Source organism: Haliotis asinina, chromosome 3 (genome assembly GCF_037392515.1).
Source record: "Haliotis asinina isolate JCU_RB_2024 chromosome 3, JCU_Hal_asi_v2, whole genome shotgun sequence".
Classification (NCBI taxonomy): domain Eukaryota; kingdom Metazoa; phylum Mollusca; class Gastropoda; order Lepetellida; family Haliotidae; genus Haliotis; species Haliotis asinina.
In genome coordinates this window covers 46,985,533-47,214,344 of record NC_090282.1, presented here as the reverse complement: position 1 = coordinate 47,214,344, position 228,812 = coordinate 46,985,533, and the positions used below count along the sequence as shown (strand labels likewise).

The 228,812-nt window shown below is 40.9% G+C and overlaps 7 protein-coding genes across 14 annotated transcripts; 2 read left to right on the top strand and 5 right to left on the bottom strand.

Moving 5' to 3' along the window:
* Positions 1 to 10,639: 10,639 nt before the first annotated feature.
* LOC137278134 (uncharacterized) lies at positions 10,640 to 18,057 on the bottom strand. The gene is made up of 2 exons (XM_067810304.1): positions 17,696 to 18,057; positions 10,640 to 11,951 (listed from the first exon to the last, which is right to left on the bottom strand). The coding sequence occupies exons 1-2, from the start codon at positions 17,999 to 18,001 to the stop codon at positions 11,853 to 11,855; spliced, it is 405 nt and encodes a 134-aa protein (XP_067666405.1). The 5' UTR covers positions 18,002 to 18,057; the 3' UTR covers positions 10,640 to 11,852.
* A 37,750-nt stretch (positions 18,058 to 55,807) lies between these two features.
* LOC137278909 (G-protein coupled receptor 12-like) lies at positions 55,808 to 57,418 on the top strand. The gene is made up of 2 exons (XM_067811410.1): positions 55,808 to 56,156; positions 57,120 to 57,418. Exons 1-2 carry the CDS (start codon positions 55,808 to 55,810, stop codon positions 57,416 to 57,418), a joined length of 648 nt encoding a protein of 215 aa, XP_067667511.1.
* A 78-nt stretch (positions 57,419 to 57,496) lies between these two features.
* Positions 57,497 to 83,756, bottom strand: LOC137278133 (mesenchyme-specific cell surface glycoprotein-like). The gene is made up of 11 exons (XM_067810301.1): positions 83,668 to 83,756; positions 82,350 to 82,521; positions 80,876 to 81,124; positions 80,603 to 80,771; positions 76,246 to 76,378; positions 75,927 to 76,044; positions 60,975 to 61,166; positions 60,379 to 60,444; positions 58,926 to 59,179; positions 58,307 to 58,536; positions 57,497 to 57,725 (listed from the first exon to the last, which is right to left on the bottom strand). Exons 2-11 carry the CDS (start codon positions 82,519 to 82,521, stop codon positions 57,626 to 57,628), a joined length of 1,683 nt encoding a protein of 560 aa, XP_067666402.1. The 5' UTR covers positions 83,668 to 83,756; the 3' UTR covers positions 57,497 to 57,625.
* Positions 83,757 to 104,740: 20,984 nt separating this feature from the next.
* On the bottom strand, positions 104,741 to 125,009 carry LOC137278127 (mesenchyme-specific cell surface glycoprotein-like). 2 transcript variants are annotated; one of them, XM_067810275.1, is made up of 11 exons: positions 124,876 to 125,009; positions 119,079 to 119,300; positions 118,680 to 118,928; positions 118,333 to 118,501; positions 117,976 to 118,108; positions 111,393 to 111,510; positions 110,447 to 110,644; positions 110,168 to 110,233; positions 109,310 to 109,563; positions 105,368 to 105,597; positions 104,741 to 104,879 (listed from the first exon to the last, which is right to left on the bottom strand). In XM_067810275.1, the coding sequence occupies exons 2-11, from the start codon at positions 119,248 to 119,250 to the stop codon at positions 104,783 to 104,785; spliced, it is 1,686 nt and encodes a 561-aa protein (XP_067666376.1). In that variant the 5' UTR covers positions 119,251 to 119,300; positions 124,876 to 125,009; the 3' UTR covers positions 104,741 to 104,782. The 2 variants fall into 2 exon arrangements, with proteins under 2 accessions (XP_067666376.1, XP_067666375.1); XM_067810274.1 differs by lacking the exon at positions 124,876 to 125,009 and adding an exon at positions 120,943 to 121,106.
* A 12,335-nt stretch (positions 125,010 to 137,344) lies between these two features.
* Positions 137,345 to 145,637, bottom strand: LOC137276891 (mesenchyme-specific cell surface glycoprotein-like). 3 transcript variants are annotated; one of them, XM_067808542.1, is made up of 11 exons: positions 145,589 to 145,637; positions 144,590 to 144,780; positions 144,125 to 144,391; positions 143,603 to 143,807; positions 143,325 to 143,466; positions 143,100 to 143,214; positions 142,080 to 142,244; positions 139,738 to 139,794; positions 139,288 to 139,520; positions 138,262 to 138,485; positions 137,345 to 137,538 (listed from the first exon to the last, which is right to left on the bottom strand). In XM_067808542.1, exons 2-11 carry the CDS (start codon positions 144,762 to 144,764, stop codon positions 137,403 to 137,405), a joined length of 1,719 nt encoding a protein of 572 aa, XP_067664643.1. In that variant the 5' UTR covers positions 144,765 to 144,780; positions 145,589 to 145,637; the 3' UTR covers positions 137,345 to 137,402. The 3 variants fall into 3 exon arrangements, with proteins under 3 accessions (XP_067664643.1, XP_067664642.1, XP_067664644.1); XM_067808541.1 differs by having other exon boundaries at positions 145,316 to 145,619; XM_067808543.1 differs by lacking the exon at positions 145,589 to 145,637 and adding an exon at positions 145,246 to 145,360.
* An 8,125-nt stretch (positions 145,638 to 153,762) lies between these two features.
* Positions 153,763 to 163,596, bottom strand: LOC137278126 (mesenchyme-specific cell surface glycoprotein-like). Of its 3 annotated transcripts, XM_067810271.1 has the most exons (12): positions 163,567 to 163,596; positions 161,346 to 161,456; positions 160,789 to 160,979; positions 160,264 to 160,530; positions 159,814 to 160,018; positions 158,278 to 158,419; positions 157,925 to 158,039; positions 157,464 to 157,628; positions 156,146 to 156,202; positions 155,534 to 155,766; positions 154,663 to 154,886; positions 153,763 to 153,898 (listed from the first exon to the last, which is right to left on the bottom strand). In XM_067810271.1, the coding sequence occupies exons 3-12, from the start codon at positions 160,961 to 160,963 to the stop codon at positions 153,793 to 153,795; spliced, it is 1,689 nt and encodes a 562-aa protein (XP_067666372.1). In that variant the 5' UTR covers positions 160,964 to 160,979; positions 161,346 to 161,456; positions 163,567 to 163,596; the 3' UTR covers positions 153,763 to 153,792. The 3 variants fall into 3 exon arrangements, with proteins under 3 accessions (XP_067666372.1, XP_067666371.1, XP_067666373.1); XM_067810270.1 differs by lacking the exon at positions 163,567 to 163,596 and having other exon boundaries at positions 161,346 to 161,514; XM_067810272.1 differs by lacking the exon at positions 163,567 to 163,596 and having other exon boundaries at positions 161,288 to 161,430.
* A 3,687-nt stretch (positions 163,597 to 167,283) lies between these two features.
* On the top strand, positions 167,284 to 227,305 carry LOC137278125 (leucine-rich repeat-containing protein 61-like). 3 transcript variants are annotated; one of them, XM_067810267.1, is made up of 8 exons: positions 167,284 to 167,455; positions 168,846 to 168,932; positions 186,779 to 186,925; positions 199,107 to 199,167; positions 200,635 to 200,786; positions 210,250 to 210,321; positions 223,350 to 223,472; positions 226,035 to 227,305. In XM_067810267.1, exons 1-8 carry the CDS (start codon positions 167,440 to 167,442, stop codon positions 226,109 to 226,111), a joined length of 735 nt encoding a protein of 244 aa, XP_067666368.1. In that variant the 5' UTR covers positions 167,284 to 167,439; the 3' UTR covers positions 226,112 to 227,305. The 3 variants fall into 3 exon arrangements, with proteins under 3 accessions (XP_067666368.1, XP_067666370.1, XP_067666369.1); XM_067810269.1 differs by having other exon boundaries at positions 167,311 to 167,623; XM_067810268.1 differs by lacking the exon at positions 167,284 to 167,455 and having other exon boundaries at positions 168,830 to 168,932.
* The last annotated feature ends 1,507 nt before the right edge of the window (positions 227,306 to 228,812 follow it).

Sequence of the window (228,812 nt, the reverse complement as noted above, 5' to 3'; positions counted from 1 at the left end):
TCAATTGGGGACAGGTCTGGGGACTTAGAGGGCCAGTCCAATGTCTGGATACCTTCTTGTTGGAGATAAGCGGAGACAATTCGGGCCCGATGTGGTCTGGCATTATCATCTTGGAATACAAAATTTCGGCCGATAACTCTAGCCAATGGAGCCACAACAGGACGCAATATTTGGTCAACGTATCGCTGACCAGTCATGGCTCCGTTAATGATGACCAAATCTGATGGTCTGTCATGTGTAATCCCACCCCACACCATGACACACCTATACCTCCATATCGATCATGGTCAAGAATTGCTGCTCTGGCATATCGCTTCCCGCTCCGACGCCAACAACGTTTTCTGCCATCTGTGAATCGTAGGCAAAACCTTGACTCATCAGAGAACATGGTGTAACGCCAGTGGTGCATAGCCCGTCCCTGATGCTGCCTAGCCCATGCCAATCTTTGGCGCTTATGGTGCGCTGAAAGGGTTACACCCTTAAAAGGCCGTCTTGCTTTCAGACGAGCTTGATAGAGTCGGTTTTTAATGGTTGAGGTTGGAATGCGTCTTCCAGTGAGTGTGTGGAATTCTCTATTGATGGCAGGGGCCGATTTAAACCTATCACGTAGAGCAATTAACGTAATGAGACGATCCTGTCGTGGTGTCGTTGATTTTGGTCTACCATGCCCAGGTCTCATTGCAACCCCACCTGTTTGACGGTACTTATCCCACAGGCGTGAAATTACACTTTTTGATTTACCCATCTGCCGGGCAACTTCGCATAATGATGTCCCCCCCTCTATCATCCCCACAATTCTACATTTTGTTGCTTCACTGAGATACTGCCTCGGAGGCATTTCTGTCAGTGAGCGTCAATCTCTATTGCATTAGTGATTGCGACTTCTCCAGTACATTTACAGGAGTTAACTTCTGTATGCAAGTGTAGGGCATGCATTATGCGAAATTCCATTGTCATTGGATGTTGCGTTTGGGAGATACGCCGCGATTACGGACCCTGTCACAGTCAAAGTCATCTACAATCAATTTCTTGGTTCCCTTATTTTCTGTCGGTAGTATATATTGGATAGTGTTCATGTCAGTTCACAGAAATATGTTGCTGTGGGGAATGCTTCTGGATATGTGGGTTCTGGATTCGCCTGTAGCAAATGCTGTAAGCTTATATTTGGCATGTGGCATTAATTGTTGCTTCCCTTATTGTCCTCCACCACAACATGGAGCAGGAGACTATGTATTCACCAGTGTACGTACAGGTGTCCAATTCTTGCTAAAAGGATATTTCATGAACTGTTGCAACCAGCGTCTTAAAATTTGGATCATGCCCACATAGCCCAAAACTGGCTGTAACGTTTGGCTTTCTGTGAATGGTTATAACCTTTGGGCTTGGGAATTAGTCATGATAAATAAACACAAACTTTTGTTCTTCTGAATCCTCTGATTAGTCATATAGACTACAGGTGTGTATCTATGCTGGTCACTTCTAAAGTCTGAATCAACACATTGCCTAATCTGTCTAATGGCACTAATGGTAAATCTGTTGCACAATGATGAATTTGCATGTCAGAAGTTAAAAGAAAAACCAGACACCTGTGTTTTTACGTCAGTTCTTAACACTGAACTGAAGCCATTGTAAGCAATAAATTGTCCACCTTTATGGCCATCAATATATTCACTTTGTACCTGTACATTTGCCATTTTGACTGTTTGTTATTATGACAGTGGTTTAACACAGTAGTGAGTGAACCATCACTCAAGGTATTAGCGAAACAGGCTATAGCTCAGAGCTTTAATCCCTTGTAACTCCACCACAGTTTTGGCTTTGGGCTATGCTAGGGGTAATTCAGTTTTGGGCTAGGCGGGAGGTCTCTGGTCACCTGAAATTTAATGACAGTCTGCATTGTGGGATTAGGCAGACACCAGTCGATTTGGGTGACCTTGAACTTATTTTCAAGGTCATCACAACACTGACCACTTTTCAAAATCCTGTTAAAACAATATCTCATGAAGTGTTGTACCCAATGTCTTTCAGTTTGATGACAGCCTAGATTGGGGGATTACACATAACATCAGCCAATTTGAGTGACCTGATGTGGTCAAAGTATCATGGTGATACTTTGAAGTTACCATGATACTTTGACCACTTTTCGAACTTGTTTAACCTTGTGTAAATACAAATGTCCTAAAATGTTACACTCAGTTTTATGTCAACAGCCTACATTGGGCGATTAAAAAACAGGTGTCAGGTTAGACTGGGTATTGAGGATTGGGGTACCAGATAGAAAATTTGCACCCCTTCCAGCTCTAATATACAGCAATACTGACAGTGGATTTGTTTGTCTGTGTCTATACATTCAGATCTGCCATAGTCTTGAAATATCTTCTTCAGAGTTAGAAGAAAGACTAAAATGATTAAAACCTTTATCTCCCACAAACCTGTAAAGGCAATCTCCCACATGACCAAGGGATAAAAATTAGTAAATATGTGATGTTCTTCTTTAGTGTCAGGTGACTTTGCTATGTTAGTGGCAAACAGGATCTGCTTCTGGAAATAGGCTTGGCACTACCAGTCCAAACTGACTTATTGTAATAGTTCATACACTGGTCACCTGTAACTTTGTGCATGTTGGCCCAGGCCTTTTACTTTGTCTTAGGCAGTGTATCACATATTTTTTTGTTATCATATGATTACCCTTTAGTCATAAAAATTTCTCACTGTGTATGTGAATGATTCCTGTGTTATAGCTGAAGCTACGGGCACTGTGCAGAATGACTATGGGTCGAAAGATTTGAGGGCCACATGGTCAAAGTCTCTGATATTGCCATTCAGATGTCCCTGCTTGTCACTGACAGTACTTTTGATGAAACTTGATACAAAACTGTACTGAATAGAAGTAAAGGATTAATGTACTGAACATGGGTCATGTTGTAAAAATAATCACTTATTTAGTAGCAATACATCTGTATTAGTGTTACATGTAATTGTAACACATCATGCATGTGCTGTGTTCAAATAGCAATGTGTATGGACTGTACACTGTATTTACCGGTAGGAACTCCACTTCTGCAGAGGGTACTGGCCTTGGACTTCATGGATCAATTTGAGAAATATTGTTTGCCTAGCATGAGATACAATCAGCTGTTGTGAGTCTCTCGTACTCCAAAATATGAAAGCTGGTTTAAGTGGATGTAATTACAAGCAATTTTGTAACAGATTAAATGTCTGCTGACCTTTGTGAAATCACATGTCCAACATAACACAACAACGTTTGAAGCCAGAATTTCCATCTAATGGAGATAACCTCTTTGAGCAGCATTTTGGGAAGTACAGTACAGATGTACTTTCTGGATAAAAACTTGCTAATTTTGTGAGTGATGATTAAATCCAGATTCTTGTACTATTGACAAGCAGAAGTGATTTGTATCGAAAGGCTACACACGACAGAAGAAGTGATGCAGATGTATTTCATGTTATGATGATCATGTAAAGCAGTATGGCTGTGTATGTTTTGAAAACCGCTGGGTTTCGTCAGACTTGATTGACTTGACCGGCTGTCTACGTACGACACATTACCCAGGTGACATGTATGTAATTTGTTCATGCTGATGACGAGAGAATATTCTCTGTTGGTATGAAAGTATCTTGTATCTGACAGAATATTTGTAACATGTATATAACGTCATACTGCATTACAAATAGCAAATAATTTGGTAATGGAATATATTTTCAAAAATGTCTCTACATTTATGATTTCTCGAAGAATTTGTTTTTCACAGGGTAGATAAATTTGTTGGCAGTTTGGCATTGTCAGGCAAATATTCTTTCTGTATTCTGAGCTTTAAGTCCTGTTTTCATGACATGAAGTCTTGTTTTCATCAATGTTTTCCAAAACTGATCTTGAGAAGAATCCATTGTTCTTGAGGGTATTTTACTATGTGAAACTTTTGCATGTTTGCAATGAATAATTGTTCATCATCTCAGTAATGCTTTGATATTTTTCTTTGTCGGGGATTTAAGGCAGGAGAAGCATAGGATGATTAATTTGCACTTCCAAGAATGATTAAGCAGATGTGTAGAAAACCATTTTCTGTACTGAGAACTTAGCCATCCTTTTAAGCAGCGATCATGTGTAAGCCTGGGCATTTTTTCAATAATATGGTAGCTACGCCCCAGTTATGCGCCAGTGGGGTAGCCTAGTGGTACGGTGTTTGCTCGTCACGCCAAGGACTTTGCTTCAATTCCCCACATGGGCACAATGTGTGAAGCTCATATCTGGAGTTCTCCTGCTGTGATGTTGCTGTAATATTGCTAAAGGTGTGTAATTAAAATATGGCAGATATGTGAGCTAGACCCCAAAGTGGTGCCTTTTGCTACTTACAAATTTTGGGCATTTTTATTTTTCCAACTTTCCATGGAATCAATTTAGACAGTTGCAAAAAGGAGGGATGGGCTCAAAAACCATTTAATATCTTTCAACAGATCTTGAAGTGGTGCCTTTCGCTGTTTACAGATACATGGCATTTATATTTTTCATGATTTCCACGGAAACCATTCAAACTTAGTCTAGAAAAACATTAAGTAGCTGTCAGATGATTTGTCCTTTCAAATATGTGGGGGCCGGGGTTATGTGTCATCTTGTGATGACTCATGTATTCATTTGCAAAATACTCCTTTCCTTACATTTGCATCAACATTATATAGAATCTATGATTGAATCATCAACCATGAATGCTGAATCCATGTGCAACATATATATTGGCAACATTAAATTTCAACATTGACTTTACTTAATCTGCAAAGCTTTAATGGCTACCAAGAAGACAAAATCATCAATATTCCCCACAACACTTGGAAGGAGGAAGGAAGGGAAGGAGAGTGTTGAAATGCTTTAAAGTACTGCTCAAGAAAGGAGCACTGCCACCATATTGAGTTGAAGCCAAATTTGTTGCAATGGAAATGCCAAATAAGTATTTTATTCAGAAATCCAAAACTACCACAGGACATACCTATGTGCCAAATTTGGTGAAAAAGTATTGTACGGTTTTTAACATTCTATTCCCAGAAAGAGCAGTACCAACAAATTCAGTTGGAGCCAAACATGTTACCTTGGAATAAAAAACAAACAAAACCACAATCAAATATTTTGTTGACAATATCAAAACTCCCCAAAGGCACCAGTACAGCACCAGGCCTACCTACGTGACAAATGTGATGAAGAAATAGTGAACAGTTTTCAGTTCAGCTAGATTAAAGAGCACTATCATTAATTTCAGTCAATGTCAAACCAGCTGCCATAAATATTTTATTCAGAAATCCAAAACTACCAAACAACATCAGTCCACCACTGGACATACATGTACCTATGTGTCAAATTTGGTGAAGAAATATTGAATGGAGTTATGCTCCGGAAAAGTGCACAACCACCCATTTCAGTCCATGTAAAACTTGTTGCCATGAAAACGGAAACAATATTTAATTAAGAAGTTAAAAACTACCAAAGGCACCAGTACACCACCAGACCTATCTGTGTGCCACATTTGGCGAAGAAACCTTGAACGGTTTATAGTTCAGCTCCGGAAAAGCCGGTCAATGTCAGTCTAAATCAAACTTGTTGTCCTGGAAATGCAAAAAACAATATTTTATTCATAAATCCCAAACTAACAAAAGGCACCAGTTCACTACCAGACCTATCTATGTGCCAGTTTGGTGCAGAAATGTTGAACATTCTTCAAGATTGGCTCCAGAAAACAAATGTGCACCCCACCCTTCACAAAATATGATGAGCTGACACACAGCCAAGGAGAATGGCCATCAAACTCATAAATCAAAATTAATGAAAGTGACTAAGTGGAAATGGGTGGATGACACAAGACAATGTACACTGTGGTAGTAATAAGGATTAAGAATGCAGATTGGCCTAAAATACATAATTACAATTAACTCTCACATGGCTTCACTGCATAGTTTTTGGCCTTATATTTGAACGATGGCTCTCCTGAATAAGAGACACAATGACACAGCAAGCAAAAAAAAAACACAAAACGCAAAAACAGAACAGGATGTTAAACAGTGAACTGTGACAATTTTCAAAATATAACACTTTTAGACTTATCCCCCATTTTCTCGTATAACTATATAGGACCAAGTTTCCTTACTTTTCTAACCATATCTGGGTTATTGTACTCTGAATTTCAGAAATGAAAAAGATCTAGTAATTGAAAAATTAGTTGATGATGACAACTGTACAATTTGACAACCTAAAAGAGAACATATCTTGCATGTATTTCTTCACTGGGGATTTTTCTTCAATGCGGAACAGGAGACTATGTATTCAGTAGTGACTATACGTATGTCGCTATTCTTATTAACGCAATATCATGAACTGCTGTACCCAATGTCTTTAAATTTGGTGACATCGTTCACTTGGGGATTACTCAGACACCAGTTGATTTGGGTGACCTTGACCTTGCTTTCAAGGCGACCATGGCTCTTTGACCACTTTAAAGCTCTTGATAACACAATATATCATGAACTGTTGTACCCAATGTCTTCACGTTTGGTGACAGCCTACACTGGGGAATTACACAGACACTCGTGGATTTGGGTGACGTTGCCATTATCAAGGTCATACTGAATCTTCACTTGTAAATGCGGTATCGCATGAAAAGTTGTACCCGATGTTTTCAATTTTGGTACCTGCCTACTTTGGGGTTTACAGAGACACCAGTGGATTTAAATTACCTTGACCTTATCTTCAATAGTCACCACAACTCCTTGACCATTTTTCAAACTTATGTAAAAGCGATATCTCATAAAATATTGCATTGCAACCAATGCATGTCTTCAATTTTGTCAACAGCCTTCGTTGTGTGATCATACAAACACCAGTCATTTCAGGCATCTTGTGAGAGACCAAAAGTAGCGAATATGTAATAAATACTTCATTCTTCTTTACCAGCAGGGTCACTGCCGTATTACTGGCAAACACTTGCTTTAGACAAATTCCAAACTAGCAAAAGGCACCACTTTAAAGGTCACATGCAACGTAAAACACAACTTTGCAGATTCTGGTACCTTTCGGCATGCACTTACCGAAACAAATCTTAAAAAATGCCAAATCAACCTATAAAGTTGAAAAAACGCGATGAAAAAAAAGCCCGTGAAATCGGAGTTCAAACGTTTCACTAAATTCCCCCCAGCGCTGGGGGGGAAACTGGTTTCAACAGCTGTGCTGCGCTGCGTCCATAACGCATGCGCAGTGAATAGGTTCGCGGAGCTTGAAACAGTATGCATGCCCAGCGTCTGAGGTCGTGAGCAGTAGTCTGATCTTGGTTGTGTACACAAACAAGTAAATAATCTACTTGTTATGTAAAAAAAAACTTGTTGATTGTGGTAAGCAGACTCTGTCACAGAGAAAGCTCAGTGTCTGGTTTATTCACACCTATATGTCTGTCTGCCATTCTACTAAAGACAACATGCAATACACAGCTTCAATCATTGACCACGTGCAATTTGAAGTTAACACCTATCACACTATACGACATAAAGAAAATAAGTTGATTAATGACTCGTGCACCCGAGTCCCGTGTCTGCCACATTATGTAATTAGGCACGTGTGATACACATGACATGTTTTTATGTCTGTGGGTTGCAAACAAACTATATTTCATATTTTCGGATGACTGGATCTGACGGAAACTGGTACAAACTCTTGTCAGTTTCAAGTCCTGCTTTGTACTTGGACGAATGACAGATTCCAGCCACGCAGTAGTTTACCATCTCTACTGACATGATTTTTTATTGGATTGAGCGCAAATTCAGAGAACATGTATTTTCCAAACCCAACATCTCTATATACATTCTTCATGGATAACGACTTCTTTTAGTGTACATGATTTTGTTTGACAACAGTATATGAATCCATACTGAAACGACGCATCAAGTACACAAAAAGAAGTTGTTATCCTTAAAGAATCTTACTTTCTTGTGACTGGCTATACTTCTAAAATGCCCATCAAACAGATCATGTTTCTGTACACACAATGAACCCTCAGCATATCAGCAAATGAAACAGCCAATCGGAAGCCGTCGTTACACTTGAGTGCATATCCACCCGCTATGACTGGGTTCGGTCTCCCGAGGGCTTCGTTTCGGGGGAAGTAAGCCCAAGTACAAAATATTGCACTTTTGAATCGCGATTGTACGCTTATAATTGTGTTTATTTGTTTTTTTAAAAGCAGCAATGTATATTATATGTCACGAATAAGTGATACATGTGTTTAAATTATGTTTGATTTTTTGGTTGCATGTGACCTTTAAGATCTGCCTCACATATATGCCAAGTTTTACTGAAAGGTATTGAACGGTTTTCAAGTTGTGCCCCAGAAACGATGCCCACTCCTCCCTTTTGAGACCAAGTCCTAATCATTTCCATGGAAAACGAGAAAACTAAAAATACAAAAAATCTGTAAATAGCAAAAGCACAACTTCAATATCTATTGATTATATCTACCAGATTTTCAGTTATGCTATAAAACAAAGCCCACACATCCAAAATCTGTCTACGGAAACAGAGGAACACATATATGCCATAAATCTGCAAAATACAAAAGTTGCCACATAAGGGTTTGTTTCATATATCTCTCAATCTTTCTTGCAAGATACTGAACAGTTTTTGAGTTTTGCTCTGGAAACAAAATGATTGAAAGAACCCATTTTCTCCCATTCTGGTGGCTACAGGGCTTGCTCATATTTGTCAAGACTTTGCACTGACCAATAATTTCTTGGACGATAGTCTAAGGAATCAAGATCTTGGGAGTCTTCATATTCATCCAGAACAATTCTGGAGGGTTTAACTGGGCATCTCTTTCTGGGAGAAATCTGGGCTTCTGTACTGCGCGTTGGGGGGCATGAGCTTGGGATCAACAAACATCTTTCTGTGCAGTTTCTTAATCATTAAACTTTCAATAATAACTAGTGCTACTGTTGCTGCTACAGTTACTACCTCATGGTGTATCATGCTAAACAATAAATAAATATAGAGCCATACTGAAAGCTGAATTCGAATCTGTCAAACAAATTCACTTCTCATTGCCAGATGGAGCAATCATGAGATGCTTAAAGGTCACATGCATAGCAAAACACAACTTTGCAGATTCTGATACTTTTTGGTATGGACTGGTAGATAAAAGTTATCATAAAGGCAAATTCAACTCAAAAAGTTGAAAAAATAATATGATGAAAAAAATCCCACAAAATCAGAGTTCAAACGATTCACTGATTTCGTCCCAGCACTTGGGGAAATGTGAGTTCTCTAGCTGTGTTGCACTGCGCCCATAGCAGTGATTAGGTTTGTGTGTCTTGAACCAGGAAAGAGACTCGTAAAAACACAGCAAGTGTTGCATGCAAGGATTACGTCGAAGTTGGAAACAAGGGAAGTTTCTTGTGATTACAAGCATCTTGGGTCTGGAGTAATCAAAATACACTGGTCCCAAACCAAGTTTTCCAGAAAGAGTAGCATTAGAAATACTAATTTCATTGCTAAAACCATCCTCAATTGCTTCAGGTATACGTTCCGATAAGTCTCCACTATACCCTGGATGCATCTATGGGTATAATGGCTGTAATTTTATTACCTCCCGTTGCTGACTCCGCATTCTCACAGTAGGCAATCAGCTTAGCCGCTGTTACAACTGAACTTGCCAGTGTCAACAAAGAAAACGGTCGCAGCTGCGAAGGTTTGTTTGCACTGCGACTCGGATTTGGGGGAAATCATACAGACACATTGACAGGTCCGAAATTTTGAAATAAAAATATATGCAAGAACTCCTGCCTCTTTCAGAGAACCTGTGCATGGTTCGTTTTGCAAATTTTAATCGGTTATATAAGTTAAAATGCGAAAGTGAGTTGTGATTGGTCTGCTCAACTTCCCAGCGTATGCACCTGATTGGAGAAAAGGCCAGGCAAGGGAGGTAATAAATTTATCAGGCTGCGCCACAGACGCATCCAGGGTATAGTGTAGACTTATCGGAACGTAATACCCTGGAGATATCGAGGATGTGCTAAAACTTACTCATAATACATGTCTAAGGAAACGATAACAATTTATTGATTGTGACAAGCTGTCCCTGTCACAGACAAAACTCAATATCTGTTTCATTGACACCTATGTGCCGGCCTGCCTGTATAACAATATACAATACTGACCACATGCAATTCCAACTTAACAGCTATCTGGCTATACACCATAAACACAATACACTGATTTATGGCTAATACACCTGGGTTCTGTGTCTGTCATATTATGTCATTACTGTAGTATCCCAGATTCTCCAGATTTTAATATCTATATATATACCGGAAGTAGGTAGCGCAAGGCATGCTAGTTAGTTAACCATGCTCCGAGAGCGGCTGCTAGATGTATCATCAATAGCAGTCATAATAAACCTCATTTACTCCCTCCATCCACTTGGTCATCTTATACAGAAGTAGTAGTAACACAAGAAGAACATGATAATTACACCCACAGGCAAGTGTGATACTTCTACACATGACCTCTTATTATATCTGTGGGTTGCAAACAAACTGCATCCATTTTGTCGGGATGACTGGATTGGACAGAAACCAGTGCAAACTCAGATTGTTAGTTTCAAGTTCTGTTTTTACTTGGACGAATGACAGTTTGCAGTGACATAGTAGTTCACTTTCTCAGTATTTGTTGATTGGATTGAATGCAAAGGCAGAGAGCATGTATTTACAAAACCCATCATCTCTATAAACAGTCTTCATGGATAACAACTATCATTGTATATCATGCGACATTTCAGTATGGATTCTTATACCATTATCACTCATGCTTGATAATCCATATCTACTCATATACAATAGAAGTTGTTGTTATCCATAAAAAAATCTTACATTCTTATTACTCACCATACTTCTAAAATGCCAATCAAACAGATCATCTATATATACACACAATGAACCCGCAAATGAAAAATCTTTATTACACTCGAGGACACACCCACCCACTCTGACTTGGTTCGGTCTCCCATGTGTTTTGTTTCGATGGAAGCAACCCCAAGTACAAAATATAGTACTTTTGATTCGCAATTGTAGGCTTATAATTTTGTTTGTTTTTTCACAATCTGCAATGTGTAATATATGTTGTGAATAGTGAAAATTGTGTTTTAATTATGTTTGTTTTTTGGGTTACATGTTACCTTTAAGTTGATTGTTCTTGTGGATTTTTGTCCATATGTGTGAGAGAACTTAGAGTCATGGCTGCAGTGCAAAGTTAAACAATTTATATAGTCACAAATGATGAAATGTATGTGTTGTGTGTTAACTACACATGGAGGCCATAAAGAAAATCAGATTGGCACCTCTTGAACAAATTAATGACTTACCACTGGTTCGACAAACAGGCCAAGTCTCAGTATCATTAATTCCAAGATTATTCAGGGAATAGTGTTTGTGCTGGCTGCTGGACACGTGTCATGGCATAAGCTGAACTTTCATTTAGGTGAAACATACACACTAAGTCAAACAAAATATATTTTCATGTTCAAGAATAGTTACAAAGTGACCAAATTTCTAAGTTAAAACTGAAGTTAAATGCTAATCAAAATCATACAGTGAAGACCATTTAAACAAATCTCCACTTGAAAGATCATCACATATACTACATAATCGGGTCTGCTAAGTCCTTTGCTTGAAATTCTGTGATAACAATGAAGTGTTAATGTTCTGGGTTAATTCATTTTTTCATCCAGTAATACACCAACTTTCTGAATACATTTGTTTGAAGACTATGTTGACGTCAAGTTCTGTTCTGTGTAACTGTAAGTAGTATGTCAGGCCTGCAGAAGGGACTTCAGCTGCCCAGTCCTGTCCGCAGCAACAGTTTCATCTCCGCCTCCCAGAAATTTACCATTGATAAAAACTCTTGGCACCTGGATAAAAAAGATAGACATGCTATGATATATTCACAAACTGCTTTTAAAGGTATCAAACACATTTATAAGCAAAAACAAAGTGACAAATTGTAAGCCTGTTCATCCTAGACACAGTTGAGATTCTTGAGAGGCCTATAGAAGTTGGTATTCAAATATAAGACAAAATATTTTGGATGTCAACGTCTTCTTCCCTGCATACACTATGTTTCTGGACAACTCTTTGACCCTTTCATCAGGTGACCCGGCCAGAAATGATGTGTACACAGTAAAGAAGTTGATATCCATAATATCTTATCTCATACTAGACAGGGTAATATGCCATGCAACATCATGCTCGTGCCACTGGTGATTTCTCATATCAAGAAACCAAGCTTGCAAGCTGGTCAGTACCTGCTCTCCCAACCATGACAGACACAGACACTGGGCTTCTGATTCAGACTGCGATAAAGTATCCCAGCTGTGTAGGTTTTTTTTGATCTTCTAATGCTTGGATGCGAATGTGACTGATTCAATTTGATCTGATTTCTGTTTTTTCTACCTCGATATTTAATTAAGTCATGCAAAAATATGATGTCTGTTACATATCATAATAAAACACACATTTGATTTATCTGAATACGTAAACTTAACACCCAACTTGGCCACTTTTTAAAATTTTTTGAAACTTTACTTAGGTAAATAGGTATATGAAATACTTTTACCTTTCGTACACAGCAAATGCTTATATATTTCGTATGCAACAATTAAGTTCTGTTCATACCCTCCAAACAGTGTCGGTCCATGAGTTAATTAATTATGAAATTAAAATTGCATGTCATACAATGATTACTGCTCCCTTTCCGGTAACCCATGTTTGTTGGTATAAACCTACATATGTTATTTGTCATCATTTACTTGATGCTGAGTTTATTATTAACATGTATAACAAGTGTTTGCCACAAATATAGCAATGTCCCCCACCGCTAAAGAACAATGAAATATTGATAACATATTTCACAGATGTTATATTTGGGTCATATAGAATATTCAAATGATGTAGATACAATCATGGCAGTATTCTATCCACTGTCACTATTAGTGTACACGATCATGGTAGTATGTAGTATTCTATCCACTGTCACATAGTGTGCAAGATCAGGGCAGTATACTACACACAGTCACTATTAGTGTGCACAATCACAGGCCGTGACATGTCTGGCCAGATATTTTGCCCAAAATAACTTCAATGAGTCAATAGCACAGGTCTCGGAGTCCCATGCATTATGAGGTGGTAATCTGTTTGTCATTGCTAAGAATAAGGTTAAATGGTGTCTCCAATATTAAAAGCAACAACCAGCCCACAGAAATTGCTCTTGATCAGTGCTCGTATCTCTAGTACCCATGCCAACAGCAGCTTCAGCTTTATGAAGAAGCTAATAATTTATAAGAGAGAAATTTTTGTATACAGTACTTAGCCATAAGTGAGTCATCATTCATGAAATTTCATATTCCCATAGATCTACAGTCAGTTCCCCAAAAAATGAGTTCTAAAAAACAGTTGCGCAGTGTCGGATCACAACTTTTCATGATTTATTTTGGCTTCAAGTTTTGGCAAACATCGCTACGAAATTTCGCATGTTTTTTCTTTGTGGTGTGTACTAATATCAGTATATTTTTGCAGTTATTTCCCTTTGATTACTGTGATCAGAAAGATGTTATCACAACTTTATCACAACGGGGTAAATCATGTTACAAAATCACATATTTACTTGAAATTAATCCAAAAACTGTGCAAAAGTATATCAAACATTATAATCAAGTCAGATCGAGTGAACACATACCAAGAAGCAGAACATTGAGAAAATGGGCACCAAGGAGTGATAAACAATTATTTCATCTCATTAAAAGAAATCGGAGGAGTATATTGAATGACATTTCAATTAAATTGAATGCACAATAAACTTACAAAGTGTCTACTAGAACTGTTTGCAGACGATTGTTCGAGGACTACAGGTGGTGGCAAGTATCGAAGAAAACCACATCACCAGTCTGCAGGGAACGCCGTTTACAATTTTGTCACACTCAACAAAATTGCATTGGACCCAAAGTGAGTGGCGAAATATCATATTAGTGATGAGACACGTGCAGTGATTGGCAGAGATAGAAAAGTGTATATCTGGTGCAAAAGAAATGAACAATTACTGCCCAAATGTTCAGGTGTTTGCACAGATCATGACAGCAGAACGGTGATATCAGCTGTGTTTTGGGGGTGCCTCATTGAGTGGGAACGCAGACATATGTGGATGGAAATATGAACACTGACAAATATATAAATGTTCTAAATGAAAATCTCTGGTCTGTCATCACCCAGCAAATTACAAACTGACCCTGGATATTCCAGAAAGACTGCTCCCTGTCATGTGTCTGCAAGCGCCAATCAGTGGAAAACAGACAATGGTATCAAAACACTTTCATTATAGAAAATGTCTGGAAAGTGTTAAAATATCACGTACAATATTATGTGGCGAGTGCAAGACACTAACACCAAAGATGACCTCATAAGCATTGTCAGGGAAATCTGGTGAGACTTTTCACTTGTCTATGTAAGAAGCCTACCTGGTCAGGCCGATTATGACAGGTTTTGACAGAAAGAGGTCATATCACTTAAAACTGAACAATTTGTGTATATATTTTTAACTTAAAAAACTTATGACCTGCTATTTTGTGTATTGTGCCCAGTCAAAACAATATCGTAACACTGAAGGTGAAAATAAAAAACCTTTGAAAATGAAAACATATATATACATACAGGAAACTTGCAATAAAAAATCATTAGACATGATAACTTAATTGTTGTTCCTGTTATCATGGTTACAATACCTGTTTTTCAACAAAGCTGGAAATCAGCCGTGCACAGATGTTTTGGTCCAATGTACTGGTCATTCAGGTAAAAACAATCCAATAATATTACATCAAAGAACTTCTATTCCATTATCAGAATATTTCATGTATTAAGCAGCTATTGTAACAGATTATCATACATTGCTATTGGGTCAATATATAATGCATGGATTCTGCAAACATATAAATGTAACATAACAATGAACATAGGCTGTTACCGGTCTGGATACGTTTTACGTAGGAGACAGTTTGACATATCACCGCTGACTTCCCATGGTACTTGCAACTTCGTAAAAAACAAAATGTTGGCCATTTAATTGTTAAAAAATTACTTCAATGAGTCAATAATGCGGGTCTCGTAGACTGCAATCTGTACATGATTGACAAGAATAATGTGAAGTTGGTGCTATTGTGGTAGGCGCAAAAAACAGACCTTCATGAATGTGGTAAGTGGAAGTTGTACGTGTATGGAATGAGGTAATGCTCTCACGGTGTCTCTGTTGTTTCTGTCAACGGTCTTAATGAATAAAATTGGGATTGAATGTAATCAAATAAAATGTGGTTTATGACACCATACTTTCTCGGATGACTGTGTTTTACCGCACTGTAGCGCAGTGTATTGCATCACTGCAAACATTGTAAGTACTCGTCGTAACTCGACTGATAGCATGTCTCATCTTTCATTAGTTACTACAACAATGTTGGTGTGATTATTATTGAGAAAGCCCTGAATGTTCTAAGCTTTCAATCAATTAATAGAATCGATGCGTACGATAAACACTGTCACTTGCCATCCGCACTGAATTTCACTAGTTTTCGTAATTTATCAGGGCGCAACAGCTGATTTGAGCTATTTTCGATTTCATGAAAGGGTGTGATCGCAGTTCAACTATTTTTTATGGGGGCCACGGATTACCTCGCAGTCTAACCAAATCTGTGGTATCGTGAAGCACGTTATTGTGAGGGATGACTGTATTATACAATATGTATACATGTATGTTCGTAAAATAATGTATGTTTCCTGCATTAATTAAGGATTCATACAGTTTGCACATTGGTTTTTAGTTTCATAATTCAATGCAACGAAAGAAATACACAGTCAATCCTTATAATTAAATTCAGCAACAAATACTATACCCTTTCAACAATATTTTCTTTAAACATAATCACATTCATCGAAACAGATGTCTATGTTACCACCGATTAACATTTTCGCTGTAAGAATTCGGTAATGGCGTGACATGACTCAGGTGACTCATTTACATAAAATGACACGCCTACCAAACCATTAGCCAATCAGCATACAGCACCGCCAAACAGCCGTCAGTCAACCAAGCTAACATCAGTCGGCGAATCAGGGTGGAACAACTCAACATGACGCGTACCGGTATCGGCAAAGTTTTAAGTTCAAACGTTTGAATTACTACCTGCGAACTGAAAGAGACAGTTTGAAAAGTGAGAATTGGAAATGAAGCCTGATGATATGAAGTTAGTGGAACTGAGATTGTAGTATTTGCGCAAGTAGAAAGAGGGTGTGATGTGACTGGGATTGCGATGCCATGAACTGATGTTCCAACGTGCGCATGCTCTTGTCGAGGCGTTGCAATGTTATTAACGTTCACGGATAATTTTGAGTTGTTTGTTTATGTTAATCACAATGTATCACTTCAATGTTTACCCAAAGTTCATTAAGGTACCCGAGTGCAAGGGAATTCCCTCGCTGTGTAAAGGTATTCCCCGACATTCCTCAGGTCCGAAAGTAGTCCGGTTCGGTAGGCGTGGCTTATTTTTTTCAGATTCATTGGGAAATGAACTCAAAAGAAATGTTCCCAGTTAACCAATCAGATTGCCACAATTTTAATGAACACAATAAAAATTTAATTATATCTAGATGAACCAAAGTGACAAACTGTGAATCTGTTCAATGTAAGTCACAGACTAGCTTATTAGTATTTTCCTTAAAATACTCAGAATACACTAACAATGTATCAGTGAAAACGCTCCTTTCATAGAAGATTATTAAGCATGTACATAAATTCTTCTTTACTGCCACTGACATAGGTGTTTTGTACAAATGTTTTGTACAATCTAACCTCACACAATGATATGATAGGGACAATTTGTTTAAGTACATGTCTCATGTCTTACATACAAAGAATACATACCTATGTTAAGAAAATATATACGTACATGCCACAAAAGGTCTACAAGAGAAAGTGCAATAAAATTAAGTAAAATGTTACGCATGTGATACGTATTCACACCTGCTTTCTTTCAACAAAAGACCGTTCCAAACCGTTTCCAAGGAAACCAAGAAAAATAAAATTGACAAAGGTCTGCAATGAGCAAAAGGCACCACTTTGGGGTTTGCATCAAACATCTGCCAAGTTTTGCTGAAAGATATCCCTCCCTTTGAGACTAAGTCTGAATCATGTCCATGGAAACTCTGAAAATGATAAATGACCAAAATCTGCAAACAGCAAAAGTCACCAATTTATGGTCTGCTTAACATATCTGCCAAGTGTGCAGGAAATATTAAGAAGTTTTTACGCTTTGCCCTGGAAAGAAAATGATTACGGCCGGACAGACAGACAGACAAGTCGTCGAGTGTATCCCCTCGCATTACCGGGAGATAATAATACGTCCTGGATCAAACACTCCTTCACTGACATGAGTCTACACAGAAAAAGTACTATGCAGATGGCTATCAGTGAACGAGTGTTGGACCTTGGACATAGTATTTTCAGCATTACAAGCCTCTCTGTATGTGTATCTGTGAGGGTGTAACGGCAACCAGGGGTTTGGCTGCTCCAGTTGCATATAACATGTATAATACCCACTGATACAGTCATATAACGTACCGTCCTTCCTCCTGTGATACTGTAAAGATGGTCCTGTATTTCACCACATTTTGAATTCGTTTCGATCTCCATTACTTCGTAGTCATCCGCCGACAGGATATCCCCGATGTATTTCTTGAAGACCGCCTTCGCCTTCGCGCAGTAGGGGCATGACGATTTGGAGAAAACCATCACTTTTTTCCCAGCTATTTTGCTGTCGACGAGATCCTTCACACCTGACATTTTGATCGTGATTTCAGTTCTGTATGACGCTGCTAAACGCACAAAGCAGTATGTTGGCAACAACCCTTTCCGGAAGAAATTCATTCAATCTTTGCACTGCGCGTGCAACAAAATGCCCCTTCACTGTAAAGGTAGTGGAGGCAAAACAAGCGCTGTTTCGAGCCCGTAGGTGCAAATTGTCTCCCTTCTTCCAATCACAATCAGGTTTCTCAGCTGGTTCCAGGCTACCTTTGCGCGCGCCCTACCATCGCCGAAGCTGGGAGCCCGTATGCATACGCTGCCCTAATACGCTCTGCTAGTTTATTTTACGTCACATCTGGATTGGTCAGTAGTCCAGTCAATCTACGATTTAACCTCCAACAAATTGCAAAAGAATTTATTTTGCGATAAATATTTTCATTGACATTGTTTAAATGACATATTAAAAGTCTAATAAAAGCTGAGTGAGTGAGTTATTTAACGTCACACCAGCAATATTTCAGACATATCGTGACGAGAACAAATATGATTATAAAGAGTATGTATATATTCTAAAACCCGTCGTCAAAGTACGGTAAAATAACTAGAGTATCACAATTCGAATTTAAAACTAGCATATGAAGTTAAAACTAACAGCACAATTTGGACAATAAATGTTATAAAAAGTAGGCTATAGATCACCCGCAGCTGAAGGTAGATCACCATACTAAGGACCAAGCGGACTTACATTACTTTTGCTACCTGCATGGACCCTAGCTGGATTTACACCATCCCCTCATCCGCTGGTGATTGTAGGAATATGTAGCCGAAATTTAAAAATACTACGTTTAAAATACTGGTAAGTTTAAATTTCACTTTTAAAGTTTTGGGATTTACGTACCCTCTCAGGGGGACAATAATTTTACGCTACTTTAACCCCCTTTGAGGGTACAGCCACTAACAATCGCAGTTGACAATTCATACCACCATGTTTAAAAGATCAAGTTTCTATTTACAATACATATTATTCACAATTTTTCTAATAATTCTATTTCCTTTAAAAATTCAACGATTAAATGATAATTAACATTAAAAAGATTATATACTGTTTATGTGTAGGATGTCTTTGAATGTGCAACATATGTCATATTTGGGATTTCACTTCCTCAGTAATGAATGTATTTGAGAGCTCTTAGTATTGCGTTTGCTTCCGCTGTAAAAATAGAGCTGGTATCCAATAATCTAGAAGATTCTGAAAGATCCAAGACATAGCCTCAGACCTTGGTGATGTACAGAATCTAATAGCTTTAGGTTGCTTTTCCAGGCTCCACCATACACAGTGGAACCGTAATCAAGTTTTGATCGAAGTAGAGATCTATATAAGTGAAGGAGGGTAGTTTGGTCCCCTCCCCACTTTGTATTAGAAACAACTTTTAACAAATCGAGCGCCTTCAGGCATTTGGCTTTGCGGTACTTAATATGAGTCAGAAAGGTTAGATGTGAGTCAAAGATGAGATCAAGAAATTTAGCCTGTGATACAAAGAGAGGCAAACGACCTCGCAAACCAAAATCCTGTAAATCCTTTAAAATGCCATGCTTCCACGTAGTATGGTATGCTTTCTCAAGATAACAAAATATAGATACTGCGTGTTGTTTGGTGATAATAGCATTTTTGACGAAGGATTCAAAACTAAATGATCAATAGTACTTCGTCAGTCGGACAGCAACAGCTTGAAGATTAGTATTCAGAGGAACGGCACTATGAATCATGTCCTGTCTGACCAGGATAATAGACAGACCAGTAGCTTTGTCCCCCTGGGGAGAAAATGAATGGTAACAACTGTATTGTCGTCAGTTAAAAACATCAGTATGTTTAAGATAAGTCTATTGGAGACACAATGCTGAAGTCCTGTAACAATATAATTCTCATTATAATTCTTCTTAAGTCCTCTGCAATTCCAGTGTATTAGTGTATCCGTCATTTAGGATGTGTTATCGGTGAAGGTTCACGACCCTTTTTCTTAGGAGAAGGACTCCGAGAGCGGGTTGTCAGAGGAGGTGACACTCCATGTCATCTAAAAGGTCAAATCTGTTGAGAAGGGACACAGGGCCTCTTTGTTCTTTAGGAAGACGATCACTTATATTTTGCTTTTTACAGTAATCTACATTTACATTCTTCTTTTTGATAACCGGGGTAGGTGCTGTCTGAGTTTCAGATGATTGTGATGTTTTTCGTGAGGAAGAAACAGAAGGAAGATCCTGAATACTCATAGGTGTCTGAGCTGTCAGCCAGGTCAAGTCTGTTTGGCAGTCAATAGATTTCGTGGAAGGTCTCGTGTGGATTTGGAGCATACATGTCAATTTTCATAGAGAAGCATCCTACTTTAACTGACTGGGGTAAACTGGGTACATGAAGCGTAAGCAAGTAAGTATTTGAGAGTGAATATATTCCATCCTTCTTAAAGCTGAATCGCTTAGCCTCACTCACTCCTTGCATACGTAACTGACTAACAGTGTCATCGGTTGACAGATCTGCAAGACTCTTATCTCGGTCTCGGATGATTCCTTTACTAAAATTTAAAGACTTGTGAGCATAGCATTTTACAGAGATGTTTGCGAATGATTTCCGCTTGCTCTCTCTTTAGACATTCTATGAGAATTGAACCCGATCTAGTTTTGGTAACAGTCTTGACAGTCCCAGCAATTCCTTGAAATGCTTTCTCTCGTAGAAAGGGAGAACAAGAAGTTAACTTTTTCTCACTTGATTCAGCGACAATGAATCGAGGCCATGTGGTACGTTCAGAGTAACAAAGTCTGGTAATGACATCATCCTCATCATCAGTATCATCAATGTGATAACGTCCTGGCTCCCCATCCACCATGGAGTGTCAACAAGGAGGATGCCTAGTGCCCGTGGGCCTCCAACAGGCGGCACCAAGGATACCAAGAGGATATACTCAAGCAGTAGCATTATAGATATGCACCACAAGATTGGCCCATGAGCCACCGCCTTCTGGGCCTAAGACTCTAGGCAAAGTTCATTTTAACAAAATTCAAGTAAAATAATATTCTATAATCCAAGGGAGCTAAGACCAAAATATAAACAATTCCAGATCTTATTTTTTGCAAATTTAAACATAAACTCCGTGCACAGGGCTTGGCATGACCAGCCGATTGATTGAACCGGGCCCATTCAACCACCCGTCTAGGTGAAGCCAGGGCCAAAGTGGTGTGTTGAGCAACAGGAACACTGGTCCTGCTCCTATTGCCCTCAACCATCAGGATACCCTCCTCCAACGACACAGGGCCGCCACCCGGCCACTGCAAACGGGTTGGTGGACCAAATATCCCACGGGGATGAACGGCTCTTGACGCTACCCAGCACCCACCACGAGGAGGTGGCCGTTCACGGGTGCCTAATAAAATCTAAAGAGGGGAAACAAGAAAAATAGTTAAAATAATGTAATTCATTTATCAAACGTGAATTTGACCCGTTCGGCCGCCACTGGAAAAAGGGAGACAACTGTGTTTCTGTTGATGGCAAGCGAGCTGAATCGAGACGTCAAAAGAAGTTCAAAAACATGCGTCTTTGCTGTTTTCAGGAGAATTACCCACCCAGGTAAGTTATTTTACGTATCATGTGTGCATTTTCTTCGCTCATAAGCCAAAAATGTAGCGTAACATTACAAATGTATAACCTAATTTACTTGACGGCACCGACGACATTTGTCTTGCAACGTTAGACTTTTAAAATCTCGTTTTTTAATCATTTATATAAGAAACTTTAATACCCGTAATCATTGTTTTAAAATATATTATTCGTATACGTTTTATCAACATAATATGCTTTGATAATGCCTAAATTAGGATTAAAATCGCATGAAATGCAACGTCATCCTGTAAGGGAAAAAACTATGGAAACCCAGACGGGCCATGTTCACTTCAACAGACTTTACCAAGAATGTATAAATTTATAGAATAACAAGGTTTTTAATCATAGTGTTTTGTTAATATCAAGGTACATGTTGTTGGAACTCATTGTTTTTTTCACAGAAACTGGTCTAAATGAGTCAGATTAAGATTACATTGAAATTTGATATTGACCAAAAAGGAAAAACTTAATGAAATTTAACTTTAATAAATTCATTAAAAGTGAAACTGTTAAGTGTACTGGACAGCTTGCCAGGAAGACCAATAGAAAGAGGGGAAGTGATGTGTATCCTGTCAGGACAAAGGATTTTCATGACACAATTATTTCAGTTTGCAAGGAACGAGATGATGAATGGGCAAAAAAGTCTTAATTAGGGTAGAAGTTGCTCATGACCTCCACGCTGCTGATGCTCTTTATCATCAATCATGCAATGTAAATTTCAGGACAAAGAAACAAATTCAACTACTTCATCAAAGTAAACACAAACCAAGAAGGCAGCCAAGTGGGAGACCTCCAAACAATGTTCAAAATGAAGCTTTTCTGAAACCGACAGAATACTTGCTTCAAAATGATGGATTGGACGTGCTGAACAGCTATATCACCACTTCGCATCTAACTCTCTGATTGACACTGTTCACGGTTTAGGATTCTGTTCTTCATATTCTGAAGTCCAAAGGTATGAATTAAGCGCCGCAGTCTCTCAAGGAACAGAGGGTTTAGGACGTACCCCTGGGCACTGTATTCAGTTTATTGCAGACAATGTTCATCACAACATCAGAACACTGGATGGTCATAACACATTCCATGGTATGGGTATCATTGCAGGGATCACACCGTGGATAAAGCATCAGAAGCCGGTGCCAAGGATAACAGCAAAAAATGAAGATCTTTTTGTGCTTGGAAATATTGACATTCAGGTGTTTCAAAGCCAGTCACATAGGACTGAAGAAATCATTTACAAGGAGCTGAAGATGTCTCATGTTGAAGATCCAACCTGGCAACTTGATCTTCTATGCAAACTGTCATGGAAGATGACCAAGCCAGTACCAGGATGGTCTGGTGTGATGCAGACGGTGCAGAAAGGGTCATACCCAGGAAAAGTCCTCCTTCAAGTTCCTGCCAATGATAGACATGAATCCCTCTGACCCCACTTGTGTCTATTCAACAATGGTCTTTGCATGCAAAGACGCAAAGAAATATGGAATTGATCCAATACTGACTTTTGATCAACCTTTGTTTTGAAAAGTATCCTTGCCAATGAACTGATGACTAGTGACTTGAGATCACTTGTGTTGAGACTTGGAGGTTTTCATCTGCAAATGAGTTTTCTTGGTTCCATTGGCCATCTCATGGGATCTTCAGGACTGAACGAAGTTTTGGAAACTGTTTATGTACCCAATGCTGTTGGACACATGATGACAGGAAAAGCTGTGTCACATGCACTTAGAGGACACTTCTTGGTAGACAAGGCCCTTAATGCACTGCTGCTTTCAAAGACTTTTGACAAAGATGCTGTACCCGTGAAGGTCCCGGGGTAGTATAGGCCTTCAGCAACCCATGCTTACCATAAAAGGTGACTATGCTTGTCGTAAGAGGCGACTAACGGGACACATGTCATCGGTTCCAAATTGCGCAGATGGATGCTCATGTTGTTGATCACTGGATTGTCTGGTCCAGACTCGATTATTTACAGACCGCCGCCATATAGCTGGAATATTGGAGCGGCGTAAAACTAAACTCACTCACTCACTCACTCACAAAGATGCTGATGAAGTTGAACAAAGCAGTGTTCTGAGCGAAAACATAAACTTATTTCAGCAGCTGTGGAATGGACACATCAATACAGAGGATATTTGTGAACAGATCATTTTTCATGAACTTCAACATGCACTTGGTGAAGCTAAGTCTGCACTCCTCAAACACTGAACAGCTGCTCTTTGGATCCAGTACATGGATATGTTGGATATTCTTAGACAATCATCAAATCAGAGCGCACTGGAAATTGGCATCTTCATCTACAGGCTGTTGGAGACATGCTACTTTATTTCGCTTCTGCAAGCCACAACTATTATGTGAAGTCAGCTTACATCTACCTTCAAAGCATGCAAAATTTACACACAGATCATCCAGATGTATACAGATACTTTGCAACAGGTCATCATGTACTCAGGAGAAGTGATCGTTATGGGGCCGGCTTGTCTACTGATTTGTGTATTGAACAGGTCCTGGTGAGGAGCATCAAGACAACAGGTAGACTGACCCAAGGACATGGAATGTCACCATCACAAAGAGAACAGTGGTTACTGTCCAGGCCGACTTGTTCAGATTTGAATGCTGCCATGCAAGAGTTTGTCCAAATAGAATTCACAAGTAGTGAGCAACACAAGGAAGTTGCAAAAGCAAGACAATATAGAGATTCAAGGGATGTTAAAACCACACTGACTTTTCTATAAGACAGGAACCCATTTCTTGAAGATAAAGCCTTGATAAATATCGCCGCTGATGCTGTTGCCGAATCTAAGGTTAATGTAGACAATGCAAAAGAACTTGACAGAATTGTTCTCAAATCAATGTTCGATCAGCAAGTACAAAGTTTTACCTTCAAAAAAAAATAAATCAGGCTATCACTCTTGACACAAGGACGGCAGTGAGGACTGATGATGAAATGATCCAGGTAGATCCCCAGCTCCTCTTCCAACGCTTTGTCACTGCAGCAAATAGATTGTTTGAGGACATTTCTGATATCTTCACCTACGAGCTTTGCAGCATACCCTCATCACTGTTTGGCTCATCAGGATTTCCATGAGAAGCAGACACCAGCACTTGCAGATGCAGTCTGGAGTTTAACTGTACCAGACAGGAACTTGTTTCAAGATGATGTTTTGAATCATGTCTTTGATGGAGGTTCTTCGTTGCAAAGATTTCCATGGACGTATGGAGCGTCATTTTCTTCACTTTGCAATTTGTGTGTGAAGCATGTGAAGAACTATTGAAATCCCACCGTTGTCTTTGATGGATATGCGGAATCATCAAGCACGAAGGATCACACACATTTGAGCCGTACTAGTGGCATTTCCGGGCCTGAAGTCAACTTCATGGAAGACATGTATCTAACATGCAAAAAGCAGCAGTTCCTGGCAAACACACAGAATAAGCAACGTTTCATTGATCTCCTTGGCAAAAAGATGGAGGAAGGAGAAACTTGGATTGGAACTGTGTCGCTTCCTTCCATTCATTCATGCCTTCACAGGTTGTGACACAACATCACGCTCCTATGGCATTGACAAAGGTGCTGCACCGGAGAAACTGGAAACAGACCCTCACTGTAAACACCAGGCTCAAGTGTTTACCAGAAGTTCACCAAAGAATGAGGTTGTTAAAGTTGGGGAGGAGGCAATTTCATGTCTTTACAATGGTTACCCGGGAGAAATTTTGATTAAGCTGCGCTATAGGAGGTTCCGTGCTAAGGTAATAAAGGGTACCTCCTGTGTTCAAGTACATGTGCTGCCACCTACAACAGCTGCTGCTCAGTACCGCAGTCAGCGAGTCTACCTCCAAATTCAACAGTGGATCAGGACAAACTGTGATTTGGTTCCACGGGACTGGGGCTGGACAGCTGTTGAAGGACAACTTCACCCAAAACGGACACACTTGCCAGCTGCCCCGGAGGTGTAACTGCACCACTGACTGTAACAATAAACGTTGTAGCTGCCGGAAAAACGGTTTGCAGTGTTCATCCGGTTGTGGGAACTGTGTGGGTATCAGCTGCTCTAACTCACCAGCAGCTCCTCAAGATGACCTTGATGATGACCTTTTTGAAGTATGTATATAAATATGAAGCATTAGAACTTTTAATCCTGCAGGTTAAATGTTTTCATTAAATAGAAATATTAGAGTAAGTTATCAATGTGTTTTTGAGTCATATATGCCTAAGCTGTGAAATGTCATGAAAACTAAGGATAACATTTTCAGAATAGCGTGTATTATAAAAAGCTAAAATTTGGAAATGTTCCCCACTTCTGTGAAAGTTAGACTTTTGCTATGTGGTAGAGGATAGTCTTCTCTAATTAAAATACTTAGAACCATTTCTTCTGCAATTTGTTTGAGGTTGACCCATTTTCAGCCTTAGATTGAGACTACAAGCTGAACTCCGTCTGTAGATTGATGTCCCGCCGAAAGATCTGGGACCCAGTTAAGCCATTGGATGTAGAGTGGGTTTTTTTGTTGATGTTCTGGTGCACATTTTCATAAGGTTTGGAAACTGAATGTTGTGCGGGAATCGCGTTCGCTTGGTCCTGGATCAATTAACGACTGAGAAATTCCACATAGCTGTAGAATATTAAATTTCCAACCGGGTGGGATCGATTCAAGTGCAAATACTTCGGAGGTTTGAAAAACAGACACTGCTAAATTGTGTACGGATTTTTATTGAAACAATAGCAAATGCCTCCGCCTTTTATCGTGCACCTATATACGCCGTGCATCCAAATTCTCACATTTTTCATGAGAGCGAACAAAATACTGCCTGATATCTGAGCTACGTAAGAATATACTAAGTGGGTTTGTGTGCTTATGTGTAACATTATACGCTCAGTCTAAGAAATGACTCTCAGTAAATATCGAAAATGGATTTACCCTATCACGTCAAACGGCGACATAGATGTCACACACATATAAACATAAGGGATAACCCATATATACGAACGTTAGCGCGCGCAAATGGAGCCGGGAACCAGCTTATCGGTATAGGCTGCCATGTATTAAACACGCTCTGGGGCTCCTTTCACAAAGCAACCTTTACTAAGGATAACCTTCACTCCCATTCTTTAACATTTCACTAAGGTTACCTTAGACTTAAGTAAACCTAGTGCAATGTTAAAGAATAGGAGTTAACCTTAGAAAAGGTTGCCTTGTGAACAGTCTCCTAAACAGAGTTCCATGTGGCCAGCCAGCATAGTAATGATTCCTCACATCTTACTTACACAGTCCATTTAATATTATGTACACAGTTTCTGAACTTCTTTATTTTTGATTTTTGTCTACACACCTAATTAAACGTCGTTGTTAAAATGGTTTAGTTTCACTGAGAAAATATCCTAAAACGTGTAACACTATTTCGATTTGTACGGCTCCAGGTTCTGTCATCGAAGCTTTATAGGAAGGAAACGATGAAGCCGGTTTGAAACATAAATATGTATTCTCATAAACTTTGCTGTCGCAGTTGTTGTCGAATAAGCTGTAGACGTCCCGTTGAAAGATCTGTATGGAACATTTATGTTTACTGTTATATCTCGTGAATATTAAAATCAGAGACACAACATAACAGAACATAAAAATTATGCAAGAGGTTTCCAAGAAATAAGATCAATTTAATTTTTCAACGGCCTTTCTAGCACTTGCATGAATGCTAATTTTTCAAAACATACACATGTTTTCGACGTCTCCCGGCCGTCTAAAAATAGTAACCAGTGGGAAGTGGCATAACAGTGACAACGTTGGTTTTTTCGTAGACATTCACAGCCATCGTCTCCTTGGCCTGTACCGGCTCGTATTATGCGATATGCGAGACGGGGCTCAGCTTAATGCGGTTTCACCAGACTGGTACCCTGCTTCTTAGAAATACACTTGTTTTACAATGCAGACCGTTGGCGCTCAATTGCATACAAACTAGTCTAAACATAATCACCCGTTTGGGGGTCGTAAGCTGGTTCCCTGCTCCCTTTCTGCGCTTAACGTTCGTCAAAGATAGGCAGCCTGGTTCCCTGGGTCTGTTTCGACGATAATCAGGCTGCAAAGAGGGATAATCATGACAGTCCTTCACAGCCATCGTCTCATAGGTCTGTACCGGTTCGTATTTTGCTATATGGGAGATGGGACCCATGTTACTTGGATTCGCTGCCCTTGCTCGGGACGGAAACCAAAAAACAGTTTATGCCGCGTAGAGGAAGTCAGTAACCATGCAGTCATCATTACTCTTTTTATTATTAGCACAGGGACAAGTACGTGTTACATATCCAAATTTACATGTGTATAAAGCAAGATATCAAACTGCTGCTTTGTGAATCATAAATAAGTCCATTTCACACACAGAGATAAGGACATTGTCCGTGGACGTAAAAGTAACATCTTGGAAATTACTGTTGTATGCCCTTGTGCCGGAGTAATGCCCGTAATGATTTTACGGTATCGTTTCACCATATTCCCATGGATAAGATCACACGAAGGCAGTGGATGACGAAGATACGGAGAGATCCTGGAAAACTACTCATTGGTAGTACGTAGGAATTACGACATGTGGCATAGTCTAGATCAGAGACCATATACCGGTGAAAACAAACACACACACACACACACACACACACACACACATTCACACCACCACCCCTTTCCCCGCCTGTACAAAATCAATGACTAGTTCATGAGTTCACAACTGAAACCGACCCCCTGCCTCTACAGAACATAGAGGGATACACACCACCCAAACCCACATAAAATCAGTGTATGAAACTCCTGAAAAAAGAACAGGAGGCCCATAGGGCTGATAACTTTAAAATGTTGCTAGCCCCGTTAGCATGTGATCAGCCCTGTGTTAAAAATAGGAAATAGTGTAATTAATCAATTACTTGTAGTGAAGTAAACTTAACCATGTGCAAAAGCAAATTGTTAGAACATAACTTGGTGGTCACAGATTTAACATGGTCACCGAAAGCATTCTCTAGGCCAATCAGTTTAGTGTTGGACAAATGGATAGTCTGATCTGAGGAAGTAAGATCATGAACTATGCAGACAGTGTACAGCTACTGCACAGCTAAATTATTTTCAAAACATTTTGCCGAAGTCAAAGACATGGTCAAATATATACACTTGGAAAATGTATTGGTCCACAAAGCTGGGAATAAAATAAAGTTGTAAAGCCGCCATATAACTAACAGGCAGCGAGCCGCTGGGCTAACGCTATTTCATACACTGCTAAAATAAATTATAAACTGTCCAGTATATTATTTCTAACCCATATGGACATATGCTTTCACGAATACTGACGAGCACTTCAGGGATACAGGAAACATTACTGGACAATCAACAACTGAAATATATTTAATGTTTAAACATTAATTTCAGATGCTGCTGATCAAGAGTCAGAGAGCATGACACCAGTTGAGGAACCTCCCACAATCCAACACAATCAGCATCTCATGTTCTGTAATTATGATAATAATTTTGCCCACTCACATGGTTTAAATTATTTCAGACAACTGAACTTTTCTGATCTATATGATATGTTTTCATATAAGAATACTGACTGCCCATACTGCCTAAACTATTAAATGATGTTAGCCTATATTCCCTGATATATAGTTCTAATTCCAAAGATATACTTTTTGTTGTTTGTGTTGGTCAGAGAAATAAATAGTGATGCTTTACAGTGTTTATACTACAGTGAAGCCGACAGTGATACAGCAGCCACTAACACCTAGTCCTACACAGAACAACTCCATCACAAATTACATTTACAGGAGAGACCACTCAAGGAAAATGATGGCAAGATAGAAGAAATGAAGAAAAGTTTGGAGTTTATAAATTCATGTATGATGATAAAAATTGAAACTTTTACTGTATTCCATCTTTTCAAACATTGGCACTAATTAACGGGAACTGTTTCATTTGTTGAATATTTTCCCAGGTTTTATGAAATATACCTTTCCCAGTTAGCACAACAATTGAATGTAATGCATGTAAATGAATTTTCTCTCGGTTGTGTAAATGACAGATTGAAAAAGATTACATATTGATGGAAAAGTCTTTGTTAACGCTGCTGTTTAATCAGTAAAAGATGAAAAAGAATTTATTTCATCCTGTTTGAAAAGTGTTGGTTGGAAATCTGAAAAGAATAAGTGATTATGATAATGTGTGAGGGGAGAAAACCTATGATAAATAATTCATGTTATCATGTCACACTAACGTAATTAAATCGATCAATATAACACTACCCAATATATTTGCTATTTGCAATTGTGGCCAGCATTAATAGTAGCACTGCAGGTATTTATTTGTTTGGAATAGTTTGACCCATTTCCGACAATAGGGTAGGAAGTTAAATGATTCGAATGCTTTTTTTTCTATAAAACTCCATTCAGTAGTATCAAATGCTTTATCTTTAAAACTCCATTCAGTTGTATCAAATGCTTTATCTATAAAACTCCATTCAGTAGCCTCAAATACTGTATCCATAAAACTCCATTCGGTAGTATCAAATACTTTTTCAAAGTCAACTAGAACCAGAAGGCCGGAAATTTTATTTAATTCACAATAGTTTAGCAGATCTTATAAGATTCTGGTGTTTCCTCCCGTAAATCTACCTTTCAAAAAACCTGTATTATTTATTATTTCTGGTAGTACTTTTTCATTCTATATGCTGCAGCACTCGCGACAATCTTGTAGTCTACATTCCATTGACTTATTGGTCGCCAGTTTTTCTTAAATAATGCCGATCACGTCCTTCTTTAGGAAAGCATGTTAATATAACCTGCCGTTGACATTCTGATAGACTACCATTTTCAAAAGAATATTTGATTGATTTCCATAAAAGGATACCTATATCTTTTCCAACAAAAAAATGATAGAATTCTATTCTATTCTGGATTTTTTTTCGTTTTTCATATGTTTTAAGGTTTGGAGGCATTCGTTAAGGGAAATGTCCCCTTCAGAACTTTCTTGCTTTTCAGAGGGTTCAGGTTAATGCTTGTCACAATCAACATATTTCTCTATGTTTCCAAAGACATGTGGTTTTGAAATTAGTATTTCTCATGTTACACTTTCTGGAAATCTGCAAGGTTGGGACCAGTGTATTTTTATTGCTGCAGACCACAGGAACCCGATATCGCACTGTAACTTAAACATAGACCATAGATATAACACGCACGTCATGTATATTAATAGAGTAAATTTTTGGATTGGATTGTCGTGCAGACATCGACTCCTTCCGATTTCAAGCTGAAATGTACGCTAAGAATTCGGTGGCATTCGAAACTATACTCACATACCTCTCAATTATACATGTTCCCACACATCCTGTCTGATTTCCACGACATAACATCCATTTTATTAACTTTAATACGTCCTCAAACTCGAAAATCAAACCGAAACACCTCCTGGGTTAACGTTATCCCGCACTCGCAGCGTACATTTCAGCTTGAAATCGGAACGAGTCGATGTCTGCACGACAATCCAATATGGCAGCTGCTACTCCTTTTCTCTATTAATATATATGACGTGCGTGTAGGTTTATGGTCTACAGTGCGAAATCGGGTTCCTGTGCTACACACCCACGATGCATGTAATCACAAGGAGCATCTCTTGTTGTCAAACTATAATCTTTGCATGCTTCACTTGCCGTTTTTACGTGTCGTCTTCACGTGTCCAGTCGCGCGAACCTAATCACTGCGCATACGCAGTGCAGCACAGCGCAGCTGATGAACCCACTTTTCCCCCCAGTGCTGATGTCGCTCACGACCTAGTTTTGTCTACTTCCGGCACAGCAACTCGGTCTTTGGCGATTTAACAGAAAACAACAAGTGCATCCCCTCGAAAGGCCTGTGAATATGCCTCCCACACACATCGGACATGTGGACAGAAGCTTCTGATACTCATGAGACTTTTAAAATACGATATATTCAATGACGAGTGCGTAGTGACGAGTGACATGTGTAAGATTACTGACTTTCTATTGAAAAGAACGTAATATTAATGACTGAATGTATGAATAAACTGAGTAGGAATGTGTTGTACGGTATGGTATGTTTTACTGTTCTTTCAATGGATTTTCGTGAATAGCGAACTACAGATATAACAAACTAATTTCAGTGGTCCCAAAAGTATTTTACTGTAACTGAACCTAAATACATATAGTATGCTATAATTTCTTAAGGAACATTGCCATATGCCCAGTTTTCCATGCTCATCAATTTTATCTCCATTTCTGAATGCAAAGACATTTTTTATTTTTTATTTTATTTGTGTGTTTGCGTGCGTGTGTGTTGACTTCAAAACCCCACTTCTTTCAAAAGGAAGACAGTACACTTAATTGTTTCTGCAGGCCATTAACCGTATATGAAAACATGACAACAGCTAATAGAGAAGTAACATTGAATCAACAATGTATCCTGTGTCATAATACACCATCACTGCACTCTTCATGTACTTCTGTTAGAAGTTCATTAATGAAAAGACAAATTAGGTGGGCTTAATATGCAACCCTGTCTCACAGCACTAGAAGTGGAAAACCCATCTGTTCTACCAGATGAAGTTTTAGTGCAAGGCCTTTACAGAATACATATTACAAAGGACGTTAAGCAATTTTCCGTGGCAACTTTTAGTAAGCAGTACATATAACAATTTCTTTCTATCAACGTAATCAAAAGCTGTTTAAAAATCGATAAAAGCACAACAGAGTCTACCTTTCGGCTTGCATAAATATTTTGAGCACAATGCTTGCAATATTGCATGATGCCTTAACCATAGTCACAGTGAAGTATAGGTTGCCATGCGTCTCGCTATGTGACTAAGTCAGTGAAATACTAACATTTACCAAATACAATTTTAAAGGAACCTTTCTTCAATCAATGACTTAAAGCCATACACAGCTGTACGTGCTTCGAATATGGACTTCATGTAAGGCATCATAGATATTTCACAAACATGGTCCTTAGTCTCATTAGTTTATTGCCTCACCACTTGCGACTTCAGCGTTGTCAGATGTTGATGTTACTCTGTACCTGAACCCTGCAGTACGTTTTCATGTTGATTCAATATCTCACAGTCCCTGAACTACAGTATTTTCCCTACTGCCCAACCCTCTCTGCAATGTTACAGAGTCTTTTACAAAGCTTGACAACCAGGCTAAATTAATCTGGCTTATGAACACAGAAAACATACAATATAAACTGATGTGTCTGTCCGAGTGAGTTGATGTGTAGAGTGAGTCAGAGCAAATCCTGTATCTGTTAGAATGTGTTGGTGTGACTGTTTGAATGAGTCCCTATGTCTGTGTGAGCAAGTCTTGTATCTGTTTGAGTGTGTTGGTGTGACTGTTTGAATGAATCACTGTCTGTCTGAGCAAGTCTTGTATCTGTTAGAGTGTTGGTGTGACTGTTTGAATGAGTCACTATGTCTGTCTGAGCAAGTCTTGTATCTGTTTGAGTGTGTTGATGTGATTGTTTGAATGAGTCACTATGTCTGTGTGAGCAAGTCTTGTATCTGTTTGAGTGTGTTGGTGTGATTGTTTGAATGAGTCACTATGTCTATGTGAGCAAGTCTTGTATCTGTTTGAGCGTGTTGGTGTGACTGTTTGAATGAGTCACTATGTCTATGTGAGCAAGTCTTGTATCTGTTTGAGTGTGTTGGTGTGATTGTTTGAATGAGTCACTATGTCTGTGTGAGCAAGTCCTGTATCTGTTTGAGTGTGTTGGTGTGACTGTTTGAATGAGTCACTATGTCTATGTGAGCAAGTCTTGTATCTGTTTGAGTGTGCTAGTGTGACTGTTTGAATGAGTCACTATGTCTATGTGAGCAAGTCTTGTATCTGTTTGAGTGTGTTGGTGTGACTGTTTGAATGAGTCACTATGTCTGTCTGAGCAAGTCTTGTATCTGTTTGAGTGTGGTGTGACTGTTTGAATGAGTCACTATGTATGTGTGAGCAAGTCTTGTATCTGTTTGAGTGTGTTGGTGTGACTGTTTGAATGAGTCACTATGTCTGTCTGAGCAAGTCTTGTATCTGTTTGAGTGTGGTGTGACTGTTTGAATGAGTCACTATGTATGTGTGAGCAAGTCTTGTATCTGTTTGAGTGTGTTGGTGTGACTGTTTGAATGAGTCACTATGTCTATGTGAGCAAGTCTTGTATCTGTTTGAGTGTGCTAGTGTGACTGTTTGAATGAGTCACTATGTCTATGTGAGCAAGTCTTGTATCTGTTTGAGTGTGTTGGTGTGACTGTTTGAATGAGTCACTATGTCTGTCTGAGCAAGTCTTGTATCTGTTTGAGTGTGGTGTGACTGTTTGAATGAGTCACTATGTATGTGTGAGCAAGTCTTGTATCTGTTTGAGTGTGTTGGTGTGACTGTTTGAATGAGTCACTATGTCTGTCTGAGCAAGTCTTGTATCTGTCTGAGTGTGTTGGTGTGTCTGCTGGAGTAAGTCGGTGTGTTTATTCGAGTGTCTGTCAGAAGAAGTCACTTAACAAATGAGTTTGTCTGGTTCAGGGATCAAGTGTGCCTATCTGAGTAAAGTTTGAATGTGACAGGATACTCGTTGTCTTTCTGGGAGAGCAAGAGTGCCTGGTAAATAGTTGTTTGTTTTTGTTTTTTTTGTTGTTTTTTTATTTTATGTTGTTTTTTGTTTGTTTGTTTGTTTTGTTTGTTTTGTTTCTTGTTTTTAATCAATGTGAAATCATGTTTTAATTGCGGTGTCTTTTATGCCTTATGAGGCCCGTTTGTTACATATCTTTCATATCTTTTTACTGCAGTATGTAATTTGAACCGATATGACACAGAAATTAACTATTCTGTTATTATTATTGTTTTACAGATTGAGACAGAAATGCAGCAGAGAGGGTTCGGGTGATCCTGGCACAGACAGACTGGTAAAGCTCATCATCAGCTCAGGGCCCTCGCCCCCTCTACACGCAGTCCACACAGCGAATGGGACAAATGGGAAAGACTGCCTAGTCGAACCGGAGAATATGGAGGTTCCCCAACACTGCAGCCTTCTGCATTACCCAGATTGTCAGAAGGGCTGTGCTCCCGGTGGAGAACCCGGGCACTCTCCTGATCTGCGCCAAGAGATGAGGAGGTACCAAAAACAGGGCACCGAGAACAATGGGGAGCCTGACGACAGTGTACTTGGGGTGCAAGCGAGACATTTCAAAGGCGAGGTCTGCATATTTATCATGCTTTTCCTGAATCTTGCCAATCACATTGCTGTCAAAAGGGACATAAAAATCAATGATATGTACTGGCATTATTATTAGTATCAATATTATTATTAATGTCAAAGCCTTAAACGATGCAAGTCCAGATTTCCTCTGGTTCAGGACCTCTCTGATCTGACTGGGGCTCCTTTTCAATTTACATGAGCTAGTTTGTTACCATCGAAATTATAATATATCAGAGACTACGCATTAGTCTTGGGCGCCTGTTGCAATTCTCGTGCGTCTACATGTTTTGATGACACGACATGAATGCCTTGTAACATCACTGTCACAAACACATGCTCCTCACATGTTCGGGATCGTGGCACAGATTAGCTGATATTTATCATGAAAACAGTTTTTTATGCAAGTGGCTAGAAACTCGCATTCGATCACAATACTTTTCGTTTTACAGCTTCTGTTATCTTATAGCATACATACTCACGTCGTTACCATGACAGCCCTCTTTCATCTTATGTCATACAGTAATAAATACGCTACTAGGTATGGCAGTACTACCCCAGATGATAGTGAATGTCGTAATATCTTGTTTCAACTTGGTAACCACTGGGTATCTATGATCTTGTGTGGTGGAGTAGAACTTGGGTCGTTAGTTTTCACGTCAGTTCCCAAGAAGCGACTGAGATCCAACATCCCCATGGTATACTCAGAGAACGCACCCGCTACCCATTATAATCGCTACACAGTAACAACTACATGTATTTCTGTTTCATGTCCCACAGAATATATAATTTGGTGTGGCATTGTTTGTTATCGTATATCTTTGCGTGAGTGAAACAAATGCGAACAACGTTAAAGCTTATGAATGCTGATATTACAGCAAAGTCTGAACGAATGGAGAAATAGCATGGTTCCGGCACTGTGAGACTATTGAGGAAGGTCACATGCACTGCAGTAATATTCCAGTTATGTAGTGTCAAAGATATGGTGCAGTAGTGATGCGCGAGCCGAGTAGACCTAAGAAATCGCGAGTTACTTCGTGTTGTGTATCTGACTGTGCTCCAAGAGAGATAGTTCGTGTGGTGTATCTGACTGTGCTCTAAGAGAGATAGTTCGTGTGGTGTATCTGGCTGTGCTCTAAGAGAGATAGTTAGTTCGTGTGGTGTATCTGGCTGTACTCCAAGAGAGATAGTTAGTTCGTGTGGTGTATCTGGCTGTGCTCCAAGAGAGATAGTTCGTGTGGTGTATCTGGCTGTGCTCCAAGAGAGATAGTTCGTGTGGTGTATCTGGCTGTGCTCTAAGAGAGATAGTTAGTTCGTGTGGTGTATCTGACTGTGCTCCAAGAGATAGTTCGTGTGGTGTATCTGACTGTGCTCCAAGAGAGATAGTTCGTGTCGTGTATCCGGCTGTGCTCTAAGAGAGATAGTTAGATCGTGTTTTGTATCTGGCTGTGCTCCAAGAGAGATAGTTAGTTCGTGTGGTGTATCTGGCTGTGCTCCAAGAGAGATAGTTCGTGTGGTGTATCTGGCTGTGCTCCAAGAGAGAAAACTGCGATTCTGTTGGGACACCGAGAGAGATTTGCGAGGACAAAGGGGCAACACATCGCTCTTCTGTTCACCACTGAACCTTTTAATCCCTCGAAATATGCACTGACAGGATTTGCCAACACTGCACAGACAAGGTGTAAATGATACTGGTTGTAAAAGCGAGTGCAGTTTAACGTCCTAGGGTAAATTTTAAAAGTGAAATGTTTCTCGGGCATCGGCGCGTCACTGTTATTTGTGCGTGTTGCCATTTAAAAAAAATAATTTTGACTGTGCCTCGACCCGATCATCCATTTGTCCACTATAAGAATTTGTGTCTGTAAGAACAATTGTGACTGAGTCATCAACTTTATTCCGTATTTTAGGCCACATGGCCCATAGTACAATAATTGTATTATAAGGTATACAGTTATGTTCACATGACCAACGTTGTATTAATAAGATCTTAAGCTCGATAGTTTTAACAGATATATAGATGTTAGACGTAATACATTTACATCAAGTGTGTTGAATATTTGTTGCAATATTTGTTGCAATAATCTAGCTTCGCAGTATTTGTTGATGGACAAAAAGTATTCATTACGTATCAGAACATATCTATCACAGATAAAGAAAACGTGATATTCGTTTTCCACAACATTCATATCACAGCGCAAGCAGATCGATTCTCTGTCGGATTTATCACAGCCTTTCTTTTTACGTTGTTTGTTAACCCTGAAATCATGAAGAGATATACGAAATTTACACATCGATATATGTTTCACATTGGAATAAGTTCTTAATACTAGAATAGTGTAATAAACATGATAACGATTCAATATTCTGCTGCCAGGATTGGATGTACACATCAATCAGACGTCTTTTAAATACTGACATAAAAACAGTGACATCCCCAACATCTTGTATAATCCATGCATAGCTAAAGTCCCCTGTAAATAATATCTCACGAACATGAGAAACCCAGTTAATTTTACCATGTTCGTCATGTAATTTAAGCATTTCATAGCAATGTAAGGTGAAACATTTGTCAGCTGGTTCGTGTGGGGTAACCACCCTAGATCTTTAAATAGAATGTAGAATTCCGTAAGTGAATGATCAGTCAGGGAGATGTTTCAACATTTATTGTGAGGTCAAGTGTGTTATACATAAATACATATACATAAAAGATATTTAAACAATAATCTAATATACACATTTTGATGGGGAATTAGCATCTCAAATGGTCGAGTTTAAATGTGTAATAATTACAACATTACCTTTTTCAACATAACATCAAATAATACTAGTAATAGGAAATCATATTCATACCAATCCTTTTCACACATATCTCAATTGTGCCTCAGTTGTCGTTATGTAAAACAAATATAAATGATATTTGCTATTGAACCAAATGTTCACTTTAGTTCACTATCAGCATAATAATGATGCAAAGTACATCTAATGTGTCCATACATGAGTGCAACACAGGCGCCACTAATCCATGACAGCACATCTACTTCACTTACATGTTCAAATAACGACTGTCAGTAACGACTTTGGCATTATGCATGACGATGTTCATGCAAAGACACTATTACATAGTCAGTAACGACTTTGACATTATGCATGACGATGTTCATGCAAAACACTATATACATGACATTGCCACTTTCTATTAAATAAAACATTTTAGTCATGGCATTAAATAATATAATAACAGAGTTGTACAATTAAGCTTACCTTAAATAGAATGTAGAATGCTCTAAGTCAATGATCAGTCGAGGAGATGTTTCTTTTTTGTGACAGTGCACAATTTATCTTTGTATTCTTCATATTTGTATATTTTTTGTATGTATGTATTTTTTAAATGTTTGCCACTTGTATCTTTCTGTGTATTCACTTTCATTTTTGAAGAGTTGCTAATTTTGAAATGTCTTTTTAATTAGCCTTCATGTTATGGTTTAAACTGATGTAACGCACCTGGCAAGGATAATTAACACAGGCCATATACCATTGAACATGTCACGCTTAAAAGTCAAGTTATTGTTTATTGCACCTGTAAATGTCGTAATGACACGCGGTATAGACATACAGACCACAACTGTAATAAATCCAGTCTAATTAACCCCAAGCTAATTAGCCCCAACTACTGTTGTCACGGTCAGGTGACATCAGCTGTAGGAAGTTGTAAAACAAACAAATTCATATCGGCTTGTCCAATCAGTAACCAATAGTAAAAATATCTCGATCTTGGTCAACCAATCAAAATGGTAATTAAGACACCTATTGTACGTTTTCGGCCAATCACAAAAGAATTCCTACATTGATCAGTGATATTACAGTGATCAAGAATATCTTTGTTCGCTGCATATTTACCCACTCCTACAAATCTTTTGAAGAAGCTTGTTTGTACTTTTTCTATAACTTCCTGGTATTTTATACCCCAGATTTCTCACCCATATGTGAGAATAGGAGATATTTTGGAATCAAATATTTTACAGGCAGTTTGAAAATCAGTATCTTTGTTGCTAGTTAACAATGATAGCACTGGTTCCATTGCTTTCCGTCCTTGCATTGCCAAAGTTTCACATGCTTTTGTTCATATAAATCTTGAGGAAAACACAATACCCAGGTACTTGTAATAAGCCACAGTTTCAAGATTTATATTATTATGAGTCCATTTTTCATGCTTAGAAAGTATACCTCCATTTCTGAAGACAATGATTTTTTATTTGTCTATGTTTACACTTAGTCCCCATTTCGAACAATACTCAGATAAGACATCTAATTGCCTTTGCAGACCAACAGTGGAGAAAGAAAATATAAAAACATCATCTGCAAATAACAAACTGAACGACGATGTCTCATGATTACGGACTTTGACCGCTGTTTTTACGGACAAATACATGTTTCTTATTACATTATAGATTTTACCATGACATCCATTTTTTTACAAGGAGAATATAACAATTTTCTTCTGTCAATGAGGTGAAAGGCCCTTTTAAAAACTATAAATGCACAATACACTGTACCTTTGTGCTTACTCAGATATTTAGTACATAATGCCTGTAAAGTAAATATTTGGTGTGCAGTGGAATACTCTGGGCGAAACCCAGCTTGAGATTCAGCAATTAGTCCATTAATATCTAACCAGATTCTTAAACGTTTTTCTATAATTGATGTAAAAATCTTTACACGGCAGTTCAAGAGAGATATACCTCTGTAGTTGTTTGGTTATTTCTTGGCCCTGATTTAGATAACACGATTATCGCACCAGTATTGCAGCAGTCTGGAAATACGCTACTTTACTTAACAATAAGAGTAGAAAAGGTAAGAAATATGAACTACTCAGCTTTAAACATTCAGGTGGTATACCATCATCACCAGGGGCTTTACCTGGTTTTAGATCCCGAATACTGTCATTTTTGTGATTACACTATTCAGTATGTCATTAGTAAGGTCTATTGGGAAATTATCACAAAATGCACAAAATTCACAAGTGTAGTTATCAGCAAAACTGTACACTTCATCATCGAACCAAATATTTTGGTTTTTTTCTTTGGGTTCAGTACATCGGAAAAGTAGGAGAACCATACGTCTGGTGTGATGTTACACGTTCCTTTATCTGATAATCGAGGTTTCACTGTTCTCTTGAAGAGTCTACAATCACCTTGAGAGGTGGCATTTGAGATCTCATCTGCAAGTATTTTATCGTATTGGGCTTTCCTCAGCTTGCATTAACGTTTAAAGTTTGCTGTAGCTTGCAAACAATTTTTTACGTTATTTTTGCAATGATACTTTCTACGTTTAGTGAGATATTTCTCTGATTTCAGAAAGTTGCACTCATTGTCAAACCATGGTGGTTGGTTACTACTTTTTTTCTTTAAAATGTTGCATTACAGCACACGTTAGAGCAGAGTAGTTGGAAAATATCTGTAAATTTGGAAACAGCGACATTAACATCAATGTCTAGGGATGAAACAAATTGCTCCCTACAGGTTTCTATAATATTATCAGAAACCACCGCCTGAAGTGTTCATAGCTAGTAGTGACTGAATCTACAACTCATTAACACGTGCTAAACTTTCCACACTGTATTTCTGAGAGAAACAGTAAAATATAAATGCATTTCGCCCTCGTCACCTCGTCTGCAATATTCCAGGTAAAAGGCGGCAGTATGTAAATACTCGAGTCTGGACAAGGCAATCCAGTGATTAATAACATGAGCGTCGATCTGCACAATTGGGAACTGATGTCATGTGTCAACCAAGTCAGCCCGCCTGACCACCCGATCCCGTTAGTTGCCCCTTACGACAAGCATAGTCTCCTTTTATGGCAAGCATGGGTTGCTAAAGGCCTATTCTATCCTGGGTTCTTCACGGGTCGGAATGCACTGGAAATACTGTATAATCATGTATTTACCTAGGTATTTCTTTTGTCGTTCATGTTTGGAATATGCACATACTTATTTTAAAAATGCTAGTAGTAAGCTGTTATCGTGAAAGCGTGCGAAAATCAAGTGTTGTGGAGTAGATATTTCAGAAAACATTCATATTTCGTCGTATGGCAGGAGTCAAAATAAGGATTTATGCAAAAGCTGAGAACAAGGTCACGACTTGAGCAAACCTACCACACACATTCTTTATCTCGATGCCAACAATCTGTACGGCTGTGGCATGTGTCTGTATCCTCCCACTTGGAGATTCAAATGGGTATCCATGTCTGATATCGACGTCCATAGCATCGCTCAGGATTTGAACAATGGCTACATACTTGAAGTAGAGCTGGAATATTATACGAACCTCACAACAGCTATTCGCTCCAGAACAATTAACTGTGAACCTGAACTGGATGTCCGAATATCACCGAAACTTGTTAGGACAAAATAAACTGCAGCTGGCTAACGTCGAAAAACCCATACGGAACCAGATGACCAAGAAACAATACATCGTACACTATCACAACCTGGAGTTGTACTAACGCTGGGAATGAAACTCATGAAATTCACAGGGCGCTCGAATCAACGTCTGACTGGTCGACGCCCAATCGCGTGTGCGTGCGTGCGTGTGTGTGAGTGTGTGTGTGTGTTTATATGTGTGTCTGTGCGTGTGTCGTTTGCAGTGTCCTGTCTCCACTGGCAAGTAAGCATTCGTTGTTGACTCTTACAGCGCTATCAAGCTGGCGTGTGACCAGAACCAACGGGAAAATCATTATGGATAATGTTTTACAAAGTGAAAACGATATATAGTGGAATATGTACCTCTCTGAAATACAAAAAGAATGGCTTGGGTGATTTTGTGTTCATTAAACTCGTGTAGCTGCAGCAAATACAGCACAAATATACTGTTACAGTGTCCAATTCAGGACAGTCATCGTCCAAATATTTCTAAAATCCCTAATCTATATAACCAAGCCATATGAACCTGAAATTTATTTGGTATTATGTAATCTGCATTGTTAATTTTTATCACTACCATGGCGTACAGTGTCTTGTCAGTTACCTTGTTCCTCTTTTACACTTCCAGTAATTAATTACTTTATGGCCTTTATTGACCATCCCCCATGACGGTGTCTAGCATCACATCATAACTGTAGAAGGAAGTGCTATAGGAGCTGCCAGCGTGACGTCATTGTTTTGATCACGTCGCAACTAAAACTTCCGGTAGGCTGGAAAGTGTCAATACAACAGCAGACAACACACTAGCCAAGAAGACATTCTAGCAAGAATGGACGCCCAACCATGATGCTGATCGAGTTTGTGGAGTTCACTTTGCATCAGGTTTGAATATTCATATTTTTTGGCGATTCTCATGCCTAAAACATCATATTTTCCTCATAATCTTGTGTAGACGTTGCACCAAATGGGTTATGGTTTCATACTCATTATAATCAGTGAACAATCTACAAAATTAAGAGGGAATATAGTAATGAAATGATAATGACTTTTAACTTTTTATTTTCTAAACAAGGTTATATTTTGTTTCTAATTTAGCACCCAATGCAATAATAAGTGTTTGATGAAACTGCCCAGTTTTCGATCAGAACGACCCTCTTTCATTTGTTGAGCTAGTGCAAGGCTATATTTTAGGAAATCTAAGTTAGGTCAGCTCAACGTTTTCTCTTTTACATAAATGTGTGATTTGCAGTCAAAATTTTAAAATTATTTCCAGGATCTACCAGCAGTGATCCAAGTGATCCTGATTATATTCCTCATGTCAACATAGGATATACGACTACAGCCATGGTGACACCCGAAGGAAGATAAGATCGCTTCAAAAGGGCACAGTGCAGAGAAAGCACCAAAAACCAACAAGCCAAGGATAGTCAAGAAAGGAGTAATGCTGCCTCCATTCTGCTGGAGCTGTCCCTCAGAGCATCTGCCAATGAGCAGAGTGAACAATGTGTTGAAGAAGAAGAAAATCAGCCAGTTCGAGGCTCGAGGTATGTGAATAGTTATACTTCATGCATGGAAATAGTTTTACATGAAGCCGTAGTTTTGTTCCTCATGTATTTTTTATACAAAGAAACATGGAACGATGATCTCAAAATTTGTGTTTATTATCAAGTGTTACCTTATTATCTCATTTCGCATTTTTCCCAGTGTGTTATAAACATTGAAAGTGAACTGAATGGGTTCTTATCAAACACCCTCCTGTGAATGGTCACCTAATCATACAATTTGTGTTCTAGATTTACATGACCCCTTCATTGAAGTCATCATGAAAATGAAAGCTGCAAAGAGACAGCACCTCAAGGAGATAGAAAACCTACAAGCTGAGTTACAGGAGACAAGAAAACAGCTTCGTTCTTGTAGGTTCAATGACAATTTTTTGGAAGGAGACAAGAAGGATGCAAATACATTCAATTTGTTTTTAACAGGTATCCCTAATCATGCCACCTCCTTGTGGTTAGTCCAGTTCTGTGCACGGATACTTCCTGTCTCAATGACTTTAACTCCTGCCAGCGAGCTTATGATGGTGTTGATGAAGCTTCGTTTGAATCTAGTGGACCGGGACTTGCCAACAAATTAGCAATATTAATTCATTGGCTTGAAATAGAGGAGATATTAAGAAATATGCCTAGAGTGATCACACAAACTTACAGAAAGTGCAGGGTCATTTTAGACTGTTGTGAAATATTTATTGAGGGGCCTGGTAATTTCATGGCACGAGCAATGACATGGTCTAATTATAAAAGCAATAACGCTGTCAAGGTTCTGGTAGGAACTGCACCATATGGAGCTGTCACCTTTGTGTCTAGAGCCTTTGGTGGAAGAGTTTCGGACAAGGTCATCACACAACGCTCATGATTTCTTCAGCTTTTGGAACATGGGGATCTGGTACTTGCTGATCGTGGGTTCCTGATTTCTGATGACCTGGCTGCGCGTGGTGCGCAGCTTGCCATAATGTCATTTACAAGGGGGAACTCTCAGCTCAGCCCTAAAGAAATCGAAATGGGAAGGAGACTGTCACAGGTCAGAATACATGTTGAAAGGGCTATAGAGTTAAAAAAAACTTCAAGATTCTGAGCACCTCCATGAACCTTGTTCATAAGTTTGACAGTATTATGACTGTGTGCAGTGCTCTATCAAACTCTCTACCCCAATTTTTTGTAATCACGAGCGTAATTGATACTTATTGTTTATTAGTTGGTTAACATGACTAGTCAAGCATAGTGATAAGAGTAATAATTGTCTCTCAAAGTGAAAACAAACATTGAATTAAGTGTCAACTTTAGCGTGTATTTTTTCTGATTGAAATAGTATTTGGTTTGAGTTTAGAACAGCATGTTTGAAACATAAAACAAATGCAGTTATCACATGCATATTATGAAATGAATATGTTATCTAAAGACTGTGATATACGTTCCTACTAAAGACAAACTTGTACAACATGACACAAATTCTATTTTCAAAATATTTTTCTGTTGGCATTGTTCAAATTATATAACAAGAATAAAACTGTTGAAACAATTGACATCTATTTTGTAGTTCATAACACAATTCAGTGATTAAAACTGCTCATTTCGATCTTTAATTACCTTAAATCGACCTTTTTGTCAACAGTGCACAATTCTCAGTCGCAAACGAAATTTCAGCCAATCAGAGCGGCTCGTCTCCGTGACGCAGTAGTGGGTATAGAAAAGAGTGTCTGTGCAGTATTCATCTACATTTCTGGGATAAAACTATTTCGTTTACAGGTTTGTACAAACCTGAAATCGCGAAAGCTGTTGAGAAAAATGAAAGCTACATGTTCTCACAATCTACTATCATTTAGTTTTGTCTCCTGCTTTGCCTAGTTTTCGAGTCAAAACCCTTGTTTTCATAGACGATTCTGTCAAAATCACTTGGTGTCGCTAGGTTGTAATCCGTGTTTGGTGGTATAAACCTACACGTTATTTGTCATCATTCACTTGATGCTCAGTTAATGAATTTATAACAGGTATAATTAGTGGTAACGCCACTTAGATTTCCCGACAAAGGCCCCCATTTGGCATTTCTTTTGTCTGGATCGATCAAAGGATTAACCGATAACACGCTGCTTGATTAATTAGTTTTAAAGGGATTTAAATGGGGGATTTGTCAAAAGGTAGTGTTTATGTATGACTTTGTACATTTACTAATCTATACTGAATACACTCTATCGTGTCTGTGTCTATGTAAGACAACACCCTTCTTTCAAAGGATTAACCGCCAATATATTGATTGATTGCTCATTATTGGCTAACTAAATAACTTTTTAAAAAGAATGACGCACTTTATGCCATTAGTTGCCAGGTGTGATATCTAGGGTAACCAATGAAACTGTAGAGCAATGTGAAAAACCTGAAACGATACATCACGTTTTCGTATATTAGACTGTTAAAAGACACATCACTTGGGAAATCTGCAGATGAATTGTATATCACTTGTTTTTGATGGATATTGATGGATACATTCTTCGAAGAAGGTAATAGCCTGACATTGCTTCTATAACTTTAATTTTAATATTTGCATTTTTGTTTTTAATAAGTTGTCGTAGCTTTCAACAGAATCATTGTTTTCGTCGTTAAGTGTAATAGTGCAGACGACATACACTAGGGCGTGCGTGCGAATTATAATTCATATAGGAAAACTATGAAATGTCTACATATTACATGCCTGTTATACATTCGCAGACCGCTTCTTTTTATTAAGTTTCAAAATGCATACAAGTATGATTATAAAGTAATTAGGATTATGATACCAAGTATAAAGACGTATATTGACAAGTGTCTACATACTGGTGAGTGAACGTTCACAAACCAAGTAAAAAGATGTATATTGACAAGTGTCTACACACTGGTGAGTGAACGTTACAAAGCAAGTAAATTTATCGCGCATTGTTTTCACTTCGACCCCGACCTCGCTGGTGGAGGTCAATATAACATTGCTTGCAATATAAGTGTCACTTCGACCCCCACCTTGCTTCCTTGGAAGAAATCCTTATGCAAAAAGTTGTGTCAAAATCCTTTTGGCCATGATTGAAATGCATATTTAACTACCAGTAAAAGTAGTTTTGATTTTTTTCTAACTTGATGAGAACAAATCATACTCTCAATAATTCTAACGGACTTTAGTCCGTGACTTCAGGATTTTAAAAAATGGCGGCGCCCTGTCTGAGGATGAATACTATTTAAGTTTGTTTTCACCGACTTACAAAATCAAAATTACTTTCTACTGGTAGTAAAATATTATTTTATTGATGGTCACTATAAGGGGCAATATACTCGTAATATTACTTACGATAATATTGTCACTTGGACCACAACCTCGTTTCCGAGGAAGAGGCGTTATATCCATGCAAAATCCTTTTGGTCAGCAATGTGTAGTAAGCAGTCTTGATTTTATAAACTCGATGAAACTTGAACTTCATTTTCTATCCTGGAACGTGGTAGGGGGCGAACCATCCGATTTAGTATATACCACAGGCTTCCACAAGGCTCACTTCGCACACTCTAACAACCAATTTAAGCACAAACTAAGGAGTCTGGTGGAAATCTGTGCATAGTGACACCATCACCCGACCCCAAGGAACCATTGACGACAACACAACAATTCGACATGTCTTTGGTGACGTTGAGAAATCAGCAAAATAACGAGCTTCCTACACATTTCCTATACATTCAACTGGAAATCGTTCCTTCTATGACGTCACTGTGGGGCTCTGGTGACAGTGTCAGGTAACCTGTCTGCGGTTTCGCCTGCGGGCGAGAGAGAAGCAGACTGCTTTTTAGCAACTTTTAAGTGCTTGGTATTAAGTAACCACAAGTTGTTGTTTTTTGGGGTTTTTTTTAAAAAATGGCGTTTCGTTTATGGCTAACCAAAAGTCTTTCATATGCAGTGATAAAAAGAGTACCAAAAATTGGGTTTAGTGGTCCTTTAATGCCTAGCAAGGCGACACTCACAGCACACAGGCATATACACCTAACAATCCAACCCATGTAAGCAATGCGAGCTAGACTAATATACAGTATATGGTACATAATCACAACTTCTCTGCAACACACTTTACATAAACTTCTCATGTGAGGTATTTTAGTTACATGTATTCTGAAAATATAATGTTTGATACAGAAAATATCCCTGCATATGGTAACTTGAGATGTTTGGATGACATGAAAATCTGATTTATCCCATTACATAACTTGGACAATACCATGACCCCTTTGGTTTTCTTCGAATGTTGACACATTGATAATGGAACCAAGTGTATGAACAATTAGCTCCCTCGCACATAATCATGCGACCATACTCCTCTTGCTGGCATAGGCACAATACATCTGTGTCAGCAGTGTCCGTAAGAGCTTTGCTCGAACATGGTCTTGTATTTTCAAGTTTCATTAAAACAATCTCTGGCAAAATGTGCATGAAGAAAAAAACTTTCACACTTTCCAATAAGTGTTGCACAGAAATCAATATCCCTTGGCACACGAACAATTGTCAAGTCCTTATTTGTGAAGACAACGAAATCGCAGTATCTCACATCATGCACATACATTTGAAGTTGAATATTTATGTCCTCTCTTCAGCTGTAGGTCCTTGCCCAAGCAAAAGGTGTCATCATCTACTACTGTGATTATGTCATGGTCCCTGTGCTTTTATGGACAATTTATCTCTAAGCATCCCTTACCACAACATGTGCACACAACAGTGCCATCACTGGATGCTGCTATGTACGGTCTTTGACAGCTTATCAATAAGCCTGCTCTTCTGCATGCAAACTGAGTATGTTGTGTTGCCTGGTGTTTCACATACTGTTTACGTGCCCTGGCGTCATTGTCACTGCCCCAAGCAACTGCAGATTTCTTGGAGATGTCCTTAGTGTTGTAGCCCTTTACCTTCATGGTGATGTTCTTTGGATCAGTGGTTTTCTTCATCATCGAGATATCATGGGCTTTGGTTCCTGTGATTCTCCCTTTTCGATGTTCCAACCAAAGTGGGCTGATAGCTTGGTTCTTTGTAGCTTCCTCCAAGTTATTTATTAGTGTGGATTCACAGTGATAGGCCTGTCGCTGCTCCTTGCACACTGACTCAAGATCTCTCTCAGCGATGATGTCCTCACACACAAGACTAGTCATTGTTGGGGAAAACGAATATGTCTCTCCATCTTCTTCAGCAGTGTCAGTTTCCTCGTCATCCAGGGCAGGAATACACTTGAAAAGGACTGCTTTAGGACATACTTCTTTCAATGACTTAAGGGTCTCAATATCAGGAAGTGGAGCCTTTCCTGTCCCTGACACAGCTGTTGTGATTGTTTTCCCGCGTCTGCTGAACAGGTGCTGAACCTCACTCAGTGGTTTTGGCTGGAGCTGAAGCATTAAGGTAAGAGTGAGCGACTGTGTTTTATGCCAAGACCAGCTGATGCTTAATCCAACAGGCTACCCCATCATGCCTATAAATTTCAGAGTCAAATTGATAATGATTGTTAAATCCCCTATCTGTAATTTCGAAAGGAAAGTACTTGATCCTTCTGAAGAGTAGATAAATAAATATGTTACATAAAAAGTGAGAGCATTACTTCTTTTCTGTAAGCGGCATTCCACCTGCGTGCATCACTGGTGCAAGCTTTTGAGGTTAATCCCGCTCTCACAGCTGCATCAACCTTGAACAGTAGAGCTTCCACATGACTGCTTAACCCCTCTCCAAGTCTAAAATATCCAAAACGACATCTTCAGATATGAAATTTGTATAAACTGAGAAGTACTTTCACACTTGAAAATCATGGGGGAAAAATGTTGGACTGAATAGATTTAATTGTAAACAAAACCTTTATATAACCTCAAAAAGTAGTAACACAATGATATCATTAATATCAATATTCAATTAAACCAATGAAAAATGGTATCTGACACAAAAGTACAACCACAGCATTTATTCTTTAATCTACATCTTAGACATTTCAATCAGAAAAATATCTCCATTTACTACTTATACACATTCGTGTAAAACTGAAAATGATAGGCCCCTGTATATATATTCCAAAAACCCTTACTTACCCAGCCATACATGTGCAGTGTGCAGAAAACATGTACTGCGCTGGGATGGAATCAAATTCGTTGTGAAGTGCATTGTAAAAGATAGGATGTACATGTCCACTTTCCACATAATCGTACGCTTTCAGGGATTTGTACGCCCTCAAGCTGTCGTGCGTGAATTGTCCCGGCGTATCCACAAGATAGAAATAAATGTCTGTAAATGTTATGTCCGGCCACAAGGGCGGGTCGTCAACTCAGCCGCTCGCCAAACAATAGGGATCTGGCAAACTACAAGTACCCGTGCTCCCAGAAGGTGTTAGCTTTGTAACATACCGCTCACGATCTTCAACAGATAATTTCAGCACATAATCTGACCATTGTTTAACATCCACGGTACAGCGATTCGCATTGCTGCTGCTGGTCGTTGTTCCTTTCTGCCTACCGATGCAAGCGCCACCTGCACCTGGCTTCGTGATGTCACTTCCGTAAACAACTAGTAGTTCCTATTGTTTCTCTATATGTCCATTGTTGAACCTTTGCCTGTCCAGTGTTGTTAAAAACTGCATATATATGTATGCTCACATCTACATTGGTAGTGTGTGGAGTCCGGTATTCCGACTGCCTGTGTGTGGACGACCGCGAGGGGGATAATATGCCGCTTGTAGGAAAGAACCTGGGGTTGAGTTTGAAATTTGCTCACCTCATTCATGTGTACTTGTCATGTTTTGGTGGAATCAGCTAAAGAAGTTTGAACTCAACTTATTCATTCGTCTTCGTTAACGTATTTTCCTCTAAATATTGAGCTAATCCCCAGCTCGGTAGGTCACCGTCCAAGACTTAACACCCAGGCCAAGGAACGCTGCATCCGCGTTTCTCATTTGCGTCATCGTCCTGCCGCAGCTGTGGAAACTGAACAACACATCACTGGTTTGAGGGTATTTCCGACCAAACTGTCTGGAATGAAGTGGCTTTTCGGCCAAGAAGGTCAGTTGTCGCTCCTGTGTAGAAAGACTTTCAACTCCATCGCTTTGGTGTTGGTGCCTTGGTGTGTTAGAGTGAGGAACTGAAACCTCAAAAACTCTAGGCGGTTTCTCCTTCAGCGGCGAAATGGAAGACAACATATTTACAGTCTGAGAAATTGCCCCGAACTGCATTTGACAGGTCGACATATTCGGTAGAGGCTGTTTCATGCTGTGGGTGGGAAAGCACACAAAGGACAGTGAACGTGCAGATAGGTGGGAAATAATAGTGGTGAAAGGCAGAATGTGTAGATGGGGGACAATGAATAGGCACGGGGAAAACAACAGTAGTGAACGGCAGAATGTATAACTAGTGGGAAATGCATTTGTTGCAAACGAAAGAATGTGAAGACAGGGGGAAAACAATAGTGGTGAATGACAGAATGTGTTGGTAGGAGAAAAACAAAGGTGGTGAATGGCAGAATGTGTAGATAGGGGAATAGCAATAGTGCTGAATAGCAGAATATGCAGTTGGTGGAAAAACAATAGTGGTGAACATGAGAATGTGTAGGTAGTGCAAGATGTGAAGGTTAGAGAAAACAATAATGGGAAATGATGTGTTATTTGGAGGAGTATAATAGTGGTGAACGTCATAATGTGTTGGTAGGAGAAACGAAATCAGTAGTAGTGGTGAATGGCAGAATGTGTGGGAAGGGGAAAAACAATAGCGGCGAACGTGAGAATGTGTAGGTAGGAGGAAAACAATAGCGATAAACATCACTATTAAGAGAAAAACAATAGTGAGGAATGACAGATTGGAGAAATATGATAGTGGTGAATGTGTACCTAGAGGAAAACAATAGTGGTGAACAATAGTGCTGAATGGCAGAGTGTGTAGGTAGGGGAATGATAATGTGTAGATAGGAGAAAAACAATAGTGGTGAATGGCATGATATGTACGTGGTTGAAAAATTATAAACGTGAACAATATTGCTGAATGGCAGAATGAGAACATAAGGGAATAACCACAACGGTGACAGAATGTGAAACAATAGCGGTGAACGTGAGAATGTGTAGGTAGGAGAAAGACATAGCAGTGAACATCTGAATGTGTAGGAGATAAACAATAGTGGCTAATGACAGAATGTATAAGTTGGAGAAATATAATAGACGTGAGTGTCAGCAAATGTTGTTCGGAGAAAAAGCAACGGTGGTGAATGACAGAATATGTAATTTAGGTAGTGGAAAAAGAAAAAAAGTCGTGAACGTTTGAACATTTTGGTAGGAGAAAAAACAATTGTGATGAATGGAAGAATGTGTAAGTAAGGGGGTAAAACAATAGTTGTCAATGGCAGGTTTTGAAGGTTGGGGAAAACAACAGCAGTGAATGTCAGAATGTGTAGGTAGGAGAAAAAAAACCAATAGTGGTGAAAGGCAGAATGTGTTGGTAGGGGAAAAACAATAGTACTGAACGTCCGGATGTGTAGGTAGGGGGAATAACAAAAGCGGTTGAGATCAGAATTTATCCTACCTCACACATGAATGTCGCTTTCTGATTGGTTAAGCGCTATTCTATTATTTTCAATGTACCCCGCTGAGAGGCAATGTATTATTTTCAATGTACACCGCTGGGAATTCCGAACTATTCTGGTGCTTCATGGTAGTACTTTTTTATCTCGAGTAACATTGAATCACACATGAAGCACGGAAATTACCGATGTTTTGCGATTGAAAATCGATGGAAAATCTGTTTACCTTGTGTTAATCTCGCATTCAACAAAAGTGCTTCGAACAGTTAAAAATTGAAATTCAGGTTTTCGGCAAGATAAATACGTTATTCACTGGTCCCTCATGTACCCTCGAGGTTTGTTTATGTTCCCCTCGCTCTGCGGGCTCGGGCTCGGGCTCGGGCTCGGGCTCGGGCTCGGGGAACATAAACACACCAGAGAACAACTTATAGTGTGGGAAGGAAAAAGCAATTGTGGCGGATGGCAGAATGTGTAGGTAGGAGAAAAACTGTATTGGGGAATGACAGAATGTGTAGGAGAAATATAATAGTGGTGAACGTCCGAATGTGTAGGTAGGGGAAAACAATAGCTGTGAACATCCGAATGTGTAGGTAGGGGGAAACAATAGCTGTGAACGTCCGAATGTGTAGGTAGGGGGAAACAATAGCTGTGAACTTCCGAATGTGTAGGTAGGGGAAAACAATAGCTGTGAACATCCGAATGTGTAGGTAGGGGGAAACAATAGCTGTGAACGTCCGAATGTGTAGGTAGGGGGAAACAATAGCTGTGAACGTGAGAACGTGTTATTTTGGAGAAAGAAACCATAGTGGTGAATGGCAGAATGTGTACTTTCGGAAAAACAATAGTGTTGAATGGTAGAATGTGTAAGTAGGGGAAAACAATAGTGGTTAATGGCAGAATGGGAACATTGGTAAAAAACAGCAGTACAGAATGTGTACCTTGTGGGAAAACAACAGTATTGAATGGCAGAATGTGTACTTTCTGGGAAAAACAATAGTGGTGAACGGCAGGATGTGTAGGTAGATGAATAAAGATATTGGTGAATGGAACAATGTGTACCTTCGGAAAAAGACAAAAGCGGTGAACTTCAGAATGTGTGTCTGGGTTCCACAACGTTCCACATACCTCTGTAAATACACGGGGCATGTCCATGCATATATCATAGTCTAAGTACCAGATGACGTGTGATCCACACTATATCTAACAATCTGGCGTACAACATAGATGTATTTCCCATTTGGTAAACCATTTGGTAGTAATTCTATTTACACATGTGTAGTCTATTCGTCTCCCGGAAATTCAATGTGTGCGTCATTAAATTGTCCACTTCTGTTTTTCTATACACATATATCCCCTTTCACCTGTACTCGTCCATTCTATACATAACTGTATTGATTTACCAAATACGTCTGAAAGTGAGGCACACACACGTACGTTAGATGTTTGATCTTAAAAAATATGGTACGTCATGTCGCTTTCATGAACGTCGGGGAAGTGCCCTACAAAATATTGATTCGTCAAGATTACAAAGAATCACATAAAAGCTTGACAAATATTTGCACGAGGACTGATCTTTGGAGGAAAGTACAGGATGAATAGAGTTTTGTTGTTTTATATTTACAAAGAATGCACATTGATAAATGTACCAGGAATGAACGATCACAGAAGTGTTCTTCCAAACCAATTTCCTCTCTGAAGAAGTAGGCTACGAAATACTAAAACTGTGGAATATAGTCTTATGGTACCAACGACTGTTATTGATAAAAATAATATAATCTTCAGCTTCAACCTACTATAAACAAAGCGGAGATAACTCGAATTTTCTCGTTTTCTGTGTGCTGCAATGTCCAAAATCCAAGTTCAAATCTCATGTCATAACTTTGTATCAATTCTCGTTTTCTTTATTTATTATTTTGTACATTTCACTTGCCTGTTTTTCAATATTGTATACAGTATTTCTGGACTTATTTTGAGTTTGAAAAAAGTAATTGAGAAATACCGTTTTTCAGATATATTTTTGTATATGGTTTGCATGATTAGTGCAATTGATATGCACGGAAAACCATTTCTGTGCAAATTTTGTTGAGGTTCAGTGATTTTTTCCACTAATTTGACTGGACTATTTTTGGTATTGTGACAGTATATAATGCCATGCGGCAGTGTTATTCATTGTGATACAATGTTTCCAGTGTAATACATTGTACGAGGGGTATCAAAAGTTCCAGTTCTCACCACGAAGTTATTGAGCAATTAGGATGCAATTCTGACTGTAACATCAGTGATCCTTGTGTAGTTAATTGACTAAGAACTATCTACTTCACTATGTCCAGTCTTTTGCAATTTGCTCCTACACACCAGTACCGCAAGTATGGAGGAGACTGAAGCACGGAGTGTAATTAAGTTTCTTGCACTTAAAGGACTGCACTACACGACAAATTCATAATGAACTGAAATCTGTGTGTGGCGATGATAGCCGATCCTATGACACTGTTGAGAGATGGAAAAGGAATTTCCAAACCGGTCGAGACGCTAGTTTGGCAATGCAAATGATTATGCATGAGACAGACCTGAATTATGGAATATCATTCATAACCAAATGTACATGCCCAAAGTGTAAGCATGAAGACAGACTCCACGGAACAGGCATTGAAGCATCTCGAGCAGCATGAGTTGGGTCTGTTTGAATGATCCAGAGATAAATAACTCACTTCGTGGACGTCGTTTTGATGACACGAATGGAGTCATTCAAGAGATGGAGGGTTGGTGCTCTATGAAATCGGGGTAATTCTATTCAACCGGTCTGTGCAAGGTCAAGAAACGGTGGGAGAAATGGTGGCTATGTAGCGAAGTCATAAGGACACGAAAGCAAAATAAAGTTTCTAGCCTAAACAAATCTTGATGATAATTAGAACTTTTTTATATCCCCTCGTACACTTTGACATTTGGAGACAGCGGTGTGTGCTATATTAATACTTGTACTATATTTAGACATAATTCTGGAGTGTACCACAAGGCCTCCTGGATGCAGTGAATATTACATGTATAAAAATATACGACCTAAGACTTGTCTCCTATTACGTTACAGGTAATGTTACAAGAAGACCAGAAATGATTAAACCGCCCTGTATATTAGCAAGGCCAAGCTAAATTCTGTTTTGCACTGCCGCTGTAATATCTTTGCAGTGATTTGAATAACTTTGTTACCATACGTATTAGAATACGAGAGAGCATTCACTAATCACGGGGCATCTAGATCACGCAATAGGAGTAGGTTGCGGGAGAGCATTCATTGATCATGGGACATCTAGATCACGTAATAGGAGTAAGTTGTAAGAAAGCATTCGGTGACCACGTGGCATCTCGATCTCGTATTATAAGTAAATTGCAAGAGATCATTCACTGATCATTTGGCATCTATATCACGTAATTGGAGTAATTTGCAACAGAGCATTCACTGACCACGGGGCATCTCGATCACGTAATAGAAGTAAGTTGCGCGAGAGCATTCACTGACCACTGGGCAATACGTAATAGGAGTAAGTTTGTATTACTTCTAGTGTGACCAGACAATATGTGTGAGGTGGTACCTGGGCTAACGAACTGGGGAGTAGAAATCATCCTTCTGCTGCAGATTTTCGTGATCATGTTCCTCCAAGAGGCAGACTTGAATCCCAATTTGGGACGTTGGGTGAGTGAGCGAGTGAGTGAGTGAGTGAATGAGGCAAGCAAGTTTGTGTGTGTGTCCGCAGTCACTTCTGCCAATACTGATATATCTGGGTTTTTTGTGTCATGCAATCTACGATAGGCTGTCAACACAGTAACTACATAATAAGCAATATGCTTGGACTAACGTGCATATTATAAATGCATCAGGGACACGGATAATGGCGTACATCTGCCGGTGTTTTATGATGTAGCCCTGGAGACAAGTGTATGCCATCGCATCTATAGTGAAAGACAAATCTGTGGAACTCCACATATTACGGCGAGTAATTTCAGCTTCCAGAGAAACCATTACTGTGAGTGTTTACGCAGAGTCCCTGCAGTGCCAGCTGTTTACAGGGTCCAACTCAGTAACCACAAGCACATTCTCATTTCCATCCGACAAACTTGAGGGGAATCAATAATTCTTTTTACCGTCTAGAACATCCGGAGATACATTATTTATCATAACATCACCATTGGGCATATATTTCAACCGTTAACGACATCCGTTGCGTGATAGAATACAATTACATAGTAAATCACTGGTGCCCATTCAGCTCGCACGTGTTCGATAATGGCCATTTACCTGGCAACGACATGCTACATTGTGGATGTGTCGCAGATGTGTTGCCTTGTAAATAAATGGAAATAGTGGTAACGTGCCGGGAGTTACAACATTCAAGACTGAACTGCTACTAGACATGTTGAGTAATGTAACAGCCCCTGCTTCCTCTCAAATTGTCTTTTGGGCCCTAAATGGGTACGGTGTTACACGTTTTGATCTTATCATCAACATTGTTATCCTGCTGCTGGCTGTATGGATAATCTTTCTGAACATCCTTGTCTTGCACACTATTCTACGGATGAAGATGTCACGGGAACCCGCCGACATATTTGTGTGTAGTTTATCTGTAGCTGACACCTTGGGCGGCTTCTTTCTGTTGTACAACACCACCTACAACCTCATCAACTACCAGTTGTACTACGAATGTGCTTTCAGAATGGGACTTGTTCAAATTTTGGGTTTGGCATCTGTGTACCACATGGCGGCCCTCACTGTAGACAGATATGTGAAGATCGCCCATCCCTATCATTACCCGACTGCCTGCAATAGAATGTTCGTGTTCGCTGTATGTATAGTTATCTGGTCCATCTCTACAATTATAGGACTATTACCATTGTTTGGCTGGAAGAATGAACAGAAGAGTGGAACTGTTGGTATCGAGGAGCCCATATGTGGATATTTTGCAATATTTAACCAGACCTATCTCCAGCTGGTCGTAACCCTCTTTTGGTGCCCAATGCTTCTGATGATCGGACTTTATCTTCATATATTTAAGATTGCGAACAGGCACGCTCGGGTCATTGCAGCTCAAAACAGGCGTGGAGCGACACTGAGGTCGTCAGAGAGACATTCTTTGAAATATACAAAAAATGTGTGTCTCATCGTCGGATGTTACTTCCTGTCCTGGCTGCCAAGTGGTATGAGTACAAACATTCTTTTTAATGACGGCATCGTCATGGAATTACACATTACAGTATTTCGTTACAGATTAAACGTCGATCTGATGGATACATGGGCTTGTTAGGAGCGTGAGGTTCAGTGGAAGGGTGGATCGCGCATGCCGTACGTAACGGTACGGGATGGGTCGCATGTAGGCCGAGGTATTGCGAGGGATGTATTATGGGTAGGGTGAGGTGCGATGAAGGATGGATCGTGGGTGCGGTGGGGTGAGGGATGGACCGTGGGTGCGGTGGGGTGAGGGATGGATCGTGGGTGCGGTGGGGTGAGGGATGGATCGTGGGTTGGATGCGGTGAGTGGTGGATCGTGGGTGCGGTGGGGTGAGGGATGGATCGTGGGTGCGGTGGGGTGAGGGATGCATCGTGGGTTGGATGCGGTGAGTGGTGGATCGTGGGTGCGGTGAGGTGAGGGATGGATCGTGGGTGCGGTGGGGTGAGGGATGGATCGTGGGTTGGATGCGGTGAGTGGTGGATCGTGGTCAGGGTGAGTTGCGGGATGAATCCTGGGTTGGGTGTGGTGAGGGATGGATCGTGGGTGGAGTGGGCAATTAATGTAAGCAATTCCCAAGCTGGTATTTTAAGGCGGAAATGATGTGTCACTGTCATGTACTGTACTGCGAAAGTGCGGTGTTTCATATACTGTGCCATCTGAGTTACAGGAGTCGTCATCATGCTGGACTTCAGCAGCGGCCTGGGAGACAGGACGACCGTGGAGAAGGGTACCCTGCTCCTCTACGCCAGTTCTACCGCCTTCATAAACAGTCTCGTTAATCCAATAATTTATGCCTTTAAAATCACATCAGTGCGCCTGCGTTTCAGGGCATTGTTTTGTCGGAAATATCCAAGACCAGACGACATGGACAACAGTCTGACTGAAGCGTCAGGATATGTAGCCCCTAAAACACGCACTACCTTCGTTGTGACTTCGTGCATTTCCGAGATAGATCTCACTACATGATACTACGATTGAATAGGCGTTCATGTTCCAAGAAAACAGTACAACGTACAGCAACAGCAACGACAAAGAACCCACAGCCCGCGTTTAGCAATTTTAATGTGCCCCTCGCATATTCCATGTCTTTGTTTTTTCAAGCTCACATGATAGATACTGTGATATTGTGCTGTGAAATACTGACGAGGAGACTGCAGGAAACTGGACAGGCTTTTAAGGAAACATGCCCTCGAGCAGTTCGTGCACAGCGACCACGCCCATCTGTGATCCCACTGCCAACAGGAGCGTCTGACCAGTTTTGGTCACAATAAACCTGCAACAGCAACAAGAAGTTGCAAATTGTGGGCCAAAACAGCGAGATGTAACACGATATGAGGTGAAACAGTGAGATGTGACACAATACTAGTGTTGGGAATTCGTTGAAATCTCACAAGTGATGGTTGCTTCATTACCAACGAACAATAATCGAAAAAAGTTGGTTAACGTCAATTTTCAGATTTTCCTATCCTGCTTGTTATTGAAGGTATACATGATAGAACTGGCGACTTCAAGTGATGTTTCTAAGAATTAAAACAAGGTTTCGGGACCTGACAACTTTGAAGATATGATCCATCGTCGTGTTTCAAAGACTAACAATAATTCCTAAGTTATTTGTGTTCAATTATGAGAAGAAAATAAGATCGATTGCTTGATCGTTTGGTCGCAACGACCAATCTTCGATGATTTCAATTAATCGGAACAATTAGGAGAGATGAAACAGTGAAAAGTGAATACCCTTGGAGATGGTATACAATGAGAAAGGAGAGAAAATGGATCAGGATTGTACAGTACATCTTTGAATAATTAGCTAAAAATATCGAGCTACGGTGATTCAGTCCGCGTTGAGTTTCTCACTTCAGGTCGTTGATGAAGGGTGTCCCAGCTTCGTTGTTGTCGTAAAGTTGACCCCAGTTACCGTTGATGTCTCCCAGTCGGTTGTAGCTCTGGAATTCTCCTTGGGGAAAGCCTGGAGCCTCAGATTCGCTAAGTTTGTAAATGTATATTGCACCCATACGTCCGCTCCCTACAGCCACAATCTGATCGCTGCCGAAAAGCGTTGTGGCAATAGCCTTTGGCTCTGGACCCTGGGAATCGTCATGACACAACATATTGTTTCAAAATGCAGTCTATGAGCCAATTAGTTGTGATTGCAGTTGTGAATGACGTTGTGATAACAATGTTATGATATAGCTAAATCTGTTAATTATCATTTCCCTGTTTACTTCACAAAGAAAATTAGAACCTTCGTACTTATACACTTTATACAACTTTTTATAAACTTTATATATACAGCCTCTTCATCACTTGTTTCTTTGTGATATTCAGACTTGCAACAACGTAATATATTGGAGAAAGTATAATCTCTTGTACGTATGGCTCATATGACGTATAAAACCTTTTCCCCTTTCCATTAAAATCCCCATATGAACACTTATACTGAATGGTATTGATAGATAATGGATAAGATATGAACCTTATCATCCGAACGGGTATCAAGTGCCTGTGGAGGTGATAGGTTGACAGAGGTGCAATCACCGTTAAAGACGGAAGCACTGTAGAGCTGCGCTTCGTACTCAAGGTCGCTCCCGCTGTCCCACTGCTGAGACCCACTCGTGGCATCCCAAAGCGACCAACTACGGCCGCCATATGCATAAAATTGACTGAAATAGCCGTAGATGGGATTCCAACCGTCGCTGTCTATCTGCAGACTGCTCACATACAAGCGACCTTGGCATATAACAGGACAATGTCATCCAACCCCTTCAACACAAATATCCACATAATGTATTGTAAACCAATCCCCAACAACACTCACATAACACTCCTGACCTTGTCTCACCCTATCTACTAACTCACCTTAATACCTTCGACCTAATGTCACCCTATCTACCAACTCACCTTAACACCTCTGACCTAATGTCACCCTATCTACCAACTCACCTTAACACCTTCGACCTAATGTCACCCTATCTCTCAACTCACCTTAACACCTCTGACCTAATGTCACCCTATCGACCAACCCACCTTAACACCTTCGACCTATTGTCACCCTATCTCTCAGCTCACCATAACACCTCTGACCTTATGCCACCCTATCTACCAACTCACCTTTACTTAACGCCACCCTTCCTACCAAAACGCAACAGCACTCCTGATCTAATGTCACCCTATCTACCAACTCACCTCTGCAACCCTGAGATAATGCCACCCTATCCTCTAACTCACCTTTTCACCCCTCATCTAATGTAACCCTATCTAACAACTCACCTCTGCAACCCTGACCTAATGTTATCCTATCTACCAACTCACCTTAGTAACCCTGATATAATGTCACCCTTCCAACTCACTTTAACCTATTATCACCCTAACTACCAACTCACTTTAACCTAATGTCACCCTATCTACCAACTCACCTTGATCTAATGTTACCCTGCCTACCAACTCACGTTAACCTATTGTCACCCTATCTACCAAATCACCTTAACCTAATGTTACTCTATCTACTAACTCACCTTAACCTAATGTTACCCAACCTACGAAATAACCTTAACCTCATCTCACCCTACCTACCAGCTCACCTTAACCTAATGTCCCTCTGTCTACCAACTCGCCTTAACCTAATGTTACCCTACTTATCAACCCACCTTAACCTAATGTCACCCTGTCTACCAACTACTAACTCACCTTAACACCCATGGCCCAATCTCACTCTATCCTCCAACCACCATAACTTCAACTCACATCCTCTATCATTTATAGCATATAGAACCATATAGAAACATGTTACTAACAGCTCGAAACAAAGATGCTTCTAATTTGTGTTTGATTGATTCATTACAAGATTACGACATTTTGTAATGAAGAATAATGAGTATAGTAAACGCAGCAGACACCTTCTGTTGTGTTATATGCACATAGTCACTTACCGAGTGCAGCATTTGAGTTTATGTCAGCAACAAGGCCAGAATCCAAGCTCGGGTCAAAGAGGTTTGCTGTAAACAGCAACATTGGTACCTAAGATCCTTCACATAATACGTCTGAGAAAACTATCACACTCTTCATGCTTGCAAAAGTGTTGAAGAAGTACGCTTAGAATAGCAAAAACATTGCGTCGCCCTGTCTTCCCTCCTCTCTTTCTCTCTCCTCCCTTTCACTACCCCCCCCCCCCCCTCTCTGTATCCCTCTCTCTAACTCTCTGTGCGTCTCTCCGCCCTCCTTCCCTCTCTCGTTCTGTCTGTGTCGTTCTCAATGCCTATATTGCATCAACCCCTCACTCGGTCACCCACGTTCTCTCTGTCCTTTCCTTCCCTCTCCCTTAATCTTTCGTCTGTCGCTCGTTCTCTCTCTCACTTTCACTCACTCTCTTGTTCTCCACCCCCAACCCTCTTGTTCACTACTCCCTCCTCCTCTCCTCCTCCCACCGTCTTGTCTCTATTTTCTCTTCACTCATTCTCTCCCTTTCTTGTTCTCTCGCATTCTCTCTCTCCCTCTCGTAATGTCCATGGGTGTAAATTGTGCTTACGATCAATGGTACTGGCTCTGACGGCTTCCGTAAAGTCAACCCCATCCACGGCTGCGGTATACCTCTTAACGGCACCAGTGTTCGCCGTCGCAAGAAAGACATTGCCGCCGAAGTTCAGTGAGATGACTGCACCAGGCTGAAAGAAGCTGCGAATGTTGCGCCTCACCATATTTATCCTGTCTGGACTGATACCTACAAACAGCAACACATATCTAACTTTTAGCCCACTTTCCATTATATTTTGTCACGTAATGTAATGTGTAAATGTATAATTTGCCGTTATATTAAGTGTTTAGTGATACTATGGTATGTGGTAAGTGTGCATTGCCAAGTGACGTCACACCACATACGACCTTCTGTGCAATACCATTTGTATTAAACGAGCTAATGATTTGAGCGAAACGAGCGAAAGTGAATTTGACTCCAAATCTTTGACGAGTTTAATAAAAATGGTATTTCACGGAAGCGAGTTCAGTGTGATGACGTCATATCAATTGTCCTCGAATCAAGCAAGGTCTAATATCATTCGGACAGACTTATCAGTATTGTGACGACACTGTAACCATTATGACGTCACACGTCTAGCGGTATTACGCTTGTGTAATATTGCCGCAAAAATATCACACTGCAGTATCTTCCACGGGAGAGTGATAACATTGTTTACATGATGTTTTGAAAGGTCGTACAGTGCCGTAAGTCCCTTGTAAGTTCCGTATTCTGAGGTGCAGTCCCAAACACCCTTTCAAAGCACCGTATGACGAATATATTACCCAAAAGATCTATCTATTTAGTTTATCATTGAACAACAACATTGAACCTTCGGCAGAAAGAGACAGAAAAAAGTTTCGCCTTGATACAGCCTGAACGGTGATAAAGGGGGATAACTCGGGATGGTTTATGATAAAAATGATCGAATTTGAGGCTTCAGGTAAACGACAAGTGTAATGCTGAAACATTTTAGTTTTGGATAGTATTTATTTACAAGAAAAATGCTAAGTAAGAAATAATGGCACCACTTTTGTTGCTGTGTTAATACTCATAATTGTATACGTCTCTAAAAGTTTGAAGCGATCAGCTATTTGGTAGCCACATTCCATCTGAGGAGCTTGACATGTACAACCCGTGTAGTGTGTCACGTGACAGATCTGACATGTGATATATGTATGGTATTACGTATTACTCCTTACCATTACCGTTGTACATCTCATATGGGCATATTCATGTGACATGATTTATTCTAAATGGGTTTATTTTTTTCCTAATTTTTCATTTCAACAATAAATAGTCTGAGAAAAAAGGGGTGAAAGCACATTCACCTTAAAAGGTTGAAAACAGATGTGAGTACAGCAGTGACAGTATGACACAGATATCTGTTCAGTAGTGGTGATATGACACAGATATATATACAGTAGTGCTGGCATGACAGATGTATGTGCCTTAGTGGTGGTATGACACTAAAGTATGTAAAGTAGTGGTGGTATGACACAGATCTATGTACAACAGTGTACTTATGACACATATGTATGTACAACAATGGTGTTATGACACAGATATATGTACAGTAGTCGTGGTATGACAAAGATGTGCTGGTATGACACAAATGTATGTACAGTTGTGGTGGTCTGACACAGAGCTATGTACAATATTGGTGGTATGGCACAGATGCAAGTGTCGTGGTAGCATAACACAGATGTGTGTACAATAGTGGTGGTCTGACAGAAACGTATGCATAGCGGTGGTGGTGTGACCCAGATTTATATTCAGAAGTGTTTTATGACACAGCTTTATGCACAGCAGTGATGGTATAAACACAAATGTACACAGCAGTGTTGGTATAAACACAAATGTACACAGCAGTGTTGGTATAAACACAAATGTACACAGCAGTGATGGTATAAACACAAATGTACACAGCAGTGTTGGTATAAACACAAATGTACACAGCAGTGATGGTATAAACACAAATGTACACAGCAGTGATGGTATAAACACAAATGTACACAGCAGTGTTGGTATAAACACAAATGTACACAGCAGTGTTGGTACAAACACAAATGTACACAGCAGTGTTGGTATAAACACAAATGTACACAGCAGTGATGGTATAAACACAAATGTACACAGCAGTGTTGGTATAAACACAAATGTACACAGTAGTGATGGTATAACACAGATGCGTGTACATAAGTGGTGGTACGACACAGATTAGTGTACAGTAGTGGTGGTATAAAACAGATATATGTACAATATTGGTATAACAAGGATGCATGTATAGTAGGAATGGTATGACACAGGTGCATGTACAGTAGTAGTGGTATGTCACAAAATGTATGCAAAGTAGTGGTAGGGTGACACAGAATTGTGCACTGTATTGTTCTTATGACACTGATGTACGCACGATAATGTTGGTATAAGACAAAGATATGTACATTAGTGGTGGTATGTCACAGGTCTATGTATAACAGGCGGTATGACAGAAATGTATGTATACTAGTGGTGGTATGACACAGATGTATGTACAATAGTGGTGGTGTGACACATGTATGTACAGTAGTGGTGGTATGACACAGAAGTATGTACAATAATGATGATATCACACAGATGTATGTACAGTAGTGGTGGTGTGACACAGATGTATGTACAGTAGTGGTGGTGTGACACATGTATGTACAATAGTGGTGGTGTGACACAGATGTATGTACAGTAGTGGTGGTGTGACACATGTATGTACAATAGTGGTGGTGTGACACATGTATGTACAGTAGTGGTGGTGTGACACATGTATGTACAGTAGTGGTGGTGTGACACATGTATGTACAATAGTGGTGGTGTGACACATGTATGTACAGTAGTGGTGGTGTGACACAGATGTATGTACAGTAGTGGTGGTGTGACACATGTATGTACAATAGTGGTGGTGTGACACATGTATGTACAGTAGTGGTGGTGTGACACAGATGTATGTACAGTAGTGGTGGTGTGACACAGATGTATGTACAATAGTGGTGGTGTGACACATGTATGTACGGTAGTGGTGGTGTGACACAGATTAGTGTACAGTAGTGGTGGTGTGACACAGAAGTATGTACAATAATGATGATATCACACAGATGTATGTACAGTAGTGGTGGAGTCACACATGTATGTACAGTAGTGGTGGTGTGACACATGTATGTACAATAGTGGTGGTGTGACACATGTATGTACAGTAGTGGTGGTGTGACACAGATGTATGTACAGTAGTGGTGGTGTGACACATGTATGTACAGTAGTGGTGGTGTGACACAGATGTATGTACAGTAGTGGTGGTGTGACACATGTATGTACAGTAGTGGTGGTGTGACACAGATTAGTGTACAGTAGTGGTGGTGTGACACAGAAGTATGTACAATAATGATGATATCACACAGACGTATGTACAGTAGTGGTGGTGTGACACATGTATGTACAGTAGTGGTGGTGTGACACATGTATGTACAATAGTGGTGGTGTGACACAGATGTATGTACAGTAGTGGTGGTGTGACACAGATGTATGTACAATAGTGGTGGTGTGACACATGTATGTACAGTAGTGGTGGTGTGACACAGATGTATGTACAGTAGTGGTGGTGTGACACATGTATGTACAATAGTGGTGGTGTGACACATGTATGTACAGTAGTGGTGGTGTGACACATGTATGTACAGTAGTGGTGGTGTGACACAGATGTATGTACAGTAGTGGTGGTGTGACACAGATGTATGTACAGTAGTGGTGGTGTGACACAGATGTATGTACAGTAGTGGTGGTGTGACACAGATGTATGTACAATAGTGGTGGTGTGACACATGTATGTACAGTAGTGGTGGTGTGACACAGATTAGTGTACAGTAGTGGTGGTGTGACACAGAAGTATGTACAATAATGATGATATCACACAGATGTATGTACAGTAGTGGTGGTGTGACACATGTATGTACAGTAGTGGTGGTGTGACACATGTATGTACAATAGTGGTGGTGTGACACATGTATGTACAATAGTGGTGGTGTGACACAGATGTATGTACAGTAGTGGTGGTGTGACACAGATGTATGTACAATAGTGGTGGTGTGACACATGTATGTACAATAGTGGTGGTGTGACACAGATGTATGTACAGTAGTGGTGGTGTGACACAGATGTATGTACAATAGTGGTGGTGTGACACATGTATGTACAGTAGTGGTGGTGTGACACAGATGTATGTACAGTAGTGGTGGTGTGACACATGTATGTACAATAGTGGTGGTGTGACACATGTATGTACAGTAGTGGTGGTGTGACACATGTATGTACAGTAGTGGTGGTGTGACACAGATGTATGTACAGTAGTGGTGGTGTGACACAGAAGTATGTACAATAATAATGATATCACACAGATGTATGTACAATAGTGGTGGTGTGACACATGTATGTACAGTAGTGGTGGTGTGACACATGTATGTACAATAGTGGTGGTGTGACACATGTATGTACAATAGTGGTGGTGTGACACAGATGTATGTACAGTAGTGGTGGTGTGACACAGATGTATGTACAATAGTGGTGGTGTGACACATGTATGTACAATAGTGGTGGTGTGACACAGATGTATGTACAGTAGTGGTGGTGTGACACAGATGTATGTACAATAGTGGTGGTGTGACACATGTATGTACAGTAGTGGTGGTGTGACACAGATGTATGTACAGTAGTGGTGGTGTGACACATGTATGTACAATAGTGGTGGTGTGACACATGTATGTACAGTAGTGGTGGTGTGACACATGTATGTACAGTAGTGGTGGTGTGACACAGATGTATGTACAGTAGTGGTGGTGTGACACAGAAGTATGTACAATAATGATGATAGCACACAGATGTATGTACAGTAGTGGTGGTGTGACACATGTATGTACAGTAGTGGTGGTGTGACACATGTATGTACAATAGTGGTGGTGTGACACATGTATGTACAGTAGTGGTGGTGTGACACAGATGTATGTACAGTAGTGGTGGTGTGACACATGTATGTACAATAGTGGTGGTGTGACACATGTATGTACAGTAGTGGTGGTGTGACACAGATGTATGTACAGTAGTGGTGGTGTGACACAGATGTATGTACAATAGTGGTGGTGTGACACATGTATGTACAGTAGTGGTGGTGTGACACAGATTAGTGTACAGTAGTGGTGGTGTGACACAGAAGTATGTACAATAATGATGATATCACACAGATGTATGTACAGTAGTGGTGGTGTGACACATGTATGTACAGTAGTGGTGGTGTGACACATGTATGTACAATAGTGGTGGTGTGACACATGTATGTACAGTAGTGGTGGTGTGACACAGATGTATGTACAGTAGTGGTGGTGTGACACATGTATGTACAATAGTGGTGGTGTGACACATGTATGTACAGTAGTGGTGGTGTGACACAGATGTATGTACAGTAGTGGTGGTGTGACACATGTATGTACAGTAGTGGTGGTGTGACACATGTATGTACAGTAGTGGTGGTGTGACACAGATGTATGTACAGTAGTGGTGGTGTGACACATGTATGTACAATAGTGGTGGTGTGACACATGTATGTACAGTAGTGGTGGTGTGACACAGATGTATGTACAGTAGTGGTGGTGTGACACAGATGTATGTACAGTAGTGGTGGTGTGACACAGATGTATGTACAATAGTGGTGGTGTGACACATGTATGTACAGTAGTGGTGGTGTGACACAGATTAGTGTACAGTAGTGGTGGTGTGACACAGAAGTATGTACAATAATGATGATATCACACAGATGTATGTACAGTAGTGGTGGTGTGACACATGTATGTACAGTAGTGGTGGTGTGACACATGTATGTACAATAGTGGTGGTGTGACACATGTATGTACAATAGTGGTGGTGTGACACAGATGTATGTACAGTAGTGGTGGTGTGACACAGATGTATGTACAATAGTGGTGGTGTGACACATGTATGTACAATAGTGGTGGTGTGACACAGATGTATGTACAGTAGTGGTGGTGTGACACAGATGTATGTACAATAGTGGTGGTGTGACACATGTATGTACAGTAGTGGTGGTGTGACACAGATGTATGTACAGTAGTGGTGGTGTGACACATGTATGTACAATAGTGGTGGTGTGACACATGTATGTACAGTAGTGGTGGTGTGACACATGTATGTACAGTAGTGGTGGTGTGACACAGATGTGTGTACAGTAGTGGTGGTGTGACACAGAAGTATGTACAATAATGATGATATCACACAGATGTATGTACAATAGTGGTGGTGTGACACATGTATGTACAGTAGTGGTGGTGTGACACATGTATGTACAATAGTGGTGGTGTGACACATGTATGTACAATAGTGGTGGTGTGACACAGATGTATGTACAGTAGTGGTGGTGTGACACAGATGTATGTACAATAGTGGTGGTGTGACACAGATGTATGTACAGTAGTGGTGGTGTGACACAGATGTATGTACAATAGTGGTGGTGTGACACATGTATGTACAGTAGTGGTGGTGTGACACAGATGTATGTACAGTAGTGGTGGTGTGACACATGTATGTACAATAGTGGTGGTGTGACACATGTATGTACAGTAGTGGTGGTGTGACACATGTATGTACAGTAGTGGTGGTGTGACACAGATGTATGTACAGTAGTGGTGGTGTGACACAGAAGTATGTACAATAATGATGATATCACACCGATGTATGTACAGTAGTGGTGGTGTGACACATGTATGTACAGTAGTGGTGGTGTGACACATGTATGTACAATAGTGGTGGTGTGACACATGTATGTACAATAGTGGTGGTGTGACACAGATGTATGTACAGTAGTGGTGGTGTGACACAGATGTATGTACAATAGTGGTGGTGTGACACAGATGTATGTACAGTAGTGGTGGTGTGACACAGATGTATGTACAATAGTGGTGGTGTGACACATGTATGTACAGTAGTGGTGGTGTGACACAGATGTATGTACAGTAGTGGTGGTGTGACACATGTATGTACAATAGTGGTGGTGTGACACATGTATGTACAGTAGTGGTGGTGTGACACATGTATGTACAGTAGTGGTGGTGTGACACAGATTAGTGTACAGTAGTGGTGGTGTGACACAGAAGTATGTACAATAATGATGATATCACACAGATGTATGTACAGTAGTGGTGGTGTGACACAGATGTATGTACAGTAGTGGTGGTGTGACACATGTATGTACAATAGTGGTGGTGTGACACATGTATGTACAGTAGTGGTGGTGTGACACATGTATGTACAGTAGTGGTGGTGTGACACAGATGTATGTACAATAGTGGTGGTGTGACACATGTATGTACAGTAGTGGTGGTGTGACACAGATGTATGTACAGTAGTGGTGGTGTGACACAGATGTATGTACAATAGTGGTGGTGTGACACATGTATGTACAGTAGTGGTGGTGTGACACAGATTAGTGTACAGTAGTGGTGGTGTGACACAGAAGTATGTACAATAATGATGATATCACACAGATGTATGTACAGTAGTGGTGGTGTGACACATGTATGTACAGTAGTGGTGGTGTGACACATGTATGTACAATAGTGGTGGTGTGACACATGTATGTACAGTAGTGGTGGTGTGACACAGATGTATGTACAGTAGTGGTGGTGTGACACATGTATGTACAATAGTGGTGGTGTGACACATGTATGTACAGTAGTGGTGGTGTGACACAGATGTATGTACAGTAGTGGTGGTGTGACACATGTATGTACAGTAGTGGTGGTGTGACACATGTATGTACAGTAGTGGTGGTGTGACACAGATTAGTGTACAGTAGTGGTGGTGTGACACAGAAGTATGTACAATAATGATATCACACAGATGTATGTACAGTAGTGGTGGTGTGACACATGTATGTACAATAGTGGTGGTGTGACACATGTATGTACAGTAGTGGTGGTGTGACACAGATGTATGTACAGCAGTGGTGGTGTGACACATGTATGTACAGTAGTGGTGGTGTGACACATGTATGTACAGTAGTGGTGGTGTGACACAGATGTATGTACAGTAGTGGTGGTGTGACACAGAAGTATGTACAATAATGATGATATCACACAGATGTATGTACAGTAGTGGTGGTGTGACACATGTATGTACAGTAGTGGTGGTGTGACACATGTATGTACAATAGTGGTGGTGTGACACATGTATGTACAGTAGTGGTGGTGTGACACAGATGTATGTACAGTAGTGGTGGTGTGACACATGTATGTACAATAGTGGTGGTGTGACACATGTATGTACAGTAGTGGTGGTGTGACACAGATGTATGTACAGTAGTGGTGGTGTGACACATGTATGTACAATAGTGGTGGTGTGACACATGTATGTACAATAGTGGTGGTGTGACACATGTATGTACAATAGTGGTGGTGTGACACAGATGTATGTACAATAGTGGTGGTGTGACACATGTATGTACAGTAGTGGTGGTGTGACACAGATTAGTGTACAGTAGTGGTGGTGTGACACAGATGTATGTACAATAGTGGTGGTGTGACACATGTATGTAGAGTAGTGGTGGTGTGACACATGTATGTACAATAGTGGTGGTGTGACACAGATGTATGTACAGTAGTGGTGGTGTGACAAATGTGTATGTACAGTAGTGGTGGTGTGACACAGATGTATGTACAGTAGTGGTGGTGTGACACAGATGTATGTACAGTAGTGGTGGTGTGACACATGTATGTACAGTAGTGGTGGTGTGACACAGATGTATGTACAGTAGTGGTGGTGTGACACAGATGTATGTACAATAGTGGTGGTGTGACACATGTATGTACAGTGGTGGTGGTGTGACACATGTATGTACAATAGTGGTGGTGTGACACAGATGTATGTACAGTAGTGGTGGTGTGACACATGTATGTACAGTAGTGGTGGTGTGACACAGATGTATGTACAGTAGTGGTGGTGTGACACAGATGTATGTACAATAGTGGTGGTGTGACACATGTATGTACAGTAGTGGTGGTGTGACACAGATGTATGTACAGTAGTGGTGGTGTGACACATGTATGTACAATAGTGGTGGTGTGACACAGATGTATGTACAGTAGTGGTGGTGTGACACAGATGTATGTACAGTAGTGGTGGTGTGACACAGATGTATGTACAGTAGTGGTGGTGTGACACAGATGTATGTACAATAGTGGTGGTGTGACACATGTATGTACAGTAGTGGTGGTGTGACACAGATGTATGTACAGTAGTGGTGGTGTGACACATGTATGTACAGTAGTGGTGGTGTGACACAGATGTATGTACAGTAGTGGTGGTGTGACACATGTATGTACAATAGTGGTGGTGTGACACAGATGTATGTACAGTAGTGGTGGTGTGACACAGATGTATGTACAGTAGTGGTGGTGTGACACATGTATTTAACTTTATTCAAATATACTGAAAGGCCACAGGCCTATAGTACAAGCAATCAACTTCAAAACTTTAGATAAAAATCATTGTAAGTACAGCATACAGATACAACATGCCATAGCATATCTTATTCAGCGCATCACATGTTATGTAATTAGTTATGACAAATGCGTACCTACATGTAACTAATATTATGTTCTAACATATATTCAGCTCTGAATTTCATTGCATAATACACAAACATTGCCAGGTTTTGAAGTATAATTTTGTTTCTATTACTCAATAGCGCAACAAATTTGTGTTGGTTTGCATGCACACTGTAGTATTTGTTGATATAAAGATTTCTCAATCGAGTATACACCGGGCATATTAAAAGAAAATGATATTCATCTTCAATGGCACACTGGTCACAAAGTTAACAAATCCTATTCTCTCTATCAATCGCTCTAAATCTTCCACTCTCAATATATAAATTGTGCGAGGAACATCTAAATCTGCTTAACGCCGTTCTAAACTTTTTGACATTAATAACTGACAGATACATTTCCTGGTCTAAAATATATTTAATCATTCTATAGTAAAGACATTTGCTCGAAAGAGACATGTTTTCAAACCATTCTTGCAAATACATATCTTTTAGTCTTCTCGTTAATTCTGAAATAAACAAGTTCTTAAAATCGACATATTGATTGTTCCAGACATATCCAAAGCCTTTTGAGAATAGAAATTTTCTAATTGCAGTAACCCAGTTAGTGTGGCCGTTTCTATCAAATAGTACCAACATATTGTAGCATTTTTTGGGTAAACGATACGGGGGCATATTCAATAATTTTAACCAATATTTAATTACCTTTATACTCGTAAATAGCGACATTGAATATCTACCACATTCTCCGTAAACCATTAAATTCGTTGTATTGTGTTTAACACCAAGAAATTTCTTGCAGGCTTGTAATTGCACCCGTTCAATATCTGGTAGATGACTTAACCCCCAAATTTCAGCTCCGTATGATGTTATAGGGTAAATTTTTGCATCAAATATCTTGAAGTACGAACTTATATTTAAATCTCCAAATACATTCAGTTGCTTATAGAGACCTATCATGACCTTCTGAGCTTGCAGACTTGCGTATTTAGCATGTGTTAGCCATGAGAGACAGTGACTAAAAAATATTCCCAAGTATTTATACGAATTGGTGGTTTCTAGTTCTATGCCCCTGTACTGCCAGGCGCCCTCCCCTTTTGAAAACTACTACTTTAGTTTTATTCCTGTTAACCTTTAACTTGTACTCATCACAATATGTCTCTAGTTCCATTATTAGTTTTTGTAAACCTGCCACAGTGCTCGAGAATAGGACAATGTCATCTGCAAAAAGCAGCAGAAATACGTGTACAATATCTGGATGCAATTGGATTCCATTTTCACAATTCATTTCAATTTGAGTTGCTAGTTCATTAATGAAAAACGAAAATAAGAATGGGCTAAGTATACAACCTTGCCTCACTCCAAGCTCTAGGTTAAATGTATCTGACAATTCATTATTATTTCTGACGCAAGCTTTTACATTTTCATAGATATTGTGTAACAGATTTTTCATTTTCGGGCTAAGTCCATGAGTACTGAATGTATCCCAAACTTTCTTCCTGTCGACAGAGTCAAACGCTTTTTCAAAATCAACAAAAAGAGCATATAATTTACCACCCTTGAAATTAAGATAACGTTGTATAATACTATGTAGGATAAACATATTGTCTATGGTCGTAAATCCAGCCTGAGACTCACTGATTTTATTCATTGCTTCCCCCCACGTCACTAGTCTTTTATTTATGATAAAAGTGAAAACTTTACTAAAAATGCTTAAAAGTGTGATTCCTCTATAGTTGTTTGGATTGTCAACACTGCCTTGTTTATGAATTGGAACGATAATACCGATGGACCAACCGGATGGATACGTTCCGCTTTCAAGAATGATATTGAACAACAGTTCCAGGTAGGGCGCTATTATATCTGCTGAGCTCTTAATCATCTCAGGCAAAACATCATCAACCCCAGGCGATTTATTACATTTTAAGTTATTGATACCATCAAGTATTTTTTCTTTACTGATCGGAGAATCCAACATATCCTTTGTTATTTCAAAACTAGAGTCAGAGGTTTCAGAAGCGTTTAATGTTTCTACCTTATCATTTACTCCTTTCTGTTGATCAGTTCTGAAATTGAAGAGGCCACTAAAATGCTGATGCCAGTCATTCATGTCAATACTGTTGTTTGATATGGTAGGATTCTTCAAGGACTTAAGTTTATTCCAGAACTTTTTTGAATCTGCTATATTATTTTCTATATCCGCTTTTTTGTTCTTATAATAATCAAGCTTTTTTTGTTTACAAACTGCATTATATTCATTTCTTACTTGACAATAATCTTCAAACGTTTCCTTGTCTTTTACCTTTCTAAACTTGTTTAGTAATTTACACCGTTTTCTTTTCAATTTTTCGCAAGTTACATCATACCATTTGTTTGATATTCTACGTATCATACCAACTTTACGTTTCATATCTTTCGCTGCGGAACACAGTGCGTCTGTGACATATCTAATGCTATCGTCTATATTTGTAAAAGCAGAATCGACTGACTTGTCAAACAATAACTGAATGTTTTCAGACAATAAATTTTCTCGAAATACTTCAACTTTATCCTGTTGCCAATAAAACCTATAGGCCTTATTTGAATTTCTTTTAGTGTTATCTAAAGATCTAACATGTTGTGCTTTTACTGATAAGGTAACAGGTAGGTGATCTGATTCAGTACGTGACTGTATGCTAAAGTCACAAACATGGTCAAATAATACAGACGATGATATTATGTAATCTATTACACTTGCCCCGTTGTTACCTATAAAAGTAAAGTCTCCAACTTCTGTATCACCACCACAGCGCCCATTCATAATATGAATATTCATGACAGAACAAAGATCTAGTAAGGATTTACCAAAGTTGTTTAAAGTTCTGTCGGCGGAAAAACGTTTCAAATTAAAATAGTCTGTTAAAAAGTCCCACTGTGATGCATTTTGGTTTTCTGTATAATCTAGAAGGTCATCTTCTACAAAATCTGGGTTTGTACTAGTTCGGGCATTAAAATCTCCGCCACTGAGGATATAAACATCGGGTAAACCAGAAATGATATCTAATAAGGACTCTTGATACAGAAGCACTCCGTTTTTACAGTTTGGTGATAGTTTATCATACCAGGTCGAGCTCTCCGGTTGAATGTAAACACATGAGTATAGAATGTCTCTGTCTAAACCAAATAGAACTCGATCAAATAATATGAAGATAGCATTATCTGTTAGCTTTATCCATTTCTTATAACTACAAAACTTAACAGTATCATTCCACCGGATAGTCTCCCACTAGTAGATAATTTGTCTGCTGTTTTCACTATCACATCATGATCAGGGAAGATATTCTGTAATTCTACATCACTACTCCAAATTTCACTCAGGCCAATTACATCAAATGATTTAACATAGTCAATAAAATCAGTGTCACCTAATTTGTGTATAATTCCACCAATGTTCCAAAACAAAAAAGTCACTGAGTCTGTCGGATTATCATGGGCATTTGTAGTAGTAATGTGTATGTTAGGAATTGGCTGTACATATGAGTGTTTCCGATGCGCCGTAAAATGTTCCTTATGAGACTCAAGGCCCTGGCCACACCCCTAGTGGGTGTCGTCCATGTCCGCGTGACGTGAGTCAGACCTGGGTCTCCGGCTGAGTCCCTGGTTACTTCCACCCCAAGCGTTGTTACGTGTGCGTGAACGTGGTCGTGTAGCCCTGTTCGAGTGAGCCGTGTTGTTCAAGGGAACTTCCATCAGCTTGTTACCTTTAAAGTAGTAACGCATGTTGGGGTTCTCTGTACGCCGTCGCTGTAGCTCCTGACGTTGGAATGTGGTCAAGTCGTTAGCGATCCCCACTCCTTGACTTTTCAATTCACTTCTCAGCTTGACCGACCGCCATTTGTCCTCCCAATTGCACATTCTCACTATAATAGGCCTTGGCTTGTCCCCCCTTTTACCAGACAATCTGTGGGCCCTCTCAATATCCCTGGAGACTAAGGGTGGAAGATCAGTACCTTCCCTGGCCTTATTAAGAATGTCCAGCACTTTCTGCTTACTGTCAGTGTAAGTCTCTCGGTCCTCACCCTCAGGTACATTATACAGAACTAGGTTGTTTCGTCTGCTACGCTGTTCCTGGTCTTCTATCCTATAATCTAACTCCTCTAGATAACTCTCCATATTATGCGCCCGTTCATCTAGTGCGTCAACATCCAGTCTGATCACATGCTGCTCTTGTTTATTGGAATTAATATCATCTCTCAACTTCTGTATGTCAATCTTCATGCTGTTGATATCATCTTTAATCGATCTGATGTCTGTAGCTAATCTGACCTCACTAGCCTTAATCTGTTCCAAAATGGTGCTCATCATCTCCTCTAAACCATCTACAGGGCCAGGGTTGAGTTCTATGTCACCTGACAGCAGAAGCATAGACGGGATCAGTCTCTTCAGAGGCAAAGCTGCTCCTGCCCTCAGGTATTTGTAACTCACGGCACTTGTCAGAGCTGAGCTGTCCGTGACGTCACTACTGTCACACAAATGTAAACAAACATTTCGTTTCGCCACAAGATCAAAATGGGGGGAGCCAGTATCTGCAGAAGCTTCAACCAAGTGCACTAGTGTGAATGATAGCAGAAGATGTAGTGAGAAGAGCACAGAACACAGAGCTAGTCTGTAGGGCACATCAGAGCTAGCGGAGTACGGTGTGTACCTGTCACAATGGCTGATCTGTCTCGTACCACTCGGCTGTCTAAACAGTCCCATCCGAGCTCTGTAGAGCACTAAGTCTATCATAGCTACTTCATAAAGACACTCTATACCCTTACAAAACAGTATAGACAGTTCGATGTCTTAGTTGCCGATGTATTTTGATAAATACCTATATTTCTCTGCTGCTGTGATTTCGTGGTCTTGTTGGAAGGGGCGTATAACTCTGTAGTGGTGGTGTGACAAATGTGTATGTACAGTAGTGGTGGTGTGACACAGATGTATGTACAGTAGTGGTGGTGTGACACAGATGTATGTACAATAGTGGTGGTGTGACACATGTATGTACAGTAGTGGTAGTGTGACACATGTATGTACAGTAGTGGTGGTGTGACACATGTATGTACAATAGTGGTGGTGTGACACAGATGTATGTACAGCAGTGGTGGTGTGACACATATATGTACAGTAGTGGTGGTGTTACACATGTATGTACAGTAGGGTTGCAATGGCACAGATTTTGTACATTAGTGGTGGTTTGGCACAAATGTATTTACGGTAGTAGTAGTAGTAGTAGTAGTAGTAGTAGTAGTAGTAGTAGTAGTAGTAGTAGTAGTAGTAGTAGTAGTAGTAGTATTGTATGACACAGAACTTACTTTGATCCTGATCACTGGTGTCAATGTCAAAATTGTTCCAGTCTTTCGTCCCCAGGCTGTAAATATCCACCCCACCTACTAGGTTGTTGAGGTTAAAGACTGCCAGTGCATTATTCTCCTGAAGATACACGACTACGTTTAAAACTGACAAAAACGCTATATCGCTGAAATATGGGTGAACATATTCTATCAGTTTAACTTCAAATAATGTCTCATGATAGGAATATCAAAACAATATTAAATATGTGTGCTTTTCTCGTGTTAGCATACAGAAAGTGTGTTAAATATATAACATGTTCGTATGTAAGCGTATACTCACCATGAGTGTGACGTACACCATGTTGTTGTCGTCAATAGTGATGTCACTAGGCTCTAGGTCGTTGACCACAGAGTGTTGTGCATCGCTGGGGTCACGGAAGACGTAGCGGGCATTTTCCAGCCCACGTGCGGTCCTGCCAGTGTAGAGTTGGAAAATAATAGTGCCATTTACCATGTAATGAAGGGGACCCGTGAAGGTCCTGGGGTAGAATAGGTCTTCAGCAACCCATGCTTGCCATTAAAGGCGACTCAGGTCGCAAGAGGCGACTAACGGGATCGGGTGGTCAGGCTCGCTAACTTGGTTGACACATGTCATCGGTTCCCAAATGCGCAGATAGATGCTCATGTTGTTGATCACTGGCTTGTCTGGTCCAGACTCGATTATTTACGGACCGCCGCCATAGAGGTGGAGCATTGCTGAGAGCGGCGTCAAACTAAACTCACTCACACATTGTAATGAAGGGAACAATACATTGTGAGGTGAAAGACAGACAGACACACCGATAGTATGCTAACAGAAACAAGACAAGAGCGACTCCCCTAAACACCGTGTACACAAGTAAACCAGTTCACTAGTACATCATGTACACAAGTAAACCTGTTCACTAGTACAACCTGTATAAGAGTAGACAATACATACCAATACTCCAGTGCACTATGTATACCATGTGCACCAGTATACCATGTATTCCATACACACTAGCACACCATGTACGCCACGCATACCAAATGCACCAGTACACAATCTGTAGCATGTACTCCACGCAGACCTTGTGCAGCAGTACACCATGTACACCTTGTAAATCACACATATCATGCGCACCACGCATGCCATGTACTCCTGTACACTATGTACACCACGCAAAATGTACACCACGCATACCATGAACACTAGTGCAGTACTACACCATGTACATCACGCATACCATGTGCACTAGTACAGTACTACACCATGTACACCACGTATACCATGTGCAACAGTGTAGTATTACACCATGTACACCATGTACACCACGCATACCATGTGCACTCGTACACTATGTACAACAAAAACACGACACATACCATGTACACTACTTTAACATGTACACCACGCATACCATGTGCACTAGTACAGTACTACACCATGTACAACACGCATACCATGTGCACTAGTACCCTATGTACACCATGTGCACCATGCATATCATGTGCAGTACTACACCATGTACACGACGCATACCATCTAGACTACTACACCATGTAAACCAAGCATACCATGTGCACTAGTACACTATGTACACAATGCGCACTACTACAGTTCTACACCATGTACACCACGCATGTCATGTGCACTACTACAGTACTACATCATGTACATCACGCATACTATCTGCACTAGTACAGTACTACGCCGTGTACACCATACATACTATGTGCACTGGTACAGTACTACACTATGTACACCACGCATACCATGTGCACTTCTACACTACTTACACCATGTGCAACAGGTATACCATGTACACTATTACACCATATAAACCACGCATACCATATGCACTAGTACAGCACTACACCATCTACACCACGAATGCCATGTACAGTACTACACCATGTAAACCAAGCACACCATGTGAACTAGTACACTATGTATGCATAACATGTACACTACTACACAATGCACACCACGCATACCATGCACACTACTACTAGACCATGTACACCACGCATACCATGTACACTACTTCACCATGTGCACCACGCATACCATGTGCACTACTTCACCATGTACACCACGCATACCATGTGCACTAGTACAGTACTACACTATGTACACCATGCATACCATGTGCACTACTACAGTACTACACCATGTACACCACACATACTGTGTGCACTAGTACAGTACTACACCATGTACACCACGCATGCCATGTGCACTAGTACAGTACTACACCATGTACACCACGCATGCCATGTGCACTAGTACAGTACTACACCATGTACACCACGCATACCATGTGCACTAGTACAGCAGTGCACTATATACACCACGCATACTATGTACACTACTAGACCATGAATACCACGCATACCATCTAGATTATTACACCATGTACACCACGCATACCATGTGCACTAGTACACCATGTACACCACTCATACCATGTGCACTATAACAGTACTGCACCATGTACACCACGCATACTATGTACACTACTAGACCATGTACACCACACACACCATGCACACTACTACACCATGTACATCACGCATACCATGTACACTACTTCACCATGTGCACCACGCATACCATGTGCACTAGTAGAGTACTACACCATGTACACCACGTATACCATGTGCACTAGTACAGTACTACTCTATGTACACCACGCATACCATGTGCACTATAACAGTACTACACCATGTACACCTCGCATACCATGTGCACTAGTACACTATGTGCACCATGCATACCATGTACACTGCTACACCATGTACACCAAGCATACCATGTGCACTATTACACCATGTACACCACTCATACCATGTGCACTATAACAGTACTACACCATGTACAACACGCATACCATGTGCACCAGCACAGTACTGCACCATGTACACCATGCATACTATGTACACTACTAGACCATGTACACCACACACACCATGTACACTACTTCACCATGTACACCACGCATACCATGTACACTGCTACACCATGTATACCATGCATACCATGTACACTACTACACCATGTACACCACGCATACCATGTGCACTAGTAGAGTACTACACCATGTACACCACGCATACCATGTGCACCATAACAGTACTACACCATGTACACCACGCATACCATGTGCACTATAACAGTACTACACCATGTACACCACACATACTGTGTGCACTAGTACAGTACTACACCATGTACACCACGCATGCCATGTGCACTAGTACAGTACTACACCATGTACACGACACATGCCATGTGCACTAGTACAGCACTACACCATGTACTCCACGCATACCATGTGCACTAGTACAGCAGTGCACTATGTACACCCCGCATACTATGTACACTACTAGACCATGAATACCACGCATACCATCTAGATTATTACACCATGTACACCACGCATACCATGTGCACTAGTACACCATGTACACCACTCATACCATGTGCACTATAACAGTACTGCACCATGTACACCACGCATACTATGTACACTACTAGACCATGTACACCACACACACCATGCACACTACTACACCATGTACATCACGCATACCATGTACACTACTTCACCATGTGCACCACGCATACCATGTGCACTAGTACAGTACTACACTATGTACACCACGCATACCATGTGCACTGTAACAGTACTACACCATGTACACCTTGCATACCATGTACACTGCTACACCATGTACACCAAGCATACCATGTACACTACTACACCATGTACACCACGCATACCATGTGCACTATAACAGTACTACACCATGTACACCACGCATACCATGTGCACTATAACAGTACTACACCATGTACACCACGCATACCATGTGCACTATAACAGTACTACACCATGTACACCACGCATACCATGTGCACTATAACAGTACTACACCATGCACACCATGTACACTACTATACCATGTACACCAGGTATACCATGTGCACTAGCGCAACATGAACAACAGTACACAATGTACACCACTGACACAAGTATGCCAGTACACCAATTAAACTAATACAGTGTGCACACCCTGAACCCTACATAGTATTGAAAATAATGCTAGTAACCACACTAAATAAAATAAATTTTATCTAATTCCATGGAAGGTGTGAAAACTTTTGAATGAAAATCATGAATGGACTGAGTGATGAAAGTAGTATCAGTAATGTCAAAGTTCACGTATTAGCCAATCAAATCACTCGAAGGTGTTATGACACAACTTTACGAAGTACCACGTGGGTAATAACCTACCTTATCTTACCTCACGCATAAATGTCGTTTTCTGATTGGCTGAGCGCACTTCTATAGCTTTCCACGTAGCTCGGTTACAACACAAAGGTACAGTGGGAGGTAACACAAATGTAGCAACACAAAAGGTACATTGCGAAGTAACACAAATGTAGCAACACAAGATTTACAGTGCAAAGTAACACATATGTAGCAACACAAAAGGTACATTGGGAAGTAACGAAAATGTAGCAACACAAAAGGTACGCTGGGGAATAACACAAATGTAGCAACACAAGAGGTACATTGGAAAGTAACACAAATGTAACAACACAAGAGAGGTGCAGCTGAGCTGATAGACAATACGAGGCATCTATGGTGGTAAACGAAAGTCTCACTTACTGGAAATTGATTGTATATTTTGTCCATGCATCAACATTCCTCTCAAAAATATCAACATGAGCGAGAGGATCCTCAAAGTTGTTGTTTCGTCTTCCAGGAAGTCCCTCGCACGCAACTACAAACCTTGAACACGTGCTGTCAAACTCAACGGCCACAGGGTCAGACTCGGCTGCAATGGTATATTGATTGAAAACGTTGTACTCAATGTTAATGTAGTTTCAGCAAATAGCTTCAGCTTGATAAGTTTAAGGTTGTAGAATGCGAACTACTTACTGGACACTCTTCCAAGCAGAGGTAGCGTCTGATCAAATCGTTCAAAAGGCCTAAAAACCTCAACGTGCCCTTCGTTTAACCTGGTCCGAGAGGCGAAAGCAATGGCAACCTGCTGAATCTGGCCACTCCGACACAGTGAGATTGCCTTTGGAATGCCGTCCGTAATCTCATTGAAGGTTCTAGAGTATGTAATGATGGGGTTGCTGGGGTCTTGCAGATCCACAATGTGTAGGGTCTCACTTCGGCCGCCTGCAGTATACCATTCATGTAATCTACGTGCTGGATGTGTGACAATCACTACACAGGGGAATCGAAACACCCTCCTACCTAATCCTTAGTGCAGGATGTGTGACAATCACTGCACAGAGCAGTCTACAACACCCTAAGTAACCCTTAGTGCCTGGTGTGTTATTCGCGGCTGCATGTACACTCCATCGTATACAACTCCACCATTAGTGCTCGTTGAATTATTCACGAGAGCATCGTACAATCCCTTAGCGGCAGTTGTGTTATTCGCGGCTGCATTGTAGAATCCACCGCATACAACCATACCATACTGTTAGGTGTGTGATATCAGTATTTGCAATGCTTTAATTTACCAGCTGGCCATCAAGGCATGCTGCCTACTGCATGCTTGAAATCTGCAGACCTGTTCTGTTAAAATACAATAAACTACAATTTCACAGTCTTTCTACGAAATCAGTTGGAGAAACTTATAAACGCAGAGAACATTTATCATTCTTATGCGCAAAGCGCTGAAATACCAGGAAGTGAAACTGTAGGTTATCGTAACATGATGAATTATGGGTGATTCCCGAACGTTAACAAAGAATAAAGTATAGGAAAGATTCCAGCTGAAAGAAATGGAAGAAATTTTCAGAAGGCCTCAAGGGCCTACAAAAAATGGAAACTGGGTTTTTTTAAAACATTGAAGTAACACCCGGACTCACTTTTTAACACCAGGGGCCTTTTTTCAACACTGAATAATTACACGACTGCTATTGAAAATTAATCCGGATAACGTATTGAAAACATAATGACACGTATACCTCCTTACTTGACTTTTCAATCTTTGAAGTTGTTTTACAGTGTAAAAACAACACGGGTCGTTATTCAACCAAGGTATCTTTTCAGTACGTAGCCAGGGTAATTTTCAATAGCAGTAGGGTGATTATTCAATGTTGGAAAAGACCCTTGGCGTTGAAAGGTGAGTCTGGGTATTAATTCAATGCTGAAAAAGTACCCGCCGAATACCTTTTTACCTATCTTACACCGACCCGATGAAATACCCAACCGAACCGGCGATTAATCCGAACGCTGCGTGACATTACCACATCAGATGTCTTCCTTCCTCATAAGCTAGGCTCAGTCTTAGGGTTGAATGTGTAATACGGAACAGCTTACAGAGCGACTTAACCAGTATTACTACTGAGATGAGAGTGCTTAGTTGAAGGGTATTATCTGGTGCGTATACCTATTACATAGAGGTATTCCTCGTCGTAGTCATATGCTATTCTGTCTGCAGTGCCCAGGAAAGGTCTCGTGTTTCCAGAACCATCCGGGACTTTGATATAAGCCAATGGTCGAGTGACGGGAATGGCGGTCACAAGGTGGCAAACCAAAACGCCTAAGCATAAGTTCAACATCTGAAAATGAAAACCTCCATTATATATAACTGCGCTTCACAAATAATAGTATGGCATGAGCTCATATGAAGAAATGCGGGAACGATATTTAGTAGTACCATAATTTCTTTTAGCGTTGTTTTCAGAAACAGGTATGCACGTCGAGGGTAGGATACCTATAGAGGTGTCTATGTTTTTCCTTTACAAGCCATAAAAAGAGAAGAAAAAAAAGATTCTTTTTTCAAACACCGCGCCCATTCATTCAACATTTACTCTCTATGCATCGAAGCCGTATGATGCCATTTTCGAGATTTATCATACTACATTCCTTTTTAATTTTTTAAACAAAGTTATGTTGGTGTTAACATTAGGATGTCATCGACCACCAGGAATGTATATGGCCTCCCCAGCGTTGTTACCACTGTTGGACCTGCCGCTGACGCCAGGCGTGAGGAATTCTTTTCAGGTTACTTTGTATCAGATGTATGGGTGTAGTGCCAAAATGTCCCCAAGGCAAAACTTCTACAGCTCAAAGCAATAAAGGTTATGGTCTACTGCTCCACTACTCTCCTGGCTGTCAGATGTCCGGCATTGATTGGAACAGTCCAGTTAATTAAGTATAGGAGTTTGAGCACTCGTCCAGTTTGACAATTTTATATTTTATTTCACTTTTAAGCACTACAACAAAACAGCATGAAATAACGTATAATGAAGACACATTTTAAATACTTTACTCATAGAGTACTGGTATAAATGAATGGTACACACACTGTTTGCACCACTAGTTTAATGTTGTTGCTCTGTAATCTGTAATGAAGACAATGATACTTTTTACATAGTATTTACTATTTACTAATTGAATGTCACGCCTGGCCTCACTCTATTACATAAAGCACTAAAGTCTCTTAACCTAGTTTGAGAAGATGACCAACTGTACCAAGGAACACGATAGGGGTTTTCTATCAATGTGTACACTTAATCAGTATGAAGAACTCTAGATGTTTGGCATGTAGAAGTTTTGGAACGTAGCTTGGCAAGTTTTGTGAGTGAACTGATGAATGTCAACACTGATTCTAGGATTGTATAAACTAACTTCACATTCATTTCAGGCTTCTTTATATGTGATGTATATTAACTCTGATTCTTGCTTTGTAGAAACTGTCTTACCTTTACCGGCTGGACCAGACGGCAGAGACCGACCACGACAACGCGGCTTGATAAAGTAGGAAAAGTTGCACACTGATAAGACCAACCGCTCCTTTACTTATCTAAACGTGTTAAAACGCCTGTTTGAACACACCCTTTATCTTAAACGTAAGAAATACCTGATGCCTCTCATTCTATGTATTCCCAATAACTCACGTTAGCTGCCGTACGCAAGGAACTCCAGGTACTATGGGAATATTTCCTGAAAGACAATGAGCGTATTTTGAAAATTCTGTAGTTGGGAGCATCCACACAGTGCTTGTGTTTTGTAAGTTGAAATCAAAATAAAATGTTTCCATCGCCTGTGGTGTAGAAAACATATCTATGCACTTCATACCACATTCAATCAGTCTCCGGAATATATTGTTTCTTTCGGTTGAATGAAATGAATTAGATAGAAACTATTTTCTCGTTGCTGGTATGCGAATCTACCAAGGGAGGTAATTTTGTCCGATAGGTGGCCCTATTAAAGGTATAACTAAAGAAGGAATTTTCAAATATCGTATCTCTAGCTCTAGACACTGCAGTGTTCACATCATATCTAACATGGACGACAACTCTTCTATTGGACGCTATCATCGACAAGTTGGATACCCACCGACAAGAGATCGAGTCAGCCTTCGATCATAATATTTCTAAGCTGAGCGAGGAGTTCGTCCATAACGTCAAACATACAAAGTAATTAAAAGCAAAGTCCGAATATTCCTGGTCACGAGAGAGTAACTAAATCCAGTTTAACTTCAGTTCGGACGTATTAGACGGTTTGGCTGTGGCTAAACAAGCTTTAGTATCTGGAGGTTTGGCTGTGGCTAAACAAGCTTTAGTATCTGGAGGTTTGGCTGTGGCTAAACAAGCTTTAGTATCTGGAGGTTTGGCTGTGGCTAAACAAGCTTTAGTATCTGGAGGTTTGGCTGTGGCTAAACAAGCTTTAGTATCTGGAGGTTTGGCTGTGGCGTCCATTAACATTGACGAAGAAGTAGTTAGATTGCAGAAAAGAAACACGTTAATCAAAATTGCTGATTCTTCTGAGGGTGGTGGGAGACTGTACGTAAATCTTCAATGTGTTAGCAGACGATTTAGACGCCCATAAAGAGATTGCTAAAGCAGATCTAAAAGCTCTAAGAAAGTTAAAGCAAAAGAGAAATAAGAATGGTCTCGATGCATCCAAGAGTGTCCGAAGATCGCTAGTTCCCCCTTCGCCCATGCAGAACACTCTTCAAGTTAGCAGCGCTGTTCCCACTCTCCCGATTCAGCCAATTCAGCCTTTTCGTGAGGTCAGAGGTCAGAGGCAAGTATCTTGCTTTTCCTGCGGCGACTTTTCACGCTACTGTAGAGAATGCCCCTACCGAACTACCTGCACACAGTCGTCACGACCTGTCATAGGAGCAGGCGCCACAGTCACGTCGTAATGACTGAAGTTTTGTCAGTTAAGTTGTTTCGAATATTTCTGAGATCGATGTTAATGTGACGCATCCTATGCTTACTGGCAGTTATTTTGAATATGAACAGGGCACAGCAGAAATTATTGTCAAAGGTCATTTAAAAGCCTTAACTTAACTTAAACCTTTGGTGTGATATTGGTACGTCGGATTACATCTTTGATATAACTGGTAAGGACTACAAAATTCCGTTTATTTCCAGATCTTCGAGTATACATTTGTGCAATAACAGTTCAGCGTTAAAGCATGCGGAGTTTGTGAATGGCGCCATATCTTATTTAAAGGACAAGCATTTGATATCGGAGTGCACGTTTCCTCGATATGTTGTTAATCCATTGTCTGTTGCCATTCAGTCATCCGGTAATAGATCTTAGATCTATCTAGAGTTAACAATTATGTTCAGAAAAAGAGTGTCAAATATGAAGACTGGAAGTGGCTAGGGAGTACATAAACATGAATGACTGGCTTATCAAATTCGATATGCACTCGGTCTGTCACCATATTGATATTTGTCAAATTATCTTGGTTTTTTCATAGAGAGACTCGACTGGACAGACTCGCTACTACAAGTTCTTGGTTATGCCATTTGGGCTAACATCTGTATTCACTAAAGTTATGCGTCAATTTGTTAAGAAATGGCTGTGTGAGGGAACGAAAGTAGTAACATTTTTAGACGACGGTATTTTATTTGCTTCCTCTTCTGATAAAAACTATTCTACAGGTGAAAAGGTGAAAGAACATTTGATACAGTCAGACTTTGTCCCTAAAGTCGAAAAGTCGTTATGGTCGCCCTCCCAGCTTCTTGAGTGATTAGGATTCCATATGAACACTGTTTCAATGGTATTGTCTGTTCCACTGAGAAAGACAGATAAGTTCATTTCAGACATTTGGTGTCTCCTAATGCATAAGCATAGATATCAGAGAGCTAGGTCACTGGCCTCGGTTGGGCAGGAAGTATCAAAGAAGATGGTAACATGTCCAGTTGTTCAACTTATGACTAGGTCGATCAGTACGGATGTCATATTTGCTTCATCTTGGAACAGCAAGGTGAAGCTATCCTTTCAAGGTGTTGATCAGTTGAGATTTTGGTTGACGCATATTTATTACGCATGGTTTGTTGTAAAGACTCAATCTATTGCAACCCGAGTGGTGCACAGTGATGCGAGTGGTTCTGGTTTTGGGGACTACTGTGTGCAGCTTGGTCAAGCCACATCTCGAGGTCAGTGGTCATATGAAAAAGCTAATACGAGTTCTACACGGAGAAAACTTCAGGCGGTGCACCTTGTGTTGAAAAGTTTTATTCCCAGCCTGTCTTCACACAAGGATATGTGGCTTACAGAAAATAAGAACATTTCGTCAATAGTGGAGAAATGGAGTAGCAGATATGCTAAATAAAATTGTTTACTATGATGATTGGTCCATTCCTGGCCATATTTTCAAGCAGACAGATGCCAAATGGGGACCCCACAGTATGGACAGATTTGCTTTATATTATAATACCAAGCTCCCATGCTTTAATTCCAGACGTTACAATCCTTGTTGTGATGCCAATGATTGTTTCACTATTAACTGGCGTGGTGTAGTTAAATGGCTTGCTACCCCTGTGTGTCTGATCTCCAGGTGTCTTAGACATTTGGCAGAATGTTAAGCTAAGGGATAAGCCTGTTGTGCCAGAGTGGCACTCAGCATGTTTTTGGCCTCTTATTACTCATAATAATAAGTTTATTCTCCAAGCGAAGTATCTGATATACCTTTCTAGACCTAAACAAGTCTATGTTTCGTCTACGATTAAAGGGGGTCTCTTTGGTGAACGTGACTTGGATTTTGATATGTTGGCATTTTTGTTGATTTCAGCATTATCTGATGTCATGTTTCTGTTTACAGGTTTTTTGTCCAGTGTATATGGAGACGAGCTGGAGAAGTGGTGTGAGGAGTTTGGCAGACGACTTCGCTGGGCTCACTGTAGGGCTGATTCTACAGAACGGAAATACTGTTATGGTATTGCAGCATGGAAACGGTGGATCTTTCTTGTGATATGCCTCATCAATTGCCTATACCACCATTACATTGTTCAATATCTCTTGTATCCGCTGGTCAGAGATGTGATTAGATAGATAGATAGATAGATAGATAAAGCGAAAAAAGCAACACACCCACAAGTCTTTGAGGGAAATGATAACATGGAAGATAACACATATAATCACTGGCATCTCGTGGGTTATTCTCTAATTTTTCAACATTCTAATTTGATATATGATCTAAGAATGTGATACTGCAACCACAGAAACATCATGTTTTATGAAAATATTGAAATACAAACAAATACATTTGGGTTTGGGGTTATTGACCTAATAATCATGAAAATTAAAAGATAACATATAAAAAAAATTCCTAATGATATAACACCTAAATGTACCATGATTTGTCAATGTCTGTCAGTGAAACATAGTTTGGCGTCTGGTCGGTGTTATCTGGAGTAAAAGCCCAAACATATCCCACAAGCTTTAGATTTGTAAAGATATGAAAGGGTGACATGAGTGTGGGAGTGTTGTGGAAAATGCACTACAGGGAAATATGAAAACGATATTATTCCGTGTGTGTTGTATGTGTTGTTAAATACTTATCCACAGTGTGTTAATTACTTTATTGATAATTATTTCTTCTTTTTGTTAAAAAAACAAACTTTTACGCAAATTTCACATACCTCAGCAGGTGTATTTTTTCCTGTTTGAAGAATACTTGTATTATATTTAAAATGCATAAATTAAAACTTTTAAAATTTTAAATTTTAGATTTAGAAAAAAACAAAAACATAATTTTGTACGTTATCCATCTGTAAATTATTTAAATGATAAACTAAGACAAAATCATTGAAAAGAAACATTAGTATATGTGGAGATCTTCGATGTCACAACATGGCATACGTAGCGTTTGGACATGGCAGATTTTACGGCAACGTCATAATCTGCAAGGGGAAACCACTCACATCTTGCGTAAAAACTGCCCTTGGTTAGCTGCCCTTGAGCTATTGAAATGATCATTGCTCACTGCTAATCGCATATGCAGACACCTTTCGTTACTATCCTTTTCATGTTTATCAAAAAGGTATGGTGTTCATACTTTTTACAACACTGAATCGGGTGAGAATTGTACTCTATGATGTCGACTCGATAATGCGTTTGTTCACTACCGCAAATGACGATATTTCTGACGTTAAATCGATGTTGCATTCTCCATGTTGTTGAAGTGTCGAGGCGAATCATACAGTTTTATGCAATATAAAAGCAATCCCAAACGTAAAGCTAATTATTTGCGTGAAACTGATACCAACTTGAACTCCATTTTGCTACTGACTACAGTGATCTTAACTCCTTACAATTGGTTCCGACCAATTGTAAGTTTCGATTGTAACTTACAATGATCTTAGCCTACTTTGTGCAAGTGGATGGCGATTGTAGCCGAAGCCTAGGATCGCGATCTTAAGGATTTACAATAATTGTAGCTCTAAGATCGTTTTGTGCAAGTAGGTTCGGGTCCAAAGGAACCAGTTACTATTGATTTGTTAGAAAAACAAAGACTTTTGTTTTGTGTCACCAACCTTTAGTAGTATAATAGTTATTTGTATGGGCTTATGCAGGCTTGCTAAGAACACCTGAGGTGTTGCATATTACATGATACTCATATCATGATTTTCATTGAACAGTCCAAGACCGATGTTTATAGGGACGGTTCATGGTTGATGATTAGTAGGACTAATTCCAAGCTGTGTCCGGTTGTGTGTTTGGAGAAGTATCTGGACGCAGCTAATATTGATTCTGAATCTGGAGAATATATTTTAAGGAGTTAAACACAGACCAATTCTGGTTAAGAAAGGATGATGACAGACCTTTGTCATATACTCGTATGAGAGAGACTTTCACAGAGGCGCTTGAACCATTTGTTCTCAATATTAGAGCGTATGGCTTGCATAGCCTACACGGTGAAGGGGCTTCGGCAGCAGCGAATAAAGATGTGCTAGGTAGAATGTTTAAAAGACATGGTAGATGGAAGAGTGAAAATGCTAAAGATGGCTACATCAAAGATGATCTCCATGAACGTTTAAACGTTTCACTTCCCTTAGGCCTTTGACTTTCTTGGAATATCTATGTGTGTGGTCCACGTGTATAACAAAGAACATCTAGTTCAGTATCTCTGGACTCTCGTCCACCTATATAACAGGAACACCTAGTTCATTTTCACTACTCACTCATCCACCTGTGTAACAGTAATACCTAGTTCAGTATCATTACACGCGCGTCCTCCTGTGTAACAATAACATCTTCTTCAGTATTACTCCACACTCGTCTACATAGTAACAGGAACTCCTGTTTCAGTATCACCACACACTCATCCACTTGTGTAACAGGAACAAATTCTTCAGGATTACTGTACACTCTTCTACCTCTATAACAGGACACCAAGAACAGATAGTTCCTTATCACTACACAGTCGTCCAACTGTATAATACAACAGGAACATCTAGATTAGTGTCACTACACACTGGTACTCTTGTATAACAGAAAAAAACTTGTTTAGAATCACTACACACTCATCCACCTGTATAACAGGAACACATAGTTTAGTATCACTACAAAAGCGTCCACCTGTAAAACTGAAACACTTTCTTCAGTATCACTAAATACTCGTCCACCTGTATAACAGGAACATGTACGTCAGTATCACTACACACCCGCTCACTTGTATAACAGAAACACCTTGTTTAGAATCACTACACACTCATCCACCCGTATAACAGAAACATATAGATCAGTATCACTACGCTGTATAACGGGAACACTTTTTCAGTATCACGTCAAATTAGTCCACTTGTGAAACAGGAACATCTATTTCAGTTTCACTAAACACTCGTCCACCTGTATAACAGGAACGCCTAGTTCAGTATCACTACACACTTGTGTACCTCTACAACAGGAACACCTAGATTAGCACTAACACTCACTCGTCCACCTCTTTAACAGGAACGCCTAGTTGAATATAACTACACACGCGTCCACTTGTATAACGGAAACACCTTGTTCAGTACCACTACACACTCGTCCACCTGTATAACCGGAGCACGTAGTTCAGTATCACGGCACACACATTCCCTCTGTATAACAGGAACACCTTGTTCAGTACCACTACACACTCGTCCACCTGTATAACCGGAGCACGTAGTTCAGTATCACGGCACACACATTCCCTCTGTATAACAGGAACACCTTGTTCAGTACCACTGCACACTCGTCCACCTGTATAACCGGAGCACGTAGTTCAGTATCACGGCACACACATTCCCTCTGTATAACAGGAACACCTTGTTCAGTACCACTACACACTCGTCCACCTGTATAACCGGAGCACGTAGTTCAGTATCACGGCACACACATTCCCTCTGTATAACAGGAACACCTTGTTCAGTACCACTACACACTCGTCCACCTGTATAACCGGAGCACGTAGTTCAGTATCACGGCACACACATTCCCTCTGTATAACAGGAACACCTTGTTCAGTACCACTACACACTCGTCCACCTGTATAACCGGAGCACGTAGTTCAGTATCACGGCACACACATTCCCTCTGTATAACGGAAACACCTTGTTCAGTACCACTGCACACTCGTCCACCTGTATAACCGGAGCACGTAGTTCAGTATCACGGCACACACATTCCCTCTGTATAACAGGAACACCTTGTTCAGTACCACTACACACTCGTCCACCTGTATAACCGGAGCACGTAGTTCAGTATCACGGCACACACATTCCCTCTGTATAACAGGAACACCTTGTTCAGTACCACTACACACTCGTCCACCTGTATAACCGGAGCACGTAGTTCAGTATCACGGCACACACATTCCCTCTGTATAACAGGAACACCTAGGTCAGCATCACTACACACTCGTCCACCTGTATAACCGGAGCACGTAGTTCAGTATCACGGCACACACATTCCCTCTGTATAACAGGAACACCTAGGTCAGCATCACTACACACTCGTCCACCTGTATAACCGGAGCACGTAGTTCAGTATCACGGCACACACATTCCCTCTGTATAACAGGAACACCTAGGTCAGCATCACTACACACTCGTCCACCTGTATAACCGGAGCACGTAGTTCAGTATCACGGCACACACATTCCCTCTGTATAACAGGAACACCTAGGTCAGCATCACTACACACTCGTCCACCTGTATAACCGGAGCACGTAGTTCAGTATCACGGCACAGTATATACGGCACAGTATAATAAATTTATGTAAAGCCAGAAAATGACCTACACTATGTTCTGTGGCGTTGTACACGAATGAAAGTTACTGAGAGGCTTGCAGAAAGAGACGCGTTTTCAGGTCAGACTTGAACTTTGTTGTAGAATCTTGAGTGATAGTGGAAAGCTGTTCCAAAGATGGGGAGCTGCAATGGAGAACGCTCTGTCACCCGTTTCTGTTTTGCTGAGTTTTGCTGAGTAGAGCGAAGAAACTGGTCGCCAGAGAGAAGACATCGCCTGTGTTTGTGGAGGGTGACAAGGTCCTTGATATAATAACAGGAATTGCCTTCAAAGATGCAATTATGGGTGAGAAGGAACATTTTGAGGCTAATGCGTTGTTTGATGGGAAGCCAGTGGAAAGATTTCAGACCAGGGGAGATATGGTCAAGACGTTTCGTTCTTGAGATTATGCGAGCGACTGCATTTCGAATTCTCGTGTACTTTTGACATGAGTGAGGCTGATATATTGAAACAGAGAGTCCTGGAGTAGTCAAGACGTGAAGTGACGAGCGTTTACATCATGGTTGCGAATTTGGAAGAAACAGGCTGCCTTTGAGAGTTGGTTAAGATGCTGTTCTATGGTTATGTGGCTCTGGAATAGTTTCCCTAAGTTTCTGACATGTGCCCTCTGTGTGATTTAGATGTGGAAAATGAATGAAATCCATTTTTCACTTGTATCTCCTTTTTATACCTATTTGATTACTAGATACATAGCTGAATATTATCTATGTAAGCCACTTCCATTAGCTATTAAACCACTTCAGCTGATCAGCGTGTAATAATAAAGCTGTCTTCATTAAACGTAAAAATCTGACATAAAGTTTTGTAGATCCATTGTATTTCACTACTTATACATAATTCACTGCCCCTGTCATGATCTGTTGTTTAAATCACTAATTATTACATATTGTTTCATATGTTTAACTCCAATGTACAATACACATCTTTTGACCTTGATTTGACTCTGACACAGCCTGATACTGGTTCTGATTCTGACACAGGGTGATGGTTAGAGTTTTTGAAGCTGTTTATTTGATCGGAGAGTTGAACATTCGGCATGTATCCGAATGTATCGCTTTTGTTTCCGATTGCGATATGTTAATATATGTGTTCCTATATAGGTAAACACTGACAGCTGAGCAAGGATGAAAATACATAGAGTAACAGCATTTTTATTATTACTGGAGCGAGGTTGCGGTGTAGGTTCTAACAACGTTATTACGCAAGTGATGGACAGATTATGGATTTAGCAGCCTTAGTTTCAAGTGTGTGGAAATTATTTCCAGTCAATGGAATATATGTAATGCTTAATATATTTGTATGTACTGAGTGCCCAACTTCTAAATGTCTTTCAGAGAATTTAATCACTGACAGCTGTGGACAAGAAGAAATGGAAGGTTGCATTGACAACGTCAACACCCATTGTCACCCACAGGATATAATTTATCTGCGTATTATATTCATCTGTACATATTGTAAATACTTATATCAGTATAAAGAGATTTGATGGTTTGTTTCTGAACTGTAGGCCAGAGCCCCGTAGTACAAGTAAAAACGGTTAAAATGGGTGAAAGGTACAGGCGCATGACATATCTTTTTCAATACATTATATCATAACAACAACACCCAAACACCGATAATAGTACACTTGTCTTTTTAACATTTACATATGAAAGGTTGTTTAAACACAAAATATGAATACAAACAGTTTTCCAGTTCGAATATTTCCAGTCCATTGTTGCTGAAAGCAATCCACACTGTTACGGTTAAGATTTTACCGTGACAAACGATGTAAGAAATCCCTGTGAACCAGCAAAACAGAACAAAGACAAGTCCCCAACGTTCAAACCGTGTTATTATGGAACGAGACCAAGGCATACAAAGTCACAAGTCAATATAGCAATGCTGATTACAAACACAATTCAAGAGAGACAAAACCCAAGTCAGTGGGTCACAAGATATATATAGTAGCAAACTCACCAAAGTCTCGGTGCGAGAGAGAACAGCTATGCAGAATGTAAACACAGCGATCGGTGTGACAGCAGACAATGTAAATTCAGGCGTTGACAGCTGCAGATGATATAAGCTAAAGATAATGTCTGTGTCGCAACACGGCAACCAGCCTATATATATATAAGTCCTTTACTATATAAGGATGATCATAGAATTATCAATATATTTATGGTAAAACAAGGTGAAAAATATCGCTACGCATGGATCAAGCATTTTAGCCAACTGTTGTATCATCAATCGAAACACAAGGAAAAGAAACATACACTTCATAGATTGCTTGTTCATTAACCGATATTTTAGCTAACTCTTCTGGTGTGAAAATGATACGTAACCTATTTGATGTTTTGTTACCGAATCTCTGGTAAGCACCATTATCTCATTCACTCCTGCTTTTCCATAGGCCTGTGTAACAGTAAAACACATCGCTGTCGTCTATATTAAGCACCTATTTTTTTATGGTGGTCTTCTTGACTATAGCATGACCCATATTATTCACGAGCTCACGTTTGTCATTTTCTGAAGTCAACGAGATATTAAACGCCAATCGTGCCGTTCCTGGTACTATAATGTCGTTCTCACCTGAGTTTGGGAATCTAACCACAAGTAATTGGCTCTGGTCTATCTTACTAGGATTATTTGTAATAGTAACCGACTGACGCACGACTTTAACGCCCACTGGTTCACTTAATCTTCGGAAAGGATTTAGCTGTCTACCATATGACATTATCATATACAAATGTTTTTTATATTAATATAATATAAGTTCAAAAATATGGACGATTTTGAGATTACGTAATATTGATTACGATGAAGATACTTCATTTACTAATTCGTCATTGAGTAGCCAACTATTAAAAACAAAAGTAGATGATTATTATGATGGATTAAAAATGATAAAAACTACATTGACCCACATGGTCGAGGCTATTTTAATTTTACCATAGATAATAAGGGCATTCTACGTCTTAAGGATAACCCAGAGATTGATATCATTAACAGACGAACTAGAAAACCACTTGCCTTGTCAACTCTAGCCAGTCGCCATGGTACCAAGTTTATCTGCAATAAACTAAACATGCAGGATTATGGTGGTGCAAAACCTAAGATGGGTGTTCTTCTGAAGGTCGTTCAAGATCTGCAAGCTACCAGATCTGAAGTGAGTAGAGCGGGGATACCCCACACCCCCAGTGACACAGCGTGCTACAGAAGCATGCTGACAGTATTGAAAAACTGTTGAGTAATTACTGGAATAAACCATTACTGGGATTTGAATTTCCAATGATGGAACTGTAGGTTCTAGGCGAAGCCTTGAAACAAGTAGATATAGAACTCGTGAACAACATGGAGAAACTGAACGAACTTGATGAGCACATCGCTAGGGAAAAACAAATCTCAGTGAAACAGAAGACGAGGATATAAAGCGCCGTATCACGGAACAATTAGTAATTTAGAAGATGAGAGACGCACGCGATTGGAATCCACTTCCTCGAATCATGAACAGCTTCAAAATCAGATCAGTCACATTCGGGAAACCATCGATAGAATACTAAACGAGGATACAACGTTAGCCGATTAGAATTTTGTTCCGTGAACAAGGTATCACTATTGTTAGCGTTCTGACAGCGTTAGGTTTCATTATATCAACCAAGTGGTGGTGACGTCACAGAGTGGATAAAAAACCATCTCAAATCACTTGGGGAAACACCTGTCTAAACTCGCTGTTAAGGCTGCAGAAGCTGTGCCCGGTATACTAGGAAGTATTGTATCGTGGTTGCTCAGCACACTGGGTAAAACCTTCACGTGGCTTAGTCAAAATCTGTGGGCATTCATCGTCGCCGTGGGTGGGATGGTGTATGTTACAGCTAAGGCATTTTTAACCAAATAAGACACAAACCGACAGCGATACCTCCAACAACTAACGCTGTTTTACTATCTATATGCTGCTGATTGGACGCCTGCACGGGGGGATACTGTGGGGGGATAACCCTGGTTTAATCCTTGGCTCTGGTGGTGATGTCACTATACCCGTTGCACCAGTATGCGTGGATGGTGGTACGTGGGAGACGTTGACGTCAGTGTTAATACCAAACTTTCGATTGGCCGTGGCGGTGATTATTTCATTGTTGTATCCCGTTATTTTATTGATTCTCAGATGCCATATATAATCCCACACCGAACACATATTGGCATATTGCAGCTTGGCATATTGCAGCTTGGCATATTGCAGCTTGGCATATTGCAACTTGGCATATTGCAACGCGTCCTGGTATCGTTTTATACCACTAGGTAGATCTACTGGTGATGCAATAGCATCCTCAATATTAGCCACAAACTTTTTTCTGCACGTCGTAAGCGTATCCACTACTTATGATACTGGAGCGTGTCTGTGATTGAGCCCCGAGAATAGCTCATATGCACGTTCTAATCGAATCATTTAAACAAATAATACCAGCCCGAGTGTATCCTTTCTATGTATCCAGCATAAATCTTTTCCAATCATCTTTTGAACTGGTAGGCTGCTCCACCTTTTGGTTGGTGAAAGTAACATCGCCTTTAAAATTAATACGATCATCTCTCCATTCATTACTCGACAGAGCCAAGTCCTGTCTAAGTATACCTCGTCTCACTAAATCATCACTGGCGTCTTTCACTGGTCTTGGTCCATATTTGGTAGGTCTTGGAACAATATCATCTAAGGCATGGAAAAGTTTGTTAGTAAATTTTTTTTTTAATGCTTATTCTGAGAGCCCATCACTGTGAGGAATTCCTAAACCATGGTTTAGACCTTGTAAACGCCAATCGGTCTTAGGGTCGATTCTGAATTCATTACAAATCCTTTCGTAAGTCCGTCTATCATATGAGTTGTTCGATATATTCCTCGCCTTCACCTGTGGAAGTGGAGCGCTGATCACATTGATAAATTGCAATATTTCTGAATTAAAAATATCAATTTTAGATTTAAAAAATATAAATATAGGACACTTAAGCATAACACTACATATGCAATAATGGCTAGTAATCAAGGCCCAGGAATGCGAATTAAAAATGCATTAATGTAGGTTTATCAGACCTAGGAGATACTAGAAGGTTTGATGACTCAGGAATAGATGGTAAAATATGCGCTTTATAGGTTATGAACAACATTTACAAACGTGTTGAAGTTCCCACCGTCGGTGGTGATTCTGGTAGTACTTTTAACCTAGATACATCAAGATCTATCAGCAACACATGATATGATATCGTTCACAATGACGAGGGTGAATGGAGAATATACCCATTGTTTGGTGGTAAATTACTCAATTTAGAAGACTATGAAAGAATGAATGTTGAACAAAACAAACCATACTATCTGATGCTCACTGACATAACAAGTGGGTGATGTTACCATCTCGAACTGATTGGCTTCTCAACATAACACTAAGTTCACCGTATGCTAAATAAAGACCACTACCTAGACAAAGTCGTAAATATCGGAACCCTGCTCGTAGCTTACGTCCCATTACAGAGGCGCAGTGTATTCATTAAACCAGTCTCGAGTATAGCAGCCCACATGCTATCAGGTAAACCCGGGAGAACAAAGTATTACAGTTGGTTACTGAATTCAACGGTGTGGCCCCTCTAATGGAAATACTCCCAGAGAATTCAGCTCTGGTCATCCAAGTCTGCCTAGGTCAACCAACATCTGAACCTATTGAGATCATGAAGGGAAACAAAACACAATCACGTTTTCTCTATTTATGTGCGGGTGATGTATGAATCACAAACAAGCCTGCAAGGTATACGCGTTAAGACACTATATCTCTAACCAAGATTTTTCTATCGGATAACATAAGTTTTATTGGTTTGAAAGTAACACCTGCAACATTATCAGAAAAACAATTTGAAACTATTTTCAAACAATTATATAAACAATGGTAAGCAATCACTCCAATGTGACACTCGGTGATCTAGGTGACACAAAGCAATTTAATTTACCTGGTGAAGAAGACACCCCATACCTCCTAGACTTTAAAGACCATGCATACAAACGAATGCCACTAGCAGATTTTACAAAGCTTGATTTACATCTTTTTTAATCAAAATGATTTCGTTTCCAAAATTACTAACAACGGGATACTTCTCACATCCTTTAATCCCTTAAAAATAATACTACACAAGTATTACAAATACCAGGCCACACTTATAAAATGTTTGCTCCAGTCAACTTGAATACCAGTTTAGTAATTCGCAGTATTTACGATTATCAACGTGATTTCTTTTCAGATTCAAATTATGGTATGAATACAAACACCACATTAATTATAGATGTATATCTCACAGAGATACTTTTAGATGGACTGAGAATAATTTGGTTTAAAAAACATGAGAATAAATGTTGCCGAATCATAATAAGGCAAGGTTATGAGGCATTAATAAGCCCCAGTGGGGTTCATATTGTAGATAAAAACATACCTATTAATATTTCACACATTTACCTGTACGATGATCTAAACCTCAAAAGCCTTAAATATATTACATGTAATCAGAAATTAAATGACAGATAATTTGAAATAATTTATAAAATATATTATAGACACACAGGATACAGCCCTAGATGAAGAAGGAAATATAAAGGGGAGTGTAGAGGGGTTTAAACTTAAACAGGTATGTGAAATAAAATGACAGTTAGAACAAGAGCGTTATATTCGAGCATCACTACATAAAAAATACAATAGAGCCTTAAACTACATAGATGGCGCTGACACCACCCTAATAACAGCTAGTATGGGATCAGGAGCAGTATGAGTTGGATTGTTGACATCAATCGTAGCTGCACCTATGGTGTTAAGTCTTGAATTAACAGCTATAGTTACAGGAACAGCTGGGGCGGTGTTTAAATTTGTATCCCGCAAATTGAATCGTAAAGGAAAGAAACGCGATGAAATTAGAATCTTTGCTGAGGCAAAGTTAAACACTATAGAAGATCATATTTCCACCGCACTCAATGATAATAAAATCTCAGAAGAAGCGTTTCATTTGATACTAGGTGAACTAAACAAATACAATAAAGTGAAAGAAGAGATTTGTCATAAAAAAAAGTTCTGCAATAAGCGAGGACGAAAAAAAAAATTATGTAAAACAAGGGATACTGACACTGAAGTCAGTATTTTAAATTGATCTTACATCAAACTATCTCGTACCCCAAAATTCTTCCTCTCCCCCATATATGCAAATTGGGGTCATTTGTCATCTAATACTTGTCCAGCAGTAGTCATCTATTTTGTCGATTTATCCCTTCACGGCTCCACATATGACACTTTCAGAACCTGCAAAGGTTGCCGTGAAATCATTGTAATGCTCAACACTAACAATACGCCGTTTTTTCACTAGTCTTATCTTTGTCCTAGATATTACTAGGTTGAATGTATACAAGTGAGCAATGTATCTATTCCAAATGGAAACAAACATCTGTCGAATAGCAGAAATATGCAGTTAGTGCCTTTACTAAATGTCTTTTACAAACCATTTTGCCGCCTGATATCCTCCCGGTACAGCGGAAACACTTATGATTGAGAAAAGGTGATCGTCACTAGTTCATGTAACGGACAAATGAAAAATATTCAGATTTATTACAACGTCAAGAAAAAGAAATTTGGTCTAGTGGTTATATAGTTGAGGTACAGCCGCGCATAGGTGCACCAGAGCCTAGAAGCCTCCTAACACACACAAACACACACACACACAAACACACACACACACACACAAACACACACAAACACACACACACACTCAAACACACACACAAACACACACATACAAACACACAAACACACACACACAACCACTAAAAGAAGTAGAGTTTTGTAAGTAGAGTTTTGTACAGGTTCCGGGAGAGACAATGAGTGTCCCTACAAATTCTGCAAGTGGAAGTGCACCCCAGTTAGAGGTATTGCGGGTGTGTGGTTGTGCCATGAACCAAGCTATTGTGCCAAACCTCTGCCGAGATCCGATCCGGTCGTTGATTCTCCCTTCAGGAAGCGTTGAGGAAATACCCACATATCGCAAGCCAGATATACGAGAATCCGAGGTTGTATATACTAGGCACATAAAGAAACTGTGTATACAAAAATTTTAAATCTAAACTTATCAAACCTGTGTAGACACATAAGGATTTGAACTCAGAGATGTGTGACATGTATCCAACAATGCATGTACGTGCCACGGTTAACGTCTGCACAACGTCATGAGGCCTTTGGGGTGTCTCAACGACAAGTGGCTGCACGTTTACACTGCCACTGGAACACCATTTCTGCACTTGTGAGACGCTACCAGATCACAAATAACGTCATCGCACGGCCACGTTCTAGACGTCCACGTGTAACAACGATAAGACAGGACAGATGGATAAGGGTTTCAGACTGCAGTGATGCCTGCCCGGACCATCCCAGGACATCGCCGTATTCACCCCACCACAGTTCTACAACGTTTACGCCATCACAGGATCAGACCACGACGTCCCGCCATACGACCTATCCTGACACGTCGTCATCGACAAGCTCGCCGAATGTGGTGCCCAAATCATGTTCGCAGACCCTTGGTTTGGCGGAGAAATGTTATTTTTACAGATGAGTCCAGGTTTGAATTTCCCATAGTGACGGATCTCAACGTGCCTATAGACGCTTGGGAGAACGTTATGCACGGGGCAGTGTCTTGGAGACGAATTTTGTGGTGATTCCGTGGTGATTTGGGGTGCTATTTGCTATGCTTTCGAGAGTTCGTAGAAGACGGCTAAATAGTCAATTTCGTCGCCCAACCAACTCCGACCTGCAAGCTTCGACCTCCAAATCGTTCTCACAGACGACCACTGCCCGAAACCCAAGGACAGACACAACCGCAGCACAGACTGCCTCGAGCCCATATCGGAACTTCCTACCGTCTTCGAAACAGACAACTCGAGTTGCAAATGCAGCGCCATCGACCACTGTGTCGGCAGCAAAAAATGCGTTCTCTGGCGGAAAGCACATCGAAATATGGCAGTTGATGAATGTTCTCTTTAACTCTATGATAATTAAGATAGTGATTTCATGCATCAATAGAGATGTTTATGTGTGAAAGTACGCTTGTATGCGAAAGGTGTGAATAACATTGAAAGTGCAATAATATTGAAAGTGAGGTTTCATGTGAGCTGCTATAACCTCAGCGTAGACCTTCCATCCCTGGTCAATGTCTTTCTATCTTAATATTGTTAATATTGTCATTGTAACCTATTACAGTAAATGAGTTTTCTATGCACATTTAGTACAGAAATTGCCGAATTTATGTGCCAAGAATAACCAGAATATATCATTTTGTACAGTTGAAAGGGAGGTTGTATGTCACGAAGTGTTACAATCTGCGGGGTCGTCCTACATGTCATCTTCGAATGGCCATTACTTTAGAACACTGGATGATGTGCGTATGTACAGTTGCTTGTATGTCTTAACCATTTGATATAGAGTTACGTTCCCACGAAGTAGGCCGCCACATTCCTGTGGTCCCCGTGAATTGTGGTCTCTGTCTACAGATGGAAGGAAACAATTAACCTCTAAATTGTGTGTGGTGATGAATGGCACTCTGTGTATACGCTCTGAGCATGAAGTGGAGGATCTAGCATCATACAAGATAGAATCGGGACTTTTTTCACTCACCCGGCACCCGCCATATCAGCCACTGACAGTTGCAATTCTTTAGTCGTTTTACAAAACGATGCTGTTTATCTCCGGAAGATGAACACATGTCTGTTGGAGACTGGAAATCCCATAATACAGAATCGAACAAATAACAAGTTAACACCTGAGGTCGGCACTATGAAGAAATTGATATGGAATGACGTATTGTCTGACAATTATCGGAGTAAGCTGCAGGAAAGAATTACATCTATTACACAACTACTTTTTATATACTTGACATTGACATTGAAGATGCAATTGATGATTTTCCTCAAATAATGCAGGATTCATCATCTTGCATGAGAAAAGGACTAATACATGACACTGATAAAAAGACCTCACTGAATGCTGAATGCGGGACTGCAAGACGTAACGCCCGCAAAGCACGACGAAGAATTAGAATATTTCGTGCCAGTCTTGACCGAAAGAAATACTGTGAAGGAAGAAACAAGCATAAGAAATGTCTGAAATTCAAAGTCGATCTGCGTAGGCGTAAACAAGATAAACTGGTAAATTCTATCAACAACTCTTCTTCATTCTGGAAAGAAATACGTTTACTGAAATATAGAGCTCATGCTAAAGATAACATATAAAAAAAACGCAGTGGCTTAGTCATTTTAAGAAGTTTTTTTCGTGTTGTGTTCTTTAAACGAAACAATATTAGACACGGAAAATGATGACATGCAAAAGGATTTTACTGAATGTTATACTGATGTTGATGAAGTTGTGCTAGATTCACCCATTATTGAAAGCGAAATATTTGGTGCAATAGATCTCTTTAAAAAAGAGCAGCAGGCTCATATGATATAATTATTGAAATATTAAAGGGTTTCAGGTTTGTAGTTATGCCTCTTCTATGTAAATGTTTTGGTCATGTTCCATAATAATTCCCTTGCATAAAAATGTGACAGGAATGACCAGACAACTGCAGGGATATTTCGTTGATGAGCATACCAGGAAAAGTGTTTGCAACAATGCTAGATAATAGCATTTCTAAATGGGCAAATACGCGCGATACATTCCTGAATTTCAAGCTGGCTTTAGAAAGAGTTATTCTACATCAGATCATATATACTGTATATATTTACTCTTTTTGCACTAATCCAAAAGACGTTTCATTCACCACTCTAAGCTATAAAAATGTCTTCGGAAATGTGGACTCCGGGGGGAAATGTTTGCTATTATAAAAGCAATATATTGTAATTTGAGACCATGTGTACCGAGCAGGGAGGGTGTAACAGATCTCTTTGACTGTCCTTTTGGTTCAAGACAAGGCTGTATTCTAAGTCCTATTCTATTTTCACTTTTCATCAATTAATTATATATTGAAATAGTCTCAAGTGGTAAACGTAGCATCCAAATGTTTCAAGACTTAGTAGACGTTTTATGTTACGTTTTATGTTTTCTGAGTCAGATGCTGTGGTTGATCTCCAAAGGCAACTAAATATTCCAAATGCATATACAAATGAATGGAAATTATCAGCGAATCTAGATAAAACTAAAATGGTGATCTTTAAGAAAGCTGGTCCAATAGCGCTGAAAGAAAGGTGGGTATTTGATGGCAAGGTAGTCAGTGTAGAAGAACATTATTTAGATTTAGGGAATCTGGTTTCCTCACACAATGAGCTTGAAAAAAATGTTTAAAGATTTATCATTGCGTGCAAAGAAAGCCTTAACGAGTGTAATGTCTATTGTTGGAACCATGCCACCTAAAATGTTCTTAAGCTCTTTGATACCCAAGTATAACCACTTTTATTATATGGCTCAGAAGTATGGGAATTCCATATTCCATCGGTATGAATGTTTGGAGAAGGTCCACTCATCAGCATATACAATACTTCTTTGTGTTGGTTCCTCTACACCAAATTGCATGGTGTATGGTGTATAGTGTATAGTGAATGTGTCAGATAACCATTATATATTAATTCTTAAAATGGATGTTTAAAATACTAGTTCAAACTTCTTCATATGCACGAACAGTTCCCGAAATAGCTACTTTTACATTAAGATAACATGCGGAAAATTGCACGGGTATCGCATATAAAGAATTTTCTATTTTAACATGGTTATGGTTTTATATGGTAATGTCAGTCAGTTGGAAGTGTAGACATGGTTCTTAAAGAATTTAGAACTCGGCCTGTAAATATGTTTTACTATAATGGCATTATGAAGATAGTTCACATTGTGCTTATTACAAAGTTTTCAAGACTGTACTTCAACCAGAAATGTATTTATCAATACTCAATACGGAAACTTCAAGTTACATTTTTATCGGCTAGGTTTGTTAGACCTTGTTGAAAATGAGGGAAGAAAACTTTCCATTGCAAACTCGAAACGAATCAGTCAGTTATGAGATATAGAAATGGAAAATGAAATTCATTTTGTGTTCGTCTGTCCATTTTATAGCCACCTTCAAAGAAATATATTAAAGATAAGGATGCAAGTTTCCTATATATTTTAACGACTAAGAACGAATCTCATGTATTAAACCTGTCAGCTGTAACAGTCAAAGTCAAAGATGTTTACTGTATTTCAGTTGAATGATGGTCGAAATGGTATACACAGTGGTAGACATGTGACAACGCACATCGGGACTGAGTGGCCAATGACCCGATGTGGAGACCCGCTCTGTCACTTACACATTATACACCCCTACTAGCCGCACAATCCGTCCACTTCTGTCGATGATCTGGTTTCCGTGGTTGGTCTCGCTGGTTGGTCTCTTGACTGACCATATCAGTCAGATTTTAAACACATTACGCCACATTGTGCAAGGTCACTGGCCCATGCGCATGTACATACGTAAGATTCGGCGACTTAAGGAGGTGTTAACTGACATGTATTGATAACGTTTGAGAATTAAGGGTCGGAGGGGGTTTTATGATAAGAGGGGGATACACCGAATGTTTGCTGAATACATTATATATACAAAGGGGATGGACTTTCGGTTCACTTTGGACATATATTGAAACAGATAGATCGCGTGAGTAAATAAAGTTTTAAAGAAACTTATTGAAATGATTTAGTCTATGACATACATTAGAGTTGCATGAACTATACATTCACATGCTGGTTGAACACAGAGATGTTTTAAGAGAATATCAAGCTTAGACATTGCATTATAAATGCATTGTGATAGTTTTAAGGTAATACAGCTGTCATAAGTAGACAGCATTTATTTAAATGCTACAGTAGGTGACTTGGAGAGCTAACATTCAGGAATATATTATTATATTATGAGCGCATTGTAAGCTTTTTCAGGTAGTCTGTTATCATGCATACCTATAACGTTTTTAAATACTGAGTAGTTTCCTTGGAACTATATTTTAATGGGCAGTGAGGTAGCAGAGGGGTTAGAGCTTTATTTCCCGCATAGCAACATAATGTAAAAAAGTGCCTGGTGTCGAACGCGTTGAAATTGCTAGAATATTGCTAAATGTGCCTTAAACCCAGTGCATTTTAGTTTAGTCAGTTATAGCTCCAGGTATATGCCCTATGAGTATTGTCCACCACTATGTTCTTTTACCATTGGTTTGTAAAGATGTAACTGAGACAAATCACAAGACTGAAGAACGAATACGTTCGATAATGCCATTGATCACAGATTGCGATACAAGCGTCAAGGGAAAGAATGTTCCTCAAACTCTAAGAAAGCAATGGCACCCATCTGGGAGCCCACGGCGATAACCATCTCATGATCATGGTGATTCACGAAGCTGAAACAAAAAATAAACCATATACAATTACAGTCATTCAACGCGATTTCAACTGGGGTGATGCCGTATAGTTAGGAACAAATAAGAGTTGTAGAGGTACAGAGGCACACAAAGGTGACAAGATGAAATCCTGGACAAGTGTTACCCTGGTCCAGGTCCGATACACAGTAGGCCACCGTTTACTATCAAAGTGGTTAACTATTTTCTTTCGGGCAATTACCGTTAAACAACGAACTAATTATTTTGCTTTACTTCGAAAAGGCAGATGTAACCGTGAGGACACAAGTCATCCGTCTTTTCGGTATCTGCGGTTTGTGCCTGAGCGTGTTTCAGTACATGCGTTTGAGTTGGAAGGTTGACATGTTTGATTGACGCCGCACGTGTCCGCTTGTGTGTTTGAGAGTTTGGGCTCTGTGATAAGATATATTTCATCTCCTTGTTCATGTGGCTTGCTTTCTGGCAACTAATGGTTACCAGGACGTACTTACAGTAAATCACTGATGTACTGTACGCCAGCATCACCATTGTCATATAAGGTACGCCAGTTGCCGTTGATGTCTCCAAGACGTATGTAACTGAGGAAGGTTGCTGTTGGCAAGCCCGCGCCCTCCCCTTCTGCCACTGAGTACAGCCATATTCCTCCCATACGGCCACTGGCCACCGCAACAATCTTCTGGCCATGGTACATCCCTGTCGCTATCGCCGACGGTTCAGGGCCCTGCGAGAAAGAAAGTTACTCATATTTTTATTTCAGAGACGCACACGTACGTGTCGTTACTAAGAAGTGGAGCATGTGGTTGTAGTGTTTACAGTGTCGTTACTTAGACGTGGAGCATGTGGTTGTAGTGTTTACAGTGTCGTTACTTAGACGTGGAGCATGTGGTTGTAGTGTTTACAGTGTCGTTACTAAGACGTGGAACATGTGGTTGTAGTGTTTACAGTGTCGTTACTTAGACGCGGAGCATGTGGTTGTAGTGTTTACAACGATATGAGTATGTTGTAGAGTATCCCTGATATAGGCAAGCTATGAAATGTCTAGACATTACATTCCTGTTATACATTCGCAGATCGCTTCGTTTTGTTAAGTTTCAAAATGCATACAATTATGACCATACAGTAATTAGGATTATGAGACCAAGTATAAAGACGTATATTGACATGTATCTACATACTGGTGAGTGAACGTTAGAGACCAAGTATAAAGACGTATATTGACAAGTATCTACATACTGGTGAGTGAACGTTAGAGACCAAGTATAAAGACATATATTGACATGTATCTACATACTGGTGAGTGAACGTTAGAGACCAAGTAAATTTAGCGATTGAAGAAATTTATTGTGCAGTATTTTCACTTCGACCCCGACGTCGCATATGTTATGTTACAGGTTGTGTCATGCAAACTCCTTTTGGTCATGATTCAAATGCGTGTTTAACTACTAGTAGAAAGTAGTTTTGATTTTCTAACTTAATGAAAACAAACTATAATCTCATTAATTCAAATGGACTTTAGTCCGTGACTTGATTTTCAAACGATTGATTTTTGACACGATTTTTAAAAATGGCGGCACCCTGTTTGAGGATGAATGTTTTTAAGTTTGTTTTCACCGACTTACAAAAGCAAAAGTACTTTGTACTGGTAGTAAAATAAATATGTATTTTATTTGATGGACAATACGATTTTGCTTGACATTACTTATAACATAACAATTTCACCCTTGGAAGTGAGGTGGAGGTTAATACATGTATAATATTGCTTGCAATATTAATGTCACTTCGCCCCCTACCTTGCTTCCGTTTCGTTATGTTACAAGTTGTGTCATGTAAAATCCCTTCGGCCATGATCCAAATACATACTTAACTACTAGTAAAAAGCAGTTTTGATTTTCTAACTTGATGAAAACAAACCATAATCTCAATAATTCTAACGGACTTTACCCCGTGACTTCACGATTTTCAAAATTGGCGGCGCCCTGTCTGAGGATAAATGCTATTTAAGTTTGTTTTCACCTACTTACAAACTCAAAATTACTTTCTACTGGTGGTAAAATATGTATTTTATTGATAGGATTTAGCTTGATACTGCTTATAACATAACAATTTCACTCTTGGAAGTGAGACGCGGGTCAATAAGGAAGAAAGCGTTATGATTCATGCAAAATCCTTTTGGTCAGCAATGTGTAGTAAGCAGTCTTGATTTTATAGACCCGATGAAACTTGAACCAAATGTTCTATCCTTCAAGCGTGGTAGGGGGCGAACCATCCGATTTAGTATATGCCACAGGCTTCCACAACGCTTGCTTGTGTGTGTCTATCAATTAATGTTACAGGTAGCATTGTTTGCATGCCCCATGTGTGTATATCAAAGATTGTCACAAGTAGTGCTGAGTGCATGCACCATGTGTGTACATGCATCATCTGTTTTTCATCAAGGATTGTCAAAAGTAGTGCTGTGTACATGCACCATGTGTGTATATCAAGGATTGTCATAGGCAGTGTTGTGTACATGCACCATATGTGTATATCAAGGATTGTCATAGGCAGTGTTGTGTACATGCACCATGTGTGTATATCAAGGATTGTCATAGGCAGCGTTGTGTACATGCACCATGTGTGTATATCAAGGATTGTCATAGGCAGTGCTGTGTACATGCACCATGTGTGTATATCAAGGATTGTCATAGGCAGTGTTGTGTACATGCACCATGTGTGTATATCAAGGATTGTCATAGGCAGTGTTGTGTACATGCACCATGTGTGTATATCAAGGATTGTCATAGGCAGTGCTGTGTACATGCACCATGTGTGTATATCAAGAATTGTTATAGGCAGTGCTGTGTACATGCACCATGTGTGTATATGAAGAATTGTCATAGGCAGTGCTGTGTACATGCACCATGTGTGTATATCAAGGATTGTTATAGGCAGTGCTGTGTACATGCACCATGTGTGTATATCAAGGATTGTTATAGGCAGTGCTGTGTACATGCACCATGTGTGTATATCAAGGATTGTCATAGGCAGTGCTGTGTACATGCACCATGTGTGTATATCAAGGATTGTCATAGGCAGTGTTGTGTACATGCACCATGTGTGTATATCAAGGATTGTGATAGGCAGTGCTGTGTACATGCACCATGTGTGTATATCAAGGATTGTGATAGGCAGTGCTGTGTACATGCACCATGTGTGTATATCAAGGATTGTCATAGGCAGTGCTGTGTACATGCACCATGTGTGTATATCAAGGATTGTCATAGGCAGTGTTGTGTACATGCACCATGTGTGTACATCCAGGATTGTAAAGGCAGTGCTGTGTACATGCACCATGTGTGTATATCAAGGATTGTCATAGGCAGTGTTGTGTACATGCACCATGTGTGTATATCAAGGATTGTTATAGGCAGTGCTGTGTACATGCACCATGTGTGTATATCAAGGATTGTTATAGGCAGTGCTGTGTACATGCACCATGTGTGTATATCAAGGATTGTTATAGGCAGTGCTGTGTACATGCACCATGTGTGTATATCAAGGATTGTCATAGGCAGTGTTGTGTACATGCACCATGTGTGTATATCAAGGATTGTTATAGGCAGTGTTGTGTACATGCACCATGTGTGTATATCAAGGATTGTTATAGGCAGTGCTGTGTACATGCACCATGTGTGTATATCAAGGATTGTTATAGGCAGTGCTGTGTACATGCACCATGTGTGTATATCAAGGATTGTCATAGGCAGTGTTGTGTACATGCACCATGTGTGTATATCAAGGATTGTCATAGGCAGTGCTGTGTACATGCACCATGTGTGTATATCAAGGATTGTTATAGGCAGTGCTGTGTACATGCACCATGTGTGTATATCAAGGATTGTCATAGGCAGTGTTGTGTACATGCACCATGTGTGTATATCAAGGATTGTTATAGGCAGTGTTGTGTACATGCACCATGTGTGTATATCAAGGATTGTCATAGGCAGTGCTGTGTACATGCACCATGTGTGTATATCAAGGATTGACATAGGCAGTGTTGTGTACATGCACCATGTGTGTATATCAAGGATTGTCATAGGCAGTGTTGTGTACATGCACCATGTGTGTATATCAAGGATTGTTATAGGCAGTGCTGTGTACATGCACCATGTGTGTATATCAAGGATTGTCATAGGCAGTGTTGTGTACATGCACCATGTGTGTATATCAAGGATTGTTATAGGCAGTGCTGTGTACATGCACCATGTGTGTATATCAAGGATTGTGATAGGCAGTGCTGCGTACATGCACCATGTGTGTATATCAAGGATTGTTATAGGCAGTGTTGTGTACATGCACCATGTGTGTATATCAAGGATTGTCATAGGCAGTGTTGTGTACATGCACCATGTGTGTATATCAAGGATTGTAAAGGCCCTAAAGTGGGTGCTCACCATATCGTCAGATCTTGTGTCCAGATGTTGAGGTGGCGACATGCTTTGAGAAAAACAGTCTCCATTAAAGACAGATCTACTGTACTGACTGACTTCGTACTCTAAATCGCTCCCGCTGTCATACACCTGGTTCACGCCATCTGCGTTCCACATCGACCAGCTCCGACCACCGTAAGCATATGCATGCTTGAAGTAACCATAGAGGGGGTCCCATCCATCTGACGGCTGTTTTAAAGTGCTGACAAATAGGCGACCTGATAAAATATTCCAACTACATGTATTTAATGGTCTGTCTTTCTGTCTGTCTGTCTGTCCATAAAAACATAAACGTCGCGTTTTGGTGACTCAATTTACGAAGCCTAAACTGCTATTTTGCTAAATTAGCTTGGTCAGACACGTATAGCCGAGCAACAGTATATGCTGACTATAGTATTTCATACTCCTTCATGACAATGCAGAATTTCAGCTAGGTTGTCTAGAGATTTGTTGTAGGTTTATCAACACCCATTCCAGTTGGTGGTTATCACCACCAAAGTCTAGTGCTGCCCTTTAGAGACATAAAATTGTTTTTCGTCGAAAGTTCGCGTTGTTTAGATTAGTTTCTCGTTTCTTCTATTTTTTTCTCAATTATTTTCTCAATACCTCATATTTCTGTCTAAAACTTGAAGAGACAATGATCAAAGCGTCGACACCGATTAACGTCGGAGAAATAATATTCATGTTGCGGAATTTGCAGCATGAGACTTTCAAACAATAGAAGCATAGAGAAAAACTAAAATGCTAAAATCATAAAGAAATATTAAAAACATGTATGCATCCAAAGTGCCAACATTAGGCACTTGTACATAAAATACTCACCCAGTTCAGCATCATTATTCAAGGCCGATTTTGTGGTTGCATCGAGATTAGGATCAAACAAGGAATCTGTATAGAAAATGTAACTCCTTTCACAAATCTACTCACAGATGACTTCACATACGCCATACGTACACAAGATGGTACAGAACTTAATTTGGAAAACGTCACTGCGAGTGTATCGATTATCAAATATTCATAACAAGTAGATTCTCTTTTGTTTAAAAATCTGTTTCAGTGAGATCTGGCTTTTCGTCTGTGATTAAAAAAGGTATTGCGTACCATTCATAAGGCGTGCCCTTTCTGCCTCGTTAAAGGCGACCCCCTCTACAGCTGTGGTGTAGGCCTTGTATGCCCCGGTGTTGGCGGTCACAAGGAAGGTGCTATTGTTAAAGTGGAGTATGTCAGCATTCTTTGCCTGATAGAAACTCCGAATGTTCCGACGCACAAGGTTGACATTGTCATTCCCAGGACTCACAGCTACAACAAAGCATTATACATCTCAAGATAAGTAGTTATAATTCCTACGGCATACTTTCGTGCCGAGTCCGTGGAGGAGCAGAAATCACTACACTTCGTTGCTCTTTTCGCCACGCTTGTCACTACATGACGCTACCCAATGCACTTTGTTGACCTTCACACTATGTTTGTCAGTATGTTATTTTACCCACTACGCTTTGTTCCCACACCATGTTTGTCAGTATAGCACGTTAGCCACTACACTTTGTTCCCCCACTTTGTTTGCCAGAATATCACGCTAGCCACTACACTTTGTTCCCACACCATGTTTGTCAGTATATCACGCTAGCCACTACACCTTGTTCCCACACCATGTTTGTCAGTATAGCACGTTAGCCACTACACTTTGTTCCCCCACTTTGTTTGCCAGAATATCACGCTAGCCACTACACTTTGTTCCCACACCATGTTTGTCAGTATATCACGTCAGCCACTACCCTTTGTTCCTACACCATGTTTGTCAGTATATCACGTTAACCACTACATTTTGTTCCCACACGATGTTTGTAAGTATATCACGTTAACCACTACACTTTGTTCCCACACGATGTTTGTAAGTATATCACGTTAACCACTACACTTTGTTCCCACACGATGTTTGTCAGTATAGCACGTCAGCCACTACACTTTGTTCCCACACCATGTTTGCTAGTATAGTTATGATGTTTAAGCCAGTCTTATGAATTCACGATATGGATGTATTGCCTACCATTGTCTTTGTCACTGGTGTCGATATCAAAGTTATTCCAGTCTTTGGTGCCAAGGCTGTAGATGTCTACACCGCCATCCAGATTATCCAGGTCGAACTTCGCTATAGCATTATTCTCCTGCGACATATGATGAAAAACATTATGTACACACATTATATATTTACCCACGGGGCTGTTTTCAACATAACTAAATTCTTTGCCCTCTGAATCTGAACAGAGAAGTGACGATTTAGACACGACGCAGTCACAAAAGGTAGAATCGTTTGCATCTCCCAAAGCGTCTTTAACACAACATCCCCTTCAGCGACAACATCTACTACCCATGGGTTTCTCTTCATTCACGACATCACGACATCTATAAAGTACGCCATTCAAGCCCCGCTGCTGTCACTGGAAAGTTGACGACACAACAGAAAGACATCAACACCTTCACTTTGAGACGTTTCCCTCCAAACAACAAAACAGGACTAAGAACATATGTTTATTGTTACGTTTAATAATTTGCCTTAACAAAATATTACATAGACAAGTCTAAAATATTCAATAAAATGTACTGAGCAGACAAGGGCAATGTTCAAAGATTCACAATAGAGGTTTCTAATACAATGCAACTGAGGCAAGCTAAAGTAATGGGCCACAAATATAATATCCACTCACCAAAGTCTTTGTTTTCAGTGAGAAAGAGTTCTACTAAATTTTTCACAGCGAGCGATCATGAATGTGCTTATTATGTAGGCCAACGTTGGCAAAGAGGCAGACACATGTAGGTAGGCCGAACGATGACACAACTTCTGTATTACTCTGAGTGTAAGTCCGTCTGTGTGAGTGATCAACACAACAGCCAGGATTATATATACACTGTCACTGATTCTGGAACAATCCAACGAAGTATGGAATCTTCGCGATGGGCCTCTTGGTTACCAACAGTCCAAACCACATACTCATATGCAGAAGTGCGCCTAAGGGGAGAAACTCTAAAGCGCTACCTTACACGGCGTGCTGCTTAAACACCATTACGAAATGTGACCCATAATAATTTTCACTCCAATCTCTAAACATTATGACCCAATAATAACCATCACTTTATCCATGACAATACAAATTACAGAAAATACACTCTCGTAACACATAAGCACGTATCCGCACACACCAACAGATCCATTACACCCCAAAGGAAGCTGCAATAGGCCTTATATTAGGCATCAAGGCGTCCCAGCTGTTAATGAACCGTGACCGGCGAATATACCTAATGCCTGTACTTAATGCCTATCATGGTGCTGAACACCTAGAGGGTTATTTATGTCTGTATCGATTCTTGGCTTCTACTTGTTTATTGTCATTTACCACTAGCTTCACTTCTTACCTTATCACTATTGTTATTTGCTCGAAATACTTCAGTGACGACTAGAGACTTGTAGATCTTGTGTCAAAACAACTGGATGCGAGATGGACGATTCTGCTTATGGTGAGTATGGTGTCTAGGTCGTCTCTTGTTGTGGGGATATTATCTTATAACTGGTGTCATTTTACTTGTACTTACATAGACATCTGTTTCCACTTATTTTTCAAACACTATGAATATACCCTAAAGAGTCGTGTTCCTCAAAATAAAGCAGTTGGCATCAGCAAAGTTTTGCCTTTAGAAATATCACGTTTAAATTCCGTTCAAACAAGACAAAAGTATTGGTGGATGCCATGTCAGTGTTCACATCTTGGTTGTTACTGTTGGTGGATGCGATGTTAGTGTTCACATCTTGGTTGTTACTGTTGGCGAGTGCGATGTCAGTGTTCACATCTTGGTTGTTGCTGTTGGCGAGTGCGATGTCAGTGTTCACATCTTGGTTGTTACTGTTGGTGGATGCGATGTCAGTGTTCACATCTTGGTTGTTGCTGTTGGTGAGTGCGATGTCAGTGTTCACATCATGGTTGTTACTGTTGGCGAGTGCGATGTCAGTGTTCACATCTTGGTTATTACTGTTGGTGGATGCGATGTTAGTGTTCACATCTTGGTTGTTACTGTTGGCGAGTGCGATGTCAGTGTTCACATCTGGGTTGTTACTGTTGGTGGATGCGATGTTAGTGTTCACATCTTGGTTGTTGCTGTTGGCGAATGCGATGTCAGTGTTCACATCTTGGTTGTTGCTGCTGGTGGGTGAGATGTCAGTGTTCACATCTTGGTTGTCACTGCTAGTGGGTGCGATGTCCGTGTTCACATCTTGGTTGTTACTGTTGGCGAGTGCGATGTCAGTGTTCACATCTTGGTTGTTACTGTTGGTGGATGCGATGTTAGTGTTCACATCTTGGTTGTTACTGTTGGCGAGTGCGATGTCAGTGTTCACATCTTGGTTGTTACTGTTGGCGAGTGCGATGTCAGTGTTCACATCTTGGTTGTTACTGTTGGTGGATGCGATGTCAGTGTTCACATCTTGGTTGTTACTGTTGGTGGATGCGATGTCAGTGTTCACATCTTGGTTGTTACTGTTGGCGAGTGCGATGTCCGTGTTCACATCTCGGTTGTTACTGTTGGCGAGTGCGATGTTAGTGTTCACATCTTGGTTGTTACTGTTGGTGCATGCGATGTCAGTGTTCACATCTTGGTTGTTACTGTTGGTGGATGCGATGTCAGTGTTCACATCTTGGTTGTTACTGTTGGCGAGTGCGATGTCAGTGTTCACATCTTGGTTGTTACTGTTGGCGAGTGCAATGTCAGTGTTCACATCTTGGTTGTTACTGTTGGCGAGTGCGATGTCAGTGTTCACATTTTGGTTGTTACTGTTGGCGGATGCGATGTTAGTGTTCACATCTTGGTTGTTACTGCTGGCGAGTGCGATGTCAGTGTTCACATCTTGGTTGTTACTGTTGGCGAGTGCGATTTCAGTGTTCACATCTTGGTTGTTACTGTTGGCGAGTGCGATGTCAGTGTTCACATCTTGGTTGCTACTGTTGGTGGATGCGATGTCAGTGTTCACATCTTGGTTGTTACTGTTGGTGAGTGCGATGTCAGTGTTCACATCTTGGTTGTTTCTGTTGGTGGGTGCAATGTCAGCCTTCACATCTTGGTTGTTACTGTTGGCGAGTGCGATGTCAGTGTTCACATCTTGGTTGTTGCTGGTGGTGGGTGAGATGTCAGTGTACATATCTTGGTTGTTACTGTTGGCGAGTGCGATGTCAGTGTTCACATCTTGGTTGTTACTGTTGGCGAGTGCGATGTCAGTGTTCACATCTTGGTTGTTACTGTTGGCGAATGCGATGTCAGTGTTCACATCTTGGTTGTTACTGTTGGCGAGTGCAATGTCAGTGTTCACATCTTGGTTGTTACTGTTGGCGAGTGCGATGTCAGTGTTCACATTTTGGTTGTTACTGTTGGTGGATGCGATGTTAGTGTTCACATCTTGGTTGTTACTGTTGGTGGATGCGATGTTAGTGTTCACATCTTGGTTGTTACTGTTGGCGAGCGCGATGTCAGTGTTCACATCTTGGTTGTTGCTGGTGGTGGGTGAGATGTCAGTGTTCATATCTTGGTTGTTACTGTTGGCGAGTGCGATGTCAGTGTTCACATCTTGGTTGTTACTGTTGGCGAGTGCGATGTCAGTGTTCACATCTTGGTTGTTACTGTTGGCGAATGCGATGTCAGTGTTCACATCTTGGTTGTTACTGTTGGCGAGTGCAATGTCCGTGTTCACATCTTGGTTGTTACTGTTGGTGAGTGCGATGTTAGTGTTCACATCTTGGTTGTTACTGTTGGTGGATGCGATGTTAGTGTTCACATCTTGGTTGTTACTGTTGGTGGATGCGATGTTAGTGTTCACATCTTGGTTGTTACTGTTGGCGAGCGCGATGTCAGTGTTCACATCTTGGTTGTTGCTGTTGGCGAGTGCGATGTCAGTGTTCACATCTTGTTTGTTACTGTTGGCGAGTGCGATGTTAGTGTTCACATCTTGGTTGTTACTGTTGGCGAGTGCGATGTCAGTGTTCACATCTTGGTTGTTGCTGCTGGTGGGTGAGATGTCAGTGTTCATATCTTGGTTGTTACTGTTGGCGAGTGCGATGTCAGTGTTCACATCTTGGTTGTCGCTGCTGGTGGGTGCGATGTCCGTGTTCACATCTTGGTTGTTACTGTTGGCGAGTGCGATGTCAGTGTTCACATCTTGGTTGTTACTGTTGGCGAGTGCGATGTCAGTGTTCACATCTTGGTTGTTACTGTTGGTGGATGCGATGTTAGTGTTCACATTTTGGTTGTTACTGTTGGTGAGTGCGATGTCAGTGTTCACATCTTGGTTATTACTGTTGGCGAGTGCAATGTCAGTGTTCACATCTGGGTTGTTGCTGTTGGTGGGTGACATGTCAGTGTTCACATCTTGGTTGTCGCTGCTGGTGGGTGCGATGTCAGTGTTCACATCTTGGTTGTTACTGTTGGCGAGTGCGATGTTAGTGTTGACATCTTGGTTGTTACTGTTGGTGGATGCGATGTCAGTGTTCACATCTTGGTTGTTACTGTTGGTGGATGCGATGTCAGTGTTCACATCTTGGTTGTTACTGTTGGTGAGTGCGATGTCAGTGTTCACATCTTGGTTGTTACTGTTGGTGGGTGCGATGTCAGTCTTCACATCTGGGTTGTTACTGTTGGTGGGTGCAATGTCAGCCTTCACATCTTGGTAATATCTGCTGGCGAGTGCGATGTCAGTGTTCACATCTTGGTTGTTACTGTTGGTGGATGCGATGTCAGTGTTCACATCTTGGTTGTTACTGCTGGCGAGTGCGATGTCAGTGTTCACATCTTGGTTGTTACTGTTGGCGAGTGCGATTTCAGTGTTCACATCTTGGTTGTTACTGTTGGCGAGTGCGATTTCAGTGTTCACATCTTGGTTGCTACTGTTGGTGGATGCGATGTCAGTGTTCACATCTTGGTTGTTACTGTTGGTGAGTGCGATGTCAGTGTTCACATCTTTGTTGTTGCTGTTGGCGAGTGCGATGTCAGTGTTAAAGTCTTGGTTGTTACTGTTGGTGGGTGCAATGTCAGTGTTCACATCTTGGTTGTTTCTGTTGGTGGGTGCAATGTCAGCCTTCACATCTTGGTTGTTACTGTTGGCGAGTGCGATGTCAGTGTTCACATCTTGGTTGTTGCTGGTGGTGGGTGAGATGTCAGTGTTCATATCTTGGTTGTTACTGTTGGCGAGTGCGATGTCAGTGTTCACATCTTGGTTGTTACTGTTGGCAAATGCGATGTCAGTGTTCACATCTTGGTTGTTACTGTTGGCGAGTGCAATGTCAGTGTTCACATCTTGGTTGTTACTGTTGGCGAGTGCGATGTCAGTGTTCACATTTTGGTTGTTACTGTTGGTGGATGCGATGTCAGTGTTCACATCTTGGTTGTTACTGATGGCGAGTGCGATGTCCGTGTTCACATCTTGGTTGTTACTGTTGGCGAGTGCGATGTTAGTGTTCACATCTTGGTTGTTACTGTTGGTGGATGCGATGTTAGTGTTCACATCTTGGTTGTTACTGTTGGTGGATGCGATGTTAGTGTTCACATCTTGGTTGTTACTGTTGGCGAGCGCGATGTCAGTGTTCACATCTTGGTTGTTGCTGTTGGCGAGTGCGATGTCAGTGTTCACATCTTGTTTGTTACTGTTGGCGAGTGCGATGTCAGTGTTCACATTTTGGTTGTTACTGTTGGTGGATGCGATGTTAGTGTTCACATCTTGGTTGTTACTGTTGGCGAGTGCGATGTCAGTGTTCACATCTTGGTTGTTGCTGCTGGTGGGTGAGATGTCAGTGTTCATATCTTGGTTGTTACTGTTGGCGAGTGCGATGTCAGTGTTCACATCTTGGTTGTCGCTGCTGGTGGGTGCGATGTCCGTGTTCACATCTTGGTTGTTACTGTTGGCGAGTGCGATGTCAGTGTTCACATCTTGGTTGTTACTGTTGGCGAGTGCGATGTCAGTGTTCACATCTTGGTTGTTACTGTTGGTGGATGCGATGTTAGTGTTCACATTTTGGTTGTTACTGTTGGTGAGTGCGATGTCAGTGTTCACATCTTGGTTATTACTGTTGGCGAGTGCAATGTCAGTGTTCACATCTGGGTTGTTGCTGTTGGTGGGTGACATGTCAGTGTTCACATCTTGGTTGTCGCTGCTGGTGGGTGCGATGTCCGTGTTCACATCTTGGTTGTTACTGTTGGCGAGTGCGATGTTAGTGTTGACATCTTGGTTGTTGCTGTTGGTGGATGCGATGTCAGTGTTCACATCTTGGTTGTTACTGTTGGTGGATGCGATGTCAGTGTTCACATCTTGGTTGTTACTGTTGGTGAGTGCGATGTCAGTGTTCACATCTTGGTTGTTACTGTTGGTGGGTGCGATGTCAGTCTTCACATCTGGGTTGTTACTGTTGGTGGGTGCAATGTCAGCCTTCACATCTTGGTAATATCTGCTGGCGAGTGCGATGTCAGTGTTCACATCTTGGTTGTTGCTGCTGCTGGGTGAGATGTCCGTGTTCACATCTTGGTAATAACTGCTGTAGCCATGGTAGTCCTAGGTGCAGGTATGTAATTATGAAGTGCAACTAAAGAATGATGATACGCACGTGGAAGATGACGTAGACACGATTGTTGTCGTCTATTGCAAGGTCACTGGGCTCCAGGTCGTTGAGTATGGAATGGTCGGGGTCGTTGCTGTCCTTATAAACGTATCTTGCCTGATCCAGTCCTCTCGCATTCCTGTGAGAAGAATATGCGACACGTCGGATAGGGAAATCATGTATGCTCATGCATGAACATTTGACATGAATTGCATATCCTGCAAGTTTTCTATTGTTTACATGTAGGCATACGAACATAAGTAAGGATAACAAAGAATGTCAAGTTCAAAGTTGATCAATAGCAGCAGGAACATTTGGATCTTAAATGTGTACAGCAATCAGTAACTTCTGTCTTTATCTCACTGGAAATTTATGGTGAATTTGGTCCAGCCATTCACTTGGGGTTCAAACACATCTACGTGGCTCAAAGGATCTTCAAATGCATTGTTTCTCTTGCCAGGCCGACCCTCGCAGGCCACGACAAAATGGAAACAATAACTGTCAAACTTGACAGCGGATGGATCGGCTTCAGCTGACAAATAAAAGTAGATAATAATCATTTGGCGCTGCCTATTAGATGGATGCTTATAAATAGTAAATAGACATACATAAATGTTTTTTACAGTGTCATTATCTCAGTATTACAAACTTTTATTCGTTTTTGGAAAGTTTGCACATTTTCGGGTGTGTGGTGGTTAACATGATTGTACTTGCTACTCTTCCGACGAGTGTAAGAGTCTCGTCGAAACGAAGGAATGGTTTGAAGACCTCCACATGTCCTGCATTCAGTCTGTCCTTGGCTGAAAACGCTATGACTAACTGTTCACGCATGGGACTGCGACAAAAGGCAATAGCTTGTGGGATGCCGTCTTGTATCTCGCTGAATACACGAGTGAACACAATACGGGGATCGCTGTGATTCATCAAATCCACTATGTGTAGAGTCCCGGATTGGGTACCTTAAACACAAATGCATATATTGTAATGACAGGCCTAGAATAGCGTCAAGTTTATTAGTAGGAGTTGTGAATTTAATGAAAAGTGAGTGCATCGGCGTTATCCATGTGGTAGATACGCCTAGTCCTGTGTAGCCAATACCGTTGTCTTACCTATAACGTACAGGTAATTTTCCTGGTCGTCCCATGCAATTTTGTCTGCCGTTCCCAGAAAAGGTAGGAAGCGGTTGGAAGCGTCAGGAATGGGCAGCCAGCTTCGAAGTTCAAGCACAGGCACAGCTCCACACAGCGTCGCACACAGCAACACAGCAAGAGCAAATGACATAGCTACTCAGGAGTTGGACCGTGCAAACTGGGATACAATCTTGATGTTGTCTGCGAGGAAGTAGAATGAGGCATGTTTGGAAAGGATTCATATTGTTGTTCCAAGACTAGGCGCATAATCACCGTGATGTCCTTAGTAACTAAAGGGCAGCTTGAAAGGAACTATGACGTATGAAATATGAATAATTGTCTTGTTTAGGAATCATTTCACCATGCCCATCTATATTCTGTTTCATGAATAGTCCGGTAAAGGTAATTTGCGTCAGATCACGATTTACCATTTTTCACCCGAAAATGTTTTCGGTGTTCAGCTTGGAAATTCAAAATCAATATATTTGAATGGTACAGTGACGCCATGATGCACGTCTTGTCTGTAGGACAACTCTCTCTCTCTCTCTCTCTCTCTCTCTCTCTCTCTCTCTCTCTCTCTCTCTCTCTCTCTCTCTCCTCTCTCTCTCTCTCTCTCTCTCTCTCTCTCTCTGTGTGTGTGAAAGCTCAATGAGCGTGCACGAGCGGTAAACACAATGGCGTCAATGATGGTCGCCCACTTAAATCTGTTTTACAAGTCTGATCTGATAATCAGATATAAACTAACGACAATATATAAGGGTACTATCGGTGCAGCTAGGTTTTGCATCAGAGGGCCACATGTGATAACGAAGAAATTTCACATCGCATATTACCAGCATGGATGCACGTCAAACAGAGGAAAGTGTAACAATTTAATTACTCACAAGATCACAAATGCCTGAGAGACAGCTTCTGATGAAACCGACAACATGGTAACAGATAGGGAATGTCAGTGCCACTACCTTATCGAAAACTTGGAATAAGTTGGAATAAGTTGAGTATGTGTCTGTTACACATCCAGCTAGATGCGGAAAGAGCATCTGTCTGTTACACATTCACGAGAATGGAGAATGAGCATATGTCTGTCACACATCCACATGGATGCAGAATGTAGAATCGATGCAATTCGAGACGCACACTAGGACATATCGAGGCAGTGTTAGCTTGACCAGTCAAGAGAACTATTTACGGTAGGTGATGGGATTGTGTCGCGAGGTACGATCTTCTCTGACAAATGCTCTCGGCGACTAGTCTTTCAAATAAACAAGTTCGGTTCGGGATCGATTTCCGACTGCGTTTGTAAATGCTTTCCAAGGCTCTGACGAGTCATTGGTCATCAGCGGTTTCGTAGTAGCGACTGGCTTACTTGTAGGTTTTGCACCTCACCCTGTCGTGCAGGAGAAACAGGAGGTGAGCTTGGAGAACGCAAATCAATGTCGTTGTCACACATCTACATGGATGGAGGAAGAGTATCTGTCTGTTACACATCCACTTGGATGGAGAAAGAGTATCTGTCTGTAACACTTCTACATTAATAGAGAATAAGTATCTCTCTGTCACATATACACCAAGATGCACAATGAGTATTTGTCTGTCACACATCCATATTGACGTAGGTATGTCAGTAAGTGCAACTAAGGGAAGCGTAACGAGAAAAAAAAATAAAGGTCACTGTGGAGGTTTTCCTTAGAGTCTATAAAATGACCAGCTCATGAGTAAAAACCTAATGCCTGAAACAGGTTGTTCACCAGGTAGTGTCAGCAATTCATTACATACTCTATGCCACACCCTTTGAACATGTGGCAATATGATATGTACTGTAGTGTGAGGTTTCTCATCTTACCTTCACTATAGCAATGCTAGCCGCTAGAAAGAGGTTTTCGGATGTGTTCTGCCCACAGTAGTTCGGCACAGTACTGACGTCTTTGATAAGATAGTGACAGATAAGTATCAGCCAGTTAATGTACGTGCTGCTTTATTTGGTTTAGAAGTTTCGTCATTGACATACAACGCAAGTTGTAAGGCGTATTACATAATCACATGTAAAACAATTATAAGTTCTCTGAGATGCTCCCTGAAACTATTTTGCATTTCATAGCATAGACAATTCATTATTCATAGTCAACATTATGATAATTAAATTCGAAATATGATACGGAAAATTGTATCTAATCTTTGGACTTTATTTCAAAATACATTTGACTTAGTTTTAGTCAGTTTAGGACTATTAAACAATGGTATACCTTGATATAGCAATTCTTAAATACGCAGGGATTTCACAACACAAATATCTTTCAACACTTAACAAGGTTTTGAACACCTTGTAAAATATACATTTAGGAGATTCATTAATTTATCTGAACCACGACTGTTTCAAGTTATCACCTAGCCTTGTCTTGAAAAGGTAGAAAAATAGTCCACATTTCCAATTTCTTGACTTAGCCAAGCATAACCAAATCCATTCTGAAACAGGTTGTGTCTAATTTCGTTATCTGGGTATTACAGCCTGAGCTATCTAGTTATCTTAACATTAGTTAACATTGGTGTGGGAGTCTATTTTGTGCCATATGTATGAATCTGCACGAAACTGTAATCACTCTTGACATGTACAAGTGCTGTAATGGGAGCCTGCCACGCTTTCCAAGAACGATATCATTTGATTAAGTTTTTTTTACTCTTAAATATTGTTTACAAAATTTAATTTGCACTGCCTCTATTATTTTAGAGTGACATGTTCCCCAGATTTTAAGCCATTAGAAAGAAGACGCACACCCACTGAATCAAAAATATTAAAGGTCACATGCAACAAAAAAATCAAACATAATTAAGACACATTTATCACTTATTCATGACAATTAAAGCACCAGGACGCTTGCGTCCGAGTGCTTTAACGTTATAATAGTTCAGGCCGAAAGTGTACTTTATTACACCATACATGGTGGTAGAGCGAACTGTATTTTTTTTCTAAGATGCCGTATTCAATAACTTCTAAGCCTAATTTCGATTAATCTATGGCAGAAAACAAACGACGATGTCTGTGATCTAAATTAAGAATCCTCGCACAGGGCTAACTGACGCGCTGTTCTTTTAACGTGTGAGCCCCCTACGCTAAGACAAAGATTACTAGAAAAACAAATGATGAACAGTTTGGTGATGGCTTATGTTCGGGTTAAATATCTTCTCTACATCGTTTTAATTACATCCGTGATTCTTTTAAACCATACAAGGCAATATCACCGCCTCATTTCTACTACCAACGAAAGTTTAGATCAGCACATTCAGAGGAAGCTGACAAGTCAAGCGACATTCCACGATTGCATTGTGGGAATGTAAACATTGCCAACATTACCGTGCCTCTGTAAGATTTTGAGTCGAACTATGGGACATTTCATCCGTCGGAAAACATAAACGTAATGTTTGCACAGCGATTTTGGCTGTGTGGTGCAACTGCAAACCTAGAAACGGGATGCGACGAAGCAGTTTACTGTGGAATGTTGTACGAGGCGATGGCAGCTGACATCCATCGTGACGTTGGTTACATTGTGACGTAATGCAAAAAAGTTCGATTACGAGGGGGCAGGCTGGAATGGCGCTGTGACGTCAACACATTGTGACGTAATGCAAAAGTGCACATTATCGTCTGATAAAGTATTGTCGGCGCCTTTGATCTTTCGCCGAAGCATCTTAGAACACTGCTGCTTTAAAAAAAACAAATAAACAAAATTATAAGCGTACAAGCGCGATTCCAAAGTGCAATATTTTCTACTTGGGCTAACTTCCCCCGAAACGAAGCCCTCAGGAGACCGAACGCAGTCGTAGCGGGTGGATGTGCACTCAAGTGTAACGACGGCTTCCGATTGGCTGTTTCATTTGCTGATATGCTGAGGGTTCATTGTGTGTACAGAAAGATGATCTGTTTGATGGGCATTTTAGAAGTAGAGCGAGTCACAAGAAAGTAATATTCTTTATGGATAACAACTTCTTTTTGTGTACTTGATGCGTCGTTTCAGTATGGATTCATATACCGTTGTCAAACAAAATCATATACACTAAAAGAAGTCGTTATCCATGAAGAATGTATATAGAGATGTTGGGTTTTGAAAATACATGTTTTCTGAATTTGCGCTCGATCCAATAAAAAATCATGTCAGTAGAGATGGTAAACTACTGCGTGGCTGGAATCTGTCATTCGTCCAAGTACAAAGCAGGACTTGAAACTGACAAGAGTTTGCACCAGTCCGTCAGATCCAGTCATCCCCAAAAATGAATGTAGTTTGTTTGTCATGTCATGTGTATCACACGTGCCTAATTATATAATGTGGCAGAGACGGGACTCGGGTGCACGAGTCATAAATCAATTTATTTTCTTTATGTCGTATAGTCTGATAGGTGTTAAGTTCGAATTGCACGTGGTCAATGATTGAAGCTGTGTACTGCATGCTGTCTTTAGCAGACAGGCAGGCAGACGTATAGGTGTGAATAAACCAGACACTGAACTTTCTCTGTGACAGAGACTGCTTACTACAATCACCAAGTGGTTTTTTTTACGTAACGAGTAGATTATTTACTTGTTTGTGTACACAACCAAGATCAGACTACTGCTCACGACCTCAGACGCTGGGCGAACCTATTCACTGCACATGCGTTATGGACGCAGCGCAGCAAAGCTGTTGAAACCAGTTTTCCCCCCAGCGCTGGGGGGAATTTAGTGAAACGTTTGAACTCCGATTTCGCAGGCTTTTTTTTCATCGCGTTTTTTTCAACTTTATAGGTTGAATGGCATTTTTTATGATTTGTTTCGGTAAGTGCATACCGAAAGGTACCAGAATCTGCAAAGTTGTGTTTTACGTTGCATGTGACCTTTAAGTAAATCCGTGCAAACAATGTTATCAATTTTCCTATGGAAACCATTTAAAGCCATCACGGCTTTTGCGGCCTGACATGCAAAACACGCTTGGGCTTTGCTCCAGGCAAGCTTGGGTGTGAAAACTAAACCTAAATGCCGATTGAAAGAAACTGTTTCAATTGGGGGATAATGCTGATATATCATCTGTGAACATAAATGGTCATAGATTCGAGAAAATTGATTAATGAAGACGCTTTGACCTCCCCTCAGTTCTAATTTCTTATAGAAACTATCAATAAATATATGAAACATCTGTGGTCTTAGAATGCATCCCTGTCTTGTACCCACAGAACATTTAAAACAAGATGAAAGGCCATGTTTAGAACTGAAGCTTAAAGATTGGAATGCATCGATGCTATAATATTATAAAACTTGCCCGATACTCCAGCCCTATGTAAAGAGGCTAAAACTCAGGTTTAATTATATCGAATGCTTTCGAAAAATCTACGAAGAAACAATAGAATCTTCCTTCCTTTTTGCAGCAATACTTTTGAATCACAGCTTGGAGAACAAGCATTTGATCAACAGTAGAGTAACCAGCTCTGAAACCTGCCTGGGCCTCATTTAAGAGGTTATTTTCATCACACCGAATTTATTAAGAAGTGAAGTGAAAATCTTACAGAGTGTGTCAATGAGTGAGATGCCTCTGTAATTGTTTGTGTTGTGCTTATTTCCTGATTTATTTAAAGGGCATATGATGCTCCTAACCCTGCTGTTATGGGAAATATCCCGTATTCATAATATCGTTAAAAAGAAACATACGTGGTTTATAATTTTATGTTTCGTTGCAATTCATTACATACTCTATGTCACACCCTTTGAACATGAGGCAATATGATATGTACTGTAGTGTGAGGTTTCTCATCTTACCTTCACTATAGCAATGCTAGCCGCTAGAAAGAAGTTTTCGGATGTGTTCTGCCCACAGTAGTTCGGCACAGTACTGACGTCTTTGATAAGATAGTGACAGATAAGTATCAGCCAGTTAATGTACATATTGCTTTATTTCGTTTAGAAGTTTCGTCATTGACATACCAAGGTGGCAACAAGCTGTAAGGTGTATTGGCAATACATAATCACATGTAAAGCAAATATAAGCCCTCTGAGATGCTCCCTGAAACTATTTTGCATTTCATATCATAGATAATTCATTATTCATAGTCAACATTATGATCATTAAATTCGAAATATGATACGGAAAATTGTATCTAATCTTTGGACTTAATTTCGAAATACATTTGACTTAGTTTAAGTCAGTTTAGGACTATTAAACAATGGTATCACTAATGAAATATATATTTCGGAAATATTCGTGATGACCATTTGAAGTGTGTAATGATAAGCTTTCTCTCAGTGAGACCTGAAGGAGTTTCACATGACAGACTAAATCACATGTTTTGTGTTTAATATCTAATCAGTCAGTCTAGTGGTATGTTCTCTGTAGAATTCCAAACTGAAGGAGTGCTTTGTGGCTCTTGGTTTTACTGTGTTGTCAACTTTAATCCATGATAAGCACTCAAATAGTACATTGAAACAATTTTCGAGTCATCGTGCAGTCTTCTTGTCTTGTCATTGCATTTCCATGTTCATTTACCAAAACTATGACAACAATCCAAAATCTATTTTATCTCTATTGGATGATAACCTTCTCCAAAATATGCAATTTTGTTTGCAAGTATATCATTCTGTCGTTGAAACCCAGGCATATATCTTTCCAGGAAATTGGTTCAAAGAACCGTTTCAAATCGGATTTATATAGCATCACTATCAATTCTACTCAGACAATGTCGGCGGACTTAACTTACCTTCTTGCCAAGCACCATCCATTGCTTTGAAGTATTAAACTGTTGAGTTATCAATATGTTTCAGATCTACACAGCATAAAACTTGCACGGTGTTATGGAACTGTCGTATATATGTGGACAAGCCGACAGACAGTATTTATTCAGTAGAGAGGCTTTCGCCCATGATACAATTTATTTAGACTGACATATTCAGTGACTGCGCAAAACAACTTTGCAGCTCTATGTCCTGGAGTTTATCAATGTCTGCACATAGTATAAATATACGCCAGCATTGTATATATCGGCATCATTCTTGATGTGCAAAAGATTGACAACAGAGTAATGAGTAAATGGTTCTTTAGTGAACTTTGTTATATATTTCGTTCTAAGTGTTTCATAGGCATTATAAATAAATAGTACATGATATTCATTTTCTGTATAATTCAGCCGTCTGATTTTACAAAAGGGACACAGCCTTTCGTTGTATTCAATTCCTGAATACCTGCCACATTCAACAGCCGTATTAAAATTACTGTATCTAAACCTTGATATAGCAATTTTTAAATGCATACGGATTTCACAACACAAATATCTTTCAACACTTAACAAGGTTTTGAACACCTTGTAAAATATACATTTAGGAGATTCATTAATTTATCTGAACCACGACTGTTTCAAGTTATCACCTAGCCTTGTCTCGAAAAGGTAGAAAAATAGTCCACATTTCCAATTTCTTGACTTAGCCAAGCATAACCAAATCCATGCTGAAACAGGTTGTGTCTAATTTCGTTATCTGGGTATTACAGCCTGAGCTATCTAGTTATCTTAACATTAGTTAACATTGGTGTGGGAGTCTATTTTGTGCCATATGTATGAATCTGCACGAAACTGTAATCACTCTTGACATGTACAAGTGCTGTAATGGGAGCCTGCCACGCTTTCCAAGAACGATATCATTTGATGTAGGGTTTTTTTTCTCTTAAATATTGTTTACAAAATGTAATTTGCACTGCCTCTACTATTTTAGAGTGACATGTTCCCCAGATTTTAGAGCCATAAGAAAGAAGACGCACAACCACTGAATCAAAAATATTAAGTAAATCCGTGCAAACAATGTTATCAATTTTCCTCTGGTAAACCATTTAAAGCCAACACGGCTTTTGCGGCCTGACATGCAAAACACGCTTGGGCTTTGCTCCAGGCAAGCTTGGGTGTGAAAACTAAACCTAAATGCCGATTGAAAGAAACTGTTTCAATTGGGGGATAATGCTGATATATCATCTGTGAACATAAATGGTCATAGATTCGAGAAAATTGATTAATGAAGACGCTTTGACCTCCCCTCAGTTCTAATTTCTTATAGAAACTATCAATAAATATATGAAACATCTGTGGTCTTAGAATGCATCCCTGTCTTGTACCCACAGAACATTTAAAACAAGATGAAAGGCCATGTTTAGTACTGAAGCTTAAAGATTGGAATGCATCGATGCTATAATATTATAAAACTTGCCCGATACTCCAGCCCTATGTAAAGAGGCTAAAACTCAGGTTTAATTATATCGAATGCTTTCGAAAAATCTACGAAGAAACAATAGAATCTTCCTTCCTTTTTGCAGCAATACTTTTGAATCACAGCTTGGAGAACAAGCATTTGATCAACAGTAGAGTAACCAGCTCTGAAACCTGCCTGGGCCTCATTTAAGAAGTTATTTTCATCACACCGAATTTATTAAGAAGTGAAGTGAAAATCTTACAGAGTGTGTCAATGAGTGAGATGCCTCTGTAATTGTTTGTGTTGTGCTTATTTCCTGATTTATTTAAAGGGCATATGATGCTCCTAACCCTGCTGTTATGGGAAATATCCCGTATTCATAATATCGTTAAAAAGAAACATAAGTGGTTTAGTAATTTTATGTTTTGTTGCTTTCAAAAACTCTGTCGCAAGCCCATCTGGTCCAGGTGTTTTATTATTTTGCAAGTTTGAGATACTCAATAATATTTCCTGTTCTGGAGGAGTCTATTTTAGAAGAACTGCAGTGGGAGGTGTAGTCTGTTTGCTGTCTGTACTGAAGAGCTCTACAAAGTGTACATGTGTTACCCACTGTTCATCTGCGATTTGGTTCGATAAATCCTGTGAACTCCGGTTTTCCTTAAGCATTTTCCCAAACATCTTAGGGTCCTTCTTACCTTTGCAAGTCTCTCTTTCTGTTTCCAAAAGTACTCGTTTTTTCTGTTCTTTTAAAAGTTTTCTCGAAGAAGGGGGTAAATTTCTGAACAGCGAGGAGGCACATTTTATTGTCTCTATGTGCCCCTAATGCTGTGTATTTGTGTTGTTTGATGTTGGGTGGTTGGGCAGTATTTCTTTGTTTTATAACCCCAGAGTAGAGACTCTGAGTGTGTCCAGCAGTTGGTAAAACGGATTTACTAAATATTGTATAGCCCTGTCAACTGTTACTATTTATCATAGTGGCTAAACATTATCATAGCTGTTGGTGAAGTTTGTAATGACATTATTGTCGATGTCCATAGAATCAACCAGTTAGTTATTTCTGTTTTTACTGTGTTGTGTTCATCTAGGATGTTGTGTGTTATGATCAGATGTGGACGCCTTGTCAGAGCTTTCTTTATGACAGTTGACATCACGTGAACAGTGTAGTGGAAAGTGACAGGACATGTCAAGTGTACCTATTCTAAAATCTGTGATATGTGGGAAAAGAGAAGATGAAGCAATCATGTAGTCAACAACACTGCTCCCATTCTGAGTAAATTCATGTAAATTCACCATTTTTATCCATAAGCATCCTGCCATTAAGAGTGTGAACACCATATGTGCGACACATTTCCACTAACTTAATACCATAATTGTTATAAATTGATTCTTTGGAATTTCTTGGCAAACCAAAATCATGACTAGGATAATCATCAGAGTCTTGGACAAAGTCTGGGTTATCAGAAGGTATATACTCTATACAGGCCTTGATTGTTGAGTTAAGATCACCACATAATAAAATATGATTATTTGGGTGGTCAGAAGGAATGACAAGAGATAATCATCAGAGTCTTGGACAAAGTCTGGGTTATCAGAAGGTATATACTCTATACAGGCCTTGATTGTTGAGTTAAGATCACCACATAATAAAATATGATTATTTGGGTGGTCAGAAGGAATGACAAGAGATAATCATCAGAGTCTTGGACAAAGTCTGGGTTATCAGAAGGTATATACTCTATACAGGCCTTGATTGTTGAGTTAAGATCACCACATAATAAAATATGATTATTTGGGTGGTCAGAAGGAATGACAAGAGATAATCATCAGAGTCTTGGACAAAGTCTGGGTTATCAGAAGGTATATACTCTATACAGGCCTTGATTGTTGAGTTAAGATCACCACATAATAAAATATGATTATTTGGGTGGTCAGAAGGAATGACAAGAGATAATCATCAGAGTCTTGGACAAAGTCTGGGTTATCAGAAGGTATATACTCTATACAGGCCTTGATTGTTGAGTTAAGATCACCACATAATAAAATATGATTATTTGGGTGGTCAGAAGGAATGACAAGAGATAATCATCTAGTGGTGACATGCCATCAGTGTCAGTCTGATTGTAAATCGGCGAATTTTCTGGTGATAAATATGCAGTGTCCTTATCCCAACCAAATGCAGATGCTCTCAACAACAGGACAACACAGTTTTCAAACTATACGTAGTATACTGTTTAACAGTGTTATCATTCATGAGGTACATTTTATGAAAACAGTAATACCGCTTCTATAGCGGCCAAAGAGATGCAGTTTCTTTCTGACACAGTTTACAGTATGGTATCCTGGCAGAAGATGACAAATGCCTCGTTATAGTTTCCGCAGATGTGTAAGCAATACATGTATATAGGAAGAGTCCAGAAGAGTTGTTGACATGAAGAAACATCTGGACTCAACTTTTATTTACTTTTATCATAAGACACAGGCTGAACAGTTTTGATCAGATTTGAAAAGGTTCTCCATAATTTACAGGTTGACACCTGAATAACCTCTCATACTGCCGTTTTAGGCGACAGCCACAGATAACATGTGAATGGGATCATCTGATACACCTGTGCATGCTATCGCCTCACGCAGACAGGTTGTGGTTACCGATCCCACGCCGTTCCTTCCACAGATAATCTTTATATGTGTCTGTCTTGCTCGGTGAGTGATTAGCAGTCTGAACATGTGTCAATCTCGGTAACCCATAAGGGTCAAGAGCTATTTTCGGCTTGTGATAGTTGCCGTGTGTTTCCATATATTAATTTTCACGTTGAATAGAGTGTTATGAATAGTAACAGTCATTTCAGGTAGGAGTGAGTGAGTGAGTGAGTGAGTGAGTTTAGTTTTACGCCGCGCTCAGCAATATTCCAGCCATATGGCGGCGGTTTCGGGTAGGACGACAACATATCTCTTGTACATGCTGCTATGTCAAACCCACATGCAGAGACAGGTGTCATTGTTTGTTTTTTTAAAATAATTATTAAAGGATATATATATCGCGCACATATCCAAGCAACTATTGCTTGCTCAGGGCGCTGAGCGATCTCCTTTTTCATGAAAGCACACAGTGCAGGAGTCAAACTCATTATAAGTGATCATTTTTTTTAGTATCAAAGGCTGAGCGTATCTCTCACTTATTATGATTGCTTCATAATTGTCGATGTTACTTTTGATGGTCATTAGTTCACAAATAACCATGGTCCTTATAATGATGTATCCACGTTCCCAAGATCGGACATTAGAATGATGGCAATTAAATTTAAATTATATGTCGGGAGCAGGTATGGATGTTGTTAAAGGACAACTGCGATTCCAGAATGGCTTTCACAAAGAAAATTGGAGAGATTTTGAACGAGTACCTAATGCAGGCAAATAAACGCACACAGAGAAGGAAAGTAACCCCGACAAACGTAATAGGTTAGACTATTTTCTTATTTCGGGAGACAGTCCATGTTTTTGTAGAGCCATATATAGAAATACGCTAATATATCTGATCACTCATTAATTCACTCCTCCCTTGAACTGGCATTATCTCCCACTGTGAACAAGGGACTCCACTACCCACTATAGTATGCTCGAGAATGTAGACTCTTCAAAAAGAAGAAACGCAAAACCCACATACCAGTGAAAATTTGGTGTTATTCAAAGTCCACATACCAATGAAAAGTTGGTGTTATTCAAGGACGTATAGATCAGCGGAAAACAAAGCTACATGGATCTTGGGCAGGTGTGGTGAATCTAGGTCATCCTGATCTTGGACGGTCATTTGTCGAATTTGCTTGACGAAATCGAACCCACAATCGAGTTTTATGCGGGGATGAAGTTGAAGATCCTTGCCACCTCACTCTTTCATTCGCCAGCTTGCAATTGTCCAAATGACTGATTTCGATCGGCAGCGTTGAGACGTCCAATTTTTGTGTACAGTACTTGCAAAGATCGTGGATGAAATTGTGAGATTCATTTGGGTCTTGTATAGTCACATGCTGTACAATCATTGTGTCTGATATTCGTGCTGCATGACATCCACGCACATCATTACAATCCTGATTGATCATTTCTTTTCCAAGCATGATCTTTTAAAACTTTCCAGAAACAACCCTGTGCAACCCTAAAAATTGTTTGAGTTTAGATATGTGTACAAAATTGTTGAATGTCATTTTTTGAAGAGTGTATAACTTTAATACAATGTACAAAAGTAAACTGTATGACTACCATGTATCAGGGGATATCCATAATTTACTTTCCACAAAATTCCTTTATGACTGCTTGTTGATGATAATAAAGGGGGAAACGATATCGGACAAAATGACGTGTTCAGATCTACCTTTGGCCAGGTATAGTCAGCTATGCCAAGTTCTACCCTACGTCTACCAAAGCTGTAATGTCCTCTAACACTGAAACAAATGCTTTATAACGGAAAACCTATCGTTTGAAATGGAAACACAACTCTCGTACAACGGCGCCCGAGAACGGTCGCCGAGCTTTCAAAACGGCAACCAAATCCAAAAACGGCAACCACGGCATCCCGAAACGGCATAAATATCGTTGAAGATGGCGGATAGGGGAGACGAACAGGCTTTGGTCAATAATGTATTGTGTCGCCATGAGTCTAATCTTGAAAATTTGTTATCGGGATGTAGCGCATCAACCCCCTATTGTATTAAGCTTCAAACCTAGATTCACACTTCTCTGTGTCAGGCTTGCGATTCTGCACAAATTGGTCCCTCGGTCGATCAAATGCACATGCATGTAAGCTGAGAACCATGTGGTGTAGATTACTATGTAAGCTTTGTGTTTAATTTTGTCATTCTTCTTTGCCTGGAAAAGAGGAAATCGTCGTACTCAGGCAGGGTGCCGCTAGTCGAAACATAGGCTGCTCTCAAGCCTCAACGTTCACCATATCTAGTCTTTGTGATCGCTTAGTGCAGACCCAATACCTCCCAAGAACGCCCGATTAGCGGTCGTTCCAAGCATTACCACCCTTACTTAGGACCGCTACATCCGGGTTTCTCAGTTGCGTCATTGTCTTGCTCACAGCCATGGAGACTGCACGACACATCTACACATCTCTGCCTTGAGAAGAAATTCCGACCAAACTGTCAGGAATCGATTATGTGAAGGGTAATAGGTCAGTTTTCGTTCCTGTTTGGATAGACTTCCATCGGCGCAGTCTGGAACTGGAATCGAGGAAACTGGAGACTGGTTCAGTGATGAATCACGAGTTAATCTTCAGCGGCGAGATGGAAGATACTGACTGAGAAATTAACGTTTTGCCTCTAATTGCATTTGCCGGGTCGACAGATTCGGTGGGAGTGTGTCATTATGTGGGGTTAGATATCCAGCTCACAAACGTCTGATTTAATGGTGGTTCAGTGAATTTGACAGCAAATCGGCTCGTCATGTAAGTCCTTGCACATCATATACTTCCGATTCTAGGACAACGGGAGTAACACAGCCATGTGACATACAGCACACCTCACTGTCCACTACCTTGCCAATTCAAACATCAATGTCTTGCTATGGCTTTTCCGATCACCAGATCTAAAGTCAGTAGAACATCTATGAAATGAAGTCGATCGCGTGCGTGTACGTGTGCGTGTGCGTGTGCGTGTGCGTGTGCGTGTGCGTGAGCGTATGTGTGTATAATATTGTAACGGAACGGCCAAGGACTAGTAGACAAACTACACAAATATAATGGATTCTGCCACCAATCACAAAATGTGACAAAATAAATACCAGAGTTCAGTGAAACTATATCACACGTACCTAACAGACAAAGAATGAAGAAACTGGCCATATGCAGAAGGATCACACAAGTACATGTAGATAAAGTTCCAATAACGATTTTATTTAATGAGCAATAAACTGAAAATACACGGTCTCGAAACTGTCACCTGGACTGTCATCAGGACTGGATATCTTGCTTGTCAAACCGTGGTCCTCGTGGTTGTAGATGTCTTGCAATGCTGCATGGCAGTCTTGATTAAGACTCCTGGCTCTTAAATAAATTAAACTGTACAATAAACTTTGAAACTGGAAAGTGTATGAACTTGCAGCAACCGGAACTGGAACCGGATAATGTAAACAATATATTCCGGACCTCGGGTGACCCGGAATGAATGACAAGGAGGCCACACCTCCGATCCCCTTTCTCCCATAAGCCAAGGATAATCCGTCGGAATACATCCGTCGGAATGAATCTGCCGGAATGATCTCTCCAAGGTTAAACATAAACCCATCATAGATCTAATCACCTAACTGCAACTAGATACGTAGAGAGCAGGCCAAGTGTTAATAATATCCTTGTTAATCAAAAGTTATGCAATAAAACTGTTCCATAATGCCAAAAGGAGAATTAAGCTGTGACGTAACCCTGGAACCCTACCTTGCTTGAGAAGTCAAATTTGCCGCCCCGACGCTAACCTTGACACCTCTATTTATAGGTGACATAAGGTCACATGGCATGCGAACGTGACGTCAGGGAATTCAAGATGGCGACTGTAAACATGACTGACGTTATCTGTGCTGTAATTTACAGTTATACTTCATATTGTAGCTTGGAATCTGACAGCACAAAAGGTAGGTCATCTTAATTAAATGCAGCATCTTGGGTGGAATCACTGTGCTACCTGAAGCCAAGAACACACATGAATTCTTGTTACAATATGATATAATATACACTAAACGCCAACAGAAACGTTATCCTCCTTCCTTCATGACGGAGGTACCTATCCGTCGTAGCTGGCTTGTGATCTGATGGCGTTGGCAACAGCACTGTATTTTCCATACTTATATATCACGTATTCTAGTCTCTCCTTATACACTATAATCATTCTACACGTGAAATTGATGCAAATACTGTTTGAACATTGCTATGTATACACAGGAAATGGAAAAATGTTTCTTTGCAAGCAAACATGTTAACAAGCAGAATGTTTCAAGTATTACTCAAGTAATACTGTATATATTCAGTGCATATTTGTGCGTGCGAGTGTGTAAACACATACTATATATCTCACCGGTTCTTTTATATGAGACGTTGAGGCGTATATACAAGTTTTAGTCTGAGGCATTTTCTACTTAACCCATTACATACTAGTACTCAAATTCATTAAGGTTCTACTAAATCCATGAAAACTGTTAGAGGGTATCGAACAGAAAGTATTCCGTGTGTTTGACCAGAGCCGAAAAGGAAACAAACACATATATAAATAAACATCTGTTTTTTATCAATAGAATATTCTGTTACACAGCAAATGTGCACGATTTCATACAAGTCTAAAGTACTGTTTGACTGAACTGAAAGACACGTTGTATCATAGCCTGAACTTTTTCACAAATCGACAAGGCATTTTTCTGTCTCCAAACTGTCATCAGATGTTGAATCAACAATAAGTGTGACACAAAAAAACTCGAAAACACGTCAACGCATTGATGTGGTAAGGCGACGACTGACGTTAGGCGTGATCCTCTGCCATTCCTTCAGGAGACATTGTCCAGCTGTTGAGCAGTGACAGGTGGCACATGTAGTTTTCTTATTCATGGAGTTGAAGAGTTTCATACCTGTTCCATCGGATTCATGTCGGGAGAACATGCTGGCTTCGGCAAAACAACGACATCAGCGTTATGAAGAAAGTCGTTTGTTAGTCTTGATGAAAAAGGCGTTGCCTGATCGTGTTGGTTGACAGTGACACGTGGTAGTTGCTAGATAAATGGCAAAATAAAACAGCCGGAAAACTTCACCCATGTAAAAGTCGCAAAACTTCATCAGTGTATCTTTGACCTTTCAATTTACCGTGAATAATCACAAGTCTCGTTTTGAGATCTACACAGATCATCCCCCAACACCATCAAGCTACTGTCTCCAAATGATCAGACCTGCTGGACGGTCACTTATTGTTCTGTAATTATGAGTCACACCGTCATTACTGTACAGGCAGAACCTACTCTCGTCGATCAACATCACGTCACCAATCAAGTACATGCCAAAGTCGAACTGGCCCATGTCAAGCAGGTTTTGAAGTTTTGAAGAGTCAGATGCACTCCGGATCCGTGACAGGGCCGACGAGCTCGCATATCATGTTGTCTTAGTCGCCAATATACTGTATGTCGACTGATGCGGTGTAACTAGTGCCGTCACTATCGTTGACGTCGCGGTATGAAACGTTTTCCCAGATGAACTGTCCAGGTGTGACGATCATCACCGGGCGTTCTCACACATGGCCGACCGTTCCTAGGCCTGCATTTTTGTCTTAGTCGTTCCATCAGCCTGATGACAGTTGCTCAGGTGAAAACGACGGTTCTGGCAATGACGACGTCTCTCCTTGTTGGGCCATTCCGACAGCTTTGTCTCTTAAGATATTTTTCTCAAACGTGTCATATTTTTGTGTTCCTTTTACTTCTGCGTTTCTCACGAGTCGCGTAGACTGTTTTATACCGTCAGTATGTACGTGAATTTCATATCATATCAGAAAAAGTTTTGGATTATTCAACGTTTAGGCGATTCGTTAACTTGTTTCGTCGATTGTTACCGGAAAGGTTGGGTCTGTGCGTATGTGACATGGCTCAGTATGGCTTTCTCACTTCATATCTATTTTGTTGAGTTTTTGTGTTCTGTGATCTGGTGACTTTTGGTAACAGCATTGCATGTCGACCCCATCAACAGCATCCCTGTCTGTCTCTTCAGCTGTAAATCGTGGCATATTTTTCGTACGTATGTATCATATCATGTATTCTAGTCTCTCCTTACACTAGTCCCTCTTTATACCCTGTAGAATCATTCTACACGTGAAACTGATGCAAATACCGTTTGAATATTGATATGTGTAAACGGGGGAAATGTTACTTTGCAAGCAAACATGTTAGCAAGCATAATTTTAATGTTCCTGGAAACACTTGTTCACAGTATCAAAGACACGTTTTGCTTGTCTCTACTACTGTCAGTCAGCAGAATATGTTTTAAAGGAGTGAAATCATAGGAATCATTGTTTTACCATTATACACTCTCTACAACAGTTGTTTATTGTTATAATAGTTTTATCTCCGTGTCAAAGCACAAGTTTAATCATATGACAATTTAATTCTTGCATCTAAATATCGATGCATGTGAGATGTGTGTGCGCGCGGAAATATTTGTTAATAATTGTAAAGTGCTATCTACGATGTGTTCAAGACTTTCTCTCACGTTACTTTTGGGAAATAGATTCGTTTTACAAAACAAAGCGGCGTTGCTCGAAACACGCATCTGTTCACATTGTAACTTTTTATGTCAACTTTAGTAGAGTGATATCAAGGAAGAAGAGGAAAACAATCAAGTGCATACTGATCCACTGACTGATGTGTTTTCCAACAATACTGGGTTAGTGTTTACCTTTGTTTGTCCTTCACCTTGGCTAAAAAAAGCAATTACACTGGATCAGTGTTCACCTTTATGTGTCCGTCGCCAGTGTTCTCCCTGGTGTGTCCGTCACCTGGGTGAATACACCAGGTGTAACACTGGGTCAGTGTTCACCTTTGCCTGTCCGTCATCTTGGTGAAAACACCACTTACACTGGATCAGTGTTCACCTTTGTATATATGGGTGTCCGTCACCTTGGTGAAAACACCACGTACACTGGATCAGTGTTCACCTTTGCCTGTCCGTCATCTTGGTGAAAACACCACTTACACTGGATCAGTGTTCACCTTTGTATATATGGGTGTCCGTCACCTTGGTGAATACACCAGGTGTAACACTGGGTCAGTGTTCACCTTTGCCTGTCCGTCATCTTGGTGAAAACACCACTTACACTGGGCCAGTGTTCACCTTTGTATATATGGGTGTCCGTCACCTTGGTGAAAACACCACGTACACTGGATCAGTGTTCACCTTTGCCTGTCCGTCATCTTGGTGAAAACACCACTTACACTGGATCAGTGTTCACCTTTGTATATATGGGTGTCCGTCACCTTGGTGAAAACGCCAGTTACACTGGGCCAGTGTTTTCCCTGTAGGATGTTTTTGTACAAACGTAAAACTGCATTAGGTTTCCACACGTTTAATAAACATGACAGTTATTTTTCCCGAGTGACAGTGTGTATTATTCCTGTGAGTCTTCCAGAGAATGGTCGTCTAGTGTCCTTGGTGGCCACGTCTCGTCAGCAAGTGTATATACCCCAATGCTCCCACTGGCCTCAGAGGTCACGATTACTAAGGGGGTTCCAACTGATGAAAATCTGAAACACAACGACGACAAATAATTAACCGACAGGGGTTATATGCGTCACAGATCAGTATTCTGTCGTAAGGCTGATCACCACCTTTGACAAATGCAAGTGCATTCATGAACGCAACAATGTACGTGTACTAAACCATAAAAGAAACGTCGCATTTCAAAAACAAATGGTGGTGTTTTTATTATGATTGTACCGTTTTATTAACATGTTTTGCAACATCAGTGTATTTTTCTGATGAAAAAGCATATCTACCAAACGAACCTAAAAAGGTAGACGTGGTAAATGGTTCCGTATGACGTCGACATTCGTGAAAAAGAAAATGCACGTGCATATCGTGACAAATCCTACCGATGGAAGCGAGTCACAAATGAATTTTGTTTTGACATAATCGCCATGCCAAGACTTGCTAGAGATCAGAGGAACTAAGTAGTGGGACGACTGACCAGGTTACATCAGCCAATCATTTTCATGTTCATTTAAACGGTACCGTTTTTTGTCAGTTTGTGTGTGTTAAATCGAAATGTGACTCCCGAAATTGTGTCAACCACAATTGTCAAGTTTGAACTTAAGCCTCTGCGTTTTGATTGTTACTTAGAACGAATTAAAATGTGTGCTTTAAGGAACCTCTATCGGTGCGACATTTTCTGTGCGGTTCAGTGCGTGTGCGTGTGCGTGTGCGTGTGCGTGTGCGTGTTCATCTCACCTCCGACAAACAAAGCTTACTTGATGTCAGATATGATGGCGTCTCCCATATCTTCCCTGGCGTACAGTGTTTGCCATGTTGCGTCTATTGCCCCGGCTCTGTGCACACTCTGGAACTCCGGGGCTGGGTTATTGACGGTTGGCTGAAGGCTATAGACGTAGAGCATGCCGTTCCTCCCACTACCTATCACCATCACTGATTTTCCATTGAAATTGCCAACAGCCACTGAATTGGGTTCCGGGCCCTGGAATTAACAAATACTGTGATTAATGTGGAGGAAAGGTACTATCCACAAGGGGTATTGTCGGTTGACTGTAGGCTATGTTCCAGGAGATATTTAATGCTGCACATAACGTCGGCCAAGCGCTCACCTGCTGTCCAGGACATATCTGTCACAGCAATGGCATTACGAAATCCGTTGCAAACTGTCGGAGATTAGGGACCACTTGCAACAGGCATCTGGCTATGGGTACCCCAACCTGCTGCATGTTACAGGCATCGGAGACGTGGTGTAGGAGACGTCTGCAGAAGACGTCTGGCCTTTGGCTATTGTTTTCTGATGAATCGAGGTGAATTCTCGACTTTCGTGACCGAAGGTGTTTGGAGAAAGCGTTTTATGGGTGTTATGCCCGAACATCATGATCGCTTTTGGGGAGGATCCCTAATGGATAGGTATCAAGTTCCATAACGTGTTGGGTAACCCTTGTCGGCCAGTCATTGAGAGAATGGGGTGGAGAGAGAGAGGGAGAGAGAGGGAGAGAGAGAGAGGATGGGGAGGGAGGGAGAAGGGGCAAGAGAGGAATAGAACGAGTGAGAGAGAGAGGGAAGAGCAACGAGGCGTAGAGAGGGAGAGGGAGAAGAGGGCAAGAGTTACTGCGACGAGAGAAGGGAGGGAGAAAATGAGTGAGAGAGAGGGAAGAGAGACACGACAGGGAGAGAGAAGCACAGAGAGGGCATCATATTCCCGATCTGTTTCGATTTAGTTAAAAATGAGCTTTAGTCAAAGTCTCATCTCCTGACTGCCCGTGAAGGGGAAAGCAACTTACCATCCATGTTGATCTAGCATCCATCTCCTGAACTGGAGTTTGAGAGAAGCTGGCGCAGTTGCCATTGAATGTATCCGGGTAGTATTGCCGACTGTATCTCTCCAGCTCGTCACCGCTCTCCCACGTTCGCGTCATCGACTGTGTATTCCAGATAGAGAACCCACGTCCGCCGAAAGCATAGGGGACGTTCGGCGTTACGTCAAAGCCATCGACGTTGCTGACATACAGGCGCCCTGCAGGACGATAACGTCACACATGTCAACTGAAATGGACATCTCATGAAATATCATAGTTGAGGTAAGCAAGTTCCCATTATATATGTTTGAAAAGACGTTTATGCTCAGTTGGTTTTGCCGCAGTTAGAATGTAAGCCCGGATATGGTTTAAATCTCGTGCACCAAACTCTGTTACTGATGGTACCATACACAACACGTCACTATATTTCATTACCAAGATCGGGATTTGAATTCAGCTGAGAGTCCAGAACAGAATCATCTACATTCCATGCTGAAAACAGAACAGAACAATCTCATCAATCCTTAACGACCATTTCTTGTCACTTTCGCAGGACTTAACCTGATAAGGCGCAGGCAGTGGGCAATACATGCTGAATCGCATCCAAGCGTCTACTGATATCAAATAGCTACAATTTTTTACCTTTATCACTTAATACAGAAATATTTCCGTCATATGGACTTTTTTCGCCACCCGGATATGGCAGGAATGGCATGGTCATGTCTGGCCCCGGGAAAGATATAGAGGATATTATATGAGTGTCCATGCCATACATACGAGTGCCTAAATGTTGGAATTTCCCGCGCGAGGAATATACCGATATTTAGGCACGAGTGCCGTAAAAATAGTATTTTATGGACACGAATGTGATATTCTGTTTGAATATGAAAAGTAAAACTGAATATGACGTCACACATACCAGACGGAAAGATCTCAAGTCCCAGGAGCTTGGAAACAGTAAACCTAAAGCAGGACCGTTCATGGCGGAAGAAATTAATTTGACAAGAATGCACTCGGTTCAGGTAAACATATTTTGTAATAATCATGCATACGTGCGGCAGTATGGCATGTCAAAACATTGATTACAGTCTCGTTTCCTGTTTACTTGGTTCTGTCTTATTGCGCAGCTTAATGCGATAACCAGTCCTGTATTTTTAGACTATGTCATTTAATTGGATGCATAAATATTACTCAGTGTGATTTGATTGCAACACTACGCTCCTTCTAATCCTAGTAAATACGTCCTACGGCGTGCTATGTCGTACAGCGATCTCTGATAAAGGGAAACCTGGAAATCGTGGAAATATCAAAACGAGGCTCTGCCGCTAGAAAAGTTTAGCGGTCTCTGACGGAACTGATATTACATCAACCTCATTGTGCGTAACAGAACTACGCTCAATAAGCGCAAAACAACACATAACAGGTTTAAGCAGTGAGCCAGATGGATTGTAAATCGTTTTACGACCTCATGAGACAGGGGCAATCTGTGATTCCATAGTTAAGGTATGCTGCCTCAACCTCGACATAAAGTAGAGGATGACGGTGCAATTAAAGTTTTAAATTAAAATTCATTTGTAAATACCATTTTCTTATGAAACAAGGAACTGGAATTTAGTTTAACCAGAGATGTTTGTGGTGTCAATTTACACTTTCACACGAGAAAATTCGGATCGTCTGAAAAGTAGGTCATTGTCTGAATAGGTTGATGAGACTTATGTTTCGGTATGTACAGTAGTTTCGTGCCAAGTTTGTTGCATGGTGTTATTATAGGATTTAAATGTAAGTAATTTGTTACTCCGACAGGAAATATTAGTACAATTACTCATTTTACATATTTTGCCCCATATCATCCCTAAACCCATATCTGACCGAGGCCGTAATATGGGTGTCTCGGGATGATATGGGGCAAAAAAAAATGAAAAATGAAGTGTAATAATCTCTACTTATCAACGAGTGTTGAATTGAAATCACAAGACACGTGGATGAGATTCTAGTTATCATCAAAAATCATTCTTCATTAGTTTCCAGTGAAAATTGTACATCCCTCAACGTTGTACTACCCTTAGACGTGCAGTGCAGCGACGCCATAGCATTGTGACATAATTAAGTTCATGACGTCACAACATTGTCAGATCATTGTACAAAATCTACTGTCATAACGATATCGCCTAGAGATATAAAGAGGATATTACTCGACCTTCCGCGTACTACCATTTTTATTAAACGAGTTAATGATTTGGTATGAAACTAGCGAAAGCGAGTTTTTTCACGGAAGCGATTTTAGTATTCCATTGATTACTCGCCAACATAAATTGACAGAGACTGCGGCGAACTTGTCTACAGTGTGAGGACTCTCAGCTGTCCCACGAGTCAAGCAAGGTCTTGTAAAATGGCGACTTTGAATCATTTTGACGTCATACGTCAAGCGGCATTACGCTAGTGTAATAATGCCCTATAAATAGAGTACACTGCAGTATATCTTCAACACGGGAGTAACAACATATGATCTCACACTGGCGATATCTCATGTGGAACACAGTTTGGGATGATAAACTGAACTCTACTCTGGACGTCTTGTAGAATGAGAGCGTGTTTTCTCATTGCTGATGTGGATAGGCAGCAAACCGAACCTTAACGAAAGGCATGAAGACACGCCATGTGTGAGTAGAAATGTATATTTTACTCCGCGATCTTTACGGTAATCTATTGGAACATTTCACGATTTCTGTCTCAAGTTATTATTCCTCCCCTTCTAAGAAACTAGTTGCCGATCATACTTAGTGATGTTGCTCTTGAGTAGTCTTGGAAGCTGACCCCGGGGATGTTGGTGGGTCTCCCCTCATCAGTTGTCACTAGGTAAGGAATATTATCGGTCCAGGTGAAGAAGACGACTTTGTCGGGCTGGTACAAACTGCGGATTTTCCTCGATGCCATCACGATACCTACAATACCAATTACAAGTCCAATTACCAGAAGTCTTGCCGCATATCTTGGTTTATACACTGTGAGGTCGTTCCCAGGGTGATTTTCATTTTGTATATAAATCACTTGAGAGATGTACTTGCATCCTGCCTTCAGCCTGAATCTGCAGTGTCTCCCCTTACAGCAGACCAAATATACTGGCACATAATCAGGGCTGGTTTCTACGCGATACTGTAAGTCTGCGGTCTGCAAGTAAAGCTGATGCGAATATTCTTGTACATTCTACATTCTTGTGTTTAAGTCACCCAGCTGGTGAATATGATGATGCGTCTATGCCTGCGTATCTGCATGCGAAAGCCATTACGTTGTATTAGTAAACAGTCATATCTTGCTCTGAACGGCTGCATAAGTTAACAGGCATATCTTTGTCTGAACAGCTGCGTATTGAAACAGTCGTATATTTGTCTGAACTGCTGTTCGTGTAAACAGTTATATCTTGGTCTGAACAGCTGCACTTGCAAACAGTAATATGTTTGTCTGAACAGCTGCACGTGTAAACTGTTATATCATGGCCTGAACAACTGCATATGTAAACAGTCGTATCTTTGTCTGAACAGTTGCACTTGTAACAATCATATTTTTGTCTGAACAGCTGCTCATGTAAACAGTCATATCTTTGTTTGACACGCTGCACGTGTATAACAGTGATATGTTTGTAAACATAAATGCATGTCTCAGATGTATGTTGGATGTTCTTGTGTACTCTCTTCTACCTTTCATGGTTCTTTTTCATAACTGTAATCGTTTGTAATCGTTTGTACAAACAGTACAAACGCATAACACCATTAGGGTTAATCATTGATTGTACAACTCACCATTGTCTCTGTCACTGGCATCTATGGACAAGGACTCCCAACTCTTGTTGCCCATCGGGTATATGCTGGTGATCACAGCGTTCTCCAGATCGACCCTTGCCATAGCATTGTTTTCCTATGTTTAAGGAGATATAAGATATATGTTTTAACCAGTAGCGTCAAGTATATATGGAATCAAGAGTACGTCTAGGCTATAAGTTTGTTTCCATGGAAAATACGACGTGCCTGCAAGGTGATGTATGCAAACCCATTGCTAGGTGAGATGGCCACATACTCCGGCTCAACGTTCTGGGAGAACTGAATGATCTTGGTGGCATCGTTAGGGTCACGGCGAAGCCAGTAGCGGACGCCTTGATCCAGTAGCGGACTGAAAACACCAGTAAAGGACGTTCAAATGTGCATTAATATATCAGAATTATTTTGTTATTCATTTGAAATAACTTAGAATGTGCCATAAAGACTTTTTTCTTTAAATATAAAAAAATATTGTCTTTGTGCTTTACATGAGTTCGTTGGGGTCGTCGAATTTTTTGAAGTCGATGGTTGTGACCACTGGTATCGCACCAGGCGTTGTGGAGAATGTGATCACAGAAACTGTCCCTTCGGGGTCATAAAATGTGCCCTCGACGACCCGCGGTTCTCCCTCGTTAGATACGACCAGACGACGGCAGTCGGAGGTGAACTTCATGTTGTCAGGATGGGCTCCCACTGGGCAGGAACAGGTCATATTGTTGGTCACAACAACACATCAGTATGATTAATTATGTAATTACATAAGGCTGTTCCAAGTTACTAAACTGAGGTACGCATCATACAGATAACACTTTCTGACGTGACGTGACGACAACCCCTCTAAATTTCTGCAAATATCAAGTATATAAGTACCTGAAGAATGATTACTGAGGAGTGAGTGAGTTTATAACTACTTTAAACGGTATTCTAATTACGTTACGTCGTGTCACTTTAATGTGAAGGCGAATGCTCGAAGTGACTTTGGAAATTCAGTTACAGAGATCTTAACTGACCGATAATCCTAGGATCTGTTGGGTTCAGGGGAGTGAGTGTATCTGTGTTGCTCTCAAACAGGTTGTAAAGAACGAGGTGTCCCTCAAACGTCACAGAATCCTGGCCGTCAAAGGTGATGGCAAGTGTGGGTGTGACCCCCGACGCCCGACACAACTCCACGTCCAGGGGGCGACCGTCGGCGGCAGTGTCGAAATTGTGAGTGTACACTTCCTGTGGGTCGGCGGGGTTGGCGAGGGAGATGACGTGTAGCATAGCCGTGTCACGACCTGACAATGTAAAACTGACATGTTAAAAACAAGAGGCATTGGCGGATCTAGGGGGGGACCATTGAAACTCTTCGTGAAAACGGGTGAAAACAAAAGCTGCATCCACTCCTGAGAGGGGTGTTTGTAGCTAGTATTCTGATATGATATATTCAAACCTGTATCACTGCAACAGTAAGGTATACGAAATACAGGACTCACCAACAACATAGAGGTAGCTCCTGGTGTCATCATAGGCGCTCTCCCTGGCTGTTCTGCTGTTGACGACGTACTGGCCGTTACGGTTAGGAAGTCTCAGGTAGGATGCTTCTTTCAGAACCACCACGCCATGGACCACGCCCAGTAGGGCACTCATTACCATCAAACACACTCGCATTGTGCCGAGGAGTCGTCTAAAGCGAAACAACATCATGTGTCAGAATCAGGGATGAGAATCCAGCTGAATTTCATGCTGCCGACTGACACGGATGTGTGAAATAAGTTAAACACCCGTCAGACATCAGAGCCGGTAACTTCAAAATGTTACCAGCCCCCAAATAGATTTAGCAAGACCAGACAATCCAAAGTAAATTACTCACATCTGTGGAACATGTTATATATTTTTTACCAGAAGATCGATCTGGCTCGTTGTAAAATTGGTTTGCTGACACTCCAGTTCACTTTCACGATTTGCTTGTTGTATAATGAGGCTGCACAACAACAGTCATGCAGGCTAGCCTCGATGTACGTGTTTAGGCACTTGCAGACGATCTGTTTTAAAGTGAATCCAGTTGTCAGTTATTTTACTCAAGTTCAAGTCTTAGTCGACTTCCGATATTGTCCATCAGACATTGTGAGATGATTCAATTAATACAAACTGTCTTGAATACAGCCGTGTCAGTGGTTTCCGAAAATGACCGGTACATCATATGGTGAGACTGTACTCACCACGAGATCAGTTCAGTACACGTCCCCGGGGTTGACTTGACAAACTGAAAAGACCAACGCCACCAATTTTTTTTTTATTAGACGTCCACTTTTGCACCTGTTCTGTCGCAAAGGTAGGCCGCACCCTGACCTCTTGGACACTTCAAGTCGAGTAAGTGCTTGTTACGGGTCACGGCTTAGTCACGTGACTGGGGCAGAACCAAGCCACCTGATATACAGATAGTTATAACGGCCACCTTGAAAGAGTCTCACATCACTGTCTAGAGCACTTACCCATACGTCTACGTATGCGACTCGATGCACTAGTTCAGCAATTTTTAATAAACCTTTAACTTACATTCACATTACTATCTATGTTCATGTGTATTTTGTGCAAAGCTAAACACAGTTCAGGGAAACAGAAACAACATCGTCCACGTTTTAAGTAAAATAATGTGTTCCACTCTAGAAATACATCCACCAATGCATGTCGTAGGACAAGTAACACGCCAATATACCGTTGTTCCACACCACCAACACATGTCGTAGGACACGTAACGCGCCAATATACCGTTGTTCCACACCACCAACACTTGTCGTAGGACAAGTAACACGCCAATATACCGTTGTTCCACACCATCAACATTTGTCGTAGGACAAGTAACACGCCAATATACCGTTGTTCCACACCATCAACGCTTGTCGTAGGACAAGTAACACGCCAATATACCGTTGTTCCACACCACCAACACTTGTCGTAGGACAAGTAACACGCCAATATACCGTTGTTCCACACCACCAACACATGTCGTAGGACAAGTAACACGCCAATATACCGTTGTTCCACACCACCAACACTTGTCGTAGGACAAGTAACACGCCAATATACCGTTGTTCCACACCACCAACACTTGTCGTAGGACAAATAACATGCCGATATACTGTTGTTCCACACCACCAACACATGTCGTAGGACAAGTAACACGCCAATATACCGTTGTTCCACACCATCAACACATGTCGTAGGACAAGTAACACGCCGATATACCGTTGTTCCACGCCATCAACACTTGTCGTAGGACAAGTAACACGCCAATATACCGTTGTTCCACACCACCAACACTTGTCGTAGGACAAGTAACACGCCAATATACCGTTGTTCCACACCACCAACACATGCAGTAGGACACATAACACACCGATATACCGTTGTTTGTTCCACACCACCAACACATGTCGTTGGACAAATAACACGCCGATATGCCGTTGTTCCACACCACCAACACATGTCGTAGGACAAGTAACACACCGATATACCGTTGTTCCACACCACCAACTTACATTCACATTACTATCTATGTTCATGTCTATTTTGTGCAAAGCTAAACACAGTTCAGGGAAATAGAAACAATAGAAACAACGTCCACGTTTTAAGTAAAATAATGTGTTCCACTCTAGAAATACATCCTGGTGGCAACGTGACACTCAGATGCAGGGGGTGTTCCCCACAACCAGCAGACCCTCTAGGGCAAGTAACACACCTATATACAGTTGTTATACACCACCAACACATGTCGTTGGACACGTAACGCGCCAATATACCGTTGTTCCCAATCATCAACAAATCTTGTAGGGTATGTAATACACCTGTATATAGTTGTTTCCAACCACCAACATGTGCCTTTAGTGTTAGACACTGTATCCAGTGTTGGGATTGATGTACACACTAGGCAATAATGTTGGGATGTCTACTAGACAAGAGAGTTGAGACAGATGTACCAGAATGACTAAAGTGTTGAGGTCCATGAATTTAAAAGAAAGTTGAGGCAGATGTACCCATCACTCTGTAATGTTCAGGTCGACGTACAAACTAGACTATAGCGGCGAGGTCGATGTAACCACTAAACTACAGTGGTCTGGTGGAGTGAGTGAGTTTACTTTTATGCAGCACTCAGCAATATTCCAGCTATATGGCGGCAGTCTATAAATAATCGAGTCTGGACAAGACAGTAGAGTGATTAACAGCATGAGCATCGATCTGCGCAACTGGGAACCGATGACATGTGTCAACCAAGTCAAAAAGCTGACCACCCGATCCTGTTAGTCGCCTCTTACGACAAGCATAGTCGCCTTTTATGGCAAAACATGGGTTGCTGAAGTCCTATTCTACCCCGAACCTTCACGTGTCATGTTGTGGTTGATGTGACCAGACGACTATAGTGTTGAGGTCTATGAATCTAGCAAACGTGAGCGTTCAGGTTCACGAATCTACCATATCTATACTGCAGGGCCTAGACTTTAGAAGCTCCCTTAGCGCTAAGATAGTTGTAAGTGCCAGACATTAACATAGCCTTACTTCTAGGTTAGCGTTAAGAGAGTTGCAAACACCTAGGCCCTGTGTGTTCTGCTAGACCAGAATATACTAGGCTAGTGTCTTCAGGTCGATGTCCGTATACCCAATAAAATAAAGTGTTGAAGTGGATGTACTCACAAGAGTAGAACGTTCAGGTCCATGAATCTACTAGACTTCAGTGTTGAGGTAGTTGTAACCACTAGGGTATAGTGTAATGGTCGACGTGTCTACCAAACTGCAGTGTTGAGGTAGTTGTAACCACTAGGGTATAGTGTTCAGGTCGACGTGTCTACCAAACTACAGTGTTGAGGTCGATGTAACCACTAGGGTATAGTGTTCAGGTCGACGTATCTACCAGACTACAGTGTTGAGGTCGATGTAACCACTAGGGTATAGTGTACAGGTCGACGTGTCTACCAAACTACAGTGTTGAGGTCGATGTAACCACTAGGGTATAGTGTACAGGTCGACGTATCTACCAGACTACAGTGTTGAGGTCGATGTAACCACTAGGGTATAGTGTAATGGTCGACGTGTCTACCAAACTACAGTGTTGAGGTCGATGTAACCACTAGGGTATAGTGTACAGGTCGACGTATCTACCAGACTACAGTGTTGAGGTCGATGTAACCACTAGGGTATAGTGTACAGGTCGACGTGTCTACCAGACTACAGTGTTGAGGTCGATGTAACCACTAGGGTATAGTGTTCAGGTCGACGTGTCTACCAGACTACAGTGTTGAGGTCGATGTAACCACTAGGGTATAGTGTACAGGTCGACGTATCTACCAGACTACAGTGTTGAGGTCGATGTAACCACTAGGGTATAGTGTACAGGTCGACGTATCTACCAGACTACAGTGTTGAGGTCGATGTAACCACTAGGGTATAGTGTACAGGTCGACGTATCTACGTCCACAAGACCATAGTTATTAGGTCCATGAATCTACTAGTGTATAGTGTTGAACCCACCAGAATATAACGTTAAGATTTAATTAATCTACCAGGCTAAAGTGTTGGGGTCGACGTACCCACTTGGCAAAAGTGTTGGAGTGTCTACTAGACTAGGGAGGTGAGGCAGATGCACCCGCCTGCCTAAAGTGTTGAGGTGCATGAATCTACTACAGAGCTGAGGCAGATGTATCGCCCTTACTGAAGTCTTGAGGTCCATGAATCTACTAGAGAGTTCAGGCAGATGTACCCGCCTGACTAAAGTGTTGAGGTCCATGAAGACATCAGACCAGATAATTGAGGCGGATGTATCCGCCTGACGAAAGTGACTGTCTCTAGTCCGGTCTCTGTGGTAATTTGTGTCTATGCTATGTGCTCTAGGGCTGTTGCATTTTTTTCTATGTTCTGTCTCCGAAACTGGATGGACGTCGACAACACATGCTTGATCTCGCCATTTACTCTAACTGAATCTATACACATAAACTACCGCCGGCCACAGGATCAGGATTTTCAGATCGGAGACTTCGGTTAGGCTGATATGTGGTGATCAGGTCAGATAGACGCTTTGAAGCTAGGTGATTGAGACACTTGAAAACAAAAATATGTTGAGTTTGTATTGCATTCTGTCTGATATGGGAAGCCAGTGTAATCGCTGAAGAACACAGTTATGCTGAGAGTATTTCTGTGATCTGCGAGAGTATTTCTGTGATCAGTACGCGTGGGAGCTGTGCTTGATGGAGGCGATAGAGTAGACGATCGCAGTAGTCCATCCGAGATGTAACATATCATACCTCTACTCTTATCAAGGTAGAGCCGGATTTGCGAGATGTTCCGTAAGTGGTAGAATTACTTGCTGCATATTGACATAATATGATAAATGATAGTCAAAATGAACACCAAGGTTTCTTGCCTAAGGACTTGTGACAATGATATGACGGTCAATGTGAAGATCTTGTAGAGGAAGATGTTCAGCAGCTAGTATTGGGGTAATGAAGAGAATTCTACATTCAGCTTCAGCCACAGTGTTGTCATCCAGTGTTTGGCTGCCCATAGGCAGCTCTCAGATTTTAGCGTAAACGCTAATGTTGATGACAGGCGACAAGTTGGCTTGAAGGACAGATACAGGTGTGTGTCATCAGCGTAAAAGTGGAAGGAAAGACCTGTAACAACTGGCAGTGTCTCCAAAGGGGTGATTGGGGGAAGACAAGTAGACAGTCATAACAGTGGGCCAGATACAGATCAATGTGGAACTCCCTCAGCAAGCTCCTTGGAGCCAGATGAGTTGTCTCCGATTACAACACGTGCAGATCACGTGTAGCGTTCCGAGTTGATTTCAACAATGAACAATGAATATTAACATTACATTTATAGTATATCTTTGCTCGGTGCATAAGTTGGATCGAAACCTCCTATTCGATTTTGTTTGAGAATGTACGCGTTTGGCCTCGCAATTCCCCTTAAAGTTTCAAACAAAACCTCGGTTTTCTTCCATTAGACTGTAGTGATGGATATGTGTTTGCAGAAGGTTGTCGTGTATGAAGGGATGTTTCCATTAGACCATGCTGCTGGATATATATTTGCTGAAGGCTGTCGTGTAGGAGTAGATGTTTAAATTACAAAATAGTGCTGGATATATATCTGCAGAAGGCTGTCGTGTAGGCATATATGTTTCCATTAGCCCATTACTCCTAGATATATATTTGCTGAAGGCTTTCGTGTAGGGGGAAATGTTCCTATTAGGATATAGTGATGGATCTACATTTTCAGAAGGCTGATGTGTAGGCGAAGACGTCTCCATTACACTATAGTGTTGGATATATATGTTTGCAGAAGGCTGTCGTGTACGTGGAGATGTTTCTATTAGACTATAGTGCTGGGTATATATTTTCAGAAGGCTGAGGTATAGGGGTAGATGTTGCCATTAGACGACAGTCCTGGATATATATTTGCAAAAGGATGTCTTGAATGGGGACAAGTTTCTATCAGACTATAGTGCTGGATATATATTTGCAGAAGGCTGTCGTGTATGGGAAGACATTTCCATTAGACTATAGTGCTGGATATATATTTGCAGAAGGCTGTCGTGTATAAGGGGATGTTTCCATTCCACAGTAGCACTGGATATATATTTGCAAAATCTGTCGTGTATGGGGAGATGTTGCTGTTAGACTATAGTGTTGGATATATATTTGCAGAAGGCTGTCGTGTATGAGGAGATGTTTCCATCAGATCATAGTGCTGGATATATATTTGCAGAAGGCTGTCGTGTATGGGAAGACATTTCCATTAGACTATAGTGCTCGATATATATTTGCAGAAGGCTGTCGTGTATGAGGGGATGTTTTCATTACACAATAGGGCTGGATATATATTTCTAGAAGGCTGTCGTGTATGGGGAGATGTTTCTATCAGACTATAGTGCTGGCTATATATTTGTTGAAGACTGTCGTGTATGAGGAGATAATTCCATTGGATCATAGTGCTGGCTATATATTTGGAGAAGGCTGTCGTGTAGGTGGAGATGTTTCTATTAGACTATATTGCTAGATATATATTTCCTGAAGGCTGTCGTGTATGAAGGGATGTTTCTATTAGACTGTAGTGCTGGATATATATTTGCAGAAGGCTGTCGTGTATGAGGGGATGTTTCCATTACACAGTAGGGCTGGATATATATTTGTAGAAGGCTGCCGTGTAGGTGGAAATGTTTCCATCAGACTACAGTGCTGGATATATATTTGCAGAAGGCTGTCGTGTATGGGAAGACATTTCCATTAGACTATAGTGCTCGATATATATTTGCAGAAGGCTGTCGTGTATGAGGGGATGTTTTCATTACACAATAGGGCTGGATATATATTTCTAGAAGGCTGTCGTGTATGGGGAGATGTTTCTATCAGACTATAGTGCTGGCTATATATTTGTTGAAGACTGCCGTGTATGAGGAGATAATTCCATTGGATCATAGTGCTGGCTATATATTTGGAGAAGGCTGTCGTGTAGGTGGAGATGTTTCTATTAGACTATATTGCTAGATATATATTTCCTGAAGGCTGTCGTGTATGAAGGGATGTTTCTATTAGACTGTAGTGCTGGATATATATTTGCAGAAGGCTGTCGTGTATGAGGGGATGTTTCCATTACACAGTAGGGCTGGATATATATTTGTAGAAGGCTGCCGTGTAGGTGGAAATGTTTCCATCAGACTACAGTGCTGGATATATATTTGCAGAAGGCTGTCGTGTATGAGGGGATGTTTCCATTACACAGTAGGACTGGATATATATTTGCAGAAGGCTGTCGTGGAGGGGGAGATGTTTCTATCAGACTATCGTGCTGGATATGTATTTGCAGAAAGCTGTCATGTAGGTGGAAATGTTTCTATCAGACTATAGTGCTAGATATATATTTGCAGAAGGCTGTCGTGTATGAGGAGATGTTTCCATTACAGTATAGTGCTGGATATATATTTGCAGAAGGCTGTCGTGTAGGTGGAGAGATTTCCATTACACTGTAGGACTGGATATATATTTGGAGAAGGCTGTCGTGTAGGGGGAGATGTTTCTATGAAACTATCGTGCTGGATATATATTTGCAGAAGGCTATCGGGTAGGGGGAGATGTTTCCATTACAGTATAGTGCTGGATATATATTTCCTGAAGGCTGTCGTGTATGAAGGGATCTTTCCATTACACAGTATGGCTGGATATACATTTGTAAAAGGCTGTCGTGTAGATGGAGATGTTTCTATCAGACTATAGTGCTGGATATATATTTGCAGAAGGCTGTCGTGTATGAGGGGATGTTTTCATTACACAGTATGGATGGATATACATTTGTAAAAGGCTGTCGTGTAGATGGAGATGTTTCTATCAGACTATAGTGCTGGATATATATTTGCAGAAGGCTGTCGTGTAGGTGGAGATGTTTCTATCAGACTATAGCGCTGGATATATATTTGCAGAAGGCTGTCGTGTAGAACTGGATGTTTCCATTACACAGTAGGGCTGGATATATATTTGTAGAAGGCTGTCGTGTAGGTGGAAATGTTTCTATCAGACTGCAGTGCTGGATATATATTTGCAGAAGGCTGTCGTGTATGAGGGGATGTTTCCATTACACAGTAGGGCTGGATATATATTTGTAGAAGGCTGTCGTGTAGGGGGAGATGTTTCTATTAGACTATAGTGTTGGATGTATATTTGCAGAAGGCTGTCGTGTAGGTGGAGAGATTTCCATTAGACTGTAGTTCTGGATATATATTTGCAGAAGGCTGTCATGTAGGGGGAGATGTTTCTATCAGACTACAGTGCTGGATATATATTTGGAGAAGGCTGTCGTGTAGGTGGAGATGTTTCCATTAGACTGTAGTTCTGGATATATATTTGCAGAAGGCTGTCGTGTTGGTGGAGATGTTTCTATCAGACTATAGTGCTGGATATATATTTGCAGAAGGCTGTCGTGTAGGGGGAGATGTTTCTGTGAGACTATAGTTTTGGATATATATTTGCAGAAGGCTGTCGTGTATGAGGGTATGTTTCCATTACAGAGTAGTGCTGGATATATATTTCTAGAAGGCTGTCGTGTAGGTACAGATGTTTCTATTAGACTATAGTGCTGGATATATATTTGCAGAAGGCTGTCGTGTAGGTGGAGATGTTTCTATCAGACTGTAGTGCTGGATATATATTTGCAGAAGGCTGTCGTGTATGAGGGGATGTTTCCATTACACAGTAGGGCTGGATATATATTTCTAGAAGGCTGTCGTGTAGGTACAGATGTTTCTATTAGACTGTAGTGCTGGATATATATTTGCAGAAGGCTGTCGTGTAGGGGGAGCTATTTCTATTAGACTATAGTGCTGGATATATATTTGCAGAAGCCTGTCGTGTAGGTGGAGATGTTTCTATTAGACTATAGTGCTGGATATATATTTGGAGAAGGCTGTCGTGATTTTGGTATGCTGCAGTAAGGGGAGAAATGATTTTGGTATGCTGTGGTAAGGGAAGAAATGATTTTTGTATGCTGTGGTAAGTGGATAAATGATTCTGGTATACTGTGGTAAAAGGATAAATGATTTTTGTATGCTGCGGTAAAGGGATATGTTATTCTTGCCAAGAATCATGTTCGATGTGTAGTTGTGATGTGGGAGTTAACGAACGGAAATTGTTGACATGTTTATTGTAAATTTTGTTTACAACTCTGATATTGGCCATGTTTCGTCAGCTAGAGTGTAGACAGAGATGCTTCCACTGGCCTCAGATGTCACAATCACGATAGGAGTCCCAGAACTCGAGAACCTGAAGAACAAACCACTGTGACTTGAATGTAATATATCTCCCTTGTTCTACATTCACACATTTACCGCACAACGTGATCGAAGCTGTGTGCATCTGTACACAACTAGTATACCATTAACCATGTTATAACCTTTTGTCTAGAAAAGAGAGTGATGTTAATTGTTAACAGGTGCTATTCAAACGCGCATATCCAGAAAAGATTGTACGTGAACATCACACCACATGTGGATAACATAACAGTCAGATTTGTTTGGTTTGATTTGTTACGGCGGGTAGTCGCCGAGGATGGAAGTAAAGGGGTTCATTTTCAGGGCAGTACTTATGCTTACCTCCCATTGCCTGATGCAACGTTACTGGGATTAGAACGACTGTTTGCGCTCAATACATAAATGCCCTGTATTTAAATAACCGATTCCATGTTGCATCGCTAAGTTCCAGCAGTCTGAAGCCCACTAGTCAAATCACATTTACTGCGTTAAGGCAAGCGTAGAGAGACATCTTGTTACAATAACAGTGAAATGTTAACAGCACTAATACCTGAAGAAGGTTTCGGTAAAGACGAAAAAGCGAGAAGGACATCCCACAACCAGGGGAGGTTTAAACACTATATTTGAGCAGAGTGTTATAACATACATCTTGTTTATGCTCAGATACATGAGGGTGTGTTTCTTCGGAAGGAATTGTCCTTGTTCTACCATATTAGCCCATTACACATGACCTAATATGTAAATTGACAGTGGTGTATCGGGACCTGTAAAGCTTACTTGATATCAGAAATGATGGCGTCTCCCATATCTTCCCTGGCGTACAGTGTTTGCCATGTTGCGTCTATTGCCCCGGCTCTGTGCACACTCTGGAACTCCGGGACTGGGATACTGGTTGTTGGCTGAAGGCTATAGACGTAGAGCATGCCGTTCCTCCCACTACCTATCACCATCACTGTTTTTCCATTGAAATTGCCAACAGCCACTGAATTGGGTTCCGGGCCCTGGAATTAACAAATACTGTGATTAATGTGGAGGAAAGGTACTATCCACGAGGGGTTATGTCGGTTGGCTGTAGGCTATGTTCTAGGAGATAATACTGTACATAACGTCGGCCAAGCGCTCACCTCCTGTCCAATACATATCAGGGACCACTTGCAACAGGCATTTGGCTATGGGTACCCCAACCTGCTGCATGTTACAGGCATCGGAGACGTGGTGTAGGAGACGTCTGCAGAAGACGTCTGGCCTTTGGCTATTGTTTTCTGATGAATCGAGGTGAATTCTCGACTTCCGTGACCGAAGGTGTTTGGAGATTGATTGGCGTTTTATGGGTGGATAGGTATCAAATCTTATAACGTGTTGGGTAACCCTTGTTGGCCAGTCATTGATAGAGGAAGGAGGGGCAAGAGAGGAATAGAACGAGTGAGAGAGAGGGAAGGGAAACGAGGCGGAGAGGGAGAAGAGGGCAAGAGTTACGGAGAGGAGAGAAGGTAGGGAGAGAATGAGTGAGACAGAGGGAAGAGAGACAAGAGAGGGAGAGAGAAGCACAGAGAGGGCATCATGTTCCCGATCTGTTTCGATTTAGTTAAAAATGAGCTTTAGTCAAAGTCTCATCTCCTGACTGCCCGTGAAGGGGGAAGCAACTCACCATCCATGTTGATCTAGTATCCTTCTCCTGAACTGGAGTTTGAGAGAAGCTGGCGCAGTTGCCATTGAATGTATCCGGGTAGTATTGTTGACTGTATCTCTCCAGCTCGTCACCGCTCTCCCACGTTCGCGTCATCGACTGTGTATTCCAGATAGAGAACCCACGTCCGCCGAAAGCATAGGGGACGTTCGGCGTTACGTCAAAGCCATCGACGTCGCTGACATACAGGCGCCCTGCAAGAACGATGTATACAAACGGTATACACGTACAGTAGATGTGTTGAACTGGTGACTTCTTCTAAAGCATCTGTGACTCTGAATCATCCATTGGCACTATAGATGTACAGCTCCTTGAATAGTATCTGCATCTAGTGTAGCCATGATAAAGGGTTAGAGTTGAATTGGGCTTCCTGAGGATTTTCACCATAACATTACAACATATCACAAATGGTCATCAGGAAAAGTCATAGAATGGGGATGGGGTGGTCAAGGCTACATGACATGTACGACTGTGGGCCATCGTGTCACATTTACTAACAGACTGCCAGGAGTCGAGTCAAAGTCGCCGCCCTTAAACAACTCACTCACAATATGCACTCGCTTTGGTCTTTACCTAGTTCTGTGTTATCGCCCAACTCGGATTCCAGGGTGGTATCATCAACATTCCAAGCTGAAAACGCATGAAAACAAGATTACATGTGTGAAATGATTAGTCACAGACCAACAGACAGTGTGTGGATACAATGAAACTATAAACACCCATTCTCGTCGAACTTAAAGAAACGAGTTGACTTTTTATGGCATCTGGTTGAGGGAAACATAAGTTGCTATGTCTCCAGGATCAACAATGCATCTGAAGTCATTAGTAGCCCTCAGAACAAATGTCTCAGTGGAATGATTTCTAACTTAATATGTCATCCATATATTACAAGCTGACCAGTCAGAATCGACCATAGGTTGAAGCCAAATGGAAACAGTGGGGACAAGCTAATTAGTCAGAATGCAACCATATTCGTTGATGGTTGACGCCATATGGACACAATGGAGACACGATGATGAGTCCGCATGAAACCTATTTTGGACAGAATGATGAAGTAGTTTAATGCTTCTTGTGTAACACCTAGGACAATCGCCATTAACATTTAATAATAAGTGTAACTTATTATAGACAGATGGCTAAACTACCAACAGGCTAACAGACACTTACTTGGAAAGAACAGTCAAAAATTATTGTCAAAGAAGTTGAAACTCGTGTAAAGCTTCAATAAAGAGAATTACAAAATGTCAAATGTTTGTTTGAACTGAATTGGATTGAACTGAAAAAATGGCTGACAAATGGACAAAACCTATGCATACTGATTAACTATTTTATGTGGTAGTCAAAGTCTACTAATTGTCCTGGCAATGTCTTCTACAAAAAGGTAAATATAGATATATGTATGGTTCATCTTGCTCTAGCATTTAATAGTCCTTCATTTTCAGTAAACGTAGCTGTCTACTCGTCTTTTATGGGCCCCGAATTTCATCCTAGTCACACCTCTTAGCAAATGTTATTGTGTAAAAAGAAGCTTCAAAGTTTAACCACTCATAGCTTGAAACCATTTAACAGGTATCACGTTTTAGTGTCGTAAGGAAGGAGACCATAGTGTGCCGGCCTTTCCAAAGTGGAAATGTCAGTTTGTACTAAGGAATATCAGGTGCAGTGGATTGTGACATGTCAAAGTAGACAAGTACGTTTACCTGTATGGGAATCCGATAAATGTACCCGCCCTCGCTTCATTGAACTATAAGTGTTAACAGTGCTTCTCACCTTTCTCTAACCCAGACATTTATGCGGCAGAGTAGTTAGAAAAGCAATACACCGGTGCAGTTTTATGTTATGTTGACCAGGACTAGGGGAAACACGTGCTCCTCACGTCAAGAGTACATACTCGCTGATGCAGCTCTTACGTAGTCTTGGAAGTTGACCCCGGGGATGTTGGTGGGTCTCCCCTCATCAGTTGTCACTAGGTAAGGAATATTATCAGTCCAGGTGAAGAAGGCGACTTTGTCGGGCTGGTACAAACTGCGGATTTTCCTCGATGCCATCACGATACCTACAATACCCATTACAAGTGATAACAACAACCAGAAGTCTTGCCGCATATCTTGGTTTATACACTGTGAGGTCGTTCCCAGGGTGATTCGATTTTCATTTTGTATATAAATCACTTGAGGGTTGTATTTGAGTCAGCCTTCAGCCTGAATCTTCAGTATCTCCCCTTACAGAAGACGAAATATACTGGCACATAATCAGGGCTGGGGTCTACGTGATACTGTGTATGACGGTTCTGGTCAACTCAGTTGTTTAAGTTTGCGGTCTGCAAAGTAAAGCTGATGCGAATATGCTCACCGCCGTCTCGGTCACTTGCGTCCAGACTGAGCGCCTCCCATGGCTTGCTGCCCATTGCATATAAGTTAGTGATCAAACCGTTCTCCAAGTCGATCCTTGCGATAGCATTATTTTCCTGAAATGATCTTCTCAAGTATCAGGCCATGTCCCCCCATAGATATGTATACGGTGTACGTAAATTAATTTTAATAACCATTTCTGATACGATGCCGTTATCTCAGCAACATGATCAGTTTATGATCACTTGGGACGATAATGTGATACATGTATTGTCAAAAGGTTACAACGTTCAAAGTTCTCTCACTTACTTTCTTCAGTTACAGATTGCGCTTTACACAAGTCCATTTACCTACCTGTAGAGTAATGTATGCAAACCCATTGCTAGGTGAGATGGCCACATACTCCGGCTCAACGTTCTGGGAGAACTGAATGATATTGTTGTCATTTTGAGGATCACGACGAAGCCAGTAGCGGACACCCTGATCCAGTATAGGGCTAAAGATGTTAATGGGGTCAAATTAGCGAATGACGATTAATACGTGAAATGGACCAAGCAGTCTTCATGATATCCCATATACAAATGCATGTTTCATTCCTTAAGGGTATGTTTACGTTGAGACACGACCTGTATGAGACCAGCGTCCAGCGTCCAGCGTCCAGCGACCAGCGATCGCTCTGGTCGTCGAGCACTATTTGGCGATCGATCTCCCCTCTGCGTTCATACCCAAAAGGAAGTGCGATTTGATTGCGATCAAGAACTTTAGAATGTTCATCTTTGTGGTTGCGACTGGTACGATCTGTCTTACGTATCGCAACTAGGTTGAAATGCGGTCGTGGCCCATGGTGCGACTTTCTGTTGAGCTGACACCAGTGATAGTGACTCCATCTGCGACTGACTTACAAGTGAATGACCTTGGCAAGGTTGAGACAAGGTGAAAGAAAAAGATGGCGACCCCGCCAAATGCGGGCCTGAAACTGACTGGCCCCTATGGCGAGACAGGAACACTGTCAATAATACCACATTGTCCAGAGGTTGAAGCAGGACTATCCAAATTAGTTCAAGAACTACATGAGAATGGAAGTCTTTGATAAATTGTGGAGAGAATAGGGTCCAACATCAATGGAAAAGACAATAATTACACGCCTTCTTTGGATGCAAGGTTGAAACTGTCACTGACTTTAAGGCATCTATTGCCTAGTTTCCAAGCAGCTACAGGGCAAACAAGTCATCAAAGCACCGCATGACACCCTGGGTTTGCCGAGCTATCGTAGACGCCGACAGAGACGAGATATTCAGGACTCATACTACGCCAGATGAATGGAAGGAAACTACCAGACAATTCGAACTTAGATGGCAATTGTTTCATGCCATAGAGGTCATACTGGTCGGTGGTGGCTTTGCGCTAACAACATTTATGATGAAGCCATGGTCTAGGAGGAACCTAACCAAGCAGGAATTGATCTACAACTACTGTATGTCAGGAGGAAGACGTGTCGTAAAGAATGCCAGCAGTATTATGGTTAACACATGGAGGTGCCTGATGGCTGTGTTGTATCAAGCACCTGACATTGTCAGAACCATAACAGGATCATGTATAGTACTTCACAGCCTCACGAGGTTGAGGCACCCAGACATCCAGAACGCCATGAAGATGGCAATCACAACGTCATATTAGGTGGAGAAAAGGGATAGAACTATACGACGACAGTGCTGCTTCTAAGCCTCCAAAAATGGACGCGATCAAAGGAACAGCAAGGCGAACGCATTACGAGTGAGTGCGACTGACCTACGAGCTTATTAAGACTACCGATTTCGCGACCTCATTTTGAACATGGCATACGGAACGCTAAAACACACTATTGATTGCACTCTTGCACTAAGAGCTTACACGAGTTCGCTGGAATCGTCGAATTTTTTGAAGTCGATGGTTGTGACCACAGGTGTCGCACCAGGCGTTGTGGAGAATGTGATCACAGAAACTGTTCCTTCGGGGTCATAAAATGTGCCCTCGACGACCCGCGGTTCTCCCTCGTTGGATACGACCAGACGACGGCAGTCGGAGGTGAACTTCATGTTGTCAGGATGGGCTCCCACTGGGCAGGAACAGGTCATATTGTTGGTCACAACAATACATCAGTATGATTAATTATGTAATTACATAAGGCTGTTCCAAGTTACTAAACTGAGGTACGCATCATACAGATAACACTTTCTGACGTGTTATTAAGTTTATAACCACTTTAAACGGTATTCTAATTACGTTACGTCGTGTCACTTTGATGTGAAGGCGAATGCTCAAAGTGACTTTGGAAATTCAGTTACAGAGATCTTAACTGACCGATAATCCTAGGATCTGTTGGGTTCAGGGGAGTGAGTGTATCTGTGTTGCTCTCAAACAGGTTGTAAAGAACGAGGTGTCCCTCAAACGCCACAGAATCCTGGCCGTCAAAGGTGATGGCAAGTGTGGGTGTAACCCCCGACGCCCGACACAACTCCACGTCCAGGGGGCGACCGTCGGTGTCAGTGTCGAAATTGTGAGTGTACACTTCCTGTGGGTCGGCGGGGTTGGCGAGGGAGATGACGTGTAGCATAGCCGTGTCACGACCTGACAATGTAAAACTGACATGTTAAAAACAAGAGGCATTGGCGGATCTAGGGTGTGGGGGGGGGGGGAGGCTGACCTCCAACCCACACCCCTTTTGTCCTGAAAGTTTATTAAATGACCATTGAAACTCTTCGTGAAAACGGGTGAATACAAAAGCTGCATCCACTCCTGAGAGGGGTGTTTGTAGCTAGTATTCTGATATGATATATTCAAACCTGTATCACTGCAACAGCAAGGTATACGAAATACTGGACTCACCAACAACATAGAGGTAGCTCCTGGTGTCATCATAGGCGCTCTCCCTGGCTGTTCTGCTGTTGACGACGTACTGGCCGTTACGGTTAGGAAGTCTCAGGTAGGATGCTTCTTTCAGAACCACCACGCCATGGGCCACGCCCAGTAGGGCACTCATTACCATCAAACACACTCGCATTGTGCCGAGGAGACTTCTGAAGCGAAACAACATCATGTGCCAGAATCAGGGATGAGATTCCAACTGAAGTTCATGCTGCTGACTGACACGGATGTGTGATATAAGTTAAACACCCAGCTGTTACCATCTAACACACGTGCATTGAGCCGATTCTGGAGAAACAAATAATGACAAATGCTGCAGTCGTATCCATTCCGATATTCTACGACACAGTCTCGTATAAATTCCAACATTCCATCACAATTACATTAAGAAGTATGGGTTCCAAGTTCCATTTGCCCTCTAGATAGTAATTACAACAGTAAGGGACATAATAATAATGACCTAAATGGACATTTATGCGTAGTTCCTCTGTTGTACAACGGTGGCAAACGTTCCTCACCTGATCCGTTGTTTCTTGAGTGGACTGTACCAAGTTTTATCTGGAAGAAGAAATACCCGTCTGCTCCAACATTGCCGTACGTATGCACCTGGACGTTCCCGTTGCACCCACCTGCAAATGTGGCACCACCAGCTGTGATGTCCCGCGACCACGAAGTAGAATACGCTAAAATTATTTTACTGATAACTGTTTTTCAGTGTTACTAAAAATATAGAATGTGAAAGTGTAGAGCAGGATTAGGCGAATGTAGGTATACAGAACCATGTTATTGGGCGACGTTTAATTGGCTGCGAAGAAGCTAACGAGTAGCAAATCAGATCTTATAAAAAGATGTATCTTAAGTTCTATTTAAATCAATAGTTTAGTATCATATCTACCGAAATACGGCTTTACAGAGTTTCAAAGCGTTGTATTTGAAACAAACACGTTGCTCAAAGTGAACCCTATTTTCTAGACATTCTCAATAAAGACACAGTATCACAAGCTGTATCACAATACATCTGTGAGGCGTAAGGTGCTTTTGAGAGGTCGGGCCAAGTCGGGCCGAACAGAGACTTGGTTTAAACATATTTATTTCCAGAAGGGGATTTGGATTGGTAAACAAGCAATATATTGCTTATGTTAATACCGCTCCAGGATACAAGTAACTTATATAAGCAGTCGTGAGGAGAAAAACATGCAAAATATCAAACAATAAACAATAGCTTTCTTTGAATGTAACAATCAAAACGTGATACCATAGCCACTTATAACATTAAGATCATTAATGTCGGAAGTGCAGTTTCACTTTACTATTACAACACAAATCTGCCTGAGAGTACAATGAAAGAATGGATAGATTCTAATAGTTCGTGATTATCGTTAGCAGATCCACTAGGGTGGCCGTATAGTATTGATTGGATATCATATCCTTTGGTATAGAAGTGCATTTTGTGTCTTATGTCAGAGTAATTTATGCACGAAAGAAAATAGTGAATTGGATCTTCGTAAGAGTAGCCACAAGAACAAGACAGATTTGAAGATAAAAATCGTTCATATTTGTGTGCGTTTAAATCACTGCAACCGAGCCTGAGCCGCGAATGAATAATCTGACAGAATCTTGATCCTGAGTTTAAATTAAAGTAGGTTTGATTATTATATGACACACTGTTTTTTTTCTTAAAACTACCCAGAGTAGCCGATTCTCTATGATCAGTAGACAAAGAATTCCACAATCTTACAGTATCTGGGAGAAATGACTTAGCATAAATTGCACTTTTGCTATCGATAGTTTGGAGCTTCAAACGATCTCGAAAACTGTAGTTTGCTGTGTCAGATACCTTAGGAGGGACGAGATTGCTCAAATATTTTGGAGTGAAATTATTAACCATCTTATAGAAAAATGTTAGTTTTTGGATGTGTCTACGAGTACATAGTGGTTGGAAATTTGTCTCATCATAAATTTTCTTATGACTCGTACCGCGAACAGCACCGGAAATAGTTCTGAGTGCATCAAGATTAAGTTTTTCAAGTGTTAATGCTTGCTGTTTGGTACAGTTGTCCCAGATGTGACAACAGTAGTCGAAAATAGGCAAAATAAATTGTATGTACATTGTTTGCAAAGTTTTCCGTGAAAGACGATATTTAAAACCTCTAAGACAGTTTACCATGGGTGCGACCTTTTTAGCGATGCAGTTAACATGGTCTGTCCAGGAGCAGTCATGCTGTAAAGTAAGTCCCAAATGTTTATGGCTATTAACACCATTAATGTTATAACCCTTCATTGTTAAATTTAGTTTTGGGCTTGGCCGCACTTTACGAGAGAATTGTATAGAATCTGTTTTATTGGGATTAAATGTAACTTGCCATTTGTCGGCCCAATCAGAAATTTTACGAAGATCATTATTAAGACACAGAGCAGTTTCGGCAGGATCGTCTATTATAGCATAAAGTGATGTGTCATCTGCGAAGAGACGGATATTGCTGTTAATTCCTTCAACAATGTCGTTGACATAAACTATAAACAGTAGGGGTCCTAGGACAGAGTCTTGTGGAACGCCGGCTAAGAGTGATCTTTGGTCAGACGTATAACCATTTATAACAACTCTTTGAACTCTGTTGTCTAGATAACTCAACAAATTACCCCCGATACCATAACGTCTTAGCTTGTGTATAATACCTTTATGCCAGACCTTGTCAAAAGCCTTACTCACGTCACAAAATACAGCCCTAATTTCCTTACCTCTATCGACTGCGCTCGCTATAAAGTCATAGAGGTACGTTAGTTGATTTACTGTTGAATTACCTGGCACGAAACCGGATTGTAAGTTTGTAAGTATTTCATTATCCCTAAAATGATTGAATACGTGTTTGAAAATGCATCGTTCAAAAGTCTTTGCTACACAGCTTGTTAGTGCGACTGGTCGATAGTTACAGCATTCATTTATACTGCCTTTTTTGTGAATAGGAACAACTAATGCCTCCTTCCAAATATCGGGAAACACTTTGTTCTTTAACGATATATTAAAAACTTCAGATAAGGGAACTGCTAATTCTCTTGCATTCATTTTCAGGAATTTGTTGCCAATACCATCTGGGCCTGTTGCTTTAGTGGTGTCAACAGAGAAGAGAATATCGTAGATTTCTTGCGAACTAAGTGTTAGGTCACATAATGAATTATCTACCGCTGAGTGAATTTCGGGAATATCCCTATTTGGAGCATCTACTCTTGCCTGATCTGCAAAGAAGTCATTCATAATGTTTGCTGTTTCAGCACTGCCATCGTATAGTTTGTCGTTATGGATTATCGAAGGAAAAGTGTTAATATTGGTGATATGTTTACTTTTTACATAATTCTTAACTAGACGCCACCATGTTTTTGTACCGTGTTCATTGTTTATCTTTTCATCAATTTTATTCGTGTACTTCCTCTTTGCATTTCTTACTGCGGATATAACTTTATTTCTACTCGATCTAACAAGTGCCCAGTCAGATGATGAGTTACGCCTTTTTGCGATTTTATGATGGCGATTGCGTCTACGAATCAATTTAGGTACCTCACTACTCATCCAGGGGGCATCCCGGGGCCTTATCGTAACGACTTTATTTGGAATATAACTATCGCATACGTCAAGAATTGTACCTGTAAAGTCGTCTGCGATACGGTTAATATTTTCAGAGGCGAAGATAGCATGCCAGTCAAGAGTACATAAGGCATTTTTAATCCCGTCAAAATCAACTATAGGGTATAATTATATATTTTTCTCTTGTAATTGATTGATTGTGCAATCGACTCGTTAATAGTAACATATACAGGGCAATGATCGCTACACACAGGATCTAAAACACCCGATTTTAGTAGAGTGCTAACGCTTGAGACGAAGATGAGATCGATTAATGTACTAGAACTGGGTGTAATCCTTGTAGGTTCGGTTATGAGTTGTGTTAGTCCAAATAGCAGTTGTAATTGGTTGATTTTATAACTTGTATCTGTAAAAAGATCAATATTAAAATCGCCAACTACAATTGTATCCATATTAAGATCAGTAGCGTTATTGATAGAATCTTCGATTAAATCCCAATAAGCTTCTGTTTTGTCTGCGCGATAAAACGTTCCTATTAGGTAGTTCCTTTTTCTACATCTTATTTTTATCCATATCGCCTCAAGCCCGGGTATAGTTAAATTCTCCATATATTCGGCATTTATTTTACTTTTAACGTACACTGCAACTCCCCCGCCTCTACTCTGTCTATCATTTCTGAGAGGTGAATGAAAGCCAGGAATTAGGATATCATTACTACTGATACAGAGACTTAACACTTTTGAATGAGGCTATGTTGAGAATGGAGAGCGAAAAGGGCATCACTTTAAGGGACCGGTTATCTTTACATGTTGCATTCTGTAACATGAAAAGGTGATATTTAGGTACATGTAGATCTAATCTATGGATTGAATTACAATTCAAGATACATGGGTTACGTTTAAACTGCTTTTGAGAGGTCGGGTCAAGCCGGACCGAAAGCTTGTGATACTGTGTCTTTACTGAAAATGTCTAGAAAATAGGGTTCACTTTAAGCAACGTGTTTGTTTCAAATACAACGCTTTGAAACTCTGTAAAGACGTATTTCGGTAGATATGATACCAAACTATTGATTTAGATAGAATTTAAGATACATCTGTGAGGCGTAAGGTGCTTTTGAGAGGTCGGGCCAAGTCGGGCCGAACAGAGACTTAACACTTTTGGTCGAGGCTATGTTTGAAAGACGGGTAATTCACTTTAAGGGACCGGTTATCTTTACATTTTGCATTTTGTAACACTACAATGTGATGTTTAGGTAGATACGATACCAATCTAAGGATTTAAATACACTTCAAGGTCCATTTGAGAGATGAAAAATGCTTCTGACGGAACTTGCACGCAAAGCCGGACCGCACGCTTGTCATACAGTGTGTATGTTGAGACTATATAGAAACAGGGTCCTGCGCTTTGAGGAAACGTGTTTGCACATGCTCTGCTAAGTGTTATTTAGGTAGATATTATTACATTTTGTCTGTCATGTGTACTTGTAAATTTAAATCTTTCAACACATATTTATAATCATGTCACAGTTGCCCACTGGCTCTAGCCAATGCCCGCTTCTCTTTAACATAAACATCCTCTGCTGATTCAGCCAATTCAGCCTGATGAGACAATACAGGTTAATTAGGAAACCCCAAATGTTTTAATTAAGGAAAGAAAAGCTGTAAAACACTGTCACTTCCTGCCCAGAACCCCAGGATGTCACACCTGACGCTCTAAGAGAAGTAAGCAACCTTCTCACACAGACATATCAAGGAGAACACATAACAACAGGACAAAGTCTTTTCTCTGGGACTCTCGGTATGTTATCAATTTTGGTTTTTCATCGTTAACTCTACATTTTCAACCAAACCATACTTGGAATTCTAGCTACCCAAATGCGCAGATTTCCTTTTAATATTCTGCAATCCATTTTTATAAATACCCGGTGGCCCGGCCCGGTCCGACTTTTCTTGGCATGACTTTTAGGCCATCCCGCAACTTAGTACAGAATTCGTAGACTAATTCATTCAACTGGATACATAAATGTCAATCAGTGTGATTTGATAGGTCTAAGCACTCGTATATTGCAATACTACACTCCTTCTAATCCTTGCAAACACGTCGTACAACATGCTCTGTCGTTAAGCGAGCTTTGACAAACGGAAACCTGGAAATCACCGAAATCTCAAAAGGAGGCTCTGCCGCTTTAAATCTTTGGGTTCTGGTACGGAACTGATATTATATCAATCTCATTGTGCGTTACAAAACTACTCTGAATAAGCGCAAAAAACACATAGCAGATGTAACCACTGAGCCAGGTGCAATTAAAACATATCACGACCTCGTCAAACAGGGGCAGTCTGTAAACATCGACATAAAATATAGAAATACAATGTTATTAAAGTTTAAAATTAAAATGCATTTGTGAACAGCATTTTCTTATAAAACAAGGTTATTTTCACTATCACACAAGAAAACTCGGATCGGCTTAAAAAATAGGTTATTGTCTGGATAAGTTAATGCGACTCATGTTTCTGTATGTAGGTAAACCCAGTAGGGCATAGACCTGTGGAATTAACATATTCATTTCACTTAATATACATGTATATGTACTTCTTGGCGTGTTTTTTAAAGAGTGGTAGCAACTTATCTGTTAGTCTGCCAATGTCTCAGATTTCGGATGAAACGCCACCCCGTCATATGAACAACTACAAAAGAATATGTGAATATGTTTTGATAAGTGTCGACAGAAACATACACTTAGTCTCTGCGAGGAAAATGTAAAAATGTGAATATTTATTGTATTTCTATTTTGATTGTTCTCTTGTCCATCCAGACCACGGTGGAAATTAAGACGTTATTGCCTTAATATGCATGTCCGTTTTGGCTCTGGTCTGCTTTGGTATGTAAAGAGCGCAGGTTAGCTCCCTTTCCAACGTCGTTCTTGTCTGTTTGCGTGGTATCTAGGCTGCTGCTTGGCCTGTCCATTTGCAATTCCTCCCAAAATGTTTATGTAATGTTCAAGGCGACAGACTGTCAGAGATCTATGAGACATGGCCGCAATATCAGGTGAAGTCACCGTACATGTGTTCTTAAGTATACCAAGATTTTAGCGTAACCTTCGACGTTTGGAGAGGACCTGGGAGCACTAGATATCTTAACTTCGTAAAAACTATGTAACAGACTCGCGTACGTTAGTCATAAGCGGATCCAGATTGTGGCAGGGCAGAAAGTTTTGTAAGTAACCATTGAAACTCTCATGAAAACCGGTGAAAATGAACTTTGCAAACACACCACCACCAGACCACTGAAAATTGTAACCTCATAATAATATCAACATGGATCAAGATGCATGTCCCAAGTTGCATAGATCAATGTTCATATGATGTCAATTAGTAATGAATTACTGGATTGTCAGCGGACCATCCATGATTAATAATAGAGCCCCATTACATATCTAGGAAGTGACAGCAAAGAAACAAACTGTGTCACCAGTCCCTTGGTTTAAGTGTAACTTTGTCTTGGGGTTGACTTCAAACTAGAGGATTTTGTGCACAATATATCATGAAATTATGTAATATAATGGTTATCAGAGATTCAATGTCTATTTAGAATTGTTTCTGGATCTGTTTCACAACTTGGAATTTATAGAACTTGAGTGCATGTCATAAAATTGGTGCAAGTTCAGCCAAGTACTGTAAATGGGGCCTTGATGAAACATTCAAGAAACATCACAATCATGTTTCTCTTTCTGTAGTTGCACTGAACTGACTGAATATTAACATGTTGTGATAGATCCTTTGTGATATTATGAGCCGTGTTGAATTGATTCAGGGCTGTGAATTTTATTTATATTTTCAAGCACCTGTAACATGAAATGATGATTCAACATGTTTCCTCCAGGTCAGTGTATGCACCTGCGGACCACCTTTAGAATTCAGCACCACATTTTAGAATGCCACAATGTGACCAATGTAAGTCATTCTTACTAAACTTAAGAATAGAAAATATATAAATACACAAGATACAATACCTCAGCACCTCTTAATACCAAGAAATATGAGCATATTAGTCAAAAAAGAAAACATATTTAAAACGGGTGCTTGCGAAAAATTGCGCATCCGCTGGGAACTACTACTGGAAACTCTCAACATCGTTGGGTCTCTGTAATGCCATGGCTGGTAGAGATGAAACATCAGTGAGCAGAGCTTATTCGTACGCACTCGCTGAGCTTGACGACCTTGTTGCTATGCCAGCGTCATTGTGCATTGTTTCAAGAACGTGCTTTTGAACAAAATCACCTGCAATTACGTAAAATAGTATTATGACGTGTCTTTAAAGTTTGTGGTGCTGTATTCTAAAGGTAGGCCGCAGCTGCTTGTTAGTAAGTCATGAGTATTATCCAAACTAGTGGATTATGTATTTGTGTTATGTAAAGAGTAGATGTATTTTGCTTTAGATGGAAAAATCAGCAAGCAGCTCTTAAAGACACACAGTGGAGAATTTGATATCGAAAGCATACATTCACTCTTTCTTCGTGATGCAGGTGAGTAACACCAAATACAGTTTAGTTTTGTGTTCCAGATTTTAAAACAGGTTGATGAATATCAATACTTGGTAAAAGCGTAAATAATTTCCTTTTCACATTCTAGGAGTTAACTTGCTGCGTTTATCTGTTATAAATCATCCAAACTAGAAAGTCCTCATTTATTCACCTGTTGGAATTTCAAATTTGCTGATTTGTTGATTGTGCTTTAGTTGAGGTTGTTAAGCAATCTGAGTACAGGAATAATATTGATGTGTTTGTTTTATGGTGCAATTTCTTTCCCAGAACATAAACAAAACAAAGGAAATGATAATTGACTTCCGAAGCGAAAAAGACCAATTAGAACCTGTTTGTATCCATGGACAGAAAGTAAAAACATTATAGGAGTACAAATATCTGGGTACTGTCATTGGTAATAAACATTCATAGAAAACAGATTTACATGGTGTACATGGGAAAGTACAACAGAAGGGGTTTTTAAAAAATTGTTTAACAAAGACTCTACTTTCTTGACATTATTCTACCAAACATTCATCAGTAGTCATAATAGACCGATCCAGTCTGTCAATCACAACTCGCACATCCGTCAGCTTTGGCCAGTCAGCGATCCTGGTGCTCTTTGTGGAGTTGTCAGACTTATTTCTGGGATCAAACGATGTTTCAGAAACAATGTGCTTCAAATTATGCCATTAGCACTAGCTATATCTTGCTGTTACATTAAATGCCATACACCAATCATTATTTGTTTTGAATTTTTATTACAACATAATTTTTTTACACGGATGGGAGGTATACATTGGTTTTTTAAAAGAGTAATGCAGTAATTAAAACTGCCATCATAATTAAGTCATTGGAAATAACACCAAGGTATGTGTTTTAAGAATATTACTTAATTTAGTTAACACAGAAAGGTAATAATATGAATAGTAAACTAATTAATTCTAAATGATCATACTTACTTGACTGACATAATAGATTCATGTAGTTTTAAAGTAGAACTAGGCAATCAGAAACTATATGTGTATCATGGCAGAGAAATGACTTGGTTCTGACTTCTTGTCTCCTAGTAGTATATACAATGGGGGTTTTAAAACACTTTCAAGAAAAGTCTCTACAAATCCTTATTTACTAAATAAGGCTTTGGTTGGGTCCTTAGCTCTTGCTACTATTACCCCTACTACTTAACGTGTGTTGGAGGTAACACTGTGCCGTACGGTACGATCAATAATTCTTCTCTTACAAACCCCCTACCCGGCCCATCCCTCAAGTAGTATAAGTTAGGTTCGTCGGCTTTCATATCCACTTTATCTATGTTGTAAGTTTTGACTGACCATATAGGATCGGTGGCCCGCTTACGGCTATCACCCTCGTGTTCCCCCGGCTGGTATAGATACCTCACTAGGGCCCTATCTGGTATCTGTTTCTCCTTCCCACGCAATGGAGCGGCCGACTCTGCAACTATTGATTTTAGTTTGATAGCGTCTGCCGGTTTCTTACCGGTGAGACGGGTGACTTCATGGTTGATTGCCGACACCACCTTGGGTAACCTCGTGACCCATTCAGTCGATCGTTTTCCAGGGGTGACCATCTCCCTAGCATACTGATGGCCGAACAAGCGCTCAGCCAAAGTCCTATTAAATCTCTCAACTATGGCTTGGCTGCGATGGGCTCCGGCCGTGCCACGCCTGACCTTTGTATCGTGTTTGGCTAGCAGTTGTGACACGGCACCCATGAACTCCCGTCCGGGGTCAACTTGCAGCTCTGTTGGCCACGTCAGCGGACTGCGTTTGTATATGCGTTCGAATCCTCTGGCTACCTGGGCCGAATCTTTCGTGGTCAAGGGTTCGGCTTCCTTGTAACGACTGGCTACGTCCACTACGGTTAAGGCATACTTGTACCTCTTGTCGTGGGGTAGGAACAGTAGGTCTGCCTGGTGAACGCTATTAGGTATGTTAATACCGAACCTCCTTCTAGGCACGTAGCGTGGTGCCGGCAAATAGATCTGCCACAGGGCTTGTTTTTCAAGCCACGCTTTGGCTTCCTCCGGGGGTACTCGCGCTATTTTAGCTAGCTTATCTACTGCGCTAGCTCCTTTCCAGTACCCACGCGGGCTGTAGTAAATAGCCTCAAATTTTTTCATGTCCATACGCGTATGTGTTTATCCCATCAATAGCTATCCAACGTTTCGTGTCCATAGGCGACAGGGACGTCTTGTTTATAGTCAGTCCGTATATCTTATGTCCATCACTTCTAAGTGTGTTCATTTTATGCCTAAAGGTACGGGTCTTGAACAGGGCTTCCTTGAATCTGGCGTGTTTGATGTGTTGTTTCACCACATACTTCTTAACCCCCTTAGCCTTCCGGATCTCACTATTGTCGGCTTTCAGTATGGAGTACATCTTAGGTCTCAAACCTATGTACTCGGCTATGGGCGTGCCAGCACACTCATCCTTCATCTTACCTAGGACCTTTTATTTACCGTACTGTGTATGGCATGGGTCTTAGGGTAGTCGCTGGTGTCGTATAAATCGAGGTGTTTTTTCATGTCCTCGTACACGTCCTCGGTTCGAATCTCCATCAGCAGGGAATCCGTGTCAGTGTACAGCACTTCACACCTGTCACCGTACTGTTTCTTGAGCTCGTTGTAGTAAAAGTCGTACATCAGGTGTTTGGATAAATCGAGGATGCTCATCCCCACGTAAACAGGCCGGTTGAATTTTATGTGGCTTTTCTTCATGTGTAGGGCAACCAGGTTGTCTGTGAATATCTTACTACGGTTGAATGCCGGACTGGCTATCAATTTCCTGAGCTTGTCTTCCTCACTCGACCGAACCAGCTTCACGGTCACGCGTTTCCTCAGGTTCTCCATAGTCTTACCAAACACCGAGTTGTTCATGAGCTTGTAGAGATTTTTCTCAAAATCACTGGTGGCTTTTTTTCGTAGGTCTGTGTTCATTCTGATGTAGGGCTCCATCCATGGGCTCTGGTCGAACATGAGCACCCTGTGTATTTTGGTCAGCCTCATACCCAACGACAGGTACAGCTGTAGGTTGCGATAGTGAACGATGTACTTGGTCTTATTCATTAAGTTAGGCACGAGTTTTTCAACGTCTGTCACACGCCCACCTAACAAGTTATGTTGGTACTCAGACATCCAGTCTGGGTTAACCCTCATACGTTCGGGGGCCAGGGGGTAGCTGTTGTGCGATGTGTGTAATTCCTTGGTATACTCTAAGTCAACCTCGAGGATATAACCTTTGTTCGAATCTGGTGCAACCCCCATAACATCAACGTGGGGTACCCATTCGAATCCCCCTGTAGGTAGATACTGGCTCATGGCCCAGCCGTACAGGTTGTTTGCGTCGAGGTAGAGAATGTGATTGGTTGGCTTGTTAGGATCGTAACCTTTCACGTATTGATTATTTGCTTTCGCGTATCGTTTGGATGCCATGGAAATCCCACCTCGCAAGCCTTTCTCAATGAATAGGTGCATGTCGTAATCTGTGAGCAATTCCAAATTAACTCCGGTCTTTTTAAGCAAGGCGTCCCACGACAGACCTGGGCTGGTGTAATACCATGCGGGGTCGAGTTTATACTGCTTGAAACACGTTCGCCTAAACGTCTCAAACACGTCGGCTAACAGCAGTACATCTGTCCTCAAGTACAGGTCGTGATAATCACCCAGGTTCTTACAACCCAGTTTATTCCATACGTTAGTCGCGTGCGAGTAATCATCTCGTGAGACGGACGCCTCATTCAGCTTGCTATAAAAGCAGTCAATAGGGGTACTCATCTATACCATCCCAGTTGAGCCCATCATCTTGAGGATAATTAGAAGACCTGTTCGGATTAGTGTCAGCTGGAAATAAGGCTGACCTGATAGCTAACCTCAGGCAATCGTTTCCTCTATTCTTAACGTTTACTATGGCATGTTTGTTCCTATAGTAGGGGGGCAAGGCTAGGTATGATCCGCCTCTGAACGGCACGTAGTTAGCTATGTCTAGATAGACATTATCGATTTTATCTACAGCCCACCTGGACCCCAAGTGTGTGTAGCGTTCTAGGTATTCTCGTATCTGCTGAAAACTGGTATCGATTGATGTGTCAATGGTCTCTGTATGTGTGACGACCTCTTGTTTACCTCGGAAGTAAGGCTGAACATACTCATCCTGCTTATCGAGCGACATTTTCACTGTGATCTGAAACTTGATACTTCCTAGGTTATTTAGTTCCTGGTTGACCTTATCAGCTATCAGAGGCTTGATATCTGTAATGTCTATGTTTCTATCAACCTGCATGTGCCAACCTCTCAAATAGTTGCCTACAGCGCGCTCAGTGCGCACGAACTGTAGGTCAATAGCTCTATTCTGTCGTAATAATTCTAAAAGTTGTGGTTTCCTCATACGGGAATACCCGCCTAAACCCAAATCGTGTGCCTCGGCTTTCAGTTGTTTTACAGTGGGACGTGCTACGGGGGGATGTGATAACAATTCGACTAACCCGGCTCTCCCCAGTTTTGAATAACCCGTGTATCCAAGCTGTTTTGCTTGAGCTTTTAATTGTTTTACCGTAGGGGCTTCTAAACCTAGTAATCTCAACAATGCTGACTTCCGCATTCGAGAATACCCGATCACACCTCTCTGTTTTGCGACCCGCTTAAGCTCGCGTACAGTAGTCATAGTGTTTACACCTAACATAACCAATGTCTAATTGGAGTCTATCTTGAGCAGTCGCCTACGTTCTTTTATGTAGCCCTTTTTATTCTCGTAGATGAGTTGATGTCTGACTACGTTCGCTCCGTGAGCTTTACATAGACAGTAGTGCCCTTTAACCCCGATACCACACACAGAACACGTGTAGTTAGGACTTTCCATATGGAAACAACAGAACCCCTGATTCCTGCATTTCCTACCACAGGCCTCGGTCTTCCCCATAAGTATGTATTCGCATCGGTATGGAGCGGGCCTCATGTTTACTTATATGGGTATTTTAATTTAATTGCTTCGCAACCAACGCAGTAGCTGCTATACCCAACACTATGAAGCCCAGTTCACGATTCATTTGTCCCTTGGATGGTGTGTAGTACTGAGCGAGTGTGGGTTTATTGAGCGGTTCCAATCGTTTACCAGTTAGTAGGTAGTATTCTTTCATTGCTTCATCGACATCGTTGAATGTTTGAACGGCATGGTTTTCACGCTGGAGTTGTTCGTTAATAAAATCGATCCTCTGGAGGCGTTTTTTAGCGTACTCGGCCTGTGCCTTTTGTAATTTCTCAGTAGCGAGATCGTGCCGCTTCCTTTCTTCCTGTATTTCAGCCGCGTGGTCATCTCGTAGTTTCGAGAAGAGGAAATTACTCCCGGAAAATGCCAGGGCATTCACTAACGCCCCACCGACCATCATAGCTATCGTGGCCATCCTATATTTATTTCATTATATTGTCAGGTATTATCCCTTGTTTTACTAGGATGTCTTTTGTAGCCATCGCCATACCAAGGTTCATTATGAGCATACCCATATCCTGCAGGTTGAAATCTAGCTTGATAGTTGGTTGTTTAAGCACCATTTTAGTCAACCGAGCGTACCCTACGGCTAGACTGGCGACCACTGTGGCGTGGTATGCGTCGTTGACGAACGTTTTCCCCTCAGACATTATGTATATGATATAAAAATATTTAAATTATAACGGGTTGACAGTGGGGGGTACCACCTCACTGTTGGGGGGTACCACCTCACTGTGGGAGGGTACCCCCACGTATAACCATGTTATAACCACGGCAGCGCCTACAGCCAACAACAGTCGGGGGTTGATAATTTTATGTTGGTTACACCACCGTTTTTTACCGGCAGCTACTCTCTTAGGATTCTTCTGCCTGGTTACTGTTGGGGGTTCCTGTGAAGGGGTCACTTCCCCCACTGGTTCCTGTGAAGGGGTCACTTCCCTCACCTCGGGAGGGTCTCCTGTGCAGCATCCATCTATACTATTATTATTATTTTTTCTCTCAAATTGACAATGCTTTGCCGTGATAATCGCCGCCGTCACTGGAGCCAACAACATGCCATATTTGTGGTACAGCTCGCAGCTGATAGAGCTCACGGCGTGTTCGATAAAAGGGTCTTTCTCGAGGTCTTCCCACAGGTAAAGTCGGCGCTCTGGTGGAATGGGAAGGAAGTATGACACAATACCGGTGTATATCTGGGTCATAGCCGATCCTATTGTCTTTGTCATTTCTGCTCCGAGCCGGGACTCGTATCTAGCGTACAGCTTATCGATTTCTTCGGCTGACATTTTGTGAATTTTATCCGGAGTGTAGTCTCCAAAGTAATGTTTGGCTTTGCCGCCAACAGCCAACGCCACCAGTTTCTCTCGCTTATCATCAGTGGGGGAGACCCCCACACCCCCAGGTACCAACAATTGTTCGAGCAATTCCTCACACTCCATCTTATAATATAACAAGTAAGATTTAGTTTTAACTATATAATACCCGATGCAGACAAAACACAGAGAAATGAAGGTTAAGTTGCACACGACAAACACTTCAAATATCATAGCTATACTTAGCATTTGCTTAGCTTTAGCTTAGCTTTGCTAAGCTTTGCTTAGCTTTAGCACACCCTATATGCTACTGGTTGGTCGGTCTTGAGCACGAGCTTAGCGTGTTTAGTTTCAGCGAGCTGTTTCTTCACCCGTTCCCGTTCTAATTTGCTCATCACATCGTTCTCTCTCAAACACTCCTCGAACGAATCCCTGTCCTTGCAGTGAAATAAGGCCACCCATCGCGTCTGCTCCCTGAGGTCTTTCAACACCGAGTTGAACTTCTGCGTTAGCACCCAGACGCTGTGATTTGCATGCGGGCCGGAGAAGGCCAGGTACGATAGCATGTCTCTCTTTTTTGTTATCTCGCGATTAGCGCTGCAGTCGTCCAGTATAAACAGCGTCGCTTCCCCTTTAAATTTCTCGTGAAGAGCTTTCAACCAGTCCTGCAGGCGTGTTCCAGGGTCGATTTTGTGTACGTCCGGGTCCGTCATCACCCAAGGTCGCGCGTACGTTTTATTCATGCTCAGAGTAGGGCACATGATAACGATGTTATCGAACACATCCTTGTAGTAACCCTCCAACATATCCAACACGAAAACGGTCTTCCCACAGCCAGTCTGCCCGCACACTATGGCGCAGTGTGGGTCAGTGGGGAGGTGGGGCAGTGGGGGGTACCCCCCATCAGTAGATAGCTTGCACGAATCTCCCATTGTCTATATTAAGTTGCGCGTCCATAATAACGTACAGATATAATTTCAACTTACCAGCGGGTTGAGCCTTCTTAGTAATCTGGATGGTTATCCCTTCGCTGCCGTTATCTATACGGCACCCGCTACCGTGCAGTTTATCATCATCCGTGGATCGCATGTCCAACCATAGGGCGTACTTGGTGGTCAGGTATTCACCGATCTGCACGGAGCCGAGGTCCAGGTCCTTTGTTATATAATGTGGGGTCCCCACTGGTAGCTTTTTTATCTCATCCCACTGCTGGTGTGGTCTCATACCATGACTGAACAGCTGGTTGGGCACGCCCTCGATGGTCACTTCCACCTTTTCAATCTCGGGGTTGAAAAACTTCTCGCTGTCCCTCCGGAATGGCTCGTAATCCTCCACGGGGACGACCAGGATACCTTTCATCGATCGCGCCGGCACGTTCAGGTTGATATTCCACACAGTGTCGCTCTTATCTCGCACGACTGATCTATGCCTCAGTACGCGATCGTACAGGATAGCCATCTTCCCAGAGTACTGGCTTCGAACCTGCCTGGCCAGCTCCGGGCTAGTGACCATGTCGAACTCCAGAGAGATGTTGTCTATGGCATAACTAGCCTCATCACCGTTCGGCGTACGCACTACTTTGCTATAGTCGTTAAACGTGAGCTCGTATTCGAGCCTATCACCCAGCGCGGCCTGGTAAAACAGCGCGTGTCCCGTGAGCAACTCGAAGTCGAGCGGCACGCAGAATCGATTCCCGTATGCTCGAGCGATGGCCTTTTCACCGTCCGATAGCTTGTCTAGCTGGTCTGGCGTGAAGGCATACCCTATGCGCGACCGGGTTGATTTGCTGATGCCCTGGTACACATCATTGACTCGTTCTCCCTCGCTTTTCCAGAGATCCCCGTAGCAGTGAAACACGTCACTGTCGTCGATACTCAGCACCTCGTTACCGCTGATCTTGACGGTCGTTTTCTTGATGATAGCTCGACCCACGTTCCGCACTAGCTCGCGTTTGTCGTTGTCGGAGGTCAACGTGATATTGAACGCCAGTCGAACAGTGCCTGGTACAATGAGGTCATTCTCACCAAGGTTTGGAAATCTAACCAGCAGAGTTTGATTCTGGTCTATCTTGCTGGGATTGTTGGTGATGGTCACCGACTGGCGCACGGCTCTGGCTCCTAATGGCTCTCTCAATCTTCTGAAAGGATCTAATTTTCTGCCGTACATTGTTATATATAAATGAAATATATTTTTAATACTAAATAATGGATGAAGACATACCTATGGATGATATGTGGGACGATAGTGCCCAGGCATTCAATGATGACCAGGAGACCTCATTCTCAGGTGACGCACTCATGGAGGGCGCCGTCGACGATTATTACAACGCAGTTGAAAATAAATCCAAACTCAAGCCGTTGGGAAGGAACTATTCCAGGTTTACCCTCGATAGCAATGGCACGCTGCGTTTGAAGGCTCACCCGGAGATCGATCTAGTGCATAAACGCACGAGAGAACCGCTTGCTTTATCAACACTGAGCAGTCGACATGGGAGTAACTTTGTCCGCGATGAACTAGGCTTCATAGATTACGGTGGCGCGCGACCTAAGCAAATAAGTCCCAAAGCTATCCCCCTAACCACCAGGGCCGTTTTATTATCAATATGATTGGTGGCCTGAATATGGGGGTGTGTGGGGGGAACCCCCACATGAACTTTAGACTCCGGGGGTGGTGCCACTATACCCGTTTCACGTGGTGGGATGTGTGGGATATAGGGGGTGTTAATATCGGGGTTGATACCCAACTTTTGATCCGCCGTGGCTATAACTATTTTGTTGTTATAACCCACCACTTTTTTTACTCTCAGTTGCATATCACTCGGAGCCATGTACAGCCCCACACCGAACACGTAATTGACTTTCGATCTGGCGTATTCTAACACGTTTTGGTAACGGTCGATGGCCCGCGGGAGATCAACTGGAGAATTGATAGCATCCTCAACGTTGGCAACAAACTGTTTCTGAGCGTCGTAAGCAGTTCCCTTACCGAGGATGTTGGAACGCGTCATCGACTGCGCACCCAACAGCGCCCACACGTACGTTCGAATCGAGTCGTTCAAGCGTATTGTACCAGCACGAGTGAATTCTTTCGATGTTTTTGAGATCATTTTAGTCCAGGCTGTGGCTGCATCAGGATTGGTTTGCTTTATACAGCTGACATGGATCTTTTCATTCGTTGTGGGGCCTGTAAATGTATGTTTGCTTGGGTTGTATGAACCATCTTTAGAACCGGCCTGATATGCTCCGGACCTGTAGAAGTACACGAGAACTATACCGAGACCATGGTTCACACCAGGAAGGCGAAAGTCTTTATTCGTTGGAATCTCAAACTCCCCACAAACACGTTCATAAGCGCGTTTATCATAGGGGTTATTCGTCATACTCCACGCTTTATCTTGGGGAAGAGGAGCACTTATTTCCTTCAATATTCGTCTCGTTTGATAATAAATATGAAACAAAATGACTGCCTTACTCAGTTCGTCTATACCGTAGTCTAGTGTCACACCCGACCCTGTCGTCGCACACCACACAGCAAAGTTGAGTTGGTTCTGCCAAAACTGCATTGGGTTTTGATTCCAGTTTACCACCGCCTGCGCGTTATTAACGGTCACGATATAGTTTTCAAAGATATTAATAAAGGTTGTTTTAAACCCCGTACTACCTACCACCACGATTTTCAAGTGTGCTAAGTCCATATTATAATATATAATTCATATATTATAATATGTACATAACACTTCCAGGAATAACGAGTGGTGAGGCCGTTCAGCTGATGCACGCGATCGATAACACGTCAGGCCAACTCGAAGTCGCACTCTGCGATATCACCTACCTACCGCAATGGACTAACATCAACGCCAGCAACAATAAGCTGTTCGTCAGTGGAACTCGCAGTCAGATAACTGACGGCTACTACAGCGTGTGCTCTCTAAACGACGAGGTCTTCAAACCCCTGGGAGCCGAACTCAAGATGAACGACTCAAACGGCACAGTGGTGTTAATCAACAACGGAAGAACCTCCTTGAGGCTCGGCCGACCATTAGCGAGGATACTCGGTATGTCTCATGACGAGATAAAACCAACAACAACCGTCACAGGCACGAAGTTACCCGACCTAGTACCGTACCGAGAGCTGTACATTCATCTCGGTCAGGTGAGCACAACGTACAACATTCAAGGAGGTCACCCTTCCACTATACTGAGAGCAGTGCCGGTGAAAACTGAGAAATACAACGACGGTAGAACCGAGTCGTTTTCACCACGGCAGTATAAGAGATTAACCCAGGGCAACATACCTGAGCTGATAATATCGGTGTTAGATATAAATCATAATCCTGTAAATATAGGATACCTCAGCTTAACGCTTCATGTAAAATGACCAGCGCACAAGGGCCCGGAGTGAAAAAATGCGTCAATATCGGGATCTCCGACCTCGGAGACACGCGCGGTTTTCGACGCTCCCGGAGTAGATGGTAAATCGTACGCCTTGCAACTGAAAAACAACATTTACAAACGCGTTGAAGTCCCCTCCGGTAGAACCCTAAGTGATATAGTAGATACCACAAGAGCAACAATCAACACTAAGTACGCCCTTGTCAACACCGGTAATAACTGGATAATATACCCATCGTTCGGGGGTAAACTGTTCGACTTAGACGATGTTGAGAGCACTACCGTCGCCCGAAACAAGCCATATATGCTCGTCTTCACCGAAGATGATAAGTGGGTGTTGTTACCCGATAACGACTGGTTTCTCAATATTAGGCTCGGCTCCCCCTACGTGTTCACTGATAACAAAGACAACCACCTAAACAAAGTCGTGAACAATGGAACCCTGCTCGTGGCTTACGTCCCAACTCAGAGACGTAGCGTAGTCGTCAGCCCACTCGACACTATGGCAGCCCACATGCTATCGAGTAAACCGGCCATACAAAACGTGACATTGCAGTTGGTGTCTGAATTCGAAGGCGTGGTCAGTATACTAGAGAGTCTACCGGCAAACTCAACACTGATCATCAAAGTCTACCTAGGGGAACCATCGGGGAATGATGTCGAGATCGTGAAGGGGATCAAACTCGGGTGGGGGAAACGACACCAGTATCAAGTTTGCAACGTTTACGTGCGGGTGGGTGTCGGCTCCAACACCAGTCTGCAGGGGGTCAACGTGATCGTGGAAAACAAGATATCACTAACCAAGATCTTCCTGCCTGACAACATACACTTCATGGGTATGAAGTTCACCCCTGAATTATTATCAGAAAACCAGTTGGAAATTATATCGTAATAGTATAATAATGACCAGTCATCGTCCCAACACTACGCTTAACGACCTAGGAGATACGGAGGGATTCGATCAGCCTGGTGAGGAAGATGAATTATACATCTTGCACTTCAAAGACAACGTGTACAGACGGGTGTCGTTATCAGATTTAAAAGAGCCCAAATGGCTGATCAACTTAACACTCACCTCACCTTATATCACATTAAACGAAAATACGTTTGTCTCTAAGATTAGGAACAACGGTATCTGGGTCGGGGATTTCATTCCGGAGGTAGTAATATCCATAAGAACTAACAAAAAAAATAGGTTAAGGTCTGTATTAAAAAATAAATTAACATTTAGCAATAATCCTTATGGCAAAGATCTTGTTGATAGAATATACTCCTCTTTCACACTCATCATAGAAGTCTTCTTTACGTCTTTATTCAATGAAAACACCTCAAGAGTACACCAAATTTTACCCGGGGTGTCAATACGCTGGTATGCCATACACGCAAACAAATATTGTTGTATTGTTATACAACGGGATACCCCCACGGGTTCTATAAACCACTTAATAAGCCTCCGTAAGGTTTTTATTACAACAGAAAAGTCTATTAGCCTCTCACCTATTGCCCTGCCTGGTGATATAGAACTTGTAGACTTCAAATACATTGATAGACTTTTAACTGAAACCCAATTAAAATATCTTTCAAAATATATATTATAGGATGGGCCTGTACCCAGTCGTAGAGGAAGTAGCAAAGACGCTGGAAACCGTAGATGGGTTCCGCTTGAGGCAGTTATGTGATGTGAAACGCCAACTAGAACAAGACCGTGACACGCGGAAAGCACTATGTAAGAAGTACAATAGAGCTTTCAATATCGTGGACGGGGCTGACACTACCCTTATGGCAACCAGCATGGGACTAGGGGCGGCAGGTGTTGGGTTGTTAGCTACCATCGTGGCTACACCTATAGTGCTAGGTATTGAAATAACGGCTGGGATAGCAGGGGTGTTAGGGTTGGCGCTTAAGTTAGTATCACGCAGACTGCATCGTAAGGCATTGAAACACGACGAGATCAGGGTTCTGGCTGAAGCAAAGCTGAACACAGTGAGTGAGCGTATTTCCACGGCACTCTCTGATAGTAAGATCTCAGAAGAGGAGTTTCGTTCAATCCTCTCTGAACTCACAAAATATAACGGAATGAAACAAGATATTCGGTCCAAATCTCGTAAGTCTGCTATCAGTGAGGACGAGAAAAAAAAGTACATAGAACAGGGGATACAAAAAGCCCAACAAGCCTTTATTACGAACACCAAAGAGATCATAGGCGGTTCACGTTAAACTGTTTCATCGATATAAACGTGACATAGGCACAGTGTTACCTCCAACACACGTTAAGTAGTAGGGGTAATAGTAGCAAGAGCTAAGGGCCCCCACCAAAGCCTTATTTAGTAAATAAGGCTTTGTAGAGACTTTTTTTGAAAGTGTTTTAAAACCCCCATTGTATATACTACTCTCCTTGTCTCCGTTTCTTGTCTCCTGCTTTCCTGCATTAAGATATTCCTTTTTAAAAAGTAATGTATTTACTAAAATCATTCTGAAAGTGAACATTACCAGTATCATAACACATAAAATATACTCTTAAAAAAATGTAGGGGATAATGAACTTTCAATTTGCATAGGAAGTGTAAACGTTAACAAACGTTTCAAGGACAGACATCTCATGAGAACACCACCATTTCCCTCTATTACCACCCCTAAACACACCGCAGTAGCCCCATACACATACATGGGGTCCCATTCTTGATTTTGACATTTTTTCAAGAAAGTCGAGAAATCACTTAGAACATTAATTTGGACACTTATCTTGCATCACACATTTGTTAGTGTTTGTTTCTAGTTGTTTGTTTTAAAATGAAAATCGTATACATGCAAATTACATGCCATACACCAATCATCTTTCAAAAGCGACTACATTCCAAATAACTATGGTTGTAAGGCAGTGTAAATGGTGATGCACTCTCAAAACATTCACTATTATCATATCAACATTGACTGACTCAGATAAATCTCCTAAATATCTTTAGTCGTAAATAAAAAAATTAAGATCCCCTACTTTTTTTTTAAGAGTATAGTTTCGTCAACATCCAGTGAAAAAACAAATGGTAGCCTGGCCACATCATGGTTCGGCATTATTCAGTCTTGGAACATAATAATTTACAAAATTCTCAGTTGACTATTAATGCTGCTGGAATGAATATTGAATCATGTATATATACTTCTTAGAAATCATCACCTTTTGAGGAGGTGACCAGTGTTCGAAGACTGTGCCAAAGTAGCATTTATCAAGATGTTGGTTTTGGGACAAGTTGTTTAAGGTTTGTTAATTATTAATTGGAAAATGACCTCCATATTGAATTTGCAGGAGGTGAAAGCTTTAGGGCATTTTCATGTGTGTTTCCTAAACTTTTGGTGTGACTTTTTGCACATTTTGAACCAACTTTAATATATTTTTGATGACACTAGTAAGTATCTCAGAATTAGTGTTTTATCCTCCAAAGATGTGGTCTCAAATCAAATGAAACAAAGATTGCTATTGTTTAAGAAGCTATAATGTCCATATGTAATTTTATTGACCAAATGCTTTAAACTTAGTAAATATTCTTTGCACCTTAGGCTCGTTAGTAATTAGCAGGTAAATATCTCTGAAGAAAAAGAATTTTATTTTATTTAGTGTACTTCTATTTCAAACCTATTAATTGACTGGATAACTGTGCATCCTCTGTTCAAAATATTTGCATCACAGATCACCTATTTCTGGAAGATGGGTCATTGTACAGGTGCGACTCGTGAAGGTTCCGAGGTCGAATCGACCTTCAGCAACCCATGCTTGTCATATTAGGCGACTATGCTTGTCATAAGAGGCGACTAACGGGATCCGGTTGTCAGACTCGCTGATTTGGTTGACACATGTCATCAGTTCCCAGTTGCACAGATCGATACTCATGTTGTTGGTCACTGCATTGTCTGGTCGAGACTTGATTATCTACAGACCACTGCCATATAGCTTGAATATTGCTAAGTGCAGAGTAAAACTGAACTCACTCACTTGTATAGGTGCAGTGTGTTTCTTGGATCTTCTCTGTGGTGTGGTGGTGCAACCTGCCTGTACATAAATGCTGGTAGTTCATGAAGTCCAGAATAGCAGATGTTTATAACTTAGGATTCCACAACAAAGTACACATAAAAAATAAATTGGAAAGGATGATTAAACAAATTCATTTCCATATTTTCCGTCACAGTGTCATTTTTGTATTGTGTACACATTTTGATAAGAAAATTGTACTGAGAATTGCTGGAGATTAGATGCTGAATATTATGGGTAGATCCAGGTACATCCATGGAAACATACTGCAAATAATCCAATATATTACCTCTTCCAAAATAAGTTCCAATATGGGTTATAAAATAATGCTGTGATGGTTTTGTGATTTTGTTTACATTAATATATAGAGAAAGAGAGACTAAGCAGTAATATAATGTTATATATTCTCCTTTGTTCATAAAAAGGTAGAAACTCATGTTTTCACATTACTGATTTAACTAAATTTGAACATCCAATTAAAAAATAAAGGTGACACAAGCAGCATTGACAATCAATTTAAAGATATCTAAATGATCTACAACGTGAACATATGATTGTGTTCACGGTTTTTGTAAAATTACATTGGGAATTTAAGAGGAGCAACATAATTCAGTTACCCTTTCCCTGATAGTATCTTAGACGGACATGAATTGTCAGATAGATTATTTGCTTCAAGGGAAAATATGCTTCCCACTCTCACGCAGCAGCTGGCCAGGACGATTTTTCATCGGACATGTAGCTCCATTTCACTCGCCAGTTACAATCTGTCAACTAAGTTATATTAAAAATGAAATACGAAGAAGTTTCCTCAGTAAATATCACTCACAAGAGATGAATACCAAAGTACCAGAAGCAGAATTCATCGACACCGTTTTCAACAATGAACGTTTCACCAGCGGTGTCTGTCTGTCTGTCTGTCTGTCTGTCCACCAGCCTTCCTGCCAGCCTGTCAGCCTGTGTCTGCATCTGTGTCTGTGTGCTGTAACTATTTGTATTGTACTGGCCCTTTGAATAGAAGGCAAATAAAATTTTCCTTGCGGGACAAGGAAGGTTTCATATGACCCATTTAGACCTAATTCAGAGTAGGTTGTTAGTCTGAATATAAAATACTGATAGTAGTCTGAAACAAGGTACATGCACAGCGCATTCTGTCTAATTCGGACCAGCTTGAGACTGACTAAAAAGTCTGAATTAGACAGCCTAAGATTATGTAAGGACCATAAGTCACTGACTGAAAGAAATTATGGAAATGTGCAAAGTTTAGTCCTATGTTATGATAACTTATTGCTTATTGTGATGTATCATGTTTTCCCTTCGTCACCTTCATCAAGTTTTCTGTGCAGTTGAACATGTATATTTATGCTGATATTTTAAACTGTCCACCAACAATTGTTGGGATAGAAACATGTTTCTATGAATATCAGCTTCAGTTGTTGAATTCTTATCCCCCGCAACGCATTTTGAAGGGGCTATTAAAATGCATTCCATCCATCCGTCTGTGTACATGTATTTTTCTGTTTTCAACTCAACAGGTTTGACATTGAATTTGGAGGTTGTGCTTCTTTCAGGGACAAACCTCAAGATGTTTAAAAACCTTTCATTACTCTTCTTCAACTTACCTATATACACACCAAAATATCTGGCATAGTCATAGCTTGCAGACATATTCATGAAGAGTATTTTGCCGTTGCAAGGGATATTGATCACTTTGTTTTCTTGTTATCTCCGCGGCATGTAACCGCGGGCGGATATAGTTGTTGCCTCATCCGTCCGTCCATAATCATTTTGTTTCCAGAGCATAACTCAAAAAATGTTCAATATTTTAAGACCCAAGTTGGCAGACATAACAATTTTTATTTTGCTTGGTTTCCATGGAAACGTTTTGGACCCAGTCTTATTGGAGGGGTAGACTTAGTTTCCGGAGCAGAACTCAAACACCATTCAATATTTTTCTGCAAACCTTAGTAGATATATCAATCAGAACCTAAAGTGGTGCCTTTTGTTGTTTACAGGTTTTGGTCATTTATTATTTTCTCAGTTTCCATGGAAACGTTTCTGACAGTCTCGAAAGGGAGGGATGTGAAAGGATAATGTGAAATCTTCTTGATATCTTTCGGCACAACTTGGCACATATGTGAGGCAGACCCCAAAGTGGTGCCTCTTGCTATTTACAGATTTTTGTCATTTTTATTTTTTCCTGTTTTGGACTTAGTCTCAAATGATTCTGACTTAGCCTCAAAAGAAAGTGAATGGCTCATTTCCGGAGCATGACCCAAAGACTGCTCAGTATTTTTTCTACAAAAAGTTTGTATATATATCAGACAGAGCCTTAATTGGTGCCTTTTGCTATTTACAGGTTTTTCTGATTTATTATTTTCTCAGTCTTAGTCTCAAAGTGGAGGAATGGGCTTTGTTTCCGAAGCATAACTCAAAAAATTCTTAATATCTTTCATCAATACTTGTCAGATGTGTGAGGCAGATCTGAAAGTGGTGCCTTTTGCTATTTGCTCAGTTTTGGCATTTTTAGCTTTCATGGTTTACATGGAAATGATTCAGGCTTAGTCTCAAAATGGAGGGATGGGCTCCGTTTCCAGAGCACAACTTGAAAAGTTCTTAATATCTTTCTGCAAAACTTACAGATATGTGAGGTAGACCTCAAAATGGTGCCTTTTGTTATTTCCAGATTTTTGGCATAGTTATGTTTCCCAGTTTCCAAGGAAATGATTCAGACTCAAACGGGCAGGATGGGCTTCGTTTCCGGAGCACAACTCGAAAACCATTTGATATCTTTCACCAGATTTTGGCAGATGTATGAGACCGATCTTGAAGTGGTGCCTTTTGCTGTTTACACATATATGGCATTTATGTTTTTCATGATTTCCATGGATACTTAGTCTAAAAAAACATCAAGTAAGTGTCAGATATGTCGATGTTTGGGGAATATGACATCTTCTGGTGACTCTTGTTTCAAATTAGGTGTGGTGGTAGTGGCTGTTATTTTGGTTTGGAACCTCAGTGATTGATTGTCTTAACTGAAAGGTGTTTTCTTGAAAGCATGTATTTTGTGGAGAACATGTATTTTGTTTCATATTGCATATATGCTGGACTATTTATTATGTAGGGGTGTGTGAACTAGGCTGCCTTGGGGAGTGTGTTAATATGGAAAGACTGGACCTTTCCCACAACCACCTGACAACACTTCACAAGTTGGCGGGACTTACCCAGCTCAACACCCTCAACCTGTCTGCCAACAGAATCACTACGTTGGGTTAGTAAGATTATGATAAGATAAGATAATAAATACTTTATTATGCTCAGGGAAATTTGTTTTGCATCATGTGCAGTTGTCCATTTTTTTCTTTCATAAGGCAACCATACATAACATTGCAAATGGTAATCATAAAACTATTAGTGTTCCTTATCCTGACTCCTGCTTATTATGTTCATCTCCTCCCTTTTCACGAAAACAGTGGAACCCCTGAAATCCCTTTAGAGTTCCCTTCTTGAAGCAGTTGTACAATCACTCTCACCCAGGAGTATCCTTGCATGACAGTTGGAGGCATCTTGGAGTCCCTGTCCCTGCATTTATATCCTTTATATTTCAGTCCCTAATCAAAATTTAGCTGTATACAGTTTTCGGTCTGTATTTCTTATCAATATTTTGTGAAAATTTTGATAAATTCACTTATTTTTTTACGTTGTTGGGCATGTGTTTCATCATGTGAAATTTCATTTTCATTTGAAAATAAGAAGGCACAGTCCTGTCCAAGACATCGGTTGATAATGCATCTGGTAACCGTGTGCTGCTGATGTACCTATTTCCAGTGAATCGCATAGCACACCCCATGGCCGGAGCAATGACACTACGGAGGCTGCAAACAAGTCCCACAAGAGGTCATCATCAGATATGGGATCATCACAAGCTAAGAAGCTGAAGTTGTCTACATCGTCCAGGACAAAATCTTCAGCAACTCGATTTTGGTTGAAACCACAGTCCAGCTCTACACTGAGCCCTTTCAAGGAGATTGTCCTGCTGGATGAGATTGACATGATCATGAGCCCCCTCTACTGCTTCCCGAGGTACTGATCATCAGAATGGCATCTCCGCGGTCTACAGCTAGGAGACCTTCAGTGACTGTCATAGGATCTTCGCTTCATTCACCGATGGCCTTCCATCAAAGCATACATCAGGCACCTCAAGTGGTAGCCTCAACACGTCAGATGCATCATGCTGCAGCAGGCGCATGCACTGCAGCCCATGGGGCTCTTCATGCAACAGTTCACGTAACATATGATGAACATCGCGGAGCACTGCTTTGCAGAGGAAGGAATGCTCTCTCGGACTAAGAGGAAGCACTGAACGAACGCTCACGTTTGAGGAAGTCCTCACTGTCTGCTGCATTATCTCGTCAAAGTTTGGAGGATCCACCATTCACTGACTCAGCAAGTGCACGCATGTATGATGTATGGATCACTTTCCAGCAGGAAGGTTACACCACATGCTTCCCCAGGACACTATAGATTTAGACATAGCTCATCGTCACTATTGGATTCGGAGTACGTGCACAGGTCTCATGGAATGAGGACCACTCTAGATGATGTTTGCCACAAGGATGGTGTTTGGCGAACCTACATGGAGCATTTGCAAAAGCATTTGCGCACACATTCGGATTTTAATAACTCATCTAACAGAGAAATACCTTGCAAATCCACATAAGAAGATGACAGGGAGGTCGTATCATCACCTCGAGTGGAATGTCCAATCAAACATCATCGCCCCTTGGTTGTTTACTAAGGTAACTAAACCCATCATAACCTACCATTGTTGAGGGCTACATACTGCCTTTTACCTGGACAATGGTATTCAAGGGTATCATGAGGTAAGTCAACTCACACAGCAGCTGGACTTCACCATCGGACTGCTCACTCAACTCGGATGGCTTGTAAATCTACTAAAATCAGAGCTGGAGCCTCCACATGATCTACAATTCCTAGTGATTCATCACTCCACTGAACAGCATCGTAGTCCTGAAGGACTACTCTCTCCATTACCACTACAACAGTAGCAGTGTCTCCTCGGTCTGCTCCCCTCAGCTCAGAATCTGACCATAACAACAGTAGCAGTGTCTCCTCGGTCTGCTCCCCTCAGCTCAGGATCTGACCACTACAACAGTAGCAGTGTCTCCTCGGTCTGCTCCCCTCAGCTCAGGATCTGACCACTACAACAGTAGCAGTGTCTCCTCGGTCTGCTCCCCTCAGCTCGGAATCTGACCATAACAACAGTAGCAGTGTCTCCTCGGTCTGCTCCCCTCAGCTCGGAATCTGACCATAACAACAGTAGCAGTGTCTCCTCGGTCTGCTCCCCTCAGCTCAGGATCTGACCACTACAACAGTAGCAGTGTCTCCTCGGTCTGCTCCCCTCAGCTCAGGATCTGACCACTAAAACAGTAGCAGTGTCTCCTCGGTCTGCTCCCCTCAGCTCAGAATCTGACCATAACAACAGTAGCAGTGTCTCCTCGGTCTGCTCCCCTCAGCTCAGGATCTGACCACTACAACAGTAGCAGTGTCTCCTCGGTCTGCTCCCCTTAGCTCAGGGTCTGACTACAACAACAGTAGCAGGTGTCTCCTCGGTCTGCTCCCCTTAGCTCAGGGTCTGACTACAACGGGAAGCCTACAATTATGCCCATGAAGGTTCCTGAACAGTCTCATGGACACTTTTGATTGGTCTGGTAGCTGCTATGCTGGACTCACAGGTTGAATGTTTGCGCAAGAACTTATTTGACAGAGCCGGACTGCAACACTCATCTATATGTAGGATACAAGCATGTGGAGTCCACCTAGACAACAGTTGCAGCTAGGACTTGTACAAGCCACGGATGGACTCTTCACACCAGTCACTTAGAAATTAAAGCAGTAGTGAACACAGTACGACATTGGATGAACTTCTCAGGGAGAAACTACTGATGGTTCATACAGACAACACCACAGTAGCAAGGATCAACAAGATCACACACCCTGCTACAGCTATCTTTTCAGCTGTTTGATATTGTCGATGAGCTGAACAGGTATATAAAGGCATGCCATGTTCCAGGAGCATGGACTGTCATGGCAGATGCTCTGTTGCATCCCCTACAACCATCTCCAACAGAGAGGATGCTACATCAGGAAGTGTTTCTGCTTGTCAGTCAAACACAATACATTTATGGACAAACGTTCATTCGCAAAATCGTTTGTACCCATATCCACGAAGCCATCATTTTATGGGAAGTCGGTCAACAGTAGTGATGTCATTAGTCAACATTGTTGCATGTATTTGGCAATTTCTTTCAGGTGAAAGTTGGTTGAATAACATAACACAATCACCTTGTCCTGCAGATTACACTTTCACTATTTATGCATATATTGTGTATCAATGAGATAAGCTTTTTGTGAAACTAATTTCATTATCAACATTTAGTAGATCTATTTCATCCCAAAGTAAAACTGACAAAACTATTTGAAATCATTTAATCATTTCATGAAATGGATATCCTCCCATTTTGAAATGTGTTGTTTTTTTAATTTGCTTATGTTGTTTTATTGACAAAAACAATGGCGTATTTAATCATTGGCCAGGTGCACGTTTGTCACAGATGTTTTTACTATCATTGTTTTCAGTAATTACATGAACCAAACACCATGAAAAGTTAGTGTCCTTAACCACAGCAAATACTCCCCTAGTGATATGCGTTACAATGACTTAGTGTAAATAAAGCGGAGTGATGTCCTTTATCTGTACAAGAGTATGACCTCTCCCTTGTTTGACTCGATAGAAGAAAATCCATTTCAGCACATATGAGTCATTTTTAAGGTCGAGTGCATAATGTTATACATAAGCACACAAATTATTTTAATATATACTTATGTCGTTCAGATATCAGACAGTATTTTGCTTGTTCGCACTTTCAGTAGAGATGCCAAATTAAAAAAATAGAGCGAAGTACTTTTATCCGTGTGCAATAAAAAGCCAAGAAAGTTACTGTTTTTAACACATGACAAAATGTGGGATAACACATAGCAGTGTCTATTTTTCAAACAGCCTAACTATTTGCACTTTAACATACGTCATATTTGGGATTTCACTTTCTTAGTAAAGTACAAATTCTAGTACTTTTTTCGGTTGAGTCCCATCTGGGATTCGAACCCACACCCTCAGAGTCAGGCACCTAATCGCCAGCACACAAAGTCAGCCGCCTAGCCCGCTCAGCCACCGCGACTTCCACAAAAAATGAAAGTCGGACAACTGGTAGTCTAGACTTCGTACTTTGTGTACCCCTCTGATGAGTGTAAATTGGCACGGCTCCCACGGCCGAAAGCTATGATTACACGATGCCATTTAGAAAGTGGTCAAATGCAACATACGTCATATTTGGGATTTCACTTTCTTAGTAAAGTACAAATTCTAGTACTTTTTTCGGTTGAGTCCCATCCGGGATTCGAACCCGCACCCTCAGAGTCAGGCACCTAATCGCCAGCACACAAAGTCAGCCGCCTAGCCCGCTCAGCCACCGCGACCTCCACAAAAAATGAAAGTCGGACAACTGGTAGCGTGTAATCATAGCTTTCGGCCGTGGGAGCCGTGCCAATTTACACTCATCAGAGGGGTACACAAAGTACGAAGTCTAGACTACCAGTTGTCCGACTTTCATTTTTTGTGGAAGTCGCGGTGGCTGAGCGGGCTAGGCGGCTGACTTTGTGTGCTGGCGATTAGGTGCCTGACTCTGAGGGTGCGGGTTCGAATCCCAGATGGGACTCAACCGAAAAAAGTACTAGAATTTGTACGTTACTAAGAAAGTGAAATCCCAAATATGACGTATGTTGCATTTGACCACTTTCTAAATGGCATCGTGTAATCATAGCTTTCGGCCGTGGGAGCCGTGCCAATTTACACTCATCAGAGGGGTACACAAAGTACGAAGTCTAGACTACCAGTTGTCCGACTTTCATTTTTTGTGGAAGTCGCGGTGGCTGAGCGGGCTAGGCGGCTGACTTTGTGTGCTGGCGATTAGGTGCCTGACTCTGAGGGTGCGGGTTCGAATCCCAGATGGGACTCAACCGAAAAAAGTACTAGAATTTGTACGTTACTAAGAAAGTGAAATCCCAAATATGACGTATGTTGCATTTGACCACTTTCTAAATGGCATCGTGTAATTATTTGCACTTTAGTTTACACTATGGGATAGGCACTTTAATATTCTCCATTTATGTGTAAATTTATAGCTGTATTTAGGGAGATCCAGTGCTGCTCAAACAAAATTCTGGAACAGTGTCCACATTTCCAAGAAGTTTATGGCGCTGTAGTGATACCCCAGAACCTTCATTAAGTTCATGACCCACTAATGATGGCACAACGTCATTAAAATGTTAGTACAACTGAATTTAATGATATATGAGTTAATGAATGTATAATGGCATGTTAATGCTTCATTAAAGTTTGACACAACCAGATCCTGGATTTTAGTTGAAAACGATTTGACTCTGGACATCCTGAAATCACACATTTGGGACTCTGATTGGATTTTATCGCCAAAAATCAACTACCTGGGTGTTCCATATCCCGACTTTATCTACAGTCCTTCGGCCAGAAGATACACAGGATTTATCTTTGTGCCCTGTCAGAGCTCTCATAATATATCTCCAATGAATGAAAACCACGGAGACGAAAATTCAAGTGCCCATTCATCCCATTATCTACTGAGACATTATCTACGGAAATATCACGGCAGCAGGACTTGAACCTCCAGAAGCCTCAAATCCACACAAAATTCGAGCCCGAGCATCTGCACTCGCTCTACATGGAAATTGCACACATACAACAATAATGGAGGGCTGCTCTTGGAAATCAGATACAGTATTTGCCAACCACTACTTCAGAGACATAGTTACGGAGGTCGTTTCAGGCTCTCACCCAGTTTGGGCCACCAACACACAACTAGCAGACCAGCATGAATGATTATCACCCTGTACTCGTGATGGAGATACTTGTACATGAGAAAGATCGCAACTTGTCTTGATGGGGCAATCTTGATGTTACGTTGCTTTAGACTCTAGCAGGACACTAGTTAATCTATATTTCCATATGGACATGTCAGCAGTTACACCAAGTCTGACATGGTGTGAACTCACCAGATGAATATTGAAAGAACCGATAAAGTGCCTTTATAGTTCCTGTGGAGGCAAATACTGGACATACTTGAAAGACTGTCTGAAACAGCACTGATTCCATGAGATTCTGTAAGCATAAAAACATCGGTCAGGATAAGGTAAAAATATGTAACTTCGTTAATAAAATTGATTGTGTTTGTTTATCCTGACATATGATGTCAAGCCCTCCCAACTGCCCCACTTATGGCATCGGTCAGGATAAGGTAAAAATGTGTAACTTCGTTAATAAAATTGATTGTTTTTGTTTATCCTGACATATGATGTCAAGCCCTCCCAACTGCCCCACTTATGGCACGTTTGATCTCACATAGTGTCACGCATGGGGCCTAAAGTCAGGGAGAATGACAAGCTTGGCAGGTTATGTGACCAATAAGGGTGCCAAGGGCAATGGGACATTAGGAGGCTACTCGTGGGTAAGAGTGATTGTACGTCAACTTCAAGAAGGGAACTTGAAAGGGATTTCAAGTGTTCCACTATCTTTGCGCAGGAGTAGATAAGCATAATGAGTCAGGATAAGTATAAAATATCATTCTTTTTCAGAAGTCCTCCTTATGGTACATACATAGCATTAAAACATCCATTTTAAAATGCCTACGACAGTTGTAACAATATTTCAATAAATATTTTACAAAAGAAAAAACTTGTTTTTGTCTTGTGAGATCACCCACACAGGGCCCCCTCCTGGGCCCCAAACAGGTAAGAGCAGGTAACTCTCACCGTCTACCTCGTACCTCACTTTTCATACTGTCGTCATTGAGGACAGTTGTCCATTCAGCAGCTCTCCATAGTACAGCAAAGCTTACAAAAGTGGTGTGAAAATGAGTGAGAAAGCACCCAACTCTGTATGTATGGTTCCTTTTTAATGCACAGGCTCTATCAGGAATTTATAAGTCACTCCTTTTCTTTCATGAAATGTTGTAACTTTGCGTGGTGCCATGTGGCCGGTAAGATGGCGGTCGGCACATTCCTCCTGGTTGATTTTTTCCAGCCTTGTAAGACTGTAGGCGTGGTTAAACAGTACTATGGGATTATGATTTAACATGCTTACCTTTTATCTCATTATATATAAAAAGTGTGGTGTTTATTAATTGTTGTTGAATTACTTAAATATCGTATCCTTTATGGCTTCTCCACTTATGCACATGTATCTGCTATTTATACATTATAGGTGTAAGTTTTTAACAGTTAAATACCTCCCGTGCATTATATTGTTTCTGTTGAATATTCATGTGTATTTGATGGATCAACGGACCTTGCTAATAGTCATAGCTCGGCTCTGTTTTTTCCAGTTCAAAGGATGCGCATCATGTAACGCCATGCTGCCCCCACAAGATAGGCATTTGTTCTGTCTTAGATGCCTGGCAGAGGAAGCTCACGATGACCAAGGTTGCGACATATGCCAAGCTTTCTTGCCTCGTGCTTTAAAATCTAGGCACGCGGACCTTATGATTTATCGGTCCTTAATTCAGGCAGAAGGGGGGTGATATATGGGCTCAAGAGCCACCTTCCAAGACAGCAGAAAATGATTCAAGTAAGAAAAAGGGTTCGTCTTTGGTTTTAGTTTCGGGGGAGGGGAATCTTCCAAACAAGTGAAGAGTACTTCAATACATATCGGTCTGGCAGGTTCTGCCCCTGCAGTGTGTCTACACTGGGAGCGTTGCCAGCGATCCGCCACTCAGACTCCGTCTCAGGTGTCGGGTCGATAGTGTTGAGCTGCTCGAGCCTCTCTCACTCTCGGGTGTTTCCTCGACCGATCCTCCGGAGCCGTGTCTTGCCTCAAAGAGGCCGCTGCTGGGGGATCGTGTCGAGACTATGGAGGAAGGGGAGGGTCGGAGTGGGCCAGGCGAGACTTCCTTCTTGCGCTTTGCTGAGGCTACCATCCTGCCTCAGGCTGTCATTGCCTTAGCAGTGCCTGACCCCGCAGAGTTTCGGCTCCTGGGCGAGGCGTTTGCTCCGGCGAATGTGGTGGACACCCTGCTTTGTACCCTTCCATCTATTCTCGCCGAAGTAGTAAACCCCATTCTGTCAGGTTCTCGGTCTTGTTTTGCTCTATCAGAAGTGGATCGGAGATACCTGATGGGGAACCTCAGCTTGTACAACCCTCCAGTGGTCGACGACTGCATTTATGCATCAGTCACCCTGGGGGGTTCCTCAGGTAATTCCATGGCCTCGGCAAAACAGGGGCGTTGGTTGCCACCCCTTACTTCTAACGTCAAGGCTCTCAAATCGGCTTGCTGCTGGTTTGAGGAGCAATACTGCAATGCTGCACAATGTTTAAAAGTCACTATCCACACGGCGTATACTTCGGTATTGCAGCGTCAGCTCATGGATGGTGGCGGGGATGAGGAGGAGTGGGCCCTTCTATCCTTGCGCAGCACCTCAACAGGTGCAGTCACATTTGGCACGGAACACTATCAGGTCCTCGGCGTGCCAGAGGATATCTGCGGTAATGGCTCCCCGTCTGCTTTGGTTATCGGTGGCACGGTATTGAGCGGCCACCCAACAAGCACTACTGGCGTTGCCCTACCGGTCGGGGTCTACCGTCTTCCCGGGGGCGGCAACGGTAGTCCGAGAGGCCATAGAGGCTGTCTCCACGTTCAAGGATTCCAAGCCTTTGTTGGAGCAGCCTCATTCGCCTCGTGCTCGGTCCTCAGTCCTTGTCTCCGCGTATCCTTTGACTCCGGCCAAGGAGACTGCTAAATGGGCACAACCATTGCAGGCCTGTAAAGGCAAAGATAAACGTAGGGCAAGGGCAAGGCTGCGGTGCCCCAGCAGCCTTTACCGTGGAAAGGGAAGTTGGGCCTGGCTTCCCCCTCCGGAGCCCTTGTTGACCCCAAAGCAAGCAGTCGGAGTACTGCCGAAGTCGGGGATTCACTGCCGACTGCCGCACATCCCTGTGGGTGGCCGCCTTTCTCTCTTGCCCCACCTCCCTTTTCCAGGATCCGTTGCACTCCAGTGCCGACTGCTCCGGAGAAAGCCAAGGTGCTCTGCGCCGAGGTCCAATCACTACTGGTCATGGCAGCCATCGAGGTGGTTCCAAGGGGACAGGAACAAGGGGGATTATATTCCACTTATTTCCTAGTCACCAAAAAGGATGGAGGGTTCAGGCCTATTCTAAATTTAAATGGCCTGAACAGCATGTTGCAGGTACCTTCATTCAAGATGGAGACACAACGGTCAGTGATTTCATCTGTAGAAAGAGGCGACTGGCTCACGTCCATCGACCTCAAGGATGCATATCTGCATGTTCCCATGCATCCTGAGTTCAGGAAGTACCTTCGGTTTTCCTTCGACGGGGTATGCTATCAGTTTTGGGTGCTTCCCTTCGGAATACATACATACATACTGGGCGGTCAATCAGTTTCAGGCCAGTGGTCACAAAACGAAACACGCCTGCATATCAATGTGCTAGAATTGAGAGCAGTGCAGCTAGTGTTCCAACACTTTCAGGAGATGGTTTGTGACTGTGTGGTGTCTAGAGATGGACAGCCAGACGGCGATGACCTATATCCTGAAACAGGGCGGTACGGTGTCTCCGTCCCTCCTATGAGAGGTTTAGCAGATTCTCCTGTGGTGTGACCAGTTAATGTGCAGGTGTGTCCCGTTTATCTTGCGGGGATGGACAATGTTCGAGCAGACATGTCCTGGCCCCGCACGAGTGGATGGTGCATCGGGAGATTCAAGACTATCTCCCAGTTGTTCGGGTGTTCCAGGTGGATCTGTTTGCCTCTGGGGAAACGAACCAGATTCTGGTGTTTTGCTCTTGGATGCTGGATCCGAGAGCCATCGCCCAGGATGCTTTCCAACTCGATTGGGTGGGCGGGGTATTGTGGGTGTTCCCGCCACTACCTCTGATTGCCAAAGTCCTCTCGCAGCTCGCCACCCAACCAGCTCAACTGTTAGTACTCCTTGCACAGCTTTGGTCGTCTCAATGCTGGTTTCCGGTAATTCTCAGGTTTCTGGCTCTACCTCCTCTCCTATTACCCTTTCGACCGGACTTACTATCCCAGAACGGAGCACCGCATCCGAATCCCAGGATTCAGTGGGTGGTTTGCCACTGTCAGGAATCGCCTCCAAGAGAGCGGACTTCCTGCACCAGTTGCAAACACAATTCTGGCTTTGCTGAGGCATTCGATAAATGTTCAGTATGAGGATAGATGGGCCTGTTATGGGCGCTGGTGTGTCGACGGGGATTCTTGATCCCTTTTCTTCAACTTTAGTTGAAGTACTGGAATTTTTACAGTCTTGGTTTGAGACCAGTTTAGCCGCGTCTACTATCCGATGCTATTCTGTGGCTATTTCAGCATTCCATATTCCTGTCGACGGTGCTCTCTTGGGGCGGTACGCCCTTGTGCAGCGCTTTCTAGCAGGTGTCCGACAGTCCAGCGGATTAGTCCCCCATGGTACTTGTCAGTCGTTCTTGACTTGCTGTCCGGTCCTCTTTTTCACAAGGTGTCGTCTCTTTCTCTCCAGCTGTGAACTTGGAAGGCTGCCTTTCTTGTGGCAGTAACATCTGTCAGGTGGGTAGGCGACATTCACGCAATGCCAGCGGATTCTGCTCTGACTGTCTTTCACAAAGACAGAGTCAGTTTTAGACAGGCGGATTCTTACTGTCCTAAGATTGCAGTCGCTTTTCATTTTACAGCACCTATCGAGCTACCTATGCTCATGCAGCCTCCCCTGTCTGTGCTCACATCTTAGATGTCCGTGATGGGTATTTACTGGTGGTGGTAAAATCTTTTTCATTATAGCGTCGACATAAGCTATTATTTCTTTTTATGCACTGTTATTCCCGGCACTGTTTTGCTGGTTTGGGGAATTTTCAGTGTAGAGAATGGGGCGTGGGCATACGTCCGTCGCTTTGAGCTCCTTGTCTGATTGGCTCTTATTACCCTCATTTGCCACGCCCCCGCCTGATTGACATCAGCGGTCTCGGTGATTGGGTAAGTGGTTTCTCTATCTCTTGCAGCTTCAGCAGTGTATGAGAGTGTGTTAGGGGTACACATTAGCAGACAGAATGCCTCTACCCAACTCTTGTTCATTGGGAGTCGGTCTTATGCTATATATGGACCCCAAGGAGAACTTCTTCTGAAAAAGAATTTAAGCAAACCTGTAGAGGTTATGAATTCTTTGAAGAATGTCCTCCTTGGGGTACTGCCACCCACCTCGCCACATTCCGTCTGACTAGTTCAGTATGAAAAGTGAGGTACGAGGTAGACAGCGAGACTTACCTGCTCTTGGCTGTTGGGGGCCCACAAGACAAAAACAAGTTTTTTGTTTTGTAAAATATTTATTGAAATATTGTTGCAACTGTCGTAGGCATTTTAAAATTGACATTTTAATGCTATGTATGTACCCCAAGGAGGACATTCTTCAAAGAATTCATAACCTCTACAGGTTTGTATAAATTTTATTAAGAAAATTACTTTTTTCTTTTTCTGACAGTACTTTAGAAGTGAATTCCAAGCTTAGCCTTTAACATTGCCAGGCACCTATAGCCATCACAATCATGTAACTCATAGTCAGATAAAATCTACACTACTGAGGGGTAGCCAATGGGAGACTAATCGAAAGCCCATGGAATTTTTTAAAGTTTGCTTGTAAGCCTTTAAGTATTACACATTTGTCAGATCGTCAAAAATGCTAACCTGCTGACTGTGGATATCCAAAGGGGCGTTTATCATGCATCATCCCTTGAATATGTAGTTAAAGGTAATCTGTCCTGACAGCAATTCTCCAGTGAAAAAGTTTTCTGTCAGTATAAAGCATTTGTACCCAAAAGCATCATTACTGAAAGTTTATCAACATGGTTCAAATGTCAGTATGAGAATCGTGAGGGAGCTCTAAATACTTGCATAAGGTATCCTTGCTAGCTGACAGCATGTGACTGCAGCCTGTGGAATCTATTCATTTTTTTCTGAGGCCTGAGCAAGTAGAAAATATGTTCCCCATGAACAGTTAGTGCCTCTCACTGTCAGTTCACCCCCTCAAATACACTGCAATACAATTTCTCTTCCCAAACATGTCTTAATTGAAATTCTTGCACAGAAAGATGGCCACCACACATCATTGTTCAAATAGTTGATATGAACATCTGTAGTGTATGATAGTCTACTTTCAGAGTATATACTTGTACATGTACATAACTGGAAATTCACTTTGGTAACTATGTTTTATAGTGTGAAGGTTGATTCTTTAATCTAAATGAAGCGTTCATTTTATGCCCCACTGCTTTCCTTCCACAGAAGGCTTGCAGTCCTTGGAGAAGCTTCAGACTCTCAACTTGTCAGGGAATCACATAGCCAGGTTAGTTGCAGCTTGTGACTATGTGCCAGTAGTTACATCAGGTCTGAAGTATTTTCTTGTAGTCATGGTGTTAGGTGTTTTCATTCCCAAAACAGTTCACTGCATGATTAGCACCTGCCTGAGGTTTGTCTGTATCCATTTTCAGTGCATACTATACATACGATTCCGTGTACACTGGAAGGCATGTAATGTCATTGTCATGTTTTGGATTTTGTTGTATTCCATGTTTGGTTTTGCTCTGACTACTGTTCATGACCTTTATGTATCCCCTGAACCTTTATATGCTTGTATGCCTTGTAGTTATATGTGTGCCCTAAATCTTTATATGCCCTGAACCTTTATATGCTTGTATGCCTTGTAGTTATATGTGTGCCCTAAATCTTTATATGCCCTGAACCTTTATATGCTTGTATGCCTTGTAGTTATATGTGTGCCCTAAATCTTTATATGCCCTGAACCTTTATATGCTTGTATGCCTTGTAGTTATATGTGTGCCCTAAATCTTTATATGCCCTGAACCTTTATATGCTGGTATGCCTTGTAGTTATATGTATGCCCTGAACCTTTATATGCTGGTATGCCTTGTAGTTACAGTGGAAGCTGTCTAAACTGGCACTCACTGGGACTGAAGAAATAATCCAGTTTAGACAAAGTGCCGGGCCCACTTGCACAAAGCAATCTTAGCGCCACGACTGTCTTAAGCCTATGTTGGAGAATGGGAGTTACAGTCATTGTAGCTCTAAGATCGCTTTGTGCAATTCGGCCCAGGATTGTAGAACTGATGGTACAAGCCATTGATGGGGGCTGAGATTTTATGCCGGTGATGATAACTTTGTGGATTGGACAGATGCCGGTTTTGACAGCTTCTACTGTATATGTATGCCCTCAACCTTTGTATGCTGGTATGCCTTGTAGTTATATGTATGCCCTGAACGTTTAGATGGCCTGAACCTTTATATGCTGGTATGCCTTGTAGTTTTATGTATGCTCTGATCGATTTGTATGCCCTTATTGATTATATCCCCTGAACCTTAAGTCCTCCAAGACAGCAGTTTTGATTCAGATGAAATACTTTGGTTGTGAAAACAGGAAACACGTGTGTGATATTCCACACAGCTTCTAACTGCATTGTTCATGTAGGTGGCAGTGGTTAGTAATCAGTGACAGATCTCTGTTGTGGGGTCATTTGTGTGATTTTCTGTGCTTTTTTATCCCCCCAGCATGTGATCATTTTGTTTCCAGAGCATAACTCAAAACTGTTCAATATTTTTAGACCAAAATTGATAGATATAATAATCTGAACCTATGGTTGTGGCTTTTGCTATTTACAGAATTTTGGCTTTTATATTTTTTTCTGTTTTCCTGTGGAATGTTTTGGCCTTAGTCTAATGTTCGCTTGGGCTTCGCAATATTTTTCTGCAAAACTTAGTAGATATATCAGTCAGAACCATTTTGTCTATTTGCAAGGTTTGAGTCTCTGGTGTGTCTGACTGGGCTTGACTATCTGGAAGATTTACGTCTTCAAGACAGAATCAGCAAGCTCACAAACCCAGTGTGTCAGCATATGAACTATGTGGAGGAGGTGCAGAGGATGTTCCCTAGACTCAAGACACTGGATGGTACACATGGACTCCTTGTACTTGAAGCTTCAAAGCTGTGTACCTGAAACCAACTGTTTACAGTTTTTGATTGTGTAGAGAAGTTTCCAAAAGTGTATGGCTACTGAATTGCAGTGGAATGACAATACTTTGGAGTATGTACTTACTCAATCAAAAGGCAATGATACAGGTCATGATGAAGGAGTAAGTATATACTTACTCAATCAAAAGGCAGTGATACAGGTCATGATGAAGGAGTAAGTATATACTTACTCAATCAAAAGGAAATGATACAGGTCATGATGAAGGAGTAAGTATATACTTACTCAATCAAAAGGCAATGATACAGGTCATGATGAAGGAGTAGGTATATACTCAGAAATGTTGTATTCTTCAAAAGTTGCCATCAATAAAATTTCATTCCTTTTGAGACCGCTTATATTTCTATCCCCCCGGCATGTAATGGGGATTATATAGTCAAAGTCTCTACTGTCCGTCCGTAACATACTGTCTCTACTGTCCGTCCATCTGGAGCATAACTAAAATAATGTTCAATATTTGGACCAAAATTGATAGCTTTAGTAATCTGAACCTGTGGTTGTAGCTTTTGCTCTTTACAGATTTTTGTCATTTTTATATTTTTTTTGTTTGTTTTGTTTTTACCATGGAACTTTTTCGTCTTAGTCTAATGAAGGGGTGGGCTTCATTTCCAGAGCATAACTCAAAAACCGTTCAATATTTTTCTGCAAAACTTGGTAGATATGTCAGTCAGAACCTAAAGTGGCACCTTTTGGTATTTACAGGTGTTTGTGATTTATTATTTTCCAACTTAGTCTCAAAATGCAGGGATGGGCTTCGTTTCCGGAGCACAACTCAAAACTTCTTAATATCTGTCAGGAAGACCTCAAAGTGGTGCTTTTTTCTATTTGCAGATTTGTTGTGTTTTTTATTTTTTTTATTCTAGAAAGTCGGAATTCTGAAAATAATCATTACCTATGTAAGAGGGGCATTCATTAAAGATTTCCCCTGACCCACTTCTGGTTTTCATGTGTTGCTGAGTAATGACGCCATATGTCTGTGGGTCATGTGGTAATGTTCAGCAATGATCTATGAAAGCTGTTGCTTTGACAAGTGTTATATTGAAGTAAGGTGTGACAGTGCACAGAGCTCCACATAATTTTTCAAGCAATTAGGTATTTACTCCCAGACTTTCTTATCCTTATTGGGTACTTAATTCTTCTAAATATAAAAATATAAATGCATCTCAACAGACTAAAAAATTTAGTAATTGCCTTATTGCCAAACATTTGGGAGCCATTTCTAAATACTCAACATGGAAGTCATGTGACTATTAAAGTAAACACCGGACAGTAGCTAGGGATATAATAGTATGATGTATATATAGGCATCAAATACCATTAGCTAATGCTGTTGTAGAGTTTTTGCACCACTACGAATCATCCACAAGCCTATTCAGTTAACTCAGTAATGTACGCAAGATATTATACACCTATTGGGTTTTAAGTGATTCTGACACATTTTCTGTACTCCCAAATTTGTCATTAATTGAATAAATGTGATTTTTATTGCGTAAAATATGCAAATACACACCTTATCTGGAACTCTGAGTGGAGCCATTTGAGTACCGAGCAGTGATCAAGATTTTGTATTTGTAACGTTGCACACCAAAATGAAAATAACCTATGTAGAGGATGCCCCATGGTATGACATAGTTAAACACGGTTGGACATCTGTGGAAACTGCTCCCTTTCCTGGTCTACCTGATTCAGCCATTGATGAAGACACTGTCCATCAAGTGGAGACTGCCATTTGGGAAGATCACTGTATAACTGTTCACCAGTTTTGATCCCGGTCTCTTCATGAAACACTTTACCTGCAGTGACTGCTACTGTGCTTGAAGACACATCTCATTCTAAAACCCAGTTGAATGTTGAAGAGGACATGAACGTTTACATTCTCATAGATCATGCCCATTGATAACCTCAGCCTCACAGATTCTGGTTACATTCATGAATGTTGGCTCAACAGTGATTCTCCTAGGAGATTTGTACAACTTTCAACATTACAGTTGAAAGGATTCTCTGCGCATAACAACAACATTATGTATTTTTTCACCCTCTAATTTGGAAACATGCACACTTGCATGCAGGTACCCTGTCCGGAAGGAGGATTTCTCAGTGAAATCAATCTTCACACAGATATAGGAAGCCTCCATCGAATGCACACAAGGATTATCAATTTGAAGATTCGCACAGGAAAGATAGTGCATCGAGGATGAATGTAAGGAAGTATGTGCTGAGGTTTCAGGTTCAGAGGATTCATGCAAGGAATCCCATATAGAGGTTGCATGAAGTGATGTTAATTACGATTATACACCTCTGCGCAGGGAGTCATGCAGGGACACTCGTCATGACTCTTTAGATAGATTTTCGGATGAAGAAACAGTGATTATTTTTTTCTGATGCAGAAGTAACTTTGTGGATAGCTGATGGCTTGGTTTTAGATTCTCCGCTGAAGGAATCTATTGAAGATTAATTGATTATCAATGAGGATTTGATACACTTCCAGTTCCTCCCATAGATCCTGTATCTAAGGTTCGGGACAGACTCAGCTTTCAGCTCAGTTTTCAGTAAAGCCACGAGATATCAAAGTCAACATATACCGTTGTTCAGTGCTAAAAGATTTCCTTTACATCACATGGAACTCTTCATGAAGGCTCCAGAAATCTATAAATTTATTAACAATGCATGTGGTAATTCTTACAAAGTGGATGACAAGAAACTATCTTTACACCACTGCTTGTTGTACTTTTTATGGTCTGGCTAGATCTAGAGCTATTAATGAAGCATTGATATCTAGATTCAAGAATTCAAGTTCAGAAAAGGACAGTATGATTTTGTCTGCCCTTCTGACACCGAAAAGAGATCAACAATTGATATCGGAGCACCTTGCATCTACATCAGCAGTATTGACTTTGTTGAGAAGACAGGGACAATTGGAGGGATAGATTCACCATATCTCTACTTAGAATTCCTTGGTCTGCACCTTCTATCTTCAGTGAGGAATTGCAGAAGTTGGTAGATCAGTCACCAGGAATCCAAGGAGGTGGTGATGATTAAATCTATTGATTCTTTGGCTACTCTTATTCGTCAGACTTCACATTTTTCTTCCAACAAATTGAAGTTCTCAGGAATCCAGAAGTCTGGGGACAAGACATATTCCAGTAACTGAGGAGGTTATGGCTCTTTTCATCATTAGAGAGGGAACGACAGAACTGCCTCCGGTAGAGGCAGCACCCTTAGGAGTGGCAGACAATCACATTGCTGAAGATCAGGTTCGAAACGACTGGAGCCTTCCATCCCAAGTCATTCCCATACAACTGTCTGCCGTTGATGGAAGACTGCAGAGGTACTGGGAAAATTGGGGAATGCTACAGGACAACTTTGTATCCCAGACACTTCACACAGGATGCAAGGTAGAACTAAAGGCTTCTTCGTCACTTACCAGCACACCTCAGATGTTCAACTGTGCAGCGGATCAGGCCCAGAAATGGGAAGAAGCTATTATGTCTCCACTAGACAAGAACACAGTCGAAGAAATAAAGTCGAACCAAGGGTTTTAATCTCCAATTTTCCTCATTCGAAAGAAGAACTCTAACAAAAAGTTCAGACACATTTACAACATGAAGAGATTCAGTCAAGATTATCTACTCAAACCGGAACATTTCAAACTGATTCATCTTCTACAACTCTGGCACCTCGTTTGTCTACACAATTACATAGCCAGTGTAGACCTGCAAGACACGTACCTGCATGTTCCTATACATCCACAGTCAAGGAAATACCTAAGATTCCTATTCAAGAATCGTCATTTTCAATGGAACGTCCTACCATTTGGATTTTCATCGGCCCCTTGGTTGTTAAAGTGGATAACAAGGCCTGTAGTAAATTAGCTACATTGTTTAGGGCTACGGAATGCCTGATTCAAGTGCAAGAAGTCTGTCACCTCTCTGATGTGACTGATGTTGATGCTTTCTGGATGAGGACGATGTCTGTGCTGATGTTGAAGCTTCCGTTCCGTATCTATTGCTGATATGGTCTGGGATGTTTCTACCGCCAAATGGATTTTATAGTATTCCAAAAGAAGCCTGTGCTCTACGGAAGAATTGTTTCTAGGTTTAGCCTTTGCTTAATCTAAACAATAAACATTACTTTATTAAAAGAATGAGATCACAGAACGAAACCAGTGCTAATCTTGTCTTCTCAATAATCCCTGTTCAACAGTCAGTCAGTCTGTACAGTAACTGGGCTAATTAATCAGGCAATGTACACAATGCCTGAGTGAATCAGGCTATCTACACATTGACTGGTTATTTCAGTCATTGTACACATTGCTTTTTAACTTCAGGTTTTTAATTATTTTTCATTCTTATTTGTAATCATTTTTATTTCAGAATTTCTTTATGGGTTAACACCCCATCATCTTCATTTTTTTGTCATCACGCCTGATGTTTAGAGCTTGACTCCTGGAGGTTCAAGGAAGATTAGTGTGGTATTTACATCTGGACAACTGGTGGTTCAAGGAGTGTTTGTGTGGTTTTTAGATCTTGATGCCTGGTGGTCCAAGGATTAATAGTGTGGTATCTAGGTCTGGACTCTGGTGGTCCAAGGAAGATTAGTGTGGTATTTAGATCTGGACTCCTGTTGGTCCAAGGACGATGTGTGTGGTATTTGATCTGAGCTTCTGGTGGTCCAAGGAAGATTTGTGTGGTATATAAATCTGAGCTTCTGGTGATCCAAGAAGATTAGTTTAGTATTTAGATCTGGACTCCTATTGGTCCAAGGAAGATCAGTGTGGTATTTAGATCTTGACACCTGCTGGTCCAAGGACGATTTGTGTTGTATTTAGATCTGAGTTTCTGGTGATCCAAGGAAGATTAGTGTGGTATGTAGATCTGAGCTTCTGGTGATCCAAGAAGATCTGTGTGGTATTGAGATCTTGACACCTGTTGGTCCAAGGACGATTTGTGTGGTATAGTCAGGCCGCGTTTATCCGAACACTTCTGTTTTTCATCAAAAACGTTCGGATAGTGAAACCTACAGACTACTGAAGCAAACACCACTTCAGGCGAGTTACTTCCCTTTGACTTACTGAGACAAGAACATACGAACGTATGCATGTATCAAATGACTTTATTACAGTTTGTAGACATAACAACTTGAATATTAACATAACAATCAATCAATGCAATGTCTGAATTGATTATTTATAGTATTACACATACCAATCACTCACTTGCGTTGAAAGAAATCACCAATAACAGTCTGTTTGGAGAGTGGTTTGAGAGACGCACACATGCTGACCATTGTCTCCAAGTTTTTGTCATCTCCAACACACTCGAAATAATTTATCATAGAGTCCATATAGGCTCTCATTTGGGTTTAGGATTTTTCTCTTTGTATCTACAAATTTCTCTTTTTTGTGCGGCAGTAATTTCCGATCATTTTACACTTAGGGGCGGGACTTGCCATTGTGACTGACAGGTGTCAAGTGCAGCTGATCTCATTTTGACTCGATCGGTATTTTATACAGCAAGGAAACATGACAGGTATTACTCTAACTAAACAAAAGTGAAACCTATTAACTGATTAAAATCACGAACTAATGACATGCTCAACTCAGAAGTGTCACCTCAGTTAACAATTACAATTGAAGTCAGCCGATGAAGACCAGCGCTAATCACAGGCACTCACGAGGTAAGGCTATTATCCGAACCTCTTTGATGTACCACCAGATTAATGAAGCAAAACCATGTGTAACTAGCCAATCTGTTACCACTAATTAACGTCCGGATATGGAGACTGAAGCATCGGATTAATGAATCAACAAGTAATGAGTTTATATAGTAAACAAGATTGGTTACAGCCAGCTACTGTTCGGATATCGCGGGAATCGGATTGTCGGGGTCCGGACTAACGCGGCCTGACTGTATTTAGGTCTTGACACCTGTTGGTCCAAGGACGATTTGTGTGGCATTTAGATCTGAGCTTCTAGTGATCCAAGGAAGATTTGTGTGTTATGTAGATCTGAGCTTCTGGTAATCCAAGAAGATTAGTGTGGTATTTAGATCTGAGCTTCTGGTGGTCCAAGAAAATTAGTGTGGTATTTAGATCTGAGCTTCTGGTGGTCCAAGGAAGACTTGCTACCATCTTTTGATGTGACCTAACATTAACTCCCTTGAAGCCAGTCTCTCTCTCATGTAGCCAGTGCAACATATACATCAAGTTGAAGTCAGCCAAGACTTTACAATCCCGCAGTATTGGTCATGGGCTCATGGTTAATGGGTTGCTTCATACAAAAACTTAGTGTCACTTAACACATACTCCCAGGGAGTGGATGGGCCCAAGTTATGTGATTTCATACTAAAATTCAGGGCCAAGAGTGAAGGCAATCCTGCTCTGCCCCTATTTTAATTGCCTTCAGAATCCTAGAACCTTTCAGCTCTCAGTCCTGACTAGCAAATTCTTCAAATCTGCCTTTACATACACTCAAAGAATGTGAGGAAGGTTGTCATGGAAAAAACTCCATTTCATGTCTGTCATTTAATCAGAAGAGGAACACTTGAACAGGTTGATTTGCAATCATTTTTCACGGATGTGATTCTTTGTGAGTGTAGATTACTGGAGCTTTGTGAGTGTTTGAGGATCTTCTCTGTTTTGTTGTACTTGACTTGCCTAATTAAATCATGTGACATTCATGATGTAAACAAATTTTCCAAAGAGAACTTCAGAGTGAGTAAGCCATCCCTTTTGTGATCTCCTAAGGCACAATCTATTGATGCTGAAAGCTGTAAGACAATGGGTTTAGGAAGCAAAACAATGCTGTCAGTATCCTTATCTTTCATAACAAAGGATGTAGTCAAGTGAACAAGAGAGGGACTCTTCGGAGAAGGATTTGATTGACAATCCAGAGGAGAGTTCATGATGGATCAACGCTCTCAGTGGTCTTGGAAGTAGAGATGATAGCAACAGCACACCTCTAATATTTTGATGTGGCAGAGGAAATGAGGCCGACCAACTTGAGGCAGGTCCTTATACAAAGCAAACTGGAGTGACCACTGAGCAGATGACAAAGTCAGCCTTGACATTTTAGTAAACACTCTGGATGGTAAGGGGGAGGATAGGCAAAACACGAGGAGCATTATGGGATTGTCGATGAGACCAGGGATTGGTCAGGTTTTCAAAGAAAAATGAAAAATCACCATATGTGCAGGGATTGATGAAAGTGGATGGATAGCCAATGATGGTGGAATAGGTGATAGAGCAGAGATTAAAGGCCAGAATGTTTGGGACTGCAGCTTCTTTATTGTGATGGACATGTTTTGAAGTATATTCTTACTCCTTCACCTGGTGAATGAAACAATAAGGATACAGACAGCTGTATAAATTACTCAAAAAAAGAAACCCATAGCTGAAAATTGTTATCAGCTTATACACTTATGGTTCAGTAATGCAGGGCAGTCATAAGGAAAACCTGAACGAACGTTAAGGGTCCAGTGCTGCAAGAAACTGCAGTTCACAAATGACAAGTGTTCCAAGGTCAAGCTCGCAGAGCAGTCTGTATCTTGTGGGGCCACCATTAGCATCAATGGTTACTTGGCATCATCAGCATCCCATAGACTTGACCAGGTTCCAAATGAAGTGCCAGGGAATGAGTTGGTACTCCGCCCTCAAGGCGACAGACAGAGCCAGTAACATCTGTGGCTGAGGGTCACACACGACAATCTAATTGGTCCCACAAATGTTCAATAGAGTTAAGATCCTGTGATTGTGAAGGCCAATCAACAACCTGAACGTTGTTCTGGTCAAGAAAATCCCTGCTTATTCTTGCTGTATGCAGCTGAGCTTTGTCATGCTGAAAAATGACATTTTGCCGGTTCATGAAAGGACATGAGGCCTGATTATTTCATCACAGTAACGTCGAGCTGTCAAATTGCCCTGGACCTGAATGAGATCTGTCCTGCCACTGTTTGAGATGTCAGCCCAAACCATGACGCTTCCACCACCAAATCTGTCCACTTCCTGTACACAATTTGCAGCATAGCGTTCGTTACGACATCGATATACACATGCTCTTCCATCGGGACATCACAGCATGTAACGTGACTCATCACTGAAGAAAACAGTTCTCCACATTTGCAATGGCCATGGGAGATGTTGGTGACACCACTGTCTGTGTTGTTGCTGATGTTGACATGTATGGAAAGTGGTTCCTCACTGTCTGATGAAAAATTGTTGTGGAGGATGCTGTGGTGAACCTGTACCACAAATGTCAAAGCCGATTAAACCTGTCCTGAGCGGGTATGGTCACATGGGGTCAACCTGACCTGGAGCGATCACAAGTTGACCCTTGCTGCTGGTAGCAATGCCAGCATCTTGCTATGATACTCTGTGACACATTCAGTTGCCATGCAATCACAGACTGAGACTCCCCAGCCTCCAAATGACCAATCGCATTCTTGCGTTGAGCCTCAGTAAGTCTAGGCGTGACTTTAACGCCAAATTTAAGGTAGTCAACTGTTGCAAGAGCATTGGAAATGGAATGTGAGTGCTAAAGGAAACGCATTAATTTCTTCCCGTTCACTATTTATTGCATTTATTGAGGAAAACAAATTTTGGTGCGTTTGGGCGAGTTGTCCTCAATGACAGTGGATTGAAACTCGGAAATGTTTTGCAGACAGTGTTCACCATAGATATACTGATTACATAGTCACCAATGATTCAAATTCGAAAAGTTACATGGAAAAATGCTACCTATGTGGGGTTTTTTTTTGAGTAGAATATGTACATGTGAAAACAAGAACAGCTATGAGATAACAAGGGAAAACATTAGTTAATTGACGGGACAGAGATTGCTGATGGTATGCGCATGATTGTAGCATCTTACAGTGGCAACTGAGGAAGGGATGATTCTGCAGGAGGAAAAGAATCATCACAATCAGACAAGAGACTGTGATGGATCAGCAATCCCTGAATGGTGACTACTGAGAAGAGAATGAAATGGAAGGAACTAGCATCAGAGGGTTAAAGCTGAAACTGGAGGCTTGAAAAACATTACAAATTTTCACTGATATGCATTAGATACTTGAAGAAAATCCTCAGCAGGAGTGGGAAATCTGGTGTGCCTTCTTAATGATTCCGTTAGACATCTTAGATAAAGATGGTCTAATTTTACAACACGATAATTTGTAGTAATTCCATTGTTGTCTCATCATTCTTGACAGGATTACTCATGAACTTTTTAGAAAGTCTCCATGACATTCTTTTAAATTGGTTAAGCTGGTTACCACTGGTAATCTCGGAAAGTCTTTCAGAAAGATTAAAAATCCTGTACAGAATGGTGATTGTTACCATCTTTTCCTTCATGTCAGCTTTTGGATCTTATTTATATCCATGTTTTCTAGGTGAACGTGTCCAAGGGAAAGGCAGTGAATTGTACCAGCTCTGTCGGCAAATAGACACTCAACTTCAGCAAGGTTAGTTTGCATCCCTGTTCCACTTAATGTTGAAATGTTATAAAATACGTACACAATATGGTACTTCTCATGAGTTGTCCCTTGTCAACAACAGTTTCATATTTCTGGTGTTGTGCCACTGAGAATGTGGTGATGTGCCTGTTCCCCCCAGGGTGATGTGTTATTCTTTCCGGTTGCACTGATCCAGAGCAATTTCTGTCGACTGGTTGTTGTTTCTGTTACTGTTTTTTCTCCCATGAGGACCCAGAGATATCCCAGAAATTTGTGACCTCTGCTGCACCACCAGAATGCCCATTTGGTAGTACAAGTACAGACTGATCAACAAAGATAAAGTCATTTTTACTTTGTTATTATAAAAACAAATGATCTGCCAGTGGTAAAAACAGATAGGACTGAAAAATAACAAAGTCAGTGAACCTGTTTGTGTTTTGTCTGATAATCCTAATTAGTTTATCATATTTGTATGCATTTTGAAACTTCATTAAAAAGCACACTCTATACTTATACCTTATGACATCAATGTAATAACTAGACATTGTATATAGATTGCAGACCTGAATCACACACCTAGAGTGTGTTGTCTGTCATACAGATTCTGCTGAATGCTACAACCCCATGAGATGGATGTTGTCGGGTAAGAAAATTGTAGCGAGTGAGATCGTGCCTTCCACAGTCACGGTGACTCCCAGCAGACTGGTGTAGGCATTCATGCTCACCCACATGTAATCATAGCAAGCATGGTATTGTTGTTGTTTTGTCCACCAGAGTTTGATCCCTTTCACGATTTTGACGTCGCATGATGATGATTTGCCAAGATAAGCTTGGATGACCAGGATGGAATTCTCCTGCAGATTTTCCAGGACGTTGACCACACTGTCAAATTCTGACACCACCTGTACCCCCATGTTTTGCATCTCAGATTTACTCAAGAGTGTGTGGGCTATGTTATGCATTAGCATCTAGACAACCTCACTGCATCGTAAGCCAAGAGCAGTGCTACGTTGTTGATGACTTTGGTCAGGTTGTGGTCTTTGTTTTTGGTGAGCATGTAGGAAGACACGAGCGTGGGATTGAGAATCCAGTCAGTTGGAGATGGTCGTCGGTGAAGGGATCATCGAAGTCGTGGATGTCCCTGAGGGCGGTGATGGATAGGTTGGCACATTCTCTCAGCTGCATAGCTGTTCCGGGACCCGAAGATTGAGTTCTTGATGTTTGATGTGCAGCATGTTAATTTCTTGCACTGTCATGATGAAAACAATTCAGTTCTACCATCATTGTACTTTTCCGTTTTCACCAGCACACCTCTCAGCAGCATGGAAGGATGTTTACCTTGAACATTGTCCGTCGTGCTCAGCTGATGCTCGGCAATTTCGAGCCCACGACAGTTTCTCTAGTGTTCTCACCAGTGGTCTCCATTTGTCAACTTGAGTGTGCCATCCGACTCATTGGGTTTAAAGGTCACATATACTCTAATAGGGTACAAATGCGAAATTACTTGCTGACGTCGTCATAAATGAAACCCCGTAATTAAAACAGCTCATTTCGATCTTTAGCTTAAATCGACCTTTTTGTCAACAGTGCACAATTCTCAGCCGCAAACGAAATTTCAACCAAACAGAGCGGCGCGTCTCCGTGACGTAATAGTGGGTATAGAAATGAGGGTCTGTGCAGTATTCATCTACATTTCTGGGGTTAAACTATTTCGTTTACAGGTCAGGTTTGTGCAAACCTGAAATCGCGAAAGCTGTTGAGAAAAATGAAAGTTATATGTTCTCAAAATCTACTATCAAATCTACTTTGTCTCCTGCTTTGTCTGGTTTGCTATCTTTGGTAACCAATGAAACTATACAGCCATGTGAAAAACCTGAAATGATACATCACATTTTCATAGATTAGACTGTTAAAAGACACGTCACTTGGGAAATCTGCAGATGAATTGTATATCACTTGTTTTTGTGGATATTGATGGATACATTCCTCATTGAAGGTAATAGCCTGACATTGCTCCTATAACTTTAATTTTAATACTTGCATTTCTGTTTTTAATAAGTTGTCGTAGCTTTCAACAGAATCATTGTTTTCGTTGTTAAGTGTAATGATGCAGACAACATACACTAGGGCGTGCGTGCGAATTATGATTCATATAGGAAAACTATGAAATGTCTACATATTACATTCCTGTTATACATTCGCAGATCGCTTCTTTTTATTAAGCTTCAAAATGCATACAAGTATGATTATAAAGTAATCAGGATTATGAGACCAAGTATAAAGACGTATATTGACAAGTGTCTACATACTGGTGAGTGAACTTTACAAACCAAGTAAATTTAGCAAGTGAAGAAATTTATCCCGCAGTATTTTCACTTCGACCTCGACCTCGCTTAGGTTATGTTACAGGTTGTGTCATGCAAACTCCTTTTGGTAATGATTCGAATGCATATTTATGTAGTTTTGATTTTCTAACATGATGAGAACAAACCATACATAATCTCATTAATTCAAATGGATTTGACTTCACGATTTTAAAAAAATGGCGGTGCCCTGTCTTGGGATGAATGCTATTTAAGTTTGTTTTCACCGACTTACAAAAGGACAATTACTTTCTACTGGTAGTAAAATATGTATTTTATTGATGGACAATAGGATTTTGCATGACATTGCTTATAACATAACAATTTCACTCTTGGAAGTGAGGTGGGGGTTAATATAACATTGCTTGCAATATAAATGTCACTTCGACCCCTACCTTGCTTCCTTGGAAGAAGCCCTTATGTTAAAAGTTGTGTCACGCAAAATCCTTTTGGCCATGATTCAAATGCATCTTTAACTACCAGTAAAAAGTAGTTTTGATTTTCTAACTTGATGAGAACAAATCATAATCTCAATAATTCTAATTGACTTTAGCCCATGACTTCAGGATTTTCAAAAATGGTGGCGCCCTGTCTGAGGATGAATGCTATTTAAGTTTGTTTTCACCGACTTACAAAAGGACAATTACTTTCTACTGGTAGTAAAATAAGTATTTTATTGGTGGACATTAGGATTTTACATGACATTGCTTATACCATAACAATTTCACTCTTGGAAGCGGTCAATATAAGGGGTCAATATAAGATTACTTACAATAATATTGTCAGTTCGACCACAACCTGGTTTCCGAGGAAGAAAACATTATATCCATGCAAAATGCTTTTGGTCAGCAATGTGTAGTAAGCAGTCTTGATTTTATAAACTCGATGAAACTTAAACTCCATTTTCTATCCTGGAAGCGTGGTAGGGGGCGAACCATCCGATTTAGTATATACCACAGGCTTCCACAACGCTCACTTTGCACACACTAACAACCAATTTAAGCACAAACTACGAAGTCTGGTGGAAATCTGTGCATAGTGACACCATCACCCGACCCCAAGGAACAATTGACGGCAACACAACTATTCGGCATGTCCTTGGTGATGTCGAGAAATCAGCAAAATGACGAGGTTCCTACACATTTTCTATACATGTAACTGGAAACCGTTCCTTCTATGACGTCACTGTACGGCTCTGGCGACAGAGTTACGTAACCTGTCAGGGGTTTCGTTTGTGGGCGATAGAGAAGCAGACAGCTTTTTAGCAACTTTTAAGCGCTTGGTATTAATTAAAAGCAAGTTTTTTTAGAAAAAATATGGTGTTTTGATTATGACTAACCAAAAGTCTTTCATATGCAGTGATAAAAAGAGTACCAAAAAATGGAGTTTAGTGGTCCTTTAAGACTGGTTGCATCTGGTTTAAAAATTGTGTCGTCCAGCACACACGTTATAATAACTGTCTGTGAACAGATGGCAGTTATTACCAATAAATAGCTTCTTGTTGTTTCTCTGTGCACTGTGTCCATTTGGCCGTGTCGTCAATGAACAATCCATGAATGGTTTACATGGCCTTGTCTAGCCCTCTCAGTTCCCAAAAGGAAATCAAGTTTGGTTTTTTGGCTTCTTGCAAAACCTTGTTGAACCTTTTGCTTAGTTTTTGCCAATAGCTGGGGACATTTAATTTGTCTTGAACAAAGATGGCGCCATGGCCACTGGCCAGCGTGGACAAAGCGAGAGGTTTTCTCTTGCAGGAGTGCATGAGATCAATGTCTGGAGCATCTTTCACTTGCAGTATCCCATTATGATTGATTTCAAACGAGGAAACATTGTGATAAAGAAGAGCTATATTTTCTCTTTGCCCCACAGCATCGTAATAATTACTGACGGTCGTTCTTAGCAGATAGTCGTCCATGTTTCCCACTGAGATGTCGTCACCACCTTCATCAAGCAATTGGGCTTCATCGCCACCCCAATCGTCCTTTTCAATATCATCATATCCTCCCTTACCGAAATTTGAGGGCATCACTGGTGTTCAAGGCAGTGTGTCAATCTGTGACGTTCGCCAATAATCCGAGTACCGATGAAGGTAAACGAGAAGTCATGGGGAACCTGAACATGAAAATGACCATCCAAATCAGCGGAAAAAAAATTTTAAGCATCGACGACAGCCATGTGTTTTTCACTTACGTGGACTTCTGGAGAACAGCGAGTGAATGAGAAAAGATGAAGTAGCAGGGGGTTGGTCAAGCCCATTGTCCATTGACTCAGCTGCACGTGGAGTGTGGTTTCCAACAAGCCGGTTAAGAGGTAATACTTGCATGAGAAAAGCCCAACTACTCAAATGCCAAGAACACCGAGCCAGTTGATATGCAATATATCTGAAGCCCTCATCAAATGGGTTGACAAAGTCGTGTCCAACACAACTGAACAAAGTTTCACATACAAAACGCAGGAACATGAACATGAAGCTTGTTCATCCGATATAACCAACACTCAAATGCTCCCGTGATCTACTGAGGTCCTGATGTGACCCACACATTTCTTACTTCCTTACAACGCGACGAGAGAAACACCAGGGAAACCTTATCTGAACCTGCCCCCATCGATGTGACGCTGGAGGAAAAACTTGCTCACAAGCTGGCTCACTGTTGCTACATGTGCAACCAGCCCCTGAATTGGGATGTTCATTTCCACAGAGATCATTTCCACATCACCGGTCGATATCGAGGTACCGCCCATAATGAGTGTAACCTCCAGCTTAGAATCGATCCAAAACCCCTACCCATCCTCGTGGTGTTTCACAATTTGAGAGGGTACGATGCTCACCTCATCATGCAGGCCATCTTGAACATCAAGGGCAAGTTAATGTGTATCCCCAACAACATGGAGAAATCCATTTCCCCCTCGCTCAACAGTCATTGACAGTGCTGAGTTTCTCGTGTTGTTGCTTGAATGTTTGGTCGCAATCATTGACGCAGCAACTTGGTCTCTGCTGCTCAAAAAGGGTATGTAGCCATATGAGTACATGAACAATTGGTCCAAGTTTGAGGAGGCAAAACTAGCTCCCATTGACCGCTTTTACAGCAGCTTAACTGACTCCACCATCTCGAGAATGAGTACGAACATGCCCAGAACATGTGGAAAAAACTGGGCTGTCATACCTTAGGCGATTGTCACGACCTGTACTTAAGAACAGACATATGCCTCTGTTGGCCGATGTGTTTGAGATGCTCAGAACGTGTTTGAAACAGTATCAACTTCACCCTGTGTGGTATGGCACTAGCCCCCGTCTCTCTAGCGTGGCGCTCTTGAACAAAACAGACATCAAACTGGAATTGTTCACCGATTAAAACAGGCACCTTTTTGTCGAGAAAGGCATGCTCAGTGAGATTTCCATGGTCTCCAAACAGTATGTGAAAGCCAACAACCCACACATGAAAGGCTATAATCCGAATCAACCCAGCAACTACCTCCACTATCTTGACACCAACAACCTGTAGGGCTGGGCCTTGAGGATTCACGTGGTTATCATGAGCATCATGCCAGATTCAAACAAAGACTACTTCCTCAAAGTGCATTTGGAGTATTCCGCAATATTGCACGCATCACACAACAGCTATCCGCTGGCTCCCAAATGGTTGATGGTGAACCGAGACTGAATGTCGGAAAATCAACAAACGTTGCTCAGATAAAATAAGCTTACCAACATGGAAAACTCTTTCCGAACTAAATGCTCAAGACCAAGTACATTGTGCACTATTGAAATCTGAGATTGTACTTATGGCTGGGCATGAAACTGACTAGAGTACATCAGGTACAGCAATGCGAACAAAGTCCCAGGATGGAACCTTACATTCGGTTGAACACCAAGCTGTGGAAAAAGCCACCAGTGATGAAGCCACCTGTACGACACCAGCGATTACCCCCCGAGACCACACCGTACACAGTACAACCAATAAAATGGTCATTTTGGCAAGATGAAGGACAAATGCGTGGACATGCCAATTACAGCTTGAGACCCAGGGTGTTTTCCATCAAAAAAGCCAACTACGAAATTCAAAAGGCGAAAGGGATCAGGAAACACCACATCAAACAGACCTTTTCAAATAGACTCTTTTGGATAAGCGACAAACACATCTTTGACATTGCCCTCAACAAGACCTTGCTGTCGCTCTAGGATACCAAAGAATGGATTTCAAACGATGGTATCCACACATATAACAATGGATCCCAACAGTTTAGACCTCAAAGCCTTAGAGTTTCTTAGACCACCCAATATAGGAAACTTCACTCAATGTGTTGAGGCCTAGGGAGACTATTGAATGAATGATAGCATGTATACATCATCGAGAAGGTTTACTATAGCCATCAAGGTTGCTGGAAAGGCACAGCTGCCATCCTAAAGCTTGCCAAAGCCGATCATGTCTCTGAGGATACCTCCAAAGCTCGGCTCAGAAAACAAGCCATCTGGCAAGTGTACCTGCCAGCTCCCCGATACATCTCAAGAAGAAAGTTTGATACAGCCATACCTAATCGTACGCATCAAGCCAACAAAAGGCCCGTTGAAGCCAAACAAATGATATCTGTGACGACCGAAACGACTACACCGTTGCGTTGTGGGAAAGAGAAAAAACTACCAGATCAGGTCATTGTGAGGTATCAGTACATCCCAACGAACTCGAAGGAGGGGAGAAACGTCGTGCCACAGACCCCATATGGTCTATGGAAATGCACCAAGTCGACCGAGTGGCTATCGTAGACGACAAACCAAATTTGTATTACTTGAAAGATGGACTGGGTGGGGAATTTGTCCAAAAGGAATTACAAATCGTCCCTCACGACATGATATTACCCCCAAATAAAGATTCATCTCTTTCTCTCATTAGCGATATGTGGAGATTGATGGAGAAACAGTTGTTCAGACGCAACAGGGGGATGTCCATGGACTCGGTATTTACCCCGCCCTGCATTGCATCATCAGTTAAGGGAAATTCACTAACCTGTATGATAGTGTAGGTCTTGTGGGCACAGAACAGTTGCAACACCTCATGGATACATGAGGCGATTATAACTTTGAATGCACCACCCCATACTCCTTAATCCACTTCAAAGAATTTGTGGCAGACCCACTCTATTAAATTGTCGTTGAATATTATGGCTACCTTAAACCAAGGACCAGATTCCATGTACATCAAAGGATGTTTTGAACACAGTCCTCACTGTTTTTACATGGGGCTGGCAGACTTTGTTCCAATAAATAAGCCTTAGAAGAGGGATGTTATAGAACCATCATTGTATAACTATGAAGGGTCGTTGTGAAGAATGAGATTGTTTCTTGGTACGAAATGTGAGTTCCTTGCAAGACAAGTAGTGCGGGCAGTGCATATGCAGGGCATGTGTCTCATCCCAGTTAATTTCAGCGTAATCTTCGGTCTGTTTATAAGTTGGATATAGCATGACCCATGGGCATTATTGAAAAGTAAGCCCCCTTCCCTTGGGAAATGCCCATGGACCTTTGGCCCTTGAGCATTTCCCACAGCAAGCGAGCTTACTTATCAGTAATACACGCTTGTCATGTTATATCGTAAACGTATAGTCTGGAGATTATCAAGGATGTGCTGCCCCTGTCTTGTGCTCAGTCACAACTCCTGACTGAATATTCTTCAAAGTTCTGTATACTGTTGACAGAGGAGTGTGGTGTCTACCACATAACCCTTTGGTACCCATTTCAAAATGTCAAATCTGTCACCAAATGAAGCCGTCTACTACACCTGGGGAGATAATTCTTGATGTAGTATACGATATACGATATACATTTATTCAGTAATTTGATGTCATAGCCTAGAATACAATTATATTTGACAGAACACATGTCACGTGGTAAACAATACAGCAATATTTCTATTTCCATTGATGCCTCAATATAAACACATTTTTAAGAAAAATGGCGAGAGCTCATAAGCTCCTCATTATTTGTGTTTAATGTATTACACAAGAGTTTCATTGAATAGTGCTTTACATTGGATAGGCTTGGGAGATATTTTAATCTCAGATCATGATACTTTTCACAAATAAACAGGACGTGAAATTCGTCCTCCATAACGTTGAGATCACACTGTAAACAGAGTGATTTGTATACCTGCTCATTTTTGTGTCTAAATATGTTGTTAATATTAAAATCATGAAGAGATATTCTAAATTTACATAAGGCTCTTAGCAAAGACCTATCAGAGAGACACATTAAATATTTTCAGGTTGCAGCAAGGACTTAATGCTACTATAATTACTTAAATAGAGTGAAGATGATATAAAACTATGCCAATTTTGGCAATCAATATCTTTCAACCGTTGTTTGAATATATTTGTAAACATGATAGAATCACCCACATCTTGTGATAACCAAACATGTAAAACAGTAAATTTCTGAGATTTGACACCCAGTTTTGCATCCAGCATCATCTAATTTTTTAAATTAGAATTTTTAAATTAAAACATTAAATAGCATTGGTATGGATATCTAGTACAATTCATATGGAGTATTTTTATCCAGTATCTTATAACCCTTGTCTATGTTAAAACATACATCGTGTGTCGCCCTGTTTCACCAAGTATAGCCTTATTTGATGCGAATTCGCCAACATGTAAGAAATGTTTTAAATACTGGGTGTGAACTTTTTCTATAACTTCAAAGTATCTTGTCCCCCATATTTCAGACCCATACAGCAAAATTGGTGAAACTTTGCCATCAAATATTTTACAAGCTGCAGAAAAGGATATGCAAGTGTTTTTTCGAAATAATGCGTAGAGAGGTATCATTGCATGTGATGCTTGAGCTGCTGGCGTTGACACGCTTTTGCCCAATTTAACGTTGATGAAAACAGAATACCTAGTTACTTATAATATGGTGTAATTTTCAGAGTTATGTTCTTTAGAACCCAGCTTTCACATTTAGCAACAATACCTCCATTTCTGAATACAAAAACATTAGTTTTATCTAAATTGACTTGGAACCCCCATCTTTCACAGAAAGATTGGAGCACATTCAATTGCTTTTGCAACCCCGAAACAGTGTAAGAGAACACTGTAATAAGATCAGCAAACAAAAGTGGCATTATATCATAAATATTTTGTGTAACAAATATACCATGATCACATTTATCATACATTTCAGTTACAAGCTCATTTATAAAAAAGGTGAAAAGTATAAGACTGAGCCCATGACAGCCCTTTAGTGCTAATTCAAATAATAACTTGTTTCTGTCTACATAGTCAGTGGCTTTCATGAAGTCAATAAAGACACAGTAAAATCTACCATGTGGTTTACACCAATATTTAGAAATCAATGATTGTAAAGTGAATATATTGTCAGTGGTAGAGTAACTAGACCTAAAGCCAGCTAGGGCTTCGGATATTAAATCGTTCAGTTCAATCCACGTCCTCAAACGTTTTTCTAAGACAGTTGTAAATATTTTCCCTATAACGTTCAATATAGAAATCCCCCTGTAATTGTTTGAGATCGTCTTATCTCCTGACTTATGAAGTGGAACAATAGTACCTATATTCCAAGCTGTAGGAAAGTTTCCAGATTTAAAAATTTTATTAAACAAAACATAAAGATAGTATAAGAGTAAGTCACCGGAACACTTCAGGAACTCTGGCGGTATTCCATCTTCACCTGGGGCTTTTCCACTTTTAAGGTTATTTAGAGCGTCATCTATTTCTGCTATAGTAATTTCCCCTGAAAGAGTTACAGGAAAATCTTAACAAGTGTGAGAATTATGAAAGTCTTTCACTGTCTTATCAAAATCTGATTCGGTAACTGTGTCTGGGTTAAGAAGCTTTTTAAAGTAAGACAACCAAGTTTGCAGCGAAATTGAAGAATCACCTATATTAGAATTACCAGAAAGGGCATGTTTAACAGTTTGCCCAAAACTTTTACAGTCTCCAAGTAGTGCCTGAGATGAAATCTACTCCGCTATTTTCTGGTCGTATAATATCTTTTTAGAACTGCAACAATGTTTGAATCCAGCCTTAGCCTTTAAATACTGATGTAAATTATTATCGCACTGATATCTGCTGTATCTGTTTAATAACCTGTATTTTTCTGACTTTAGTCGACGACAATCTTTGTCGAACCAAGAGGGTTGTTTGGAGCATGGTTGGTGATATTCTTGTTTGGATTTGCTTCCCCATACTTCAGATCCACAGAAAATAAAGATGTCCGATAATGTCTGCACAGCTCGATCAGTATCATATTCAATTAATGACATAAAAGCACTTAACATAGATGAAACTGTGTCTCTATGCAACAAGTCTCTGAAGCGTGTTGTTTGTTCTTTGAGTAATTTCTACTTTGGTACATCATATAACGCACATGGAACATCAGCCTGTAGTTGCGTTCTCTTGGGTAATATGTTGCTAAGTCGACACACAATGGGAAGATGGTCTGTCTCGGTTCGGGACATCATGTCCATTGAAACTACACATGGGAACAAAGAAGTTGACACAAGGAAGTAGTCTATTACGCTGGCTCCTGACGGAGATATATAAGTAGACATTCCATCGATATTGTTTTCCTTTCGACCATTAACAATATGAATACACATCTTTTTACAGAGCTCTAAAAGTTGTCTTCCGTAATTATTTAACCACAGGATCAGATGATTTACGTGTAAGTGAAAACGTATCTACAACATATTCATCATATATTGGTAGGAAGTCTGTATCATCATCGATGATATAATCCCTCTCACCTGCCATGCGAGCATTAAAGTCTCCGCATAATATCAATTTACAGTTGTCACCAAAGTCATGGAAAAAATGAAACATTTGATTTTCAAGGGAGCTAATTCCACTGTCATCAGAATGATTATATACAATGGACGTCTCTGGATGGATGTAAACAAAACCTAGGATTATCTGAGACAACGTGGAATTTGAATTTATCTGGAAAAAGATACAATTATTCCATTTCGCATACACCCTCTTTAAATATGAAGATACAGACTTCCTGATTCCTACCACTATCCCCCCTGAGAATCTCCCTCGAAGTTCAAGCCTTCTTGCATCACTGACAAAGATATCATACCCATCAAAAATAGCATTCATGTCATATAGCTTTTAAGCATCGGGACACATTGTTTCAATCATTGAAAATATGTCAAATGTTTTCAGAAAAGACACTAAACCGCCACAAAGTACTTTATATTGTTTAGCCATGTATGTTCCAAGTACATACTGATAAACTTTGTTGACAACATGGTACAGTCAGAATGTCTGAGGACAACTGGTGGGATACACTGGGGCCAGTGCCGAGATCCTATTCCGTCAACATAGCGCACTGTTCTTCCATCTGCAATGACGTTGAAGTAGAGGTTTGCCTTGATACCCAATGCCAACGCTTGCCAATCCTACGCATGTCACCCGTATCACTTTCAGAAACAAAAACGTCACCATTGATAATCAGTTTATCATAACTCAGGAAAGCGGTCTTCCCTTCATCTCTGGCCTTCTGCATAAATGGGAATAGTTGCGATCTCACTCTGCGTACCCGTTCTGTGAAGTCCTCAGATACCCGAAATATTTTATGGCCCTTCAGTATTTTCCGAGCTGTGTCAAGAACAAAACTCTTGTCCTTAAAGATGGTGAATTTCACAATGACAGGTTTAATTCCCGACTTCGATGGGAGACGATGCGCTCTTTCAAATGATATATCAGCTGGATCAATCTTCAAAACATCCTTAAAAAAGTCCCTGACATTATTGTCACACTCAAGTTTCATCCTGTTTACCTTTCATGCCATGAAACAATAGGTTATTTCACCTTGACTGTGCCTCTAGGGTGTCAAGTTTTGCATCCATAGTTTCCAATCTCTTTTTCAAGACAGTATTTTCCTCGGATAGTGAATTTAACTTCTTGTTGAACTCAGATGTGAACATATCAAATTTATTTTTAAGGGAGGTAAGCTCTGATTGGATAGCTTGTAGTGTTATAGTGAGGTCTTTTAGGGTTGAGTGGCTACTTTCTGGTGACTCTACTTCACCTGATACATTCTTGGTTGATAATCGTGTTTGTACACAACCACGAAGCCCTGGTCCTGGTCCTGGGTTGGATTCCACATCCCATGATACAAGTGTCAGAAACAGCAATGCAACCCTACAACACAAACGGGTACCTGTAGGTATCGCTATACCATGATGTTTACATGTCGGTCGTCCTCCTGTACGGACAGAATATCCCGATTCTGCACCTCCAAAGCTCAATTGGAATGCCCGTTTCCAACCAGGCGATTCTTGAGTCGTCCTTGAAGTATGATGTATGCACAAAGTTCGTTTAAAGGTGACACTTATTGCTGTAATTGGCTGGAATTGCAGAGCTCGGTCACACAACAACCAAACCCGGTGATACCACATGACTCGACACATGTAGTAATGTTCCTTCTTAAGCCTGCAAGAGTTGCCTCCCACAATGAGTACCTCACTACATGATGTAACACCTGTATTCAAATTTTATTATTACTATTAGGAAACAAAGATTTTCTCAATAATTTCGGGGAAAATAGTAGACCGTTCAGTTCATAAACAACAATCCTCAGTGCAGCAGCAGATGTTCCATGTTTCATAAATATCACAAATATTTCTGGACCATCATTAGCAAAGAGTGTGCTGTTTGCAGAGCCAGTAACCAGTGCCTCACTCCCAACACAACATCCTGCTCCATGGCTACAGTCTCAGTACTGGCAGATGGCAGATGAATTTCAAGACTCTATGCTATGTGATGCTGAGGTGCAACTCACAGGTAAACACTCATGATTGACATGAACTTTGCACAATTTACTAAGCATTTTAGAAGTTATACAGGTGAAGGAAACCGAGTTCTATTGTATACTGTATAGTCGACTTCTTTATTGCAATGAATGTGATGTTTCAGTATAAACACTGTCATCAGGCAAATGATACAACAAAGTAGTAAGAAGGAGAATATACACATAGCTGCATAGTGAGTATACACAACTGACAAGGTTGATATACTTTGGATTGCTAACTAAAGTAATGCCGAAAATGCTTGGAAAATGCTTTGTGGCTTCAATATCAATATGAGTTCATAAACTGTATGAATGCAAAATCTCACAAACATATGCTAAAATACAAGACGGTACAAATTAAATACCTTGATGAAACCTGGTGTAATAAATGTCACTCAACTGATTGGATGTCACTCGCTTCAGATTGTAGATCAGTGTTACCATTAGAGAAAAGGTAGAGGCCTGGGGCCTGTTTCATAAAATTCTCACAAGCCTAAGATCTCATAACTTTTCTCGTAGCATTTGCACCTGCTATGTTACAGTATACCAGGTAGAAATGCTACAAGAACAGTTACAAGATCTTAGGCTTATGAGTTTTGTGAAACAGGCCCCAGATTATCTTGCATGCTGGTACCCGTAGCAAGGGACTGATTAGGGGTTGCCAAGAAATCTGATGGTGATTACCATAAGCTGCATGTCCTTGGTACCACGAGGCTCAGTTGCAGGATTTTCTCACTTCCTGTAATGTGGCTCATATGCAATCAGAGAAAAAGCCCCAGCTCATGGAAAAAATCCGGTAGCACAAAAACCCAATCCAGTACACCACTGACAAACTAGCTTCAAAACAATGTCACAGATCTGCATACACCAGTATGGCACTGTGTGCTCAATCCCATCAAGCTGATCTTGGATAACTGTAAGAATCTGTTTGCTCACATTCATGCTTTCAAACGCTGAGTTTGTGTATGCTTCTTTTGAGAGAATTACCCCACTTTCTCAAAATCAAGGACGAATAGCATCTGCTGGACATTAACGTCAACCAAGCTGCACCTGTTTTAATTGCTCTAGAGTCTGCAACCAGCAATGGTACTGACACTTTTGGACCCAGGTCCCAGGGTAGAATAGGCTTTCAGCAACCCATGCTTGCCATAAAAGGCAACTATGCTCTTCGTAAGAGGTGACTAAAGGGATCGGGTGGTCAGGCTCATTGACTGGTTGACATCGGTTCCCAATTGCACAGATCATTGCTCATGTTGTTGATCACTGGATTGTCTGCTCCAGTCTCGATTATTTACATACCGCCGCCACATAGCTGGAATATTGCTGGGTGCGGCATAAAACTCACTCACTCACTCTTTTGAGACGGTCCCTGACATGTACTGCCCATGCATTACTTAATGTTGTCACCCTGTCTGCCTGCCATGTGTGTCACAGTATAGTTTCTTTCTTAGAAGTGTTTCTACCATGGAAGTTTTTCAGTATTTTAGGAGTGATCATTATGATTATTGAATGGTATGATTATTCATATGTCATATTAGGTCAAGGTGGTATGTATGAGAATATTAAAGGTTTGAATCTGAAATATTAACCATTATCAAATATTTGCCAAAAAGAATTTTCCAAGCATTCCTGGCATTGCTGTAGTGATTTGAGTGAGTTGAGTTTTATGCCACACACTGCAGTATTCCAGCTATATGATGGCAGTCTCTAAATAATCATGTCTGGAGCAGACAATCCAGCGATCAACAGCATGAGCAGCGATCTGCACGATTTGGGAACTGATGACATGTCAACAAACTCGGCAAGCCTGACTACCTGATCCCGTTAGTCACTTCTTAGAACAAGCATAGTCACCTTTTATTGGTAAGCATGGGTTGCTGCGAAGGTCATTTCTACCCCAGACCTTCACAGGTGGATTTTATCAAAGCAGTTAGTTGCCACATCTCCACGTAGCTCCATGTAATTAGTACTTACACCCGAACATTGCCCTCATATAGAAGTTGACTATCCATAGAATTATACATGGGAACTAATATAAATAGGTATTGTTTTCATTTGGCATTTAGCTTCATTGGAGTGCATGCATTCTATTTTGGGGACCCGTGAAGGTCCCGGGGTAGAATAGGCCTTCAGCAACCCATGCTTGCCATAAAAGGTGACTATGCTTGTCGTAAGAGGCGACTAACGGGATCGGGTGGTCAGACTAGCTGACTTGGTTGACACATGTCATCGGTTCCCCATTGCGCAGATCGATGCTCATGTTGTTGATCACTGGATTGTCTGGTCCAGACTCGATTATTTACAGACCGTCGCCATATAGCTGGAATATTGCTAAGTGCAACGTAAAACTAAACTCACTCACTCACTCACTCACTCACTATTTTGGGATTATTTTGAGGGGGTTAAGGTAGTTAGTGACTTGATCCATTATGTAGGTAGATGTTTGGTGTAATGCATGTGTACAATTTGTTGTTGTTTTCCTTTCCCATTTTAATACTTTGACACAAAAATGTTGAAAGTATACTGTGAAATGGTTTTACTCCTATCTGTTGCAGACCTCCTGGCCAGCTGCAAAAGACTGTCAGAACAGTCTGAAGACAGACTTTATAATAGTATGCTTGGGCCTTCATAGCATCCACATATTTTAGGGAAGAGAACGCCACACACTGATGTCAAAAACTGAAGAGAGTTGAATCGAAGCTTGGACAGATTTTCCAAGACTTACATTGACTTTGTCAGGTGGTGTCCATATACCAACTTACACCATCTCTGTACCAACTTGAGTTCCAATAGAACTAAAACTAAAATAAAACTAAAATAAACATATCAAACTAAAAAACATATAAAAATGCTGCACTGAAGTATCTTAAACATGGATACTCTTGGAAGGTAAGTGTCAGGAATGTGTGGGAGGATCGCAGTCGGGAACATGGCAAAGAGAGGTCAGTGGTATGGTAGATCTTATTCTGTAAATCACTTCGTATGGATAAATCTCACTGACGGTATTTGAATATTTTAACTTGTTCACTGGTCATGAGGGGGGCCATGGGTTGATGTACCCTCAATCTTTGTTTATGTTCCCTGAGCCCGACATCGAGGGTACATCAATCCATGGGCATCGAGGGACCAGAGAACAACCTATTTATCCTACCGAACACCTCAATGCTAATTTGAACTGTTCAAAGCATGGGTATGGGATCATACACTTCAGCCAATCAGTGTTAGATTTGGGTGAAATTTTGAGTGGGTCCAAATTGATGAAAATAATGTTTCTGGACCCCCTCTAATGTTAAATAGATGGGCAGATGTAAAATAGAGGGGGTCCTCACTAAAATTTGATGAGTCAAAAGACTCAAAAACCCTCTCTTGAGCCAACACTGGCCAATCAAGCAATTCAAATCTTGCATCGTGCTGTTTTTCTCACAGGTGTTGTCTTAGTAAAGTAAATATTTACAGGGACTACATTTGAACGTTTTGTCAAAATTTATTTATTGGAAAGAGAGTCATATGTTTTTATAGCCATCTCTAGATTATGCGAATGACACAAGAAAAACAGATTTAGAGTTATCTCCCTTCCATCAATTTCTGTTCTAAAACATCCTTGATTTCCGTGCATCATGCGTTGTTTAATGTTATTCGAGATAAGACAGTAATTACCATGAAGTACCAAATGAGTTGCTATAGGCAGCAGGTAGTATTGCATGCACCTCCCTTGTACACGGGGTACATTGAAAATAATAGAAGAGCCAATCAGACAGCAACATTTATGTGTGAGGTAAGGTAATGCTACATGTCCAAGCATATGTATAATTGAAACAAGACTTGGGTATCAGGCAAACTGCCCCCCCGGACAACTGCCCCCCGGACAACTGCCCCCGGCCATCTGCCCCCATACATTGTGCCCCACGGACAGCTACCCCCGGGTTAATAGCCCCCCGGACAACTGCCTCTCTCCCCCCCCCCCCCCCCCACCATCATAACAAAACACACAAACTAAATGTTATGATGTTATTTTTATTTATAGCACTGTATAATACCACAACACATCATCTTTAGATTTAATGCGAGTATCATTCATTTAAAAGGACAGATTGTGGATCTGGATTCAGGGATGGTAGCTGTGTGAAAAACTACTCATAAGTTCACACAATCATAAGAGTTAACTCCACCCTGTAATCTCCATTAGGTGTATGTTGGTCAGTAAGGTCATTAGAATGTTTTTTTAAGATGTGATTAAATGAAAGTTTTCACAGCAATGAATAATTTCAGCTCATCTAGCAAAGGCCACATTACTGAACAACCTTCTCCCAGATTAACTTTCTCCATATTACTGAACAGCCATCTCCAAGATTAACTTTCTCCAAGATAACATGAGATTTATAAACATTTTGAACATACGAACTGTAAATGAATCTGAAGACTGATATATTGTGTGGTATATAGGGCTATCAATTACATCTATTAGTTGGTGTGTTGTTATTATGGGGGGCATTTGTCCCAGGGGGCAATTAGCCTAGGGGGCAGTTGTCCAGGGGGCACAATGGACAGGGGGCAGTTGTCCGGGGGGCAGTTAACCTAGACCCAAGACTTGCAGCAATCATGTCACAATTCTACTATCCTGGATTCAGAAATAATGATTACATTTATGGATTATATTGGTCTATCATGTCTTTGAATGGCATGTAAGAGTGAGAAGGAAGAGAGTTTAATGTATACTGTGAATAAAACGTTAAGTGCCATTCGGTATATTTTGCAAAAATATAGGTTGGTACATAAGAAATCTTTCAGAAAAAAGGAGCTATTATAATTTGGTTTAGTATTTTTAGTTTAAAAACAAAGCCATAATGGAAATTGTCTTTTACTTTCACCAGGATACATGCGCTTTTGGTAAATATGCATTTTGTTTTCCTCCAAAAGGCTACCTTCTTTTGAAAAGTGAAAATCAGAAATGACTGTTATATTGTCACATGACCGTCACTTTTGACAAGTGAAACCTAAATATAATAGTCTTGTATAAGCACAACAGGAATAGTGATTTTGATTTAAAAAACAGTGTCATCATATCTCTAACTATATGTCCTTAATAGTAATTACAAATGATTATGACATCCCTGAAACAGTTACCAGATGAACCTTCTCTAAATGTGGATTAGTCTTCACAATTAGTTCAGCTTCAGATCTTAGTTCTGAAATAGGCTGGTGCTTACCTTTTTATTCTCAGTGTACATCAGCAGAGACCACATGTGGTCATTGACGTATCAGTTTCTTTACTATGAAGAATACAACAAGTCAGAGTATAATCTTACTCCTTCATGAGTGAATGGAAATAGATT

Coding starts and splice junctions, on each gene's coding strand:
- LOC137278909 (XM_067811410.1), top strand. CDS start 55,808: ATGTCACGGGAACCCGCCGACATATTTGTGTGTAGTTTATCTGTAGCT. Junction 56,157..57,119: donor ACAGAAGAGTGGAACTGTTG/GTATCGAGGAGC, acceptor TCTGAGTTACAG/GAGTCGTCATCATGCTGGAC.
- LOC137278125 (XM_067810267.1), top strand. Junction 199,168..200,634: donor TCAGGGAATCACATAGCCAG/GTTAGTTGCAGC, acceptor TCTATTTGCAAG/GTTTGAGTCTCTGGTGTGTC. Junction 223,473..226,034: donor TGCTGAGGTGCAACTCACAG/GTAAACACTCAT, acceptor TATCTGTTGCAG/ACCTCCTGGCCAGCTGCAAA.
- LOC137278126 (XM_067810271.1), bottom strand. CDS start 160,963: ATGCGAGTGTGTTTGATGGTAATGAGTGCCCTACTGGGCGTGGCCCAT. Junction 160,019..160,263: donor AACAGATCCTAGGATTATCG/GTCAGTTAAGAT, acceptor GTTCCTGCCCAG/TGGGAGCCCATCCTGACAAC. Junction 158,040..158,277: donor TTGCATACATTACTCTACAG/GTAGGTAAATGG, acceptor AGATCATTTCAG/GAAAATAATGCTATCGCAAG.
- LOC137276891 (XM_067808542.1), bottom strand. CDS start 144,764: ATGCGAGTGTGTTTGATGGTAATGAGTGCCCTACTGGGCGTGGTCCAT. Junction 143,808..144,124: donor AACAGATCCTAGGATTATCG/GTCAGTTAAGAT, acceptor GTTCCTGCCCAG/TGGGAGCCCATCCTGACAAC. Junction 139,521..139,737: donor GAATTCAAATCCCGATCTTG/GTAATGAAATAT, acceptor ATCGTCCTGCAG/GGCGCCTGTATGTCAGCAAC.
- LOC137278133 (XM_067810301.1), bottom strand. CDS start 82,521: ATGTTGAACTTATGCTTAGGCGTTTTGGTTTGCCACCTTGTGACCGCC. Junction 76,045..76,245: donor TGGTGTACGTCACACTCATG/GTGAGTATACGC, acceptor GTGTATCTTCAG/GAGAATAATGCACTGGCAGT. Junction 60,445..60,974: donor CAGAGCCAGTACCATTGATC/GTAAGCACAATT, acceptor TGCTGTTTACAG/CAAACCTCTTTGACCCGAGC.
- LOC137278127 (XM_067810275.1), bottom strand. CDS start 119,250: ATGTCATTTGCTCTTGCTGTGTTGCTGTGTGCGACGCTGTGTGGAGCT. Junction 118,502..118,679: donor ACTCGTCGGAAGAGTAGCAA/GTACAATCATGT, acceptor TTTATTTGTCAG/CTGAAGCCGATCCATCCGCT. Junction 104,880..105,367: donor CAGTACATCAGTGATTTACT/GTAAGTACGTCC, acceptor TTTTTGTTTCAG/CTTCGTGAATCACCATGATC.
- LOC137278134 (XM_067810304.1), bottom strand. CDS start 18,001: ATGAATTTCTTCCGGAAAGGGTTGTTGCCAACATACTGCTTTGTGCGT. Junction 11,952..17,695: donor GTATCACAGGAGGAAGGACG/GTACGTTATATG, acceptor TTTTTTATCCAG/GTGCCAAGAGTTTTTATCAA.